At 45.3% G+C, this 239,559-nt stretch overlaps 8 protein-coding genes and 1 long non-coding RNA gene across 27 annotated transcripts; 4 read left to right on the forward strand and 5 right to left on the reverse strand.

Annotated features, from left to right (window-relative positions):
• Window positions 1–791: 791 nt before the first annotated feature.
• On the forward strand, window positions 792–18,858 carry Actr1a (actin related protein 1A). 2 transcript variants are annotated; one of them, XM_048439047.3, is made up of 11 exons: window positions 792–951; window positions 8,602–8,666; window positions 10,008–10,083; window positions 10,728–10,853; window positions 12,427–12,551; window positions 14,248–14,464; window positions 15,033–15,125; window positions 15,647–15,821; window positions 15,925–15,986; window positions 16,961–17,001; window positions 17,155–18,858. In XM_048439047.3, exons 1-11 carry the CDS (start codon window positions 904–906, stop codon window positions 17,255–17,257), a joined length of 1,131 nt encoding a protein of 376 aa, XP_048295004.1. In that variant the 5' UTR covers window positions 792–903; the 3' UTR covers window positions 17,258–18,858. The 2 variants fall into 2 exon arrangements, with proteins under 2 accessions (XP_048295004.1, XP_048295006.1); XM_048439049.3 differs by lacking the exon at window positions 15,925–15,986.
• Window positions 18,859–20,870: 2,012 nt separating this feature from the next.
• On the reverse strand, window positions 20,871–38,622 carry Slc68a1 (solute carrier family 68 member 1). 2 transcript variants are annotated; one of them, XM_085694037.2, is made up of 9 exons: window positions 38,498–38,622; window positions 28,602–28,844; window positions 28,092–28,174; window positions 26,743–27,195; window positions 26,515–26,638; window positions 25,289–25,385; window positions 23,516–23,687; window positions 23,247–23,440; window positions 20,871–21,600 (listed from the first exon to the last, which is right to left on the reverse strand). In XM_085694037.2, exons 2-9 carry the CDS (start codon window positions 28,767–28,769, stop codon window positions 21,368–21,370), a joined length of 1,524 nt encoding a protein of 507 aa, XP_085550163.1. In that variant the 5' UTR covers window positions 28,770–28,844; window positions 38,498–38,622; the 3' UTR covers window positions 20,871–21,367. The 2 variants fall into 2 exon arrangements, with proteins under 2 accessions (XP_085550163.1, XP_048295008.2); XM_048439051.3 differs by having other exon boundaries at window positions 20,871–21,617.
• Window positions 38,623–42,574: 3,952 nt separating this feature from the next.
• LOC148121302 (uncharacterized) lies at window positions 42,575–45,350 on the reverse strand. The gene is made up of 4 exons (XR_015738336.1): window positions 44,873–45,350; window positions 43,877–43,994; window positions 42,927–43,063; window positions 42,575–42,705 (listed from the first exon to the last, which is right to left on the reverse strand). It is a non-coding gene; the product is annotated as an uncharacterized LOC148121302 (long non-coding RNA).
• A 770-nt stretch (window positions 45,351–46,120) lies between these two features.
• C7H10orf95 (chromosome 7 C10orf95 homolog) lies at window positions 46,121–48,151 on the forward strand. Its single transcript, XM_085694036.2, has one exon. The coding sequence runs from the start codon at window positions 46,121–46,123 to the stop codon at window positions 46,763–46,765; it is 645 nt and encodes a 214-aa protein (XP_085550162.2). The 3' UTR covers window positions 46,766–48,151.
• A 7,534-nt stretch (window positions 48,152–55,685) lies between these two features.
• On the forward strand, window positions 55,686–62,902 carry Cuedc2 (CUE domain containing 2). 7 transcript variants are annotated; one of them, XM_085694035.2, is made up of 10 exons: window positions 55,771–55,819; window positions 58,197–58,302; window positions 60,644–60,727; window positions 61,434–61,577; window positions 61,663–61,724; window positions 61,808–61,935; window positions 62,022–62,204; window positions 62,332–62,393; window positions 62,471–62,531; window positions 62,602–62,902. In XM_085694035.2, exons 3-10 carry the CDS (start codon window positions 60,654–60,656, stop codon window positions 62,746–62,748), a joined length of 861 nt encoding a protein of 286 aa, XP_085550161.1. In that variant the 5' UTR covers window positions 55,771–55,819; window positions 58,197–58,302; window positions 60,644–60,653; the 3' UTR covers window positions 62,749–62,902. The 7 variants fall into 7 exon arrangements, with proteins under 7 accessions (XP_048295021.1, XP_048295019.1, XP_048295027.1 ...); XM_048439064.3 differs by lacking the exon at window positions 58,197–58,302 and having other exon boundaries at window positions 55,686–55,819; window positions 60,522–60,727; XM_048439062.3 differs by lacking the exon at window positions 58,197–58,302 and having other exon boundaries at window positions 55,701–55,819.
• Window positions 62,903–62,997: 95 nt separating this feature from the next.
• On the reverse strand, window positions 62,998–66,203 carry Fbxl15 (F-box and leucine rich repeat protein 15). Of its 3 annotated transcripts, none has more exons than XM_048439059.3 (5): window positions 65,078–66,199; window positions 64,853–64,982; window positions 64,536–64,689; window positions 63,813–64,318; window positions 62,998–63,340 (listed from the first exon to the last, which is right to left on the reverse strand). In XM_048439059.3, the coding sequence occupies exons 2-5, from the start codon at window positions 64,903–64,905 to the stop codon at window positions 63,151–63,153; spliced, it is 903 nt and encodes a 300-aa protein (XP_048295016.2). In that variant the 5' UTR covers window positions 64,906–64,982; window positions 65,078–66,199; the 3' UTR covers window positions 62,998–63,150. The 3 variants fall into 3 exon arrangements, with proteins under 3 accessions (XP_048295016.2, XP_085550158.1, XP_048295018.2); XM_085694032.2 differs by having other exon boundaries at window positions 64,853–65,491; window positions 65,997–66,198; XM_048439061.3 differs by having other exon boundaries at window positions 63,813–64,346; window positions 64,456–64,689; window positions 64,853–66,203.
• Window positions 66,204–66,308: 105 nt separating this feature from the next.
• Psd (pleckstrin and Sec7 domain containing) lies at window positions 66,309–80,934 on the forward strand. Of its 3 annotated transcripts, XM_087907836.1 has the most exons (18): window positions 66,319–66,594; window positions 67,131–67,186; window positions 68,363–69,096; window positions 69,358–69,460; window positions 69,867–70,221; window positions 70,885–71,325; window positions 72,392–72,586; window positions 72,725–72,805; window positions 72,971–73,083; window positions 73,405–73,463; window positions 73,567–73,656; window positions 77,005–77,048; window positions 78,301–78,491; window positions 78,576–78,646; window positions 78,753–78,910; window positions 79,277–79,421; window positions 79,622–79,765; window positions 80,137–80,934. In XM_087907836.1, exons 3-18 carry the CDS (start codon window positions 68,446–68,448, stop codon window positions 80,365–80,367), a joined length of 3,072 nt encoding a protein of 1,023 aa, XP_087763962.1. In that variant the 5' UTR covers window positions 66,319–66,594; window positions 67,131–67,186; window positions 68,363–68,445; the 3' UTR covers window positions 80,368–80,934. The 3 variants fall into 3 exon arrangements, with proteins under 3 accessions (XP_085550157.2, XP_087763962.1, XP_087763963.1); XM_085694031.2 differs by lacking the exon at window positions 80,137–80,934 and having other exon boundaries at window positions 66,309–66,594; window positions 79,578–79,714; XM_087907837.1 differs by lacking the exon at window positions 66,319–66,594 and having other exon boundaries at window positions 67,085–67,186.
• Window positions 80,935–80,996: 62 nt separating this feature from the next.
• Window positions 80,997–88,141, reverse strand: Nfkb2 (nuclear factor kappa B subunit 2). Of its 4 annotated transcripts, none has more exons than XM_087907840.1 (23): window positions 88,001–88,141; window positions 86,822–86,916; window positions 86,525–86,606; window positions 86,372–86,412; window positions 86,050–86,148; window positions 85,818–85,969; window positions 85,516–85,622; window positions 85,271–85,429; window positions 84,962–85,066; window positions 84,734–84,819; window positions 84,507–84,645; window positions 84,242–84,367; window positions 83,929–84,135; window positions 83,704–83,845; window positions 83,238–83,352; window positions 82,933–83,146; window positions 82,643–82,812; window positions 82,424–82,526; window positions 82,166–82,317; window positions 81,954–82,023; window positions 81,568–81,740; window positions 81,343–81,454; window positions 80,997–81,260 (listed from the first exon to the last, which is right to left on the reverse strand). In XM_087907840.1, exons 2-23 carry the CDS (start codon window positions 86,840–86,842, stop codon window positions 81,139–81,141), a joined length of 2,697 nt encoding a protein of 898 aa, XP_087763966.1. In that variant the 5' UTR covers window positions 86,843–86,916; window positions 88,001–88,141; the 3' UTR covers window positions 80,997–81,138. The 4 variants fall into 4 exon arrangements, with proteins under 4 accessions (XP_087763966.1, XP_087763964.1, XP_087763967.1 ...); XM_087907838.1 differs by having other exon boundaries at window positions 80,997–81,263; XM_087907841.1 differs by lacking the exon at window positions 83,929–84,135 and having other exon boundaries at window positions 80,997–81,263.
• Window positions 88,142–95,798: 7,657 nt separating this feature from the next.
• Gbf1 (golgi brefeldin A resistant guanine nucleotide exchange factor 1) lies at window positions 95,799–238,761 on the reverse strand. Of its 4 annotated transcripts, none has more exons than XM_048439078.3 (40): window positions 238,507–238,761; window positions 226,325–226,430; window positions 220,375–220,441; window positions 142,367–142,498; window positions 135,222–135,340; window positions 133,724–133,832; window positions 133,191–133,251; window positions 132,098–132,152; window positions 128,387–128,534; window positions 127,844–128,067; window positions 127,028–127,193; window positions 126,064–126,275; window positions 125,090–125,188; window positions 116,588–116,782; window positions 116,180–116,369; window positions 115,832–115,972; window positions 115,450–115,538; window positions 114,033–114,235; window positions 113,466–113,589; window positions 113,079–113,204; window positions 112,731–112,813; window positions 111,617–111,853; window positions 111,255–111,348; window positions 110,750–110,926; window positions 109,076–109,140; window positions 108,865–108,988; window positions 108,604–108,675; window positions 108,390–108,484; window positions 107,962–108,115; window positions 102,882–103,107; window positions 102,227–102,387; window positions 101,873–102,119; window positions 101,587–101,780; window positions 98,796–98,946; window positions 98,587–98,717; window positions 98,292–98,393; window positions 97,909–98,022; window positions 97,613–97,793; window positions 97,185–97,313; window positions 95,799–96,624 (listed from the first exon to the last, which is right to left on the reverse strand). In XM_048439078.3, the coding sequence occupies exons 2-40, from the start codon at window positions 226,418–226,420 to the stop codon at window positions 96,359–96,361; spliced, it is 5,559 nt and encodes a 1,852-aa protein (XP_048295035.2). In that variant the 5' UTR covers window positions 226,421–226,430; window positions 238,507–238,761; the 3' UTR covers window positions 95,799–96,358. The 4 variants fall into 4 exon arrangements, with proteins under 4 accessions (XP_048295035.2, XP_048295033.2, XP_087763968.1 ...); XM_048439076.3 differs by having other exon boundaries at window positions 101,575–101,780; XM_087907842.1 differs by having other exon boundaries at window positions 101,587–101,795.
• Window positions 238,762–239,559: the final 798 nt, after the last annotated feature.

The raw sequence follows: 239,559 nt of genomic DNA on the forward strand, positions 1-239,559 counted from the left end.
ACTATTTCTAGGCGCTAGTGACTAAAAGCAACTTGAAGAGGCAGGGAAATAAATACTCCAAGGAAAAATATCAGGCTGTTAAAAGCATTTATGCATACTTTCTCTTCACTTGAATATTCTCACCCATCTAGGTTTTATGCTCAAGAAGAGATACCAAAGCAGTTTCTAAACATTTAGACGATATTTTAGACCAGTAGTTCCACTGCATCCAACTTTAGATGTTTTTGATAACTTTTGTTAGCTTTTGTTAAAAGGGTTTTTGTTTTGTTTGTCGAGGACAGGGTTTTTCTGTGTGGCCCTGGCTGTCCCGGAACTCACTCTGCAAACCAAGCTGACCTCGAACTCAGAAATCCGCCTGTCTGTGCGGCACTACCAGCTGGAGGGGCTGCGATTCTTGCACATGCAGGAAAAGCATTCTACCACTGAGCGACATTCCAGTCCCAGAAATGTTTATTAATAGTTTATATTGCCCAAGTGAAGGAATGGCTGAGTGGTGGGACTAATCTGAAAAATTTAACCGCACCTAAATTACTGACTAATCTCAACTACGCACAAGTACTCCAGACTCTAGAATTTAAGCGTGTACTGGGAAACGCTTCGAAGGGACTACAAATCCAGGCATGCAACATCAACCTGTGGCTCTCGAATCTACCGAGACTACAAACCCCATGGCACCCTACATCGGAAATACACCGACCAATTTTCTAAACCCCGCGGGACTCGGGCCCTGTTTGGAGCGCTGGCCCTGCGGCAAAGGGTTCTGGGGATTGTAGTTCTTCGGAGGCGAGGTCGGGCCGCTCCCTGAATGCCCAGAACCGGCGACTAGACTGCGCATGCGTGTCAGTAGCGTTTGCAGCGGACCGGACTGGCAGTTCCTTCCTCGGAAGGAACGATTCCTCTACCATGGAGTCCTACGATGTGATCGCCAACCAGCCTGTTGTGATCGACAACGTGAGTAGCGTCTTTCCTATCTCTGAAGAGACTGTGTTGTCCTCCAGAAGGGATCGTTTCCGAGGTTTCAGCCTAGGCCGCCTGCTCTTTGTCACTGGCCCGGCCTGTCAGGCGGGTTCAGCTGCTGCCGCCCCCGTCCTCCCCACATCCACAGTTTGCAGGCAGGGCGGCCAGCAGCACCCGTGTGGCGGAGAATCTGAGGGCAGACAAAGGAAAGAGATGTAGACCGAGAAGGGTCCTTGGACCCTCGGCTCAAGGGGCCTTAACCGTTCTCTGAGAACCTAGCACCCGCCTTCTCCCTGGCCTCCCATCACTCAATTGGCTGCTCTTGCCGTCTATCTTGGCCTATTAGTCCCGCCTTTGGGCCTTGCCGGATTAGAACAGCACTCTGCGATTATTGGCTGGTGCGCTTGTCGCTCTTCCGGCCGCCATAGTGTTTCCCTTCTGTGAGGGGTGGGGCAGTGCTCTAGGGCGGTGGGGATTGGCTGGACTCACTCAGTGCGGAAGGCGATGGCTGGTCCACCGGTGAAGAAGGGCAGTTTCCTTGGGTGTGAGCCGGCCGGGCGGCGTTGTAAACTGTACCTGGGTGGGGCCGGGTAATCTTGTGCCAGAAATGGCTATAGGATATCAGTTATTTTTGTGATTATAAATTATAGTTAGCAAAGGTAAACAAAAAAGGAACGTGAGAAAGCAAACCAGGTGCTTTCCGTTTTGCGGTGCCCAGCTGAGAGGCAGCAGATTATCTAAGCAGTGTCTGTCAGGGACGCTAGCGTTTGCAGGGCACTTTGGCCACCGTGTAAATGGAAGCCTCAAGAAAAGGGAATGGCTCAGAAGCAAGTTTGCTGCCCCTTTCACAGGAGGAACACCGGAGATGGAAGAGACCAAGGTCATATTCCGCAGCGCTGCCCTATAAGTGTATCACCTTATCTAAATGCCATTCCTTTGCTAGCCACGCCTCCACAAATGCATCAGTAATGACAAATAGAACCAAAATATTGCTCTTATGAGGCTGGGCAGTTGTCTTCAGTTTCAGTATTTTACTCAAAGGTTTGGTCCAGTCGAGACTGGTTGAAATCTTCCTTGCTCTTTCAAGACCCCTTCTTTGAGGCAAACCATTAGTTCCCTCTGTCCTAGACTGACCTTATCCGATCAGAGTACCTGTGATGCTCCAGCCCTTCTCACCTGCGCGGGCCACTAGGTTCTTTTATTTGCATTGTAGGTAGATGGAGATTGCTCTCCCCAGTTTATGCAGGAACAGGAGGCTGGGGAAGATTTTTCAGACCACCCACTTTAGGAATTGAAGATCCCAGACTAACAATGAAGTCATCTGGTTCCAAGTTCTTTAGTCTTTCAAGGAAGGCTGCATTATATGTTGCAAACTGCCTTTTTAAAAGGTGAGGATGAGCACGTCTTTAATCCCAGCACTCTGGAGACAGAGGCAAGCGGATTTCTGTGAGTTCAAGACCAGCCTGTTGACAGAGTGAATTCCAGAACAGCAAGGACTGTTATGTAGAGAAATCTTGTCTCGGAAAAAAAAGGTGAAGCTGAGACTGGGGGGGGGGGGGGGGGGCGGGGACAGGGGGAGGTGGCCCAGCTGGTAGTGCTTGTCTGACATGCATGGCATGACATATGCTGGACTCCATCCCTAGCACAGCATAGACCTGGCCTATAAATCGGATGTGGTGGTCCATGCCTGTAATCCCAGCACTAGAGAGGTGGAGACAGGAAAATCCGAAATTCAACGTCATTGTTTGAAGCCAGCTTCTAAGATATGAGACCCTGTTTGTTTGTTGTGGGTAGGGGGTTGATCAAAGTTAATTAAATGAGATACCTTGTTTTGAGGGGTTTGTTCTCGTCTCCCTCACTAGTCTCATCTCACTAGATTGTAACTCTTGTGGGAAGGGGGGTGAGAGCCTTCATTTTCATTAGTCCTTGACCTCCATCCCATTCTGCACAGTGCCCAGGGCCCCCCCTCGAGTGTGTGTGTGCGTGTGTGTGTGTGTGCGTGTGCGTGTGTGTGTGTGTGTGTGTGCGTGTGTGTGTGTGTGTGTGTGTTGGAGCATTTGGAGCCAGATGAGGGCTTAAATTCCCTACAGCTAAAGTGACAGGCAGCTATGAGTTATCCAACATGGATGTGGCGCAGGAAGGGCTCCACTCAGGCTCTCTCGACAGACGGCACCTAGTGATCGTAACTAATGAGCCATCTCCCCAGGTCTCCACTCCTCTTCATCTACCCAACCTTACAAGGTACCAAGGGCCTGGTACCACATGTACAAAATCGAACCTTTTTGTTGGCTAGGTGGATGAATAGGTGAATAACTAATGATCTCTGTCATGAGCAAAAAAACGACCAGGGGGAGGGGGAGCCAATCAAGATGAGGGGTTTCGGCTCGGTGATACAGAGATGCTTGAGTGACTCTCTTTCTTTCATTTGTTTGAGACAGGGTCTTGTGGAATTTCTTGTTCTCAGCATTGATATCTAGAGAACAAGACTACTTATGTCTTTAGCTCATTTCTGTGTGTTGGATCCACCTTTTATTTAGTTGTTAAAAGAAAAAACTGTGTCGGGATGATCCGTCTCAGGCTAGAGACATGGCTCAGCAGTTCAGAGCGCTTGGTGCTCCTGCAGGGGACCACAGTTCCATTCCCAGCACCCTTGTAGGCAGCTTACAGCCTATAATTCAAGCTCCAGAGGATCCGACACCCTCTTTGGTCTCTGAAGACCCTTGCACACACATACATAGACCACACACAAGACATACACATATACACATAATTAAAGTCTTTTTTTAAAAAAGAATTATCAGTTTTGTTTTGGCATTAATAGCACAGGAACAGTCTGCTCATCCCACCAGCTCCTTTGCCTTGGATCCCTGGAGCTGAAGTTATAGGCGGTTGCGAACCACTCAGTATGGATTCTGGGAAGCAGACTCTAGTCTTCTGGAAGAACAGCAGGTGCTCTCAACTAATGAGCTATCTCTTCAGCCCCCCTATTTCTTTTCTCAAATCTTGTACACTGCATGCATGCAGGGCCTGTAAAGGGCGTCCGATGCTCTGGAACTGGAATTATAGAGTCCTGAGCTGCTGAGCTGGTGCTTGGGAATCCATCCTGTGTCCTGTGGAAGAGCAACAAGTGCCCTTAACTGTCTCTCCAGACTTTGTTTCTTTTCTTACAAAGACTCTCACTATGCCGCTCTGGCTATCCTGGAGACTCATTATATAGACAAAGCTGGCTTCAAACTTAGGGTCCTCCTGCCTACCTGCCTCCAGAGAGCTGAGATTACAGGTGTGAACTACCGTATGGAAATCAGAAGGAAATTTCACATGCAATCTGCTATTTGTAGCCATTGCCAGTAAATCTAAGTCTTGTGATTTACAAAAACAAATAGATAAGTAGCTGCAAGTGCTGGAGGAATGGGTTCTTCTGATGCAGAATGACTGTTACTGGGCACAGGGCATCTTTTTGGAGTGGTAAAGCAAGTTCTTCAATTAGTTACAAGTTTGTGGCCAGCCTTTGCTATATGATTAGACCCTGGTTATATACAAATCTGACCATACTAAAATACATTGAATTGTACTATACCTTAAATTTGTAAATTATGTGTGTGAAATGTAAATTTTATCTCAGTAAGTTTTTTGTCTTTCTTTAATGTACTTTATGAACCCAAGACTTAGAATCAAAATGGACCAATTAGCAACCCCTGTCCTGGAACCAGCGCTCTAAAAGAATCCTGCTCTTATTTATGAGATGGGAGATCACGGGCCTCTTTCCCACCACATCAAGCAACCTGAAGTGCTTAGATAAAATCTGCTCAAGTTGCAATCACAGGTTAGCCTACAGCCAGCTGGTGCTGGGAGAGCCTGCTGAGGGGGTTGCTCCTTGCCTGCATCAGAATGGTCATTGGGGGCTAGGAGCTGACTTTAGTCCCCATAAATCAAACATTTCATGAGACTGCATTTTCAAGAAGCCTCTACAGGGTGTTTGTTTATTTCCTTTGCTAAAGCGAGTAGCATGGGGGCAGCTCATTGTGAGGTACACAGTTCCTGTGTAAATGCTGTTAAAGAAGTGGATGTCGGCTTTTATATGCTCTGAGGTACAGAATAGTGTACCTCAGTTCACCTCCTGCCCCTGCTTGTTGGCCCAGCCTGGTCCTGACAGGCCTGCTGGGGCCCTAGGGACAAGCTGGGTCTGGTTCTTCCAAACTCATCACTCTGATGCTACGTTTGCCTTCACACCACCTTTGCCTGGGGCTGCTTTTGCTGGCATTGCAACTGCTCGTTCAGATTCATAATTTAGGTTTCACCTGCCAATTCTTTTGTAATTTTTAAATTTTTGATTGTTTCTCTTTTTTTTTTGAGACAGGGTCTCACTCTGTAAACCAGGCTGATTTTGAATTCACAGAGGTCCGCCTGCCTCTGCCTCCCAAGTGCTGGGATTAAAGTCTTGTGCCACCACTGCCTGGCAACTATCTGTCGCTCTTTTACTCGTGATTTTAACTTTCATCAGCTAGTCTCTTGTGAGTGTCTAGGAGAAGACAGATACTGCTATGTGATGTCTCTGATCTTAAGGAACTTGAAATAAAGTAGAAAAAAGGGGGAAGCAAAAATTCTAACAGAGGGCAGTGAGACACATACTTTGTCGTGTAATGGTGGTTTGCTGCCAGATACAGGAGGATAATCACAGGTTATCCTTCAAAGAGGCACAGTGCTGTGGCTGGGCCTGTTATACTTCTGCTAGAAAGACAGAGACAAATAAGTGAGTCTGGCATTGCTTCACTAGGCTTTGGGTTTTGTTGAGATCGGTTTGCATTTTATATATATGGTGTTTTGCCTGCATGTCTTTACACCACAACCATGCAGTGCCTGAGGAGGCCTGAAGAGGGTATCAGATCCCCTTGGGTCTGGAGTTGTGAGCAGGTTGTGAGCCACAGTGTGGTTGTTGGGAATTCAAGCTGGGTCCTCTGAAGAGCAGTCAGTGCTCTTAACCACTGAGCCATCTCTCTAGATTGGTTTTCTGATGCAAGGTCTTGCCATGTAGCTTCCTTAAATCTGGATCTTCCTGTCTCAGCCTCCAATTGGGAATGTTTACAGGCATGTGCCACGTACTTGGCTGAATCTGATGTCTTAAGCTGCCTTGTTACCCAGACTCTTGTCCTTGTGCTAGTGAACTCAAAGCACAAGTGAACTCAAAGATGGAAAATCAACTCTTAAAAATATTCAAATCTAGGGGGCTGGAGAGATGGCTCAGTGGTTAAGAGCATCGCCTGCTCTTCCAAAGGTCCTGAGTTCAATTCCCAGCAACCACATGGTGACTCACAACCATCTGTAATGAGGCTTGGTGCCCTCTTCTGGCCTACAGGCATATACACAGACAGAATATTGTATACATAATAGTAAAAAAAATAAATTAAAAAAAAATTCAAATCTAAAGCCAGGTGGTGGTGGTGGTTCACGCCTTTAATCCCAGCACTTGGGAGGCAGAGGCAGATAGATCTCTGAGTTCGAGGCCAGCCTGATCTACAGAGTAAGTTCCAGGACAAACTTTTAAAAAGCTAGAGAAACCCTGTCTCAATAAGTAAATAAATAAATAAAATCTAGCTGGGTGGTGGTGGTACGTGCCTTTAATCCCAGCACTCTGGAGGTAGAGGCAGGTGGATCTCTGTGAGTTTGAGGCCAGCCTGACCTAACTTCCAGCTTTCCAGGACAGTCAGGGCTACACACACACACACAAAAAACCTGCCTCAAAAACCTAAAAAAAGAAAAAGAATTCAGAACTGACAGTGTATGGAGGCACACACCTGTCAAACCCTGTCGTTGAGGAGGTGTAGGCAGTAGAACGGGAGTTCTGGGTCACCTCCAGCTCCAGAACAAGTTTGAGGCCAGCCTGGGATGTGTGAAATCCTGTCTTGGCACTCACCTTCACTCTCTCGTCTGGACCCCTGCCGGGAGATGCAGCTAGTCTGTAGGCTGGACACACCCTGTGCAGACAATGAACAATTATTAGAAGCTTGAACTAACAAGTTCCTGAAGGTCTTTTGCACAGTGCTGTGTCCATTCATCCATACCAGTACCCAAGCCCTGGGGTTTGCCGTCAGAGAATTCCCCCTCCTCCTAGGCTTTTGAGCTCAGGCCACACTGCCCAGGCCAACGAGTCTGCACATCGTCCCTTATTTGCTCTCTCCCCAGTCCTTCCATCGCTTCTCACCACACATACCCCAACCCTCAGACTGGCCAGAGGCAGACACCCCGAGATGACTGTTCTCATCACCTCCATCTTACCTTCACACCTCTCTGTGGAGCAGCAGGAACCAGAGAGCCAAGGGGTGTGCCAGAAAGCCTTTGGTGCAGAGATAGCCTGGGAAGCTTGCGTCTGTCATGTATTAACTTGTATGCAGTGTGGAGAAGTGGTTGAGAGAAAACCAGGTGAGCTAGAAGAACATGGGCATCAGATCTGGTCGTAGTCGAGGTTAGAAGGAAGGGAATGGACATATTTGCAAACAGCATCGGCTCCTGCCATCTTCCCTGCACGCAGTTGTCAGTTCCTACAGTCAGTGTTCACTTTGATTGGGCCCTGGAAGATATGATGCTTGTTAGAAAAAGGGGTTCTTGCTGGGTGGTGGGCAGTGGTAACACACGCCTTTAATCCCAGCACTTGGGAAGCAGAGGCAGGCAGAACTCTGAGTTCGAGACCAGCCTGGTCTGCAGAGCAAATTCATGGATGGCCAGAAGTACCAAGAGAAACCCTGTCCAAAAAAAAAAAAAAAAAGAAAGAAAAGAAAAGAGAAGAGAAGGAAGGAAGGAAAAAAGAAGGAAGAGAGAAAGAAAATAAAAAGGAAAAGGGTTCTTTCTTTCCTGACACTGGTAGAGCAGGAGTTTGACTCTTGTCTACTCTTCTCAGGCAAGTCATTGAGACCTCTCTGCCCTCGAGTATCAGGAGACAAAGGAGTAAAACACTGGCTTGTGGAAAACAACAAACCCTACAAAGTATAGTGCTTCTGACCTATGAGAGCCCAGAGAACATGCATTCAGGCAGAATTGATGCAAGATACTAGTGAGATGTGTCCTAGAGACCTGGGACAGGGAGGCTGATGTAAGGCTGGGAGAACAGAGAAATGCACATGCTTTCCCTGCCGCCATACTGTGGCTTCTTGGAAATTACTATTTCTCACGTTTTCTGTTTTATTTTTTCTTTCCTTTATTAATATTTCTAAATCGCGCTTTACTTGTTGTTATCACATAGGTGCATCGACAGTACAGGTGTGTATATGCCACAGTACACATATGGAGGCAGAGAACAAGTTTGTGAAGCTGGTTCTTTCCACCAGACGTGTGTGACAAAGGCTTTTATCTGATGAGCCATCTCCTCAGCCCGTTAATATCACTTGTTATACCCAAAGTAAAGTATATTCCATGTAGTAAAGGAGAAAACTACAGAAAAATTGAACAGTTCATTGAGTCTGCAGTGGAGGTCCTGGTTGCCATCTCCAGTCCCGTCTCTTCCTGAATATGTACCCACCTTCTCCTATGCTCCTGTCAACATGTCTGTCATACGCACAAGTGTGAGCTCTTTCTCTCTGAATGGAAATGGAACCATACTGGAACAGCTTGACTTATTGCTGGGCCTCACTTTTCTTTGTCCTCTCTCCCCAGGGATCCGGCGTGATTAAAGCTGGTTTTGCTGGTGATCAGATCCCCAAATACTGCTTTCCAAACTAGTAAGTCATTTTGAGGTTGGTTGTGACTGTGGGGCTCTTGTCAACTTTGTTCTGTGCCCAGCCCTGCCTCATTGAGGAGGAAGAATTCTCAAGTTAGCCTTGGTACCCAGGACGATAAGCAAAGGATGTGAAGCGGGTTCTGGATAAGCAAAGGAATGTGTTACTACCTGGTATATGCTGAGAGGTACAGCAAAAGGCCTCTAATTTTTTTAAGTGTGTGTGTGTGTGTGTGTGTGTTTTGCACAAGTGCTCGTATGAGTGTGTGAGAGTTGGGGGAGGTACGTGCTACAACATGTGTGTGCTGGTCAGAGCACAGCGTTGTGGAGTCAGTCTGCTCCTCCCACCTTTGTGTGGTTCCAGGGATCAAACTCAGTCCACCGACATGCACGTCAAGAGCCCTTTTGGTGGCCCTCTTTTTAAAAATCTGATTCTAAGGTTGAGTATGGTGTCACATGCTTTAAGTCCAGCATTTGGGAGGCCAGCCAGGTCTACGTGCTGAGTTCCAGGACAATCAGGACAACAGAGAGACCCTGTCTCAAAACAAATAAACAAACAAATAAAAAAACCAACTCTGATTCTATCTAATGCCATCAATTTTGTCCTTGGTGACTTAGAGAGCCACAGAACCCTCTATTTTTTTATTTTATTTTTATATTTTTGGTTTTTCGAGACAGGGTTCTCTGTAGCTTTTGGGCCTGTCCTGGAACTTGCTCTGTAGACCAGGCTGGCCTTGAATTCACAGAGATTCGCCTGCCTCTGCCTCCCTAGTGCTGAGATTAAAAGCGTGTGCCACTACCACCCGGCTTATTTTTTTTTAATTTTTAATTTAATTTAATTTTTTAGTTTTTCAAGACAGGGTTTCTCTGTTTAACAGCTCCTGCTGTCCTAGAGACCAGGTGGGCCTCGAACTTACAGAGATTTGCTCTGCCTCTTAAGTGCGCCACCACTGCTCAGCCATTTAGAAATTCTATCTATACACACATTGGGAAAATACAAGAGCTAGAGTTATAATTTACAAAACAATATAATACAAGTAGATAATATGAAAATAACTTGAAATAGTACATGCTCTTTTTATCTTTATTTTTTCAGAGCTTGAGCATGAAGTTTTTGAGAAAAGAGTAAAGGGGAGGAGAGAGAGAGACAGAGAGAGGGGCAAAGACCTGCTTGCCTCTCCAGCAGAGCAGTGGAAAGAGAGCAGTACATGTTCTTTACACAAAACTCAGAAAGGAAAGGAAATGGAAGTTTATTTGAGACCTCCCTCCTCGGAGATGGGCACAGTGGACTGTGCCCTTGTGGTCTGTCCTGAAATGAGAAATGTTCCTTTTGTGTCTCTTCTAGTGTGGGCAGACCCAAGCATGTTCGTGTCATGGCAGGAGCCCTCGAAGGTGACATCTTCATTGGCCCCAAAGCTGAGGTAATCCCCGGTGAAGCAGGGGCCACAGGCTGGCAGAGGACCTGCCTTAGCTGCCATAATGGAAGTGTTTGCAGCTGGACACGGCAATGAGCAAAGGTCATTTTCTCCCAAGAGCAGACTCTGGCCTTGAAAAGAAGTGTCTGGAACCCCACTTTGTAAATTAGAGACCAGTCTGGAAAATGGGACTTCTACTGTCTTTCTGGATCTTGTCACTGCCTTACCAGTGTTTAGGTCGATTGGTTTGGTTATATTTTTGGCAAGAGGGATTCCGAGGGGAGATCCAGTCTGACCTGCCCTAGGTATGAGTTAATTACCCTAGCTTTAGCAGAGCCCCCAGACGGGCTCTAGGAAGCATAACTACAGAGTCATTGCTGCCACATTTGGTTCCAAGTGCTGAGGTGAGTGCCACAGGGCACGTGAGGGCCGTGGAAATGTGGAGATCTTCTGCTGTCCAGGCAGCTTGCAGCATACAGTCTCCAGCTTAGAATGATGCCTGCCCTCAGCATGGGTGAGGATTGCAGGCTGCAATTCTAGGAAGCTGCAGCTCCTTCAGAAGGGATTCTGCCTACACAGTTCAGGCCTGGGAGAGCAGGGTGCCAGGCAAGAGCCCAGCTGCTGTTACAGACTGTGCTTTCTGCTTGCAGGAGCACCGAGGGCTGCTGTCAATCCGCTACCCCATGGAACATGGCATCGTCAAGGACTGGAATGACATGGAGCGCATCTGGCAGTATGTCTATTCTAAGGACCAGCTGCAGACCTTCTCAGAAGAGGTGAGGGGCCTTTGTGCGGGACACTACTGTGCAGAATGCCACGCTGGGCAGAACTACACTCCCGAGATGATGAGGATGAGGATGGCAGTGACTGCTGCCAAGATGAGTCTGAGTGTGTGCTGGCACTAGGCTTTATATACTTTCTAGAGATAGTCTAATTTTGTCTTCATATCAGTCCATTAATATGTTAGAACTGAGCTGAGTGGTGGTAGTGCAGGCCTTTAACCCCAATGCTCAGGAGGCAGAGGCAGTTCTAATATGTATATTAGAATGGAATTTAGGTATAGCAACATATGCTTGTAATGCCAGCACCTGGAAGGCAGCAGTGGCAGGATGGGGGAACATTTGAGACCAGTCTAGGGCTATGTAGCAAGACTCTTTTTTGGAGGTGGGGGTGTTTCAAGATGGGGTTTCTAAACTGGGCAGTGGTGGTGGTGTACACCTTTAATCCCAGCACCTGGGAGGCAGAGGCAGGTGGATCTCTATGAGTTCGAGGCCAGCCAGATCTACAAGAGCTAGTTCCAGGACGGGCCCCAAACCTGTCTCGAAAAAACAAAAAAAGATAGGGTTTCTTTGTGTACCTTGGCTGTTCTAGAACTAGTTCTGTAGACCAGGCTGGCCTCAAACTCAGAGAGATCCACCTACTTAGGATTAAAGGTATGTGCTACCATTACCCAACCTTGTTTTTGTTCTTTGAGACGGGGTTTCTCTGTGAACCCTTGACTGTCCTGAAAGTTCCTCTGTAGACCAGGCTATCCACAAACTTACAGACGTCCTCCTGCCCCTGCCTTCTGAGTGCTGGGATTAAAAGTCTGTGCTATCCCCAACTGACTGTAGCAAGATTCTTATCTCAAAAAACAAAAATGGGGGCTGGAGAAATACAGAGGTCCTGAGCTCAATTCCCAGCAACTACATGGTCACTCACAGCCATCTATAGTGGGATCTGATGCCCTCTTCTGGTATGCAGGTGTACATGCAAATAGAGCACTCATAAAATAAGGCTTTTAAAAACAAAACAAATAAACCAAAAAAAGCACTGACTGTGCTTGCAAAAGGCCTGGGTTCAATTCTCAGCACCCACATGGCAATTCACACCTGTCTGTAACTCCAGATCTGGGTAATCCGACTCCTTTCCATAGACACATGTAAGCAAAACACCAATGAACATAAAATAAAAATAAAACTATAAATAATAATAAATAAATAAAAGGGCTAGAAATGCAGCTCTGTGGAAGAGTCTAGCATGTGAAACAATCTCCAGTACCACAAAACAAAATCAACATTAAATTTTAATTTTCTGTTTTGAAATATGTTTATGTATCATAATTCAGAGTATAACAAAATCTTGACAAGTAGACAATATACAGCAGATTCAGGGACCTAGAGATGAGTTTTGGAAGACAAGAAGGTGGACTCGGAGGGTAAGGACAGAATGGGACTTTAGGATGTGAAGTTAGGCACAGCATGTGACGAGCTCAGCTTTCTTTCCTCTGAGGGAGGCTGACAGGTTCCCTGGACTAGCAAACTTTCAAGGCAGTGTCACATTGCCTTCCTCCTGGGCCTCTTTCCGCAGCATCCTGTGCTCCTGACTGAGGCACCTTTAAACCCTCGGAAAAACCGGGAACGAGCTGCGGAAGTTTTCTTCGAGACCTTCAACGTGCCAGCCCTCTTCATCTCCATGCAAGCTGTGCTGAGCCTGTGAGTAGTGCTCCCTGCCTCACATGGCCGCACGCGGTAGCCCCAGCCTCTGCGTATCTGAAATGAGGCTTTTGTTGTCCCACCAGCTACCTCCCAAATAATGACAGACTTATTAATTATGAAAGCTTGGCCTATAGCTTTGGCTTATTCATAACGTATACTAACTTTGGCTCTCATAACGTATACTAACTCATTTATATTAATCTATGTTCTATCACGTAGCATTATGTCTCTTCCATCCTGTTTCCCCTCTGTGTCTCCTGGAGTTTCCTGTGCACATAGATTTTCCTCCTCTTCCTTTCTCTCCTGGAAGTCCTGCCTATACCTCCTGCCTAGCTATTGGCTGTTCATCTTTTTATTACACCAATCACAGCAAGAACATCTTCACATGGTGTACAAATAGCCCACAACATATCTGTGAACCAGACACCACCACCCTGCCATGCTCCCCACCCTGCCATCCTTCCCACACCACCATACTCCCCCCGAACCCCCCACACCCTGCCTCATGACTTCATCTGTCTGCTGCTGAGATGGTACCATATGACCTACACAGAGGATTTATTTGACCCCATTAAGAAATTGTGAGCCTGCCGGGCAGTGGTGCGCATGCCTTTAATCCCAGCACTTGGGAGGCAGAGACAATCTCTGTGAGTTGGAGGCCAGCCTAATCTACAAGAGCTAGTTCCAGGACAGCCAGAGCTAAACAGTGAAACCCTGTCCCGAAAAACCGAAAGAAAAAAAAAAAAAAAGAAAGAAATTGTGAGCCAGCATATTTAGACTGGGAGATTTCCTAGACTGAGTATGAGACTTAATGGTAGAGCCCTTGCCTAACATAGACAAAGGTGTAGGGTTTGATCCCCAGCATTCCCAGAAGTAATTGAAGAATTTCATATCCAAATCTTAATCTGTGACCTCTGAACAAATGAAAAGTGCACATATTTTTGGTACTGCATTTCTATAAGACAGAATTCAGCCTCGGCAGCAACTGCTGAAGCAGAATGTGTCAGATGGAGGAACACGAATCAAATAATCCCACACTAGCTCCGAACTGGGAATACTAAGATTTTTCTTTATTAAGAAGGAAAATTCATGAATCACAATGAGGAAATAGGAACAGGGTCAGACATCCAGGTGTGGCACATGGGAAGAAGAGGGGCAAGCAGGTGGGACTGCAGCTTTTTGGTACCCAAAGCCACGCCTCAGCCTGGTCCAGCCTCTCAAAGGCCATTGGCTGAAGGAGGTTCCCCATGAAGTTGCCATAACACACAGGGTGTATGAGCTGACTTTACTTGTTGACCTCTGAACACTGAGGCCGAGTAGGGGTTTGTTCCCATGCTTGAGTCTCTGTCATTTGGAGATAGAAAACTATAGGCAGACCCCAGAGGCTGCCTGGGGAAGACCAGGCTCCCAGGAAAATGAAAAGCATCGTGTTTCCCTCACTCTTTTCTTTACCCTCCCCTTCTCTTGGAAGTCGAAACTGCCCTTTAGGCCAGGTCTCCAGGACAGTTAAAGGCCTGCTCTTCAGGATGCTGGAGAAGTTTTGCACCTCATTCAAGGTTTCCCTAGTATTCCACTCACCGGAAGGGCCCACGAGGAAAGTAGACCCCAGGCTTAACTCCACTGACTCTGAGCTTTGACAGGTAGATTTCTTCCTGGAGGAGTGTGGCACTCAGTGATTGTTCCTTTGCCTCAGTTATGCCACAGGCAGGACCACGGGCGTGGTGTTGGATTCTGGGGATGGTGTCACCCATGCAGTCCCAATTTATGAAGGCTTCGCCATGCCTCACTCTATCATGCGCATCGACATTGCTGGCCGAGATGTCTCCCGCTTCCTCCGCCTCTACCTACGTAAGGAGGGCTATGATTTCCACTCCTCCTCCGAGTTTGAGATTGTCAAGGCCATAAAGGAAGTGAGTGCTGTCCTGTGGGCCTAAGGGTGGGATGGGGAATAGTGACCCTAAGAAAGAAGAGGGTTAATGCTCCATGAGTCCTGGGTCAGACTCTGTTCTCTCCTGCTGCTGTGTGTGGCTCTCTCCTTCACCTTCCTGAATACTGCCATCTTGTGGGCGAGGAGCCATTTCCAGTCCCTAAGCTGGGCCCCTGCACAGGCACACATTACTGCAGACTGCAGGTTCACGTCCTTGGAGAAGTTGAAACAACTTTATCCTTCTTAAGTGGATTGTACTCTCCTGATATACCAGAACCATATCAGAGGTAGAAGGAGAAGGATGTCTGCGCCTGGCTAAATTTGGGTGGCCTCAGGCCAAGGAGCTATAGAGCCAAGGCCCAGCTTTGCCTACCGGGAAGGTGGAACAAGAACTCAGGGTAGCAAACTGCTGCCCCTGCTTCTGGGCCAGCAACTCTTAGGCAGTCACGACAGACGAGCAGATCTCTGCAACAGCATGTCACTTTGGTGGGACTTTGCCTGGGAGTGGGCTAGATTTCCTGCCATCCTGACTGTCATACCTGATTCTGCAGAGAGCCTGCTACCTGTCCATAAACCCCCAGAAGGATGAGACACTGGAGACCGAGAAGGCCCAGTACTACCTGCCCGATGGCAGCACCATTGAGGTAGTGCCCACATCTTTCCCTTCTCCCCTCACACCCACCATTAAGCTTGGAATCAAGCGGAATGCCCTGCGAGGCCCTGAGAAACAGGACTCCCGAGAGCCTGGGCAGCCCAGTACCTCTCTATAGAAAAGGGGAGGGGCTCAGAGGGACTTCCCTCGGTCAGGGTGCATAGGGAAGTGGGTATTTGTGCTGTCTTTAACCACCCCTGGGTACAGATTAGCAAAGTCACTGCTCCCTGGAACTCCCTCTGGTAAGATGTTTCCAAGAGTGTTAATGCCACAGATGTCTTAGCTAGAGATGCCAGAGCTCGCGGTAACTCCCCTCCCTGGTTTCCTGGAAGCCTCGTATGTTCCCAGGAGCCCTGTCCGCACCTTAAGGCCCTTGACATAGAAGGTTTGTCTTGAGTCTGAGCTTCTCATATACCTGGTTCCTAAGAAACAGGCAGAAAGACCTCTTCTGTTCCCAGTTCCAGGGAACCCCAGTCCCAGCCCAACCTCTTAAGCTGCCTCTTTACCCTACAGATCGGCCCTTCCAGGTTCCGGGCCCCTGAGCTGCTGTTCAGGCCAGACTTGATTGGCGAGGAGAGTGAGGGTATCCATGAGGTCCTGGTGTTTGCCATCCAGAAGTCTGACATGGACTTACGGCGTACGCTCTTTTCCAACATTGTCCTCTCAGGAGGTTCTACCCTGTTCAAAGGTTGGTCTTTGCTCATGGGACCCCTGTTGGAGAAGATCTATCCTATAGGAATTAGATGCACAGAGAATTAATTTGGGGGGTCTCTTTTTTTCTGTCCCTTTAGGTTTTGGTGACAGGCTACTGAGTGAAGTGAAGAAACTAGCTCCGAAAGATGTCAAGATCAGGGTAGGAGCATGCTGGAGGTCAGGCTGGGTAGACCTGGGCTCCCAGGACTTAGCACATGCTGTATCCCTCTTCTGGATGTCCCCAGGCTCTTCAGGCAACCACAGGCAGCGCCAGGGGCTCCTAGCACATAGAACGACCCTATAGTATACATCGCCTCAAAGAGGACCTGTTCTCACTCCCTCACTGTGGAGCAGCAGCTAGATGTATACACATGAAATCCTAGTACTGTGGAGACTGAGGCAGGAGGACTGCCAAAAGTTCAAGGCTAGACCTACATAGAGACACCCTAAGAACAGTCAAGTTTATATACACGAGTGTGTTAGAGAACTTAGCTAGGACCCCACTATGGTCCTTCGGGAACACTAAACGGGCAGTTTGACTTTACGGCTGCCACGCTCCCTCATCCCTCAAGGTAGAGCTCTAAGTGTCTGCCGAAGGGCATGACTCAGAGAGCAAGGGCCCCAAATGTCGGGCTGACCACAGCTCCTGCAGGAAGCCAGAGGTCCAGCAAGGAACTTCCTGCATGGCATCGTCCACTGTACTTGTGAGACAGAGTGAAAGGTGGGCAGGGGTGGGGCTGGGAAGATGACTCAGTGGACAAGCACTTGGCATACAGGCATCAGAACCAGAGTTCAGGTCCCCAGAATTCACATACAGGCCAGGTAGGCGTGGCGGTCACTTGTAATTGTAGCATTTGGGGGGTGAAGACAAGGTCCCCAAGGACAAGCTGTCTAGGTAGACTAGACATAACTGGTAAGCTCTGGGTTCAGCAAGAGCCTCTTGATTCAGTAATTAGAGAGTGACTGAGAAGACACCAGATGTCAACACTGGCCTCTACAGTGCACACGCTTGCACATACCCACATACACATATGCGCTCACACATGCTCCCATATACTTGGGAACATACACATATACAGAAGAGGAGTAAGAAGGGTCCGGGTGTCTTAGACTCCTCCTTCCACCCCTCTGCAGATATCTGCACCCCAGGAGAGACTGTACTCCACGTGGATTGGGTGAGTAGCCCACGGAATAAGAGCAGAGTGGGAAGTGAGAGCTCTGACCATTCCACCATCCTACCCTGTCCCTTTAAGAAAGACCCCTGCAGGATTGGCTGGCTGCACAACCTCACCCGCTCACACTGCTCCTTTGGGTTTCCTCCACTCCAGAGGCTCTATCCTTGCTTCCCTGGACACCTTTAAGAAGATGTGGGTCTCCAAGAAGGAGTATGAAGAAGACGGTGCCCGATCCATCCACAGGAAAACCTTCTAATGCTGAGACACCACCTTCACCTCTCTCTGAAGTTAACTCCACTTGAAAACTCGCTTTCTGGAGTTGGAGTGTTGGAGAGGAGCTGCCTGTGTGTGTGAGTGAGTGTGTGGGTATGAGTGTGTGCGCATATCGAGTGCCGTGGGGCCCAGGGATCCCGGGCCCAGAAAGGACATTGAACTACCCACAATGGGGATGGATGGCCTGAGGCCTGGGGTTGACTACTAACTGGCCCCTTCCAGGGAAGAGCTCTGGCAGAGGCCCACTCTTTTTCAGCTAGGCCTTTGTCTGGCTATGTGGAACTATGGTGATGACCATAGAGAGACCTTGCTGCTGCCAATCAAGGCTGGGCTGGCCCCATCCCACCCCAGAATGCCGAGGCTAGAGGCAGCGCTGTCTGCCCTGTTCATCATCCTGCTGTCCATGCCTCTGGATCAGACTGAGAACTGAGGCTGAGGTTGAGTTCTGTCTGGCTTTGTTTCAGGTTGGGTTTGGGAGACTGAAAAACACTCCAGCAGTGCTTGTAGACTGGGTTCAGGAGAGAGCAGGGCACACTCATGTCCACCTGGGGACCAGGCGGGAACCAGGACCACTCTGGGCATTTGAGGAAGACAGGAGATGGCTTCAGGGCTAATTTACAAGCCCCAGCCACATCCAGGGGTCTTGGGAAACTATAAGGCCCTGTGGGCTCCAGGGCTTGTTATTTGCTTCTCATCCATCCTTGTTTCAATGCCATCTTCACAGTTTTATTTATTGAAGTGTTTGTTAAAGGGGCTGCAGAGGGCTCACTGTCCCCTGCCCACTGGTCACCTTGCTCACACTAATGTTTACAGCACTAGGTTTCCACAGCACCCATGGCCATCACTCCCTGCTGATGAACTGACAGTATTCATAGGCCGTGGGACCCTGCGGGATTGGGGGCTGCACCAAGGCACCCCAGCCGGGCTCTTCTTTTCTCCTTCCTCCACTTGCTCACTGCCCTGGAACCACCAGGCTGGTTGAAGTTGGATTTTCCCAAATAGGAAAGAGCATCATTCTTTGGCAGAGGCCCTTGCGAGGAAGGTATGTTAGAGGTCTAGAACCATTAAAATCAAGTAAGCTGCAGTTAACCATGTTGCCTTTCACTGACCGCTCTAGCTGACCAGAGAGACAAAGGGAAAGGGGCAGGGAGGCCCCTTCTGGGTTGGTCAAAGCCACTTCTGACTTTGGACCTGTTTGGGAATGGAGAGAAAGGGCCCAAGTGCCAAGAACTGACGGGCTTACACGGGCTCTCAGAAGCGGTCCAAGGGCCTTTGTACCCAGACAGTACAGAGCTAGGGTGAGGCTGTCTTTGCCTGCACCTTCACTAATGGTATCAAGTCCCACCTCAGTTCCCGACTCCAGACAGTATTCTCTCTCCACCGTCCTGTGACCAAAGGCCCCCTGCCAGACGTTAGCCGAAGCTGGTGTGTGTGGAATCTGTGTGGCAACCCGTGGACTGCAGTGCGCTTAACCAGCTCACCTCCTATCTTAGCCCAAGCCTGTCCCTTGCACAGCCTCGCAAAGTCACATTGCCTGGTGGGGCCCAGTGTACTTAAATAAAGTCGTTCCAATAGATACATCAATTCAGCTTTCTGTGGCTAGTGCCTGGTGGGAAGAAAAGGACACTGTGGTCTTGATCTGATATGCAGACCAATCCTCAACCTGTTAGGTAGATGGGAAGGGAAATGAGAGTCTAATTCCTGTGCACACTCAAACCCATGAGTGAAGCCTGACTCAAATGATGGCTGTCTTGGCATCCCTGGAATCAATTCTTTTTTTGTTTTCTTCGAGACAGGGTTTTCCTGTAGCTTTGGAGCCTGTCCTGGAACTAGCTCTTGTAGACCAGGCTGGTCTCAAACTCAGAGATCTGCCTGCCTCTGGATTAAAGGCATGCACCACCACTGCCCGGCAGAATAAGAGTTCTTAAAACTCATATATAGCCTAGGCCTGTAACACTAGCTGCTCAGGAAACTGAGGCAGGAGAATCACAAGTTTAAAGACTACTTGGGTTAAAGAGTGAGTTCTGAGTCAGTCTCCACACTTAGTGAGACCCTGTCTCAAAGACAGTTGGGGTTTACAATTCAGTAGAACACTTACCTAGCATGCATGAAACCTTGCCTTCACCCCTCAGTCCCTCTCACCTGCCCACACAAACCATTTGGGAATGGTTGAAGAAGAGCCTGAACCAGTCCAGTGACTGCAGAGAAAGGACTCAGCCACACTTCTGTCCACCCACACAGAACTGACTCCATACAGCAAGCTGAGCACTGACCTCTGCATGCACAACAGTGCACATACACACTCAAATGTAACAAAGATTTGTTCTTTTAAAAAACTGGATGTGAGCCAGGCGGTGGTGGCGCACGCCTTTAATCCTAGCACTTGGGAGGCAGAGACAGGTGGATCTCTGTGAGTTCGAGACCAGCCTGGTCTACAAGAGCTAGTTCCAGGACAGCCTCCAAAGCTACAGAGAAACCCTGTCTTGAAAAACAAACAAAACAAAACAAAACAAAAAAAATGGATGTGGAGCAGTGGTGGCTCACACCTTTAATCCTATCACTTGGGAGGCAGAGGCAGGTGATGTCTGTGAGTTCGAGGCCAGCCTGATCTACAAAGTGAGTTTCAGGACAGCCAGGACTTTTTTTTTTTTAAAAAAAAAAAAAAAAAAGAAGAAGAAGAAGAAACAAATTAAGGGAGTTGTGTGTGGTGTTGTACACCTTTAATCCTTTAATCCCAGCATTCCAGGGAGGCAGAAGCAGGTGGGTCTCTGAAGTCAGCCTGGTCTATAGAGTGAGTTCCAGGACAGCTAGGGCTACACTCAAACTATAAATAACCTGTATCTGAGAGAAAATTGCCAGATACCTAACAAATGTTTACTCTCCCCCAATAACTATAAAGTATGGTTGCTTTATCATCCATATCAGAAAGACTGTCAGAACCACAAAAAATGTAAATACGCAAATAACTTAGCGACTGCTTGTTGGCTGGGTCGTGTGCCGAGTTTGATTCCCTGTGCAGACCCTCAGAACCACTGGTCTAGAGCAGAAGGTTCCCTTTAGGGTCAGTCTGCCCAGGGGACACATCTAGAACTATCTGAACTAGTTCAGTGATCACAGCTGGTAGGTAGAGGAGGCCCAGGTCGCTGCTAACCAGTATGCAATGGTCCTACAGTGAGGAAAATCACTCCCCAGAGGTTTGCATCACACACCTGGTCTGAATCTGGGCGAAAACTCAGGCAGGAGTGTTTCAGAAGCTGCTCAGGTGAGTTCAGGGCGGCGAGCCCCTGGCCTGGAAGGAGCTCCTTTCTGACAGCTGTCCGCAATGGTGTGTGTGGGAACTGGCTCCAGGCCTGATCACCCAGCCGTCTGCTGGGCTGATTTGGTAGTGGAGGGAGTGTTTTCGTTTTTTAGGCTAGCTTTGAACTTGAGGCAATCCTGCCTCAGCCTTCCAATACTGGGGTTATAGGCACAAATCACCAGGTCCAGCTCATAATTTACATTTCTGTCCCAGTATCGTGAGGAAAATGCTCGTGGGGCACTTCTGCTTCCCACCCCCACCAACCTGCTCCCCCAACACAGGGCACAGACCTCAGGAGTAGGAATGACTGACTTTACTCGAAACTCTTTAGAGTTTGGAGGCCTGCTGGGCTTTGGGGAGCCCACAGCACAGAGGCCATGCTACTTCCAACTGAAGCAGAGAAGTCTCGAAGAAATGACCAGGGGGAGGGGCAAGGAGCACTTCAGTCAGCTTTGCCTGCGTGTGCAAAAGGAGTTACAGTCTCAGAAGTTACAGTCTCCTGAACCCACCAAGTTGCCAGCTCCAGCGCCCCAGCACCTCCTTGTGCACCACACTTGGCCCTACCCTTTCTGGTCCTTCCTTCTTCCCGACATGAGCCACAGTTCCTGAGCACATACAACCCCGCCCTTGCCCGAGCTGAATCAGACAGCTAGCGAAGGGCAGAACTCCCTAGGAACTGCCCCAGCCACCTGCTCTCTGAGCTGCACCCAGCGAAGGTGAAGTAGGATGCTGGCCAGCAGAAGAGGTTCCTGCTGGGACAAGGGCAAGGACCTCAGCAGAGTGGCTCACACCATCTTAATGTCCAGCGTTCGGATCTGTGCCAGGTTCTGGCGCTGGGCCTTGACCATGCGGAGGCGTCTCCCGTGCAGCGTGAACTGGGACCAGGTGAAGAGCTGCAGCAGTGCGCAGGTGATGGGCACCAGCACCAGCAGGTAGAAGCAGCCCTGGCGGAGAGTCGCAGCCTGCGCTGGGGCTGGGGCTGGTGGCTCTGGCCTGGGCTGAACACTCCCCACAATCACTGGGGACTGCTGAAAAAGGTCATGACCTACGGTGAGAACGCACAGAAGGACCATGGTCAGCCCAGCTGCCCCTCCAAAGTCCACAGGCATCTCAGGCAGTACCAGTACAGGTAAGTGATCTAAACCACAATTAAAATGTTAAAACAAGCTAGGTAGTGGTAATCCCAGCACTTTGGGAGGCAGAGGTGGAGCTCTGTGAGTTCAAGGCCAGCCTGATCTACAAAGTGTCTAGGACAGCCAGGGCAACACAGAGAAATCCTGTCTCAGGGGAAAAAAAATTAAACAGTGTGGACTGGTTTCAGTCTTGCAGTTTCCCGCTTTAGCCTTAACAAGTAGCTGGGATTGTAGGAATAGGTATATGCCACAACTCCTGACCACCTATCACCTATCCAGCTATAATTAATTTTTTTTTTATTTTTTATTTTTTTTTTACTTTTTTTGAATCAGGGTCTAAGTAATCCTGGCTGTTCTGGAACTTTCTATGGAGACCAAATTAGCCTTGAATTCACAGAATTCACTTTCCTGCCTCTGTCTCTGACGCGGGCTTCTTCCTTTCCTCCTCCTCCTCTTTTTCTCCTCATCTTGTCACGGTATCTAGTCCAGACTAGCCCTAAATTCCTTATATAGTCAAGAATGACCTTGATTGAGCTTCCCATCCTCCTGCCTCCACTTGCTGAGTGCTTGGATTACAGGTGTACATCACAGCGAGCTTGTGGGGTTTTAGGAGTCAAAATCCCACTCCATGCATACTAGGCAAGTGCTCTCCAGCTGAGCTACATCCCCAGCACCACTTTGTTTCCTGAGAAAACAAAAAGCCAGTCTCATGCGTCTGTGCTGTTCTCTGCTGCCATTGGAGGTGTGTGCTGTCTGGCCCCGCTCCCACCATAGCTCTTTTCCTGTCTGCTTTGCTTTTTGAGACAAGGTTTCCCTATGTAGCCCTGGCTGACCAGGAGCGCACTATGAGACCAGGCTGGCCTCGAACCGTATCTCTCCTAATATCCGCCTAAACCTGTGTCTCACACTCTTCCCTTCTCATGTGTGTCGCTGCCGTATCTGTTGGTCCTCAGCTGTCCCTCCCTCACACCCGCCCGTCCTTAGGTGCCATCTCCCTGGTCCAAGCTTCCATAGTCTCTGCCATCTCCTTAACATCTCTGTGCTACTGACCACTCTGGGCTGTATGTACTCCTTAGGGCAGCTACAGTGAGCTTCAAAACGTCAATCACACTGAAATCCAATCCATGTGACACCCTGTCCACCCCTCTCCCTGTCTAGAATTTTTTTCCCCCCAAGACAGGGTTTCTCTGTGTAGTCCAGGCTGTCCTGGAGCTCACTCTATAGACCAGGCTAGCCTGAGACCTATCTGCCTCTGCCTCCCAAGTGCCGAGATTAAAAGCTTAATTACCCTGCCCTGTCTAGAATTTAAGCCCCACAACAGCGAAGATTTTGTCTGTCTTACCACTGTTAGTTACCTCCCTTTCATACGGGACCCATCCTATACAGAGAGGCCTGTGCTGATTTGTTGGGGGAATCAATGAACTTCTGAAAACATGAAGGGGTGCACCAACAAGGGTCATAATCCCAAGGCAGCGCAGGCCGAGGCACAGCCCTTCTGCCTCCCTCACCAGAACCAGAGGTCGAGGGACAAGGAGCCTCACCTGTGTAGAAGCAGAGGAGCCAGGTGCCCAGCAATGGGGCAAAGGTCTGGCCAGGTTTGGTCACCAGGGCAACCATACCGAAGAGGAGAGCCGAGGCTGCCTGTTTCCGGTGGTTCAGCACCAGGTCCTCATCCACTAGGTCAGTGATCACAAGGGTCAGCAGCTTACAGGTGCCCTCAGTGAAGACACGGTTGCTGCCCATGGAGAGAGGAGCAAGAGTGAGGGGGGTGGACGCAGAGGTGTGGGGGCAAAGGGTGGGCAGGGCATACCTGGCAATGAAGAAGCAAAGCAGGCCGGGGCGGTCCGGGCCAGCCAGCAGCATGAGGAGGCTAAGGCCCAGCTTGAGCAGGAAGAGGCCCCGCACCACGGCATAGACACCCCAGCGCCGGCACAGGGGCAGGAAGTAGAGGTTGTTGAGGTGAGGAGCAACATAGGAGATGCCTGGGGAGGGAAGAGGGTCCCGCTTCTTCAGGAGCAATGCCACAGCCTCCGCGGTGGTTGGCAGCTGACATTGGAATAATCAGAATCTCAATCGGCATTAACTGTCTATCAAAAATGCCTTGCACTTTTCACGCTTTGTTATCATATCTTAATTTTTATTTAATGCAGATGCATGTTTTGACTGCATGTATACCCGTGCAGAGGCCAGAAGAGGGCATTGGGTCCCCTGGAATTGGAGTTACAGACAGTTGTGAGCCACCTTGTAGGTAAATGGAAATCAAACTTGGGCCCTCAGAAGAGCAACCAGTGCTAACGGCTGAGCCACTCTCTGCCTCTTTTCACACCCAAGCCCTTCAAGGTAGGTATTACAGTCCCTTGGTATTTATGGGAGTTGACTCCAGTACCCTTCATGCAGAGCAAAATCTTTGGATTTGCCAGCCCTTTATATAAAATGGCACTGTATCTGCATAGGACTTATATACATACTCCCGTACACTTTTATTTTGTTCTAGTTTTTGAATTTAGTGCCATGCCAGCTCTAGATGGTTTTGAACTCTTGATCGTCCTGCCTTCACCTCCTGAGTGTTGGGGTTACAGTCCTAGCCATCCTCCTGCCTTCATCTCCTGAGTGTTGGGATTATAGTCCTAACCACCATACCCAGCTTTATTTTTTATTTTTACTTTATTTTTGAGACAGATTCTCTCTGCGTAGTCCTGGCTGTCCTGGAACTCTCTATGTAGAGCAGGCTGGTTTCAAACTCAGAGATCCACCAAAGTGCTAGGATTAAAGGCATATGCCATTACACCCAACCTATTTTATTTTGTTTCTGTTTTGAGATAGGAACTCACTATGTAGCCCCAGTTGGCCTAAAACTAAACTCATAATGTAGACCATACTGGCCTCGAACTCTCAGAAATCAGCCTGTCTCTTCTTCCTGAGTGCTGGGATTAAAGGCCTGCACTGCCTTGCTCAACCTCTTTTTATTATAATTGCTTTGACGCAGAGTTTCATGTAGCCCAGGCTAGCATATACCTTGCTGTGTAGCTTAGGTTGACCTTGAACTGATCCTCCTAACTCCTGAGTACATCAATTATAGATGTTTATCATCATGCCATGTTTATGTGGTGCTGGGTAATCTAGTCCAACAGAGCCTCGCACAGGTTCTACACCCCAAATACTCTCATATACTTTAAATTATCTTTTTTCTTCCTTCAAATGTTTTTTTCTTTTTTTTTTGGCCTGGGTAGTGGTGGCGCACACCTGTAATCCCAGCTCTCGGGAGGCAAAGGCAGGCGGATCTCTGTGAGCTTGAGGCCAGCCTGGTCTGCAGAGCAAGTTCCAGGACAGTCAAAGATATACAGAGAAAACTTGTAAAAACAAACAAACAAACAAACAAGCAAGCAAACAAATGACAGCATCTCAGAAAGATTGAAGAACAAACCCAAGCCCACTCAGCAAATGGCATACTGGCAATGCCCTGCATCACGTCCCGTGGGTGCACCATCGTCACGAGGACTAAGGTGAGGCCCACTAGTCCTCCACCCAGGGAAACAGAACTGGGAGCAGAATGTGCATGCTGCTGGCCCGAGGTGCCACTTACCCAACAGGAAGGAGCCTGTCGAGAGGGAGATGTGGTCAGACAACAAGTGCTCCAGGAAGAGAGGGAAGAAGTTACTGTTGAAATGGCAGTGAAACACCTGCAGGGCAGAAGGGTGGGAGTTCACGACCACGGCCAGCAGGGGGCAGCAGCGCTGGGCCTCAGAGCCAAGTGTGGACAGACGGTGGGAGTTCATGGCCAGGGCCAGCAGGGGGCAGCAGCGCTGGGCCTCAGGACCAAGGGTGAACATAATGGTGGGAGTTCACAGGGGCACAGTCACCAGGCTGACAGCAGCCCTGGTCCTTAGAGCAAGGGTGAGCACAGGCCTCTCTCCCCATGCCACCAAACATGGAACTTACCAGAACAAACCTAAGTGACAATCCTTGTGGCCTACCTAAATTTTACTAAAAGTTTGAAGGCATGGTAAAATAGCAACTAGAACAATTTTTAAGTTTTCATGATCTAAAGATAATGAATATATTTTTGTGTTTAAAATGTATTTTAAAAATACAAGTTTTGCTGGGCGGTGGTGGCGCATGCCTTTAATCCCAGCACTCGGGAGGCAGAGGCAGGATCTCTGTGAGTTCGAGGCCAACCTGGTCTACAAGAGCTAGCTCCAGGACAGGCTCCAAAGCTACAGAGAAACCCTGTCTCAAAATGAAAAAAGAAAAAACTACAAGTTTTGCTGGGTGGTGATGGACATGCCTTTAACCCCAGCACTTGGGAAGCAGAGGCAGGTGGATCTCTGTGAGTTCAAGGCCAATCTGGTCTACAGAGTGAGTTCCAGGACAGCCAGAGCTACACAGAGAAACCCTGTCTTGAAAAACCATAGATAGATAGATAGATAGATAGATAGATAGATAGATAGATAGATAGATAGATAGATAGATAAAGGTGTGTGTGTGTGTGTTAGTCTTCACATTATGAAGAAGGACTGGCCTCAGAGGCTAAGACCTGCTGCCTCAGATCACACAGAGAGGCAGGGCTGTAGCTCAGTGGTAGAGTCATTACCTAAGAATATCCAAGGCCCTAGACTCAACATCTCTCGGCACTATGGGAATGGGGGGGGGGGCAAACACACAAGGGAGTGTGTGCTAAGGAGCACAGAAAGTGCTAGAACCTAGGTCTCCTAACTCCCCAACCTTTCTACCATCAAACCCCAGGGAGGGCTCCTGCATTTCCATCTCAAAGTACCCTTGAAGGAGGGGTGAGGGAATGGCTCCCCATACCTGTACCAGGTCCATGCCCACGAACCACAGGAAGTTTTGGTGGCGTGCCAGTTGCCGGAGGTACTGGCCCAAAGTGATGCTGCCCGCTTCCTCACCACTCACCAGAGACTCTTCTTCACATACGCTGTGGGTAGAGGGGAGGAGACGGCAGGGTTAGCCCAGAGTGGGCCAGGGGACTGAGTGTTAAAATTAGACTCTGACCCTAGGGAGTCAAGGCTGGTGACTCACCCGCTATCCATGACCATGGCTGAGTACCCCCTATCCCTTCTGGTGGTCTCAATTCGCCACCTCAACAATTGTGTGGCCCCCAGGAAGCCCAGGCCAGAGCCAGCAGCTAGTACCACACAGAAGGCACGGAAGGAGGAGAAGTCCTCCTTGTTCCAAAAGGCGTAGGAGGCAAAGACAGACATGGAGCCAGCCGCACTGAAGAGGGAGCAGTAAAAGTTGAGGTGGGTGCGGTCGTGGGCGGAGAGAGCCAGGTCGGCCAGCAAGGCATGATGGTGGAGGTCCACGAGGGTCAGGAAACCGTCATAGAGGCACAAGCACAGTAAGAACTGCAAGCCAGCAGGGGCCCAGGGCACCCAGAAGGCCAGGAACGACAATGCCAGCAAGGGCCCGTGCCAGCTCAGAGCCCTCACCCGGGTCAGCACCACGTCTCTGGAGGAGAGCCCGGCTCCTGACCTGTCAGAGGGAAGAAGGCGTTAGGAGGGAGGGAACCTTTGGGCCCGAGCAGGCCCTAGCTCCCCTGGCTGGGCCCAGGAGGTGGGACGGAAGAATTCACACCAAGATACACCCTAAGCCCAACTTGAGACTTAAGAAGCACAGCTTCCCAGTCAGACACCCTCTCCTCAGCCCATGCCCCATCATCAGCCTGTCATGGCTGATGACCAAAGAGCCGTGGGATACTGATTCTCAGGGCTGGTGGCAGTAATGAGCCGAAACAGGGCGGTAAGGAAGTGCATTAGAAACGGCAGGGCAAACGTGTGGTACAGAGTCATGAGTGGCCATTTGATTTGTATTTTGATAAAGAAACCTTGTCTGAAGACCAGAGGCAAAGCTAAAGCCACCAGAGGTCAGACAATGGTGAGACACACCCTTAATCCCTGAATTTGGGAGACAGAGACAGGTGGGTCTCTGTGAGTTCAAGGCCACCCTGGGCTACACAAGATCAACGCAGAAACAAATCCAGGTGGTGGCGGCTCACACCTTTACTCCCAGTCGTAAGGAGTCACACACCTTTAATTTCAGCACTAGAGGGAGTATAAAATGGGATGAGAGAGAGGTTTAGTCTGCTTAGTTTGTGGTCACCCAGCCTTCGTAGAGGTTAAGACTTCTCTAGTGGCTTAACTGTCTTACTTTTATGGTTTCCGGGCTGAACCCCAATTTCTGTCTCTGGGTTTTTATTATTTGAGCTACACATGTCACTAGGGGCGACCCCTCCCCCTGGCCGAGCCATCCTCATCCCACAACTGGTGTCCCTTCCATTTCCCACCCCAGATACTAGCAGCAGCGCTCCAGCTTGGAGAGCATATCAGGGTGGGGTTAGGGCAGTGATGCGCCATCGGGAAGACACACACCCGGGCTGGGAGCCGAGGAACTTGTGGTCACTGAGCCAGCCAAAGAGGGGGTCGTTGAAGCTGTTCCAGAGGAGGAATACAGTCTGCAAGAAGAGAGAAGGGAAAGTGGGCTGCACCCACAACAGCACAGGGTTCCCCAACTCTAGTCTCTGCACTTTCTCTAAAGATGGCAGCACTTCCAGCCCGCAAAGCCCCTCTCCTGGCTTGTACACACATCCAACCCCCATGACCAGGGCTGCTGGTAAGTGTATCCAGCAGATAAGCATTTGGCTACTTGTATTACATTATATATAAATATACTACAGTGGACACCTAAGGCAGCGGTCAGGAGCACTACTAGAATTCTCCTGAAGAGTCATTAAGACGCTGCCAGCTTTTCTGGCTGAGTCCTGTAAACAACACAGCCTGCCCCAAGTGCCTAACACTGGGAGAGAACCCAGCTCCTCTGTGTGCCTGGAAACCTGATGTCCTAGTCTCCCACCCAGACTGGCTGCGCCGTGCTTGGCCTACCTCTCCAATCCAGAAGGACAGTTTGTTGATCTTATACACCGAGACAAATGTGTCCACGTAGTACAGCAGGAACACGTTATGCAGGATGGAGGTGAAGAGGGCCAAGGAACCGTACACCACGGCTGTGGGCAGGCCCAACAGCCAGGCTTGGGGCCAGTCTAGTCCCATGGCTGCTGGCCAAGCCTCAGCCCCAGGAGCATGGAGGAGGGCTCACAGACATTGGCAGTGGGATCATGCTCGTCTCTGGGGAAGAAGCCAGTCAGCAACAAGGGTCAGGAACAGCTCCTTCTCCAGTCTAGCCCTCTGAATCGTTTAATGACCCATAAGATAAAATAACTCATTCCAGGCTGGATCTGTAGCTCAGCAGCTGCCTCCCAGTCTAGCTCCTGGGTTTAATCCCTGACACCGAAAAATTTTTTTCTTCTTAAAGTCGTTTCTTTTGTGAGGAATTTGCATCTAAAACAAAGCTGGGGGATTCCCAATGAAGAAGGGCAGAAACAATCCAGGCTAGAGGCCACCACTCAGAAGCTGGGCCAAGAAACTGAGATGGCCCATGGGAAGAGAAAGTGGACATCCAAGTCCTGGGCCAGCTCACGTTATGGGGCTGGCTGCTCAGTACACTGTTCAACTGCTACTGTCTAGACATCACCACGGTGGGTTTGGGCAGTGTGCTCATAGTATCGTCAAGGTAACCTGAGCTCCTTTCCTCAGAAAGGTCAAAGGGATCATTACGTGAAAGAACAGGTGGGTTAAAGGAGAAAGCCCAGAGAAAATGCTCTATAAGCCAGGCATGATGGCACATGCCTAGAACCCAGGAAGGCTGAGACAGGAAGTCCAGTAATTCAGTGTGAGCCTGGGCGACACAGTTCAGGCCAGCCTTGGGTACAAGATGAAACAAATGAAACTCTCCTGAGAGAGGGGGCAGTGTGTTCAAAAGATGCAAGTTGGTATGATTATTTCCTTTGCAAAATCCCAAGAAGTACTTATATAATGGTCTTATAAATTTTTCGTTTTTATTGATTATTTTTTTTTTTAAGACAGAGTTTCTCTCTGAAATACAGAGGAAGTTCCAGAACAGCCAAGGCTACACAGAGAAACCCTGGGGGGGGGGGGGGGGAGGAAAGAAAAGAACAAAATGTGAGACCAGGCACGGCATGGATGCACACACTTAATCCCAGCACTCGGGAGGCCGAATCAGAAGGATCTCTGTGAGTTTGAGGCTAGCCTGGTCTACATAGTGAAAGGAGGGACCTCAACTGAGAAAACGCCTCCATAAGATCTGGTTGTAGGTAAACCTGGAGAGCATTTTCTTAATTAGTAATTAGTGGGGGAAGGTGCAACTCATCGTGGGTGGAGCCATCCCTGGGCTGGCGATGCTGAGCTCTATAAGAAAGCAGGCTGAGCAGGCAAGCAGCTCCCCTCCAGGTCTCTATATCAGTTCTTGTCTGCAGGTTCTCATTCTTGAGTTCCTGTCCCGACTTCCTTCAGTGATGATTATGGCAATGGAAGCATAAACCAAATAAACTCTTTCCACCCCAACTCTTGGTCATGGTTTCATCACAGCGATAATAATTCAAAACCAATAATAATAGTAACCCAAAACTAGCTGGGTGGTGGTGGCGCACGCCTTTAATCCCAGCAGAGGCAGAGGCAGACGGATCTCTGTGAGTTCAGAGCCAGCCTGGTCTACAGATCAAGTGTCAGAACAGCAAGAGTTACACAGAGAAACCTGTTGTGGGATATTCGTACACTGTGTGAAGATGTACTTCCTGTGATTGGTGTGATAAAAAGCTGAACGGCCAACAGCTAGGCAGGAGGTATAGGCAGGATTCCCAGAAAGAGAAGGAAGAGAAGAATCTAGGCACACGGGAGACTCCAGGAGACACGGAGTGGAAACAAAAGGTGCAAGATGGAAGACAGGTAATCCACGTGATAGAACGTAGATGAATATAAATGGGTTAATTTATGTCATAAGAGCTTTTTGGGAGCCGGGCAGTGGTGGCACACACCTTTAATCCCAGCACTTGGGAGGCAGAGGCAGGTGGATCTCTGTGAGTTCGATGCCAAGCTGGTCTACAAGAGCTAGTTCCAGAACAGGCTACAAAGCTACAGAGAAACTCTGTCTCAGAAAAAAAAAAAAAAGTAATAAAGAACTTTTTGGGAACAAGCCTAAGCTATAGGCTGATTTTTAATAATTAAGCCTCCATGGTATTACTTGGGAGCTGACTGGCAGGACAGAGAAAGACTCATTGACTCATTAAATATAGCATCCAGGGGCTGGAGAAATGGCTCAGCGGTTAAGAGCACTGACTGCTCTTCCAGAGGACCCGGGTTCAATTTCCAGCACCCACATGGCAGCACACAACTGTCTGAAAATCCAGTTCCAGGGGACCTGACACCTTCACACCAAAGCACATAAAAAAATAAAAGATAAATAAATCATAAATTTAAATAAATAAATAAATATAGCATCCAACGTGAAGGCTTGAATATCCCACATAGGGCCTGAGGAAGAGCTCTCCCGGGTAGGCTCTACATACAAAGGTGCGGCTCTTTTAAGAGGCCCTGCTGTGCGGCAGAGCATTTGAGCAACCGGCATGCTACATAAGAATGTCCACCACATTCTGGACACAAGCAGCTTCCCAGAGCTGGGGCACAGCACGAGGCTAGACTATCAGGGAACCAACTGCCTCTGTTACAGTTTCCTCAAAATTCTGCATCCAGAACAACTTCAAAGCTGCTAGATGAGACGGTCTAGCCTCATGTATTATTCCAGTCAGGACTTTCAGTTAAGACCTGCACTTTCCCATCACATAGAGATAAAAAAAAATAATACAGCTAGCTCTCCCGGGACTTGATCATTATCCCAGTTTTCTCAGGGGCCCCGAAAGGTGCCATCACTCCCAGACAACAGGAAGCAGTCTAGAAAAAAATGATGCCCACATTCCCAAGAGTTAGAGAGGTTTATGAATGTTTGTTATCATTTGGTTCCAAGTTGTTATTGGTAATGCTCAGAAAAAAAAAAAAAAGCTAAACAAAGGAGACTAAATTCAGGGATCTTTTTCTGAAGGGGAAAAAGGGAGAATATAGTATAGAAATGATGGGATAGGGGGATGGAGAGATGGCTCAGCAGTTAAGAGCATTGCCTGCTCTTCCAAAGGTCCTGAGTTCAATTCCCAGCAAACCACATGGCGGCTCACAACCATCTGTAATGAGGTCTGGTGCCCTCTTCTGGCCTTCAGGCACACACAAAATATTGTATAATAAATAAATAAATAAATAAATAAATATTAAAAAAAAGAAATACTGGGATAAAAGGGTTGGTTGTTAAGTCTACTTTTAAACAACCACTAGTCAAAAATATTTTATTTTTGCATATTGATACAAAATTAAGATTGTTTTTTGTTATACTATATATATGTTTCTACTCTTGTTTAAGGTATTGTACCTATACATCTTTTTTTTTAAATGTAATATAAAGTTCTAGTTCTTGAAAGCTATTATTATAAACCATTTAGGATAATTAAGAAATACAGGTTAGTAGTAATCTATAAAAATCAAACTTGTCATGTTAAGTATGGTTTCAAGGTTAAACAGATATATACTTTAGATAGACAGATGGTCTTCAAACACTGCAGAGACCTATAGAATATGGCATTTAAGATGTTTTAATAACATAAGACTTTTCAGGACAATGAGATGCATCTGCTTCTGTCAGCACCAATCTACATCAAAGAAGGATGTACAATCTACATCGAAGAAACTCCATATGGAGTTTGTATTCTTTGTGGCAAAGTAAGACACTGGGCAACAAATTGTCCTTGCCTTGACTGCTGAGAATATGCTGTCCAAATTGGACAAGCAGGACACACAAAAAAAGTGACTGTCAAACTTTGCCAAGACAAGGCAGAGTGATCCCTCAAAATCCATGCTTCACAGAAGTCTGTCAGATATTCTAGGCCTGTAGGCTGAAGATGGATGCCCCACATTACAGAGGTGTGACTGCAGGCAGCCAGCTCTCTCTGTTGTTTCTATAGTTTTGTAAGTTGTTTGCTCCACATTTCCCATTTACTCAGGTGATTTTATATATCCTTCTTGGGTCGCTGATGGAGTTGAAAATGAGATAGTTATAGTTACAGTTTTCTTTGATACCAAATTTGAAAAAGAAACTTACATAAGAGATATAAAACACATAAAATTGAGAGACATAAAAGCTGATGGAGGAGGGTCATCTGTCTATGTGTCACTTTCATTGGTCAATAAAGAAACTACCTCGGCCTTTGATAGGATAGCAGCTTAGATAGGCAGAGTAGACAGAACAGAATGCTGGGAGAAAGAAGCAGAGTCAGGTAGAGTCAGAGAGCCGCCCACCATGAAGCAGCCAGGTCAGACATGCTGAATCTTTCCCAGTAAGCCACAACCTCGTGGTGAGATACAGATTATTAGAAATGGGTTGAATCAATATGTGAGAGTTAGCCAATAAGAGGCTGGAGGTAATGGGCCAGGCAGGGTTTAAAAGAATACAGTTTCCGTGTAATTATTTCGTGTAAAGCTAGCCAGGCTGTGGGAAGCGACCCACCGCTTGTTCCTTTTACAAAAAGCTTAGATTTATCTAAGAAAATGGTTTGAGGTATAAATAACAGCTTTGGGTTGGTAATACAAGTTAGGACAGAAAGTGAATTAGGTACAAAACTTTGGAATCACTAAGGATAGATAATAAAGTATTTTCTCCAAATTTGCCACATACAAATGGACTGGACATTGTGAATGTAATTTCTACCTGATTATTGTTCTTATTGTATATAGTTTTAATATGTTAGAGTTAAAATATTTTTTTATTGAGACAAAAAGGGGGAAATGTGGGATATTTGTTCCCTGTGTGAAGATGTACTTGCTGTGATTGGTGTAATAAAAAACTGAACAACCAATAGCTAGGTAGGAGGTTTAGGTAAGATTTCCAGGGAGAGAAAGGAAGAGGAGGAGAATCTAGGTGCACAGGAGACACAGAGAGGAAACAGGGGGTATAAGAAGGAAGAAAGATAATGCCATGTGATAGAACACAGATTAATATAAATAGGTTAATTTAAGTCATAAGAGCTAGTTAGGAACAAGCCTAAGCTATAGGCTGAGCTTTCATAATTAATAACAAATCTCTGTGTCATTATTTGGGAGTCGGCTAGCAGGACAGAGACTGACTCATTACAGAGACCCTGTCTTGAAAAACAAAATACAGTAGTAACAAATAACAACAACACAAAGTAACCCAACTAAGACATCAAGAAAGCTGGTCATGTGTGGACGAAGCCTGCCTTCATCTTCCTGCAGGCTCACCAGGGACTTCCAAAAGCTAGACAGAGAGGGAAGGTCACTGAGGGTTGGCTTTGAGGTTTCCCAAGCCCAAGTCATGCCTAGGCTCTCCCTCTGCCTGGGGATCAGGCTGCAGCTCTTAGCTACTGCTCTATGCCTGGCTACACCCGCTGCCATGCTCCCTACCACAATGATCATGGACTAAGACTCTGAAACGGTAAGCAAATCTCAATGAAACGCTTTCTTTCATGAGCGTCGCCTTGGTCATGGTGTCTCTGCGCAGCAATAGAACAGTAACCAAGATGGTCGCCTGTCCCTTCAGAACACAGCCTTTTATCAAAGGCCACTCCCACTCAGTAACTGGCTCTTGTCAGAGGAGGACCTCCCTGAACCCATGCTGAGGTCAGGCTAGAAGGCCTCAAAGGCTGGTGAGAGAAAGGACATGATTTTTGCTCTATGAAGGGAAAGGGTTCAAATCACTACTTCCTCCTACAGGTGAATCTAGTCATTTACTAGATTTACTACTACTGAGCCTCAACTTGCTCATCTGCAGGATGGGCAAATAAGAATTGTTCTTACCAGAATACAGCAAGCCTTAAACTAATACTCAGGACACCCTGAGTACCACACTAGGCACAAGGCAAATGCTCAAAAATTAGCCTTTGCTTTCTTGAGACAGTGGAACTTCAGATCAGGATGGCCTGGAACTCCCAGACCTGTCTGCCTCTACTCCCAAGTTTAGCGTTTTCTTAAAGAGGATTTGGGTCAGAGCTGGTGGAATATCCTAGAACTCAGGCTGCTTTCTGAAGTACGGGAAGTAGAGGAAAAACTTAGACACAGGAGTCAGAGAGGAAGCCTGCAAACAAGAACACACAGAAAGAACTCCGGGGAAGAACCTCCCTCCGCACCCACCCCCCATCCCTACCCCTCCACACTCCCCCCACACCCCTGTCAGACCTCAGGTAGAGGAAGATGGTGGGTGTGTCGGAGCTTTCCCTGTTTCTCCTTCAGATTCCATTCCTCCATCAGCAAACAGCCTTGCTCCTCTGGTTTTCCCATCCTCAACCTGCTCCACAAGCCAACAGAGGCCCCAAGGATAGCAGGGAGCCCACATTGTTCTAGGTGCATAAGCTGCAGATCCTGTGACTGTAACCTGCGACCAGGCTCACCACTCGCTTGCACAAGAGCTGGAGGCCCCACAAGAGCCTAGTTGGTGGCCTTGGGCCAGCTAACCCCTCCCCCCCTCAGTGGGAAGTTGATACCAACTCCTTTAAAGTGGGGCTTAAAAGCAAAATGAACAGAAAACAAGCAGCAAGCTTAGAGCCTGGGACACTGAGGAGGCTACATAAACGACAGCTCTGGCTGGGTTCATGACCTTTAAAATCAGCTGGAACCTGGGGATATGGCTTAGTGTTTAAAAACACTTGCTGGGCCAGCACCAAAACCTGTCTGCGCTTGATCCATGGGACCCATCTAAAGATGGACGGTGAGGGAGGATAGCTCAGTGGTTAGGAGCGTCACTGTTCTTGGATAAGACCCAGTTTAGTTCCCAGACCCAAATGGCAGCTCCAGTTCCAGCGGACCTACTGCCTTGTGACCTCATGGTTCCTGAATGTAGATGGTGCACATACATACACTCAGGCAACACACATACAGGTAAAACTGAATAAATCTTTTTTTGTGGGAGGGGGTTTCAAGACAGGGTTTCTCTGTGTAACAGCCATGGTTATCCTAGAACTCACTCTGTAGACCAAGTTGGCCTCGAACTCACAGGGATCCATCTGCCTCGCGCGCCACCACCACCCAGCTGAATAACTCTCGACAACAACAACAACACAATGTTCTTGGGACAGGCATGGTGGCAAACAACAGGTGAGAGACTGAGACGGAGCAGCCAGTCCCACGAGGAGCTGCAGCGGGCAGGTAAGAGGCAGGCAGATAGGCATGCCATACAGAGTGAGGTTGGATATTTATTTAGTGGGTTATGGAAGAGAAGGGGAGAAGGAGGGAGAAGGGGGGCAAGGAAAGAAACAGAGAGGGGGGAGGAAGGGAGAGAGAGTAGGGGGGAGAGGAGAGGAGCCATGGCAGCAGCTACCTCTTAGGGAGAGAGACAGAAAGAAAGGGCTTCAGGAAAGAAGGATGATCTGCCTGCCTCAGTGGGTGGTGGGTGTGGCAGCAGGGGGGGGGGAGTTGGCAGGGCTTGTCTCTTAAAGGGACAGGACAGAGCATTATAAAGACTTCGTGTGTGATTTATTTGGGAGCTGAGTGATGGGCCCCCAAAGACCCAAAAGAGTAAAAAGAGTAAAACAACCAACACACACACACACACACACACACACACACACACACATATAATGTTTTCTTTTTTAAAAAATCAGTTAGGGACCATTTAAGCATCCCTCTGACAAGTATGTAGCTAAAATCTTTTTTGTTGTTTATTTGAGGTAGGATTTCACTATGTATCCTGTGCTGACCTGAAACTCCCTAGATAGACCAGGCTGGCCTCAAACTTGTGGCAATCCTCCTGCCTCAGCCTCTCCTGTATTAGATTACAGGTTTATATCCCCACACCCAGCTAAGCTGTCACTGCAGTATTCAGCATGGCTGCCTCTCGCTGCCTGCAGCATCCCCTCCCTTCCCTAAATGTCTGGACATTTAGGACAGGCCTGGCTTCCATGTCCACTACAGCGACTCCTTCGCAGGGCTGTTACTATTCCCATCTGCATTTTATAGAAGCAACCAAGGCTCTGAAGTCTGAGGTTAAATAATTGGCCCACAGTCACAAGCTACGAGGTGCTGGAGACATGGCTCAAAATCCGTTTTGACCTCCCATCTCAACACTTCTCACGTCACCAAGCACCCCTTCCACGGTCTCATGGAATCCTGCTCAGTCAGTGCCCAAGCCAGGGTCTTCATCTCCAGGCTCAGTCAGGTAGTAGCTACCTTTAACTACCTCGGTTTCCTTATCTCCCCCAGCCCACAAGCTCCTTAAGGGCAAGGCTAGGCCAGTCTCACTGCAGTCCTCCCAAGCTCCTGTACCACACAGCAAGTGCTCAATAAATGCCTGCTTAGTCCATTGTCCCTAAAAGGCCAATGTGGGTTCCTCTGCCTTAGAGAGGGCAGTCATTGGCAAATTCCCAAAGCCCACACTGGAACTGGAAAAACAGTAGCAACCTGGAACAGGTATTGTCCCTCTGAGAGAGACATGGGGACCAAGCTGTAGATATACAGAGGGGAGTGTTGAAACAAGCCAAGAGTAACATTTGTTACACTTTCTCCAAGGGCACAACACCATGCTAAGAAAATTATACAGACAGAACATGGTCCGCCCAGTAAAAGAGGCCAGACTAGATAGAAGGCCTTTGGTAAGCCTCCAAAAGATTCTATCAAGACGGATGGCACCAACTGAGGGCAGGTAAGAGACCACAGAAGCATTCTGTTTTAGAAGCCCTCTGGCGACTGACCAATCCCTCCCCTGGCAGTTCACGCTCCAGGGTTCTTGGGAGATAAAGAACAGGAAAGACTAGCAACTCCCAGCAAACCCTGGTGAGCCTAGGTAGGGGTCCCTAAAGGAATTGGGGGAGGAAACCAGACTGGGTCTGGAATGTAGTGTTGCTGTGGCTTCTCTGGCAAGTTCTGGCTGGAGTCTGTAGTGACCAAAGGCTGGGGGGGGGGGGGCTACTAAGTAAGTGGTATTTGCTGTACTAGGTCAAGGCTGAACATTACCACCAACTAGACGTAGGAGTTTATCCCCACATCTGTGGAGAGAGCAAATCTATTTCCTGCCTGTCCTGGAAGGACTATCAAATGGACAAGTGGAAGTTCGAGGCATAATAGCAAAGCAAACATGAGGCATGCCATTTTCTCAGCAAGTAGCTGACTGGATTGTTATCTCCTTGTTTCACACGTGTTCAGGCATCTTCACAGCCAGGCCAGGGAAGCCCTAGGAGAGCTGCACCAGGGCCCTGTTCTCTCCCCCATACTAACAGGTTGACACTCCTCGGCGGGAAATGGGGCTTCCACCCATTGCGAGCGTGGCACGAAAGACACTGATTCACTTCAGAATCACACAATACTTAAGTCCCTGAGGAACTGGACATCAACCGGGAGGTTTTTACTCAGAAATACGTGTAGTGGTTTGCACGTCAAAATCACCTGATTTTTAATTCTCAAACACCAAGGCTCAGGACTCACCCAGACCACTAAATTGGGGTCTCTGGAGGTGATGCCCACATAATTTTTTCAGGCCTCCCAAATGTGCCACCAGGGTTAAGGGCTATCAGGTCAATGAGTGGATCCCGGCCTGAACCATCGCATCCACGAACTCAGATTCTTCTGGGGACACCCTGGACATTGCATCCCTTCTCCTTACCCCAACAGAGCCTTTCTGCAGGGATTCTACGCTTACCCCTTGAACACAACTCCTCCTGACCCCAGAATATCCCAAACCACAATCTGATTCCGCAAGGAACCCCGCAAACTGTCCCAAAGACTCTCACTGCAAAGCATCCCCGCCCCACCCTCGGGCTTGTCTTTTGTAGGTCCGGTAGGTTCCTGCCCCCTCGCCCGGCCGCGGGCCAGCAGCTCACCGCAATCCAGGCAAGGGATGCCTAATTCCGTAGCTGCCGGGAGCCAGGTGCCAGCCAGTGCGCCTGCGCGCTAGCAGTCCCGGGCTTCCCGGGTCTCTCCCTCCGCCCCTTCCCAGCGATTGGCTCAGCGCTGCTCGCCCGACCGCAGTCCGGGCAGGTGACCGCGCCTGAGGCTGTCGCTTCCATGTTTGTAGTGGGCTCTTGCCCTTAGGGACCAAAAGAAAGTGGGCATCAGCAAACAGGTTGCCTGGACTCCTGACCGATTTATCCCGTCTTTTACTTGTTATTTCAGCTCAAATCAAGTTTCTCTTGGAGACGCTCTCCTCCCCTACCCTGTTCCCAGTCCAGAGAGGATGAGCAAACGTTTAGCACCGCCAGCTGAGGCAGATATTCATGACCAGGGACTAAGGCTGAATTGTGAGCCCTGTGAGAACGAAGTTCTGCTCAAACTGTGGGATCACAGCAGCCAGGGGATTTTAGACACAAGCTCTGGGCCATCAAGCCACAAGCATGCAGCCCGACCTCTTCGTAGAGGTAGTAGTAAGATCCACAGCCAGGTCTGGGCCTACCTCCCAGAGTCCAATGAAGAGAGGAAGGAGCGATAACTCGACCAAAGGAGGCAAGTCCGTGATGGAGATACCCACAGAAACAGCAGATCGAGCTAGGAGGAGCTCACTGGCTCCGGACTGACAGCGGGGGAGCCTGTATAGGACCAAACTAGGCCCTCTGAATGTGGGTGACAGTTGTGTGGCTGGGGGCAGTCTGTGGGGCCTGGCAGTGGAACCAGGATTTATCTCTTCTGCTTGAACTGTCTTTCTGGAGCCCATTCTCTTTGGACGGATACTATACTCAGCCTAGATATATTGGGAGGGGGGCTTGGTCCTGCCTCAAAATGATGTGCCAGACTTTGTTGACCCCCCCATGGGAAACCTTACCCTCTCTGAGGAGTGGATGGGGCGTGGGGTGGGTGGAAGGTGGGAGGAGAGGGAGGAGCGGAGGGAGAAGGCACTGGGATTGGTATTTAAAATGAGAAAAAATTGTTTTGTTTTTTGTTTTTTTCTGAGACTGGGTTTCTCTGTAGCTTTGGAACCTCACAGAGTTCTGCCTGCCTCTGCCTCCCGAGTGCTAGGATTAAAGGCGTGTGCCACCACTGCCCAACTGAGAAAAAAAAATTGTTTTAAAAAATAAATTAAGGAGGCTGGAGAGATGGCTCAGTGGTTAAGAGCATTGCCTGCTCTTCCCAAGGTCCTGAGTTCAATTCCGGACAACCACATGGTGGCTCACAACCATCTGTAATGACGTCTGGTGCCCTCTTCTGACCTGAAGACATACAGGCAGAATATTGTATACATAATAAATAAATAAATATTTAATAAATTAATTAATTAAGAAAATTTAAAAGAAGAATTAGAAAAGGATTCTGAAAGGCAGTGATGGCAGGAGCTGCGAGCAAAGCTTCTCCCAGTCTCCTCCAGGAACACTGGCCAGCGAGCCCTCCGGAAGTTTGCTCTACCACTGGAGCCACTCCAACGGCTACTGCTTCACGCCTGGGACCTTCACTAACTAGATCCAAGCAGCCTTCAGGGAGTCACGGCTTCGAATGGTAACTGATCCCAGGGCAGACCACTGGTCCCTCAGAAGCATCTTATGTCAACTGCCCACCATTGCTCTGTGTAACACTCCCCTCTGCACTGCCTGGACATTGACATCCCAAGCAACAACAACGGAGCTCACTCAGTGGGTCGGCCAGGTGGTAGATGCTGCCCCAGGAAATACTCCGCATGCGTGGCATTGTGTCCCGTGATCGGCCATAGGAGAGTAAGACTGATCATTACGATCTCCAGAGACCAAGGGAAGACTGAGGAGAAGCGGGCTGCTGCTGAGAAGACTCTGACCAAAGGGGAATTTCAGGGAATGAACCATGCCAGCTTCTGAGGTCACTGTTGCTCATCCAGAGAGGCAAACAGGCCTGAGGGTGTGTAGGTGCCCTCTGTACCCATTCAGCGGTTCTCTGCTCAAGGCTGGAGTGCCCAGCCAGCCACTGAGGACTGGTCAGCAGCTCCCACAGCGAAGGTCACCAAGTGGGTTGGAGCCATCACTGAGTGGTCCTGAGCTGCTCTGCAGAGAACTGAGCAGACAGGAAAAAGGTGAAAGGAAAATAAAGTTTTATATATATGTGTATATATATATATATACACTTATTTATTATGTGTACAATATTCTGTCTGTGTGTATGTCTGCAGGCCAGAAGAGGGTGCCAGAACTCATTACAGATGGTTGTGAGCCACCATGTGGTTGTCCGGAATTGAACTCAGGACCTTGGGAAGAGCAGGCAATGCTCTTAACCACTGAGCTATCTCTTTAGCACCGGAAAATAAAGTTCTGAAAAATTGAAAAGGAAGAGGAGGAGGAAAAAGTCATGCCTGGCAGTGCTGGCCTGTAATTCTTTTCGTTGTTTCTATTTTATTAGATAGGGTCTCTCTGTGTAGCTCCAGCTGTTTTTAACTCACTATGCAGATCAAGCTGGCCTTGAACTCACAGATACCTGCCACTCTCTGCCTTGGAGTGCTGAAATTAAAGGTGTGCTCTGTAATTCCTGCCAACACAGAAGGCTGAGGGGAAAAAAAAAAATCAAAAGTTCAAGACTAGTCTGGGCTGAATAATGTAGTTGATTTTTTGTTTTTTGTTTATTTGTTTTTACTCTTTGGGGGCCACCACCCAGCTTCCAAACAAATACACGGAGACTTATCTTACTTATGAAAGCCTAACCTTAACTTATCTTGTTTCTAGCCAGCATTTCTAGCTTAAGTTGTTCTGTTTCTCTTCACGTTTTGCCTCTGTGCTTTTAACCTTTCTTTATATATCTTTCTTTCCTCTTATTCCATGGTTGGCTGGGGGGAGGGGGGGATTGGCCCCGATGTCCTCCTCTCCTTCTCCTTTTCTTGTTCTTCCCTGCCTTCCCTAGATTTTTCCTCCTATTTAGTCTTTCTGTCCGCCAGCCCTGCCTACATCTCTCTTCTGCCTAGGTATTGTCTGTTCAATTCTTTATTAGACCAATCAGTTATTTTAGGCAGGCACAGGAACACAGCTTCACAGAGTTAACCAAATGCAACACAGAAGAACGCAGCACATTTCTGCATCATTACACAAATGTTCCACAGCATAAACGAATGTGACACATCTTAAACTAATATTCCACAGCAGAGTATAGGGTGAATTAAGGGCAATTCAGGCAATTCAGGCCCTGTCTCAAACTAAAAAAAAAAAAAAACAAAACCATGGCTAAGGACACACACAAATAAAATGTAAGGAATACTGAGCCCTCTCAATGTACATAACATACATTGTTCTGAATACGTTTTCCTCAAATTATACATGGAAGTAGATGATATTATTTTCATTTACAAATTAAAACTGCAGGTGGTGGTTGACACATGCTTTTAATCCCAGCACTGGGGAGGCAGAGGCAGGTGTTATAAGAATTTAGCAGAATCCCTGTGTGGGGTAAGATATTAGAATGAACTTCTGGTTTTTAGAAGGACCTTGGCCTTAAAAAATCATTGGGGGGGGGCGCAGTGATTGTTTGCTGAAGGGGCATTCTAGCCATCCCACAACTTTGGTCATAAGACACTTCAGGAACACCTGAGGCTCCTGTTTTATTGTGCACTGCAAACAATACATAATAAAAACTAGAGTCAAGGGGGGCAAGTGATACTCTTTTTTAGGAAGACATGTGAATTAGATTAGGGACCATGGCATGAGGAAATACTTTATGTACCTTTCAATAAATACACTTTTGTATGGCTATTCGGGGTTCAGTCCATCAGAAGAGGCTGGAACTTCCTGCTGCCACATAGGTCTTAAAATTTCATCTTGGGGGGCTGGAGAGATGGCTCAGTGGTTAAGAGCACTGACTACTCTTCTAGAGGATCTGGGATCCGTTCCCAGCATCCACATGGCAGCTCACAACTGTCTGTAATTCCAAGATCTGACACTCTCACACAGACATACATGCAGGCAAAATACCAATGCACAGAAAATAAAAATAATCATTAAGAAAAATTTCATTTTGGAAAGCCTTCTTTATTCAACCAACCCGTACTACAGGGTACACCTGACAAGCAGGTGGATCAGAGTTCAAGGTCAGACTGGTCTACAGAGTGGGTTCCAGAACATCCAGGGCTACGCCAGGGCTATGCAGAGAAACCCTGTGTCGAAAAACCAAAACAAACAAAACAAGAAAACCACTTGAAGTTCAGAGAAAATCAACAAATTTCATACAATTAGATGTCCAAGTAGGCCAGACCCCACCTCTCCTGAGTCCCAGAGAGACCTTCCTCTTTGCCCTTGCTAAACCAAAAGCCAAGTTTGTAAGGCTCAGTCCAGTTTCCTGACCATGAATAAAGCAAGGAGTGCCGCTTTGGCTTACGTTTGTTAAAAGCTGTTTCGTGGCTGACAGGGACTTTGTGGACATACAAGGAGTAGAGCTGACAAGATGAGGCCACCTGTAGTCCCAGCACCTGGGAGCTGGAGGCAGTGTGGTCACGGGTTTGAGACTAGCCAGGGCTGTCAAGAAAGAAAGAAAGACAACAGGGGACTGGAGATGTAGCTCTGTTGATGACATTCTTGTCTAGCATGCATGAGTCCCTGGTTCAATCCCCAGCACTGGATAAAGAGAGTGTGGCTGTGTGTGCTGTAATCCTAGCACCTGGGACCACTCTGGTCTACATAGTGTGTTTCAGGGGCTACATAAGATTCCGTCTCAAAGGGGCAGGAGAAAATGCAAGAGATTAAGCACTACTGACCTTGGGCCTTTTTTGTTCTAATATTCCTGCAGCAGGAATATTGTCCCCTTTTCCCTCTGTGACAGCTGCAAAGGGCTCAGCCACAAATGGTCCCACAGGAGCCGGGTCCTAGGGAGCCCTCAGGGGTCCCACACACATTATTCCAGCTCCTGGACTCTCTCAGCCTTTCTCCCTCCTCTCCTCCTTCAGACCCTCTTCTAACCTTCTGTGCCCCATTCTGGAAAACACCATCCCATAATATAAGGCCAAGATCCAAGATGCCATGAGATGGAAGAAAGGCAAGCAGACACAAGACTGTAGAGTGAAATTTATTCCAGGACTTACTAACATGAGGAGTGATACCAAGACCACTGGGTCCCTCCAACATGAGTCAGACAGAGGTGCTGCTGGCTGACTCTTACATATTAATTTAACCCATCTCCACCAATCTGTGTATTGCCACATGACTATGCTTACTGGGTAAAGTTCTGGTGTCTGACTCTGGCAGCAGCTCCATGGCTTCTCCTCCCTGATTCTGCTTCCCTTCTCCCAGCATTCAGTTTAGTCGTGTCCCCCCCACCCCTCCCCCACCTACCTCTATTCCCTGCACAGGCCCAAGACAGTTTCTTTATTAACCAATGGTATTCGCAGCATACAGAGGGGAATCCCACATCATCTCAGGTCAACCAGAACTGCACAGCTAGACGCTGTTTCTAAAAGAGAAGGGGCCGGAGAGATGGCTCAGAGGTTAAGAGCATTGTCTATTCTTCCAGAGGACCCAGGTTCATTTCCCAGCACCTATGTGACAGTTCACAACCATCCATAGGGAACTCCAGTCCCAGGGGATTGAACCCTTCGTCTGACGTCCATGGACTCCTGCACACACATGGTGTAGACACAGACTGGCACACGCACTCACACACACACACACACATGCATAAAATTAAATGAATAAACATTTTTAAAGTTGTATTTATTATGTATACAGTGCTCTGCCTGAAAGTACGCCTGCAGGCCAGAAGAGGGCACCAGGTCTCATTACAGATGGTTGTGAGCCACCAAGTAGTTTCTGGGAATTGAACTCAGGACCTCTGGAAGAGCAGTCAGTGCTCTTGACCTCTGAATCATTTCTCCAGCCCCAATGAATAAATATTTTTAAAAGAAGAAAGTGTAGCATCCCTGAAACATGAGGGCTATTTCTAGAACCAGGGTGAATAAACAATGACTCAGAACTTGATCCCTATTTCCCTCATTGTGCCTAAAACCTCAGAACACCAAACACAAAGGCACCCATACAAAATGCAGGGTCTGCACCTTCTCAGTCTCAGCTTGAACTTGGTCAGACATGTACCCATTCACCAACTAGGTAAGGCTCTTCAGAGGAAGTACACACAGGCAGAAAAGCCAACCAGTCCATGGGGCCTGTCACTCATGTCTAGCTGGGGTGAGATCAGCCCATGGGTAACCTTGGCTAGTCCTCAGGTGCTGGTTACAGGGGGACAAAGTTACATAAAGAGTAAGTTCTAGAAGGAGGAGTCCTCTTGGGTATGACAAACTGAAAATGAACAGGCTTGGGACAAGACAGACTTACCAGCTGTAGAGACGGAAAGTCTGAAATGGGTCCTACTGGCTAAAAGGACGGTGTGGGCTCGACTCTTCCCTTCTGCAGGCTTCTGTGCCTGAATCTCTTGTCTCGCTCTTTCTGGTAGGAAAAGTCTTTTCTGGCAGGCATCGGTATGACTCTGGCCCACCTCTTCCATGTTTGAAGTTCTCATAATTAACATTGGATTCATATGTAATCTAGAGTACTCTCTTAAGATTATTATTTTATTCATGTTATGAGTTTGTTTGGAAAAATTTGTGCAATAGGTGCACATAGGAATCCTTGGAGGCCAGATTCCCTAAACCTGGAGTTGCAGGAGGCTGTGGACCATGTCATAGATGCTGTGACTTTATTAAAAAGGGATGGAAACGTCCAGTGCTCTGAGGAGTGCATGGTCTACACACTGGCTGGCTTCCAGCCAGCTCAAGGTGTTTCTCTTTGCCTAGTAACAGGGAGGTGTGGCTGCAGCAGGTATGGAAGGGAAGAACACAACCGAAAAGAAAAGCGGTGGAGAGAAACTCTGTCCTGGACTGTTCTGGCTCTACCACAGGCTGGAGAAAAACCCCATTAGGCTGAAGGAGGCAAGTGAATGGGAACAGTTAAAGGGAAATCATACTAGGGGCTGAGGGCTTGAAAAGCCTGGGTACCCGAGGGGTTGCTTGTTTGGGGACAGGGTCTCTCATAGCCCAGGCTGCCCAGGCTGTTCTCACACAGGCTGACCCTGAATTCCTGGTCTTCCTGCCTCTACTCCAAGAGTCCTGGGACTACGGACTGGATCCACCACATCGGGTTTATGTGTGTGGTGGGATCGAACTCTGGGCTTTGTGCATGGTAGGAACTCTATTAAGGGATCTACATGCCCAGTCCTGGAATAACAGATGAGAAGATTGGGAGCTGAACGCCTGACTCAGGAAAGGTTGCTGAAAACCATCAGTCAGACACGCAAGACCCAGACCATGAACCAGAGTCCGGGTTCAGGACATGTGGTGGTTAAGAATTATGTATCCAGCCGGACGGCAAGCCTTTAATTCCAGCACTTGGTTGGTAGAGGCAGCAGGATCTGTGTGAGTTCGAGGCCAGCCTGGGTCTAAAGAGCAAGTTCCAGGACAGGCTCCAAAGCTACATTGAGTAACCGTGTCTCGAAAAACAAAGAAATAAACAAAAAAGAATTATGTATCTATCCACCATCCACAGGTCTGGACCCAGTAAAAATGCTTGCCGCCTGAGGTTCAGGTCATGTACTCCTATGTCTGCCTTCCGCCTGGGGAGGGCATCTGGCCTCGGCTGCAGTACCTCACCTACACCTACCTACCCGCTCCCCTGCTGCTGCCGCCCATCCAGACCCACAACTTCTGCAGCCGGCCGGCCGGGCTGAGCGCGGCCCCGCGTGAATTCCACTGCTTCTACGGTGCGACCCTGGCCTCCACGCCGCCCTGGTTGCTCTTCCCGCGGCCGGGTGCCGCGACCCTTGGCTCGTCGTTCCCCGCGGCCGGCGCACCTGCACCATCTCAGCCCGCGCCCGACGCCGAGCGCTGGGAACAGTGGCCCGAGGGCGGCAGCCTGCAGCTGCAGCTGCGCTGGGGACGCGTGGAACGCACGCGGGGACCGCCCCTGCCGCTGCCAGATGCGGTGCGCCGCGAGTTGCGGCGCGTGTACGGCACCTACCCACGCACCGACGTGCGCGTCACCCGGCGTGGCGGCCAGTTCTTGCTGCGGGCCGCGCCGCGCGTGGGCGAGCCCGAGTACCAAGTGGCGCGGCGTGTGGTGCGCCGGTCGGACGGCGGCGACGACGACGACGGCGGCGGGGACAGCGGGGACAGCCCGGCTGCTCCCGAGGCGGTGCCGCGTGGCGGCCCCAAGAAGAAGCAAGGTCTGCGCTGAGCGCCCCATCGCGCCTGCGCGCCTGCCGGCCCCGACTATGGCTTCCTTTGAGTGAAACCCGCTCGACGGTGCGGGAAAGGAAAGAAGGGATTAACGTCCAGAGGGTCTTGGGGTGAAAGCAGCACCTAAATGCTTCTCCTCTCCGTCCTTAGCCGTCTGTGTGGGCCCCGCTTGCCTTCCTCTCGCCCATGCACCACAACACCCATTTCCCCGAAGTCTCCAGTTTAGGAAGGGAAGTCTCCAGTTTAGGAAGTGGCAGAAGTCTAGTGTCCAGTGCGAGGTAGTTTTTTGTGGTTTGTTTTTCAAGACAGGGTTTCTCTGTGTAGTCATGGCTGCCCTGGAACTCGTTCTGTAGGCCTCGAACTCACAGAGATCTGCCTGCCTCATCGTCCGGCTCCTTTTAATTGTTCGGAAGTTGGTATTTTGCCATCTTGTATTGCGAGTCTGCTCCGCGCGTCCTCTGACCCCGGGCTTCAGCAGCACCTCTGCAGTGCACATTCGATGATCTTCTAGACTCATCTGCCTGAACTCACTCTCTAGACCTAGGGTGGTTTTGAAGTGCGGGAGTAACTGGGAAATGTCACCTGTGAGCTAGGTTTAGAGCTGGTTCTGATGTTTTCCTAGCCATGTATCACCTCTCTGAGCCCACCTATCACATTTGTAAAACACATAAAATTAGTTTACCTAGCTGTTCAGAGGAATGTCATTCTTTTATCCTTTTTTATTATTTATTATTTGTTTTTATTCTATTTTATTTTTGAGATAGGGTTTCTTTGTATAACAGCCTTTAGATGTTCTGGAACTTCCTTTGTAGATCAGGCTGGCCTCGAACTCACGGAGATTCACCTGCCTCTGCCTCCAAATGCTGGGATTAAAGGTTTGTATCACCACTGCCGGGCTTAGAGAGAACTCTTCTGTCATGGTAATTCCACCTGCAAGCAAGGTTCTCGCCTGCAGGCAAGGTTCCCGGGTCAGCTTTTCTCTGAGCCTGAGCACGCCCACCTGGCTTCCTCTTTTCTTTTCTTTTTTTTTTTTAAGATTTATTTATTTATTATGTATACAACATTCCTTCCATGTATGCTTGCATGCCAGAAGAGGGCGCCAAATCTCATTATAGATGGCTATGAGCCACCATGTGGTTGCTGGGAATTGAACTCAGGACCTCTGGAAGAACAGTCAGTGCTCTTAACCTCTGAGCCATCTCTCCAGCCCTGGCTTTCTCTTTTCTCTGTTCAGCTGCTCTCCGACCTTGGGTGCGGTCCCCTGACTTTTCTCTTTCCTTGATCCTGATGGGGGGCTGGTGTCCTTTTGCCCCACAGTATATATACCCGACTTATGCTTAATAAAGCTGCCATTTGCCACTTGCTCCTTGGCAGATGAGCCTGGTCTCTTTGTGTGTGTGTCATGTGTTTTAACCCCTAGGACAATCGTCCGTTCTCGTGGGCTCGAGTCAGGAAAAGCACGCGCCTGTTTCGAGGTTCGGGTGTCCTCAGAAAAGTGCGGAAGCTTACAGCCGGGTTTATCCCAATTCTTGTTAACATTCTTTAGTTTCGTAATAAAGAAGGTCTTGCTATTATTTGACCCTGGCTGACCTCAAACTGGCAGCAATTTTCCAGCCTCAGCCTACTTGGGGGTTATATATGGGACCACACTTGACTAGTTTTTTTCCTCAGAAATGGAGCTAGGAGATGAGTAGCGGCGGCATATGCCTTTAATGCTGTATTTTAGTAGTGTTGTTGATGGGCTTGATGGAGAAGGACTTTAATCCTGGCACTCAGAGGCAGAGGTTTGCAGATCTTGATCTCTGTAAGTTCCAAACTAGAGCCAGGACTACATAGTAAGACCCTAAAACCTTATCAGAAGTGTGTGTATGTGTTGTGTGTGTGTGTGTGTTGTGTATGCATATCTGTAGGTTGTAGGTGTCCGAGGAGGCCCCACTCCTCAGCCCACTTTTTTTTTAATTAACTTATTTTTATTTACATGCATTGGTGTTTTGCCTGCATGTATGTCTGTGTGAGGCTGTCAGATCTTGGAATTACACAGTTGTTAGCTGCCAGGTGGTCCCCACCCCCCTTGTTTTTTGAAACAGGGTTTCTCACTGGAACCTGGGGCTTACCAATACACTAGAACTAGTAGGAGCCAACCATCTTCCTCTTCCCACACCCCAGTGCTGGGGTGATAGGTGTGACCATTATGCATGGCTTTTTACATGGATGTTGAAGCTGTAATTCACGGCCTGTTGGAACACATGCATGCATGCACACACACACACACTAAATGAATAAACTATAAGTAAAATATCAAAAACAAAAAAACCTCTGGCAAAAAGCTGGACATGGCATATACCTTTAGTCCCAGCACCCAGGAGGCAGAGGCATGGGGATTTCTGTTTTAGGCCAGCATGTCTACAGAGTGAGTTCAAAGATACATAGATAAACCCTGTCTCAAAATAAAATAAAACAAACAAACAAAAAATAAAATGTTTAAAAAAGAAAAAATGGAAACAATTGAAGGGATTTGGGAGAAAAGGAATATAATTTTTGTTTGTTTGCTTTTTCAAGACAGGGTTTCTCTGTGTAGCTCTGGCTGTCCTGGAACCAACTCTGTAGACCAGGCTGGCCTCAAACTCACAGAGATTCGCCTGCCTCTGCCCCCAGAGTGCTGGGATTAAAGGCGTGTGCCACCACTGCCCGCTATATTATATTTTAAAAGAGGTTTCAGAAATAAATTCTATATAACTGTCACTGATTTTTTCATATTTTTTATTTATTTTTGAGACAGCGTCTTATTGCATAGCCTTGGCTGACCTAGAATTTGCTTTATAGACCAAAATGGCCTTGAATCCACAAGAGATCTGCCTGCTTCTGCCTCTCAGGCACTAGGATATTTTTTTATCATGTCTGGATATTGTAGCAGGCTTTCTTTTGGGCCACCAACCAGCTTCCAAATCATGACACGGAGACTTAATATTAATTATGAATGCTTGGCCTTATCTTATGCTTGTCCTGCTAGCTCTCATAACTGAATTTAGCCTTTTTCATTTTATGTTTTGCCTCGAAACTTGTTACCTTTCATTCTGTATGTCTACTCTCACCGTTTCCTCCGTGGCCAGTCGGCCCTGGGTGTTTCTCTCTCTTTTTCCCTTGTTCTCTCTCTCCTCTCTGGAGCCTAGATTCTTCCTCCTACTTATTCTTTCTGCTTGCCAGCCTCACCTATCCCTCCATTTCCCAGCTACTGGCCGGTCAGCTTTTTACTGGACCAATCAGGTACCTTAAGCAGGCAAGGTAAAATAGCAACGCATCTTTTACATAGTTAAACTAATATAATAGGTAAACAAATATTCCACAACAGAACATTTTTTATTTTTATATTGATACACTCACATGGCATACACGCTTATGGAGTCAGAACAATTTTTGGTAAGTAGCTCTCTCCTTCCACCACATAGATTCTGGGGCTGAAACTCTGATAGCAAACAATCCTACCTGATAAGCTGTATCCCCAGCCTCTGATTTTATCTATTTTTATTTTATTTTATGTGTGTGTGTGTGTGTGTGTGTGTGTGTGTGTGTGTGTGTGTACACCTTATGTATGTCTAGTGCCCTCCAATACCAGAAGAGGGCATTGGGTCCCCTGGGTGCTCTTTCCCCCACTTTTTTAAAGGACAGCATCTTACTGTGTATCCTCTGCTGCCTAGAATTCCTATGTAGGACTCAGCTGGCCTAGAACGTAGAGAGTTCTAGCTCCTGAGTACTGGTATTAAAGGCATGTGTCTCCATAGCCAGTTCAAACCACATTTTGAAACAAATGAAGTTTTCAAATAAATGGTGAGTCCCACGCCAACATAACATGTTCTCTGCATTCTGTCTGCTCCTTTTCCCTCTTCTTGGGTCTTTCACCGGCCCCACCAGTCGCTAATGCTCGGCCCAGTTCATAAACATGGTGCCCTGTGGTTTCCCCTGTATTGCTCCCGGCTTCACAGTGTGCTCCGCCCTCTCCCCGGCACACTGAAGGAGGAAGACCCCTGCTGCAGGTTTCAGGGGAGGACATTGCTTCTCAGCAGAGCTCACAGCATCACACTCCACTCCCAGCCCTGCAGGGAGCGGAGCACTTCCTTGTTTGAGCTCCTCTTTGGACTTTTAAAGCACAGGACTCATAAAACCCAGACTGCCTAAGATCTTACAGTTCATTTGCTCTTCAAGACTCCCTGCCTCAACGCCCATCCTGCCAGGACTCCAGAATTACAAGGTCACATAGTAGGTGGAAATACAGAATTCTCAGCTCCCAGAAGGACCTGAGTACCCAAGCCCTGATCCTCACAGCTGCCTTCTCCTGGCCTGGCCCTAACACCGCTCAGCCCAAGGATCAGTGTGGAGCCCATCATACAGCAAGGCCTGACAGATAAATTTCAAGTCCCTCTTCATTTGACAACTGCCCTTACCACTGAATAATGCCCATTCTACTTAGAAAAACCAAAATGAATCAAAGAGAGTTCAGCCCGTACAAGTACTTGAGGCCTAGCTTAACTACTGATTTCAGTACCTGAGACTCACATGATAGGAGAGAACCAATGCCCCTGTCTTCTGACCTCCACAAGCATGCTGTACCATGCATACTCCACACACACACACACACACACACACGCACGCACGCACACACACACACACAACAGATAAATAACAAAGTAATAAGAACCATAGTCTTCCATGCCTCTGAGGGCTTGCCCTGTGCCAGGTGCTATGCTAAAGCCCTGTGCAGGTGTTTATCAATTCACTAAAGTTTATGCTCACAAAACTTCGATGTGGATATAGTTATCACTTCCATTTACACATGAGAAAGCAGTCTGACTGTCCTATATAGGTTATAAAATGAGAATGTGATCTGATTGACTTTAATCTCTAGGTAAAACTTCCTCGTCATACACAAGACACATACACAAAATGCAAGGAATGTTTATTGAGGGAACTGTCACGTGCAGAACCCTGGGTTAGATGATACCAGGGCAAGGAGCTTATGGATCTACCAACTGAATAGGAACATGAGAAACTTGTACTGTTGGGAAGTTGGAAGAGGCTTCAAAAGACAAAAAGAACTCTGCTAGAGAGTGACGGGGAGGGAAGAGGTAACCAAGAAGAGCCTAGCAGGAGACAGCAAGAGTGAGCATGGCAGCCGCAGGAGGAAGCAGCAGGCCCATCATCGAGACAGCAGTGGAAGATCAGCCCTGGAAGCTACGTGGATATCATTCTGGAGGACTGACAGTGAACAGACACAGGCCGGATAGAGTGGAGCATGTCTGTAAACACTTGAGAGGTAGAGGCAGGAAGGTTAATAGTTCAAGATGATCCTTGGCTATAGAGGTATCCTGAGCTCTATAGGATATATAGGCCTTGTCTCAGAGGGGGGAAGAGGGTGGGGCAGACTGTTGGGAAGTTATGAAGCCTTTGAGCAGAAGAATACCCCAAGTTGATGTTATAAAGGGTTTGGCCAAGGAGCCTCCAGGAGCACCTGCTGGGCAGCTGTGGATGGGAACCATCCAGTTTCCTATAACTCTGGCATTGATGGGATAGCACAGCCGGGCACCAGAACTGAGTCCCTAGGGCATTTGCTAGAGCTCACAGCCTATGGAATTCAGTTCTCAGAGCCAGGTGGCTGGTGTTGTCTCAGTCTGGACGCTGCCCTCCAGAGCGCTCTTCTGTGAATTATTTTTACATTTATTTAGTTTGTGTGTGTGTGTGTCTGTCTGTCTGTCTGTCTGTATGGGCATGTGAGGTCAGATGGTTTTTCCGTTCCACCCTGTGAATTTCAGGAGCACCAGATTTTGTGGTAAGTACCTTGAGCCATCTCAATTGGTTCCCTTCTGTAAATGTTCCCCCAATCCTAACATGGACAAATTGAGATTCGGGATGTAGCCTGGGATCTCAGAACACTTCCTACCCACTCAGCTGTGGGGTGCTGAGCTTGGAGAGTTGGAAATGGAATCCCATAGTAGAGAAATGGACAAGAGCTGGAGCCAAGCATGAGGAGAGGGGCTCAGGGTATGCCAGGGACTAGGCATTGCTGTGGGTCCTTTTATCGCCTGCCCAGATGTGTTCGTGGTGGGCCGGTATAGGGGCGAGAGGGGTGAGAGTCGGGGGGCAGCAGACAAAACTTCACCTGACTATCTGTAGTTGGAGGAGCTTCCTCAGCTAAGGGGGATTGCCAAGATAGCGGCTCAGGAGTGTTAGCTCCAGAAAATGCCCCCCTTGAATGATGTCTTGAGTGTTTGGGATAGCTAAGGGAAGGAGTAAGGCTTCCCTGGAATGCACTTCCAATCTCTGGAGAGGTAAATGACAGCTGGGTGCTATCCTCACAGGTCCCCGGAGAGGGAAAGCCAAACCAGCAGACTCGGGAGTCACCCTCCCCACAGCCCTGCTGAATCCTGGGAAAGGAGCAGCACTCACCCACAGATCCTCTTCTCTGGCATCCCCGGGGCTGGATCTGCAAAAGCCAACTGTGTGGAGCTCCTTAAATAGGCCCTCCCCCTGCCCCAGAGCCCCACCCACCCTTGCAGGCTCTTCTGAGAAAGGAGGAAGGTGTGGGAGGGCCAGGCATGCTGTCTGCTGCCAAGAGAGCCCTTTCTGACCTCAAGCCAGAGCCAGGGACAACCCGCCCCAACCCGTTCTTCCCAGTGTCCCCTTCCCTATTTTCAGTGCCTGAGTGCTCCTCCCATGCCCGGAGACCAGCCTTCTGGTTCTTTTGCTGTTCTGGATGCCAGGAACCTCTTACCCTGATGCTGAACTCAAACCTAATTCCTGGTTTTGAGGCAGGGGGCTGGGGAATTACAAGCATTGCAAATAACATAGGCTCCTAGTCTTTTCTGTCAGTCGAGGAGACCCTGCAGCCTACGTATATCACCTAAGGGAATAGGAGACAGGCGGCAACACTTGGCCTCCCCACTCCTGGCACAGCACTCAGGGGAGTTGGCTCCCATTTTGGGGAAGAGGAAAGGAAGAACTTAGGAGACATAGAACCAGGAACTATGGGCAAGGTTGGGTTAGCTGTGGCATCTCTAGCAGATATCCTTAACCCGAGGGTCTCGACCCTTCTGTGGGTAGAATGACCCCTTTCCATGCGAGTCGCAAAAACCATCGGGAAACACAGATATTAAATTACAATTCATAGCAGTAGCAAAATTACAATTATGAAGTTAGGAGTGAAAATAACATTATGGTTGGGGGTCACCACAATATGAGGAACTGCATTAAATGGTCACAGCATTAGGAAGGGTGAGAACCGCGGCTCTAGCGATTCATGGAAATGCCACCTGACATTTTGTCTGCGGCAATCCCTTCCCTCTGCCCAAGCTTCTTTCCTGGGGCCCCAGAATCTGACCTGGTCTGCACAGAGTTATGTCTCCCCAGAGTCTGAGTTAGGAATAGAAAGCCCCCCCCCCAGTAACCTTTGGCATCATTCTTCCCTGAGAATTCAGGATGATCTTTCTGATATCCAGCTACATCTAATAGCCAGTCAGCAAGAATCGGGAAGTTGCAGAGGAGGAAGACCCAACCTCGGAGTGGCTGCTGCTGGGGTCTTGGGTCAGAACTCAGCAGGCAGCCTTGCTGAGGAAACCTGTAAGTTCCGAGAATGGGGCTGGTAAGGCATGAACAGTCATCAGTATTGTGCAATGAGTAAACGGGAGGAGGAAAGGGGACCCAAAAGGGAGGGCTGGCAGGGGCCTGGGGCTAAAGAGGGAGACCATGGATCCCTGTTTGGCTAGAGTTCAAAGTGGCTGTCACCCCACCTCTTATTAACCCTAGCAGAGCCAGGCTGGCAGCGGAGAAGCCAAGCCTGTTCCTCCATCTCCTCTTTCCTTCCCCTTCTCAGCAGCCACCTCCTCCGCCTGCCCCAGGGAGGAGGGAGCCCGTGGTGAGGGACGCAGGGGAAGGATGGAAGGAAGGAAGGAAGGAAGGAAGGAAGGAAGGTAGGAAGGAAGGAAGGAAGGAAGGAAGGAAGGAAGGAAGGAAGGAAGACAGGCAGAAATCTCTTTTCTCCAGATCTTGGCTCTACTTCAGTCTCTAGGGAACGGGTCGGCACTTTCTCTCTGGGACCGAGTTTCTAAAGGCTAGCAGTTCCTGGGTCCCTGGCACCCTACTGACACTGAACGAAGGCTCCCCCTTACTGATTGGGATGGGTCCTTCGACCATCGAAAGGGACTCTAGGCACCCATTTTTGAGTTCAAAAGAAGGCATGCTTGTGGGCTTCCTCACGGGGCATTAGGGAAGCTGAGGCAGCAGAACAAAAAGCGAAAGCTGAGGCCTTACTTACTAGGTAGGTCCTGGTGTGTAGCTGTCCTGTCTCTTCTAGGTTATTAGCCCTGCCAGTGTAGGCAAGAGGGCACAGGATGTGGAGGAGGTCTGCAAGCCATCATGGATCTGGGCTCAGTCTATCCTCATTCCAAGCGTTTAATGTTCATTACGTTCTTAAGACCCTGGAAGCCACCTCTTGGGAAGACAACAAGGGACAAACGGGAGGGAAACATGAGGCCCTGGAATTCAGGCCCTAAGAGCTGACTGAGTGACAGGGCTTGAAGCCAGACTGAACACGAAGGGGGAGGTGCTGGAATTTGGGGGAGATCATTAGATCTTGCAAAAGGAGACACCACATCCAGTCGGGAAGCCGTGGAGATTGAAGAAAGGCAGGAGAGACAAGGAAGAGGAAAGGAAAATCTATAGGATTTCCAGGTGAGGGTCCTGGGGGCGAGGAAATAATGCGGGCAGGAAAATCCTGAGTTCCTTCAGGAATAAATGCTGAAAGGTCGGGGACCTCTAGCGGACAAAAGAGAACAACTCAGTTACGCCTCTCTTCCCAAAACAAACATGGCCGCCGGGGAGCCGGTCCGAAACGCTAAACCATTGGAGAATGGGGAAAGAAGCCCCGCCCCGATATGGGCAAATCGCCCTTCTCAAAAATGGCCACCACGGCGTCTCTGGGCCCCGCCTTTGATCTCGTTGGTGGGACTAGGGGATAAGAACTGCACCGCGCGGGACTAGTCGCCGGCGGCGCCTGACGGAACAGGTGATTTCCCCTCCAGCCCCGGGCCTAGGGCTAGGAGAGTCGCGGAGAGCATTGACACAGGGTACCCCTCCTCGCGTTCCCTATGGTGCCCCCCGGGAGGGGGGTCGGTCGGACCCCTTTCTCTAATTGTCTCCCGTGGCCTGTATCGAGGACCATCCAGCTCGTTCAGGCCTATCTCGTCATGTGACTCACCCCTCCCAAGGCGGCTATTGCATCCCTGGGTTCTCAGGCCCCCTGTTCTGGACGCTTCTGAGTGCCTTGCTAACGGTTATAAAAAGCTCTTGCTTCAAGGGTCGGCCATCAGTGAGATCCCACTTCCTGTGTTCACCTCCCAGGGTTTGTGCACCTGCCTGACATTAGATGGCGGGATCCTTTGCTCCCCACAATGTCATTGGTACCTCTCAGACCTGGCGTGGGGGTCAGGGTGAAATAGTTTTTGCTGGGGCTTTCGTTGCGCTGCCTCATGCCTTTATAATAGGGCAGGGAGAAATAATGAAGACCTTTGGGCTAGACCCCTTACTGCTCTCTTAAACCTCTAGTACTCCTTCCCACGTTGCTTCCCAGGAATTCTGCGTTCACATGGCCTGTGCTCAACCCCCATTTAGTTCCTGTCCACTCCAGGGGAGTAGCGGACACTCCTTATCCTAAGCTAAGTTGCCCAGAGGATCTCTCTAGCCCCGCACCCTCTAATAGAGTGTCTAACAGATGCAGACCTATATCTGGTCCTTTGGGAGTCTCAAACTATCCCAGGGCAAGGAGGATGGGCAGCTGAGTTATTTGGCTGTACGGAGAAAGTGAGTCCTGCAGAGAGCAGTGTTTGTAGAGGCAGAGGGAAAGATGTTTGGAGCAGGGAGAAGGGAGTAAACAAAGATTTGCTGTGGGTAAGATTGCTGGCGAGGCAGGAGAGGCCCAGAGTACAGGTCCGGGCCACTCCATTGGCATCACGAGAGGTAATGTAATAGCAAGGCTGCTGAAGCCAGGCTTTCCGTGTGTGAAACTGCGATTAACCCACCCCATGACCTTGGGAAAGTTTCTCACATTTTCAGTGTCTTCATTTCCTCCCAAGTACTGGGCATAATAGTGTCCACATTTCAAGGCTGTTACGGGATTAAGGAAGTTAATGCATTGCTCTATACGCAGTCAGTGGACACTTTCTAACCATCAGTGCAAGTGTTTTTGTTTAATGTTTTTTGATTTATTTCATTTCACATATGTCACCATTTTGCTTGCATGTATGCCTGTGTACCACGTGCACGCCTGGTACCCCTGACGGTCAAAAGAGGGTGTTGTATCCCTGGGACTGGAGTTGTGGATAGTTGTGAGCTATGTGTGTGCTGGGAATCAAACTTAGGTCTTCTGCGAGCACAGCCAGTGCTCTGACTGTTGCTCCGCCTCTCTAGCCCCCATCAGATGAGTTGTAGCAGGACTCACAAACAGTGATTGTCACATTTCATAGGAACCACTAACTAGCAAGCTCTGATCAGAAAGTACTAAGTTCTGCGGGCTCTCTCTGGAACTTCAAAAATCTTACAGAAATCCTGGGGTGCTGCTCAGGTTGACTTAGGAAGCCAAGTTAGTCGTTCAGATCTTCCCCAGCTCAGGAACTATGGGGAGAAAATACTAGGAGGTGTTCTCAAACAGGAAGGACACATCAGGGAAAGCTGGGAGGAGAGGAAAGGGTGGGAAGAGAGACATGACACACTTTGAAATCTGAACCATGTTTGATCAGTCCAAAACTGGAGGAGATATGATGGTCTCTTAGCCGTACAGCAAGTCCCAGAACCTCGGAGGAGGAAGACTTTTCCTTTGAAGACAGTGAGGAATTTCCCAGGAACAACTCTGTAGCCCCTACACCTTGGTTAGAAACCCAGAGGCCTCACATTCAGCCCCCCCCAAAAGCTTCCTTAGAAACAGGGCTTTCATACAGCAGCAAGTGTCTTCACCCCTCCCTCCAGAGGGTTCCAGGCCACTACCAACAGTCAGGGTGTGAGGATGGGGTAGGTCCCTGGAAGGGGCTACCTTTATAGGACAGTTGCATGATGGGAGCTAAATGCCCCGACTAAGGTGTTCTGTCCGGGGCCTGTGGCTAAGGGCAGAGGGTGGTCATCTCCCTTGAGAGACAGCAGCTACTCAGTCCTCCTTTTAAAATTCTGTTTTGTGCGCTCACAGTCGCTCTGTGTTAGCACTGAAAGGACCAGGTAACTGGTCCAACCCGTGAGGAAGTCTTGATATCCATCATCCCCAGAGTTACCCCTAAGTTAACACTGTAGTGTTGCTGGGGACCCAGCTGAGGGTCCCACACATACAAGTGCTGGACTTTTTGGGAAGGTAATAGGAAGTAATTATTAAATTTTATGTTTGTTTATTTTTGAGATAGGATCTCACTATATAGCACTGACTGGCCTGAAACTCACTATGTAAACTACGCTGGTCTCAATCACAGAGATCCACCTGCCTCTGCTTGCTGAGTGCTGGGATTAAAGGTGTGTGCCACCACATCAGCATTTTGTAAAAGACTTATTTGTGTGTGTGTGTGTGTGTGTGGTACCGAAAGGGATGTCCGATCCTATTGGGTGCCTCCAAGTGTGGATGCTGACAAACTCTGGTACTCTGATAAAGCAGAAAGTACTTTGAACCAAAGAATCATCTCTCCAGCCCCCACGATTGCATTTTTTAAAAGATTTATTTTTTATAGATACACGCTATTCTGCCTGCATGTAAACCTGCAGGCTAGAAGAGGGCGCCAGGTCTCATTACAGATGGTTGTGAGCCAGCATGTGGGTGCTGGGAATTGAACTCAGGACCTCTGGAAAAACAGCCTATGTGCTTAACCACTGAGCCATCTCTCCAGCCCCCACAATTGCATTTTAAGTAGCTCATACAGCTGTGATAGGGAGAAGGGGTTGCTGGGGGAGATGGTAGCAGGGGGAGAGAGGTGTCAGGAAGCCCCTACAGATAAGAAATGGTACCAAGTGAAGCCAAGGGGATAAGGAAGGTGTGGGCCTAGGGAGATGCTTCAGTGGGGGAAGTGTGTACTGTTGAGCCTGAGGGTCTGAGTTCGGATTCCTAGCACCCACATTGAAAACAAAAACAAAACATAAAAACAGGTATAGCCAGGTGCAATAGTACCTGCCTTAAATCCCAAACCTTCCATATGGTGGTGTCAGTGAGGTTGAGCCACCAGTTGGTAGCTCAGGGGCTGAACTAAAGGACTGAGCATCTGAGAACTGGTGACATCCAGTTGGTGTGTAAGGATGGGCCCAGGTGAGACCCTGCAGAGAGAAGGCAGCAGGGCCTCGAGTCAGAGGGCCGCAGAGGGGGCACAGAGGCAGGGACCAGGAAAGAAGTGCCTGAGGAGGGAGGACGCCAGAGGCTGTGAGCTCAGGATTGTAGGTGGTGGTGCAGATACTGCTCGAAACTGTACACACAGTGCTCAAGACCAAACTCGGGAGTTACGTGATTCAATCTCATAGACCAAAACCTAAAAAGGAACTGGTAACTTTAGCACAAGAAATTAGGGAAAATATGGTATATTCAGTAGGAGTTGGTTTGATTGCCTGGGTCCAGGGAAGAGTGAGAGAAGGCAAAATCAAGGGTAGTCCCACACTTCAGACATAGTAGCTGAGTGAGGGGGGCATGGGTGTGAGTGAGTGGTGTGAGGAGGAGATGAGTGTGAGTGAGGGGTGTGTATTTGCTGGAGGTGTGAGTGTGAGTGAGAGGTGTGTGGAGGGTATGAGTGTGGGCAGTTGGATTCTGAGATTCCTCTAGAGCTTTCCAAATGAGAGGATTGACTAACATTTGGTTCTCTGAGTCTTGAGCCATTCTTACCATCTGTGCATTCTTGACTCCCAAATAGAGTTTGGGGGAGTCAAAAGTATGGAGATGGAGGCTGGAGATCTGTCTTGGAGTTAAGAGCACTTGTTGCTTTCGGAATGGACAACAGGTTCAGTTCCCAGCACCCATGTGGTGGTTTATAATCTTTTGAACTCCAATTCTAGTAGATCTGGCGCCCTCTTCTGATGCCCTCCATGAGTACCAGGCATGTACCTTTGGGTCATGTAAACAGGCATGCACAGAAAATAAAAATATAAATCTTTTTAAAAGCGTGTAAATGAATTAAGCCAGAAAGTGTATACCTAGCTCTTGCTGAATACAGACATTTTCCTAGGTTCTAGGAACCGCCAAAGAATAAGGGAGCCAGCAGGTTGGAGGAATAGCAAGGGCACTGGGGTGGAGAGAGAGGAGGGAGTGGTGATTTAGCAGTGGGCAAGGGCCAGACTGTGTGGTATTCCACAGGCTGGGGGATGACAAAGGTCTATGGTTCAGGCTGCTGGAAAGGCAGGGATTGGGCAAGAGGAGTGAATCGATGTAGGATTTCCCCTCCATATGGGCTCCTGAACCAGAAAAAAAAGTCCCTTTGTACAAAGGGTGGGTGGCCGGTCATGGATGGGGGAAGGGCTGTGCTTGGTCCTGAGACCTCCTTACTTTGGGGGCTGGACAATGGGGCCTTGTGATTGGAGTTGGGGGCCAAATAGCCCCCTCAGTGATGAGATTCCTTAGCCAGGAAGCATGTGACCCTTCTTGCCACAGGAGACGGGGGAGGGGCACAACTCCCTTTGGAAGCCTTTAGAGAGAGCCTTGTACCCTGTCTGGGGCTGGAAGAGGTAGAAGTGGGTGGCTAAGGGACTGACTCTGCTTGCAGCAGCTAGGAGGGCAGCACCAACAGCTGGTTCAGCCTCAGAAGGCAGAGGAGGGATTGCTGCCTCCCATCCTGTGGGTGGAAGCAGCCCAGAGACCTGGCAGTTCTGTCTTGTGTTCCCTTAGAAGAGACAGCATGGAGTTGGAGAGCATCGTCAGTTCCGCCCTCCTTGCCTTTGTGCAGACACACCTCTCGGAGGCCGACCTCAGGTAAGGACTGTTTCTGAAGGAGCAGGCCAAGTTCAGAGGGGAGTTGTATTCAGCCCAATCTGAGGTGGAACTGAACCAGGTCCTCTACAAGGATAGTGAACACTCTCTGGGTGGTAGTGGCATAAACCTTTAATCCTGCACTGGGGAGGCAAAGGCAGGCGAATCTCTGTGAGTTCAAGGCCACACCAGTCTACAGAGTGAGTTCTAGAACAGCCAGAGCTACGCAGAGGAAATCTTGTCCTGAAAAACTAAAGAAAAAAAAATAGAGGAATTCTTAAACATGGAGCCATCTCTCCAACGCGCCCCCCCCCTTGTTTTCAAGATTATTTATGTCTGTGTGTGTGTGCAGGTGCTCATGAGGCCAGAAGAACTGGGTGTCAGATACCAGGGAGCTGGAAGGATAGGCAGCTGGGAGCTAATTCATGTGGCTTGGGTGAACTGAACCTGGGTCCTCTCAAGAGCAGCGGGTGCTCTTAACTGCTGAGCCATGGAGCTGATCTTTATTTGCTTAGATGGTCTCTCTCATACTGTCTATCACCTGTGCCGGACGGGTTGAAAACCAAAGCTGAAGAATTGGGAGGAGATACTCTGGCCCCAAGGACCGAGCTGACTCATGGGCACCCATGAAACTGAGGACAGAAGTCAGACTAGGTGGGGATGCTGAAAATATCCAGGGTCCTACACAGTGAATTGTTCTTTCCCACAGTGGCTTGGATGAGGTCATCTTCTCCTATGTGCTGGGGGTCCTGGAGGACCTGGGCCCCTCAGGCCCCTCAGAGGAGAACTTTGATATGGATGCCTTCACGGAGATGATGGAGGCTTATGTGCCTGGCTTTGCCCACATCCCCAGGTAGGGCCTGGCGGGGCGAGAAAGAGGTGGAGGCTGGCTGGGGTTGGGATAGAGCAATCCCCTCACCACCTTCTTTGCCTTTTAGGGGCATGATAGGGGACATGATGCAACAGCTGTCATCGCAGCTGAGTGACGCTAGGAACAAAGGTGAGTGTGGGGCTCTGGCATTTGGAGGACTCCATCCCCACCCCAAGCCCTGGCAAATCCGATGCCCTCTCTGCCTCTTGAAGAAAACCTGCGCCCACAGAGCTCCTGTGTCCAAGGTCAGGTGCCCATTTTTCCAGAGACCCTGAGGCAACATGAAAAGCTCAGAGAAGAGACCAGATCTCCTGCTGCTACTGGGGACACCCAACATGAGGTACTAGTAGAAGAGAGGGTACCCATGAAGGACGGTGGGGTACGAAAGGAAGGAGTGTGGCCTACAGTTACCATCTGTGCCCACAGGCAGCTGGTTCCGAGGAAGAACTTCTTCCGGGAGTAGATGTCCTCTTGGAGGTATTCCCTACCTGTTCTGTGGAGCAGGCCCAGTGGGTGTTGGCCAAAGCTCGGGGGGACTTGGAAGAAGCAGTGCAGATGCTGGTAGAGGGCAAGGAAGAGGGGCCTCCAGGCTGGGACGGCCCGAGTCAGGTACCCTCTCTCAGCGCCCCCCACCTCAGCTCCATCATGTCTTCTTGTTAAGACCCACCCCTCCCAATCCTCATCTGCTTCCCCTGTTGTTGCCACCGCACCTAGAATAGGTCTCCCATATCTGCAGGACTTGCCCAGGCGCCTCAGAGGCCCCCAAAAGGATGACCTGAAGTCCTTCATCCTTCAGAAGTGAGTCTGGGCTTGGCTGGGCTGGACCCGAGGGTCTTCCCGGGTGGCGGGAGCTTCACGTAGCCAGTGTTTGGCAGGTACATGATGGTGGACAGTGCAGAGGATCAGAAGATTCACAGACCCATGGCTCCCAAGGAGGTAAGAATTGGGGGTGTGGGATGAGGGTACCGACCCCTGATTTCATCCACTCACTGCCTGATCCCGACAGGCCCCCAAGAAGCTGATCCGATACATTGACAACCAAGTAGTGAGCACCAAAGGGGAGCGGTTCAAAGACGTGCGGAACCCTGAGGCTGAGGAGATGAAGGCCACATACATCAACCTCAAGCCAGCCCGAAAGTACCGCTTCCACTGAGGCCCTGTCTGGACTCTGCTGAGCCTTCCAGATCCCAGAGGGATGCAGCCTCCTATCCACCCCACTGCCCCTTCTCTATTTCCTTGCTCTAGTGTTAATCTATTCTTGGAGCTGCCTTCATGAGCACAGTAAAGGTGGTCCAAGGAAAGTGTAACTTCATTCCAGTCATTCCTGCCACAGGGGGCAGGAAGAGTTACATGTCTGTCTGACCTTCTGGTCCTAGCTGCTGTCCCCTGTGCACCAGACAAGAAGGGGTAAAAAGCTCTTTATTTGAAACTCCAGGGTGGGACAGGGTATGTCACAGGCCTCTCAACCCCAGGCCCCCACAGTTCAGTTCCCTACAGCTCAGTGTCAGGCCCCGGCTACACAGTCCAGCTGTGCTCCCACCCCAAGGAAAGTCCGTTAGACCTGCAGGTTGACAAAGGGCGCGAATCCTGCCATGTCCTGGAGTAGCACCAGGGCCTGGTGCAGCGGGGGTTCCACGTCGATGTCCACACCACGTTTCCGCAAGCGGCTCAGGCTGGGCTCGGCCACGTGGTGGCAGTGCCGCACCCGCAGCGAGCGCAGCGCCGGGCAGTACTCCGCCAGGGTCCTGAGGGAGAAGCAGGGCGATGCTAGGTGCAGGGGGCCCTCTCGTGTCGGCTGGGCAGCCCACTAAACATGCAGCTGGCTCCTGCAAATTCTAGGTTTCCCTCCAGCTCAGGGTCTGCTCTTTGCTCTTCTCTGCAGTACCCATGGGAGGGGGCCGGAATGGAATTAGAGACTCCAGCCCCCCTCCCCCCCCGCTCACTGGGGGCTTCTGGCTCTCAGTACCTATCCTTGGTTCTATCCCGCGTTTCAAGATTACCCTCCCTTGTTGCAGAAATCAACTTTATGTCACATCTCAGCGTGTCAATCTTGGTTCAGAAGTCCCCCCCCCCATTTTTTTTTTTTTTAATTATAGGCTTTCTAGCCTAAAAGGAATTCCAGAGGTTTTTCTGATGGGTCTTTGACAAGTACAACCCGCCCGCCTACCCCTAGAGTGACTGCCCACCTCCCACCCTACTGGCCCCATGCCCAGGCACCTGACACCGTCGCTTCCGACGCGAAGGCAGCCTGTGAGGTCGAGGTGCTCGAGTTGCGGGCAGTTTCGGGCCAACTCTTGGACCGCGGTGTCCCCCACATTGGCGTTGACAGCCAACGAGAGACTGCGGAGGCCCGCGCCGCGTCTCTGCGCCAGGTACACGATGGCCTCGTCCTTGAGCTGGCGACAGGCGGTGAGGTCTAGTTCCTCAAGAGCCGGGCAGCGGTCGGCGAGGCCACGTAGTGCCAGCCCGTCCACCCAGTCACAGTGAGCGAGCGAAAGGCGCTGCAGACGCGGGCAGCCCTCAGCCAGTGCCCCCAGCGCTCGGCGGCTCAGCTGGCCGCAGCCGGCCAGGGCCACGCTCCGGAGCTGCGGATTCCGTGCCAGTACTGGCACCAGGTCCTCGTCCGACAGCCATTCGTGACACGGAGCCAGCGCCAGCTCCTGCAGCCCCTCGGCATCCCGCAGTAGCCGAGCTAACGCGGCCCTTGGAATCTGGGGCCCCACCTGCGGGCGGGAGGCACCGAGACTCAGTCTGTCCCTGGGGCGGGACGCTGCCTGGCAGCCGCCTACCTTGAAGACCTGCCACCCGCCCTCCCAGGAGAGACCTCAGGCTCGCGGCGCCCCGCTCGACCCCTGGAGGGGCCGGGCTGGAGGCGTGACGGGGGCGGGGCCACGCGGAGGTGGGGCTCACGCGGGGGCGGGGCTGCCGTCCCCGGCTCACCTGAGCGGCGTCGAAGCGACGCAGCCCCGCCAGGTGCAGCTGCACGAGCGCCCGGAAGGCGCGGCTGACGCGCTGCAGCCGGAGCAGCTGGCGCAGCGGGACCCAGGTCAGGACGTGCGGGAGCAGCACGTCTTCCCAGGGCAGATCCAGAAGCCTGCGAGGAAAGGGCGTTGACGTCTTCGGGCCGCTGTGACGTGCGAGTCTGTCTGTTATACCCCAGAGTCCCGGCTGGCAAGAGCGAGTCCGGGTCCGGCCAGGACTCCGCTGCCCTCCCGCGGGTCTCTTTTCCCTCCCCCGGCCCCTTCAGTGCTCGGTACCTGATAGCTCCCGGTTCTTGCTCCCCTCCGGACTGCTCCATTGGTGGCTCCATCGCAGGCTACTGCGCTTGCGCAGTAAGCTCTTCTAGCTTTGGCCTTGAAGCGGCTGCGGCGAGCCCGCCTCCTTGGTCTGGAGAGACAGACCGATTTAATCGAGTGCGGCCTCACTGAGAATCCTTATCGGAAAGCTTTCCGGATGGCCCCCAAAACTGAGGCAGGACGGACCAGCGATGTACCATCAGATGTCTTCCCAGCCACAGGGCTTGAAGCCCGAGGCTGTGCTTTCGCTCTCCGTTGCGGGCCAGTAGCCGCCTCTGAGTGGTGATGGGAGGAGCAGACAAGGCCAAAGGCAGAAGGGGCGGAGCCAGGACTCCTAGGTTACCGAGTGCCTCCCTCTGTCCTCTGGTCTCGTTTAAGCGACTTTGAGAAAAGAAAAGGGGGGAGAGACTGCCCAGGTTCTAACTAACTGGTATACAGTAGGTGCTCAATAAGTAATTGTCCACAGAATGAATTAAATGGGCGACGCTAAGGCCTTATCAAGCAGATTTGTTCAAACCTGCCATTCCTTGTGAATTGTGAAGTGCACACTCAATGCAGTCATCCCTTTCCAGTTCAGGACAGCGTGGACCGGCCTTTTGCCTAAAGGAAAAGGAGTACAAGGGAGCAGCTGCGCTTTCTTCCCAGCGGTCCAGAGTCCGGGAGGAATGCGTGCTCAGCGCAAGCTACTACTCGTGCTGCTTCTTGACTGGCTTGGGTCAATTGTAGGGAGAGTGACGCCCCAAAGCTCGCGGCTCAGTCATTAGGCTTCCCTTTCACTGTGCCCCTAGATTCTAATCTCAACCCCCTGGCGTAATAATTTCCTCCAGCATCCAAGGAGGGTGTGGGGCACGTGAAAAATCTTGCGCCGCTGCATCCTACATGGTTGGGATGCAAACATTTCGGCCGCTTCTTCAAATGAAAGCTGCTTCCCATCCGTTATCTCTCTCACCAGGGCTTTGGGCACCTTTGCAAAGGCACGCAGGTCTGTCAGTTTTAAAGATGGGCAAACCGAGGCTCTGGGGAGGAAGCTCCTTAACCAGCATCAAACGGAGCAAGGATAAAGAACCCAGACATCCTGGTTTTCCCAGAATCCCTTCCACACTACCTCATTACTCGGTGTAGCATGAAGGGAGAAGCCAGCCAGAACCGGAAAGAGCAGAAGAGGGTGAAGTTGGGTGAGGGGATTGCTTCCTCTCCTCCTCAGCCTGCTTGGGGAAGGGGAAGCCTGGAAGGATCTCTGCAAAGATAGATGTGGGCGCGCACCACCTCCGGCCGCGCGCCTCCTCCCCCGCCCCTTTGTTCGCGCCTCTGCGCTTGCGCATTACGACAAATCTGGCGCTGTCCCCTTCAGCACCTCGCGGAACCCGCGCCACCCCTCCCCGCGGTGAGCCCCGCGCACCCCCGCCTCGAACGTCCTCGCCCCCTCTGACCACCCGAACCGACCCTCTCTTCCTTTCGAGGTCATAACCTGCCGGCCCTGGCCTTCCAAAGGAGAATAGTTGCCATAGTAACTCGTGTGGCGTTTTCCTAAAATAGCCAGACCCTCTTCCACCCTGGCCAAGGGCACAAGGTTTGCCTGTGCTTCTCTCCCCAGTCTTCGGGTCGTCCCTTCTAAAGTCTCGCTCCTGAAAAGGCGGGACGATTAACCTAGGCAGCAAGGAAGTTCTTCCTGGAGTCTGACTTATCCTTCCTCCACACTCCGGGTGGGTGGTCAGGACGGGGACTCCGGGGTCTGCGGTTGGGAACCCCGAAGTGTTTAAGATTGCGTTCGTTTGACGATGTCCCTTCCATAGTTGATCTTCTGGTTTTAGGGGGCGGGTCCGGTCTACTCCCGTACCGTGTGGTTTGCGTGGCCGCGTGCCTGTGGGGGCGGGAGCGCGTGTGGCATGTAACAGGTCATGTGGCAGCCTCCTAGGGACACGCGTGGAGTCTGGAGCAGGACAGGCGTGTGCAGCTGGACCCTACGTGTGGTTCAGGAGATGACGAACGAGGGAGAACTGAACATGAGTGGGGTGGGGCATATGAGGGTTTAGGAAACAGAACCAGGGGGTCTCTGTACTCTCCCTTCCTCTGGTGTGAGTCTTAGGCAGTGACTAGGGGCTGGCATTCTTTGGGACTCAGGGCCCTGGGAAAGAAGGGAGGGGGATTAGCATTGCTTGAGCAGAGCGTGGGGAGGGGTGGAGGAGGGACTGAGAGGCGGGCGGGCCTGGAGCAAGCGGGAGCCGTGCTGCTTTCACAGCTGAGCAGGGCCCAGCCTCTCTGCCTCCCTTCCGTTCCAGCTCCGAACGAGCAGCGGTGAGTACTGGGGTGCCTTGGAGGAGGGGCTGCACAGGGGGTGTCGAGGTTCCTGTTGAGCTTCAAGAACCTGTCTGGCAGGGTTGCTGTTTCTGACAGCTTTCCCTACCCTGCTTTGCCACCAGAGGCCCGGTTTTCCTTTATGGCCCCTCCTGGACTGGCCAAGACCTGTCATACTCCTGGAGTTGGGGGAGAGGGGTGGGTGCAACCCCCTCATCCAGACCTGGCTCCTGGTGTGGGGAGGAGAGGATGTGTGTCTCTGATTGTGTGTGTAAATGTGCATCTGTGTTTACGATTGTGTCGAGGAGGTCTCTGATCCACCTGTCTCTGTGTGCATCAGAAGACGAGAGCCTATCTGTATATTTGGTACCTCTTTGTGTGTTCCTGTCTGGTGATCTGTGTGTAAGACAAGCATGTGCTTTTCCATTATACACATATTTGTTATGACTGTGAGTGTATGAGGGTGTGTCTATGAGCAGTACTGCTTGTGTCTGTTGTACTGGAGGGTGTTGCCTATGAGTGTGTTAACTGTATATCATATCTGTCCTTCTGCGTGTGTGTATACGAATTCAAACGTGTGTATGTGCATGTGTGTGTGTGCATATGTGTGTATGTGTGTGTGTGCATGTACTGATACAGAAAAAGGTTGTATCTTCCCCACTCAGCATCTATGGGCTGAAGTTAGGGGCCTCTTTTCCGGTTTTTCTCACATCTTCCCTGTGTCTCTCAACACTTCCTTATCCCTGTGGAATCCTTTTTTCTCCCTCTCCTTCCAAGAAGCTTAATTTTTCTTTTCCTAAGTGAGCCCCCTCCCATAAGTAAGACTGTGGGGGCCCAGGGCCGTATGATCCAGAAGGTGGGACACCAGCCTCCCAACTGCCCCAGAACTGAACTCAGTGAACTTCTGAATTAGCTTGCTCTTTCTTCCTAAAGTGATGCTCAGGGCTCCCAGACAGAAAGAGAGGTACTAAAGGCCCTTTGAGTGGATGGTTCTTTTCCCTAAGGTTTCCATGGAAGGAGCCATCAGGGTCAGGATGGGTGATCCCATATTTCCAGACCTGACTAGGTTCCTGGACCTTAGACGCCTCAACCCATCTTCCTCCTCTCTGTCTCTGCTGCCCTGCCTGTGTGGCTGCTACACACTCATCCATGCCCCCCTCCCTTCCTCCCCTGCAGGCCTGTCTGAAGAGCATGCAGTCCCCTCACGCCCTGCCTGGCCTCGCCATCCCTGCCCCCCCAGCCTGACCCCCGGCCCCAGCATGGCCCAGGGTGCCATGCGCTTCTGTTCAGAAGGCGACTGTGCCATCTCCCCACCACGATGCCCTCGTCGCTGGCTCCCCGAAGGCCCAGTGCCCCAAAGTCCCCCAGCCAGCATGTATGGCAGCACAGGATCCCTAATACGACGAGTGGCGGGTCCAGGTCCTCGAGGCCGGGATCTGGGACGTGTGACAGCACCTTGTACCCCTCTTCGAGGCCCCCCATCACCCCGTATGGCTCCCTCACGCTGGGGACCCTCTTCACCCACTGGGCAGCCCCCACCAGGGGCACAGAGTTCTGTGGTCATCTTCCGTTTTGTGGAGAAGGCCAGTGTGAGGCCACTGAATGGCCTACCTGCTTCTGGAGGCCTAAGTCGGAGCTGGGACCTGGGTGGGGTTTCTCCTCCCAGGCCCTCCCCAGCCCTTGGTCCTGGCTGCAACCGGAAGTTGCGGCTAGAGGCATCCACATCAGACCCACTCCCAGCTGGAGGAGGCTCTGCTCCTGGCAGTCGGGACCCCTCACGTGGACCATTGATCCCACCCCAGATTGGGGCAGATGGTCTTTACTCCTCCCTCCCCAATGGGCTGGGGGGGACCCCTGAGCACCTGGCCATGTGCTTCCGAGGACCCGCAGACACTGGATTCCTAAACCAGGTATGCAATCTGCCTTGGGCTCCCTGGGGCCTTAGCACTCCAGCTAAGGGACAAAGCTCAGCCCCTACTGGACTGAGGCTTGTCTCGTAGTCACCCAGATCCGTTCATGTCCTAAACCAGCTTTCTTGCCCTCTGTCGCTGTGTCCCTGCACCTTCATCCTTGTCCCATGTGGTTTCCTTTCTGCTGCTCCATATGCTTGTGTCCTTGTATGTCTGGCTTCATTTTGGGGTCCTGTGCCTTTCCCTTGCTCTTTGGCTCAGGGGGACACCTGGTCCTCCCCCCGGGAAGTCTCCTCTCATGCTCAGAGAATCGCTCGAGCCAAATGGGAATTCTTCTATGGCTCCTTGGACACCCCCAGCGCAGGTAAGGCTTGGACTTAGCCCAGGGGAAGAGGGGAGGGCCTCCTCCAGGGCATCTGAGGACTGGCAAACCTTCCTTGGGGTTTCCTTGGGCTCCCAAGTCAGCCAAGTCTCTCCAGGTTCTAGTCTTTCATCTGTGACATGAGGGTTGGGCTGGGCTCTGGAGGAGCTGGGTGGTAGAGGGAGGGGGTGGCCAGATCTCAAGGGTTATTCCTCGGAGTGGAAGAAAGTCTGGTCTCCTTTAGAGTTATTTGACAAGGACTTGATTTGAAATGAGTTCCACAGGCATTTGATCAAGTGAAGAGTGTAGCAGATACATAGTAGTCAGATAAAGAGTCTCTAGCCTGTGTGAGGCCCTGGGGAGCTCCCCAACATAAATAACCTCCTGACCAGGATGTCTGTGCATACAGGTGCTAAGCCCCCAGAGCACGCCCTCCCATCACATGGGGTGGGCTGCAAGCAAGGCTCTGGGGTGGCTGTGGGGCGAGCAGCCAAGTACTCTGAGACAGACCTGGACACGGTGCCCCTGAGGTGCTACCGCGAAACTGACATCGATGAGGTGCTGGCCGAGCGGGAGGAGGCTGACTCCGCCATTGAGAGTCAGCCCAGCTCTGAGGGCCCTGCTGGCACTGCCCGACCACCTGCCTCACGACCCAGCCCATGCCCTGGCCCTCCTTCCAGCTTGGGCAGTGGCAATGAAGACGATGAGGCTGGTGGTGACGAGGATGTGGATGATGAGGTGTTTGAGGCCTCAGAGGGGGTCCGGTGAGTGGAATGGGGAGGGGGACCGCAGCTCACTGTGTTCTACCTCCTCTAACAAGAACCTGGGGTGGAGGGGAAACCAGGGCTGTGAGGATCACGACAGCAAGGGCAGTATGGGAAGGAGATCCAGGCAGAGGTCTGAGGCTTGGGATAGTGTTAGGAATGTGTGAGCATGGGGCACACCCAGGAGTCGGGGCAGCCACACAGATGAGACAGGGTTCTAGACTATCAGGGGCCAGAAACCACAGGCCAAACCAGGGGCACAGGAGCACAGGTTAGATCCTTAGGTCCTGGCAAAAAAGTGTGGAAATGTGGGGGCTTTTCCTTTCTGTCTCACGCCCCACTGCAGTTTGGAGCCACATCTTCTCCTAAGATGTTGCCAGAAATAGAAAAGGGATGGCAGGAGGGAAGCGGATCAGGGGAAAGGAAGAGAAAGGGGGATTAGCAGTGAGAGGGAAGGCGGGGACTGGGTGCCAGGATGGCAGGGCTGGGACACCGTAAACATTGAATTTCATGGGTCCCTCTCCCGTAGTGGTTTTTTTCCCTTAGGGGGTTTGGGTCTGCAGAAAGGGGATGACTGCCCTGCATCAATCGGCAAGAGTTCAATGAAATTCTGCCAAGGCCTGGTTCTGGGGAGCTGATCAGACATTCTTCCTGCCTCTGCAGACCGGGGGACCACATGCCACTCTCTGGGCCTCTCAAGTCACCAGTGCCCTTTCTACCTGGGACCAGCCCCTCAGCAGATGGGCCTGACTCTTTCAGTTGTGTGTTTGAAGCCATCTTGGAGTCACATCGGGCCAAGGGCACCTCCTATAGCAGCCTTGCCTCCTTGGAGGCCCTGGCCTCACCTGGCCCAACCAAGAGCCCCTTCTTCACCTTTGAGATGCCTCCCCAACCCCCAGCTCCCCGGCCTGACCCACCCACCCCCACCCCACTTGCCCCTCTGGAACCGGATCCTGGTACCAGCTCTGCTGCTGCTGGTCCTTGGACCCAGAGAAGGGAAGTGGAAGAGTCAGATGCTGGGGCCAAGGTGGCCTTAAGGAAGGAGCCTCCTAGTCCCTCCCACTCTGAGGATAGCCTTGGGCTGGGGGCAGCACCCCTGGGCAGGTGAGTATTTTCTTTCATTGGTCAGCCTCATCCCAGGCCCCCAGGAATTGCTGATTAAGGGACAGAGTCCCAGAATGAGGAGGAAATAGTTTATATTCCTGACCAAGAGCAGGTGGTTACCAGATGTCTGTTTTCCCATTTGGAGGCCTCCTGCCATTGGCCCCCTGCAGCTCCCTCCCTGGGCTCAGATCCAGTGACTGGAGAAGCCATGATTCAGGATGGAAGAATCCCCAGAGAACATCCTCTTTTTCTCCTGGAGGGCCCTCTCCTTCCCAGACAGAGCTTCTCACCCCCACCCAGCCAGACCCACTGCCAAAAGCCCCTCCCATCCCCTCCCTCCACCGGCTCCTCCAAAACACTGTCTCACCCTGCTCTAGGAATGTCCTTTCATAGCCTAACCTTTGTGTTACCCTCTGCTGCTACCCTCTCAGTCATGGAAGCCATGGCAACAGGAGGGGGTGGCCAGGGAGACAGGGTTGCCTAGCAACCAGGAGTTTCCGGCCTCTGTCTCTGGGGTGACAGGTGGCTTTGTGAGTAGAGCAGCTGGGTGGGGAAGGAAGGAGAGGAAGAGGATGAAGGGGTGCACTCTGACCTCCAAAACTGTAACCCCAGAAACTGCTTCTCTATGGGTAGAAGGGAGCCCCGAGGAGAACCCTCAGAGAGGCAGGAGATGAAAAGAGCAGGAGGTATCCCTAGTGCCCCCAGATTTTTGCATGACCTCACTGTGCTTCCCCAGCATCCCATTCATACCTGGGTGCCTGTGGACAGGGCTGTGTGTGTGCAGACAGAAGGACTGCCTTGAGGGGGCAGATGTGGAGATGGAGCAAACTTAGGACCCTGGGAGCTCTGGGGATCAGTCAGGATTCCTACATACCTCTATGAGTTGGATTTGAGACAGATAAAGTATGCAGGTGGGAAGGAGGCTAACCCATCTCCCCTAGAAAGAAAAAAACGGCCTTTCCATGTCCCTCCAGCCATCCCCCAACTTCTGGGTCTAGAGTAAGAGGGGCTCTGGATGATCCCCAAGGCTCTGACCCAAGCCTCAGCTGCTGCTCTACCCTGGCAGTGAACCACCCCTAAGCCAGCTGGTGTCTGACTCGGACTCAGAGCTGGACAGCACAGAGCGGCTGGCGCTGGGAAGCACAGATACCTTGTCCAATGGACAGAAAGCAGACCTGGAGGCTGCACAGCGCCTGGCCAAGAGGCTATACCGACTTGATGGCTTCAGGAAGGCCGATGTGGCCCGGCATCTGGGCAAGAAGTAATGCCCCCGGGCTGGGACTGAGGCTGGGGTCAAGGAATGCATCCTCTGCTGTTAATGCCCAAGGCCTCTAGGCAATGCCCAGCTGGCCCTTTCACCCTTCTCCTTGTGACGCCTACCTGTCTGCCCTGCCCACAGCAATGACTTCAGCAAATTGGTGGCTGGCGAGTATCTCAAGTTTTTTGTCTTCACGGGCATGACTCTGGATCAAGCTCTCAGGTGGGTGTGGTTAACCCTCTGAGGATAGTCCTACTGACCAGACTTGGTGATTGAAGTTCAAGCTTGTGTGTCTTTGAAGTTGTCTTGACATTGCTCTTCAATGACCAGGACTTCCTGGTAAGGAGATCTTGAGTCGGGGGTGACATCATCTTCCTCCCATCTTAGGGTGTTTCTAAAGGAGTTGGCCTTAATGGGTGAGACCCAGGAGCGGGAGCGTGTACTGGCCCACTTCTCCCAGCGATACTTCCAGTGCAACCCTGAAGCCTTGTCCTCAGAGGGTGAGCAGGCTGTCAGCAGGATTGTCCCAGCTGGTCACAGAGCCACACATACAGAAGCAAGTGTTTGTGCAAGAGGGAATGAATGTTCATGCTTGTGGGCATGTGCGCATGCATCAGTGTAAATACAGCTATGTACATATGGAGCTGTCCGGCAGTCATGTTGCCAGGTCAAGTGTGTTTTGAGAGGCAGGTGGAGATGTGTTGGCTTTCATATGCATGTGCTGGACCAGGTCTGGCCACAGTGCTCAACGGCTGTGCATAAGTATGCTGTGGGAAGAACCCCTGGGGGTGGCTAAAGCTGACACTCGGTTCTCCCCCTAGACGGCGCTCACACGCTGACCTGTGCCCTCATGCTCCTCAACACAGATCTCCACGGCCACGTGAGTGAGGGCTTGGCAAGTGGGAGCCAGAAAACAAGAGACTTGAAAGCTTTGGGAGGCCAGGCACCTCCCAACCTCACATCTCTCTGTTTTCCTCCCTTAGAACATTGGGAAGCGCATGACCTGTGGGGACTTCATCGGAAACCTGGAAGGCCTCAATGATGGTGGCGACTTCCCCAGGGAGCTGCTCAAGGTTGTGAGGGGGGGCATTCAGCCAGTAGATATTGCTGGAAGGGAAGGACAGGGTACTTGTCCAGCAGCAGGGTTGTAAGAAGGGGAGGGCTGGGACTTGGGACTTGTTGGGTGGCTCCGGCGGCAGGAACCTGGGCTCTAGTGACTCAGCTTGGGGACCGCCCCCTCGCCCAACCTCCACAGGCAGGCTCTCACCGCACATGCGCACGCGCATGCAATCCTGAGGCAGGGGAAAGGGGGGCCGGTTCTGGAAAACACGTGAGCTGGCCGTCCTGGACTCCGCATTTGCTCTCTTCGGTTCCTCCTTTCTAGTGTTCACAGAGGGTGGGAGGGAGATGTCTCCGCGGGTGCGCGGGGGTGGGGTGTGCACGGGGACACTGCTTTCCACCTTAACGTAAGAGCTACAAAGAACCTCCTGGTGCAGTGCCCAGGAGGGAGCCTAAGGCGGAGGGGTCAATGAAGTCGCAAAGGTTTTCCCAGGTTCTTGCATCCAGGGCACAACTCTGGGACTAGATAGGGCTCTTCCGGCTGCTTTGGAAGCAGATCCTGCACCCAGGTGCCAGGAATGAGATAGGTGCCAGTGGGAGGGGCCGTCTGACCCTGTCTCGCAGCTCCCTCCTCCCCATGATGGAGAATGGAATGTTATACCTCGGGAGGCCTGGACTAACTTGAAGAAAGGGGTCTCTGGACCACTCTCTATACACAGGTCCTGGGCTGGGTATATTGGGCACCTGAGTTTGAGCAGGTATCTGAGTGGACGCGTCCACTGCAAGTTGAGGTGTCAGTGAGTTGGGGTGTTTACGTGAGTTGTGTGTGTTTGACAACTGTCTTTGAATCAAGGGACCTGTGTGGCTTGAGGTGTTTGTGCTTTGGGTGTAGTTCGGGTATTTGTGTGTGATGCAGCGTGGTGTGCATTTCCCAGTTGGCTGGGTCTGGTTTGACAGTAGGTATCTGTCAGCTGTAGATGGTTCCTTTTGAGGTGTATATCTGTAACTTGGGGTGAGTGGGGATCGGTGCGTCTGGCAAGTTGGTATGTCTGACCTCGTGGCATATGGACTTGGCTTGGATAGTGGGATATCTGCTTATGGGTTGGACGAGGTCATGACGGTTCGAAGACCAGCCCGCGAGTCTCAGAGGCAGGAGGGCCATGGAGATGGAGGGTGGCGGGTAGGAGAGCAGGCCGACCGGTCCCCTCAGTTCCCAATCCTGACAAGCTGAAGGGTGCTCCGGCCGCCGCCCGCAGCCGCCTATCGCGCGCGCGAGCTCGGCCCCCTGGCGAGCCCCCACGCATGCGCCCCCGCTCGCCGCCGGCCCTCCCCACGGCGCCGGGCTCGCGCCGTGCTGCTCCGTCGCGCGACGTCCTCGCCCCAGCCCGCGCCCTCCCCTCCCGCCGGCGCCCCCTCCTTCTGCGGAGCTGCGGAGCCCACGGCGCCGCCGCCGAGCACTCGGTGCGTCGGTGGGAGCCGGCGGGCTCGAGCCGGGCGCTCGCGCCGGCTGTCGGGGAGCCGTCCGCGGCCGTCCGGGCGGCCCGGGGCCGAGGACGGGCGGGGGCATGGCCGGGGGCCGCGGCGCGGCGGCCGGGCCAGCATGATTGGCGTCAACAGCATCCACAGCAGCGCCGGGCGGCTGCGCTCGCGCTCGCTCTGCTCGGTGCGCTACGGGCGCACCCACCGCGGCGCGGAGACCCTGTGCTACGGCTGGCCGCAGCGCTCGCGCAGTCTCAAGCCCGTGCTCTACACCGACCTGGTGGTCAGCCGCCTGCAGAGCCGCAAGAAGAAAAAGGCGGTGAGGGCGTGGGGCCCGCGGCCCACGCCAGGCCGGGCGGCGAGCGAGGGGGCGGCCTGTGGGAGGTGCTGAGGGCGAACAAACGAGGAGGGCATGGGTGGGGACGAAGGTGTTTGGTGAACCCAACGGGGATAGAATTCCTGGGCAGCTAGAGGTGGGCATGGGGTGTGGGGGTGGGCCAAGGTGGACCTTCTTCACCAACCACAGAATTCTGGGTGCGGAGGGTTTTTAGATGGGATCTACATAGGACTCTGTGACGGGGTTCAGGACCTTCAGAGGAAGGTGTGGTTGTTTGCCGAGGTAGTCCTGAGGAGGGCAGGATGAAGAACTGGAAGGCTGGAAACAAGGTTGTGGGTTGGATCGTGGTGATTACTCCAGCCTCCTGGCTGGATAGTTGAGGCGTGAGAGGGTTCAAGGTCTGAGCCCTACTGGGTTTGGCCCAGGTGTGTTGAGAGCTGTGCATTGATTAGCCTGGTTTGTCATGTGAGGTGGAGGCTTTGGGGTGCACCTACCTGCAGTCAGGATGCGCAGGCATGGAGTGCCTGGATAGCCCGTGGCTGGGCATGGCTGTGGGCAGTGAGAGAGTCGGAGCCTGTGGTGTGTTGGAAGAATGAGGGGGTGCTGTGTCCCAGCATCAGGAAGGTACCGACGTCACCACAGCACCCAACTCACGCTCAGGCAGCATCACAGCCCCACAGCAAAACACGCACATGCTGGGGACACACCCACTCACAGACAGGCTGGCAGAAGCGCCCCCACAGTTGGAATCGCTGGTGTATTCTGAACCGTCCCCAAGTACAGGGGTCTTGTTACGACTTCTGAAGGCCATTCTCTCTTCTGGCACTGCATGGCCCTCAGATGTTCCCAGGCCAACTCTACAGAGGGGAAGTGACTGGCTCAGAACCCACAGTTTGAGGTAGAGAGTGACTGGAAACTGAGATTCCTGACTTAGCATTTGGTTGGCATCACAGCCTGAGGCATGGCTGTGGGTAGAGCACTGAGGCCTCGGTGTCTGGCTTGATGGTGCTGTTGGAGCTGGGGGAAGGCTCCCTTGTTCTGCAGTTGGGAACCAAAGAGGGTGAATACTCTTATCATGGAGCCTCAGTTTCCCCGTGTGCCCTGTATGGGTTTATGCTGTGGCACCAGACCAGAACACGTGGTTGGGGGCAGGAGGATTTCTTTGGCTGGTCTCGGATTCCATTTAGGGCTGTGCTTCTCTTACCGGGCTCTGAGCAGGAGAGCCCCTTAATCATAGATAATAATAGCAACTGGCAGTTACTATGCACCAGCTGTGGCTAGGGTTTCCTGTGCTGACTAGCCTGTTGCCTCCATGTGCGGCTGTCACGTTCTCCCTGTGGAAACCTGCCCAAGTCAGGCAGCTCCAATGGAGATGGGCCCGGGTCTCCAGCTGTGTTCCGGAACCAGGTTGTGGTTGCCATGTCCCTCCTCTTAGTTCCCTTTCCTCTCCCAAGTTAGGAGGGAAGGCTCTGAGCTCTGAGTTCTGAGGTACGTGATGTACTTCCCCACAGGACTAATCCATGGCCCTCGATGTGTTTCTCTCCAGGCCTTGTACAGCTCCATCAAGAATGAGAAATTGCAGTGGGCCATGTGAGTACTGGGACTGTTTGGCAAGGGTTAGGGTTAAGAGTTGGGGCACGAGGAAGGGGGAGCCTGGGAACACCAGAGAACTGGGGATGGGAGGCCCTAAGAAGCAGAAAGGCTACCTCGCTTCCTTCTTTGGAAATGCCTGCCTAGACTTGGGGTCTGTTTTGTGTCTGGCTCTGTTGTTATGACAAGCTGGGTTGACACAGTGGGAGTGTGTGCTGAACCATGGAAGGAGAAAGCAGAGTAGCTCTGGGAGTACTAACGTTGCCTTTGGGTGCCACAGAACTAGGAATAAAGTTTCCCCTTTGTCTTGGAAGTGCTCTGTCTGAAGGAGAAGATTCAGATTAAGTCTTTGGGGCTCCAGGCTGAGAGAGAGCCCTTGCCTAAACATCTGTGGACACCCGACTTGCTGCTACCTGCAGAGTCCACTCATGGCTCAGCTTAAATAGGAGCTTCTGGTTGTGAGGAAACCCCTCTGAGAACAGGACTCTGGATCAGTGTGCATGGAGGGAGGAGGGGATCAAGGAAGGCTTTTGGGGGCAAGCCTTGGAGTCAGCAGCACACTGTAGGAGATAAAGGGGAAGTTGGTATCCGGGAGACTTGAGACTTAAGTCGGCGCAGAAGCAGGGAAGAAAGGCCCCTGCCTGGCTGGGGTGTCTGGAAAAGAGACTGGAAGGAAAACCAATGTGGGTTCCATGGAGGATGCAGTGGGGCTAGTCGAAATTTTTGAGCACAGCAGCAAGAGGGTCTGACTTTTCTGACCAGCCGGCTGTATGAGCAGAGCTGTTGAGGGGACACTAAGAGGCCCCGTTGCCCTTTAGATTCTGAGACAGGGTCTCACACTGTTTCTCAGGCTGGCTTGGATTTTTGACAGTCCTGCCTCAACCTCTCCGGTGGTGGAATTACAGGCATGAGCCACCAGACCCAGGGCATCTCTTCCTTTTGGCAGCATGAAACCAGCAGCTGTAAGCAGCCTGGTGTTAGGTGTGGTTAGGGCAGAGCTGCGTCACTCGTGTGTGTCCAGGAGAAAAGTGTGAGGACTGGGTGTGTGCCGAAACAGACGATGGGAAGTTTACACACAGCACGGGGGAGGGAAGGTCCAGATGTGGTCCTTCCCCAAGGAGGACTTCTGAGGGAGGACACAGACCTGCAGCCTGGGGAAACCTTACTCAGAGGAGCATTCCAGGGCAGCAGCGTGGGGTGATGGTGTGTGAATGGCTGAGTGACCAGTACTCTGAAACAATCACACCTGCAGAGATGAGGAGGAGCTGAGACGATCCCTGTCAGAGTTGGCCGACCCTAACCCCAAGGTCATCAAGAGGGTCAGCGGGGGCAGTGGCAGCAGCTCCAGCCCTTTCCTGGACCTGACTCCTGAGCCTGGGGCGGCTGTCTACAAGCACGGGGCCCTGGTCCGCAAGGTGCATGCAGACCCTGACTGCAGAAAGAGTATGTGGCTGTGCAGGGGCTGGGGGTGGTGGTGGATGGGAGGTAGCCTTCCTCAGGCCACCCTGACCTGCCTTCCCTCCCTAGCACCTCGTGGCAAGCGGGGCTGGAAGAGCTTCCACGGGATCCTCAAGGGCATGATCCTCTACCTGCAGAAGGTGCGGGGCCAGGAGTGGGGTGGCGGGGCTGGCTTGGCAGAGGGGAGTAGGTGGCTGGAGATGGCCAGGCCAGGACTGGGGCAGGACAAGATGGGCACCCCCATAGGAGGAGTACCAGCCTGGGAAGGCTCTTTCTGAGGCAGAGCTGAAGAATGCCATCAGCATCCACCATGCCCTGGCCACCCGAGCCAGCGATTACAGCAAGAGGCCACACGTCTTCTACCTGCGCACAGCTGACTGGCGGGTCTTCCTCTTCCAGGCCCCGTGAGTGTCCTCCTCTTACCCATTCCAAACCCTGCTCCTTGGATTCCTCTCTCCTTGTAAAATCACACTCCACAGGCTGGGGACATAGCTCAGTTGGTAGAGTGATTATAGCAGAAGGCTCTGGGTGCCATCCCCAGTCCTGTACATGCCAGACTTGGTGACGCTCGTCTATAATCCCAGCACTTAGGAGGTGGAGGCAAAAAAGATCAGAAGTTCAAGGTCATCCTTGACCACCATCAGTTGGGACCTAGCCTGGGATACTTGAGACTATCTCAATGAATAAATAAATTAATCAAGAAGACCGCATCCCAGGTTGGGACTGGCATTCCTGGACAGGAACCTGGAGTCCCTACGCTGTTTCCCTAGGAGCCTGGAGCAAATGCAGTCCTGGATCACTCGCATCAATGTGGTGGCTGCCATGTTCTCTGCACCCCCCTTTCCCGCTGCTGTTAGTTCCCAGAAGAAATTCAGCCGTCCTCTGCTGCCCAGTGCCGCCACCCGCCTCTCCCAGGTGTCCACCTGTTGACAGTGGGGTGGGATGGGTCAGGGTGCTAGGCTGTATTCCAGGCTGCATATGACATTAGCCATGTGGTACAACTAGTTATGTGGGTCACAGGAGGGTGTAGCGGTGATTGAAATCTAGCCCCTTGTTAAAATTTGCACGAAGGGCCTGTAGACCAGTGACCCTGACCAGACATCCCTGACTGTTAGGAGGAGCAGGTGAGGACCCATGAGGCCAAGATGAAGGCCATGGCCAGCGAGCTGCGCGAGCACCGGGCTGCACATCTCGGGAAGAAGGCCCGAGGCAAGGAGGCCGATGAGCAGCGGCAGAAGGAGGCCTACCTGGAGTTTGAGGTGAGCCTCCCTGCCTGATGTCTTGGCGCCCTCACATAGGACAAGGTCAGGTAGGGATAAGGGCATGGCATCCAAGCTTGGAGCCCAGCTAGGTGACTGGCAGACTGCTTAATCTCTGAGTCTTCGTTTTCTCTTGTGGGGAGCAAGTCTAAATTCCACACCCACTAGGGTTAAGTGACATGTATTCTGTGCCTCCAGCTCTGTAATGTCATTAGAGATGGTTCTAAGAGCCCCAGGAGGGCCACCAACCTCTCACAGATGTCTTTTAGACCCAGCATCTCTTGGCGGGGGTGGGGTGGGATGGGGTGGGGCGGGGCGGGGCAGGGCAGAGGAGGAGGCCAGCTCTCACCACTTCCGGCCTTCTGCCTCAGAAATCCCGCTACAGCACCTATGCAGCGCTGCTGCGAGTCAAGATGAAGGCAGCCAGTGAGGAGCTGGACGCCATAGAAGCAGCGCTGACCCAGGCGGGGAGCACGGAGGATGGATGCCCTCCCCCTCACTCCAGTCCTTCCCTGCAGCCCAATCCCACCAGCCAGACCCGGGCTCAGCGTCCTGGCTCAGAAGCCCGGGCTGGGGCAGGCAGTACAAGGCCAAAGCCCTGAACAGGAACAGGAGCGATGGGGGCAGTGCCTACTGGGCACCTGCATGATGGCATGGCCCTGCCCGAGCTCAGCTGGCCTCGGGCCACCCACGAGGGCCTCCTGGTCCAGGGCCCGACCGCGCCGGACGCGGTGTCCGGGGCAGGGCAGGGCTGAGCCGGGCCTCAGAGCCTAGGCAAAGGGCCTCTCAGAGACCCCCTTTTTGTGATAATGTTTGCACTTTTTCGTACAGGAAGGGTGGGTAGGGTGGGAGGGGCCCGTGCCCCTAATTTTTGATTGGGGGTTTTCTTTTCTTTTTGTGGAGGAGGCCTGATAAAAGTTTCTGCTTTCTGCTGAGACCGCCCCACCCTGACACCAGCAGTAACCCCTTCGTCCTGGGGCCTGGCTCAGACAGAGGCCAGGAGTTGGGGCTGAGCTGGTCCCCCTCTTCCTCCCCAAGGGCTCGCCTCTCTCTCCACAGAGACAGAGGAAGGGCATCCACAGGCTGGGGTGGCATGGCCTGCTCCCCTCCTTGGTGGGCCCTGCCCTTTGTATAGCCTCCACCCTCATTAAAACTGCTCTGAATTGCTGGCTGCGACTCCTCTCCTCTCGCTCAGGGACAGGGATGGGTGTCACATTGGGGTTGCCGTACCTTAAGTTGGGAAAGGGCCTTCCCCTTCCCATAGGAATCCTTTATTTGGCCCACTGTGCTGTGGGCTTGAGGTGTTAAATAAGATTTCAACTAGGCAGGGGCTGTACAGAGGGTGCAGGTGGAGGAAGTTAGCCAGGCAGCAGTCAGTGCACCTGGGGCTGGGGGTGCCCGTGGCAGAGCCCTCCTGGCGGCTCAGGGGGTGGACACAGCTGCTCTGCCTCCTGCTCCACCGACTGGCTCCCGTAGGCACTGTCTTCTTTTGTCTCTGCTGGGGGAACAGGAGGGAGTCAGACCTCAGGCCTCCCACCCTCAGCCCAGATGCACGTTCCAAGCTGGTCCTACTTCACCTGTGCTGGGCAGCTTGTCTCGGGTCTCAGGACCGCTCAGCAGTCTCACTCCCTCATGCAGACCCATGTCCTTCAGGGCCTCCAGCAGACCCACCAAGTCCCCGCCAGCCAGCTGAGGAGGAGACAGGAGGTCTGAGTAATATCCATGGTGTGGGGTAGAAAGTCCCGGGGGGAGAGGAGACTCTGAGATGGGTAAGATGCTGGGCAGGATACGGGCCACCCCACCTTGTAACTACGCAGGAGGCTGCCACTGGGTGAGGGGGTCTTCCTGTATGTATCCACCAGACTTCGCAACCCCAGTCGCTCCGCCAGTTCTGCCCAGCTGCCCTGGGCTTCCGGCCCATCTAGCAGCTGCTCCAGGTTCTGCAGGGTTGCATCTCCCAGTGAGAGCCCTGGCCCTGCGGAGACAAATACAGATCTGTGAGGTAGCTCCAGAGGAGGGCAGGGACACATACCTGGGCACGGCTTTTGTCCCTGGTAACCTGACAGACAAGGCAGACATGGATGGGGCATGGATGGCAGAGCAGGGTAGAGAGAGCCCTCGCCAATGTCCTGAGGGAGATCACCTCCGGGTGGAGGCGCCTGAGACTGGAAATGCCCGCCAGTCTCACCTGCAGGGCTGGGTGGGGCCAGGGGCGGCTCCATGGTGTTCTGAGCAGCATTTAGCAGCAGAGTCTTCACCTGGGGGGGGGGGGGACAGTGTTGCCTGTCATTCCAGACCTTAAGCCAGCTCTCCCTAAGTCTATGATCTGGTCCACATCCCCAGGCCTAGGAGGTGCCCAGTGCCCACCTCAGGGCATTTCTATTGCCAGGATGGCCTCACCTTGGTGCTACAAGTGAGGTCAAGAGGTGTGTGACCCCGGAAGTTTCTCTGGGTGTCCCTCTCAGGCTCCTCAGAATCAGAGTCACTCCCAGAGGTAGGGGGTGAGGGTGGAGGGTACAGAGGCTCCTCGTTCTCTGCATGGATGTCAGCACCTGGAGGAGGAGCCAGTCATCAGAAGAGACCAGTGGAGGGTCTCACACTGAGGACTGAACAATGACTGGGAAGGGCCCTTTCTCCTTCCTTCCCTGTTCATCTCACCAGCCTTTAGGAGGAGGCGAGTGAGGGTTGGGGATCCGAGTCCAGCTGCCAGGTGGAGGGGTGTGTTTCCAGCAAATGTCCGGGCGTTCACATTGGCATGGAGCTGTGGAGCGGCAGGGGGTGACCAGCATGGCCCAAGTAGCCAAGCCTTCCCACAAACCTCTTCATCACTCCTGGTCCTCCCACAATCCTCCCATCCCTTCCCCACTTCATTCCCACCTTGGTAACCAGATGGGTGACCAACCCCAGCTCCTCCATCTCTGTGGCTAGATGCAGGGGTGTTCTGCCTCCTTGCCTCTCTGCTGCCTCTACTTCAGCTCCACTGTCAACCAGCAGGTCCAGGCACTCGGGGCTCCGGGCGTGAACTGCCAGGTGTACTGGGTACAGTCCTAGAGAACAGCACACTCAGCAGCTGGGACCCCAAGGTGGCCCCTACTCATGTCTACTAGTTACATACCCTTCTTGGTCCCCACCCTTGTCCCCAGGACTGGAGGAGGTGGGAAACTAACCCGCGAAGTCAGGCACGTGCAATATTTGGGGCACAGCGCGGGTCCCACTACGTAACAGTGCCCGCAACAGGTCTGGGGCTTCAGCACCTGCCCGGAGAGCCAGGTGCACAGCTGAGTCTCCATGCCGGTCCAGCAGTGTGGGGTCTGCACCCACCTGCAGCAGGAAGCTCACCACCCTTGTCTGCCCAGTGATTACTGCTAGGTGCAGAGGTGTCTGGGGAGGAAGGCAGAGTGAGCAGAGCTCACTCCAGCATAGGGCTCCCTGCCTTCAACCCCTCGCCCCTCACTAGAGGCTTCCCCCTTACCTGGTGCAGGTGGTTAGTGAGGTTGACGATCCCAAGGTACTGGGCATGGTAGATGACATGGGCTATCTGCTCAATGACACCAGTCTGCCCGTGGATAATGGCCAGGTGCAGCGGCCTGGGAGTGGGAGAGTGAGACTTTGGTCTGGGAAACCCAGTCACCCAGAGCATCGTCTGCTCTCAAAATCCACATCTCCGTGGTCTCCGTCACTGGGACCTGGTGAACCCTGAACGTCACCATCTTAATCCTTTGTCACCTTGCTACTGTGCCCCTTTCACAGCTAACAAAATTGAAGGCTGGGGAGAGTAAATTTCATGAACACAACTAGAAAATAGCGAGGACTTGAGACCAGATCTGTCCGACTCTAGGGTTCTTTGCAGTTTCCTCTACTGCCCCAACCTCTAGACCTGGTACTAGAAGACAGACCCCTCTGGATGTCCCTAGGTCGCTGGCCTGCCGGCCGCTTACGTGTCTCCGTTCTCGTCCTGGGCCGTCAGCAGGTGGCGCTGTCCGGCCAGCAGAGCGCGCGCGTCCGCGGTGATGCCGTAGTCCAGCAACGCTCGGGCGCTGCGCAGCGCCAGATCGAACAGGCGCACGTTGTACTCGCGAGCTGGAGGCGACAGAACGCGTGGGTGCAGGCCAGGTCCCCAGCCCTGCGCGCGCCTCCCCCCTGCCAGTATTCCTAAAACGTACCTCGCTGCAGCGCCTCAAGGGCCTGCGGTTCGCCCCGGGGATTCTTGGGGGGCTCCTTCGTCTCTTCCGCCACCTCCCCAGCATCCACGCCCCGCCCAGAGCCGGCCATCTGTGCTCCGCCCCCTCCACCCAAGTAGCCGCCCATTGGGGCCGCGCCGGACTGGTAGGGGTTGTAGGCCAAAGAGGGGAAAAAGCCAAGGCTACCACCTGTGGGCATGGGCAAAGCTGTGAGGTGCCAGCCAGGACTTTCCCAGATTTCTCTTCCAACTTCCCCTTATCTCCACCCCTCTCCCGGCCATTGGCACCCGCTTACCTCCTCCAGCGCCTCCATAACCCCCAGCGGAGCCTCCAGAGCCCCCACCCATGTGAGATCCGCCCCCGAAGGGCTGGGAGAAGGTGGGCAAGGCCTTCCTTCGCTTCCGCTGCACTTCCTCCTTGTCTAGGGGAAACAAGAAACCGGGTGTTAAAATCCAATACATGGGTAGTCTTCAAGTCCGGCAAACAGCAGCCACCTCTAGGGCGCCTGGAGGCCCACCTTGCTCCCCGCAGCCCCTGGGAATCCTGAGGCCCGGTCCTACCTTCCACCAGAGGGTAATAGGTGAACTGTTTGGAGTCGGAGACGTCCCCGCCACGTTTGCGTTTTAGCTGCAGGAACACCGTTACAGGCCTCTCTATCTTCATCTTGTGATAGGGCGGTGTTCGGAACACGATGGCATACTGGGGTGGTGGGTGGGAGAGAGAGCTTTGCTGTCAATGAGATCTTTGCCCAGTTCTGCCTCCAGGTCAGGCCCTAGTCCTTCAGTACCTGTTTATGAACGTCTGTGGGAGAGAAGTCCCCAAAGGCTTGCCATCCGTTTTCGTCATCCTCGTAGAATCGAACCTCAATGTCATCTACAGAGGAAAGTGAAGCTGAGCCGTAGGGAGAACCTGCTGCAGGCCTGTGCATTTATCCTGGAGTTGCCCCGCCCCCGCCGCCCCACCCCTCAGCCTTACAAACCACGCTTTCAGTTCCCAGCGAGGTCTCCCGCCTCACCTTTCTGCACCTTATCACAAAGCAAATAAACTTCGTCACCACCACGCACAGAACCGGCTGTTTTGTCCATCCGGGAAATCTTCAGGTTTGAGGCCCCTGGGGACTCTGTAGGATGGGAGATGGGTAAGGGCCACACTGATGGAGCTGGGGGGTCGGTGGTCATTTGACACTTCAGGAAACGCAATATTCTCATTCACCAACACTCAGACTTGCTTCAGACCGCTCATCTCACACGTGGCAGGGCCAGGCTCAAACTCCATAGACTGGAGGTATCCAGGTGCTCCTCTGGGCTTCTTCCAGGATACTCACTGCTGTCATGGATGGGCTGGGAGATAACCGGCTTCAGGGGCAAGGTGAAGGAGCCGTCGCTAGCGCGAAGGAAAGCAGAGAAGCGCAGCCGGACGATACTCAGATCCATCACTTTCTTCAGTTCCTTGGCCTCCTGCTCTAGCTCCCTCCGCTCAGCCTCTGCATGGACAGCCTGGGTGTGAGCCCTGGGCTACTCTGCCTGGCTACTCTGGAAGCATCTCCCTGACAGCCCTATGTCGCTGTACCTGTAAGGCCCTGGGGCTTGGAGCGAAGCCGCTGCCTTTGAAGTTTCTGGATCATGATCTCCATCATGTTCTTCTTGGTCACATGCAGGACCCCCAGATTATTAAATCTGGGGAGGAGGAGGAGTCAGGGCTCTGCCCCTGGAGCTCTTTCCCCTGAGGCAGCATCCCCACTGCCAGGTTCAGCCTGGCTTTGTCCTCCCCTGGGGTTCTCTCCCCTTTGTATGATAGCTACACAGGCGGGCTGGGACCTAAGACTGGCAGGCAAGGAGCATCCCCAAGGGGCCAGGCAGGGGACCACCTACTGAGCAGTCATGTCCTTGGGTCCTACAGACACAGCACAGACCCCCAGCTCTGAGCACTGCTTGCCCACCAGGCTGTGGGCATGTGCACGAGGTGGGTCACTGTGTGTTACCAGGTCCACCTCGATCTTGGCCGGTCCCTCATAGTTACAGATCTGAGAAGGGCAAAGGATTGTCAGTGGTGGCCCTGGACACATGGTCCCCTAGCTTACCCTCCAGTATCATCTGAGCTCACCTTGACAGTAGGGTAGGTCTTGCGGCCCTTTTCACTGGAGGCACCTGGTAGGCCTCCATGGGAGGGGCCTTCACAGCCATATCGAAATCTGAAGCCTCGCTGAAGGTTCCATGACAGAGACAATGCCGTCAGGAGAGATCCCCCCCAACACACACACACATGGCAACCACTGACCACATGACCAATAGTGTGTCTCCTGGACACCTCCCGCCCAACAGACCAGCAGCAACCAACCATCCAATCACAGCGGCTTCCCCTGCCAGTTATAGCCACCCTACTTGTCCCCAAAGCCCAAGCCGTCGAACACCTCTAGCTCACTCACCTGCTTGGGCTGCTCCACAATCACCAGATAGGGGCCATCAGCTGGAAAGAGAGGGACCTCACTTAGCCAGGCTCCCAAGTCCACCCCCAGGCAGAGGGTACACGCTCACTCTTCTCCAGGTTCTGGGACACCAGAAGCTAAGGGCTCACTGACCTGTCTCTGGGGCTGGATCCTTGGGCTCCACAATGGAGGGGCTGAATTCAAAATCATCATAGTCGGGGATGCCATCCACACCCTGTTCCAGACAGAGAAGGTGGAGGCTGAAACTGAGCCTTCCTCCTCCTGGCTCCTCCTCAAGTCAGGGGGAAGCTCTTTTCTGGGCAAAGTTTGCAGACAGGACAGACGGACAGACTGAGAACATGCAGAAGTGGAGGAGTGGGGTGGGGGAGCCTTCGGTAGACAAGCAGACAGGGGCACAAGCCGGCTTCAGGGCCAGGCAGTGAGACTCACTGGGCCGTAGCAACTGTCCATGTCTCTGGGCTAGGCCCGGCTGTGGCTAGCGGCTTCGGGCCCTTGTTCGGCTTCCCAGAGTTTCAGACGCCCGCCTAAAGTGAAGAGAGACACGGGATGGGGGAGGGAGGAGAGGTCAGAACAGAAGTGGGCAGAAGAGGGGTCCCAGATTTGGGGGAGGGTCTGATCTCCTCCGGCCGGCCGGCCGGGCGTGGCGGATAAGATCCGGTGGAGGTCGAGATCCGGAGCGGGGCCGGGCCGGGGAAGGGACAGAAAGTTAGCGCTGCTTAGGAAAGTCCCGAAAATACCAGGGGGAGGAGGAGCCGGAGGGGGCGGGCCTGGAAATGACGCGGGGGCCCCGCCCCCGCGGCGGGAGGGGCGGGAGGCCCTGGCAGTTCCTGGTTCCCCCACAGCTAGCGGCTGCAGCCCCCGGGGCTCAGCCGGGGCCTAGTCCGCTTCGCCCCCACTCCGCGGCCTGGAGCAACCCTGGGATTTTCGGCCAGCGTGGAGGACACGGCTGATTCACCCGGGGGCTTTTGTGGGGACATTCCTGCCGTCGGAGGCCTCTTTTCCGAATGGCCCGTAGGCGGGGGCTCTTCCAGTGGGGCCCCCGGGGTTCTGCCCAGAGAAGCGATACGAGCCGCAGGGTGGGGAAAGGAGTTTCCCCCTCCACGGTCTCTAGCGACCCCGGGACATCTTAGCATCCTAGATTCTCCCGCTGCACCTGCTCCGGGCCACCGGCCCCTGAGACCCCAGTCCCATAACCATTTGTAACACGCGGGTGTCCGTTACCGGGACTTGGCGTTTCAGCCCTAATGTCTGGTGTGCGTGGTGAGTGCGGGCGGTGGCAGCATGCACGTGCAAGTGCACATTCGTCCGCACAGGTGAGTTCCGGAGCTGGTCAGTGTGGGTAGACGGCGGTGCACGTCTGGATGTCGGTGCCTAGGCGCTGGTGCCCAGGTGAACTTCTGCCGGCGCGCGTGTGTGCGGGGCTGACACCCAGCCGGCTGCGCGCAGGCCAGCGAGGGCAGGCGTACGTGGCGATGTGTTTCAGGGTGTCCTGTTCGTGTGCGCGCTCTCCAGAGGTGGTGTCCAGCCCCAGACTGTGCCCTAAAGTCCCCCCTCCCTCCCTCCCTCTCCAATCCCCGGTCACTCAGGGGTCTGAACCCGGCCACTCACCGTGGTGGCGGCTCTGGTTCCGACTTCTTTCCGAGCCCTGCCCTGGACCGGTCGCCGCCGCTCTACAGTCGCCGGGCTCCAGCCGGGAAAGCCCCTTTCGGCCCCCCGAGGGGGGGGAATTCCCGTGACGTTCCCGTGCGTCACTCCTCATGCCCTTTTTTTATTGGCATAAAGTTTAACTCCAAGACTCTTGTAGCCAATCCGGAGCGACGCAGGCGCGCCCCCTATGGTGAAGGCTCGCCCGGGGCTGGACGCCTGGTGTCACCCTGCGCCAGTTCTGCTGCGGACCGGAGAGGCGGGACGGCGAAGCCAGCGCTGCGCGGGGCTCGGATCTCTGCACCCTCGCAGGCTTGCCCCGGACCCTGGCCCACGGGGCCCCTCTTGCTGCGCCTAGTTCTTGGCTGTCTCTGAAACTGGGGAACCCCAGGGGAAACGGGCCAGCCCCGACACTCGGTCCCACCGGGACAGGGACCTCGGTGCTGGGAAGTTAAGGGAAGAGGAAGGCTGATCTTGCGGTCAGCTCCAGATCGCCATCTAGTGGCCATTATGGATCTGCACGGAAACACTGGGTCAACTGTCTCAGTTTCTTAGCTTCTGGAGGAGACTCTCTGGACTTAAAATTCATTTTGTAAGAGGCAGGTTTACAAGCGCACAGGCTTTCAGGGTGACCTGTTGGAGGAACGGTGCGCTGGGAGAAAAAAAAAGATGCTTGACTGGGAGTCTCAGGCTCGTTCATCCACCACAGACGTCTGGACTATTAGAATTGGGATGTGTTTGATACACACCTGCAGTCCCAGCTTTCATGAGACCAAGACAGGAGAATTCCCCAGTTTGAAGCTACCCTATCTCAACAACATGCACACAAAGGTGTCCAAAGTGGAATATTTCAAACTTCCTCCAGTGTAGAAAATGGTCTCTTGGTTTGTGGATATTGCCCAGTGGTGTGCTTTCCATGAACGAGGTCTAGCTACCATCATAAAAGGTGGCGGGAGGCTGGGAAGGCAGCTCAGCAGTCAGTTCTGTTCCCAGTCCCCACTTGGGACAGCTCACAAGTACCTGAAACGTCAACAACAGAGGTTCCCAGGTCTCCTTGCCAGCCTCTGAGAGTACTGAATTCATGTTCACACTCCCCTGTTCCCACCTATCCCCCAAACCTCACATAATCACAAATTTAAAAAAAATCTATTTTAAAAGTCACCCTGAAGGCCGGGTGGTGATGGCGCATGCCTTTAATCCCAGCCCTCGGGAGGCCGAAGCAAGCAATTTCTGAGTTCGAGGCCAGCCTGGTCTACAAAACAAGTTTCAAGACAGCCAGAGCTACACACAGAGAAACCCTGTCTCAGACCCTCCCCCCAAATAAATAAAATAAAAAAGCCACCCTGAAAATGAACTTTCACACTTGATGACTTCTTGAACATGCTTACTGACACAGGACAAGAATTTAAAGCATGGACTCTGTGTCTGGACCTCTGGTTGTCTACTTTCCCTGTAGGAGCTGCGTGCAAAGCATCTCCAGTCCTGGAGCACAGGCTCTTGCAGGGCTCGCCTTCGACTTGCCCTAATCTTTAGGACATGATTATAGACTTGTACCAGGAAAGGAGCGGTAATAATTCTTATCTGCCCCACCCTTATACTAAACACTTAAGACAGGAAGCATTTCAGATTTTTTTTTAAATTTTTAGGATATTTGCATAGGCTACAGATTGGGCGTCATTGAATAGACGGAACTATCCATTTCAGATCAGGGTGCCAACCTGTATCCACTTGCACTGTGGATGAAGCTAAGGCTTGGAGAGGCTTAACAACCAAACACGGCTAGGAAGGAGAGAGAGGAGACCAGTTTTTTTTTTTCTTCTGTTTTTTGTTTTTGTTTTGTTTTGTTTTGTTTTCTGAGACAGGGTTTCTCTGTGTAATCTTGATTGTTCTGGAACTCACTCAGTAGACCAGGCTGGCCTTGAACTCACAGAGATCCGCTAGCCTCTGCCTCCCGAGTGCTGGGATTAAAGACGTGCACCGCCACTGCCCGGCTGTATGTCATTCCACTTTCTTCTTCCTTCCTTCCTTCCTTCCTTCCTTCCTTCCTTCCTTCCTTCTTTCCTCCCTCCTTCCCTCCCTCCCTCCCTCCCTCTCTCTCTCTCTCTTTCTTTTTGTTTGTTTTGTTTTTGTTTTTCGAGACAGGGTTTCTTGTAACTTTGGAGCCTGTCCTGGAACTCACTTTGTAGATCAGGCTGACCTCAAACTCACAGATCTGCCTGCCTCTGTCTTTCAACTGTAGACCTTCAATGCTGGGTCATCTTCAAGAACAGCAAGTGCTCTTAGCCACCAAGCAATTTCTCCAACCTTAAATCAGAGTGTTCTTTTTTGGGAGGAGGCTGGAGACAGGGTGCTGCTATGTAGCCCTGGCTAGCTCGGCACTTGCTGTGTAGACCACACTGGTCTCAAACTTGTGGCAACCCCCTGTCCTTGTGTCTTTCATGTGCCACCACTCTTGGTAGATTCTTAACTCTGAGTAGACGAAGGTTTGATAGTCTTCAATCTGGTGCACCTGTGCTAGTTACTGTGGCTCACAACTATCCTTCCAGAGGACAGCTCCCTCACTGTCCCAGACAGAACACGGTTCTTATCTGGCCACTAGCCAGAGAAGACCACGCTCATAAAGCAAAGTCACCCCAATACCCTTGGCTTATCGACTGAATTCCCACAACAGACCAGTGGAGGGTTGAACACTGCGAAGGTCCCACATGAGTGTGTGGCGTATGTGAGGAGCAGGAAGCCTGTGGAGACAGACTAGAACAAGAGCTTTGGGGTGGGGCTGTAGCTTAGAGCTAGGGCATGTTCCTAGCATGAACAAGGCTCCGAGTTCAATTTCCAGGACTGTCTCAAAAAGGGGCAGGGGCAGGGAATTTGAATGCATTTCCTTCTGAATAGGATAGGCGGTGGGATGGAGATGCCGTAGGTTCTAGAAGAGTGTACTGTACATCACACAAAGACAAAGTTGGTTGAAGCCGGGCACGAAAGCAGTGCATGGGATGGTGTTCGATGCTTTGCCAGGGGATGGCATCACCCAGAGAGAACAGAGAGCAGGTTGGGAGCTGAGGACTAAGCTTTGGGTGCTCAAATAGTCAGAGACTGTGGAGCTGAACCAATAAAGGGACCAGAAAAAGCCACATGGCCAATGGGGTGGATAAGAACTAAGAAAAATTAATGCCTCAGAAACAGGGAAGAATATTTCAAAGTGCAGATGACCAGCTGTGCTGTGGAATAACCCTTCTGAACACCGTGAAGGTGTGTTGCTCTCATTGTCAATAAAAGAATTGATTGGCTGCCCAATGGCTAGGCAGAATATTTAGGGCAGAGAGAATGCTGGGGGAAAGAAAGGTGGAGTCTCAGGAGTCTGGAGGAGACGCTATGAGAGGCAGAGCCAACAGGTTGGGAAGGCTGTAGACAAGGTAAATGAGCCTCGGGGCAGCAAATAGATGAATAGAAATGGGTTAATTTAACTCGTAAGAGCTAGCTTAAAGGCTGGAGAGGTGGCTCAGTGGTTAAGAGCAGTGGCTGCTCTTCCTGTGGCCCTGAGTTCACTTCCCAGGAACTACATGGTGGCTCACACACCGTCAGTAATGAGATCTGGCGCCCTCTTCTGGTCAGAATACTGTATGCATAAATAAATAAATCTTAAAATAAGCCTACGCCATCAGCCGGGCATTTGTAATTAAGTCCCTGTGTGGTTATTTGGGAGCCCTGGTGGGACAGAGCTGATTGACGGTCCTGATGGAAAACTCCGCCTACACAGCTGCTGTGGTGAACGTCCTTTTCTCTGGAGACTCAACTACTAGTTCTGCTACCCCTTGGCTACTGTCGCCCAGCCAGTGAGCCCTGAACAAAAAGGAATGCCTGTGCTCTGTTAACCTCAGCTCTCTTGTTCCTAGCAGGTCGGTGTGTGGAGCTTTGAGTGTGTACCATGCGGCTCATTCTGCAGCCACCCTTCCTAATATCATCTTGCATGAGAATGTTCACATGTATTCTTGGTATGTGTGGAGTTCCGGCACTACCACCACCTCTTAGAATGTAGAAGCTTCACAGGAAGGAACAGGAAGACTGGAGACAGAAGTGGGTCTGATCCATGCTCCAAGCCTTGGCCTCAGACTTGTGGGAAACCCTTCTACAGGATGGATGTTCAGGCCAGCCAGCACAGACACACCCATTGCTCTAGCAACGTCACTTTTCAGTGTGAGGGTCTTGTGTCACGGATCCATCACCAGCTTTCTTCTGGTCATTTTAAAATATATTTTCCTTAGCTTCTATGATAAATGGCAAATATATATATATACATATATATATGTATACATATATATATTCTTGATGGGTGGTAGTGGCACACACCTTCAATCCCAGCACTCAGGGGGCAGAGACAGGTGGATCTCTGGGAGTTTGAGGCCAGCCTGGTCAACAGAGTGAGTTCCAGGACAGCCAGGGCTACACAGAAACCCTGATGTAAAAAGAAAACATTTATTTTTTGAATTTATAATTACATCTTTCTCTCTTTCCTTTTGTCCATCCAATCCCTTCCCCCACCCCATGCAGCTCCTTGCTCCTTTTCAAATTCATGCACTCTTTTTGCTTGTTTTGTTTTCTTTTTTCGAGACAGGGTTTCTCTGTAGCTTTGGAGCCTGTCCTGGAACTAGCTCTTGTAGACCAGGCTGGCCTCAAACTCACTGAGCTCCACCTGCCTCTGCCTTCCGAGTGCTGGGATTAAAGATATACGCTACCACTGCTTGGCAGGTCATGGTTTCTTTTTCTTTGTTACAGACACACGTGCTACACATGTGCACACACACACACACACACACACACACGTACACTATTTAGTCCTAAATACACAGTTTTTTAAAAATTTTTTTTAAAGAAAATAGACTATCTTTTTTTATTTTACATAGCAATCTCAGTTCCCTCTCTCTCCCTCCCATCCTCCTGTCCCCTCTACTTAGCCCCCATCCCCATCCCATAAATGCAGTCTTAGCGTCACTTGCAGATGTATGGTCTCAGAACTGTGCTCTTGCTGTTGAATAACCAACTGGGAGCCTCTTTCTCTTGCTCTTGTATTCCCCCAGTTGCCCATAGTTCCTTGCCTAGGGTCGAGGCTTTCTGAATTATCTCCTTCCATGGTAGTGTGTTTACTGGTTGGTTCAGGTCAAGCAGCCATGTTGGTGAGGTGAGACTTCATGGGTGTCTCATTTTTGAAATCTACTCTCATTGAGCTCTAAGGGAGACAAGCATTTTTCCCAGACCAGGCTGTGGCTTTCCCCAAGGATCCTATCATTTCTACATCACCAAGGTGGCTGTCCTTGCTGGTCAGAACTGAAGCCTCCTCTCACGGCCACCTTTGTCTTCTAAGAGGAGATATTATTGTCATGATTCAGCTTTCTTTTCTATAATAGAAGGGCAATTCTGGCGAGTGATTTTTCTTTTCCTTTTTAAAAAAGATTTGTTTTTAATTATGTCTGTGTGTTAATTATGTCACTATGTTAGGTGATGCTAAGGCCAGAAGGGGGCATCAGATCCTGTGGAGCTGGAGTTACAGGAAGTTATAAGCCTCTCCACATGGGTGCTGGGACTGTCTCCAGCCCCCACAAATGGTTTTCTTTGCTTCCCAGCAGGGGGTCAGCCTGTAGTCCTTCAGCATCTTCTCTACTTGGTGAGACTGAGAGACATGCAGGAGTCCTTTTCCTTCATAGGATGGCCTAGTGCAACTCTGTCCCCCAAGCTGGAGAGGACCAGTGCTGTCTTGGAGTCACAGTAGCTTGATGGGGAACACAGGCAGGGGACCAGGCCTGGGAGCATCCCTCACAGAAGAGGCGCTCCAGGCCTGTGAATATTGCTCCCAGAAAGGGAGCGGGATAGAGAGCCTCACCAGAGGGTTCAGCTACCACTTCCCATCTGCCTGTGCACAGTCCTGTCCCAGCTACTCATGGTCTATGAAAGGGGTAGAAGGTTGTCTAGGGTTGGGACCCTAGCGATGAGGCTGTTGTGAACCATCACCCACGCTGGAGTGGGCTTCTCAGGTGGCATAGGCGCCTGAGAGTTGGGAGTTTGACTTCAACAGTGTAAAGTGTGTTGCTGTTTCACCTGCCTGCCGAAGGCACCTGATTGGTCTAGTGAAAAGCTGAATGGCCAGAGCTAGTGTGTAGACGGATTGGTGGGGTTGAGGGCAAAGAGAATGAGTAGTAGGAGGAATTTAGGTCAAAAAGAAGGGAGAACAAGGGAGAGAGAGAGGGGGATGCCCAGGGCCAGCCAGGAAGCCGCCACCCAGCCAGACATGGAATAGGACGTACAGAATGGAAAAAAGACCCGAGACAAAACATGGATGAAGAGAAACAGGTTCAATTATTACAAGAGCTAGCAAGAAATAAGTCTAAGACAAGGTCAAGCATTCATAACTAATATTAAGTCTCTATGTCATGATTAGGGGAGCTGGTTGGTGTTCAGGAAAAAAAAGCATGCTACACCTGCTCACCTGTGCTCCTGTAAGTCACCCCAATAAACTCCTTTGTTTACCAGGCTAGACTTGGGTGGAATTTCTTTAGTCTGTCAGGGAATAGGCATTTCTGTATATCAATCTAGCAAAACATAGCAGGGCCCTAGGTGCCCCCCTCTCCCACCAGCCACAGGGAAATGTAAGGGGCAGAGCTTGTGGGCTCAGATGGGAGAAGAGATGGGGGCTGAGGCGAGGGCCCTGGTGTCTATCTAGTTGGCTGTAGACTGGCTTTTCTACATCCCCCATTGAGTACTGAGTGCCTAATTTTCCCAGGGGTAGGGCTGGGCCAGGCTTCTGATTCATGTGGAAATTAGGCATGGTCTAGACCTGGGTGAGAAGGAAAGAAGAGAAACTAGTTCATGTTTTATGAAAACTTCCTCCTCTCAGGTGGTGTTCATTTCTCATACATAGGAGTAATATATTTATAGAGGCCCCAGCTCTGGCGGCGTACAAGTGCCAAGCAAAGGAAAGACCGGGTACTGAGCTGTAGACAGCGGACATCAGCGTGAGGGAAAGTCCTAGGGCTACAGAAGCAAGGCCAGCAGGCCCGCAGGTCCACACCTGTTCCCAGGAGGGGCAGGCATCACTGTGTAGGAAGCACCTGAGAAAGTGACTCAGCACAGCTATTGTTTTTGCTCCTCAGCATTGGACGTGGAGCCCAGGCAGCCAGGTAAGCACTGCCTCTGAGTCACGCTGCCATCCCCAGAATCCCAGGCGTGCCTTGGTCCTGGAGGGCCTGCCCCGTGCAGTCCTGCCTGCCTGCCTTATCATGATGCAAAGGTCAAGGGGAGAGGCCCTTCAATCACGTTTAGGTGATTAGGGTAGGTGGAAGGTGTGGGGCAGGGAACAGGACATACTGCAGTTTGGACTCAGGCTAATTAGCCTGTGCCCAGAAACATGATTGCAACTGTGGGCAAGATGGCCGTCCACCTGTCCAGCCTCACGGCCTTCTTGTAATCTCAGGCCATGAGGCTTATCTGAAAGACTTGTGGGCAGCTACAACTGCTCTGACTTACCTGCCCTGTGGTCCTGGAAGGCTTTAAGGTTCTCTCTTGGAGCAATGATGAAACTGCCTAAGCCCTTGACATAGCTCCTTCATGGAGATGTTGAGTGGGGAGCCTCTGGCTGGTCGCTGGGGGGCGGGGTGTCAGGTGGACAAGGCCTCTTTACCGGTTTATCCAAGGCCCAAGCAAGCCTTGGATAGGATATCCAGTAACATAGTATTCTGACACAAATGCAAAAGAAAGCCAGAGGAATAGGAAATGTGTTGGTACTAATATATTTATTACATCATAAAAAGTCCATTGGTGTTATTTTCCATATGTACATGCTCCTATGGGCAGACCCCCATCAAGTCCTACCTGCCCACCCTCCATGGTGCCAAGCAACTCCAAACTGACCAACTATTTAGTAAAGGAAGAATTGGAGAAGGTGGCCCAGGGCTGATGGGACTGGATGGAGAGGAACAAAGTGCAGAGTGGTTGGGCTTGGCTCTTAATGCCTAACCTGGCAGAGGGGCAAATGGCAGGCACTGCAGGGTTGGCACAGTGGGGTTGGTTCCATGCCTTCCCAGGGCTGCCAGGCTCAAAGCAGAGGCTACGGGCTATGCCTGTGTCCACTCTCAGCTTGGAAGTTCAGGAATGGACAGTAGAGGAAGAGAGTCTCGCAGCCTGAAGTGGATCCCAGCACTGAATGAAATAAGAATTCTCATTTCCCCCATCAAGTAGTAGCAATAGCAGCTTGCTTTGGGCTTGAAGATTTCTGTGGCCCTTGAGACTGGAACGTCTGGTGGGAAGTAATGGTCCTGATCTCCGAGGACTGCCTTAGTTGACTTCAGAGGTGGGGATAGGGTCTGCAGGACGGGGTGTGGACAAGAGTGGCACCGGGGAGGTAGCCTCGATGAGGGCTGGGTTGAGGATGATGGGCAGCGTCATGGGCGGCACGCCCACCTGCAGTGGGGAAGTCAGTGGCTGTAGGATTAGTGGGGGCTGGGCCAGTGGGGGAGGGCCCTCTGGGGAAGGACTAGAGGCCACTGGTGATGTGGGAGAGCTGCTGCTGGGAGCTCGGGTACCCTCAGGCTTCTCTGAGTCTGTAAGGGAAGTAAAGGCGGTTGCAGTCAGACTTCCTAGTGGACTTCTCAAACCTCTATTCTTCCCAACTCCTCTCTCTCAGGTGAAGTTGTTAGAAACCTCCTCTTAAAACTCATGTCATATAAAAAATACATTAAAACATAAATAAAAAAACAAGTTTCAATTTTGCTTCCACATACAATCTATAGAATTGGTTACTAGATGATATCATGTGTAACAAAATGCATTTATCTACCAATATAAAAAGTCCACAGCTCACTCAGGATGCAGTTACTTTGCCTCTAGCCCCTTCCTCCTTTCCTGTGCTCCTCAGCCAGGTCAGTTTTGGTCTGGATCTTTAGGCCTGATAGGCCTTTGTATAGTGATGCAGCCCTCTCCTCCCAGTCTAGAAACCTTATTACAATGTAACTGGTCCTGCTGTTTCCCATAGGAGGAGCCGGCAAGCAGGCTTCTCACCCTGACTTCTTCCTAGTCTCCCAGCTCCATTCCAGCAATAATCCTAAACTACACCGGGCATCTTTCTAGGCTTTCTCTAACCAACCATCTCTGAGGAACTCACCACAGGCCCCCACTTCTGAGGGTATCTCTGGGGAAGGTGGATGGCCGGGCGTCCTGGGGTCACCAGCAGCAGGAGTCAGGTGGGTGGAGGCCAGAGGCTTTTGGCTGTGAGGTTCGGTGGGCATGGGGTCTGGAGCAGAGAATCCAGATGGCAACTCTCAGTACTTTCTTTCCTGCAGGATCCTGGCTAACCGCGCCCCCCCCCCAGCACCCCCTGTGACAGAGTCTCAGGTAGCCATGGCTAGCTCATATGTTCCTGAAACCTGAAAAGGCCTAACTCTGGACTCCTGCCTTCGGCTCCCCAGCGTCCTGGGGACGATAGGCATGTATCACCATGACCAGTGGGAAGCCACTAATCTGTCCATCCTCCCAGTAAACAGAAAAAGTTCAGCCTTGAGGATTCCTTGTGAGATCAGAGCAGACCCCTACCCTGGATGACAGTCTGCTTGAAGAGTTCATCACGTAAATGTGGCAAAAAGCAATCAATGCGCTCCCAGGTAATCTCCCAGAGGGCAGAGGGGCCGCCTCCTCTCGCATCTGCACTGTGGAAGATCTCTGCTGTGTCCATCACCAGGAGCATGTTCTTCAGAGACTCAGGGATTGCTTCTGACTGCAGGCAGCAGTGGGACCATGGAACAGGAGAGGTAAGTTGGAGGCAGCCATGAAGAGCAAATAGCAAGTCTTCTCAGCATGTGGAAGAGGGAATGGGTCAAGGCAGAACATACCAGCAAATCACTGGAACCTGCATGCATGTACTTGTCCATGAATTCCAGGATGGTGAGCCACAGGGCAGCAAAGGTGGACAGCGACAGCAGTGGAGACAGGTGCTGCAGGAAGACCTAGAGCCCACAGCCAGCCCCTTTTAGCCAAGGGTAGTGGAGGAACCTTCTGTGGCTCTCTCCAAAGCTGAAGGAAGCTGGCCCCGACTTGTAAGTACTTAATCAGAGGTTCCTCTGAAATTCAGACCCCTCTGAGTTCCTGAGCAGCCTCGATGGCTGGGGTTCTGAGCACTTACATGTCATCTCTGGACCCTATGAGGAAGACCTGGCTTCTCTGTGAGAAAAGGCAGGAATGGGAGAGGAGGTGGATGCAGGGTTTTGAGCAGTACCTTTGAGAGCAGTGTGGAAGCCCTCATCCGGGTCTCCTCCATCCCACCGACATCTGCAGGGCTGATATTTTCTAACAGCTTGGTCAGTAGAGGAAACAGCACCTGGCAGGTAAACATCCAATGTTACCTTAGCTCAGTCAGTTGAACAACTTTGTCCTAGGGATGCTGGGCCTGGGTGGATAGGCACAGAACAACAGAGAAGGTCTGATGCTGGTGAATGGCAGGAGCTTTTTAGGGTGCCTGACTCTTTTGGCCTTAATGTTTGGACTTTCTCTTAGACTGTAAGAAGTACTACCTTGTTAAAGCAGGACTCCCATTCCAGGGCATCTAGTTTTTGTAGGTCATGTACCAGAAGTGCTCGCTGCAGATATGTCAACGCCTGCATCCGCACCTGGCGCCGGGCATCACAGCACAGGCAGGCAATACCTGAGAGTAAGAGCAGGGTCTGGTGCTCTGCAGGCTTCAATGTCACCTGTCCCACCTTGCAGCCTTCCCCAGGTTTACCTTGTAATAAAGGGCACCAGCAGTGGGCCCAGAGAGTGCGTGAATCGGCTTCAATCTTCTGGCCACCTGATTCCAGGTGGCGTTGCTCCTCTGCCCAGGAGCTGTAGATAGAGGCTGCCCGAGTGTGCAGGGTGTGCATCAGGTCCAGCAACTGGGATGAGAAGAGAGTGCAGGATGTGAGTGGGGTTGTTGTGCTGGGCCCTTTCCCTCCCTCCCCAGCTCTCCCTGACTGAGTCTTCAAGGGACCCTCCAGCACAAGTAGGCCCACTCCATTCCTCTCACAACCTCCTTTGCTCTAGTCCGGGCAGTGTTCCTAGAGGAAGGAAGTCAAGAGTTACTTATAGAAGAAGACATTAGCAGGCATGTGCACTGAGATCTAATACTAGGAGATTACAGGGAGAATGGAACTTTCTGGGTTTTGTTTTTAATTTTAAAAATGTATCTATTTTTTCAGGTGTTTGCCTGCACATGTGTTTTGCTTGTGCATCATGTGTATGCTGTGCCATGGAGGAGAGAAGAGGGCACTGGGTACCCTGGGACTGGAGTTAGAGATTCCTGTGAGCTGCCACATGGGTGGGGGAACCAAACCTAGATCCTCTTAACTGCTGGGCCATCTCTCTGTCTCCAAGAAAGACACTCAATCCTATTTCACACCTGGACATTTTTATTAATTTTAAAATTTTATTAATCTTATTATAATAAAAAATGTGTGCATGCCACAACATGTGTGTGGAGGACAATTTGTAGGAATTGGTTCTCTCCTCCCACCATGTGGGTTCTGGGGGTGACTCGGGTCACCAGCCTTGGCAGCAAGCACCTTTATCCACTTGACTCATATCAATTGCCCTTGTTAATTTCATTTTAAAAATACAGCAAACTTGGGGCCAGTGTGATGGTTTAGCAGGTGAAAGTGTTTGCCATGCAGCCTGGCAACCTGAGTTGGATCCTGGAACCCGTGCACAGGTAGAAGGAGAGAACCAGCTCACAGAGTTGTCCTCCAGCTTCACACTCATGCCATGGTGATAAGCCCACACACAACGATAAACTTAAAATGCAAACTTCAGTCTCAAAGGCTTGCACAGACAACAGTGTCTGCCCAGATTTAACACATATTTTTCATCAGTTTTCCTTTTTAAAAAATTACCCCCATCCTCCTGAGACAGTGTTTCTTTGTGTAGCCCTGGTTATCTTGGAGCTTGCTCTGTAGACCAGGCTGGCCCTGAACTCAGAGATCTGCCTGTTTCTGCCTCCTGAATGTATTTATTCTATTTTTTAAAAAGATTTAATTATTTTTATTTTATATTGTATGGGTATTTTGCCTGCAGTATGTCTGTGCACCATGTATATGCAGTGCTTAAGAGTCCAAAAGAAGTTATCAGAGTCCCTCCACCTGTAGTCACAGCTGTAGCTGCCATGTGGTGCTGAGAACTGAATCAGGGTTCTCTGGAAGAGCAGGCAGTGTCCTTAGCAGGACACCTCTCCAGCCTTCAAATTAACTTATTCTTAGAAATTTATGTGTTTGTGTGTGTGTGCCCATGTGACTTCAGGTATACCATGTGTGCACAAGTGCCTGTAGAGGCCAAAGAGTGTCAGATTCCCCGAACTGGAGTTCTAACAAGTTACAGCCACCTGATATGGGCACTAGGAGCTGAAGCTGGTCCATGTGCCCTCTGCAAGACTAGTAAGCACTCTTTTTTTTTTTTAAATATTTTTCATGGTTTATTTAACTTTATTTTATGTGCATTGGTGTGAAGGTGTCAGATCCCCCAGAACTGGACCTTCAGACAGTTGTGAGCTGCCATGTGGGTGCTGGGAATTGAACCTGGGTCCTCTGGGAGAGCAGTCAGTGCTCTTAACCGCTGAGCCATCTCTCCAGCCCCTAGTAAGCACTCTTAATGTTGAGCTATTTCTCCTTCCCCCTTTATCATCTTTTCCTCCCTCCCTCCTCTTCCTCCTCCTTCTTTTTTTTTTTTTTTTTTTTTTGAGATAGGGTTTCTCTGCATAGCCCTGGTTCTAGTTGTCCTGGAAATCCCTTTACAGACCAGGCTGGCCTCAAACTCACAGAGATCCGCCTGCCTTTGCCTCCTGAGTGCTGGGATTAAAGGCGTACGCCACCATGCCAGCTTTTCATCATCCTTCTAAGGCTACTCTGAAGGAAACTGTTTCTCTATTTATCTAGTCAGATAAAGTTAGCCTGAAAGACACTTAATAACTATGGAAGGATAGACAAAATGCTAGAGATGTAGCCACCTCTAGTAAGGGGAACTCTGTCTGGATACAGGAATAAATGGAAGCTCAATCTTATCAATCTATCCTTTTCTACCTTTTGAACCTTGTATCATGTACCTACATTATGTATTAAATAAGTGAAGTCTTTAAACATGTAAATTTGAACTAAGGGTCTTAAACATGCTAGACAAGAACTCTACCTACTGAGATAAATCACTAGCCCCAAAAATACTAATTTAATTTAGTGCCAGCTATGATGGCGCATGCCTTTGACTTCAGTACACAGGAGGCGGAGGCAAATAGATCTGTGTAAGTTTAAGGTCAGTCTGGTCTACACGGGGAATTCCAGGTAAGCTAGCACTACATAGTGAGATCCTGTCTCCAAATGAACAAGCACACTATAAGCAAAGACTTACAGGTGGTTTCAGATAAGGGGTGGTGGTTGAGGGGATGGGAAGCACACAATGGGTATTCCTTCTGAGTTCTGACTTTCCCTGGTTCCGCCCAAGTTCTGAGTCTCAGGAGAAGAAGTAAAGGGTGCCATACTTACGTCTTGACTGACCTGTAAAGACACCGTATGGTAGCTGGCAGGCACGCCTTCATCCTCTTCCTCATCACTATGTCCACCCCGAGTGGCATGTTGGTTGGAGGTTCGGGGCCGCCGAAGCATTGAGCCCTCCTTGGGTTTTTTCTTGAAGCGGTTCCCTTTGCTGTCATATTTGTGACTCTTGCCACGTTTGTCCTGGGACTTGCACCCTGAGCAGAGCCAGACTTAGGTCACATTCCCATAGTTTTCTCCCCTATCTACCTGATCCACACCCCAACTGTTCCTTCAATAGGTGACTTACCACCATTCAGACTGGCCTCAACAAAGATGCGGAGAGTCTTGACACAAAGTTCAAAGTTGTCAGGGGTGATGTGAGCAGCATCACGAACAATGAAGGACAACGATTCCACACACTTGAGCAGGGACTTAGTGTCATGTGGTCCCAGGTCCAGGCCCACTGTGAGGCTATACTGATTAACCAGGGGTGAAGGGCCTGGCTTGTTGAGCCCTGCTCCTGCTTTGGAGTTATCAATGTCATCCTTCCCCACCTATAAAGATACATGATACATGTTGGGGCCCCTGTTCTCAGGCGCCTCAGATGTGTCTCTGAGAACCAAGAATCTTTCTTACAGGCTCAGGATGGTAGTAGACTCACCACTAACCAACCACTGTTGACCATATCAGCATCTGTGGCTGATCGGTGTATCTTGCCAGGCCTGCCATGGTCAGTGTAGACTTCTGAGTCGGAAGTATACCCACGGTCCAGGCTGACATCATTTTGATGGTAGGATGAGAGCTCACTGTCTGACTGTGCTCCTAAGCCAGGTAGGGAAAAGAGCAGAGATGGGACATGGAAGAGGATAACAGATCCTAAAGAAAGTTGCTGAGGCTTGACATCTTCTCTCATGCCTGGCTTCCTTTTGGTCCTGGACAACATCTCTCTTGACTAAACAGGGCAACAAGCTAATTTGGGCTTCTGATAGCAACTAATAGCAGCTGTTAAGGAAATGTGGTAGCATAGGACATAGGTTTCTGTAAAATGGTTTTCAAAACAGTAGAAATGGGGCTTGATAGCCTTCTGCACTATCATCTTCTTGCCTTCATGCTATCTAGCCTGTAGGTAGTATGTACCTACATACTATGTAGTATGTATGGAAGTTCAGTATGTACAGGAAGATCTGGAAGCAGATGGCAGAGGCCAGATGTGTTTAATCTGCTGACCATAATAACCTGTGTTTTGTTTTCCCACAGCAGCTCCTGGGTCCTAACTGCTTATCTGACAGTGAGCATCTTCCTGGGAAAGTACATACCAGCATCAGGAGCATCGACCCTGGCTGTGGCCTGTAGAGCATCTGGAGGCTTCACGCCTGAGCCGATGCACTCCAGCAATGTGAAGAGAGTGGCCCAGTCATCACCAGAGTGGATGTTGGCTGCATTGGTCTTGAGGAGTTCATGGAGCCCGTATGCAACCTGGTGGCTGACTCTGGACAGCACGCTGGGCTTCATCAGTAACAAGATGCGTAGGGAGAGCAGGACCTGGGATGGAATGGGATGGGATGAGGAGTAGGAAGTGGGATGGACATAGAAAAAATTTCCTGACTGATCATCTCTATTAGTCATCTAGGCTAGCGTCGAGAGTTTGGCTTGGACTCAACTGTCACTGATCTGGTATTGTCTTCTTTTCTTTTGGAGTACTGGGAATTGAACCCAGGGCCTTACATGTATTAGGCAAGTATTCTACAGCTAAAGTACACCCTTGGTCATGCTTCATTTTTTAATATTGGTATTTTTATTAATTATATGTTCACATATAGTTATAACAACACATAGAGTTTCCTTGTGTACTTTGTCTAGTCTATCTCAAAGGCAATATGATGCAGACTAAGCATAACATGGCAACAGGACAGAATTAGGAATAATTTACTTGTTTCCACAGGCTTTCCCTAATTTTACTTGAATTCATATGTGTACTAAGGGTGTACTAAGTTCTACAATTTATCACCTGTGTAGGGTTGTCTACCCACAAGTTCCTACACCATGGGAGTCAAGCTGCTGCTTGACAGCCGCTTTTCCAGTCCTTTTCTCTGATCCATTTATAACCCTTAGCAATCTGCTCTCAACTTCTAAAATTCTGTGAATTCTAAAATATTATCTAGATGGAACTGTTGCTTAAGACAAGTCTCTCCCACCTGGAGATCTATCCACACCTTTACACATCGGGTCTGCTGCTCTAAGCTGCTGGACAGCAGTCCATGGTATGCTCACACCGTAGTGTGTTCTCTTCCTGCAAGTCAGCAGGCTGACTCCAGCTTTTGGCTTTGATGAATACAGCTTCAACGAACATTTACATACATATTTTAAAGTTAAAATAAGGCTTTATTTTTTCTGGGATAAATACCCAAAAGTGTATTTTCTGGTAAATGAATATTCAGTTTTATAATAAACTGCCATTAGAGTAACTGTATTATTTTTTATTCCCCCCAAAAATGTATGAATAATCTAGTTTCTCTGTATCGTTGCCAGCAATTGGTATTATCACTTTTAATTTTAGCTATTCTGGTAAGTACATACTGATGTGTGTTATTTTTGCATTTTCCTAATGGAAAATGCTACTTCATGGGCTTATTGGCTATTTGTATATCATCTGTGAACTGTATCTTTTTCCCATGTTTGCATTTTAAAAATAATTTATATATTTTTATTTGATGTGCATTGGTGTGTATGTCTAAGTGAAGGTGTCAGGTCCCCTGGAACTGGAGTTACAGACAGTTGTGAGCTGCCATGCGGGTGCTGGGAATTGAACCAGGGTCCTCTGGAAGAGTAATCAGTGCTCTCAACCACTGAGCCATCTCTCCAGCCCCCATGTTTGCATTTTGATACTAGACTTTTCTCAAGTATAATCTGTAAACATTTTCTACTGCTTTATAACTTAGCTTTTCATTTTTTTCAATTAAGCTTTCATAGATTGAAAATCTAATTTATCAATCCTTCCTCTTATGGACTGTGCTCCACTTTGTAGCTGGAGCGTAAACATTGAGGGGAAGACAGAATTCCAGGCTATGCACATAAGCAGAAGCTTGTTTTGATTGTGAGTGATCTAAAAGGGGAGATGGGAGCTCGAGGCCCTCCCTGATGGTGCAGTGTTTGTGTTCAGATTTTTGAGTTTTTTAAAAAATAAGTATGCAATAAACTAATAAACCATATTAGAAATACTTAGTTTTAGAACCTGAGATTTTCTCTATGTGTCTAAAGATTTTACAATATATATATCTTATTTTTTAGATCTTTTATTTTATATGTATGCATATACATTATGTGTACCATGTACATGCCTGCTGCCCAGGGAGGTCACAAGAGGGCACTGTATCCTCTGGAACTGGAGTTACAGATAGTTGTGAGTCACTATGTGATGCTGGGAGCCAAACCCAAGGCTAGTGTTCTCTACTACTGAGCCATCTCTTCACTCTCTCCATTGTATCTTTTAAATTATCATTTGTCTAATTTTTATGCAAAATAAAGGTTTAAGTCAAAGTTCACTTGGGAGATTAGACAGGAATATGGCCAGTGTGGGTCACATAAAAAGATCTTATCTCAAAATCAAAACCAACCAAATAAAAATATTCAAAGTAAAACAGCCCCAAACCATTCAATTGAACATATTTGTGTGAGTCTATTTCTGGATCATCCATTTGTTCAATAGCTTTGTCTATTTATTCATCTATACTACATAATTTAAAAAAATATTATTTACATGTATGGGTGATTTGACTGTATGTATTGACTGTATGTGTCTGTGTACTGATGCAGTCTTTATGGAGGCCAGAAGAGGGCATCAGATTCATGGGACTGGAGTTCTAGAGGGTTGTCAGCGTCTGTGCTGGAGGTCCAACCAGGGTATATTGGTAGAAGAGTCAATGCTCTTAACCTTGGAGACATTTCTCCAGCCCCCAATCCTACATAATCATTACTACAGCGAAGTTTAGTATTGGCTAGAGTGGCAGAGCATGGGATGCACAATTGCAATCTCAGTTTAGGGAGGCAGAGGCAGGAAGACTGTGAAGCCATCCTGAGATACACGTTACACCTTAAGTCAAAACAACCAATCAGGGCTACACAGTGGAACTGTTTCAAAAATAACAAACCTGAACAACAACAAAAACCCATGCTGGTGAGATGGCCAGGTGGATAAAGACACTTGCTACCATGCCAAGTCTAATAATGTGAGTTATATCCCAAGAATGCAAAGTAGACCAGACTGGCCTCAAACTCACAGAGATCTGCCTACCTGAGTGCTGGGATTGAAGGTTGTTCCACTGCTGCCTAGCCATTTCCTACTTTTTAGCATGTAAATGCTGAATGTTTTATAAGGTGTCTAAGAATTCCACTTTATCTGGAGTACTTGTCAGTGGTATTGCTTTTATGTTTGTTCTTTTGAGATAAGGTCATATATAGCCTACTTTGCCCTTGAAGCTAAGAATGGAGCTGAAGATGGCCTTAAACTCCTAATTTGCCTCTGCCTCTGCCTCCCAAGTACAAGGATTAAAATCCTGTTTTGCCAAGTGTCACATAAAATTCTTTCTTAGATATGCTGTCTATTTAATGAAATGAAATCTTGCAGGCTTTGATGTAGAAAATCAATCAGCGTGTGCCTTCTATTAGCTCTCTGGCTCAGTGTGCAATTAGATTTACTACACAGGACCACTGTATGTGGCATATATTAATTTTATACTCACCCTGCCCATATTAATTTTCTAGTCTCCTTGCTGAAAAGTGATGCCAGAAATGTACTAATAAAATCATAACCATTAGCCAGAAAAAAAAAATCCTGTCTTGCTAGGATTTCTGTAAGTTTGAGTCAAGGCTAGCTTGGTCTACACAGTGAGTTCTAAAACAGTCAGAGCTAGATGGTAAGATCCTATCTTGTAAACAAACAAACAAAGCAACATGTGTCATGATTCCCTGGTGATCTGTCTGTCTCTATCTCCTGGATGCTGATATCATACAGGCTGGTGATCATGCCTGATTATCTGGTGAAGAATTGTAGCACTCTATCTATCCATCCATCCATCCATCCATCCATCCATCCATCCATCCGTCTGTCCGTCCGTCCATCTACCTATCTGAAGCAGTCTCTCTACAAGCCCTGGCTGTCCTAGAACTCACTATGTTGGCTTCAAATTCAAAGAGATCTGCCTGCCTCTGCCTCCCAAATGCTAGGATTAAAGTCATGTACCACCAAGCCAGGTTGGAATTGCTTTTTTAGAAGACAGGTCTATGTGACTCTGACTGGCCTCAAATTCACAGAGATTGACTGTGGCTGTTTCTGGCATTAAAGGCATGCACTACCATGGTGTAGGAGGTCCTTCTGTATTTGTGTTGTTTTCATTGGTTAATTAATAAAGAAACTGCTTTGGCCTGATAGGGCAGAACTTAGGTAAGTGGAGTAGACAGAACTGAATGATGGGAAGAAGGGCAGAGTGGCAGAACACCATGGATCTCCTACCTGGGATGGATGCTGGTTAGAATCTTGCTGGTAAGTCACAGTTATGTGGCAATACACAGATTTAATAGAAATGGGTTAAATCAAGATGTAAGAGTTAGCCTATAAGAGGTTAGAGATAATGGGCCAAGCAGTAATTTAATTAATATAATTTCTGTGTGGTTATTTCAGGTGTAAGCTAGCAGGGCAGCTGGGACAGAACAAAGGGACCCTCTCTTCAACACTACCATGTCTGCCTGAAACTGTATTCTCCTCCTCCTCTTCTATATTCTTTGCCTACATGTATGTATACACACCATACATGTGCCTGGAACCTGCAGAGGTTAGAAAATCCTCTGGAATAAGAGTAAGGATGGTTGGAGCCATCAGTGGGTGTTGGGAACTGAACCCAGGTCCTTTGCAAGAGCAGCAAGTGCTCTTAATGGCTAAGCCATCGCCCCAGCCTGGACATTACATTTATTAATTTCAATTCCATTTGTTCATATTATCATGTGGAAGTATGGCTTGTGTACAGATCTTAAGTCTTGTGACTGTTGACTCTAACTGTTGTTCAGTACTAATTTTTATATCTGAACCATGAGATCTTACCCTTAGGGTTCTAAATGTAAGGATAAGAAACTTCAACACCTCTACTCCCAGAACAAGAAACCAAATACGAGATGAGGGGACTACTAAAAAACAGCAGCAGCCCAAACTAAAGCAAACCTTATGTCTAAAACCATTCCAGGCTCACCCTCGATGCCCCTGTGAGACTGTTCCAGCCCTGAGGTGAACCACTGTGCTAAAGATACAGGATACTGAATAGACTTTATGCTTAGGCCATAGTCACAGCTGATACTATGTCCTTATTCCTTGCATACGTGCCCACCCTCCTACATGCATTTGCTTACCTGGCCACTAATCTCTTCTCTCCGGAGCAGCCGAATGGCTAGGCGTAGAAGCCCTACCACTGCCCGTTCCACAAGAAAGCAGAAATCTTGTGCCTGAACACACAAGTGGTATAGATGATCTCGAACAGTCTGCCATACACAGCCCACACGGTCCCTAAAAATCATGAAGGGAAACATCCTAGGGTTTTAATGTTTCAAAAAAAAATCATGAAGGGTAAAGGACAGTCACAACTGGACAGGCCACTAGGAAGTAAGTCTCCTAGGCCTTTCACAGTTCACTGGAACTGTGCCCTAAGCAGTCAAGCACAAGCTCTCCCCTTGTGCCCAGAGCTTCACGTGTTTCTTGCTCCCAGAAGCCACTCAGCAAGATGGCTTTAGGCTTCGCCACAAGCTCAGGATGGGTCTGCTTAAAGATTGTCCCCTCCCACCTGTTCTCCAACACAATCCTCAGCAGCATCTCCAGACAAAAAGCAGCATCTTCTTCATCGTATGTCTCTTCATCTGGGGTCACTGAAACCAGAGCCTAGAAGGCAACAACAGGGAAAGTAGGAATGGGAGAGAAGCCAGTCAGTGGCTCTGTCCCAACAGAAATTGAGGCACACACCACTACCCCATTGCCTCTCAGACCTCCTCATCTTGTACCTTCATAAGCTCCTGCAGTGATTCCAGCTGGAGGAACTTGCTTTCTGTGATCATTTTTTCTGGGTCACATTGCTAGAGGGGATATAAGAAAGGGAATTTATAATAAAGGCTATAGGGAAGAGAATTTTCAAAAGCCAGGGAAAGCAGGAAGAATTGTCCTTGTTACAGGCCCTACATGATTATACTCTTCAGTTCACAAGGTCCCCTCTTTCTAGAAGGAAGGAGTCTAGGATTTCTCATGAGACACAGATAGGCAGTTACCTTGATACAGTCCAAGGCCACTCTCTTGGCTTCCTGGTTCTCTGTAGATGGGCCCCGTACACTAGATTGCTCAGGACCACTCAGTGTTAGCCAGCTCACAAAGCTAAGTACTGATGACTCTCCTCTGTAGGAGAAGGATACATGTCCTGGTGAGCAACGACACTCCGACTGCCTCCTCTCCTAAAGCCTCAACCAATGGGTCTGCCCTTACCGATTTGATGGCATTTCCTCCCGCTGTAGAGAGATCTTGCCATTGGGATCCACAAAATCTTCTACCTGGAAAATAGATCAAGAGTGATTTATTTCTATGAGTCTGGAGAGACGCCTCAGAGGTTAAGAGCACTTGTTGCTATTGCAGAGGACCTGGGTTTAGTTCCTAGCACCGACATGGTGGGCTACAATCATCTATAACTCCAGTTCCAGGGAATCTGATGCCCTCTTCTGACCTCCATTGGTATTAGGTATGCATGTGGTACATATACATATTTTCTGGCAAAATGCCTATACACATAAATCTAAAAAGTAATTAAAATAAACGATCTGGCCGGGCAGTGGTGGTGCATACCTTTAACCTCAGCACTCAGGAGGCAGAGGCAGGCGGAGTTCTGCCTGAGTTAGAGTGAGTTCAAGGCCAGTCTAGCCTACAAGAGCAAGTTCCAGGGCAGGCTCCAAAGCTACAGAAAAATCCTATCTCGAAAAGCCAAAAAAAAAAAAAAAAAGATCTGGGCTTAGTGGGACACTGACTGTAATGGACTGTAATGTCAGCACTGAGGTGGCTGAGGCAGAAGCTACATAGTAAGTTCAAGACTAACCTAGTCAACTTAGCGAAACCTTGTCTCAAAAAAAATAAATAATTTCTTTCTGCATATAATTTACATTTCTTGTGTTCACTGGCCTAGGCAAAGTTCTCTGGATTTCTTTCTGTAGACAGTTCATATACTATTGTGTGTCCTATAAGAGGTGATTGATGGCTAGAGACATGGCTTAGAAGTTAAGAGCACTGGCTGCTCTTCCAGAAGTCCTGAGTTCAATTCCTGGCAACCACATCTATAATGAGATCTGATACCATCTTCTGTCATGTAAGTACACATGAATGAAGGCACTGTATACGTAAAAAATAAATAAATCCTTTTTTTTTTTTTTAAAGAAGAGGTGACTGACAATGGCTTCTGCCAGTCTTTCTTTATAGCTTCTCTCCAAGATCTGTAGTATTACATTTGAGATGCTCTAGTGAGCTTTGGCAAGCATCAGGTTTAGTGCTCTTCTATACATAGCACAGAAGGCTAGGTCTTTGCCTTGTTAATGCTGAACGTTCTATCAAGGTTTACCTCCATGGAGTTGTCTCTATTTCTCATCTGATGGACCAACCCTACAACTGCCTAGGCCTAGACTCAGGGTTATGATTTTGTCCAACCCAACATCCATTCCATCTTTGATCTGCTGAGCACATGAAGGGGCCTGATCCTCAGACCCAAAGCTACATGAGCTTCACTACACAGGGCAATAACAGGATATCTAGGAAGAGTCTCAGTGAGGGTTCAGCATTGATAGTATAGTAGAAACCAGAGGCCTCAAACCAGACCAATGACTCTTTGCAATGAACACTTGTAAGTAAACATATATGGACAAAGGGGTTTACAGCATGACTCACTATGTCACACTGAAACTTCCATTATTTCCCCCCCTTTTCTCTTACATTTTGTTTTATTTGGGGGGCAGTGCAGGGGCAGAGGGCAGATGCGAAGGGATGGGGAAATGAATGGGATCAAGATACATGATGCAAAAGAAACATAGAAGAAAGAAAGGAAGAAAGGAAGAAACAAGGAAAGAAAGGAAGATGGTGGGGGAGGAGGGGGGGAGGAAGAAGGGGAGGAGGAAGGATTACCTCCACCATAGCCTTGGGTAAAAGTTGGGCTCGGAAGAGCTGCAGCATAGCCTCCATGATATTCTTCCAGCCCTCCCGAAGGATGTCACCATGACGATGGGCCAAATGGAATACTGTCTTGGCTGCAATGTGAGCTTTAGGGTTGCTTCCAAACACACTGGGCAGGTTCTCAATAGACTGGAAAGGTGGATGTCAAGAGGCTTAGGTTGGTTCATGTCTGGAAAGGAGGCTCTTTCAGGTCTCTCTGCCTATGGTTCCCTGACAGTCTGTCTGCTAGATATGCTTCAAGCTCCCTATAATATTAGTGGGAAAGGTCAACCTGACCAAGGTCTTCCTATGGTATCTCCTCCCCAATCCCACTACATAAGATGGCACTATTCTCATTCCAGAACTTGCCAGACAGAAATGGCCTAAGCTTGTTCAAGTGGGTACATATGGTGGATGCAGCCTCCGTGGCTGATTGTTCTCCTTTGGGGCTCTAAGCATAGTTTCTGCTCCAACTCACCTCACTACTGAGAGCTGTGAACTTGCACAGAGAGATGATGAGATTGTCAAACACATCGCTGAGGCCATAGTGGGCGGAGATCATGGCACACTTCCTGTAATGTCACCCCCATGACAGAAACAGTCACTGGAAGGCCACTCAGCCCTCTTAAGTTCCTAAGCAGCTTCCTATTGGTTCTTCCCCAATGGATCACAGAAAGAAACCTTTAACTCCAGTCTGTTTAAGATTGAGATTTCCCAGGCTCCAGCCTCCCTCTAGAAAATCAGGAGACATCCCATTCTGAGTCAAAGAGGCATGGGGGCAAGCCCATGTTAACTTAGTGAGATGGAAAGACAGGAAGACCAAGGCCAAGGTTGGGCTACCTGAAGCCTGAGATGGCTTTTTGGATGATGGTCTCCTCAAGGCTTTTATCAAAGACATAAGAGAGAGCAGCAATAGTGGGGCCCCAGGTCATAGTGAAGAGGTCAAGGTCATAGCTGCCAGGAGGGACGCGAAGGAATATGCCCTCAGGGGTAGCACCTCGATGAAGCAGCACACTCCAGACATAGTTCTCACGGACCAGGCCTGTCTGTTCCTCAGGCATCACGATCTCCTCATTCCTGTCAGAGGGGAAGAGAACTAGATGCACTCCTGTGAACATGCTGCTTCCAAACTAAGAAAAGGGGTTTCACCTCTATAAGTGTCTCCATTCTATGAGGTTATCACAGCCGCAGCTAAGTGATCTGTTTGCAGCCCACCTCTGGGCAAGGGAGAGAGTGTAATATATTCATAATCTCACAGTCCCATCTCTAAGCCTTCAGAGTTCACATTCTTTCTGGGTAGAGGTATAAACATCCACCTTTTCTAATTTATTATAAAGAACTAACAATATAGATATGGTGCACATATCTATAACTCTAGCACTTGGTAGACCAATGCAAGATCAGGAGTTCAAAGGTCAAACTCAGCTACACAGAAAGTTTGAGGCAATCTGGAGCTATATGAGACTCTGTTTCAAAACATTACCAAAACAACTAAGTTTCCTATCTCTGACTTAAGCTACCTTCTAGTACTGGGCATAATGACTCTACAAACCAGAGAATGCATTTTGTGAGTTCTCCAGCAAAACCAGGTAATTTGGGATCAGGAAATAGACTCATGATACCTCACTTAAGAGGAATCGTTTGAACTGGAGATGTAGCTCTGCAAAGAAACACATTCTTAGTTCAGTCCCTGGTACCAAACATGTCTGTAAACACACATACACACAAGAGAGTCAATTTGTATGGACCCTAAGGAATCCTGGAGGTCTATTCTTGGGTTCAGGCTTCTTTAAACAAGAAATGATCTGTCACAGAGGAGGCTGCCCAGGTATGTCTCAAAGCTAAATCCAGGGCATGAGAGTCACTGCAGTCTGAAGTGACTCTAAAAACAGGAAAAAGAAGCAATGTATTTCTCTATAGCAGAGATGCTACACTACTCTCCACAGATACTCACTTGATGGCATGGTACATGTCCTCCAGGATGTCTTGCTCAAAGTCCTTGCCTCCATTCACACCTTTTAGGTTTTTTCGAAAATCCTAGAGATAGGCCAGTATGTTTTCCCTTGTGTTAATGCTGTATACCACCCAAGGAACTCCTTAAGTCTGTGATAAATAGGACTTTGGAAACAATTAAGTGAAAGAACCCATTCTCCTTCCCAGTCCCTCTTCTGAATTGGTCAGCCCTCCCTGAGACCCTTGACAGAACTCTGTCTCCCATATAAACTGGAAATTTCCCTTATCTTTCTTGTTACTTTTAAAGCTGTACTGGATCATCTCTGTCTTGGCTGGAGTCCAAGCTTACCTCCAAGGTCATCGGTGCATTCTGTTTGCGAGCATTGTGGTTGTGCTGGTCAGTGTTAAGCATGATGACAGCATAGGCCAGGGCAAAGCAGGCATCGCTATCGGCAAATGGGGAGCCATTACAGTTCTGAAAAATCAAAGACAAATGTCCGTTTCTGGCCAATTATATCCTTGCTATTACCAACCCACTGGTCAGTGTTGGTTTACAAGTTGGACTATCAGCCAGAAAATGGTCAAGTTCTTGCCAACTCCTTAACTAAAATTTCTCCATGGAAAGCCCACTTGGTGGATTCTGAACCTTCTTAGGAGTTGAGGTTTTTAGCTGAGAGAACAAAGAAGCCCTAAAACTGATCAGGACCCTTGACTGAATTTTTGACACTAGACCTACCCTCCAATGCTCTGTGAATGCCTCCAGCAACCTGTGAATAACTGGTGCTTCCCCGGGCAAACGGAAGGCTTCCAGGTAGAGTCGGAGAGCTTCATCAAGACGCAGACCCTGAAAGCTGAAGGTGCTACAGAGAGAAAACAGAATGAAGAGACTGGAGGCATGGAAGCTGCACAGGTTAAGCTGATTGTCTTCATAGCCTTCTCTTAGTGAAGCAGAGGAGGCTGATAGCTCTGGCAAAGGAATGGTATAGCCTGGTCATTCCTAACAAAATTCCTAACCTTAGCACTTACATTAGCAAAACTCTTGTCTAGAGAGCTCACCTCTCACAACCCTGCTCTATGCCACTTTGCAGTGCTTTCCATTGGAACATAGGGGAGGGTTGCTAAAGCCTGCATCCCTTTCGGGTTCAACAGATATGCGTCATAGGAAAAGACAAGAATATTATGTGAGCTAGTCATCAGCAGGAACTGGCAGGGACTTCCTTAGAGGGAAGAATGCCCTATCCCTTCAGACAGCTCCTCCTTCCTTTCTTCTTTCCAATCCCCACGCAGTTTATTTCTTCCTCACCTCACAAAACTTTCCAATAGGTCAATGTTTTTGCGGTCGCTCACGAACTCTCCAATCATTTTCTTGTCTAGTCGAGGGTTCTCTCGGAGCCACTGGGCCACCTCTGTGTTATCCATTGGAATGGTGAGGAGGCCTTTTTCCTGTAGAAACTGGATCCCCTTCTTTGGTTTTTGATTAAACTGCTCTGTGCCAGTAATCAGCAACTAGAAGACAAAGACTAGAGGCATCAGAAGTTGCTGTGCCTGCCAGTCAGACAGGCAGGCTAGACTCTACTGTAGCCTACAGCTGTTCACCTAATACGGTTCTAATTAATTCTATAGCTGACACTAGGTTGTATCGGCCTAAGATTTTCCCCATCTTCCCATCTCACTGAAACTTTCTGGAGAGTTCCTTCCTACTTCTTTCTGAGTGGTGCAGATGACCAGAGCCACCTCCCTTCCTCTAATGACAGATCAGGAAGACAGAGAGGAGGCAAACTAGTGTGGCCTTCTCTTCAGCTCTGTAGCCATCTCTGGCATCTATGGACAGCCAGCATCATGGAATAGAAGGAGTGAGAGTCTCCTTCTTTCTTGGGCTGCCTTGTTTCTAAGGTCCTGGGTTTGAAAGATAAGGCAGACTAAATGATCTCTTTTCAGCCCGTACGCCTAGTTACAGACCTGCAACCAAATACATTTAAAAGAGAAAGAAAGGACTAACTAGAAGTTTTACGTTAAGAAAACCAAAAACTTCCTCCCTTAGTCAAGAAGCTATTTACAATTGATACCTGCTGCTGGGGAAGAAAGAAAAGACAAAAGAAACAAAAAAGAAGTCAGGTGGTGGTGGCACACGCCTTAAGCACAGTACTCGGGGGCAGAGTGAGTTCAAGGCCAGCCTGGTCTACAAGAGCTAGTTCCAGGACAGGACAGGATCCAAAGCTACAGAGAAACCCAGTCTTGAAAAACCAAAAGAAAAAAAAAAAAAGAAACCAGGGCAATAAATAATTAGAATTTTTTATCTTTCCAAATGAAGAAGAAAACCATAAACAAACAGCTATTTGTACTTTACTAAAGCACCAGAATAAATATCAATTCCCTTTTACTACCAATCACCATGCTAGACCTAGAGATGAATGATAACCTTTGCTGACCGACGTGACAGTAGCCTCCAAAGCTTCTGTCACCACCACTAGGAGTCTCTCACTGTGGGCTAAAGGAGCTCTGCTCAGAGGCCAACAACAGCACAGCTTGAGTGTAAGAAAAAGAGCGGGAGCAGTTGCTGCAATTCCAGATGAACTACAGACTAGCCTTGGAAGCCAGATAATGAGGTACTAAGAGCATCCTCATCCTTTTCCTCTGGGACAGAAACCAATTCTACAGAGGACCCCACACAAGGGTGCACACACTTGAACACATGGGAATGTATTTTTGTATGTACATACCTTTTTTTTGTTTTTAATTTCAGTTAGTTCCCGTGGATCTGGCAGAAGACAGGAAAATCGAGGCGGCTTCCTGGAGAACTTTTTGTCAGCTAGGAACAAAAGAAGGAGGAGGAAACCTGTAAGATCTTTCACAAGGTTACTGATACTCACCCCAGTAAAAACAGAGCAGACTCAGAGATTTCCTTCTCTACAGCCTCCTACCTGCTAGAAATTTTACCTCCTGGGACTCTGTTTTCTTTCCTTTCTCTGGGGTTTAAAACAAGGTGAACTGCTAGGGCTCTTTCAGGTATGACGTTAGGCCACCCAGTTTCCCCATACCTCCCACTTCTCCTTCTCTCTATCTAGTTGAAGGTGTTTAGAGTCATGGACACTGAGTACCCACCCCCAGAGTCACCGGCTTCCTCGACATCATTGCATCCTGGTTTCCCATGTTCTGCTGACAGCCATCCTCCACTTGGACGTTGAAGGCCTAGGGCATCTGAGGCCATGCCTGCGGCTTTCCCCTCAATGGCTCCTTTCTCAGCTGGTAAAGGAAGAGACGTGAAGACTTATGACTAGGAAGTCAAGCAGTACTGAAGAAGAGGTTGAGTCCTAAGCCGAAAAGAGCTATATGTTCTTATACTGGGCACCAGCCATGATAGGGCACATTCAACACAAAGTAAGAAGGGCAAGGGAGGAGAAGGGAAAAAAGAAAGGAAAAAGAAAAAGAACAATAAGAGATGCTTCTAACTATTGTTAGTTTCTTGGGTGCCATCCACTGCCTCGTAGTCGAGTCTGACTGTCTCCTTTTTCTCTTGCTGGGTGAGGGTGTTGAGGACTTTGGCCTGACAGTGAGCCTCAGTGCTGTCAATAACTGTCAACAGGGCATCAAGGGACAGTAGGTGTGTTGTATAAAGCTGACCAGACACAGGAAAGGCATTCTGGAAAATAAACAGATCCCATGAGACTTGAAGTTAGAATATTCTTCACCTGATTATTTTTCCAAAAATCCAAAAACTTAGGACTTCTCCATTGCCCTTACAAAATTTCTTCCTCCTTCCTGTTCCCTATCTCTGAAGTACCCCCTCTCTGTACCATCATCACTACCATCTGGGAAACTTCTTGGTAGCTTCTAGAGGCCAGTAATAGTGCTCAGCACCTTGGACAGCAGTTTGGTGAGGTCTTCAAAGAGGTTGGAGCAGTAGTAGTCACAGTCGTAGTTGATGTAGAGCTCAGTGACAAAGCTGGGAATGCGCCAGAGCTGCACAACGGCCTCCAGCGCCATCTCCTTCATCTCATAAGGCATCTTGGGATTTTCAACAGTGATGATTTCCATGAGTTTTTTGATGTACATCTGTCAACAACCCAATGACAAGCATTTGGGTGGGGCAAAGATAGGGAGAAAAAATTGGACAGGAACAAAATTAAACAGGTAGTAAAAGCCCACTTAGGAGGCATGCCTCAAAAGACACCAAAAGGTCCTCTATCCCCAATAATATATCTCCTCCTTGTCTCCATGATGGGTGATAAGGCTCTTATTCCTATTCCCTGTCTCAAAGAAGCTGTCTTTTGCCCTTTTTTGTGTGCTGTCTATATGAGCCCTACCCTAATCCTATTTTAGCAATTTAGCAGCAATGCTGGCTTGACTTAGAAGCACTGTTAGGCAGAAAAGCTGTCCCATTCATGGTGAAATTACCTGCCAGTCCTCATATTTGGATTCTCACACTCTTTAAAAACCAGTTTTGTTCTGTAGCCCAGGCTGGCCTTCAGCTCGCAGCAATCTTGTCTCAGCCTCCTAAGTGTTTGGATTATTGGCATGCGCCACCATGCCCAGTTGTGTGTTTTCCTACATTATAATTAATCAGGTTTTTTTTTTCTGGTATCCTCTTAATTATTCTACTACATTGGCTAGTGAATGACACAAAGTATGGAGGCCAACATACCCTCTACAGGAAGCTCATAAAAATCTCTCTAGAGACAGGCCTCCCGCCCTCAGAGCTCCCCCTCACTCTCTTGGTGCCTCCAACACACTATCCCCAACTCCCGCACCACTGTAATATCCCAGCCCCAAATTTGGGCCAAGACACCCTGCTTGACCAGAGGCCATGCCAGCAGTCAGAAGTCCAGGTAGGACCCCCTGTCAGTGGACCTCCAACTCTCTTGGTGCCCAATTCCCCCTCTACCTTGTCGTTATTGTGTCCCAGCCCCCAACTTAGATGGAGATACCCTGCTCAACCAGAGGTCACACCGGCCACCAGAAGTCCAGGTAGGATGTCTGCCAGCAGATCTTCCCCACTTTCTTGGTGCTACCCTATCCTATCTCTAATCCTCATTGCTGTGTCTCGGCCCCCAACTTGGGCAGAGACCGTCTGCTTGACCAGGCCACACTGGCTGCCAGAAGTCCATCCCTAACTCAGGTGATGGCCTGCTGCTCAACCACAGGCCACTCTGGCCAGAAGACCAGAGAGAAAACAGGCAACAAAGACAAACTGAAAAATCAGCACCTAGATCTATAATCATCCCAAACCCAGACACCAGTGTAAAAACACAATTAACAACAGTCAAGGCAATTTGTCTTCACGAGAGTCCAGCTATCTACCACAGCACATTCTGAATATTCCAACACAGTTGAAGCACAAGAAAGACACCTTAAAACCAACATTATGGAAATAAGGCCCTTAAAGAAGAAATGAATAAATCTCTTAAAGAAATTGAGGAAAAGACAAACAAAAAAATTGGAGAATATGGATAAATCCCTTAAAGAGAGCAAAAACAAAACAAAACAAACACTTGAAGCAAACAAAACTATTCAAGACATGAAAATGGAAATAGAAGCAATGAAGAAAACACAAATTGAGGGAATTCTGGAAAAAGAAAATCCAGGTAAGCGAACAAGAACTAGAAACAACAGAACACACGAGATTGGAGAAAGAATCCCAGGCGCTGAATATATTGATAGAATAAATAGATACATCAGTCAAAGAAAATCTAAAATTAAATTAAATTTAAATTAATTTAATTAATTAAATTAAAGACCCCTGGTCAAGCAGGGTGTCTTGGCCCAAATTTGGGGCTGGGATATTACAGTGGTGCGGGAGTTGGGGATAATTAATTAAATTAATTAAAATTAAATCTAAAATTAAATTAGTCAAAGTTAAATCTAAAAAATTCCTGATACAAAACATCCAAAAATCTGGGAAACTATGAAAAGACCAAACTTAAGAATAATAGGAACAGAAGAAGGAGAGGAATCCCAGCTCAAAGGCCCAGAAAATATTTTTTAATGATTTATTTATTTTTATTTTATGTGATTAGTGTTTTGTTCATATGTATGTCTATGTGAGAGCATAGGGTCCCCCTGAACTGAAATAACAGATATCTGTGAGCTGCCGTGTGGGTGCTGGGAATAGAACCCAGATACTTTGGAAAAGCAGCCAGGGCTCTTAACCACTGAGCTATCTCTCCTGCCCCCAGAAAATATTTTCAACAAGATCACAGAAGAAAATTTTCCCAACCGAAAGAAGACATGCCTATAAAGGTACAAGAAGCTTACAGAACACCAAATAGATTGGACCTGAAAAGAAATTCCTCCCACCACATAATAATCAAAACACTAAACATATAGAACAAAGAAAGAATATTAAAAGCTGCAAGGGAAAAGGAACAAGTAACATATACAGGAATATCTATTAGAATTACACCCAAATTCTCAATGAAGACTGTAAAAGCCAGAGGATCTGAACAGATGTCAGCAGACTCTAAGAGAACACAGATGGCAGCCCAGACTACTATATTCAGCAAAACCAATCAACATAGATGGAGAAAACATGATATTTCATGATAAAGTCAGATTTAAATAATATCTATCTATAAATTCAGCCCTACAGAAGGTACTAGAAGGAAAACTCCAACCCAAGAAGGTTAAAATTATACACAAGACAGAGACAACAAATAATCTCACACTAACAAAACCAAAAGAAGGGAAGTACAGACACACACACATACACACATCACCAATGACACTACCAACAAAATAACAGGAATTAACATTCATTGGGCATTGGTATCTCTCTACATCAATGTACTCAATTCCCCCAAAAAAGACAAAGACTAACAGAATGAATAGGAAAACAGGATCCATCCTTCTGCTGCATACAAGAAATACACCTCAAAATTAAAGATAGACATTACCTCAGAGTAAAGTGTTGGAAAACAATTTTCCAAGCAAATGAACCTAAGATGCAAGTTTGTAGAGTCATTTTAATATCTAACAAATAGACTTCAAACCAAAATTAATTAAAAGAGCATGGTGGCATACATGTTTAATCTCAATACTCAGGAGGCTGAAGCAGGCAGATCTCTGAGTTCATGGCCAGCCTGGTCTACAAGTGAGTTCCAGGATAGCCAGGGCTGTTACAGAAAAACCCTGTCTCAGAAAGGAAAAATTAATGCTGGGTAGTGGTGGTGCAGGCCTTTAATTTCAGTACTCAGGAGGCAAAGCCAGGTGAATCTCTGTGAGTTTGAGGCCAGCCTGAGCTAGTTCAAAGAAACCCTGTCTCAAAAAAAAAAATCAAAAGAGATGGGGAAGAATACTTTATACTCAAAGGAATGGAAAAATCCACCAAGATGATATTTCAATTCCTAACACCTATGTCCCAAACACAAGGACACCAACAAATGTAAAAGAAACATGACTAAAGCTTAACTCACACATAGACCCTCACATATAGATAGATAGTGGGAAACTTCAGTTTCTCACTCTCACACATAGACCCTCACACATAGATAGATAGTGGGAAACTTCAGTTTCTCACTCTCACACATAGACCCTCACATATAGATAGATAGTGGGAAACTTCAGTTTCTCACTCTCACACATAGACCCTCACATATAGATAGATAGTGGGAAACTTCAGTTTCTCACTCTCACCAACAGACACGTCATCCTGCCAAAAAACTAAACAAAGAAACACTGGAGCTAACAGACATTATAAATCAAATGGACCTGCCAGGGGTGGTGGTGGTGGTAGTGGTAGTGTCTCGGCAGCACATGCCTTTAATTCCAGCACTAGGGAGGCAGAGGCAGGCAGATCTCTGTGAGTTCAAGGCCAGCCTGGTCTACAAGAGCTAGTTCCAGGATAGGCCTCAAAGCTACAGAGAAACCCTGTCTCAAAAAGCAAACAAACAAATAAATCAAATGGACTTAACAGATATCTACAGAACATTTCACCCAAACATGAAAGAATACACCTCCTTCTCAGAACTTTCTCCAAAACTGATCACATTCTCAGTCACAAGTAAGTCACAACAGATGAAAAGAAAACTGAAATAACCCATGCATCCATGAGTTAGAGCTGGATTTCAACAACAGAAACAACAGAAAGCCTACAAACTTAGGAAGTTGAACAACTCTTTACTGAATGAAAACTGGGTCAAGATAGAAATAACGAAAGAAATTAAAGACTTTCTAGAATTCAATGAAACTGAATACACAACATACCCAAATCTACAGGACACCATGAAAACAGTGCTAACAGGAAAGTTCACAGCACTAAGTACCTACAGAAAGAAAGTGGAGAGCTCTCATACTAGCAACTTAACAACATACCCAAAAGTTCTCCCAAAAAAAAAAAAAAAAAAAGAAGCAAGTACACTCAAGAGGAGTAGATGGCAGGAAATAATAAAATTGGGGGCTGAAATCAATAAATTAGAAACAGAGAAGAATACAAAGAATTAAACAAAGATCTGGTCCTTTGAGAAAATCAACAAGATAGACAAACCCTATCCAAACTAACTAAAAGACAGACAGAGAATATACAAACAATAAAATCAGTCGTGAAAATGGGGATATAACAACAGACACTGAAGAAATACAAAGATTAGGTCATACTTTAAAAACCTGTACTCCACAAAAACGGGAAATCTAAAAGAAATGGACAATTTTTTCAATAGATACCACTAACCAAAGTTAAATCAAGATGAGAGAAACAATTTAAGGAAATAGAATTAAAAACCTCCCCACAAAAGCAAAAAACAAAAACAAAAATAAAACCAGGGCCAGACAGTTTTAGCACAGAATTCTACCAGACTTTCAAAGAAGAACTAATACTAATATTCCTCAAACCATTTCACAAAATAGAAACAGAAGGAACATTGCCAAATTCATTTTATGAGGTTACAGTTACCCTGATACCCAAACCACACAAAGATTCAACAAAGAGAATTACAGACCAATTTCCCTCTTGAACATAAATGCAAAAATACTAAATAAGATACTTGCAAACCGAATCCAAGAACACATTAAAAAGATCATCTACCATAATCAAGTAGGTTTCATCCCAGAGATGCAGGGATGGTTCAATACATGAAAATCAGTGAATGTAATATACCATATAAACAAAACTGAAAGAAAAAAACCACATGCTCATCTCATTAGATGCTGAAAAGTCTTTGATAAAATCCAACACCCCTTAAGGGATACAAGGGACATATCTAAACATAATAAAGGCAATTTACAGCAAACCTATAACCAACATCAAATTAAATGAAATGGAGAGAAACTCAAAGCAATTTCACTAAAATCAGGAACAAGACAAGGCTGTCCACTCTCTCTATTTTTATTTAATATAGTACTTGAAGTTCTAGCTACAGCAATAAGACAACCAAAGGAGACCAAAGGGATACAAATTGAAAAGAAAGATATCAAAGTATCATTATTTGAAGATAATATAAGAGTATACATAAGCAACCCCAAAAATTCTACCAGAAAACTCTAACAGCTAATAAACACCTTCAGCGAAGTGGCTGGATACAAGATTAGCTCAAAAAAATCAGTAGCCCTCCTATATACAAATGATAAATGGGCTGAGAAAGAAACCAGGGGAACAACACCTTTCATAATAGCCACAAAATATGTAAAGTATCTTGGGGTAACTCTAACCAAGCAAGTAAAAGACTTGTATGACAAATACTCCAAAGATTTGAAGAAATTGAAAAAAGATAGCAGATGATGGAAAAATCTCTCATGCTCATGGGTCAGTAGGATTAACTAACATAAGGCCATCTTATCAAAAGCAATCTACAGTGTCAACACAATCCCCATCAAAATGCTAACAAATTCTTTACAGACCTTGAAAGGATAATACTCAACTTCATGTGGGAAAACAAAAAGCCCAGAATAGCTAAGACAATCCTGAATAATAATAGAGCTTCTGGAGGTAACACCATCCCTGATTTCAAGCTATATTACAGAATTATAGTAAATAAAATCACATGGTATAGGCATAAAAACAGACATATTCAATGGAATAGAATTGAAGACCCAGACATTAATCCACACATCTAGGAACATTTGATTTTTGATAAAGAAGCCAGAAAGATAGAATGGAAAAAAAAGAAAGCATCTTTTAACAAATGATGCTGGTCTAACTGAATGTATGCATAGAGAAGAATGCAAATAGCTTCATATCTATCACCCTGCACAAGATTCAAGTCCAAGTGGATCAAAGACATCAATATAAAACCAGATACACTGAACCTGCTAGAAGAGAAAGTGAAAAATAGCCTTGAATGCATTGGCACAGGAAAGAACTTCCTGAACAGAACACTGAGAGCAGGCACTCACCAAGAGGCAGAGGCAGGTGGATCTCCGAGTTCAAGGCCAGCCTGGTCTACAAAAGCTAGTTCTAGGACAGGCTCCAAAGCTACAGAGAAACCCTGTCTTGAAAAACCAAAACCAAAAAAAAAAAAAAACCCAAAAAACACCAAAAACCAAAAAACAAAACAAAAACAAAAAAGAAAAATAAAAAGAAAAGAAAGAAAGAAACATTTAAAGAAATGCTCAATATCCTTAGCCACAAGGGAAATACAAATCAAAATGACTTTGAGATGCATCTTACACCTGAAAGAATGGTTAAAATCAATAATACAAGTGGCAGCCCATCCTATCAAGGATGTGGAGCAAGGGGAACAATACTTCATTGCTGGTAGGAGTGCAAACTTCTACAACCACTATGGAAATCAGTATGGTGGTTCCTCAGAAAACTGGGAATCAATCTACCTCAAGACTCAGCCTATACCACTCTAGGGCATATACCCAAAGGATGCTCAATCATGCCACAACGACACTTGCTCAACTATGTTCATAGCAGCTTTATTCATATCAGTCAGAACCTGGAGACAACCTAGATGCCCCTCCACTGAAGAATGGATAAAGAAAATGCGATACATTTACATAATGGAGTATTACTCAGCAGTTAAAAATATGACATCATGAAATCATCCTGAGTGAAATAACCCAGATCCAGAAAGACAAACATAGTATGTACTTATTTATAAGTGGATATTAGCTGCTAAGGAAATGATACTCATGCTACAATCCACAGACCCAGAGAGGCTAAATAACAAGGAGGGCTCTGGGGGGAACAAATGGAACTCCCTGGGAATGGGAAATAGAATAAATTTTGTGGATGTACTAGGGGTGGGTAGGGATAAGAATAGGAGGGATCAGGTGTGCGTGCGGAGAGTATAGGAGAGCCAACTAGACTTGGAAAGCATTTTGGGGATGATGTAGAAATCTAATGCAGTGGAAACTCCCTAGAATCCATGAAGGTGACCCTAGTAAGGACTCCTAGAAAATGGGGGATACAGAACCTGAACTGGCCATCTTTCCTAGTCAGGCAAGGCTTTCAGTGCTGGAACTGGGACACCAATTCAGCCACAAAACCTTTGACCTACAATCTGTCCTGCCTGCAAGATGTGCTGGGGCAATGGTGGAGCAGAACTTGTAGGAACGGTCAACCAATCATTGGTCTAATTTGAGGTCCATGTCACAAGAAAGAGCTCCTGCACAACACTGCCTTGATCACCAGGACCCAGAAGCTGGATAGCCCAGATAGCCTAGGGTATAACCAAACAGGACTGGGGGAAAAAAAAATCAATGAAATGATTCCTAAGAATGTTCTGCAAAATTATAGATTAGTGCCTAGTTCAGTTGTCGCCAGAGAGGCTACCCCCTGCAGCTGATGGGAGCAGAGGTAGAGACCCACAGCCAAGCATCAGGTGGAAAGAGAGGCCAGGTTGAAGGTCTTTATTAGGTTCCTCCCCTTGGAGCTTGGAAAACTCCAAGGAAGAGAGAAAGATGGAATAGTGGGAGACAGAGGGGTTGACAACATTGGAGAGCATGGTCCGTGGAATAAACTAGGCAGAACTCATGGGGTTCAGTCACAGAGACTGAAGCAGTAATTCCAGACTCTGGGTCTGAGCTAGATCCTCTGCATATATGTTATGGTTGTTGGCTTAGTGTTTTGGGGAGACTCCTGACAGTGGGAGTGAGAATGTCTCTGACTCTTTTCCTCCTACCAGGTTTCCTCACCCAGTCTTGATGTGAAGGTTTGTGCCTGGTCTTATTGTTGATATCCCTGTTCTTTTTTGGGGGAAAACAGGGGGTAGGTGGATCTGAGGGAAAGGGGAGATGTGGGGGAAACTAGGAAGGGTGGAAGGAGGGGAAGCTGCAATCAGGATATACTGTATGAGAGAAGAATAAGTAAAAATTTAAAAAATCTATGTCTATAGCATGATTGATTGAGCAGGCTCCACTGACAATTCCATCCAGTTTCCAGTTTCCTGCTTTTGGTTTTACTTCCAGGGTCAAGTAACTTACCTCTAATTGGAACTTGAGATGCTCCCGCATGCTCTCAAACAGTAAGAAGCATACCCGTAGGGAAGCAGCATACAGGTTCAGTCGTTCTACACTGAGTAGCTGGGGATCAGAGAGTGAGAAGTCATGAGATTTCTGAGGTTGAATGTAACTGAACCAAAAGATACACGAGAGCAGACTAGTGAAGCTGCCACAGAGGGCCTGCGTTGTAAGGGAATTCTTTTGTTGTTGCTCTTCTTTGCTGTTTGTTTTTAAAAAATGTTGTTTTACATTTATTTATTTGTGTGTAAGAGGTGGAGCAGGGACACACATGAAAAGGTACAACCGATGGTAGCTGGTTCTCTGTCCACCTGCTACCTATCAGGAATCAGACCCAGCATGTCAGGTTTGATAGTACATGCTTTTACCTATTGAGCTTTCATGCTGCCTGATTTTGTTTTTCTGAGATAGGGTTTCATGTAGCTCAGGCTGGTCTCCAACTCACTATGTGGCTGAATAACCTTGAATTCCTTATCTTCCTGCCCCTCCCTCCCAAGTGCTGGATTATAGGTACTACCAACACACCTGGGATTCTAACAGAGCCTCAATTTAGCCATTCCTTCTTTAACTCCTTGGAGAGTTATTGGAAGCCTTTTATTGTGATTTCTGGTCAACTGAAAGGGAGGTAGTTTCTTAGGATCATGATCACAGGGTCTCTGGCTTCTCAATCTCAAAAAGTAAACAAGGTTTCTAGTCACTTTTTTCCCGCCAGTGTCTTTTTTAAAAAAATGATTTATTTATTTTTATTTTATGTGCATTGGTGTTTTTGCCTGCACATATGCTGTGTGAGGGAGTTGGATTCCCTGGAACTGGAGTTACAGACAGCTAGGTATGAGTGGCCATGTGGGTGCTGGGAATCAAACCCGGAACCACTGAAAGTGCAGCCAGTGTTCTCAATTGCCGAGCCACCTCTCCAACCCTGAGCAATCTAGTCTTACCTGGAATAAGTGGCGACACATCTCATCCTTGATGAGGCCCAAGAGGGTCTGGCACTGGGCTACAGGGGCTGACTCAAGAGCCACTGTCAGCAAATGCAGTCCCATGTGGATCATAACCTCAGAGTTGTGGCGGTCATGTGGATTTGTGAGGGAGATAAGGAAGCGGAAGAGCTCACGGATACAAGGAAGACCATAAGGAACCAAAGCTGTGCCTGAGAAGGTGGGAAGAGAACAGGAACACTAAGATATATCCTGGCTGCTTGACAACACTTGGATCTGTGTTACTCATGAGAAAAACTTGTAGTGTATGTGGGGAGGTGCTTGGGGGGGTGAGTGTCATGTGTATGTGTGTGGTACATGCACGTGCATGTGTAGTGTGCAGCTGTACGTGCCTGAGTATCTGTAGGAGGCCACAGCAGGATGTTAGATGTCTTGCTCTGTTTCACTGCCTTAAACAGGGTGTCTTGTTGAATTGGAAACTCTCAGGACCCACATGTCTGCACACCCAATGCTAGGGTTACAGGAATATGCAGCCACACCTAGCTCTTTATATGAGTGTCAGGGATTTGAACTCAGGTCTTCATGCTTGCAGAAAAGCAATCTCACCCACTAAGTCACCTTCCAGCCCCTATATGTGGCAATTTCAGAAAAATAATTTCCTTCAAGGAGAAGGATCTTATTGGATGAAATCAGAATCAAGGATTTTTTGTTAAAAGTCCCAAGATAGATACACACACACACACACACTGTTCCTTCTTTCTTCCTATAGTTTCCCAAAGTCCTTCTCTGAATGACTCAGGGAAAGTTTCTATCCATGCCAATAGTTTTATACCTTGATTCCATTTCCTATCTAAAAATGGGACACAGAGGTGGTAGTCAACTTCATTCAAGCTAGTCTAGGCTCAGAAATGTATCTGGTAGGTTGGGGCAGATGAATGGACAGAGCCTTCCAGAGAGTTCCTACCTTCCTTCTGGGAGGACTGGGTAAAGCGAACGCCCCGAGGATTGACATAATCCATGTCATGGACAGAGGCAGAGGCAGAGTGGTCAGTAGGGGATGTGCACTCCTCCAACACTTCAGGGATAGATTCCACCGATGCTGACTGGGCCTTTTCCACATGGGCCCCTTCCTGATATGACCGGTCATAGCCAGATACAAAAACAAAGATGAGGTAAGAACAACTTAGAACTTATTCTCCTGAAGGATGTGTCTTCCAAACTGTCTTCAATGGACCACAGGTCATTGATTTATGAACTTATTTATGAACAACACCAATCTAGGGTGACAGTACTCTACAGGTGCAAAGGCTTTCATATGCTCAGGATTTAGATGATTACCTTCCTGTAAAAGCCATTTCCTTCCCTTTGGTCAGATACTACCTACCAATATAGGTACACTCTGATAAATCTTACGAGCGCCTTTTCACAGCAAGTCATGCTATGTGTTTTCTGAGCAGCAAATATGATTCTGAGAAATGGGAAAATTCCCTATCCCAATCTTCCTCCTTCTCCCCCCCCCCACTCTCAATCTCTCTCTCTCTCTTTCAGGATAGAGTTTCTCTGTGTAGTTTTGGCTGCTTTAGAACTCAATGTATAGACCAGGTTGGCCTCAAACTCACAGAGATCCACCTGCCTCCCAAGTGCTGGGATTAAAGACATGTATTACCATGCTCAACCCAACTTTCTTTTAAGACAAAGCATGGGTACAAAACCCAAAAGTACAAGCCAGCTCCTACAGTAACAAATTGTAGAGGGACCTTTAGGGATCAGTCAGTCATACCTGAGGGTCAAGCTGATCAGAAACTCCTATCTCAGTTCTCCTAGGCTCTGTGGCTGTGCTTTCCCTTGGGGAGCCAGCTTGCTCCAGGTCAGTGAGGTCCTCCTTGGAGGTGGTCTGGGAAGATAATTCCAGGCCACTGTCTGTACAGGGACTGACCACTGTTGAGGCAGCTTCTGAACTTGCAGAGGAGACGGATGTGGGCACATCAATGAAAGGCATGCCACCTGACAAGGAACAGAAGGGAACTTGAAGGTGCAGAGGCTCTGTGAGTGAAGCATCCCTTTTAGTAGCAGGGCTTTGTTACTCAGACTCAACACTCATCTATAAATGCCTCTGAAGTAGTAGAAATCTCTCTGAAAAGGGAATGACCTGAAGTCATGCAGGGTTGTTAAATGGTCATAGTTTGATTTGATTTGCAATGTCCCTTTCTGCAGAAAGACCAAAGCCCCTCAGTTGATTGGCTTTCCATTTCAAATCCACTATCTGAGAAAGACAGGATCTTTTCCATCTGTTTTCATCAGAAGAAGCAACCTAGGCACTCACTAGAAAGGTTAGAAGGTAAGGTGGCTCCATTTGGGGTGGGCAGCTCTGAACTCGGTACGACTTTGGTTGTGTGACGTGGAGGCCGAGGGGATCTTTTCTGCTTCTTCCACTTGGATGAGTCACTCATGCCTCCTGCTCTCATTTTCAGCTGGAAATATCATACATCGTTAGTATCCAGACCAACAGAGTAATTTAAACAAAGATGTTATTCCTAGAAATATCTCAGCACTTAGTCCTTCTGTTCTCTAGAAAACAGCTTACACCCCAAATTATTGTTAGATAATCTAGACCACCACACTATACACCTGGGCCTCTACATGTGCAGATTTTGGAGCGGCACAGCAGCCTCCACATGGAAGGCAACATTCTGCTTTTTGACTAGTCGTTGATATAGCCAGCTGTGACACACTGTTCTTGCTGACCAGGTAAGGGCAGCTTTGCCTACAAGCCTGTGGACTGACTTCCTTCCACAGTCACTCTGCAGAGCAGCTCCTACTTCTAGTTCTTGTCTAAATATGAGCACCTACTCTTCTTATCTAGATTCAAAGGTTTCTCACTAAGGCATGAACTGGGACCTAGACCATAAGGACAACTTTTATTCTAGAGTTCTTGCATTAAAATGGATGGTGAAGAGTTATCTTAAAGAGAAAGGAGTGATACTCCAATTATTTGTGGCGTTAAGAATGGAGTGCTGCTGCTGTTGCTCCCAATTTGTGTTATAGCAATAAAGCCTCTTGTTCTTCTTACAGTTGTCCTTTATTTTATCATTATTTACTTTTTTAGACAGGACCTCATGCATCCTGGACTGGTCTCAAAATTATTATGTAGCCAAGGATGACCTTGAGCTTTGGGTTCTGCTTCTACCTCCCAAGTGCTAGGATTACAGGCTTGTGCTACCACACTCCACTTACATGGTACTGAGGCTCAAACACAGTGCTTTGTATATGCAAGCAAAGACTCTTGCAACTGAACTACATCCCTAGTACCACTAGATTCAATGTTAAAAGATCTGTTCAATTTCTTCTAAGATTTGGAGATAAAAGTCTTCCTTCAAGCTCCCTCATAAAGCTTTGATAGTCTCTGACCATCTACTAGGAAACCAGATAAACTTTCCTTCCTACTTTCCTTCCTTCCTTCCTTCCTTCCTTCCTTCCTTCCTTCCTTCCTTCCTTCCTTCCTTCCTTCCTTCCTTCCCCAAATCTCCTCCTAATAAAGGAGAGGCTCCCAAACTGAACCTTTCTCTCAGTTCTGAAGAGTACTAGCTTCTCATTAGACTCATATTCTTGTCCTTCCACCTCCAAAACACCTGCAATCATATGTCTAAAACTGAGCTGCTATGACTACGCAGGAGCCAGAAAGATGCTCTTCCCAGTAACCTTGGAGTTCAGATAGATTACATTCACGGTAAAGACTGATCTGGGAGAAGAATGAGACAAACAGAGAACACAAAACTCAAAGGGTCAATGAAAGAACAAAAGGGCCATCTAGCCTTACTGGTCATTATCACTAGGCTCCAGAAAGCCCAAACAACTAAAGGTTTATGAGATAACTCTCCTTTCTAGGAGACAACTCCGTATCAATCCCAATGGATATTCTTTCTACACAAGAATTGGTATTTCCTATCTTCCACTTTGTGTTATGCAAAGCTAGCTCCAAGCAGGTTATTTCAGTGAGTGTTCCTGGCTTCCTGATTAGTACAGGAGTCTGAAGGCTGGCAGTTTTCACACAGGCCTCACTGTTGCTATGTTCGTGTCCTAAGGCTCTAAGGTACATGGAAGGCAGCAGGTATTCATGGAACCTTATGCCACCTTTCTGTACAATTCCAATAAAGCAATAGCTTTATAAAAATAGTACAGGCCCTAGGCAAATAATCATGCAACATGCAGGCTAGCCACTGAAGACAGCCGAAATTTGTAACTATGCAAACACAAAATGAGACAATGCATTCAAATAGGACAGACATCCTCCTAGCTAGGGAACACTCACACATAGTTATTTTATCTTCAATGACAGGAATGCTCACAATCACACCTCTGGCATGCACACTCTTGTGATGGATAACCCAGACATCCCTCATCCCTCTCTTCATCGTCTTTCAAGGGCTCAGGTAACCTTTAGCTTTTACTCCTCCACTAAACTCACCTACATCTTGAATTTTAAACAACAGAGGGTATCTTTGCAGATATTAGAAAATTCCCACCACCAGTGGTGGCATATGCCTTTAATCCCAGCACTCAGGAGGCAGAGGCAGGAGGAGCTCTGTGAGTTCAAGACCAACATAGTCTACAAAGGAAGTTCCAGGACAGGCTCCAAAGTTACACAGAGAAACACTGTCTCAAAAAAAAAAAAAAGATAAATAAATAAATAAATAAACAAATAAGAAATCCCAGTGTCCTAGGCTGCCATGCTCCTTAGTTCCTGTCTATCAACTTAGAGACTTAAATCCTGCAGTGATCCCTTTTATGTAACCAAGAAATAAAAACCCCTCAGGATGTGCCACCTTCATCACCAGATCAGTCAGGTATCCTGACCTACTCAACCACTATGCTTAAGCTCTCCAACACCAGCTCTGGGACAGGGGAGGGGAGAAAGAAAAATCTTGCTTGAGGTCCCTGTAATTTCCCTAGAAATGGTGGGGCTTAAGTCCTCCCACAAGATGATAGCAGGACCCAGGCTCTCTAGGCTCACTATGTGATGTTCAAGACTTAATTCTGCTTCCAGGCAACCAGAAATCCCAAGAGAATTCCCAGTACTGCAAAGCTACAAACACATGCAACTCTTCAAAAGCCAAGCTGTTACTAGAGTAGGTAAGTTGTGCTATGAACAACAGAAATTGGACCCAGTGTTACATATCAAAAAACTAAACATTTAAATAAATAAATAAAAGGGAGGAAGGAGAGGGTGAGGGTGAGAGACCTTGAGGTTCTTAAAGAGTAGCACCCTCTCTAACTGGTTCAGGGCTTTGGTCTGCTCCCCACTACTTAGCTGCAGTTTGCTGAGGAGACATGGAGAGATCTGTGAAAGACAGGCAAACGACAGTTTAAAAAGAGTGAAGTCAGCTCAGGGCACAGGGCAGGAATGGGGTGAACGAAAGGGAGCAGGGCAGGTGCATGCACCTAGTAGCCAAGGGTCACTCCACAGGCAGAGCCTCAGAGGTCTGACAAGTTCAGAGTTTTGGTTCAAAACAGAAAGAGGCCATTCTGATCACCATTCTATTCCTAGCAGTTTGATCTGGAGTTTAGCTTGAGGGTTGTAGGTTATTTATATGGCTGGTTAATTTACCTCGTTGTGTAGTAACAATCATGTAAATGGAATATAGTGGAATAAATGGATCTTTTCAACAGAGACTAGAGCAAGCAAGTCCCATCTTATTTAGCATTAGGAAGGAGTTGGGGCACAGCCTCTCTAGGGCTCTCACTTGCTGACAAGACTGAGCCAGAAGGAGATGGTCAGACTTTCATCTTTGTCAATATGAATCTTTAGCTCAGCCTTGAAAGCCTGGTCCAGTTCCTTAAGGGCTGGCTCATCTGCATATATGGTAGGCCAGCAAGAGAAGTACTGACTATAGGAGTGACAGCTATTTGTAGATTTCAAGCAGACCAATCTAGGCAAAATCATGTCTTTGCTACTGATCAATAGTATTCCATAGCACCGAGTCTGGAAGTTAAGGAAGTTTGGACAGGGAACAGCAGACGAACTTTCAGACCCCACCTTCTTCATGTTGGTTCCCACATAGCTCTTGGGTTCTTCTTTAAACTGAGGTAACCTATAAGACAGAGAATGGCATGACTATTACTGGGGATAATGACAATGTTCTCCTCTATGCCAGTCATAGCAGGTGTATTGATCCATGGTATCCTTGTCTCTTAGTTTAGTCTTATGAAAAGCTAGTTAGAGAAAAGCTAATCTTATCCTTTTTAGAGCTTCAGAGCCATAGAAACTGGGTGGGTCATGTAAGACATAGATAAGTAGACACTGGAGTAGGTTAACTAAGCACCCTTGGGAGTAAGGAGGTTCTTTTTATCCTTGGAAATCACTGCTAAAAGCCAAAAGATAGAGAGTTAGGCACAGAGAAAGTAAAAACAGGCTGGTGTTTTAAAGGCAGTAAACCCATGGGGAAAGAAACTTGGCAGCGGAGTCGGAGGGCAGGCTAACGTGCAGACAATAGGGAGTAACTCTAAAAGCAATCGGTAGGTTTAAAAGTTGTGCTTTAATTCTTCTCTAGTGAGTCTCTGGATAGGAGGTATAGAACAGGCAATTAGATTTAGGACAGAAAGACTTCTTGGGCTCTAGAATGAAGGAGTCCTTCCTAGGAAAATCAAAAATCGTGGTTTCCCTGGAATTAAGGGGTTTGCCAGGATATAGAGTTTTAAGTGCTAAACTCAGGGAATCCTAGGCCAGCCAAGATAAGGGCCAATAAATCAGCATTCACAACTCTTGATTGCCCTAGTCTTGCCCTTCTTTTACAGAAATCAGGCTGAGCTCTGGAAGCTCAGCAACCTGTTCTAGGCTGCTTAAATTTGGCATCTTCTCTAGGCTCCCTTTCCCAGATGCTACCTGCACAGAAACAGACACAAGTTTGGGAAGCAGAGATTAAATAACCCTCTGCCTCCCAGAGGCCACAGCAGCTCTCTTCCTTCTCTCTTGCTCAGTAACCCTGGGCCTGGAGAACTACTGCTATCTATAATCCCAGTGGCCTCTGATGTGGTTATAGGGTTGGCCAGGTCCCTAAAGTGGCTGTGTGGAAGCAGGCAGACTCCAGAGGCCTGGGCAGCCGGGCAGAAGCAAACAGCAGCAGGTTTACCTTGTGAAGAGCAGCTGCACCATGTCTACGAGAGTGTGCTCTGCGGATTTTCTCAATAACTCTGCACAGGCAAAAACAAATAACACAGGTGTCATTACTTGCTGTGCTATTATCAGGAGACTTCTCAGAACAGACTCCCCTCCAAACTGTGTTTACTAAGGATTATGCCAAACTTATTAAAACCAGCTCCAGCTCAGCCTGGTAGCTATAACTTTATCAGACCACTAGGTGGTAGTACTGAGTCAGGAAAAGGGGACAACTAGATGGGTTTTCTTGGATTATCAATTGGTGTCAATCCCAGAAACCCTAAGGGAGATTTGGCTCTGTAACCAAGTCAGTTTAAGAGCTATCCCTACTCCTGCCTGGGAACAATGGGTTAAGATCTCTATTCTAGCTTCATAACAAAATCCCCAAGGTTACCCAAGGTAGATGATGGAGAAATCCTAGTCCTATGGGGTTCAGAGATAGCATCCTATATACATAGATACCAGATACCAGCAGGAGAGTGAAGGAACTAGAATTCAAGTACCTACCACTAAGTCTCATTTCAAAGCAAATCCGGAAGCAAGATTGCATAATCTCACATACAGATTCATTTGTTAAGTGGGTACCCACTGGGGTTAGCAACAGAGTTCGGAGAACCTACAAAAGAAAGAAAGAGAGGACTGAGTAAAGTTTACCTGAAGGTAGAAAAGGCACCTACCGGGTAAATTTATTATTATTCTTACCAGCGCGCGTGTTGTGTGCATGTTCATGTGTGTTTGTGTGTGTTAATGGGCATGTGGAGGCCAGATCATTACATGAGTATCAACCTCAAAAATGTGGTCCAACTTTTTTCTTTTTGTTTTTCAAGACAGGGTTTCTCTGTGTAGCCCTAGCTGTCCTAGAACTCATTTTGTAGACCAGGCTGGCCTCAAACTCAGAGATCTGCCTGCCTCTGCCTCCTGAATGCTGGGATTAAAGACGTTTGTCACCATGCCTGGCTCCCCAACTTCTTTTAAGGCTGGGTCTCTCACTGACCTGGAACTCAGCAATTAGGCTAGATGGGCTGAGCAGCAAGGATCCAGGATCCTCCTGTCTTTGCTTCCCTGGGATTACAAGTATACTCACCACCTTGCCTGGCTTTTTGCATGAGTATTGGGGTCTTCGTGCTTACAAGGTACACCGTTTACTAACTGAGCTATCTTTTCAGTTCTTTCTCTTTTTAAAAAAATGGTGCTGGAGATCAAATTACATATGCCAGGCAAGAGCTTTGCCCAAAAAACAGGTGAGTATTTCTTTACCTCCTGTTTTTTGTTTGTTTGTTTGTTTTCTTTTTTTGAGACAGGATCTTGTACTTAGCTCAGGTTGGGCTCGAGGTTCTGCTTTTGTCTCCCAAGAACTACAATTAAAAGTATGCATGACCATGCCTGATTTCAGGGTAAATTAGCAAGAATGCTGACCTCAAAGCTGGGTGGGTATAATGTAACATGCTTGTAATATTAACATTTGGGAGATCAAGACAGGAAAATTAGCAGAGGTACATAGAACTCTGAGTTTCAAGTTAGCCTAGTCCTACAGTTCTACGACACCCAGGGCTACACGAGATACTCTGCCTTAAAAAACAAAACTAAACTAAAAACAAAACAACAACAAAAAATGAAGTGCTGACCTTTTATCATTCAATCTGAAAGAGTCGCCCAAGTGCTTGACTTGGGAGCCGTTTCTTTGCTTACCACGGTCAGGACACAAGCTCATAACTCCCTCCCGCTCTAGCCCATCCCTAACAGATGGATGACAGATACAGTCTACCAGAGGCACACATGTAGTAAGGGCTTCTGGAAGTTGATGTCAGTTCATTTAAAGCTCTCAATTATTTTCCTTAGGAAAGCTTTTACTTTGGGTACCTGAGTTCCTTGTTTGGAAACAGAGTTGGTCTCTAAGTTTCAGTGAAGTCCAAACACAGCTTCATGCTGCCTGCAGACTCAGGTGAGTAGAGCCAGCAGCACCAGCCCTTGGCCATTAGTCTAATTGCTCTTCCCTCCCACTTACCTGGAGGATTTTCATCAGGACAACTTCATCACTGGCAGGATCTGTGCCCACAAAACGGGCGTGAGTGACAGCATCTGCCATGTTCTCCATGCCCTCTGCTGTGCCCTCATGAGTTGGATCTGTTCCAGCAAAAAGGGATAGATTAAATCATGTCAGGAAGACAGGGAAAAAGGAAGATGACTTATATAAATTGCCTGAAGAGGCTCTGGCTTTCTCACCAGTTCCCTAACTATAGGCTTTTTTTTTTTAAGCTACCTAAGAATTTTACCCATAACTGGCTTTAACAATTCCCTCTGCACAACTCTACTTAGTAAAAAACCATGTCTCGTGTATCAAAATTACCTGTAGTATTTGGATTTTTGTTTTGTTTTGTTTTGTTTTTTGAGACAGGGTTTCTCTGTAGCTTTGGAGCCTATCCTGGAACTAACTTCTGTAGACCAGGCTGGCCTCGAACTCACAGAAATCCGCCTGCCTCTGCCTCTGAGTGCTGGGATTAAAGGCGTGTGCCACCACCGCCTGGCACCTATAGTATTTGTTAAAAAACAAAAACAAAAAACAAACAAACAAACAAAACCACTCAGCCTCCAGCTTACTTCTACCTTTTTTTCCTGTAGAGCTTGTGTGTGTGTGTACATGTGTGTATGTCAGAGGTCAATGCCAGGTACATTCCTCAGTTACTCTCTACCTCATTTATTTTTTTGAGACAAAGTCTCTCACTGCACCTATAGTTCAGTGATTCAGCTAGACTGAGGTGAGCAAGCCTTAGGGATCTTTCTATCCTCATGTCTCCAGAGCGTGCAATACAGTGCCCAAACTCAGGTCGTGAGGTTGTGTGTACTTTATCAACTGACCCCGCAGAAGCTTTGATTTTGTAGATATACAGTGGGGCCTAAGAACCTGCATTTCTAAGATCTGAGGTAAAGTTAATACTGCTGGACCAGGGACACACTTGGGGAATCACCAGTGATAAACTACTCATTTCGTAGTGGAAGGGCCTAGAAACAGGGACCAAAAGCAAGTAGAGTCAGAGCTTTGATTGCCAAGGCTGTAGCTTTTCTCTTTTCATCTCCGCCCCACCCTACTTCCATCTTTTTGAGATGGGGTTTCTCTGTGTGACAGCTCTGGCTGTCCTGGGACATGCTTTGTAGACCAGGCTGGCCTTGAACTCACAGAGATATGCCTGCCTCTGTCTCCTAAGTGCTGGGATCAAAGGTGTGCACCACCACCACTAGCACTCTTTTCATCTTTTAATAGAACTTCTTTTTTTGTAGTTGTATGTTCTGGTATAATTGAATTAAGGGAATGATGTTAAAAACAGATGGTTAGTGCCACCAGTATTTCTATCTGGGTACCATATTATACCAGATCAAAGGTCCTTTGAGTTCATTCTTATTTAAAACAACACTGAGCAAGACTCTTGATTCCAAGACCAGGCGGGATGCCACACACTTGACAGGCTGAGTGATGAGCTTGAAGCCAACCAGGACTGTAAGCAAAGAGATCCTGCCACCTACTCCAAATAACTTGTTTTCATTTATTTATTTAGTTGGTCTTTTTGTTGTTGTTGTTTTGCTTTTTGATGTAGGTGGGTCTTCTGTATTTCTGTTGCTTTCATTGGTTAATTAATAAAGAAATTGCTTGGCCTGATAGGTCAGAACATAGGTAGACGGGGAAGACAGAACTTAATTCTGGGAGGAAGAAAGCAGGGCCAGGAGAGCTGACGCCATGGAACCAGCCACCAGGTCAGACATGCTGAATCTTTCCGGGTAAGCCATGACCTCATGGTGGCAAACAGTTTATTAGAAATGGGTTGAATCAATATGTAAGAGCTAGCCAATAAGAGGTTGGAACTAATGGGCCAGGCAGTGTTTAAAAGAATATGGTTTCCGTGTAATTATTTTGGGTGTAAACTAGTTGGGAACCTGGCAGCGGGAACGCAACCCACCACTCCTATTTACAACAGTTTTTGAGACAGGGTCTTGCTTGTGTAGCCTAGGCTTGCCTTGAGTTCACTATGAAGCTAAGCGTGGTCTTGAATTCCTTATCCTCCTTCTTCTACCTTTCAAAGAGTTGAAATTATAAGGCATGAGCCAACCATAAGCAGCTTTTTTTTAAAAAAAAAAAATCTTGTTCCTCCTTTAACTAACCAGGCTTTAGGAGAGAAAAAGAAACAAACTAAATAGGACCAAAGACTGGGGAGAAGGAGGCAGCTAGGATTTGACCTACAACTAAAGGCTGGTAGTAAAGGGATAAATCTGCTTCTACTCTTGAGTTAAAGAGTCACACGGAGCAGGCTAAGAGCTGTCTCCAGCAATGCCTTCAGAGTCCTGCTTCTTGAGAGTCCATTTGTTGCTTAGCTTTAGAAAGTGAACTCATGGAGTTAATTAGGAAAGGCACAAGGTAAAGCTCAAACTAGGGTAAAGCTGAGGTAGCACGGAGAGTGAGCCCCTCTTGAACATAGTGATAGGAATCAGGAGACACATCTTGCTACTCCTCCCTCCTTTTTCTTCTTTTTCTTCATTCTGAGTCAAGGTCTCAGTATGTAGCCCTTGCTTGCCTAAAACTCACTATGTAGGCCAGGCTAGTTTTGAACTCACAGATACCCTGCCTCTGCTTCCAAAGTGCAGGGCTTAACCATATGTGCCACACCTGGTGATTTTCCCTGTTTTGGTACCTAAATTAATGGAGTTCCTGGGCCTAAAGCTTGCGAAGAAACCTGAGCATTTTTCTGGCAACAATGAGCAGGAAGTCTTTCATTAAACATGAGTACTCTTTGCTTTCCCTTTCTCATCTATTGTTGTCGGCACTAGTCTCCGACATATCCAAGACTGTTCTACTTGCAGCAACCTTCTTCTAAGTATTCAGTGGCTGCTTCAGAGATATGCAAAGGGAAACCAGTTTCAGGACTCAGAGCACAATGTGGTGATCCAGCTTTTCCTCCTATCATCCTCTGTGTCTCTCTCAATCAGCACAGACAATTCCATTCTTTTGTTTGTTTTGTGAAATAGGGTTTCAGCTACATTACAGCGCTGGCTGTCCTAGAACTTGCTTGTAAGACCAGGCTGGCCTTGAACTCAGAGAGAGATCTGATTGCCTCTCCTACAGAGTGCTGGGGTTAAAAACATGTGCCATCACTGCCCAACTGAAAATTCCATTCCTTATGGCCCTTGTTTAAACCCTCTGCCTGAAAGTCATTATTTAGGCCTCCAGGGTTACAGGAAAGCCTGGTCTTTCTTAGTATTGAATAGCATATCAGAGTTCAGTGAACAGTAGTCTTGCTCAGGGCTCCTGGGAGTCTGTTTCTTCCTATCTTTTAGTAATCTCTTGATAAAGTATTTAAATTCTTTTGATTTTTTTGTATTCTCATTACTTCAGCTTCAACAAAGTAGCAATTTTCTTTTTTTCCAAAAAGTTTTCCAAAAAGGCAGGTAATAGTAACAGGTCCTTAGAATCACTGGGAAGAGCCTGCCACCAAGCTAGAAAAAAAATCATGGCTTGGCAGATATGTAGGACCAAACTAAGGACCGAAAATCATCTCAGAAGTCTTGGGCTACAGGATTCAGGGACAGTGGGTGGTTTCTGTTAGGAGGTCGCTGACACAAAGGGTGAGTTGATAGGTCAATTAGTAGCCTTTGCATTCCTGGAAACTCCAGACACCTTCCTTTTCTATCACTTGGAAGCCAGCTTCAGAGAGAGTTGCCAGAGAGTTGCTTTTGTACATTCCTCCCTGCTCCTTTTCTCATGCCTATAGCAATCATCACCTCCCAGCATTCTCCTTTCCCACCACCGGAAGCTCCATTGACCAGCTGGCCTGAGGGCTCCAATGACCAGCCTGTTTGCCAAGTCCAGGAAGGGAGCAGAGGAAGGAGAAAAGATCAAAGGGAAAGACTCAGAAGGGCAGCTGGCTGAAGGCTGTGGAGAGACATGACCTGCAGGTGGTGCTCAGGTCAAGGCTGGAAGCAACTGGGCCTGGTTTCTTTCAGAGAAGGTATGAAGCCAAGTTTAGTGGGCTTGGCTGGAGAGGTTGAGACCTTACCTACTCAGAACCTGGCTGACAACCAAGACTCCTACTCACTGCTTAGGATCCTAAATGCTTTAGTTAAGCAAATCAAATTTTCTAGAAAAGATAAAGAGTTTTCTCTCCTGAATATGAAGGTCATTCATTTGTTTCTGGATAGTTAGAACCTAAGCCTCCCCCATCTTTCCTTGGCTCTCCACTTTGGAACAAACACAGCCACTTACCTGTTTTCTTTGCTCCTTACTCTTTTTTTTTGGGGGGGGAGGGCGGGTTTCTCTGTGTATCCCTAGCTGTCCTGAAATTCACTCTGCAGACCAGGCTGGCCTTGAACTCAGAAATCTGCCTGCCTCTGCCTTCTGAGTGCTGGGATTAAGGTGTGTGCCACCACCACCCAGCTTCACATGGGTTTTTCATAGGGGGAAAAGAATTAACATTCTGAGTGACAAGACCAACTGAAAAGAAAGGAAAAAAAGAAAGAAAGGAAGAAGAAAGGACGGAAGGAAGGAAGGAAGGAAGGAAGGAAGGAAGGAAGGAAGGAAGGAAGGAAGGAAGAAAGACAAATGTGGCAAAGCACATCTTATATAAACTGTCAGAAGGGGACATAACTAGTTGGTGGGGTGCTTGCCTAGCAAGTTTAAGGCCCTGGGTTCAAGTCCCACTATTGACTCTTCTGATACATAGTCAGATGTATTATCCATTGTGCCACTGGCCCGCCACCCACTACTGAAAAGAAATCAGAGATCCACTGTAGATTGGGTCTAGACTGAGAGCAAAACTTTCTAATACAATGATAGATAATAGGTTGTTTTTCCCACCATACAAAGAACTTATACCAACTGTTAAATACAAAAGAGATTCAAAGGTTTAACCTCAATGAAATAAAAACAACATACAGAATTTGTCCACCAAAGTGGCACAAACACACAAAAGAAAACTGATAATATTCAGAGCTGAAGACAGCGATGGGAATGTAACCTGCTGGGGAAGTAATGTATAAAATGTAGCACTTATAAATGTGATATACACAGACTGTACACCAGAAATTACACATTTAGAAATATTTCACACAGAAATAAAATGAGAAGCCAGGCGGTGGTGGTGCACATCTTTAATCCTAACACTCGGGAGGTAGAGGTAGACGGATCTCTGTGAGTCAGCCTGGTCTACAGAGCAAGATCCAAGACAGGTTCCAAAGCTACAGAGAAACCCTGACTCGGAAAATAAAATATGTAAATAAGGTCAGAGAAACAAGGATGTTTATTTCAGCATTATAAAGGTTTCAAAAAGGAAATATGTTAATATTAAATAAAAGACACCATTAAATCCGGGGTGGATGAGAGAGAGAAACAGGAAGTTATTATTTCATAGTTAAAATTTGAGCAATGAAAAAGTTTGAGAAGCAAATGGTAGAAATAGGCGCACAATACTGTGGGCATAACTAAAACTTAAAATTATATACTTAAATCTGATTAAAGAGGACTGGGGATGTGGAGCCTGTCTAGAATGCATGAAGCCACTGGTTTGATCCTAACATTTCATAAAACTGGGTGTGGTGGCACAGGCTTATCATCCCAGTATGGGAAGGTGAGGTGAGGAAGACATGAAGCTCATATTTATCCTTTCTACATAATGAATCTGAGGTCAGCTTGGGCTACATGAGATCTTTCTTAAAGAAAAACAGGTTAAAAGGGAAAATTATTTATATATATGTGTGTATGTGTGTTTATATATGTATATAATATGTATATATGTTTTACTACAATGAAAAGAAAAAATTAGCTATATAATTATCTTGTGTATATCAAATTGAGACTATTAATTGAAATATAAAAAATACATAGCACAAGTCTCCTTTTATCCCATTCCTTTTTAAAAAAGGATAATTAGACTGGACAGATGGTTCATCAGTTAAGAGTACTCTGTTCTTTCAGACGACTCAGGTTCAGATCCCAGCATCTAGACCGGTCTGCTCATCAATATCTGTAACTATAGTTTCAGGGAAATCTGAAACCCTTTTCTGAACTCTGTGGGTATCTGCATGCATATGGTGCTCATATATATACATATATATTCATTCAGGTACACACACCACACACACACACGCAAAAAATGAGTAAACGAATCTTCTTTTCCTTTTTTTTTTTTTTTTTGAGACAAGGTTTCTCTGTAGTTTTTTGGAGCCTATCCTGGAACTTGCTCTGTAGACCAGGCTAGCCTCAAACTCAGAGATCCACCTATCTCTGCCTCCCGAGTACTGGGATTGAAGATGTGTACCATCACTGCCTTGCAAATACTGTCTAAATCCAGTACTTGAGAGGCTGAGGCAAGAGGACTGAAAGTTCCAGGGTTCCAGGCTACATAGAAAGGCCTTTTTTTCCCCCCCTGGTTCTTCGACACAGGGTTTCTCTGTGTAGACCAGACTGGCCTTGAACTCAGAGATCCACCTGTCTCTGCTTTCCAAGTGCTGGTATTAAAGGTGTGCGCCACCATTTGTCTTAAAATGAAGGTGTGCGTGTGGGGGAGGGTTTGCTCATGCATATATGTGTCAAGAAACAAGTTAAGCCATGGCATTGACACTTTTCCCTAAAGAAGAGATTCCAGCACCACAACAGAGGAGAGACTCTTAGCTCTTCTTTCAGATGTCTCTGTATTGTTTGGTTTCTTACAATAAACATGAATTATATTTAGAAAATAAGGCAGACCAGGTTAGAGGGATGGTTTAGTGGGTAAAGAAACTTGCTGCCAAGTCTAGTGATTGGAGTTTGTTCCTTTGGCTCCACAAATTGTTCTCTGACCTCCATGTGAACACTGTTCCATGGGCATGCCCCTTGTCCCTACTCCCCAAGACAAAGAAATAAAAGTAATCTTCAATAAAGACAAACCAAACCACAATGGTACCATACGCCTAACTCTCCAAAGGGTGACAGAAGCTAGAGTTAGCAGGCAATCTCCTCTCTTTGTACAGTCCTCCATGTACAGTCCAGTCAATTTGCATGATGGATAATAAGTAGTCCTATTCTCTACCAGGAAGGGGAAAACAAGACTCACTGGCTGCTTTAATGCCTGAGCAACTGAACAGAAGCAGGAAATAGCGTGTTGGCAATGTCCGACAGAGTTTAAGGCTTACCGATGAGTGCGTAGGACAGGAACTTGTTGACAGAGGTGAGTGCCAGGCCGGTGATAGGACCAGTGGTATCTTCAGAGCGAATAACTTCCAGAAATGGACGAAGGAATACATTTGGCTCGATCTCTGAGAGTTCTGAAAGTAAAACGAAAAGACACAAATAAAAAAACTATCTAACAAAAGGTCAGTTCCGTCTGTTGAAGAAAGCTATAAGTCTTCATGGCTGGGTTAGTCCTCCTCCCCCTAGAATAACTTGAATTAAATTCCTGACACTACCATTTTATCTGTAAAAGTTTTAGTATGTAGCTCTAAAAGATTAAACATTTTTAAAAAGCACATTTTAAAAATTCACGGTAAAATTATTAAAAGGGGGAGTTGTATGTCATATATAGCCTATCGGTTTTTTTAAATTTATTTTTATTTTACGTGCATTGGTGTTTTGCCTGTGTGTATGTCTGTCTGTGTGCAGGTGTGAGATCTTGGAATTACATACAGTTGTGAGCTGCCATGTGAATGTAGAAACTGAACCCAGGTCCTTCTGGAAGAGCAATCAGTGCTCTTAACCACTGAGCCATCTCTCCGGCCCCAGTTTTTTTTTTGTTGTTGTTGTTGTTTTAAGAGTTATTTATTTTGTGTGTATGAGTGCTCTATCTGCATGTATGCCTACATGCCAGAAGAGGACATCAGATCCTACTATAGAGGGCTGTGAGCTGCCATGTGGTTGCTGGGAATCATACTCAGGTCCTCTGGAAGAGAGGCAGTTAGTGCTCTCAACTGCTGAGTCATCTCTCCAGTTTCAGACTTTCAGACGTTTTGCTATTATTTCATTACTGTTGTGCTTGTTATGCTGGAGATTGAGCTCAGGACACTTCATATGCTGTGTAACTATTCTTCCATTGAATTATACTCCCAGCCCGTGATCAATCAAGAAATTAATAGCTGGGCATCAGGCATGGCAGTTCATATCTATAACTCCAGTTTTCAGGAGGCAGAAGTAGAAAAATCACTACACATTTGAAGCAAGCTTGGCCTACACAGCAAGTTCCAGGTCAGCCAGAGTAGCAGACTACTCTGTTTCAAAAAACAAACAAAAACAAACAAACAAAGAAATCAGCAATACTTATTTAATATAACAAAAAAGCATGAGTCAATTGTCCATGCTCTTGTCGTCATCGTCTTTGATGATACACAGGTAAGCTTTACCTTGTGTACAGAGTAAGACTAACGAAATCCCTGGGTGAGAGAAAGACTAGTTCATAGTCCCTTGCTGAAACGGAAGCCTAAAACAAGCAAAAGGCTGAGCGGCCTCCAGTTACAGAGACAATCTGTAATCTTGGAAGGTCCTAACCACTCTTTGCTGGTTTGCTTGCTTGCTTCCTTCCTTCCTAGAGAACACAGGCAGTTAACTGTCTTGAGATGAAGGAGCATTATAGTCTTTGAGAAAAATAAGGTTTAGTTAAAATAATGACTGGCCTCAAACCACACAATAAGCAGAGCTGGGATCTACATGGTTCTAAAGCTTCCCAAACCATACGCCTATCCTACCCAATTGTCAGCACATACTTCCACTGTAGCAGATTTCATTCCAGGTCAAGAAGACACACCGCTCTGGACTTCCTGCCTACCCAACTTTGCTGAGGGTTGAATTTGCTTGTTTATACCCTACTGTGGTTTCAGCTTTCAGAGTTCATTCTCTTTTAGTTTTCCTTAACAAGTCAGAAACTTGATAAGAGATATGATCAAAGCTATCCCATTTTTAGAGATAAAGGGAAGGTAGATGTGTGTATGTTCATTCTTATGAACCTTTATTTTCATGCAAATATAGGGCACTCCCTACTCAGTTCCTACCTTTTGTCTCTCTGAGCAAACATTTTCTGGGCCGGCTGCTTCCCAGATTAATGCTTTAATTAATTGGCAGACTGGGTAGCATTTTCCAAGCTTGTCTGTACAGTGATCACATCAGCTGTACAAAACCTGCTTCTCATTTCCCACTGGGTCTACCTAGAGAGGACAACTTACATAAAAAATTAAGAGAAATGTGTGTGCACACATGTATATGTGCAATAATAAGCACTAAGGTAGACAGACTACTTAGGAAAAGTGGAATACATAACACTTTTTAAGAGCATGTTAAAAGGTGCACAGTTAGACTAAGGAAATGGCTAAATGAGTATAAAGTGCTTGCTGCATAAACATGAGGCCCCGAGTTCAGATCTCCAGCACCTATGTTAAAGTCTCTAACTCCAGAGCTAGGTGCAGAGACAGCTTAGCTGAGAAGATTTATGAGAGATTCTGTCTCAAAAACGAAGGTAGGCAGCAATAGAGGAAAACATCTGAGGTCTGGCTTCCACACACACAAGAAAACTTAAAATCATCTTCTCTTACTACTTTATGTTTACCTTGGTCTGTCATCTAAAAAATGCTCACATTTGGTATACATAAGATATTTATCCATGCTGCTTGCATGCAGGGGTTTGTCCCTATTTACTGTAGACAGTATTCTCTTCTCCATGCGGGTGTCATAGGTTCTTTATTTATTAACTGGCTGAAGGACATCAGTCTCCAGTTTACTACCCTGCCTATTAGAAAAGTGGTTCTCAACTTAGAGGTCGCAACCCCTTGAGGTCAAACAGATCATCTTAAGATCATCTGAAAATACAGATATTTATATTATGATTTCTAGCAGTAGCAAAATTATAGTTATGAAGTAGCAAATAATTTTATACTGGGGTCACCACAACATTAGGAAGGTCAAGAATCACTGTTGTAGAGACTTCTTATCCACATTCAAGTCTTCAGCGATGATACAGTTATTTGCAGATGTCCTCACAATCTAAGGATTGGTCCTTTTCAGCCTTTTACATGTTTATACAACAGACATAATTTTGGTTATCTCTGCATAGCCCTGGCTGTCCTGGAACTATGTGTTCCAGACAAGGCTGGCTTAAACTCAGAGATCTGCTTGCCTCTGCCTCCCTAATGCTAGAATTAAAGTTGTGTGCTACAATGTCCAGCTTTACTTTTGGTGAAACCCAATCTGTCTTTTTGTTATTGCTTTGGTTTTGAAGTGTTTTTTGTTTGCTTGTTTGTTTTTGAGACATGGTTTCTCTGTACAGTCCTTGCTTTTTTAGAACTCACTCTCTAGACCAGGCTGGCCTTGAACTCAGAGATCCACCTGCCTCTGCCTCCCAAGTACTGGGATTAAGGGTGTGCACCATCCAATGAAACCCAATTTATTAATATTTATTTTATGAATTGTGCTTTGATGTGATACTTAAAGTCACTCTAGTGAATCTTAGGCTTCTTCAGATTTTTCCTCCCACCTTGAAACAAGAGTTTATATAGCCCTGACTAGCCTTGAACTTATCCTCTTGTTTCCAACTCCCAAGTGCTGGAATGACAGGCACATGAAACCATATCTGGCTCTCTTTTGTCTGTTTATCTTATTTATTTTGAGAGAGGATCTCACTATTTAGTCTTGGCTGGTTTGGAACTAAAAATACTAAAGGTTTTTTTTTTTTGGATTTTATTGCATGAGTGTGCTGCCTGTGTATAACGTGCGGAGGTAAGAAGTTCAAGAGAGACAAGTGTTCTTTACTCTGAGCCACCTCTCTAAATAAAGAATTCAACATAAAGAATTTTCTTAAAAAGTCATTATCTATCTCATGTAGCAATCTAAAATATTAACAATGCACTTTGAACTAGAATGCAACATTACCAGAAAACCCACAGCTTTTGCATTATACACAGAGTTGGGATAGAGAGACAGACAATGGGCACTGTTGATGGGACATGTGCTGGCCAGGTAGGTATACATTTTGCTCCTTGTTTTGTGCATTGGTCCCCAAACCTTTCAGGACTGTATACTCAGGTTCAGTTGTCCTGGAAGTTTCTCTGGGTACTTTTCAAAGGTGTGAATATTCAAAAGACTACTGCTCTCATGAACCATGTTTACTATTTCCTCACAGACACTGTAAGCTCATATGTCACAGCTTTAATGCCTTTATATTTCCTACAGGTAAAATGGGAAATGTCCTTTATCATAGAAGTTCTTAAGCCTATTAGCATGAGGATAGCAGAAGCAGTCAAGAGTCCCAATTTTGCTGGGACTTCATGACATGCTGCTGTAGTAATAGCTATTTTTGGCTGTTGAAGAGGGCTTTTACATTGCTTAAGGGATATGGAGAGGTTGTTTAGCAGTCCTGATACTATAAAATAATAATAATCATCATCATCACCATCATCATCATCCCTCTTCTTCTTCTTTCCTCCTCCTCTTCTCTTCCTCCTTTGCCGCCACTGCCACCACTGCCTCTCCACCACTTTATTTACCTCTCAGGCTCATTACCTACAGATCTTGCTAATGTCAATTTGTAATTTTATTTTTATTTTCTCTTTTCCCTTTAAGATCCCTAGAGATATCTGACAGGGTAGTAGCTGATAATAAACTTATAAAGAGTCTTTTTTTGTTTCTGCTATAGAAGAATTAAACTTTTTACTAGATAAAAGGAATTTTGATTGAAAATGCTGCTCCAAGTACAACGGCTGCATAAAGCTGGGGTAACCAGCATGCTGCAAAGTACAGCAACACAAGTTTTTAATTTCTCCTGGGCTTTGAAACTGCTTGCTTGATTCTGGACTTGGTGGTAATAGTGCATGCAGAGAAAGGGCTATAGTAGCTTTGGTCTGCCTGTATGTTACAGATGAATTGCTCACCAGTTCCCTCTAGCAGGAAAAGTACTAGGTGTTTAAAGCTCACGTATCAAACTTGTGCTCCAGGGAGGGAGATGGCTCAGCCTGTCCTCAAGCCGCTGTTTGAGGACAGTCCCTATGGGCCTCATTTAGCCTGTTGGCCTTGTTAAAGGGGCCTTGTTCTCCCTCTTGGATTAGGAGTGAACCTGAATAAACCTAAGACTTATTTCATAGGGCAGTACTCCATTTAATCAATAACTAACAGTGTATAGCGACTGGGAAGGAGGAGAGGAACAGAAGAAATTAAAATCCTAGGACAGTCAAGGAACATAGTAAACATAAAAATAACTTGGTACTGGGGCTGGAGAGATGGCTCAGCGGTTAAGAGTGCTGGCTGTTCTTTTAGGGGATTGGGATTCAATTCCCAGCATCCATATAGCAGTTCGCAACTGCCTACATTTATGTCTTTGTGAGAATGTCAGATCTCCTGGAACTGGAGTTATAGACAGTTGTGAGCAACCGTGTGGGTGCTGGAAATTGAATCTCCTCTAGAGGAGCAGCCAGTGATTTTAACCTCTGAGCCATTGCTCCAGCCCAGCTTAGTATACTTTTTAAAAATTTAATGAAGTCGGGCGGTCGTGAGTTTAAGACCAGCCTGGTCTAGTCTACAGAGCTAGTTCCAGAACAGCTAGGGCTGTTACACAGAGAAACTCTGTCTTGAAAAACCAACCAACCAAACAAACACAAAACAAAACAAAACAAAAATAAAAAAAAAATTAACAAAGTGTTTTTGCACCCTAGCTTTGAAATTAACAAGGCAGGGGTTCAAATTCAATGTTTTTCATTTATTGTATGACATTGGGCACCACAACCTCTGAGAACCTTCATTTCCTTACTAGTGAAAAATGGAGATGGCAGTATTGTTTTTTAGTTATTGAGAGAACAAAATTATCTAAATTTGACCTGTCTCATCATGTTGCTCAGGCTGGTCTCAAACTCCTCGGCTCAATGGATCCTTCTGTTTCAGCCTCCAGAAGCTACAATTACAACATATATGCAACACAGCAGCTATCTTGAAAACTGTTTAATAACCTAAGTAGTTATTGTTGATGTCAGAGGCAAACTGAAGCTGATTTCCCAGACAATGGAACAGGACTTGTGTTGCAGGGAGGGCCCTCCTATACAAGATTTGCATAAAGTGATAAGTAGCAACTCTAGCAGCAAACTAACCTTGTCATATAGTAGGGACACCCAAAGTGTGCCAGACATTCATTGCTGTACCAACCAGGATTCATGCATTACTGTCAGATTGTATAGTAGTTCCCTTGTATACCCTACCTTTAAGTATTTGTCTTATGTTTTTATTTTTTTTTATTTTAATGTATAAGTGTTTTGCCTACATGTATGTCTGTGCACCATGTATCCTGGAGTCCTCTGAGGTCTGAAGAAGGTATTGGGTCTAGTTACTGGAATTTCAGATGTCTGTGAGCCATTATGTGGGTTCTGGAAACTGATCCTGGATCTACTGCAAGAGAAACAAGTACTCCTCACCACTGAGCCATCTCTTTAGCTCCTTGTTTTATCTTTTTAAAGTGGAGGCTAAATGTGATCTCAAGTAGTAAAACTGTAGGAGACAGCAAGTAAGTACTGGGCACAGAGAGTCACCAAGAGCGGCTGTTCCTGTTCCATGTGCTGTGAGATGTTGTTCTGGACAAGCATCCCTCTGGTCTCTCCCCAGGGAGAGTTGTGCTGCTGTGAGGACAGAAAGATGGCCACAGCCTGACAAGGTGGTCAGTCAGAGAGCACACACAAAAGCCCCCCCCCCTTTTACTGGTTATCTTGAGACTTTGCGTGGCAGATCTTTAGGAAGAATGAGTTTTATGGCATTTCTGACTTAGGCTGGGGACTCGTGACCATGGTCTGTAAACTACCAATGACGAACAGGAAAGAAACATAAATTCATGATGTCTAATCCTAGGACTTTTAGATATTAACCCCAAAGTGTGTAAATTGAAGAATCATTCAGGTTTAATCAGAGTATGTTAGGAGTTTCCATCCACATGAACCAAGTGGGAGATGGGTATGGTGGCTCAGGTATAATCCCAGTAACTTAGGCTGACGCAGGAAGATGAAAAATTCAAAGCATGCTTGAGCTACATATGGAATTCAAGATCAGACATGGGAATTTAGTAAGATCCTGTCTCAATAAAGAGTAAGTAAGGCTGGTGATGTGGCTCAGTGGTAAAGCCCTTGCTTAATATTTGCAAGGTCTTAGCTTCAATCCCAGTACCAATCAATACAAAATTCCACCAATTAAAAGGTAGAATTCCAAGCCAGGCAGAGGTGGCGCATGCCTTTAATCCTAACACTCTAGGACAACTAGGACTACACAGAAAAACACTGTTGTTGTTTTTTGTTGTTGTTTTCTTTTGTTTGCTTTTTTGTTTTTCAAGACAGGGTTTCTCTGTAGATTTGGAACCTATCCTGGAACTAGCTCTTGTAGATCAGGCTGGTCTCGAACTCACAGAGATTCGCCTGCCTCTGCCTCCTGAGTGCTGGTATTAAAGGTATGAGCCACCAAAACCCGACACAAAGTAGAATTCTTAAAGTAACAAAAATGTTTAAAAGCAAAACCCAAGGTGGGTTAGCCTGAAAAGTGAATACTTTCTAAAAGATTTTTATTTTTACTTTACAGAACTCCAGGGGAACCTGCATATATTTGGCATTTACACATACACAAATATATATATATATGTGTATATATATATATATTCTTTTAAATTTTTTATTTGAAAAATTATTAATTTATTTTATGCTTCTGTGTGTGTAGTTCTGAGGGCAACTTGTAGGAGTCATTTCTCTTCTTTTATCATGTAGGTTCCAGAGATCAAACTCAGGTCTTCAGGCTTGGTGGTAAGCACCTTTACCCTCTGAACTATCTCGCTGGCCCTCCATTCTAATGAATCCAGTATAAATAATTTTCCTTCTATTTTTAAATACAGGGTCTTATGTATCCAAGGCCGGCCTTGAAATCATTATGGCCTTGAATTTCTGATACTCCTGTCTCTATCTTCCAGGTGTTGGGATTACAAAGATACATGCATTACCATATCCACTTTCATGTGGTATGGGGTAGTGAACTCAGGGCCTCATGCCTGTTAGGAAAACATTCTACCAACTGAGCTATATTCCCAGCACCTACTTGCCTTTCTTTTACATTTTTTTTTGTTAAAAGATTCATTTTTTATTTTGCATGTATGAATATTTGCCTGCATGTATATCTGTGTACCATGTGTGTACCTGAAGCCCATGGAGGCCAGAAGAGGGTTGGATCCCCTGGAAGTGGAATTATAGACAGTTGTGAGCCACCTTGTGAATGTTATAAACTGAATCTGGGCTCTCTGCAAAAACAGCAAGTGCTCTTAGCCACTGAGCCATCTCTCCAGTCCAGAAATCATTTTTTATATTAAAGTTTTAATTTAATTAAAAAATTTAATCATATATGTGTGGTGATATTTTGTCTTTGCCTTAACAAAAAAGCTTGCCTGAAGCTTTATTTTGTCAGATTACGGAGCTAGTCACACTAGTTAGCCACAGAGGCCAAGCAGTGGTGGCGCACATCTTTAATCCCAGCACTCAGGAGACAGAGGCAGACAGGATACCCCATTTGGTCTGAGGATTCCATAGAGGTAAGAACTAGTGGCTGGCTGTACTGCTTCTCTGATCTTCCAGCTTTTACCCCCTAATATCTGACTCTGGGTTTTTATTAGTAAGACCAATAAGAAATCACGATACATATACGTGTTCTTTTGAGAGAGAGTTTCTTTATATATAGTCCTGGCTGTTCTGAAACTCCATATATATAGACCATGCTAGCCTCAAACTCACAGAGAACTGCTTGCTTCTGCCAAATGCTGGGATTAAAGGTGTGCACAATCACTTTTTTTTTAATTTAAAGAGAGGCTCTTGTCAACTTAAACACTTTCAATAATGCAGCAGGATACAAGATTAACTCAAAAAAATCAGTAGCCCTCCTGTACTCAGATGATAAATGGGCTGAGAAAGAAATCAGAGAAACATCACCATTCACAATAGCCACAAAAAGCATAAAATATCTCAGAGTAACTCTAACCAAACAAGTGGAAGACTTAAAGATTCTTTAAATCTTTGAAGAAAGAAATTGAAGAAGACACCAGGAAGTGGAAAGATCTCCCATGCTCTTGGGTAGGTAGAATTAACATAGTAAAAATGGCAATCTTAACAAAAATAATCTACAGGTTCAATGCAATGCCCATCAAAATTCCAGCAAAATTCTTCACAGACCTCAAAAGAACGGTACTCAACTTCATTTGGAAAAGCAAAAAACCCAGAATAGCCAAAACAATCCTGTACAATAAAAGAACTTCTGGAGGCATCACAATTCCTGACTTCAAACTCTACTACAGAGCTACAGAGCTGGTATTGGCTGGGATAAAAACGGACAGGAGGACCAATGGAACCGAATCGAAGACCCGGATATTAATTCACAGACCATCAAACACCTGACTTTTCACAAATAAGCAAAAAATTTCAAATGGAAAAAAAGAAAGTATATTTAACAAATGGTGTTGGCATAACTGATTATCAACATGTAGAAGAATGAAAATAAATCCATATCTATCACCGTGCACAAAACTCAAGTCCAAATGGAGCAAAGACCTCAACATGAAGCCAGCCACACAGAATCTCACAGAAGAGAAAGTGGCAAGTACACTTGAACACATTGGCACAGGAGACCACTTCCTAAATATAACCCCAGCAGCACAGACACTGAGAGAAACAATTAATAAATGGGACCTCCTGAAACTGAAAAGCTTCAAAGCAAATGACATAATCAACAAGACAAAACAACAGCCTACAGAATGGGAAAAGATATTCACCAACCCCAAATCAGACAGAGGTCTGATCTCCAAAATACACAACAAACTCAAGAAATTGGTCATTAAAAGAACAAATAATCCAATAAAAAAATGGAGTACAGACCTAAACAGAGAACTCTCAACAGAAGAATCTCATTTGGCTGAAAGACACTTAAGGAAATGCTCAACATCCTTAGTCATCAGAGAAATGCAAATCAAAACAACTCTGAGATTCTATCTTACATCTGTAAGAATGGCCAAGATCAAAGACACTGATGACAACTTATGCTGGAGAGGTTGTGGGAAAAGGGGAACACTTCTGCATTGCTGGTGGGAATGCAAGCCCCTTTGGATGTCAGTATGGTGATTTCTCAGAAAACTAGGAAACAACAACCTTCTTCAAGACCCAGCAATATCACTCTTGGGTATATAACCAAAAGATGTTCAATCATGCCACAAGGATATGTGTTCAACTATGTTCATAGCAGCATTGTTTGTCATAGCCAGAACCTAGAAGCAACCTAAATGCCCCTCGACCGAAGAATGGATAAGGAAAATGTGGTACATTTACACAATAGAGTACTACACAGCAGAAAAAAATAACATCTTGAATTTTGCAGGCAAATGGGTGGAGCTAGAAAACATCTTTTTGAGTGAGGTAATCCAGACCCAGAAAGACAATTATCACATGTACTCACTCATAAGTGGTTTTTAAACATAAAGCAAAGAAAACCAGCCTACAAATCACAATCCCAGAGAACCTAGACAACAATGAGAACCCTAAGAGAGATATACATAGATCTAATCAACATGAGAAGTAGAAAAAGGCAAGACCTCCTGAGTAAATTGGGAGCGTGGAGACCTTGGGAGAGGGTTGAAGGGGACGTGAGAGGCAGGGAGGGGAGCAGAGAAAAATGTAGAGCTCAATAAAAACCAATAAAATTTAAAAAAGAGAGAGAGGTTGTTGTTATGCCATCCTGATTGGTAGACTTGCTGGCCTTGATCTCACGCCAATCTCCTGTTTCAGCTTCCTGAGACCCCAGATGTGTTTCTTCACACCCAGTCTCGAACCAAAACTTTTTTTTTTTTTAAGATAGGGATTTACTATGTATGTAGCCCTGGTTAACCTGGGACTCAGAGAACTGCCTGCCTCTGCTTCCCAAGCACAGGCTTGGATGTTATGTGGTGAACAATAAATAAGCACTTAAAGCTCCTACCTACTAAATTTGCAGCACTTCAGAAATTCTACTTATAGACTGTTCTTAAACTCTGACTTTTACAAGAAATAGAATCTTGAGTAGACATGCCATAGTCAGAAAAGTAGAATGTGGTGACCTAACAGTTCCTAAGATAGAATGTGCATGCCGTCACAGACAGAAACCAAAAAGCAGTTTTGCTCAAATACTTTTGTCCTGTGCCTCTGGATACAGAAATGTCAAGAGGGTTAAATGGATGGCTTCTGTCTTTCTCTTCGGGTGACTTATAGGTTTGTTGGATGTGATCCACTCTGTGAAGGACTCTGTCTCTAGAAACCTAGGTTAGTGTCTGCAGGATGCAGAGCTAAGATGGAGGCAGTGAACAGCCCTACAGAAAGCAAGAATACAGAAGTAGACTGAGGGCAAAAGGGTAGAGACAGGCATTTCTGAAGCCAAATGGTGTTGAAATAATATACCCCCGGCCTTTTTCCTTGTCAGCGTAATCCAATTGAGAATGCCCAACTGCCCCTGATAAGAGTCACTCAGGAGTGAAGAGCATCACCACCAGGGAAAGCAGCTTATGTGTGCATTTTGGCTCAGGAATGTGTCAGCCCAATCCTGGGCAAATGAGAAAAGGCTACTGCAGCTGAGAGCATCCCTCCCTGGGAGGACAGTCACCACTCAGATCGTAGGGTAGGAGAGTCCTCTTTTGTCTAAGGGAGTGCTTGAGGCCACATGGAGGCTCCGACACAGACGACTGAGGAGAGGAGCAGCTCGGACATGAGAAAACAGTGTCAGGGTTCATGTTCATCTCCCTCAGGCCAGGGCCCATCATTTGAGAATACAGGAGACTTGGGAGACATGGGCAGATTGGCACGGGCAATTTAGGACATCTCTGTTTTAATATCCTAATACAGGTAGGATATTAAATCAACCTTACTGTCCACCAGTCTTGAGCAAGGTATAAGGACAATACCACTAATTCATCTTGCGTTAAAGGGGCCTTTGAGCCTCTCTCCAATTCCTGACCCTGACTAATCAGAAACAGTATTGATTTTAGGAGGACCCCAAAACTCCTTTCACCAGTAGGGATTAGATTTCCCATCCTTAAAACTGTTTTCTCCAATCCTAGAACATGAGTCAGTCAGCTTCAGAGACTGTACTCTTTGCTTACTGGACTGTTTGTGCCTTGAGAGTGACAGTTCTCCAGGGCGGGAATCCTGGCTGCTGCTCTATGCGGACACATACCTCTTTGGTTGTGAAATTATTCAGTATGCCTACTATGAGCAGCATCATGATACTTTTCTTCTGAAGGACTCTAAAGAATATCCAAGTAAACCCAGTCTTCAAGAAGGCCAATCTAGAAAGAATACCAGAAACCGCTTTTTGCTAGAGCTTTATAGGAGGCAATAAAGTTGAATGACTAAGAGGCACAGCTTTGGAAACAGTTGGATCTGGGTTTGACTCCAGTATCCAATACTCATTAGTTTTATGATCTTAACTCTAAGTAAATTTCCTTAACCTTTTGAAGCTTCATGGATTACAAAGAGAAAAGGTAAGCAGGTATTGGGTGTGTGGCATGGCACCAAGACACCCTCTTATCTATCATCTTTATTCCTCTAGAAAGATCATGAACAGTACAATCAAGAAGGTGCCACAAAAAGCCCTAGAAGCTTTGGATACAGCCCTCACATTAAAATGATCTAGGAGGAAACAAAAGAAGCCAGCTTCTTTCTCTGATATATGTATACCTTGCAATGGATAGGAATTAAAAGAGCAATCCCAAAGTGCATCATAAATATCAGCCATCAGTTATCTGGTATTTTGGTATTTAACTTATATCCCTTTTAATACCCAGGAGCTGGAGAGATGGCTCAGAGGATAAGAACAGTGACTCCTGTTCCAAAGGTCCTGAGTTCAATTTCCAGCAACCACATGGTGGCTCACAACCATCTGTAATGAGATCTGGTGCCCTCTTCTGGCCTACAGGGATACATGCAGGCAGAATATTGTATATATAATAACTAAATAAATCTTTTAAAAATATTAAAAAAGAGAGAGACCCAGGAGTCTGGTTGGATGTGGTGGTGCACACCTTTAATCAGCATTTGGGAGGCATAGGCAGGTGGATCTCTGTGAACTGAAGGCCAGTCTAGTCTACAAATTGAGTTTCAGGATGGTCAGAGCTGTTACACAGAGAAAATCTGTCTCGAAAAACTATCAATCAATCAATCAATCAAATACATAAAAATCCAGGAGTTGAAATTCCAGGGCTCTGGATGAGATGGGAGGATATGGAGTCCAGGGTCAGCCTGAACTACATAGTAAACCCATATATAACAAAACAACAGACAAATGTAGAATTAAAGTTAAAGGTAAACAATAACAGCTAACATTTATCATAAGTACTACTATGTACCAGGCCCTGTGATTGGCAACTTGTACCCATTTTCCAATTTCATGTATATATAGGGTGTAATATATGAAATAAAGTGTACAATAAGTACAATATTATTTAGGTTTTTTAAGCCCTAGAGTCCTTGTACAATGTCCTCTCTATATTGCTAAATAGCTTAATTTTTAAGTAAATATAAAAAATTGAAGAGCAGACCTTCTATCTTTCCTAAATCTGTGTATTTAAAAAATACCTATTTTTATTTTTGTTTATTTGTGAATATACGTACATATCCTCACAGTGGACAGAAGAAGGAATCAGATCCCATGGAGTTGGAGCTCCAGATGGTTCTAAACTGCCTGATCTAGGTGCTAAGAACCGAACTTGAGTCCTCTGGTATAACAGTACTCTCTCATCAGGGCTGGCAGAACACAAAAAATGACACACAGGCTTTCTTTTAATTATGAACGTTTGACCTTATCTTAGACCTGTTACTAACTAGTTTTTGTAATTTAAATTAACCCATATTTTTAAATCTACATTCTTCCTCCTGGCTCAGTATTTTAGATTTTCCAATTTTGTGGCATACAAGCTTTTGCAGTAAGATCTAATGATTCTCTGAATTTCCTCTGTGTCTGTGATTATGTCCCTCTTTTCATTTCTGATCTTATTAATTTGCGTGTTCTCTTGGCGCATTACCTCATCTCTGTACTGCCTGCCCATGCTGATTCCTCTGCATCTGTCTGGTGACTCCACCTTTCTTCCCAGAGTTCCTTTCTCTGCCTGACAGTTCCGCCTATACTCTCCTGACTAGTTATTGGCCATTTGCTTTATATGACACCAATTACAGCAACACATCTTCATACAGTGTACAAATATCCCACAACACTCTGGAAAAGCAGCAAATGCTCTTAAACATTGACCCATCTTTCCAGCCCCATGAAGAGTAAATTTGAAATGATTTCTTTAGACAAGAGTCTCACTATGTATCCTTGGCTGGCTTTGAATATACTATACAGACTGGGCTGGCCTCTGATTCAGAGAGATCCACCTACTTACACCTTCTCAGCGCTAGAATTAAAGGTGTGCCCCAACACATCTGGTTTATTTTAATTCATCCATTTGATAAAATTAGACACTTAGAGAAGTTAACTAACTAGGGTTGAAGTGCTACTCTGATTTTACCTGGATTCTTAATTCCTAGTCTTAGTTCTAACACTAACCGGCTTTGGATCATTAGTCATGATACAAATTACGTCATCTCAGTTATCTTATTTATAAAACTTTTAGGGTCTATTTTTGCTATAATATTCTAGGATTTGGAATATTTTCTGTAATTGAGCATTATATTTTTTTCTAGAATATTGTTGATCCAGGTGTAACCTGCAAACCAATAGTCTTCAAACTATTGCTTGGTATACAATGAGACTGACAGAAATGGAGAGAAATTACTAATAATTTGGCAGGTTAGCACCAAGCCAACAGTAAGCACCTAAGCTGGGAATTATGATCTACATCTACAATCTCAATGTGTAGGGAGCAAAGGCAGGATTGTGAATTTTGGACTCCACAGTTTGTCTTAAAACAAACCAAATTTATACTTTTTAATATAATTTTATCTCATAATTGATTTTATTATGCTATATGAAACTCTGAATGTGAAATGCATTAACAAAGAGAAAAGACATGAAGACAAGCCACCAGCCTTTCAGAAGCTCTTCTGAATATCATACTGGGATTATTTTTTGAAGTTCTAGTTTGTCTATTAATTGCACATATACAAAGACATAACCTTTAAATCAGAAAAGTCCCCCCAGATTCCTTGTTATGCACAATCAGAAGTGGCAGAGGGTGCCTCTGCTAGAACCTCTCTAGTGGCTATGGCAGCCATAGCTGAATCTAGAACTCAACATCCACTTCCGTCAAGTGGGGGCTGGAGAGATGACTCAGTGACTAAGAGCACTGGCTTCTCTTGAGGAAGTTCTGAGTTCAATTTCCGACACACACATGGTATCCTACAACCATCTATAATGTAATCTATGTCCTCTTCTGGAATGCAGGTGTACATGCAGGTAGAGCACTCAAACATAAATCTTTTTTTTAAAAGTTTTTAAAATAAATAAATAGACAAGAGTCCCAGATCCTTCATCTGGCGAAGGACGGCGATACAGACGGAGACCCACATTGGAGCACCAGACTGAGCCCCCCAAGGTCCAAATGAGTAACAGAAGGAGGAAGAACATGAAAAAGGAAATCAGGACTGCGAGGGATGCTATCACCCACTGATACAAGGGGACGGATCTAATGAGAGTTTACCAAGGCCAGTTGGACTGGGACTGAACGAGGACGTGATCTAACCAGATTCTCGGAATTTGGCCGGATTCTCTGAATGTGGCTGGCCCGAAGTCTTTCTGAAAAGCCATTGACTATGACACTGGGACTTGTTTCCTCTGCATATACTGGATTTTGGGGATCCAGTCTGTTTGGATACTCACCTTCCTGGACCTGGAGGGAGGGGGGAGGAACTTGAACTTCCCACAGGGCAGGAAACCCTGACTGCCCTAAGGGATGAAGAGGGAGGAGGAGAGGGAGTGGGGGGAGTGGGAGGGTGTTGGGAAGAGGGGCGGAAATGGAAACTTTTATAATTTAATAAAATCACTTTCAAATAAATAAATAATAAGTAAATAAATAAACCTTTAAAAATAGCTAGAAATATGTCTAAACTCTTGGTTAAACAGCTTTATTCATAACCAATAAAAGCAACACATACAGAAGGACATTCCACATCAGTTCTTTTCTTTTTGGTTTTTTGAAACAGGGTTTCTCATGTAGCTATCCTGGCTATCCAGGAACTCACTCTGTAGACCAGGCTGGTCTCAAACTCAGAGATCCACCTGCCTCTGTCTCCTGAGTGCTGGGATTAAAGGTGTATGCCATCACTGTTCATTAATTCTCCTTTTTCTTGGGAAAAGTGATGGAGTCAAGGTGACAGTGAAGATTCCTGGTGGGGTCATTTAAAAAATAAAATCTAGCCCTTCTATTTTTCTACTGGATAAGTTCCTTCCTTGTAAAAGGAGCAATGGGCCGCTTCCCGCAGCCTGGCTCCCAGCCGCCTGGCTAGCTAGCTTATACCCTGAAATAACAACACACAAATTGTATTCATAAAAGGAGAGTGGGCTGTGTCCTGCCACCCGGCTAGCTTTACCTTAAATGATTACATGGAAACTGTATTCATTTAAACACTGCCTGGACCATTAGTTCTTCTGTACCGTTGGGGCATCCATCTTCGGCCTACAGGCCCATAGTATCCAGCAGACATTCCATGAAGCAGGAAATTTCAAAGACAGTTCAGTCACTTTCTTCTGTATCCTGCAGAATGTCTCGCAGACTCTTTCATGAATCAGGAACCCTGAAAGACCATCCCAACTTTAGGCAAGTTCATCAGTCCTCTCTCTGCGGGTTCTTTGTGTCCAGTTTATGCATCAGTCCAGGCAAGAGCAGTTTCTTGTCCAAATGGTTAACCAACTCCATAAGGAGCCTCTTTGATGCCCATCTTCCTCTTGAAGTAGATTGGTGTTGTCAGGGTCAGACATGTCTCATTGTCATGAAAAGCCCTAAGTTATTAAAACATTTAAAATGCCATATTCTGTAGTCTTTGAAAGATATGAAGAATGCCTAGCTAACTGAAATATATCTCTTTATATCTAGAAAATCTAACTGACATGACTACAAGCTTGACTATTATTGATGACTATCCATTAACAACTTATATTTCCTAATTATACATTACATTTTTAAAATGAACTACACAATCACAATACTTTAATCAAGATCAGAAATACATATACATATAACAAAATTGACCTTATAATCCATACCAATGCAAATTATTCATATCTATATCATATTCCCCTTTAAATGTAAAAGAACATTTATAATGTTTAAGTATAAATCTAATATAACACAAAACCCGAATGCTGAAACCACAATATACTGATAAAATAAATAAAAAAGATATAAATAAATGACCTGACATACTATGTTCATAGATAGGCAAGCACAGCATTGAAAGATGCCATTTCTCCCCAAACTGATCTGCATATTCTGTGAATTTATTTTGAAATTTCCAAAAAGATTATTTGTTGCTGCGGGAGCTCCTTCCGCTCCTTCAGCCTTTAAGATAGCAGCCCACTAGGGCATGGTCTCTTTGGTTTGAAAAAAGCAGCAGGAGCTGTGCACTTCCTCTTTTGCTTCGGAATCCTCTTCCAGCTACCAGACTCTTTTCCTGGTTGTGCAGAGGGCTGTTGTCTAGGACGGTAATCTGTAAGTTTTTCCCTTTAAATAAATAACCCTTTTTATTACTCATAATTCCAAACTGGTGAGGGATTGTTTTGTGACTTACTCCTTTAATTTGTAAGTATAGGCAAGGTAATGTTTTAAAATAGGAAGTTCAACTTAATTTCTGGCTAAATAGTGAGTTTGAAGCCAGCCAGAGTTACAGGGGACTCCATCTAAAAACAGCAACAAACAATCAAGCCAGGCATGGAGAAGCAAAATTGTAATTTCACACTCAGAGTACTAAAACAGGAGGCTCTCAGGTTCCATCCAAGCTAGGCTGGGCTACATAGCAAGACTGTATTTCCAATACAAAGCCCTATCAAACGTTCATAGCAATTCTAGTAGTAAACTGGAGAGCCTAAGAGTCCTTCAGCCACACACACAAAAGGGACAACTACTCAGCAGTAAAAAGGGACGAACCACTGATACACACAACAGCTCACATAAATCTCAAAGGCATCATGGTAAGTGGACGAAGCCAGTTTCAGAAGATTACACATTGTAAATATGATTCCTTTCATATGAACTTCCTGATAAAACCACGTGAAGGAGAACAGATCATGGTTGAAGAGCATGACTGTAAAGGGAAGACAGAGGGAGTTCTCTGGGGCAATTAAACCATGTTATATTCTGTCTGTAATGGTAGTTACACAAATGCAGTGTTAAAATTCATATAACTATATAACAAAAAAATCTAGCTTACTATAGTAGTTCAATGAAAAAAAATAAGGTTACGATAACCTTAGCCTTTTGATCCTTGCTTAATGTCCAAGGCCAGTATCCACATGATGTAGCCTAGTAGCAAGCTCTAAGATTAAGGAAATGGATGTCTATGAATATGAAACTCAATTCAGAAATACTTTTTCCTCAAGGGTTTGTGGAGAAGCCAAAGTGGAACACATGAAAAGTCAATTTCTTCCCTTCTTGGACTTTTCTAATCAGTGCAAGAAAAGATTTAGAGTTGGGAAATTTCTTTTGAAATCGTCAGCGGAAGCTGCCCCTTAAGAAAGCAGAACATAGCTGAGTGTAGTGGCGCAGGCTTTGATCCCAGCACTCAGGAGGCAGAGGCAGGTGATCTTTGTGAGTTTGAGGCCAGCCTGGTCTATATAGTGAGTTCTAGGACAAACAGAGCAATGTAGTGAGATTCTGTTTAGAAAAAACAAGAACAAAAAAACAAAAACAAGGGTTGGAGATATGGCTCAGAGGTTAAGAGCACTGACTCTTCTTCCAGAGGTTCTGAGTTCAATTCTCAGCAACCACATGATGGCTCACAACCGTCTGTAATGAGATCTGGTGCCCTCCTCTGACCTGCAGGAACACATGCAAGTAGAATGCTGTATACATAATTAATAAATAAATATTTTAAAAAACAAAACAAAAACAACAACAACAACAACAAAAAACAGCGAGCAGGTTACAAGTCAGCACTTGAAAGGCTGAGGCAGGTGGGTAGGTGGGTCCTGTGAGTTTCAGGCTAGCCTGATCTACATAGTCAATTCCAGGACAGCCAGAGCTACACAGTGAGATTCTGTTAAAAAGAAAAGATGGAGGAGAAATGGAAGGAAGGAAGGAGAGAGAGGGAGAGGAGGGAGAGAGAGAGAGAGAGAGCGCAAGATCACATTCCTACTGGTTTCAACTTGACTGAACATGGTACATTAAGTCATTTGGCTTTAGGAATTCAGACCCTACCTTCAGTTTCCTGCTTTAACTATTTGAATATTAGGATTAATATCCCAAGGCTTGGTTAAGACAAAAATATTAAAAAAAAAAGAATCAGGCCAAGTGAGGTGATGCATATCTTTAATCCCAGCACTCAAGAGGCAGAGCAGGGGGATCTCTGTGTGTTCAAGGCTACTCTGATCTGTATACATAGCAAGTTCCAGGACAGCCAGAGCTACATAGTCTCAAAATAAAATAAAATAAAATAAAATAAAAACAAAAATAATTCACTAAGGCATAATTTATCTCCATGTTTGATACATGGCTCAGGGGTCTCTGACAATCTTAACTTTACCACAGGAAGTCCTGGCTGAATTCTACACAGACTAGAGAATAAAAGGTAGGGTAAAAAAACATATTAAAAAAAAGGCTTTTTACTTATACATAGCCAGTTGCCCCTCACTGGGCAGTATTTTCTACATAAAAGTGTTCTTTATCCTGCTTTAAACAAAACAGGCTACTATATATACACTTAGAGTCCTTGTCTCATCAAAGCCTCTAATCCAGCATACATTTGATTCGCCTTGAGTTCTTCTGGCAAAGTCTCAGAACTGGGGATGTGGGGGGTGTGTGTGGCATCAAATACAGAGACTGGAGTAGGGTTTCAAACACCTGTTTCAGTTTTTTAAGTGTCCAATTCAGGCCACTGTGCTCTGGCAACAGGCACCCTGATGATGTGACTTCTCTCCTGCCAAATCCTTAAATTAAAGAGCATGCTCCCTCAGGGAAGAAGACAGAGAGCTGGGAGAGGAGGGGCAGCCATGAAGAACTGTTTCTTTTTAAATTAAATATATATATAACCTCATGACCCAGTAATTTTGCTCTTAAGTATTTATCCCAAAGAAACTAAAACAGGCTCACAAGTATAGATCAAGAGGTGGCATGTAGATCTAGAGAAATTTACAGTAGTAATGACCCTAACTGGAAACAATGCAAGTGTCTTCTATAAGAGGTCAGATGCATCTTCTTTTGGTATATTCACCATTAAATATTGTTCAGGAAAGAAAAAGGAAAAGAAATACTGATTCAATAACATGCCTGAAGCTCAGAGCCGTGCTAAACTTAAAGAAATGAAATACAAGCCACCCCGTCTGCATGAAATCTCAAAACAAAAATTATCTGTTGTGACAGGATTTACATTTTTTATATGGGGTATAGAGTGTGAATCAAAGGGGACATGAGGTAACACTGGAGAATGATAAAAATGTTCTCTCCTTTTCTGACTCTATTTTGGAGTCAAAGTCTCTTTATGTCACCAAGACCTGTCAGGAATTCACTATTAGCCTAAACTGGTCTCAAACTTGGAATCCTGCTGCTTCAGCTTTCCAAGTGCTGAAATTACAGGCCTGCATCATCATGCCCAGCTGTATTTTTTCTTAAGATTATTAAACAGTAGTTAAATGGTTTATACAACTACCAAAACTTATTAACTGAGCATCAAAATTCTGCATGTTTCATTATATGTTAATTACACCTGAAAAAACATGTGCATGTGGTAGAGAACCTGTTAACATCTTGGTTTGACACCCCCCCCACCATGCTCTGCCACCACAAAAGAAAGAAAGATGGAGGGCAGGAGGGAAGGGAAGGAAGGAGTGTCGGTGTAGTGATACTTCATTTGCATTTTAATAAATAAAGCCTGCCTGAATATCAGAAAGTAAAACAGCCCCACTCATCAGCCACAGAGACCAGGCAGTGGTGACACACACCTTTAATCCCAGTAGTCACACTAGTTCGTCATAGAAACCGGGGTGGTAGTGGTGCATGCCTTTAACCCCAGCCCTAGAGAGTGCTACATTTGGCTCCCAAACCTTGGATAAAAGTTTGGAATTTCCCTGTTGTAACCACTCTGAAACAGTCTCCAGCTGCCACCCAAACTCCAGAAGCACCTGGGCTCCAAACTGGCTGGTTCTGCCTTCAGACAGCGCCCCCACCACAACCCACCCCACAACACAGGCTTTTTCTGAACCATCCCCTTTCAGACAGCCGCCTCCCTCCCTTCCTCTCTCTCTCCACCAAAGGTTGTGAGCTCTCCCAGAGCCCCCTTCTCGGGCGGCTGCCCAGGGAATTATCAGTTGAAGCAGAGAGAGAACTGACTTTGATTAAAGAAAATCACAGAAGGCACATGTGGATCTTGTGAGTCCAAATCTTAACTGGATTCTGGTCATATTACCCTCTAAACAAGTCCCTACAGGAGTTTTAATGCAGAGAATATATTGTCTTATAATGAATCTTTTTACCACATAAGGAAGATTGAGACTTCATCAATTATTAGAAATAGAGTCAGCAGAATTTGTAGTACCATTCACTAATGATGAAATTAATAAATGGGAAGAAAGTGAACCCCGGCAAAGAATTTGTAGTAATTTTTTTTTTTTTGGAGAGATTAACAACTATCCCAAAAGCAAGAGAATTCAACTTATTTTTGTTGATGTTGGTGGTGGTTTTCTTTTCTTGGTTTTGGTTTTGGTTTTTGGTTTGTTTTTTTTTTTTTTTCAATACAGGGTTTTTCTGTGGCTTTGGAGCCTGTCCTGGAACTAGCGCTTGTAGATCAGGCTGGCCTCAAACTCACAGAGACCCGCCTGCCTCTGCTTCCCAAGTGCTGGGATTAAAGACATGTGCCACCACTGCCTGGCAAGAATTCAACTTGAGAACTAATTGGATCCTTCCTTGCATTATATGGGACACACCAATAACTGGAGCCCCAACATTTTATCTATAAATCAGGGAAGGCAGGTACAAATCAGAAAATTTCATTAAAGTGGAACAAAGCCCTTATGATTCTGTCCAAAACGGAGAATTATTTAAAGAACTTCTCAACACAGTTACCAATTCACAATATGCAGAAAGAGTTGTTTTGCATATTGAAACTCCTGAATTTATACCAGACGATACAGAATTGACTTCATTATTTTTTCAGTTACAAGATATAATCAGGCAACATCCCATATACATAACATACATCCGATCCCATATGGGTCTGCCAGGTCCTCTAGCACAAGGTAACACAGAAATCGATCAGTTATTGATTGGAAGTGTGCTGAAGGCCTCAGAATTTCATAAAAACATGTCAATAGCAAAGGTTTAAAAAAGACTTTTCCAGCCAGGTGGTGGATGTGCATGCCTTTAATCCCAACACTCGGGAGTCAGAGGCAGGTGGAACTCTGTGAGTTTGAGGCCAGCCTGGTCTATAAGAGCTAGTTCCAGGACAAGCTCCAAAGCCACAGAGAAACCCTGTCTCGAAAAACCAAAAACCAAACAAACAAACAAAACAACAACAACAACAATAACAAAAGACTTTTCCATCACATGGCAACAAGCCAAGGAAATTGTAAGGAGATGTCCTACTTGTTCTTTATACAACCAAACACCACGACCCACAGGAAATAACCCAAAAGGGCACCCAAAAACTGAAATGTGGCAGATGGATGTGTTCCATTTTGTAGAAATTGGAAAACTTATATATGTACATCATACCACTGATACCTATTCAGGTTTGCAATGGGCAACTGCTTTGAGTTCTGAAAAGACTGATTAGGTAATCACACATTTGCTAGAAATTATGGTCATCATGGGTATACCTGCACAAATAAAGACAATGCTCCAGGATCTGTCTCTAAGAAAGTGAAGCAGTTTTTTGCTTATTATAAAGTATATTATAGGTATACCATACAATCCTCCTGGGCAGGCAGTTACAGAAAGATCAATCGAACTCTAAAGAATATGTTAAATAGGGCTGGAGAGATGGCTCAGCGGTTAAGAGCATTGCCTGCTCTTCCAAAGGTCCTGAGTTCAATTCCCAGCAACCACATGGTGGCTCACAACCATCTCTAATGGAGTCTGGTGCCCTCTTCTGGCCTGCAGGCAGACACACAGACAGACTACTGTATACATAATAAACAAATATATTTTTTAAAAAAAGAATATGTTAAATAAACATAAAGGGATAATAAATAACCCCAGAAATAGATTGTATAATGCTTTATTAACTTTGAATATCCTAAATGTTAATGAGAAAAGAACAACAGCCATGGAGAGACATTGGATAGTAGAAAAAGAATTATGGAATTCAACCAGCTGATATACTTTAAAGATGTACTGACCTCAGAATGGAAAACAGGACATGTGTTATGTTGGAGAAGGAGTTTTGCTTTTGTTTCCACAAAAGAAGAAAAGCTATGGATACCATTAAAATGGCCAAAGATTCGATTTGAACAAGAGAAACCTCTTAATTAGAAGAGATGACAGTTCATTAAGCACCATGGTAGTTTAATTTAAACCTATAAAACTAGCAAATGCTTTTTATTTGATCAGATTTAACTTGCCAAAAGAGAATCTCCTCAAAATTAGGGGTGGGGAAGGGTTTTGTTTCTGTCTTTTCAGGAGAATAAAGGTATCCAGCTATGGAATCTGAAGACCACTGGAGAAATGAGACATCAGAAGGAAAGGGACAAATCATCCAGAAAAAATGTCTCAAGAAAAAGAATAAATTGGTCTATTGATATAACACATTTCCAACAGGATAAAACTTCATAAATCTTCCCAAATGTTTGTTTCTGCTATTCTCTACAGATATATAATGCAAATGGTCTTTTTTGTACTCCCAGTCCAATTAAAGATTAAAGATAGCTTTGGAGTTGTAGTGTCTCCTTTTGTAAACTCAAGCAAGCTTATTAAAGTGAAATCCAAAATCTCTGTGTCATGTTAGAAGAGACACCTGATATGGGACAGAAGAAAAACAAAAACCTAAGGACTATTTTATTGCTACTAATCCCATAATCCTTTGGTTTTATATTGACCCCTTAACAACTTTTCTTAAAGTATAAGATTTATAAGATATATATATATATATATTTAAACTTTTTGTCATGATAATTATCATAACGAGTACTAACTAATTATAGAAAAAGATTTCATCTACTTTCCTTCACATGATTTTGGGTTTGAGTCTCTATCCGTTTTCTGTAGTGAACCATGAGCATGCCTATTAGCGACTGTTGAAGTCTCCAAAATGAGAATGGGCCCACACGATTCCTTCAAGACTATGATAACACCACTAGCTGAAAAACACCACCTAAAGACCAGTTTTTGGACTACAAATTTCACAGAACAATTTCGAGGTGGCTAGCTAAGACAATCCAGCCTCACAAACTACTCTAGCCTATACTTGAGACAAGTCCTGCACTTTTTCATTATGCAGAGACTAGACAACAAATGATAAAGCTACCTCTCCCGGGATTTGACTATTAACTCAAATTTTTCTTTTCAGGATTCCCCTAAAGAGACCATCCCCACGGATATAGGAGCAGGGGAGAAGAGGGGAGAAGATACATTAAGGGATCCATTTTAGGGTTGGCAAGAGACTTGGCTCTAGAGGGGATCCCAGGTGTCCACAGGGATGTCCCCAGATAGGTCCTTGGACAGCAAAGGAGAGGGTGCCTGAACTGTCTTTACCCCACTATCACACTGATGATTATCTCAAATATCACCATAGAATCTTCATCCGGCGACGGATGGAGATAGAGACAGAGACCCTCATCAGAGCAACGGACTGAGCTCCCAAGGTCCAGTTGAAAAGCAGAAGGAGGGAGTCAGGACCGCGAGGGGTTGGTCCACCAACTGAGGCAGTGTGCCTGTTCTAATGGGAGCTCACCAAATTCAGCTAGACCGGGTCTGAATGAGCATGTGATCAAATCGGACTCTCTGGTTGTGGCTGACAATGGGGGCTGACAGAGGGCACCGGGACCTGTTTTTACGGCATTTTCTGGCTTTTTGGGACCCTAGTCTATATGGATGCACAGCTCCCTAGGCTTGGATGTAGTGGGGAGGGCCTTGGACTTCCCACAGGACGGGCTTCCCTGCCCTCTCTCAAGCAGGGTAGGAGAGGGAGGAGGGGATGTGGGGGAGTGGGAGGGGATTGGGAGGAGGGAAGGAAGTGTAAATAATTGAATGGAAAAAGAAAAAGAAAAAAAGAAAAAAAGAAAAAAAAAGAGACTATCCCCGGATAGCAGGAAGTAAGTTTAAGGATACAATGCCCACATTCCCAAGAGGTGGGGTGGGTGGTTGTTGGTCATTCAATGGGCTATGGATATTGGTCATTGTTTAGGGGAACTGGTTACAAGTAGTTATTGGTAATGGTCAGGAAAAAAAAAACTAAATAAAGAAAAATTAGATTCGAGGTTCTTGTTTTGAAAAGAAAAAAGAGGGGGCTGGAGAGATGGCTCAGTGGTTAAGAGCATTGCCTGCTCTTCCAAAGGTCCTGAGTTCAATTCACGGCAACCACATGGTGGTTCACAACCATCTGTAATGAGGTCTGGTGCCTTCTTCTGGCCTGCAGACATACACACAGACAGAATATTGTATACATAATAAATAAATAAATAAATAAATAAATAAGAAAAAAGGAAGGATATAGATATAATAAAATGGTAGATTATTGAATCTACTTTTAAAAAGCAACTACTAGTTTTAAATGTTTTACATTGGATTGAGTTTTTCTATACTGTATACAAATTTGGTATATTGATACAAATTTGAGATTAATTTTGTTAGAACACATTGTACATACATTTCTGCTCTTGTTCAAGGAATTGTACCTATACAACTCATTTACCAATGTAATGCAAATTTCTAGTCTTTGAAAATTATTACTACCAACTGTTTAGAATAATAAGGAAATGCAGGTTAGTAGTTAATTACCTATTATAATCGAACTTGTAATCACATTAGATATATTTTCTTTTTTTTTTAAATATTTTTATGGTTTATTTAACTTTATTTTATGTGCAATGGTGTGAAGGTGTCAGATCCCCTGCAACTGGATCTTCAGACAGCTGTGAGCTGCCATGTGGGTGCTGGGAATTGAACCCAGGTCCTCTGGAAGAGCAGTCAGTGCTCTTAACCTCTGAGCCATCTCTCCAGCCCCAGGTATATTTTCTAAGATCAAACAGATATATTTTAAATAAACAGGTTATCTTCAAACACTTTGGAGATCTACAGACTACGGCATGTACAATGTTCTAATAACACAGGTTCTTTTTTGTTTTCTTATGACAGTGAGATATGTCTGTTCCTGGCAGCACCAATCTACTTCAGAGAAGATTATGGGCATCAAAGGAACTTTTTTGTGGCAAAAGTAAGCCACTGGGCAATAAAGTGCCTCAACTACTGACAGAATGCTTTCCTAATGGAACAAGCAGGACACAAAAAAGAGTGATTGCCAAACATTGCCCAGATAGGACAGTCCTTCAAAAACCCTTCCAAAAAAAAAAAAAAAAAAAGCTGTCAGATATTCTAGGTCTGTAGGCTGAAGAATACCCACAACATTGTAGAGAAACTTTGGGAGACTGTCCAGGCAGCAAGCTGTTTCTGTCATTTCTCACAATTTTCGGAAGTCTCTTGCTCACATTACTTGCTTACTCAGTTAACATTATTTCCTTCTTGGGTCTCTGAGGAAGTTGAAGAATAGATAGTTATAGTTTTCACTGTTTACGAGACCCAGAAAAGAAATTTCACTAAAGAAATGTACAGTATAGTAAGGTTGAGAGATATCAAAAGATAGTTTGGGATAGTAATGCAAGTTATGATAGAAAGTAAATTAGGTACAAGACTTTGGACTCATCAAGATAGAATAGAGTATTTTCTCTGAATTTGTAAAATGCAAATGGACTAGACATTGTTGATGTATTTATTGCCTATATATTATATGTAGTTACTGTATATATTGCATAGTTTTTCTTATATTGGTTATGGCCTTCTTTTTTATTTTAGACAAAAAAGGGGAAATATAATGATATTTAATTTGTATTTTTTTTTTTTGATTTTCGAGACAGGGTTTCTCTGTAGCTTTTGGTGCCTGTCCTGAAACTAGCTCTTGTAGGGACCAGGCTGGCCTTGAACTCACAGAGATCTGCCTGCCTCTGCCTCCCGAGTGCTGGGATTAAAGGCGTGCACCATCACCACCCAGCATTTCATTTGTATTTTAATAAATAAAGCTTGCCTGAAGATCAGAGAGTAAAACAGCCACACTGGTCAGCCTTACAGACCAGGCAGTGGTGACACACACCTTTAATCCAGTAGCCACAATAGTTTTTCACAGAAGCTGAACAGTAGTGGTGCATGCCTTTAATCCTAGATCTAGTGAGGAATATAAGCCAGGATGAGACAGGAACTTGTTCTCTTTCAGTCTGAGAATTTCTTAGAGGTAAGAGCTTCCTAGTAGCTTGTCTGCTCTGCTTTTCTGATCTTCAGGTTGAACCCCAGTATCTGTCTCTGGGTTTTTATTATTTGTGCTACTTGAAATTTTATTTATTTGTTTGTTGGTTTGTTTGTTTGTTTTGGTTTTTTGAGACAGAGTTTCTCTATGTAGCCCTGGCCATCTTAGAACTTGCTCTGTAGACCAGGCTGGCCTTGAACTCAAGAGATTCACCAGTCTTTGGAAGGCACCATCACTGCCTGGCTTTTTTTATTTTTAATTGTACATATTGTGAACACAGGTATCCATGGAGGCTACAAAAAAGAGTTGAATCTCTTGGACTCTAACTTACGTTTTATTGTTTTGAGACAGAATCGAATGTAGCCCTTGAAGGTCTGTCTCAGGCTGGCTGAGGCCTAGCACTGGCCCAAACTATGATCTTTCAGCTTGTGTTCAGGATTACAGGCTGTGTGCACCACCTGATTTTAGGCTCAGTGGGTAAAGGCACTTGCCACCACGACTGAAGTCCTAAGTACTATCCCAAGGACTAACATGGTGGAAGGAGAATTAACTACAGCAAGCTTTCCTCTTACCTCAACATATGTACAGACAATAAATAAATGTAATAAAAACGTCTTTTAAAAAAAAGGAAAAAAACCCTAATTTATAGCCACAGCATTGATGAGTAAGTTAGAGCTCTGACCCCAGAGCTGCCACCACTGTTCTGATGGTCACCACCTTCACTGTGGTGACCTCTGAGCCACAACTCTTCCCCTGCAAAATATAATAAGTAGGCAAATGAGGTATAATACACCTACATTCCCTGCATCTGAGAGGCTGAGGCAGAAGGATCTCCAGTTTGAGGTAGTCTGAGCAACATAGCTAGACCCTACCTGAAAAAACAGAGTGTGTGACCTATATGTTTTGCTTCATCTCTCAACAATGTGAGGTTCAGAGGTCTTACAAGTTCAAGAAGCCTCCAGATCAGATGGGGAGGGCAAGCCTTGTGATCCTCCTCATTGTCTGTGCAAATGCCTACTTGTCCTTTATACAAAGTTAGATTCCAGAAGAAAATGCAGCAACTGTAAGATGTGAAAAACTACTAGTGTGGCAAACCCAATGTGGCATGGGATGAAAACACAGATCTCTACGTAAGTCAGAGGGATGCACTATAACCTTTCCACTTGGCAGGCTGAGGCAGGAGACTGAACATTCAAGAATACACATAATAAGACTGTCTGAAAAAAATTCCAGAACAAAGGCTACAGATGAAAACAAACATGTATCAAGTATGTACTATGTCTAACGTATACACTGTGGTAGATAATTTATATATTATCTCATTTAGTTCTAAAAAGAACTCTAGAAGGCATGTTTGCTAGAGATTGGATTTGAAACTATGTCTACCTGACTTCACAAAGGTTATGGCTTTTTCTATAGCCATTTGGCAGGAAATGAGCTGGAGATTCAGAGTCCAAAGAGAGGCCTTGTGGAATTTTAATTTTTTTTCCATCTTACATGTAACTCTTTTTATGTTTTTAGGTAGCTCATGGCATTAAACAAAAGAAAGGGTTAAACCTACAGTTAGGAAGAGGAAATTCCCTGGAAAATTGAAACACATGCTGTGGCTCTGACTCAATTTCACACCATTTGGTTAAGCAACATCCATAGTGTATGAGAAAAAACTCCTCCCTTCTCAGCCTTCCACCCCCACCCTTTATGCATTCCATCACCTGCTGCCTTCCTTCAGACTAAGTGAGGGACAGGAAGGGAGGAAGACTATACATCTTCACTTGGTGAGCACTTAAGCTAGAGGTTAGCAAGCTCTGACTAGGAAAAGGAACTATGAGAAAAGGAAAGTATGTACTCTCTCATTTCTACGTGGACCAGCATAGGATGGAAATCTCAGGAAGATCTGTAACGAAGGAAGGGGATGGACTTCTGCTGGGGAGGAGAGGGGGAGGCTGTCTTCCTGGAGAGTAGGCAGGATTCACAACAAGGCGCATCTACACCTGTTTCCTCGCCTGCTATTTTATGCTCAAATGAACTCTGTATTTCTGTCCATGGGAGTTATGCTACACCCAGGATAGCAAATGGGAAGACGGATACACTAAAAATTTTTCTTTTTCCTTTGCTACCCTTTTCAAACAGATTTTTGCTCATAACCATAAATATCGCTGTTTGGTACTAGAACTTGACCAGATGAAAGATGCTATAAGATCCTGTAAGGAACCTAGACTATGGTAGGATCTATGATGGATACCTAGAAGAAAGAATGAAAGCAAAAAGCATAAATTAACAAATGCTATCAGGGGAGTTTCCAACACCTAGTCTATATAATGACACCTCCACAAGAAGCAGACCGTGGATCTGGAAATGACAATTTAGGATTTTCATGCCTATGCACTAAAAAAGCTTTGAAGCCTCCCATTTTGGAGATGTGAACTGTCACATATGTACAAAGTTGACCCTGCAGTAGAAAGCAGTCACAAGGAAAAATTCCTGAAGACTGAGGCATCGTATCAAAAGAAGCCACATGGTACCAAACTACAAATGAGAAATAATGTCTGACTATAAGAGAACCCAAGAAGGGCCATTAGAAGAACTGCCCAACTGAGTTCTAGACAGTCTAAAGAATTGTGAGATATAATAAAATGCTGTGGTTTTTAAGTCACCAAGTTTCAGTGTCATACACTGCACAACAATAGATAGCAATAGAAGTAGTTGGTGCTTTATGAAAAACAAAGTTACTAGTCCTTTTGTTCTGGGCATATACTAAACTACAATATAGGAATACAGGAGGAACTGGACAGTATTAGTTAAACGAGAAGAAATTTAGCTGGGAGCAGTAGCATGTGTTTGAAGTTCCATCTATTCAAAAGGCTGAGGCAGGAGACTGTTTGAGCCCAAGAGTTCTAGGCCTGGGCAACCAAACAAAACTTCATCTCAAAATAAATAAAATAAAATTATAATGAAGAAAATTTTATTTGTATTAGCCACCAAAAAAGCACACACACACACACACACACACACACACACACACACACACACACACAAAACTGGAGAGATGGTTCAGCAGTTAAGAGCACTTCCTGCTCTTCCAGAGGACCTAAGTTTGATTTTCAGCACCCACATCAGATAACTCACAACAGCCTGTCACTCCAGCTCCAGAGGATCTGATGCCTTCTGCCAGACTCTATGGTCACTGCATTCTCTCTCTCTCTCTCTCTCTCTCTCTCTCTCTCTCTCTCTCTCTCTCTCACACACACACACACACACACAGAGGCACATACCTATTATATGTATATATGAATAAACTTAATTAGAAATAGACATAAATGGGGAAGAACTTAAAAATTTTATTGAAATTTCACAAAAGAAGTTTTTACATAGAGAAGCCACAGATAAGGGGTCAAATACAAAGATATCAACTCTACCTATATTTAATTAAGCTTTTAAATTCTTTTATGCTGGGCATTGATGGCACATGCCTTTAATCCCAGCACTCGGGAGGCAGAGGCAGGCAGATCTCTTTGAGTTTGAGGCCAGCCTGGTCTACAGAGTGAGTTCTAATCCAGGCTCCAAAGCTACAGAGAAACCCAGTCTCGAAAACAAACAAACAACAAAAAAATTATTCGATTTTTAATTTGTTAGGTTGGGTGAAGGAGGTACCTGTGTGTATATGTGGAGGAGGTCAGGTCAACCTCTGGTGTTATTCCTCAGAAGCTGCCCACCTTGTTTTTTGAGACAAAGTCTCAAACCCAGGTCCACCGATGAGGCTAAGTCGGCTGGTGAGGTATCCTCAGGGGTTTGTTGTTTGTGCCTCCCCAGCACAGGATTACAGTTGCACACTACCATGCCCAGCCCTAGGTGGCTTCTAGGGACTGAAGTCAGGTCTTCACGTTTAGGCATCAAGTACTTGACTGACCAAGTCACTTCCCCAGCCCCTAGAAATGACCTTCTACCTCTGAAATTCAGTAACTAAGATTTCTTGTCATTATGCATACCAAGTGCTTCCACTTGTTAACTTGGACATTGATTTCTTTGGTTTTGGGGTTTTTTTTGTTTGTTTGCTTTTTTGTTTTGTTTTGTTTTTTTTTAAACAGTTGCCCTGGGACTAGAGAAATGGTTCAGTGGTTAAATCCTCTAGTCTTCCAGAGGACCTGGATTCAATTCCCAGCACCCACGTGACAGGTCACAGCTGTCTGTAATTCTAGTTCCAGGGGATCTGACACCCTCACATAGACATACAGACAGACAGAACAGCAATGTACAAAAATAAAAATAAATAAATCATTAAAAAAAAAAAGTCGGGTGGTGGTGGAACAGACCTTCAATCCTAGCACTCAGAGGCAGAGGCAGATGATCTCTACCCGCTTGAGGCCACTTTGAGGCCAGCCTGGACTACATACAGAGCAAGTTCCAGGACTGGTTCCATAGCTACTAAGAAACTCTGTCTCAAAAAAAACAAAAAACAAACAAACAAACAAAACACAAAACACAAAACAAAAGAAAAAAAAAGAAGCCAAGTGTTGAACTCCTCCACTCAAGTGACTCTCCTATCTTAATCTCCAAAGGCCATGTCTCCATGTATAGCTAAAAATATTAGGGTTTTGTAGTTTTGCATTCTGTTTCAGTGCTTGTGTGCATTTACCATTTGCCCTAACACTGAGCTCCACCCCCAGCCCCACAGTTTTAAAACTGGCTCAAACATGACTAGATGGTTCTGTTCCTAATACTTCTTGAATATTCACTAATAATGTGATGAAAACATAAGAGAAAGACGACAAAGAAAACTACCAAGTATAAACAGTCTGTGTCTTTAGTTAAAAGCTAGAGAACTAAAATTAAAAAAAAATCCAGCGGGGAGAAAAGGGGGACTGAATTTAATCTTAAGAATATAATCTAAGCACACAAATCTAAGCACTCACTTGGGAGAGGACAGGGGACTTTTATGTCCAGTCTAGGTTGCATGACAATTTCACTAACAGCATGAACTATAAGATTATAGCTCATGAATAAATAAATAAAACCACAAGATAAACAAACAACAATAACAAAACCCCACAGAAATAACTTGTGTTTGAATAAAGTAGATAAAAGGAATGAAGGGGGCAGTACTATCTTGTAGTAAAACAGGATGTACTATTGTTACTATGATGCGCCATCACCCCTATTCTAAGTTAGCCCCACTCACTGATTTATGGTATATAGGTACAATGATGTACATGGGAAACATCCTTCATGGTTTCATTTGTTGAATGCTCCATCCCCAGCATGGGACTTCTTTGGAAAGTTCAGAAAACTTTTTAGGAGGTGGGGTATGACTGGAGGAGACAGGGAGGCAAGTCTTTGAATCTATTTGATTTCCAGTCTTATTCCCTCTCTGCTTCTTGTCTGCTATTATGTGAATATTTTCCTCCTCTTTCCTTCTCTCACTATTGTAAGGTTCTACCTAACCATTGGCCTAAAATCAATGGAGTCAAAAGACAGTGGCTAAAAATCTTTAAAACCAAAATAAATTCCTTTTCCCTTTATGATCGTCTCTTAGGAATCTTGGTCAAGCTATGCAAAAGTAACTAACACATGAGGTTTTGATTATTTAAAAAGATTTATTTATTTATTTATTTATTATGTTCACAGTGTTCTGTGTGCAAGAACAGAAGAGAGCACCAGATCTCATTATAGATGGTTGTGAATCACCATATGGTTGCTGGGAAGTGAACTCAGGATCTCTGGAAAAGCAGTCTTAACCTCTGAGCCATCTCTCCAGCCCCAAAGTCTTGTTTTGATGGTTATAAAACTGAGACCTGTTTACAAGGAATGGGGCAGCACCTGAGCGGAAGGTTCCCAAACATGTGACCAGTGGCTGTTGGTCAGACATGAGAGTTTAGAGAAGTAACATGTCTGAGGAGAGCCTGCCAATGGCTATGGAAAGCAGCCTAAACTTTGAGGTGGCTGTATATGGATGGGAGAGGCCATTTTGTGCTCTTTGGGGAAAATGTTAATGAGAGGTTTCACAAATGTCAGACTTGCCTGATTAAACGAAGCCAGCTAGGTAGATGTTTTCCATATTAATGCCATCTCTGCTAAAAGAGCAGAGAGGGGGAAGAAAAGGAGGTTTGAGAAAGGAAAATGATAAACCTCAATTATTTACAAAAGAAATTATGATTCTGCTAGCTTGGGCAAGGATATCAGGGAAGAGAATTGTTATAAGGAAGGCCTGGCTGTTCTACTTTCTTGCCCCTTTCTAGAAGAAACGAAGCCTTGAAGCCATGACAGGCAAAAAACTAAGCCAGTGTGACCAGGGCCTGGGCTCCTACTACTAAATTTAGAAGTCATAGAAAACTCATCCAAATAGTCACTTTTATGATAGTGGCACACAACTTTGATTCCAGTTTGAGGCTAGCCTGATCTAGAAAGTGAGTTCCAGACCAGCCAGGGCTGAAGTGAGACCCTTGTCAAAAACAAAAAACAAAACCCCAAACAAAAAAAGTGACTTTTTCAGATTTATTTTATGTGTATAAGTGTTTGCCTGTATGTCTGACTGTAAGCGCACCATGTGTGTGCCTGGTGCTTGAGAAGGTCACAAGATGGTGTCAGATCTTCTAGAACTGAAATTATTGATAGTTGTGGGACACCATACGGTGTTGGAAATTGAACTTGGAGCCTTTGCAAGAACAACAAATGCTCTTAACTATTGCACTACCGACCTAGTCTCTCTATGGAACTCAGGTTGACCTCAAACTCAAGATCCTTCTTGCTCTTCCTCCTGTGCTAAATGTACAAGCTTGTATTACCAGTGCTAGGTCTGGCTTGAACAGTTACTATTAAAGCTTTAAAGGAAGCCAAGAGGAATGGCTCACACCTGTAATCCTAGCACTTAAGAGGCTAAAGCAAGAAAATGATGAGTTTGAGGCCAGCCTGAGCTACAGAGACTTTATTAAAAAAAAAATGAAAGAATAACTGGGCATGGTAGAACATATCTATAGTTAAGAAGACTACAAACTCAGCCTCTCTCTCTCTCTCTCTCTCTCTCTCTCTCTCTCTCTCACACACACACACACACACACACACACACACACACACACACACTCGGGGGTGGGAGTAGTAGTAGTAGGAAGTCATTCAAAGTTTAAGGAATTTTTTTCTTAATGTGAGCCTGTTTTTCAGTTTTTCAAGTAACAATATATGATTTTCCTATTTGATTTCACATGTATAGAATTAGATAACTTAGAATCCTTGTTACTGACACCAACTCTCTTGCATGAGTTCATACTGGGTTTGCTATGTAAATGATGGGATGGCGGGATGGGGTGGGCAAATGCTACTGATTCTGAGAGTTCAGCTTCCTTTTGCTGTTTTCCCCAGTCAGCCTGCAATTGTGCCCCCAATCAACCAGCATTAATACAGATGCACAAAGGTATTTATTTGCTGCTGATTCTGACTAGCTGAATTTAGACTCGATCTCTATGTGTATTTAATAAATCACACTAGTTAGCTGGATAGGATTAGTTCCAAGTCACCTAATGACTATATCATGAACTGCGGCATTAAAGGGATTAATACTAATCTGAACCATTGCAATTCAGTGGAAAAGGCCAATCCATTCTTCAATAGTAGCTCCAGTCGGCAAGAAATCCTCAACAAGACCAGGAAGATTAATGAGGGCTTCTACATTCTGCCCGCAAATCTTCACTTACCAGGATGGAGAGCAGTGAATCCCAGTCCAGAAGAGCTCATAAATTACCTTCAATATCACAAGTATTTGGGGCAGCTGAGCCCCAGCGAGGGGGGGGGGGGGGCAGTCAGCTTGCTCTTCTTCTTCTTCTTGTAATCTACACTACCAAGATGGCACAGGAATTTTATGGGCCCACACAGCAGCCCGTTTTGTTTTTCTTCACGTAAGAGCCCACACCTAATAAATCACTTTCCTATTTCAGGAAGAGAAGAGAACTGACCGCAGCATGGCTTTACTTAGATGTGTACTCAGAACACAAAACTTCTCACTGGAGTATCACTTCCCTTCAATAACAGTGAAGAAATAACCCAACTTCTACCACACACAGAATGAGCTTTCGGGTCATGAGATCTTTTCTTTGTTCGTTGTTCAATCTTCATTAGTGTATACAAACTACTAGACCAGCTGGGTCACTCTTGATTTACATTCTGAGCTACTTTCTTGGTTTGCCAAGGTGAGTAAACACTAGGAAGAACTGTATCTCTAAGACACCACAGGGCCAACCAGCCTTTCCTCTAATCTCACCATTTAGAGACTACCAAGACAAAGCCAATCACCCAGTCATGTTTAAGAACATCACAGGACAAGACACAGTTTAGGATTAAACTGGTTCAAAAGCAAATTCATGGTGTTAGTGAACTACACAGATTGAGAAACTATCAGAACACAATCGAGTCAAAACACTGGAACATCTGGCTTCCTCCGTGACTCCTTGGACAATACCAGGTGCGGGGTTGCATAGGCAGAGCTGAAGCTGCTACAGAAACAGCAACAGCTTCCTAATTTGAGAATAACATCAAATGTGGGTATATTCCAAGTAAGACCCTTAACCTCACTTGCATACACTGCAAGTCAGTCACCAAGATTCCCTTGTAATGGATGCAACTGCCAAGCAAAATAATTTTCTTGACAGTTAAAAAAGACTCAAGTCGGGGGCTGGAGAGATGGCTCAGCTGTTAAGAGCATTGCCTGCTCTTCTAAAGGTCCTAAGTTCAATTCCCAGCAACCACATGGTGGCTCCACAACCATCTGTAATGAGGTCTGGTGCCCTCTTCTGGCCTGCAGGCATACACACAGACAGAATATTGTATGCATAATAGATGAATAAATATTTTTTTAAAAAAAGACTCAAGTCTCTCTCCACCAACATTCTGGTAACTCTTCCTTCATGTCCAATTTCCTACAGCTTTTCTCCTGGTTTTAGGAAATCAATCATCTCATATGTGAATTCAAAGTTTTCTCATCATAGCAGAGTTGACCTAACTTTAAGTTTATGCCAGGATCCTCAGAACAAGTTAGGACATTAATCAGAAGTGTTACCATATTAAGATCACATGAACACATCACAATAATCTGCTTGAAGCTCTAGCCTTGCTAGGTGACTAGGAATATTTATAGCACATACAAGATCCCCTATCTCTTGCCAGACATTCCAGTCCTTCTAATAAGAAGGTTCTCTAGCCATCATAGGAAAGATGCTCCCAGATAGGAGCAGTTTGTGTTCCATAATTCTATGCAAAGGAGACTCCTAGCAGCAGGCTTTCTTTCTTCAAAGCACCCTCCAAAGGAGAGCACCCTGAACACTGCTGAGTCCCCAGGCCGTCATGTACATGAGACAGGGCCCATCCAGCAGGATGCATCAGGCTCTAGGAATGCTGAAGTCCACATATTTGCCATTCAACACCAAAATGGCTTTTCAAGTTCAATCAGCTATAAATGTTGCTTTGTTTTAATTTTCAACTGAACTTCCTGGAACCTATTATTCAACTGTCAGGGATGTATATTTAGCAAGAGCAACATGGCCTCTTTGCCACTGCCCCACTGCCCATGTCACCTCTAATAAATAGAAAATCAACTCCTTCCTCAGTCTCACTGCAAATGAGGCTTGTGGTTAAAGTAAAGGGAAGTCTTGGTTTACAGACCACAAACTGAACATAAGTTCCCTATAGTTATGTACAATCTCCAACATCCTCTAAGCTAATGCTACTGCAAGGTGTACCAGTCCCAGGTAAATCTACTGTATCCACTAGAACACAAATCTGCATGCATACCTCATTTAGGGGATGCCAGTGATAAAAATGACCTAGCAGAAACCTAATACAGATTAATCAGCATCTCAGCTAACAGGCATGGCAGCCAGGCAATACTAATGCAGTGTATCATATTGATATGAAGATCTGAACAACCAAAATGTGAGTTAAGAATAAGCAGGCAGATACAGTTTCAGTTTCATCTTGGAAAGCTACCTTGAAATTGAAATCTCTTGGGAGAAGAAAGCACGAAATACAACCAACTTTTTCTACTTTGTCAAGATTCTTTTTTAGCTATTGACATTTTTTTTTATTCTGACATCAAACATAAGAACAGATTTGATCTGAATAATGAATACAGATATACTCTTACCTTTAAAGTTCACTACTTTTGTCAACTACAAATTTCCCTAAATCCTCTAACTATCCCCATGGTGTCCTTTTTGTTCCACAGTATCCTGAATAATTCTTCAAACTCACCAGAAAAGGTGAGGCCTGTATGTAAAATACAGTTGGTCATTATTTCTTCTAAATTAAACAATTACAAACCAAGAACCAAAACCAGGAGATTTTCCCATAACCTAGGAACATAAATAAACTAAACTATAATTGAAAATAATTTCTTAGCCAGGAATGGGGGTATTTTCTGAGGCACGGTCTCATATGTAGCCCAAGTTGGCTTGGAACTCACTATCATAAACCAGGACAGGCTTTTAACTTTGAAGAATCCTTTAGCTGGTGAGTGAGTCCAGCTCAGAATCTCCAAATTTAAGCCCTCCCTATCTTTTTTAAGAAAAAGAGAGTTTGCTTTTGTTTAGTTTTGTTTGGAACAGAGAAAACATAAATTAAGGAAAATTAAGAACTAAGAGGAACATCAAGGGAGGAATATTCTTTTTAAGGAAAAATTTACCCTCAAGATTTATTTTTTAGTGTGTTTATGTATATGTATTGTATATGTATATATGAATATGTGTACAAGCATATATATATGTGTATGAGTGTATGTATTTGTGTATGCGTATGCATGTTTATGTATTCCCCTTTCTCTCACTCTGTATATGTGTATGAATATGTGTATATACCTATGTGTATGTATATGTATGAATTTGTGTATGCATGCTTGTCTATTCCTCTGTATGTGTGCATGCACACATATGCTACATGTAATAGAGTTGCCCATGGAGTTCAGAAGAGTGTGACAGTTACCTTGAAACTGGTGTTACAGACAGCTGTGAGCCATCAAATGTGGGTGCTAGAAACTGAACTCAGATCTCTGGAAGATTAGTAAATGATTTTTTTAAATTATTTATTTGTAGTGCATTGGTGTTTTGCCCACATGTATGTCTGTGTGACGGTGTTAGATCCCCTGGAACTAGAATTGCAGACAGCTGTGAGCTGCAATGTGGGTGCTAGGAATTGAACTCGGGTCCTCTGGAAAAGCAGTCAGTGCTCCTAACCATCGAGCCATCTCTGCAGCCCCCAGTAAATGCTTTTTTTTTAAAAAAAATTTAATCTATGTGTATGGGCCTGAATGTATGTATGTGTACCATATATGTTAGACACCTACAGGGCACTGGATCCTCTGGAAATGGAGTCACAGATAGTTATGAGCTGCATGTGAATGCTGGAACCGAACCTGTATCCTTCAAAAGAACAGTAAGGGATCTTAACTTCTGGGCCATCTCACCAGCACCCAGTAAAGGGTCTTAACCACTGAGCCATCTCTCCAGCTCCTTTAGTGACATGTTTAAGTTGAAGTATATAATATCCTAAGTATAAAACTCAATTAAGTTTCACTTTTACTTTTTTAAACTATTGGATCCTTTTTTGGATCCTTATAGTTGCAAAGCCTCTAAAAGAACTCACGATTATAGCTTCTAAATCACTGGACAGTTTTGACTACAGTTTATATAAACAGTTCTTTAGCTTGTTTGGTGTTAGAGGGCTAACCCACACACTATTACCTGTACCAGTTAAGTGTTGCTAAGCTCATCCTCAGCTCTAATCTATGTAAATAATATCATACACTTTGTTTTTAGGTTGGCTTTCTTTCACTCCACACTAGAAACATTTACCAACATGGGAAAAATTATGTGTATTATAATATGCTATAGCCCACTAACTCTTATTGCCGTAAACTATTCCACTGTAAGAATACATTGCATTTTATTTCATATGAACATTTGATGAGTTTATTTTTTTTGAAGCTCCTATGAGCAGCACTAAACATTCTCAAATATGTTTTCTGATAAACACATGTATGAATTACTATTGGGCATATCCTTAGACACAGAATTTGCTGGTTCATAGAAATTCAGCTCTAGTAGAAGTAGCCAATTTACAATTTACTTTCCAATTTACAATTCACCCTCAGAATGACATGCACACATGAGTACAGATGCTGAAGAAAGCTAGACGAGGAAGAGGCTGGAGTTACAATGGCTGTGAGCTGCCTGATCTGGGTTCGGGAACTGAACTCAGGCCATCTCCAAGAGTAATACACACTCTTAATTGCTGAGCCATGTCTCCAGAACCCCCAATCCCCTTCACTACATTTATTGATTACTCAGATACCTTCTATAATAAAGTAGTCAGGTCTCTTGTCCATTCTTCTATTAGGAAATCTGCTAAAATTAGGAAATTTTTAAAAATCAATTTATACAAATTCTGTGGGGACTTTCTTTACTTGTTAAACATTGTTTAACATTTCCTATGAGATTGAAACATTCCATCCTGCGGGGAAGCGCTTTAGTAGGAAGGTAAACAACTCACAGGAACTTTAGAAGTCCCTGAACTTGACCAGACTCTCTAGACCCCTCCCTTCCTGTCAGAGTAAGCATTAAAAGTGGAGAGCCTCTCCGGGAAGAAGAGAGGCCAAATTGCACAAGCTGCAAATAGTCTCACACCAGACCTGCCTAGAACAAATTTAGACCAACTGAGCCACCTGGAAAGGATACTCTCTAACCTGTTGGGCTGCCTGCAGGCTGTGCTGTGCTCCAGATCCCCAGTTTTGTGAAGTTACCCATGCAGTGGACTTTGGCATTACAGCTGTCTTAAGTCATTTCTGTCCCTGTAAGTAATCCCTTACCCATAAATAAAACTCATGGTTCACCAAGTTGGACTTAGCTGGTGTCTAGTTTAGGGCTACTACTGCTACCTTAGTTTAGGGTTACTACAGGACCAAAAGCAGTTGGGAGAAGAAAAGATCTTTTTGGCTTATATTTGTCTACATTGTAGTCCATCAATGAAGGAAGTAAGGACAGAAACTCACACAGGGCAGGAACCTGAAGGCAGGAACTGATGGAGAGACCATAAAGGAGTGCTGCTTACTGGCTTGCTCCTCATGGCTTGTCTATTTTCTAAGAGCAACAGGACCATTATCCCAGAGATGGCACCACCCACAATGGGCTGGGCTCTCCCCTATTAATCACTAATTAAGAAAGTTCCCTATAACCAGATCTTACGGAGGCATTTTTTTCAATTGATGTTCCCTCCTTTCAAATGACTCTAATTTGTGTCAAGTTGACATAAAACTAGTCAGGACAGGTGGTATCTGTACTTTGGTCTGGTGTAGAATCCCTATCTGGGATGAGTAGATGTGTGTGTTACATTTCCACAGGAAAAATTGTCACACAACACAGTTTGTAACTGTCACTAGAACTTCCTCTTTCTCTCTTCCTTCGTTCCATCCTTTCTTTCTTCCTTCTTCCTCTAAAAGACAGATTCTCACATATAACCCAGTGCAGCCTTAAACCCTTCAATTCTGTACAGCCCAGGCTACCTAGGAATTTGCAGTCCTCCTGCTTCAGTCTCCTGCTCTGTCTGTCTCTGTCTTCTTCCCTTCCTCACTCCTTCTCTCCTTTGCTGTGCTGGAGATTGAACTACAGCTCACATGGAGTCAGGAATCAACCACTGAACTGTATTTCCACACCCCTCCTAACTATTTTGAAGTTTTAAGGATCGAATTCAGGGACTCTATATGCTAAGGACATTCTCTAACATTTAGTTAAACCCTCAGCTTCCCTGTTCCTCTGCTGTTTCATATATGTCTCCAGCGTCCTCTGAATACAAGCTGAATCAAAGCTTGAATTCTGAGCTATAAGTGGTATTTTTGTTTGTTTGTTAGTTTTTGGTTTTCTGAGATAGAGTTTCTCTGTGTAGACCTTACTGTCCTGGAATTCACTCTGTAGACCAGGCTGGCCTTGAATTCAGAGATCTGCCTGTTTCCTTCTGAGTGCTGGGATTAAAGGTGTCACTACCACTGCCCAGCACAAACAGCATTTTAAAACTTGAATCTTTTAAAACTTGTCTTTTATATAGACATCTTTTGGGTGTTTTGTGGGACACAAATACATTCACATTTAATGACTGCCAAACAGTTCAGGATGGGTAAACATTAAAGGAAAGAACTTCTATTCAAGGGTAGCAATTGGTAAAGAACAAGGAATCCTGTGGAAAAGAGGAATAAATGAGTTGAATTTATAATGTGAAGGTTATTAATTACTAAGGAGTGTCATTAGGTATGTTAACCACTGACCAAGGAATGTCATGAGGTATGTTAAAAAGACATCTAACAAGACATCTGAGGGAATGAGCTATAGACCAGGCTTTGTCTGCAGTACATGCATTACTTTGGGTAAGTGCGGTCTTACCAACAGGAAAGTACTAATGTGCATGTCCCAATAGAGCTGAGAATCTTCTTCCCAATATGGTAGAAAAATATGTATGAAAAGAAGAATGATGGTGCCAGGTGGTGGTGGTGGCACATGCCTTAAATCCCAGCTCTAGGGAGAACTCCTGTCTTAAAAAACTAAAGCAAACACAACAAAACCCTTGACTACTATGTATGGTTCTAGATCTAGCTAGAAACTTTCATTTTACCTTAAAAATATTTGACCTGGAAGTATGCGGTGGTAGAAGATCTGTCTAGTATATGTAAGGCCCTTGGCTTGAGCGGATCCCCTGCATCATATAATTTAAAAACATGAACTTTTTTTGAGAATCAAAAAATAAGGGACTCCTATGTCTTAAAATATTATAATTCAATATCATATTTGTCACAAATTTTAATTTTTAAATTATTTATGTGGTGGGGCGGGGATGGATTAGGTACTATGGCATGAGCGTAGAGATCAGAGCTCTCTCCTCCCATCATGTGGGTTCCAGGGATCAGACTCAGGTCATCAAACTTAGTGGCAAGCCCCCAAGTTTTTGTTTGTTTGATTTTTGTTTTAGATTTAATTATTTTGTGGGTATTTTGCTTACATGTATGTATGTGTATCACATTTGTACCTGGTGTCCTTGGAGATCAGAAAAGGGTGTTGGATCCCTTGAAACTAGAGGTTCAGATGGTTTTCATCTGCCACGTGGATGCTGGAAATTGAACCTAGGTTCTCCGAAAGAGCAACCAATATTCTTAACCCCAAAGCCATCTCTCCAGCCCCTGTTCTTGAATTAGATATAAAGCTGGTCTTGTTTCTTCTCTTACTAAGTCACTGACCTGCAAACTGGACCATGTCTCTGAAGTGTGGACAGCAGGTAAGTGCTGACATTTTGATGGCCACATCATATTTCAAGAGTCTATGAGAAGGCCTATAATGACCATGCAAAGCTAGCCAAGAATCTCTTTGCCATGAACAAATGGAAGATGTTACTAAGTTTAGCTGACATTAAGCTATAAATTATTTGAAAGGTGGAAACAGATTTTCCTCAGAGGCTGTGTAGAATTTCTGTTTATTATCAGACAGATGTGCTGTCAGTGTTGTTGTCCTAGGAAATGATTATCATGTTCTTTTAAAAAATTATTATTATTAGGGGGAGGATTTCAAAACAGGGTTTCTGTGTTGCCCCGGAACTCACTCTGTACACCAGGCTTGCCTTGAACTCTGTTTTTGAGTGCTGGGATTAAAGGTGTATGCCACAATACCTAGCAGTAGTCAAGGTCTTAACATGCTATAACTTTTATTTGCTCGAGATTTTGTTTTTTTGTTTTATTTTTTGTTTTTAGATAAGATCACACATAGTAGCCCAGGCTGACTTGTAATTCATTATGTAATGCAGTCTGACATCAAACTTGAGCAATCCTCCTGCTTCGGCCTCCCTAGTGCTAGGATCACAGGTGTGTGCTATCATGCAGAACTATAATTTTAATTTTTACAATGCTATGATTTTTGTCTTCAAGACTTTCCATATGATGATGATGACTGACAGTGAGGCTATTAGTTGTATTTCATTTATATATTTATTTACTTACATATTTTCAAGACAGAGTTTCTCTATGTAGCCCTGGCTGTCCTGGAACAGCTCTATAGACCAGGCTGACCTTGGGCTCAGAGAATCGCCTGCCTCTGCCTCCCTGTGCTTTATCCAAGGACATGTACCATTATGCTCAGCTTTAGTTTAACTCTTTCAAAAATTATTCTTTATTTTATGCGTATGAGTGTTTTGACTGGTATCCGTGGAAGGCATCAAATCACCCTAGAACTGGAGTTAGAGACAGTTATAAATCTATTATGTGGATGCTAAGAATTGAATTCAGGTCCCCTGGAAGAGCAGACTGTTCTTAACCCCTGAGCCATCTCTCTAGCCCCATAGTTTATTTCTCTTGGAAATCAATCATATATGCAGGTGAGATTTCATTATGTATTCTCTTTTTTTAAAGATTTATTTATTATGTATACAGAATTCTGCCTGCATGTGTACCTGCACACCAGAAGAGAGCACCAGATTTCATTATAGATGGTTGTGAGCCACCATGTGGTTGCTGGGAATTGAACTCAGAATCTCTGGAAGAAGAGTCAGTGCTCTTAACCGCTGAGCCATCTCTCCAGCACCTTCATTATGTATTCTTGAAAGGCAGTGATTAGAAGTCAGAAAAACGTAGATTCATATCTTAATTCTAATGTGATCATAGGAAATAAACTTTTTAAAGCATTTTCTACATCGGTAACATAAAAGAAAGAAAAAAAACCCAACCTTACCTTATAAACTTATTTAAGAATTATATAACAGTGAGTAGAAAAATTCAGGAATAGTTATGGAAATTTTTAAAAAAGACTGAACAACAAGAGTATTTACTTTGTATATGAAAAGGTAACCTAAGGCTGGAATAGGGTTTAGTAGTAGACTGCTTCTCTACATGCATGGGGCCCTAGGTTCCATGCCTGGTACTACAAAAATGCTATCACAAGAAAACAAAACAAAACAATGCTGGATAGAGTCAAAATACTGAGTACAGAGTTGAGTGACATAGGTTTTAAAATCATTAATTATCTAATATCTGGGGATCTGAGCTGCTGCATGCTGTGAGCTGCCAAGGTATATGCTAAGAGAAGGCTTAAGGACACCTTTACCCTTAGCATCTTCTTACTGAGGCACAGCAGCATCCACATGGAAACACTATGAATTATTGTTTAGGTAACTACAGCAGTAGAGAGTCATGAAGATTTTCTAACCAGAAAGCCAGATATGAGAGCACTTCTGTAATCCCAAAATCTGAAGGTCAAGGCCGGAGGATCGAAAGTTCAAAGTCATCCTTGGTTAAATAGTGAGTTTGAGATCAGCTTTGAGACCCTATGTCGTCAAACAAGCAAAGAAACAAAAGATTTTTCAGCCAGGCATGTAGAGCATTCTATGATCCCTACATTTCAGAGGTTGAGACAGGAAGATTGCAGGCCAGTCTGGGCTACATAATGAGGCCATGTTTCAATAAACACACAAGTAAAGCACTTTTACACTAGGGTCATTATGGTCAATTGATTCTTACAAGGGTACTAAGACTATTCAATAAGAAAAGAGCTGTCATTTCAATAAAGATTGAGGGGCAACTAGACATTCATATGCAAGAGAAGGGTATTACCGGCATGTACCACCATGTTAGGCTTCCCTGGACTTTCTATATAAACAGTTGTCAAGATACAGTTTGGGGCTGGAGTGATGACTCAGCAGTTAAGAGCACTGGCTGCTTTTCTGGAGAATCCAGGTTCAACTCCCAGCACCCACATGGTGGCTCACAACCATCTGTATCTCCAGTTTCAGAGGATCCAACGTTGTGCTCTGACTTTTGAAGACACACACACATGATGCACAGACATACACAAAGATAAAGCACCCAGACACACAAAATAATAAAATGAAAAAAATTTCAAAGATGCAATTTATTTAGAAATAATGTTATAAAATTATTAATTCAACTGTAAAGGTATCCAAAAAAAAAAAAAAAAAGCCAAAGTCAGTCAAATGTAAGGACAGTCACTTTGGCAGTGTCTTCTCATAGCAAAGGGCAATGTTCTTCAAAACAATCGAGAGCACAGACAAGCTATGAAGCAAATCAAATAACTGAGGTTTGCTGGAATTTAGAGTTATCAGTACAAAGAAATTAGGGGAAAAAAATCAAGTGATTTCTACACTAAGGCTTTGTGCCAGAAACTCTAAACTAAACACTCTTTTGGCCTCCTGTTTCCTAACTTCTAATGTCATTAGTTAAAACAAAAGTAATTCAAAGACTAGTAAATGCCAACTATCAGACACTGTAAGGCTTGGATCCTTTCATCATAAATTCTACTTGTTTTGATTTAGAATCTGAGTTCCTAAACAAGACAACCGCCTTACTTGATGGAAAGGTCAAGATTTCACTTTATGAGGTTGAAGAGATGGCTCAGTGGTTAAGAGCAGGTACTGGTTTTACAGAGGACCCAAGTTCAGTCCCCAGCATCCACATTAGGTGGCTAACAACTGTCTTTAACTCCAGCTACAGGAATAAGACTTACACATCTATCTACGAGGGTACCTACACCCACGTGCTGAAGTCCACACACAAACACGTGTACAGCTGGGCAGAGGTGGCACATTTCTTTAATCCCAGTATTTGGGAGGCAGAGGTAGGCTAATCTCTTTGAGTTCAAGGCCAGCCAGGTCTATAAGAGCTAGTTCCAGGACAGGCTCCAAAACTACAGAGAAACCCTGTCTCGAAAAAACAAACTAAACACACACATGTACACACATAATAAAAATTTACCTTATAGCTTCTTTTCCATTGCTGGCATAACTATAATGCCACAATGACCTTAGCCTTAAAAAAGTCTTGAAATAATATTTGTCCTACTGTTGTCACCATCTAATGCAAAGGCTGTGGCTAGCAGAAAGAAATGGCTTTCAGAGCCGCAGCTGTTCCACAGACCAGTTACCGTCTTCCACGTATAAGAAACACTTCCAGCTCCTTCTTTAATCAATTGGATCAATTCAAATTGCAGGCTATTCTGAAGCCAGTGAAAGGAACTGAAGCTTCTGAGACCAAAACTATTTTTTGAGGACTAATACACAACCAGCAAAGAAGGCAACTGTCAAGACATTCCAGAAAGAGCAAGCCTAACCTTCTTTTACCTTCCAGACCTCAAGGCCCTTACCAAGTCATTGAGAACACACTCCATCTGACTCACGCTTCCTTGTGGTTCTGTTTACTGACTATATTCATGCAGAAAGTATTACTCCTGCTTCCTTTCAATGATGTCACTACATTTAATATATTTTAATAATAATGTCAAAAATACTTACAATATTACCTACCAAGCAGACACGCTGACACTATTCTACTTACATTATTTTAAGTTTCATTTATTTATCATGTATACAGTGTTCTGCCTGCATGCCAGGAGAGTGTGCCAGATCTCATTATAGATGGTTATGAATCACCATGTGGTTGTTGGGAATTGAACTCAGGACCTCTGAAAGACCAATTAAAGTTGACCCAGGTTAAAGTTGAGTTAGTACATGAATATTGGGATTTATGGAGAACCCCATCATAAGAAAGAATCATATGAGGTCTCACTTCTGTGTCTGGAGGTTGAAGTTAAGAAAATTCTGGTGGAAAGGTGGGAGCAAACAATGAAATCGTTTGCTAGGCCACGTGCTGACTATATCACAATGTTGTTGGTCATTTTTACCAGTTTAGCCATCTTGCCGGTCTTTGAAATATTTCTGAAAAGATTAAATGAGATTATATACGCAAAGTGCCTAACATATAATATTACAATCCCTATTGCATAAGACCAATAAAATCTTGCAAAATGAAATGCCTACTAAAATATAGGTCAGTACTTACTAAATTATTAGATGGCCTGACCTCTGCCAAGAGTGTAAAAGACCTTCTATTAAAAAAGATTTGATGCTGTTATACAATGTGATGCCAACATGGGTAGCTGGATCTTTAAATAATATATAGAGATAAACTCATGATTAATTTTAGATTACAGCTTTAACTTTCTATTTTGAGACAGTGTCTCCTAATATAGGACTTCAACTCATGATTCCCCTGCCTCTTATCTTACAAGTCACAGGATTACAGGCATACGTTATCACACTAAGCCTAGAAATATTTAAAATTGTAGCTTTTATTTATGTTTATTTTATGTGTATGAATGTTTTGCCTGCATGTCTATCTGAATACTACATGTATACAGTGCACATAGAGGTGAAAAGTAAGTGTCTGATCTTCTGGAATTGAAATTACAGATGAATTTGAGCTACTATGTGGGTGCTAGAAGTCAAACAGTGGTCCCCTGGAAGACCAGGAGATGCAAAGCTATCTTTGCAAAAGTAGCGTCAAACGCTGAGCTATCTTTCTAGCCCTTAGAATATTTTTTAGAACTACTGGTTTTAATTCTTTGATTTCAGGTACCCAACTCAATATTTTTTTTAAAATTTGTTTCTATGTGACTATATGTCACATGTGTACAGGTACTATGGAGGCTAGAACACTATATACATACATACATACATACATACATATATATATATATATATATATATGAACTTTTGTGTTACTTATTGAGTAACTATTTGTGTTACTTAATTAGTTTACAAAACCTTGTTGTTCTTACAGCCATCTATGAGTACATGCCTGTAATTCTAGAATTCAAGAGGCTGAGGTAGGATGATTGAGTTTAAGGCCAATCTAGACCACAGAGTAAATTACAGGAAGGAAATCTGGGGTTATAAAGCAAGACTCTGTTTCAAAAAGCAAACAAAACAAAAAATTAGGGGGTGCTTTATTGTTTATTTTGTCTTTTGATACAGGGTTTCTCTGTTTAACTCTGGCTGCCTAGAACTCGCTCTATAGACTAGTCTGGCCTCAAACTCAGAAATACGCCTGCCTCTGCCTCCCGAGTACTGAGATCAAAGGTGTCACCACTGCTTAGCTTAAAAAAAATTAGAGGATTCTTTAATGAAACAGATTATGGTTCTAAAAGCTTATAAAGTTCCAAAATAACTTCAAGCTCTCCACATAAAGGAATTTTAAAAGGTCATTTCTTTTCCTTTGGCAACCTTTTGGTCTAAATAGGAAAATACATGAATATTTAGGAGGAAGAGAACAAGATAAAAAAAGAGAGAGAGAGAGACTGGAATCGTAGAAAGACTATTCAAATTGATCTGCAAGACAGTCTACTTTCTTCTGGTGCTTTCAATAAATCTTGCTTTAAATGATGTTTACTATGTGAACCTATGTCAGCACAGAACTAGCTCCTTGATGGCTGAGTCTAGTTTAGTAGGCATTACAGTTTGGCTCTGGAATATCCCCAAACACCCATGACTTGATCCTCAGCTGGCAGTGTTAATGAGAAGTGACTGAATCATAAAGGTGCTAACCTTATCAATGGATTAGTCCATAGCTGACTGGCCTGTTTAGGAGTCAGCCTGGGATCAGGTTAGATGAAGTAAGTCACTGGAGAGTGCCTTGAAAGGTGGGGCATCTTGTCCTCAGGCTCCTCCACACTTTCTCTGCACCCTATCCACCATGATGCTTCACCTCAGTAGGCTCAGAAACACAAGAGCCAAGTGATCATGGCCTGAAACCTTTGAAATGATGAGTCAAGATGAATATTTCCTCCTTTACTGACTTCTTTGGAATATTTTATCAGAGAAACACAAAACCAACATATTAGGTTTTTAAATTGAGGCAAACAAAATAAAACTGCTCAAATTATGGTTTTCCAACTTGCTCAGGAAGCAGAACCTAGTCATAGGTTTATAGTAGAGCACCTTACAAAGGTTCTATCAAGGGGATAGCTCAGTTAGTAACATGCTTGCCATGCAAGATGAAAACTCGAGTTTGGATCCCCGGTACCAATGTAAGATATAGGTATAGTGCTCGTTAGAAACAGGCAAAACCCTGAAACCCTGGGGTTCAGTGGTTAGATATTTGAGCCCAATGAGTGAACTACAAGTTCAGCAGAAACCCGGTTTCAAAAAATAAGGTGAAAAGAGCTGAGGAGATAACTCAGCAATTAAGAGCACAGGCTTCGGTGTATATATGGCACACACATTTAACTCCAGCACAGAGGCTGATGAATCTCCGAGTTCAAGGCCAGCCTGGTCTACAGAGTGAGTTCCAGGATAGCCAGGCTACAGAGAGAAACCATGTCTGGGAGAGGCAGCGGAGCCGGGACATCCTGCTTGCAGAGTACCTGAGTTTAATGCCTAGCATCCACATCAGGTGATGCACAACTGCTTGAAACTAGCTCCAAGGGATTGAACGCCGTCCTTCCTCTTTAGACACTTGCAACCATAAATACAGACCAACATAAACACACACACAAAGTAGGGGGTGGAGAGAAGGCCTAAGAAGATAGGTCAGTCAGCAAAGCACTTGCTTTGCAAACATGAGGACTTTGATTGATCCCCAGAACCCATGTAAAGAAAGCTAGATATGTTAGCATATGTCTGTAACCCCAAGCCTGATGAGGCACAGACAGGTGAATTCCTAGGGACTTGCTTAGGCTATTTGACAAATTTCAGGCTAGTAAGAGACCCTATCTGAAAAAAACAAGATGGACTGCCTAAAAAACAACTGTGGTTTCTCTCCGGCCTCTATATATGTGCACATGTTTGTATGCTCTCGTCCCACCCCCATTTATCTACATGTACACACACATACACACACCAATTTTTCCTTAACCTAACTTTTATGCTTATAACTTACCCAAGCTCTACAACTTGTTGTCATCTGAAAAAATAAAATCATCCTTAGGCTAGAATTTCTACTAAGCTTTAAAACTGAATGTCTTATCCCATCACCTTACAAAAAAGAAGCAAAGCCAGACTTCTAGCCAGTGCTCTAAAAGCAAATAGCTATGGTCGAATGGGCTATGTGTGTAGCACAGTAGTACAGCATGAATGTAACATACACAAGACCCTGTGTTTAATCCCTAGAACCAAACAAACAAACAACAAAGTATAAAATATCTAATTAAGGAAACAAAACTACCAAGTAAAACCAGACCCATATTTTCTTTCAAAAACCAAACCCCTGTTTTATTTTATGTGCATGACTGTTTTGTTTATATGTATCGAGGTATACTACATGCATGCTTGGTCCCATGAAGGCCAGAAGAGGGTGTCAGATTCTCTGGAAGTGGAGTTAGCAATGGTAATTAGCCACCAATGTGAATACTGGGAATGGTACCCAGGTCCTCTATAAGAACAGCAAGTGCACTTAACTATGAATTATCTCTCCAGTCTCCAAACCTCCATTTCTCATTTCAGTCAGATGGGTAATTTTCTCAGAAGCATCAACAATGAACAAAAAAAAAAATCAGCAGACCCAAGTTCTAGCTTTCTCAGCTAATGAACTGTGTAATCTTGCTCAAATCACGATCTCTCTGGCCTTATTCTTCTTCTGTAGGTCGAGCTAACTAGAATAGACTAAAGAACATAGACTAAAATTCAGCTAAAAAAAAAAAAAAACTGGGTCAGACTACAGATGGATTCTATTTGGTATATGTTATGTTTTGTTCCTTTTAATAGCAGTATATTAGTTTACATTAGTTTATTGAGAATAACCAAAACCATATTTTGAAACAATGTTCTAATAGATTATCTTTTATTCCAAATACTTGAGACTAGAAATGTTTCAATTTTTCAGATTTTAGATTATTTGTATTAACATAATAAGATATGTTGGGGATGGGATACAAATATAAACAGAATTTAGTTGTGTTCTAATATATATGTTATATTAAATATATATGCTGCAGATAATTTTATACAATATATTCAATGCTATAATACTTTGTGTATTTTTATTGCAACCTATCATAAGAAGTCAGGTGTATACTTTCTATTTGTGGCATGTCATTGCTCAAACATTTTTGGATTTCGTAGCATTTTTTTTTATTTTGGATTTTCTAATTCAGGATGCTAAACATGTACAATAGAAACACAAAGGGAAACTGTGGGCTTTAGGCTGCCTCCAAATGCACAGAAGCACAGACTATACATAATCTCTCTTTTAAATTATACTCTGTAATATTTCAACATAAAAAATTTCATTATAAGTACACTATAATGACAGTCATATGGAATAAATCCTCATGAAAATATTTCAAAAGTTGTATGAGAGAGGACAAAAGGTCCTAAGAATCTTTCAGTTTAGCCGGGTGGTGGTGGTACGTGCCTTTAATCCCAGCACTCGGGAAGCAGAGACAGGAGGATCTCCATGAGTTCGAGACCAGCCTGATCAACCAAGTAAATTCCAGGACAGGCTCCAAAGCTACAGAGAAACCCTGTTTCAGGGGGAAAAAAAGAAAAAGGATCTTTCAGCTTTAGGTTATTTTAGGGATCATTTGGTCAACTTTCTTATTTTAGAGAAAAAAAAAAAAACAAGAAGACCCTTACCCTTTCACCCAAAAAAATACTGCTGCTCGTCCAGAGGTCCTGAGTTCAATTCCCAGCATCCACATGGTGGCTCACAATCATCTAGATAATGAAATCTGGTGCCCTCTTCTGGCCTGCAGGCAGAATACTGTACACATAATAAATAAATAAACCTTTAAAAAAAATCTAGGAGGGGCTAGAGATGTGGATCAGCAGGTGAGAGCACATACTGTTTTTTAAAAGGATCCAAGTTCAGCCCCAAGTACTCATGAGCAGTGACTTACACCACCTGCGATTCTAACTCCGGGGAGATCTGATGACCCCTATGGTTTCTGAGGGCTCCTGAACTCATATGCACATATCCACACACAAAGACACACACACATACAAATAAATATTTTTAATTTTAAAGAAAAAGTTCTAGGACTTTGAGTCTAACTCTTGGCAGACAGCCTACTGGCGACTTATGGTGAGGAGAACAATAACTGCTTGGCCACCAGCCCCCTGTCCATGTGGTGAGTCTATCAGTAAGGTCCTCTCACTGCTTAGAGTTCCACCTTCTTGCTTAGAAAGCTGGATATTATCTCTAGCGTAGTCTTAATACTCAGACTTTAAACCTAGTCAGCTCACTACAACAGAACGTAAGTCTATAACAGGCAGAATGGAGCTGTGCGTGGTAGGGCATGTAATCCCAGCACTTGGGAAGCTGTGGCCAGCTGAGTTATAGGATAGTCTGGACTACACAGTAAGACACAGTCTCAAGAAACAAAAAAATAAAACAAACAAAAAAGAGACAGAGCTGACCAGAATCTGCACTTTTTAGATTGGGGTCTAATGTATTCCAGCTGATTTTGAACTTGCTATATAGCAGAAAATTACTCTGATCTCCTAATCCTCCTGCCTCCACTTCCTCCACCTTCTGAGTGCTGGGATTAAAAGCATGCACCTGGTCTCTGAGATTGAACCCATGACCTTGTGATGCCAGGCAAGAGCTCTGCCAACTGAGCTACTAGCCCACTATCAGTTCTCTGTGAGTTAAAGACAGTAGCATTCTCTCCAAAAGTTCTGTCTTGTCTTCATAGCCAACTAATAAATAACTTGGAGAAGACAATAAAAGTGACATAATTACTATTTCAAAGCACTAAATGAGACCTTAAGGTATTTATAGGTCTGGTGTCAGCCTTGTCCTCATCTGCCCTCCTTATATCTTGGATTGCCTATTCTCCACACTCACTGCTCCCATAAACACCCTGAGCCAAAGACTCATCCAAGACTTGTTATTTCTATACTTCAATAAACTAGGAGATGCATGAGCACCTCTTGGTAAGAACCACCAATACCCACACAGCAGGCTGAGAGTAAAGTTCAACTTGTACAGTGTTCTTACCAGGCATAAATGAAGCCCTCGGTTCAATTCCTAGGGTAACACACACGCCTAGGATATAAACAATCAAAATGGTTTTAAAAAAAGACACTGGCAGCATTCAGCACTTCCAACTATGCTGTGTTAGAAGCCAGCTTGGGATGTGTAGTAAGATCTAGTCTCAAGGCCAGGCGGTGGTGGCGCATGCCTTTAATCCCAGCACTTGGGAAGGAGCTAGTTCCAGGACAGGCTTCAAAGTTATAGAGAAACCCTGTCTCGAAAAACAAAAACAAAAACAAAAATCCAGTTTTAGAAGAAAAAAGAAGGAAGAGGAGGAGAAAAAGAAAAAGAAGACTTTAACCTCTAACCTCTATTATGGAGTTCCTTGATAATATCCAAACAGAATTCATGTTGGACTCCACCTCAGTTGGTAGAATGCTTGCCTAGCTTGCACACAGTCCCATGTTTAATACTCAGCACAACAAAACAAGGTGGGAAAAACATTGTAACCTCACCACTTTCGAGGTGGAAGAAGGAAGATGTCTTTCTTTTGGCTACATAAGGTTTAAAGCAAGCTTTGGTTGTTAAACAGCACCTTTTTCTGCCATTTTTTTAACTATGTGTTTGGGGAGATGGCTCAGTGGGCAAACTGTCGGCTGAACAAGGAATGAATGGTACCTGAGCCAAGTGAGGTTATATGTGCACCTGAAACCCCAACACTATCAGGGTGGAGACAAGAAGATTGCAAGAACTTGCTAGCTGCCAGCCTAGCTTCAGGTTCAATGAGAAACCTTAACTTAGGGTGGAAATGATAAAGCAGGACATCCAACAACCTCTTCTGGGATCTGTATGTGAGCATGGGTGCTCACATCCACAGATACATGTGTGTATCTAAAACACACACACACACACACACACACACACACACACACACACACACACGATGTTCAGCAATTAAGGAATAAGAATAAGGAAGTTACCTGAAGTCAATCTCTGGCTTCTACTACACGCAAACACATATGTGTAAATACATGCACAACCAAAAATGGGTACATACACCACATACAGACACAAAAGTTCAATGACAACCCAGCTAGATATGGAGTTCAAGGGCAGCTTGGAATACATGAAATTATCTCAAAAACAAACAAAACTGTCATTTTGCATCTTAGTCTAAAAGAACCACAGTATCCCCATAACTATTCAGTTTAATTCATTTGAACAAAAATTTAAAGGCTCAGTGGCAAATGGGTTGAAGAGTACTAAGGATTACCTAAATCCAAATGTAGGGCTCCTATGAGGAGGCAGTTCCTTTGACGAGCTGCCATGAGTGTTTGAGGCTAAGATTGTAAGAGAGATAAAGCAACTAATACTAAAGTAATATTTACACACACATCTGCAATATATACCATGTCTAATTTCAGAGACATGAGAGCATGGAAGATAGAGGGACGTGTAAGGTAAATATAATTTTCATATAATAGAAACTCCAGGGCCTGCAAAATGGTTCAGTGGGTAAAGGTGCATGTTGCCAAGCTGGTTGACCCTAGATCCACATTATGGAAAGATAGAACTGACTCCAAGGTCCACACACCTCCCACTATATACATACACACACTAGATAAAAAAAAAATCCACAAAAATTCATCAGTCTTTAAATTCCAATAAACCTATGTAATTTTAAATATACCTTATTATGCACATATACACACTTAGACACATAAAAAATATATAAAATATGTAGATACTTTTTAAAAGAGCATACAGGCCAGCCAGATATGGTGGCACATGCCTTTAATCCCAGCACATGGGAGACAGAGGCAAGTGTCTCTGTAAGTTGTAGGCTAGCCAGGACTACATAGTAAGACCCTGTGTCAAAAACAAACAAAAAGAGAACATAAAGTTGGAAGGGGAAAGTAGTGGGAGAGAAGGGAGAAAATGGGGGGGTGCATTCCATCAAAACATATGCATATATGAAATTCTCAAACAATAAAAAATGTATGAATGTGCGGCTTCTTGACTGGGAATATAGCTTAGTGATAAAGCATGTGCTTAACAGCAGCTCTACTGAGCTGTGAGCCTACATTGTGAAGAACTGAGGCCTCTGACAAATGACCAGGGCGAGATTTGGAAACAAATCTTCCACTTCAGTTCTGCCTTCAAATGACTGTCTGCCTGGCTGGTGTCTTGAAAGAACCTACTCACTAGCTAAGCGGCCCCCCAAATTCTTGACCCTCAGAAACTTTTTAAAATATTTAAAAAAAAACCAAAAATACCATATTCTTAAGTAATTTGCTACACAGCAATAGACAGCATAATTTCAAACTAAACAAGTTTGATAGAAAACTATACTCGATGATAATATGAATATTTGATGAATTATTAAATAAGAATCATCTGGGCTGGTGAGATGCCTCATTGGGAAAGTGTTTGCCTCCAGTCCTGACAGCCGGACAATCCTTGGGACCCAAATAATGAAAAGAGAGAACAGTGCCCCACAAGTCATCCATTGACCTCCACATATCACTGCTGTGTGAGCCTGTGCACATGAGCACACACACATATACACACAAATAAATATAATAAGAATCCTCAAACTAAAAATGGGCAGTGCCTAAGGTTATAACTGGAAGTTAAATAAGGATAAAGAAATGGCTGCATTGGAAGGAATTATCTGTCTTTTCCAACACTAATCTAAGCACTCGGTGTCACAGTCAAAAACACTCCATCCAAAACAATAGTCTCCTGCTAATTATGTTGCCTGTCTTCTAGCTCTACAGACATGGGGTTAATTAAAGATAGGTTTTGAATATAAGGAAGCCACAGATCAGTTATGGGGTAAAGTTGAGGAAGCAAATTTATCCCCAGAGACACAGGCCTGACACTAAGTTGAGATTCACAAGATTCTCCCTGAGTTTTCTTTACCTCTAAATGTTGGATAACTGATGTTCACTGAATTCTGATATTTGTATGAATAAAAATGAAGGGATTTAGCAAATCTTGTTCCTGCACACAGTTGTCAAAAAAAATCTGACCTTTAGAACAGGAAAAAGAGGGGGATTTACAGATTTAAAGAAGAGGCAGTGGCTGTCTGCTGTATAACAAACCTTTGAAAAATTATGAAGCAGTGAAAATCCCCTACAGGTCCCAACAAAATGTGTTCAATTTGCATTCCAGCAAAGCTTTCCATACATACCACTTGGCTCCTGTGTATACTTCCAGGCAAATAAAGCCCAAGGAATAATCCCACTGGGACCCAAGTCTGATCTCTGATATATTACAGCTACGTAGCTCCAGACCTAGCTCCACAAACTGCCTTTTTGGTTCCAAATAACTAAATCAAACTCATCCTGATAAGCTTTGAAAACAGGGAATGTGAGGAGTGGTTTTAATGAATGTTACAACTCAACCTATTACAGACCACAGCACATTACAGAAACGATGGGAGTGGTGGTTCTTATGCTTTCCACATCCCCAAATCTCTGAAGACCAAATCCAGACATGCCTGTCATTCACCACACCTGACTTACTCAAAGCCTGACTTTGATCAAATGGTTAGGATGCATTCAGAACCCAACACCAATATGTGCTGAGGGGTAGAGGGATATTGCAGTGACTACCATCTGCTTGCTTTCAAACTGGCTTGAATGCACTGAACAACAAAAAAGCAACCAATAGTAGCATTAAATACTAAACTATATTCTGATTTACAGTATTGTAAGGAACCACATACCATATTGTAAGGAACTACATAGCAAACATGTAGTTTTTTCTAAAGGTTAGAAAAACCTATCACTCAACATGTAAATTGAAAAGAGCAATACTAAGAAAAAAGGAAAAACATATTTCTAGAGAAAAGCAAGGAACCAACAGTTCCAGTGTGTCCTTCCTCCTTTGTTCCGTCCCTTCTCCCTCTTCTCCTTCTCTGTTTTGGGAGACAAGGTCTCACTATGTAGCCCCGACTAGTCTAGAACTTACTATGTAAATCAGGCTGGTCTTTAACTCTTTCTTGCCTGTTGTGGGCATGTATCACCATATCTGGCTGGAGTTTTAGTACCAGTAGCTCTGAGGGCTGAGGACATCACCTAGTAGTCAAGCAGTAAGAGTGCATTAACTATGCATGCTAGGACCTGTGTTTGCCCCTAGCAACACACACACACACACACACACACACACAGCAGTAGCAACTACAATACAGTACCTTAAAAAGAAGGTCATTCTTAAAAAGAAGGTCTTTTCATTCGTCAGGAAAAAGAGTTAACTCCCTCTTTAGGTTACTCTGGGGTCAAGACTGTAGTTCAGTGGTTGAGTGCTTGTCTAGCATGTGGAAGATGCCAAGTTTGATCCTTATCAGTATTGCCAATGAGAGAAAGAGACTAATTTTATAAGCAAGCAGATAGAGTGGCAATCTATAAGCAAACTGAGACTGTTGTACAGTTAGCAAGAGTTAGCCTATGGTGTGGTCTAGGAATCTAATGGCAGAAATAAACCGGAAATGACATCCCATCCTAAGACACAAATTATAACAGACACTTTTTTTCTCTGGAACTCTCTCTGTAGACCAGGCAGGCCTTGAACTCATAGAGATCCACCTGCCTCTGTCTCCCGAGTGCTGAGATCAAAAGTGTGTGCCAGCAGCCCATCAACTTTGTCTTTTCTGTTTTCGGCAAGTCAGACTTACAGGCATCTGCTCCTTTGCTCTAAGCTGGGATCACAACACTCGCTGCGAACCGTCATTTTTTGCAGTTGTTTTTAAGTCTGGAGATTGAGCCCAGGATCTCAAGCATAACAGGCAAGGACTCCATTAACTGAGCTCCCCCCCAACCCAAAAAACTCATTCTTAATTTTTTTAGCCCTAAAACTAAACCCTTAAAACACTGGGCCCCAAAGAGCAGCCCGGTTATTTCAAGAAAGGTTAGGAGAACCAGAGCTGGAAAGAGCTTTATTATCACAGACCAACTGAGTCTCGAAAGCTTAGGAAGTGATAATGTTTTTTTTAAAACAGGGCTGAGGACATAACATAGCATAACATAACTTGGGAGTAGAGAGTACTTGTCTATCGTACTTAAAGCAAACAGCTGGTGAGAATGTAGAGCAACTGAACCCTTCTGCACTCATGAGAATTTAAAACGATGGCTCTAAAGCCAAGGAAAACCATTTGGCAGTTCATCACAAAGTTAAATAGACATGCCATATGACCCAGCAATCCCATTTCTAAATATTCACCAAAAGAACTGAAAACAGGTACCGAACTACATGCACACACATGTTCTTTGTAGCACTATTCATAATAGTTAAAAAAAAAATTAATGAACACATTCTTAACCTTTCTGGATCCTGAGGGGATTTTGTTGTTACTGTTTGGTTGGTTGGTTGGTTTTTCAAGACAGGGTTTCTCTGTGCTCTCAGAGCCCAGACTGACATTGAACTTGGTATTATAGCAAAGGATGACTTTGAACTTCTGATCCTCCTACCTTTACCTCCTAAGTGTTAGGATTAGAGGGTGAGCCATTGCTAAAAGTTTTTCAGTGTGGTGCTAGTAATGGAAACCAGAGTTCCACGCATGCTAGGCAAGCATTCTACCAACTAAGCTATGCCCCCAGCCAAGGAATTTTTAAATGCAAAAATGATTTATAATTCATGAAGTTCTATTCAATTATGAAAAAAAAAACCTCTAGAAGATTTAGTTTTATATAGTAGGTCGGCAGTCATCTCAGTACCTCAGATAACAAAGAGCTTGAAGAGTTAAGTTCTGTGGCAAAGCCCAGCTTCCAGAAACATCCCAGCTGTTTCCTGCCAGCTGGTGCTTCATGTCTGACTTTCAATAGAGTTGATTTTCTTTGTATGATTATTTTTGCCTCTCAACCTGTCTGGTTTGAGGAAAGAATGGTTTACCTTTTAGAAGAGACTTTAAGCAGGTAGGGGATTTAAGACTGCAAAAAATAAAATTTAAGTCATGGCTATTTATTGGGTCTATTTCTGAACTTGTTGGAATATATCTGATTTTTATACTCAAATTCAAATGTAGGAAGAGACAGACAACCAGAGATAGAATTTAGCAAGTGTACCTAACCCCTGCCAACTCCTCTTCTGTCCTCAGGGGGAAAAAAGAAGAAAGCAAAAGTCCCAGAAGTACAGGAAATTGTTTCTCAGAGGAAAGACAACACTTCCTTTCCCAGAACAATCCATCTCCCACACTGACATCCTGCTCCTGCTATATTTACCCAGCCCAAATCTGCCCATGTTAGACTTCCAGCTGCACTCCTGCCACATGGTCCTGTCACTCAGCTGCAGCTCTCAAAGGGGAATCTGTCCAGAGGGCAGAGCCTAGAAATCACTACACACTAATCCATGCTTCCTCTATTGCTAGCCTTCAGAGTAAAGTGAGACAAAATACAGGCAGTACTACTCCCTGTTTATTTTGGAAGTGACTGTGGAGACAAGAGGAACTTCATTTTATGTAGTTGCTAATTTTGACTGCTCTCATAGTAGCTAGTGAAGGAGCATGAACAATGAAGGAACTGAAAAGGGAAGTTAAAAATAACATTGCTCATGCTAGCCAGCCAAGATACATCACTCCATATTTTCTTCCACCTTAACCCACTAGGATCAGTCTGTCAAGTCACCTTATTATAGGCAGAATGCTTCAGTTCTGAGTAGACAGATCCAATGAATAAAGCATGGGAGTGTTTCATTCACTCCACTTCATCCTACTTTATAGCACACTCACTGAAAGGGAAAGCCCAAACTAGACCTGTTTTTTGTTGTTTTTGTTTTTGTTTGGGGGGGGGGGGGGTTGTGTGGGGTTTTTTTTTTTTTTTTCAAGACAGGGTTTCTCTGTAGCTTTGGAGCACGTCCTGGAACTAGCTCTTGTAGACCAGGCTGGCCTTGAACTCACAAAGATCCACCTGCCTCTGCCTCCCTGAGTACTGGAATTAAAGGCATAAGCCACCACTGCAAGGCTCTCTGTTTTTAAATGGACAATTTAACAAAACATGACCAATACCTGATAAGGTTTACAAAAGTTATGGTCATATCTGTAGCCTATTTTGATAGCAAAATACTCAAAGCAATACTTTCTCATTTCTAAGGAGGCACAGGTAAGCATATTAATGAGATCCTTAAAGGCAATATAAGAAGGCAAAGGAAAAATGTAGGCAAACAGGAGGGAAAGGTGACAGAAAAAGAATAGGATATGATTTTCTAATCTTTTTAATCATCTCTCTTCATGTTCAAGGGACAGGTACTTCCAAACATTATGGATTTTTAAAAGGTTATGTAGAGTTTCTCAATGAACAACTAAACATTTTAAATGTTCTAAAATTAAAAGTAGAAATAGGAGGATGGATTTATAGCCAGTCCTACTTATGAAAACAGGGAGGTCTGAGGGTGTTCATCTCAGTAGTGCACACTTGTACACCATCAACCTGGGCAAGACTGCCATGTTTAGTCCACTACCACAAAAACAAGTAAACAAATAGAAAAAGAAAAGAGTCATATGGCTGGTGTTAATCTATGTGTTAAGCCACAAAAACAAGCATTTGTGGCTTTGGTTGAGTGGAGGAAAAAATGGATTGGGGGATGGAAGCTAGCATACATAGTGCTAGGAAATTATCAAGTTTCCCATCAAGTCTCATTGAGCAAATCTTTATTTTTCATTTATTTACTTTTCCATGTAATGGTATTTTCCCTGCATGTATGTGCACCATGTGTGTGAAGTGCCTGTGGAGATCAAAATATAGTGTTTGATCCCCTATGATTCAAGTTACAGTGGTTGTGAGGGGATCAAACCTGCATCCTCTGGAAGAGCAAACAGTGCTCTTAACCAATTGAGCCATTTCCCCAGCCCCAAGGCAAAGCTTATTTGAAACCTCAAAACTACGCTTGCTTTATTTTCCGAGACAAAGTCTCATATAGTCAGGCTAGTCTCAAACTTACTATGTAGCTGGGGCAGCCTTGATCTGATCCATTTCCCAAGTGATTCAGTCATTGTTTAAGAGTTATCAGTGAGAATGGACAGCATAACTGCATTACAGACATGGTGTGGAACAATTGTCTATATTTTGTCAATTATATTTTAAATAAACACTGATTGGCCAGTAGCCAGGCAGGAAGTATAGGTGAGATAACCAGACAGTGGTGCGAGAGAATTGTCTGTATTCTGTCAATCATGTATTTTAATAAAACGCTGATTGGCCAGGCAGGCAGTATAGGCAGGAAAGCCAGACAGGAAGTAGAGGTGGAGCAAGAGACTGGGAGTATTCTGGAAAGCAGGAAGCTCCTTCAGTAGTTCTGCCCAGACCACCGGAGATGAAAGATGTAAGGTGCCCCGCTGGAAAAGGTACTGAGTCATGTGGCTAACATAGATAAGGATAATGGGGTAATATATGTTATAAGAGCTAATAAGTAGCCAGAGCTAAGGGCCAATCAGTTCATAATCTTATGGAGTCTTGTGTGTGATTTTCTTTGGGAATTGCCGGCTGTGGGGTGCCTGGTGGGACAGAAACTCCAACAAGTCGGCCCTCATGTTACAAGACAGGAAGTAGAGGCAGATCAAGGAGAACAGGAGAATTCTGGGAAAAAGGAAGCCCATTCCTCTGCAGTCCTGGCCCAGCCACAGAAGAAGCAAGATGTGACCGCCTCGCTGAAAAAGGTACTGAGCCATGTGGCTAACACAGACAAGAAAATGGGCTAATATAAGTTATACGAGTTAATAAGAAAATAAACAAATAATAATAAAGAGTTAATAAGAAGCCTGAGCTAATGGGCCAGTCAGTTTATAACTAATGTAGACCTCTGTGTGATTTCTGGGACTTAATGACTGCAGGAACCGGGCAGAACAAGAACTGGGCAGGACAGAACCCCCAACAACACAGACATGTGCCATCATGTCCAGCTTCAAAACTTCTTTCAATCACTAAATTTTTTTAAAAGTTTCTTACCAAGCTTTCAGGACTAAACAATTTAATGTAGCATTTTATATTTGGCAGTCATAATTCCCACAGAATAAAAGTCACCAGTTTGGTAAAGTGCTTCACTGGCAAATAGCTTTTGTAAGACCAAAACACCTACCAAAAAGAAAGAGGAAAATGTCCCGCCCCCCCCCCCCCCAGTCATTCAGTGATTGTTTAAGAGTTATCAGTGAGAATGGACAGCATAACAGTGCATGGTGTTGTGCAGCTCTTGGCCATCATTCATTTTCAACATGTTAGTTCACAGAGAACTGCATTTCTAAGACTCTGGCCAGTTACATATTAAAAAGCCAGAAAGTACAAAGACAGGCTCCACCCAGGAGCATCACTGCTTCTGAGCTGACACATATCAGTACAGCATAGTCCATCAGAAACTCTTTCTCGACCAGCTTCAGTGTATTGTGGTCAACGTGAATACTTGTTTTAACAGACAGTCTGAGCAATAGCATAACACTGAAACCTATTTTCATCAGCTCTTCTATTTATTTTCTCTAGTGAATTCTCACTTTTATGATTTGAATTCTTCTTATCTTTACTGTAACTGCTTCTAATGCTGTCTTATTTGTAAAAATGTCTTGTTTGGTCCTGCTCAGTGTTTCAGAGAGCTGCAAAACCTTGGTGGGTTGACCCATGACTCTCCATGCTACTACTCAGTCACTAAGTTCTTTTTCTACCAAAAGAACAGCATCACAGTTGGGCACAATGGTGTACTACTATAATCCCAGCATTTGAAGACTAAAGTAGGAGAATTGTGAATTCAAAACCAGCCTGAACAGAATAATTAGAATCCATCTCCAAAAAGAAAAAAACAAAAAAGAAAGGGGCTAAGGACATAGCTCAGTTGGTAAAGTGATTGCTTAGCATGCACAAAGTCCTAGGTTCAATCCCTGAAATACATAAATCAGACAATGGGTTCATGCCTGCAAATCCCAGCACTTGGAAGGCAGAGACAGGAGGATCAAAAATTCAAGGCCATCCTCAGCTATACAGTGAATTTGAGGATAGTCTGGATTATATGAGACCCTGTCCCTTGTACCCCCCCCAAAAGAAAAGACAAACTACTTAAAATTCACTCTGTAAATGACTTATTAGTCCCAAGTAGCAAGTAATACTTTTACAATAAAGAATCCATGTAACCCACTTAATCAAGGTATTAAAACTAGTATCACTTATAAATGGCAACTATAAAAATGACAACCTAGAAGAGTCAATGTATTAGCAGTAACATGTAGAGTCATGTCAAATACTCATAACCTGAATCTAATTATGAGGAAACATTAAAAAATGAGAAATATCAAAAGGGAGGAAGTGAGAGAGAGGAATAAATAGATGGATGATAGATGGATGAACTATAAAAAATGTCAATGTCATAGCTGTATGTTGTGGCACAGATATTAATCCCAACAATTGGGAAGCAGAGGCAAGAGAGTCTCTTATGAGTTTGAGGCCATCCTGTCCACTGTTAAAGGTGCCATCTGTGGTGGTCCTAGATGGTATAAGAAATATACTGGCTAAGCAGATTAGTAAGAAGCATTCCTCCATGGCTTCTGTTTCAGTTTCTACCTTCGTGTTCCTGCCTTAAGTTTCTGCCCTGACTTCCCTCAGTGATGGAGTATGACCTGACAACTGTAAGATGAAATAAACCCTTCTCACCTCAAGTTGCTTTTGATCCGTGTTTCATCATAGTAATAGAAAAGTAACTAATATATAAATTGGTACCAGGAGTGGGGCTGTGATAGAACTGAGCATGTTATTTTGGAGGAGTTTAGAATTTGGAGCTAGAAAAGATACTGAATATTCAGAGTCTAATGAAATGTCAGGGAAAATAAGGTAACACTGAGATGGACAATTGGTGTACAAGTCCAGTCTATAATTTTTAAAAAAAAAAAGGAGGGGGGGTTCTCCAGATAATGGAGGCCTACCTGGCTTGTGAAATTTCAATGGAAAGTTTGAGAGATCTTTAAGACTCTACTTGGGAAACTGGTATTTTTAATTAAGAATCTATTGTTCTGGTCATCTGGGTTGTGACTAACAAGAGACCAGAACAACTAAAGTGAAATCCTTGCTTTGCTGGAACAATTGATAATGGTCATCTGGCTGAAAAATCAGCTGTGATTAAGAAGAGACCAGAATTATTGAAGCAAAATCTTCTGAGAAGTGTTTCCTCAGAATCAGTGTACAGGAAGTTTGTTCCAGAAGGGACCAAGGCTGTTTCTCATACTGGCAGCTGAACTTGGTAAGAATTTGCTGTATGGTACTGGAAGGAGTCATAGAGAGTAGCTAAGAGTTGGCACTGTGAATGTGAAGGCTCAGTTGAAGTAGAGACTCCAGGTATGAAGTGGACATGGAGAGAAATTCAGGCTTGGCATCATCTGGCAGGGTCCACATCCCTGCAGAGAGCTCAGGAAAAGCTTTTGGAAAAGGTATGGCATAGTTGCAGCAAAGATGACAGCATTTTGGAGATGTCAGTACCATGGAATGAAGAGCAGCAACTGTGGAGTAGAGTCATCCTGAGCTTAGGAGACAAGCTGCATAAGCTATGGCTGGCAGAGTCAGTGAAGAATTGCCAAGGCCCGGAGCCCAGAGAATCTTGAGTGGGTTCCAAACATCAAGCACTGAATTTTTCACCCTGTTGAATTTGAGATTTTGATTTGATTTAAATGTAATTGTGTCCTGGTTCTTAATTTTTGAACTAAAAAAGTATGTAACTTATTTTTGATTTTACAGGAATCCACAGTTGAGAGACTGAACTTTTAAAGAGACATTGAATATTTTATCTTTATTTTTTCAAAAATTTAATTTTTATTATTGTTTGATTTTTCAAGACAAAGTTTCTCTGTGTAGCCTTAGAGCCTATCTTGGAACTCACTCTGTAGATCAGAACTCTCAGAGATCTGCCTGCCTCTGCCTCCTGAGTGCTGGGATTAAAAGGCATGTGCCACCACTGCCTGGTGACTTTGGATATTTTAAAGAGACTGAAATTTTAAATTTAAGTGAATTTTTAAAGACTGTGAAACTTTTAGAAGTCAGAGTGCTTTATATTGTGATATTAATAGAAACATGACATCTTAGGGACAAATGAGAAAGGGAAAGTTATAGTTGATAGTGATGTGTCTGTGGGTCAAGTTGGTAAGTAGTTGTCCTAGTTAATAGTGATGTGTTTGTTGGTCAAGTTGGTAAGTAGTCAGTTGTTCTAGTTGATAGTGATGTGTCTGTGGGTCAAGTTGGTAAATAGCAGTTGTCCTAGTTGGCTTCTGTCAACTTGACACAAACTTAGTCATATCTGGGAAGAGGAAATCTTAATTGAGAAAATGCCTCCATAAGACTTCCTAGACCTAGGTGGTGGTAGCAGTGCACACCCTTAATCCCAGCACTTGGGAGGTAGAGGCAGGTGAATCTCTGAGTTTGAGGACAACCTGGTCTACAGAGTGAGTTATAGAACAGCCAGGGCTACTAAGAGAAATCCAGTCTCAAAAAACAAACAAACAAAAATTTCTTAGAGGCAAATTTGTAGGGCCTTTTCTTGATTAATACTGATATGAGAGGGCCCAGCCCATTGTAGGCAATGCTACCCCTGGGCATGTTGTCCTGAATAAGCCACCAGGAACAAGCTAGTAAAGAGCATTTCTTCATGGCCTCTGCTTCAGTTCCTGCCTCCAGGTTCCTGCCCTGATTCTCTCAATGATGAAGTGCAACCTGAGAGATGACATATGAAATAAACCCTTTCCTCTCTAATTTGCTTTTGGTCATGATGTTGTATCACAGCAACAGAAACCTTAACTAGGACAAATGTTAATGGTAAATTACTGAATCAATGTTAAATTTCTTGAACTTGATAACTGTACTTAGATTAAGTGAAATTATCATTGTTCTTAGAAAACATTATCAAGGTATATATGATTTATTTCTCAAGCAATTTAGAAAAATAACTATATATAAACATTTGTAGTGAGGAAAAACAATAAAATCAACTAGTAAAAGGGCATATAGAAGACCTCAGTATTAATTACACAACCTTTTGCACATTTGAAATTACTGGCTAGACATGGTGGCACAAGCCTGTAATCCCAAAATGGGAAGAATGAGGCAGGAGGACAGCTTTGAGTTTGAGGCCAACTTGAGCTATAGAGTAAATTTCAGGTCAACACAGGCTACAAAGCAAAACCCTGTCTCAGTAAATGAAACAAAAATATTTCCAAACCAGATTCCAAAAACTACATATTACTATCAGATGGTCTGATAAAAATGTCCTAAGATCAACTAGGCAAATGGGGGAGAAATAACTGCTGATGTGGAAACAAGCAGACTTTCTCGTTACCAATGGTTTTTGAAGAAAAACTATGCTAACAAACATTTCCTTTATCTTCTTTCAGTTCACACATACAATCCTGTTTTATATTATTACTTGAGCCTGCAATATAGAACCCTGGGAGCTCCCATTCCCTTCAGACATAATTCCACCAAAGCAGGCACTACTCACTTTCTTTCTCTTGGAACCTAGAGAACAAAATGAGTCTTTTAAAACTCTGAAATAAGACTGATTAAGATTTTAATCTTCTGCTCAACTGGGAGGATTAGTGAGCCTTATTTGGATTCTGGTAACAGAAGTCCATTTACACACACACACACACACACACACACACATTTTTCCCTACAATTTTCTGTCCAGATGAGCTGAACCAAGAACTAATCAGACCTAAAACACCCACTGTCCTAAAGCAGGTAACAAAGCTTCCATATAACTACTTATCCCTGTGGTCACTGCTGGGCAGTCGGGGCTGAGAAGGGAGGGAGGCTGGGATGGAACAGCACCATGGCATCCCATGACCACTGCTGTTCAGAAAACACCACTGTTCTCATAACCATCCTAGGTCTTCTTTCTGCAAATCAGAGTTTATAATTTCCTGAGGTCCCATGTGGAAGGTGGACAGACAGACTTCAAAACAATGTCCAGTTGTCTACAGATCCCAGAGCTTCTCAAGCTACCAGCTCACCAAACCATAAGCTTTATGAGAACACAAACTTTGCCAGTCCCCTTGAAAAGCAGGCCCCTACTAGCCAGTTCAGTTTCTGACACACAGTCAATACTAAGAAACATTTATTGACCAGACAGACACACATACACAAACTTCTGCTGAGAGTTCCACGTCTGTAGTTTGTAACACAAATGATTCTTCCCTTGACCCACTAGAAGACTAAAAAGACAGCATGTCAAATGCAGTATGTTTAACTTCTACTTTACCATTTATAAAGTGCAAAGTACCAAGTGACTCAATCATAATTACATCCACAACCTTTATTTCCTCAAGGAAGAACATTCATTTTCATGTACTCTATAACTGTAATGATTGAAATGGGCTCAAATTGATCCCTGCCTGACAGAGTAATCCAGAAACTACCATCTAAATAGAACTATTTTACTGAAAGTAAATTCATGGAGATGTAATTCAGATTTAATACCCTCCTGGTTCCCAAACTTTAAGAGGCTCTTGTAGTGGATTTTAATTATATTTTAATAAATAAAGACTGCCTGAAAATCTGACAGTAAAATAGTCCCACCAGTTAGCCTTACAGACCAGGTTATGGTAACACACACCTTTAATCTCAGTAGTCATAGAAACTGGGTAGTGCATGCCTTTAATGATGGTGGTGCACACCTATAATCCCAGCCCTAGAGAGGAATATAAAATGGGAGAAAACAGCTCTCAACATACAGTCTCATTCTGATATTCCTGGAAGCAGGATTGCTATTTCAGACTGAGTTTGAGGTAAGAACCAATGGCTGGCTGTTTTATTTTTCAGATCTTCAAGTTGAACCCCAATTTCTGATCCTGAGTTTTTTAAATCGTGCTTCAGGCTCTGGCACCTCACAAAAATAGGAAGAAAACAAGACAGTCTTGGAGTGCAGTTCAGTGGTAAGCACTTGTCCGGCATGCCTAAGACCTTGGGTTCTATCCCCTTGGGAAGAAAAGAAGGAAATAAATAAATAGTGGGAAGGGCATCCTGGCAGCACTCTCTTGGATTCCTTGCCCAAGAAAGAACACTGTAAATCCAAAACAGTGCTGGAACAACAGTGAATCAAATCAAACTCTTTCTACCAGGCTTCCAAACTTCTTTTATTATTATCAACAGAAAAACAGCTTATACTATAACCCAGCTTTCTTTTTTGTGCACATTTGTATATGTACATTGGAAAGGGACATGTGTGGAGATCAGAAGGTGACACTGGGTACCTTCCTTGATCTCTTCCCTTTTTTTGAGACAAGGTCTCTCCTGAACCTGAAGCTCACTAATTGGCTTAACTTTAACTATCTGGCCATCACATGCCAAGAATCCTTTCTCCACCTCCCCAGAGTTGGGATTTCAGAGCCATACCACTGTGCCTAGCTTTTGACCTAGGTCCTGGGGATCCCTGTACAGATCCTCAGACTTGGATGGTAAGCACTTTATCAAATGAGTATCTCCTTAGCTCCATATCACATGCTTTCAAAATAATATTGTCCTTAATAATACGTGACATATCAACAGCTTCTACTTTATCTCCCTATCAATGATACTTGCTTTATCAGAAAGCATGAAGTGCTCAAAGGAGTCACATCAAAAGAAAAAAGTAACCAGTGTGAAGATGGTTTCATTGGTCAAACAATTTAAACACTAGTAATGACTGATTAATTGTAAACTTTAACTAAGTAAATATTTGTAAGTCAAATAAGGCAAAAACCAAATTTGACATCAATAATGGGCATTAATATGCACTTCCCGCTCTGAATACTTATTTAAATCAAGGAATTACGTGTTTACCATGGTTTTCTAGGAGAAATTGGTTTATTCGTGAGTAAAGAGGAGAGCAGTTGTTCACAGATAATGTCAACTAGGAAATGCAAAAAGAATGATAGAATTTAAAAATCATAATTCTCTATGACACAGAGTGAATATTAGAGAAAGGGATGGTTATATCATCACTTTGGATTACTTAACTACCAAGAAAAAATTAACAATCTTAAAATGAAGAGATATAGCAGGAACACTGGAAGCAAATAATGGCAGAACAAGCCCAGACAATGGTACATGCCATAGCTCAGCATTTGGGAAGGAGAGGCAGGATTAGGGATTTAAGGTCATTCTCAGTTACATAGCAAGGTGAAAGCTAGCCCGAGCTACACGAATCCCGTTTCAAACAAACACAACAGCAAAACAGACAACATTCCACAGTGTGTCTCCTGTGGCAATATAATATGAAACATATATGCAACCTATGAGAATACTTGCCAGTCAGGCAATCGAACACTCAAGGGGCAGGAGTTCAGTGAGATCCTGACCTGCCTAAGCTACAGAGAGGCCCTGTCTCAAAAAGACAAATAAAAAAGGAAATACTCTTGCCAAAAATGTTTAATCTGAATTAAGCCTTTAGCCTTAACTTTGAGTATATAGGAAATACTAGGAAAGGAGAGCAAGTTAAATGACACAGGGAAACCTAGAATGGAGGATAGTCCACAGATAAATGACTGGCTTTCTACAAAAATGCAATGTCAGGAGCTAGAGAGATAGATGGTCCAGTGGTTAAAAGCACTTGTTGCTCTCACAGGCGACCTGGGTTCAGGTCCCAGAACCCACATGGCAGCTCACAACCACCTGTAACTCCAATTCTAGGGGATAAAATGCCCTCATCTGCCCTCTGTGTGCAGACACACACACGGTACACAGATATCACCCATATGCATAAAATAAATCATTTTTTTTAATTTTGAAAAAATATAAAAAAAATAAAAACAGAGGCACCCACACCTGTCCAAGTACACACAACCACACTAAATGAAAAGGTGAGCTGGCAAGATGAATCAGTAAATACAGAGAGCTAGCTGCAAAGACCAATAGCCCAAGTTTGGTCCCGGGAACCCAGACAGGGACAGGTGAGAAGAAAACTGACTCCAGAAAGTTGTCTTCTGACATCCACATCCACACAAAATATAACAAAAATAATCAATTAATTAAAATTGGGGAAGAGATACGATGCCACACATCCAACTAATATGACATCATAATTCCCTAATGGGAAGCAATCTGAAAATATCACTCTGGCTCTCAGGAAGTCAGTCATGACACCATCTCAGTTCCTGTTTTGTTAAGTCAATTTGATATGTCAGTTTTCTTTTTTTCCTTTTCTTTACAAAGTTTATTTTTGTGTCAGTTGTGTGTCACAGGCCTTTAATCCCAGCACTTGGAAGGCAGAAGCAAGCAGATCTCTGTGAGTTCAAGGTTAGCCTGGTCTACAGAGCAAGTTCCATGTAAGCCAGGGCTACACAGAGAAACCCTGTCTCGAAGAGAAAAAAAAAAGGATTTATTTTATTTTTTTGTATATGTATATTTTTTATGCATGCATGTATGTATACACACACACATACACACACATACACCATGTGCATGCCTGATGCGATGGATTCCCTGGAACTTGAGTTACAGACAATTGTGAGCTGCCATGTGGGTATTAGGAAATGAATTCTAGAGTTCTCCTAACCACTGAGCCATTTCTCCAGCCCCAGGTGCCTGTTATGAGATAGTTGTACACTGTGTGAAAATCTATTGCTGTGACTGACTTAATAAAGAGCTGAACGGTCAAGCTAGGCAGGATTTCCAGAAAGAGAAAGGAAGTGGAGGGGGAATCGAGGGGCAAGAAACACAGAGAGGAAACAAGAGGTGCAAGATGGAAGAGACATAATGCCACATGATAAAATACAGATTAATATAAATGAGTTAATTTATTTAAGTTACAATTTAGTAATATATATACTTAGTTAAAAATATTTAGTTAATTTATATTATGAGAGTTAGTCAGGAACAATTCTAAGCTATAGGTCAAGCTTTTGAAACTAACAAGAAGTATTGCCAGGTGGTAGTGGCGCACACCTTTAACCCCAGCAGTCGGGAACAGAAGTAGGTGGATCTCTATGAGTTCAAGGCCAGCCTGTTCTACAGAGTGAGTTCCAGATCAGGCTCCAAAGCTACACAAAGAAACCCTGTCTCAAAACAAATAAAAAAAAAAAAAAGAAGTCTCCATGTCTTTATTTGGGAACTTGCTGGTGGGACAGAAAAAGACTCATTATAGGTGATGATTTTCTTAAATGTATTGTTTACTTAAAGAAAATGAACCTTCATGTGGAATGAGGTTTTTTCCCAGTTTTTTTTTCTGACAATTAATTGTCTTACTTAAAAACAAAAATAACTAATAGAAAAATCCTTACCAATATCAAGGAATTTTATTTGTTCCTATTTTTAAGGACTTTTCCCAACCCAAGGGCAATCCTAGGTAACACTGAAGTTCTTTTGATCCTTTACCTCTCTAATCGATGTCCTCATCCATCCTTACCCTCCAGTTCTTAAGCTACTTTCTGGGATATGGGATGAGGAAGCAGCTGTATGGGTGACTACAGAGATCACTTCCTCCTACAGTACATCTGGCCCTGCCCTTCTACCAAATCAAATGCTGATTTATTGCCCTCTGATGGATATAGTCTATCAGGCTACTTCCAAATACCCACAATTCACACTAGGCCAGAAACTTGAGGCAATAATGTGAATTCCACAAACTGAGAAGTAATTGCTCAATAAGCGTGGAACAAGGAAAGGCCAGTTGTGTTCTGTGCACATGTGGCAGCCCTTCATAACTTGGCCTACAGTGGTAGCAGTGTTAACAGAAGACTGGCGTTCCAGCCAGCAGGCGTCCAGGAGTCCTTGTCCATCTAAGTCTGAAAGGTCATACAACAAACAAAAATGGGTAACAAAAAGTAGTCAGAGCTCCCTACCTAACATAAGCTTCTAAGGTGATCTGAGCTGAAGAGATATCATTTATATTTTGTTATATATCTAACTCTCTTCAAATGGCTATCGGGATAAAAAAAAAAAAGGATTTGTTCTTTCCACAAACATACCCTATACTATTTCAGAAACTGGGGTGGTCAATTAAGGACCGACGAATGTGAGGCAGGTAGAGTTGGGAAGGGCTAAAACAAACTCTTCATCATCTTTCCTCCTTAAAACTACATACTGATTAGATTTCAAACATTTGGCTTTCTCTGAAATCCTTTTGGCATTTGCCCTGAGTTTGAGTGGGTGTGGAAGAAAAGGAATCTGCCTGCCTCCTTGTTAAAAACAAAAGAGCAGCTGGCTTTCCCTCTTTTTACTCAACTGATTGCTGACACAGCAAATTGGGCATATACCCAGGGAGACATATCAGGTCTCAAGAAATAGATGTGCTAAAGAGAACAAAGGCAATGAAAGCAACCCCCATGATTCTAACACCTAACAGAGAGCATCCTGCTACAATGCCTACAAACCATGCTACAAAATACTCCTAGACCTCTCTCCTCTTCTAAATGAAACCTGAGATATAAGCTTTTTTGAACTGTTTTTCTCTACCTGGGCAGCTGTTTCTAAGATGCCTAGGCCAGACAGGTGTTAAGTCATAGTTCTTCTCCAGTTGGCTTCCAGACTCTGTTTAAATGTTCTCTGAAACCTCTGGAGGGTAGATGTACTCAAACCTCCTAGCTCAGATTCTGAATTCAAAAAGCTTGAGACAGACTGTACCCTACAGGTGTGTTTGTCCAAGATAAACTATATTTAAATAAACTCCTAACACATTCACTTTCTCCAGGCACCTGCTTCTCCCTCTAAGATTCAAGTATGTCAGTTCCTGATATCCCAGTGAATTCAGTAAAGAAATATCCTATCCATTGATGTCTTTGGAAACATCTAAGTTTGGGGCATAACAGCTTTACATGAGAAAGTCAAATTGAAAAACAATTTTTTTTTCATTCTCCTTGATTTTTTTTTTTAATCAAAGAAACAAGAAAAGATGGCAGCAAGATAGGCATGGCAACACAAACTTGTGATCCCAGCAATGGGAAGACCACCCTGGGCTAAATAGTAATAGCAAGGCAAAAGAGAGGAAGGGGAGGAGAGGAAGGTAACAGCAAACTATTCTCATTCCCTGTTGTCTTTTTCATACTTGGCAAGGATCACAAGAGATAGAATAGACACCAGTAGCTTCACAGTGGTCAGAGCCATTGGTCTTGTAACACCAGCAGCTACAAAACACACTTGGTTCTCCCCACACACTTTGGTCCTATACTCTCTCTCAATTATTATAGACTCAATGTCTAAGTGCCTAAGAAAAATGCTTGGCACACAGCAGATATTCAGGAAATATTGGCAAGTAGCAACCCAATAACTCAGGAAAATAAAGAATCCAAATCTCAGAGAATGAATAAGAAAAGGTTCAGAAAACTACAATAATTCCATGGTATTTATACTGGTCTCTGACAATCAAAACAACACATAAGTCCTAAAAAGGCCTGGAACTAACTCCAAACACACACACACACACACACACACACACACACACACACACACTTTGCTCACATTCACTTTCACTCTGTCTCTCTGTCTCTCTCTCTCTCTCTCTCTCTCTCTCTCACACACACACACACACACGGGTTGGAGGCATATGAGAATGCACACACACAAAACTAAAAAAAAGGTCTTCCTCAAGCCTGGCCCTGAAGGTTTTAATGCCATCAAGAGATGGTTCCAAATGGACATTGTGGCAAACACCTATAATCCCATCTCTTTGGAGGTGGAGGTAAGAGAATTCTAATTTTGAAGCCAGTCTGAGCTATATGGTAAGACTTTGTCAAAATAAATAAATAAATAAAAACAAGACTGGGACTGGGATGTAGCTCAGTGGTAGAGTACTTGCCTAACATGTACAATGTCATGGATACAATCCCCAGTACCAAAAAAATCCTTCAAGAAATTTTTGTTGTAATATTTTTAGAATATTTCTTTCTGTTCTAAATCCAAGATTTTTCTAGCAAAGAATCCCTTTGTACAAATATGTATGCACACACATGAACACATATACATATAAGGGGGATAAGCTTGAAGACCAAGGAAAATGGCAGTCTAAATCTGGATTAAAAAATAAGCACAGCCAAATACCACAAATCACAACTGAATAAAGCTCATTTCATAAAACTATACTAGATAAGGGTACTAAGACTTGCAAAGACTTCTCTAATCTGGCAAAAAAATTAACCAAAGATCACAGACCATATCTCATTTTTCTCAATTGTCCATCTCTTTTCAGACCTAAAACCAAGAGCAATATCAGGAAGATATTTGGCCTTCCTTTTTATGCTCCCATTCCATACCACAGATGTTACCACAGGGTCTAGCCGTGAGGTTGAACATAACTCTAGTATTTTGCCAGAGCCCCATAAGATTTCTAGAAGGGTGAAAGGAAATGTATCATTGGAATCTAAAGCTGTGGCAGTGTTTGACAGACACAAAGGCTACTTAGGGACAAAAGGGTCACTACCCACTTCCACAGTGGCCCTTTGCCCATAAGCCCAGGATACCCCAGCCCTGCAGGCAGCACAGAGTTAACTACCCACCCGTTCTGAGAAGCACAAAGGTACATCACTGCAACATGTCTAACATTTACATTGCCTCTCTCTGCTCATTAAACAGGTTTTGGTTAAATAATGAACAAACTGTATTACAGACTCCGATGAGAATTCCAAAATTATAAATCAACTGGGAAAGCCCAAAGGAGCAGACAGACAGGGAGGGGGGAGAAGGATAATATTGACTAATATAAAGGGCGCAGCTTGACAGTGGATATTCCTGCCACACCTGATCAAACACACTCTGTGGGGGGAGGGGAAAGAGAGCAAGAGAGGGGAGATGGGACAAGACAGCCTGAAATTTGCATCCGGAAAAGATTAAAAGGGATTCTTTGGGGATAGAGAAAATACATAATATATATTACTATAAATGCAAAACTGTACTAAAGCTAACTCAAATGTCAAAGATTACAGCTTGAATAAATTTAAATATAAAAGCCATGTGCTTCCTTGAGTTAATGAGAGAGACATAAAAGAACAAAGTGGCCAAGAGGCTGCCTTATGCTGCCTTTGCTGGGCAATGGGTCCAAAGCTCGGCCATGACTACATCCAAAGACTTCCCTCCAGAGTTCTGAGCCCTAAGAAATGTGAATTCAATAGTTTTGTAACTTACATTTGATTTTTTTAATGACAGATAAAGTTAGGTTCAGTGGTGCACACCTATAGTCCCAGTTACTCAGGAGGTTAGCAGATACATCATTTGAGTCCAGAAACTCAAGGCAAGCCTGGGCAGTACAACAAAACCCTGATTACATTAAAGAAAAACACATTTTCAGCTACAATTCACATGTCATAAAATTTATCCTTGTAAAGTATACAGCTCAGAGGCTTTTTAATAGACTTTCAATGTTGTACAACCATAAAACATTTTCTTCACTCCCAAAGAAACTCCTCATAGAAGAACTATGCATTAACTCCTTCAGAAGAACCCTCTGAAAGGATATAAAAGCCCTTAATGACTAAGGGAAACAATCAAGTCCCCCTCACTGATACTTTTGTCAAAGTAACAATATACAAATTCTGTACTCTTAATTGCAGGGAATGAAGTTATCACAGTTTGTGTAGATACTGACTACAAATATCTCCAAAGATACATATCTGTGAGGAAAACTGCCATGGACTCAGTCAGCCTCACAGGAAACAAGGTTCTCATTTCCCTGTACAGGATTGGTAGCAGACGCCTATAACATCAGCACTCCAGTGAGCTTGAGCTGATGTGAGTACTGGGGGAGCTCATGCTAACCACTGAGCTATTGTTTATACTGGTTTCTCTAACTAGTTCTTTTTGGTTTGTTTGTTTGCCACTAAGGATTGAACCTAAGGCCTTGTGAATTCGAGGCAAGTGCACTACCATTGAGCTGATCCATTTGTATTTTTTTTAATTTTGAGACAAGGTCTCACTAAGTTACCCAGGCTGACCTTGAACTCATTCTATAGCCTAGACAAGTCTTAAAGTTTCAATCCTCCTGTCTCAGGCTCCTATATTGAGATTACAGGTCTGTACCACTATGTCTAGGTTGTTTATTTGCTTGCTTGTTTGTTGAGGACAGGACTTTATTTTGAAGCACAGACTCTCCTGGAGTCAGCGTGTACGGGAACGTGAGGACAATAAGGAGAGTCTCAGTCCCTCTGTGGTGCTCTTAGTCACTGTGTGCCCAGCTTTGCCTCCAGTTCACATCACTCCTTCTGTCTCATCCTGAGTGCTTGGATTACGGGTGTCAGCACCAGACTTGGCTATAGGCCAAGTTTAGTTTATAAAACTAAAATTTAAAACCTTTCAGTGAAGCAAAATTTGTTCCTTTATAGATAACTTCAGTCCATGTTTGGGAAAATAACTAACTTTCTCCAAACCTTCTCCTGTGTTTCTCATAAAATGAGGAACTTTTTTTCATTTACTGTATGTTTAATTTGTTGAAGTCTAAATACTGTTCAATTATGGGCTGATATACCACTATCTAACAGCATTCCAAGGCTACATTACAAGAGCCCTAAGATCAACACAGGAATACATTTCTGAGTCATTTCCTTTTAGTCTATATTGCCTTTAAAAAGCACAAGTGTAAAATAAAAACAATAAATAACAACAACAAAAAACACATAGGATTGACTTTTTTCTTCCATTACCCTCTTCTCCCACACATTCAATAAAAGGCACTTTGTATATACAGCCCCCTCTAATTAAATGCACCAAAGCAATGGACAACATGGGGAAGAACACTAAAGCAGGCATCAGAAGCCTAAAATTTACTCGATTCGTCCTCTGAGAATTAGCTAAATCACTTTAGGTGTACTGTTTGCTTTTTGTTTTTTTGTTTGCCTTTTGTTGGTTTTTTTTGTTTGTTTGTTTCATTTGAGATAGGATCTCATGTAGCTCAGGCTAGTCTAAAACTGGTATATAGCTAAAGGATAATACTGAGTTTCTGAACCTCTTGGCTTCTCCTCCCAAGACCTGAGATTACAGACAAGGTCCATGCTACCACAAAGTTTTTGGGGTGCTACGAATTGAATCTAGGGCTTATTCAAGGGAGATCACGAATTTACAAACTGAGCTACATCTCCAGACCTTCAGGTAGATCACGTTAAACCCCTCTACACTTCACTTTCTGTCATAAAAAGGGGGCATTATGCATGTCTCTTTCACACATTTCTGTAAGTAAACAAGGATAATATGTAAATGGCTTTGAAAATTCTAAATGCAAATAATACATAAAGTTAATTTGATTAGGAAAATAAAAGAACAAAGGATTCTGAGACCATAGGAAGACTGAAAGATAATCAAGACTGAAAGCAATGACTAGGGATTGACAAACTTTATCCACGAGCCCAACTGACTTGCATACTTATTTTTTTTTATATTTATTTATTTATTATGTTCTGTCTGTGTGTATGCCTGCAGACCAGAAGAGGGCACCAGACCCCATTACAGATGGTTGTGAGCCACCATGTGGTTGCTGGGAATTGAACTCAGGACCTTTGGAAGAGCAGGCAATGCTCTTAACCTCTGAGCCATCTCTCCAGCCCCGACTTGCATACTTATTAAGAAAGAAAATATATACTTCTAATGTACATCTTACTTATGACTACTGAGCTACACGGACAGAGCTGAGCAGCCACAGAGCCGCATACAGCCTGCAGAGCCTGAAGAGCTTACTATATGGTTCTTTGTTTCCATTTAATTGCCCTATATGATCCTTTATAAGAAAGTTTTGTCTATCCCTGCAGTAAATCAAATACATGTATTTCTTACTAGGTCAGGTAATTCTGTCTGCTTGTGGAGCCTTACCTGTTAAACTGTTTCCCACACATGGCACCTTCCTTACCTGTTGCGCTGTTTAAGAATTCTACCTGCATGTGGAGCCTTACCTGTTACGCTGTTTAAGACCTCCTTTAAATGACTGAAACTGTGCAGTAGAGGATCCCGCTCTTCATCCTGGAGAATCAAGATCAAGAAGAAAAATGACTAATCCGAAACAGTAAGATCAAAACTGTCTCCCTAAATCCAACCACAAAATTCAGTATGTTTTCTTTCTGAGGGAGAAACTTAGCCACGGCTCCTCACTCTCCTATTTCAGAGACACTGTGATCTTACTTAAAGTAAGTTCTTCAATGCTAATCTATAACCCAGTTCCTTTTATTCTTCTTAACATGTTTTACTACATTTTATTTATTTTGTGCACATGTGCATGCCATAGCACGCATGTGATGGTGAGGGAACGACATGTGGACTTGGTTCTCCCCTTCCATCATATGATCCTGGGGATCAAACTCTAGCTAGTCATCGGGCTTGTGCCTGCCGACTGAGCCATCTCACTAGCCTCAACCCAGCTTCTCCTGTTAATCACAGCCAAATATGGGGGGGATCTTGAAAGTTTGGCAACAGCAAAAGGTTCCTGAATACATAATAATCAAAATCAAAATGAATTCAGGGAGTTTCAGGCAGTGTCCTATGATGCATTTTCCTTACTTTGCTGCTGGCAATCAGTATTCTAATCACACAACATGCACTTTGCATTGCACATGTCACACCTTGTACCACAATGAGCATGCCCAAACTACATCTGCTCAGATTTGAAACTGGTATGTATTATGAGTTGCAGTACTTTTGCTGTAAAAGTTTTCTGCTCCTCAAGAAACATAATGTAAATTTAGTGATGGAAAAATATTTCCATTTTCATGGAAATATTTTCATTTCCATTCCTCAGCATGAAGGATCAAATTAGAACAACTTTGTATTGTATTGTGTTAGAATGTTTAGTTTTAAAATGGCTGCTTGTAGGGGCTGGAGAGATGGCTCAGTGGTTAAGAGCATTGCCTGCTCTTCCAAAGGTCCTGAGTTCAATTCCCAGCAACCACATGGTGGCTCACAACCATTTGTAATGAGGTGGCTTCTTCTGGCCTGCAGAATATTGTATACATAATAAATAAATATTTTTTAAAAAATGGCTGCTTGTAAACTGGGCAATGGTAGCATACACCTTTAATCCCAGCACTCAGGAGGCAGAGGCAGGTGGATCTCTGTGAGTTCAAGGTTTGCCTGGTCTACGGAGAGAGTGCTGGGACAGCCAAGGCTTCACAGAAAAATCCTGTCTCAATAAACAAAAACAAAAAATTATAAAATCAAATCAAAATAGCTATCAACTCCAAAAAAGGAACAATATTCTATGTCCTGCAGTACCAAATACTCAGCAATGATTTCTTTATATAAGAATAAATAAGTACATCTGCCTCATTAGTATGTAATCTGCTTTCTTCTTTAATAAATGGCATGACTGTATGTATATCAAAGAATGTTTTTAAAACATTTATTTGTGCTGGGCAGTGGTAGCACATGTCTTTAATTCTATCACTCAGGAGGCAGAGACAGGTGGATCTCTGAGTTCGAGGCCAGCCTAGTCTACTAAGCAAGTTCCAGGACAGACTCCAAAGTTACAAAGAAACCCTGTCTTGAAAAACAAAGAAAAACAAAACAGAAAAGTATATACATACATACATACATACATATACATATATATATGGGCACTCAGATGACTTGACGTAAGTGTGAAAATCAGGACAGTATGCAGGAGTTGTTTCTCTCTTTCCAATATGTTCTGGGGATCAAACTTGGGTCATCAGACTTGGTGGCAAGCACCTCCACCCTCTAAGCCATCTCAGCAACTTCCAAACAATTATTTTTTAAATAAGTTTCTTTTTTTTAAATATTTATTTATTTATTATGTATACAATATTTTGTCTGTGTGTCTGCCTGCAGGCCAGAAGAGGGCATCAGATTTCATTTCAGATGGTTGTGAGCCACCATGTGGTTGCTGGGAATTGAACTCAGGACCTTTGGAAGAGCAGGCAATGCTCTTAACCACTGAGCCATCTCTCCAGCCCCCTTAAATAAGTTTCTTTATGACTTATTATCAGTAAATGTTTTATTTGTATGTCTAGGTGCCCCATAGTATTTTAAATTTTCTCAAACAAACAGGGACCAAAAGTGAAAAAAAGTGACCAAGAACATCATTTATGTATGTAAAAACCCACATGTCTCTAATTTTATTTCACATGTATACATGATACAGACATATATCAGAACTTTCTAACTTGACAAAGATAAACTATTTGGTGAGTATGTTTGGAATGTCCCCATGTTTATTCAAAAACACTGATTGGGGGCTAGAGAGATGGTTTAGCAGATAAAATATTAGTTAGAAAACATTAAATTTATTTTTATAATTGTGCCAAACTTTGTTCATGCAATGATGCTACAAATAAGCACACATACATACATACGTGTGTATTATAATACACACAACAACAACAAGAAGCAGCCAACTTTAAAACTATATGTGAGGGAACACAGTAAAGAAACTGATAACATAATCATTCCATAAGGGGAAAGGTTTTTATTGTGGATCAGAGAAAGAAAAAAATCCAGAGGCATCTAGAGGAGTCCAGAGCAGAGAGAAAAAAGAAACAGACTGGACATGGCCAGGGCTAGGGTAGCTGGAGAATGGGAGAGAATATTGGAGATAGCAAGAGAGCAACATTGCTAGAGAGAACAGGGGGTGGAAAAATCATGTGGATTATAAGGAAGAGTAGCTGACGGGAGGGTTCTTTTGGAAACAGCACAACAGAAAAAATTCACAAGTTCCTGAAGAATGCTGGCTTTAATCTGTAGCCAAAAATTCTTTAATAGGCCAGCTTGAACCCACTTATGGATATATGGCCTTCCTGAGACCTAACACTAATAATGAAGTTTCTTATTCATTTGACTGGCAAGATAAGACCTGCTCTGTATGTGGAAGCTTACAGACTCCATTGCACAGATTATTATCATTGTTATTTTGCTTACATGCATGGCTGTGTGAGGGTGACTGAACACCTGAAACTGGAGTTCAGTCTGGCAATTACAACTGGCAATTGTAAAGTGTCTTGTGAGTTCTGGGAACTGAACCAGGGTCTTCCAGAAGAGTAATCAGTGCTCTTAGCCTCGGAGCTATCTCTCCAGCCACAGATAATAATTTTTAAAGATATAAAAAGACAGGACACTGGATCCTTGGAAATGGAATTACAGGTGGCTTTATGCCACCCAGCTGTGGCCCTCTGGAAGAGCAGCAGTGCTCTTAACTACTAAGCCATCTCTCCAGCCCTGGTCATGGTGTCTGCCACAGCAAGAGACAAAACTAAGACACTAACTCACTCCCACTATCAAAAATGCTTCCTTTCTTAATAAAGTATCTGTTTCATGTATGTATACAGTATATACATACACACACATATATATATTTACATACATATATTATACATGTATAGAGAGAAGAATGTGGTGATCTTTTGGTTAAACCTATGAATCTGATGCCAATTAAAATAAAACAGAAGTATCCTTGGATACCAAGAATAGTTCTGAATTCCTATTATTACTGAAAACATGATGTTATTTTAATTAGGGTTTTTTATGTTTATTTTGTGTGTATGTGTATGTAAGGGCCACACATATAGTAATCAGAGGACAACCTGTGGGAGTCAGTTCTCTTTTTCTAGCATGTGGGTTTCAGGCATTGAACCTAAGTAGTCAGATGTGGTGGCTTGAATGAAAATTCCCCCATAGGCTCATATTTTTGAATGCTTGGTCACCAGGGAGCAGATTAGGAGTTTGGACTTGTTGGAGTAGGTATGGCCTTGCTGGAGGAAGTGTGTCACTGGTGGTGGACATTGAGGTCTCAAAAGCCCATGCCAGGCCCATTTTCTCTTTCTCTTTGTCTACTGCCTACAGATCAGGATGCTGTTCTCAGCTACTGTTCTAGTACCATGGGTGGCACCGTGCTAAATTAAATGCTTTCTTTCATAAGAATTTCTTAGGTCATGGTGTCTCTCACAGCAATAGACAGTGATTAACACATCAGGCTTTATCCACTCACCCACCTTGCCAGCACTAGGTTGTTGTTCTTTTAAGTTTGTCTATAAAATAATGGGTTTCAACTAGAGGGTGGTGGTGGTGCAAACCTCTAATCCTAACATTTAGGAAGTGGAGATAAGAAGATCAAGAGTTGAGCTAGGCACATCTTTAATCCTAGCACTGTGAAGGCAGAGGCAGGCAGATTTCTGTGAGTTCGAAGCCAACCTGGTCTACAAGAGCTAATTCCAGGACAGGCTCCAAAGCTACAGAGAAACCCTGTCTTGAAAAACCAAGGGGGAAAAAAAAAGACCAAGAGTTTAAAGGCAGCCTCAGCTACATACTAGGTTTAAAGCAATAAATAAATAAATAAATAAATAAATAAATAGGTGGGACGGGTATCATTATGGTATTTTCATATATATGTCAGTTTGGGAGCTCCACCTTGGCCCCCAATACTTGTCCCCCCCATTCCAAATCCCTACAGGTTAAGACACGGTCCCCCCTCCACCACTTGCTATATGGATGTCCCTCGTGGTTTCTCTCTTTTCCCTGGGATCACCTGGGAATGCTTTGCTCATTAAACCTGGACTATTCATTTGGCCTGATCTGATTTGTTGCATAGGCAGAGAGACTTAATACTGGGTAAGGAAACCTTTTGCCATCCTTATACTTTATTCTTATTCACTAGCCCCCCTCCCTCTCCCAATCCTACCACCATTCTAGTAGGTTCTCTGCTCCCCTCAAGTAGATTTCCTCTTCTCTCCTTTTGATTTGCTTTGTTTATCATATATAATATGTGTATGAGCATGTATACATATCATGCACATATGGAAGTCAGAGGACAACTTTATGGAATTGGTTCTCTCCTTCCATTCTTATGCAGGTTTCAGAGACCAACTTCAGGCTATCAGGATTTAAAGCAAACCCATAACCACTAAGCCATCTTACCAGCCACTGATTTTATGGTTACTTTTTTCTTCATTTTCATTTGGATATGTGTGTGTGGTATGCAAGTGTGTATATATACATGTTAATAGGCACGTGGAAGCCTAAGGTTAATACTGGGCATCTACCTCTACCATTCTCCCACCTTATCCTCAGAGGCAGAGGATGATCAACCCCAGAGCTCACTGATGGCTACTCTCACTAGCTAGCTTGCTCCAGGTATCCCTTTCTCTGCCTTCCAAGGCTTGAATTACAGGCCTTACCCACTCAGTCACTTCACCAGCTCTGGATAGCAACTAATTCTTTATATGGGTTTTGGGGATCCAAACTGGAGGCCTCTTGCTTGTGCAGCAAGTGTTTTAACTGCTGAAGCATCTCCCTAGCGCCTGCTCTTTTAAGATTTTTATTCATGTATATGTGTGTATATCCACATGAGTATATAGCATTATGTGTACAGGTACCCAAGGAGGCTAGTAGAGGATATGGATCACCTAGAACTGGAGATAGAGTCATGAATTGCCCACCAACTTGGTCCACTAGATTAGCAATTATTCTTAACGGCTGAGCCATTTCTCCAGCCCCCAGCCCTGCACTCCCGGTCTTTTGGGTTTTTTTGTCAGTTTGTTTGTTTGTTTTTTGATACAGGGTCTTAAGTAGCCCAGGTTACTTTTGAATTCAGTATATAACCAGAGCTAGCCTTGAACGTATGATCCTGTTTTTTTCTACCTCCCAAGTGCTAGGGTTATAGGAACACACGACCACACCCAGCTGCTCTGTTCTGCTTTCACGACACATGTCTTCTATTGTTCTCTTTCTCCCTCCTCCTTTTATGAGGACCTATTCCTTACCCTTTACATTCCCTTTCTTCTTTCATCTCTCTCTCACACACACACAAATACATACTCACTCTTAGCTGATTAGTGTTTTAACCAAAGATGAGATCCCTACAATAACTCAGTGACCAGACTGTGCCCATTCCCCACTCACCAGTGGTATATGGGTGCTCCATCGTGCATTTCGTTTGATGGCGCCAACAACAATGTTAATTTCTCCTTGAATGATGTAAATATTCTTATCCACCATCCTGACAAACCTACCAGAACAGTTGAAGAGAAAAGACTGGTTAATACTTTTTCCCTTTAGGGTTTGTTTGTTTACTTGTTGGTTTTAGGAAGCTTTTTTGTTTGTTTGTTTGTTTTTAGGTTTTGTTTAGAGACAGGTTCCTCAGTGTAGCCCAGGCAAACCTAGAATCTGTAGAACAGGCTGGCCTTGAACTCAGATTCTGCTGCCTTTGCCTCCCAAGTGCTGGAATTAAAAGCATGTGCCACATGCCTGTCTTTATTCTTTCATTTTATGTATATAAATGTTAAGCCTGCATGTACATCTGTGCACCATGCACATGCCCAGTACCAGCATAGGCCATCAGATTCCCCAATACTAGAGTTACAAATAGTTATGAGTCACCATTTGGGTGCCAGGAATTGAACCTGGGTTCTCTAGAAAAACAATTCTCTTAACCACTGAGTCATCTCGCTCCAGCCCCAAGATGGGGGATTATTTAAATAACTAGCCATGTATGGTGGCACACACCTGTACTCCCATCTACTAGAAAGGCTAAGGCAGAAGAATTGAAATTGCAAGGCCTGCCTAGGCAACTTACCAAGACCCCATCTCAAAATAATAATAATTAAAGGGGTGAGAATGTAGCTTGGAGAAACACTTTCCTAATGCTCATGTGGAATTTGGTCCAGAACCCAACACTACCAATTAATTAGTTAAGTCACCCAAAGCATAGTCATGAATAGGCTAACAATGTGAGAAATGTCATTTGACTTTCCAGTACCAAGACTTTCAATCTGGGACACTAAGGTTAATTTTATCTTAAGTTACGAATCTAACTATCTGACTGTCCTAAAAGTTTCTGGAAGTTCCAAGTAGTCAAGATAACAACTTCAAACTCAACAATGCAGGTGGCTGTTACGGTGTACACCTTTAATCCCAACACTTTGGAAACAGAGGAAGGTAGATCTCTGTAAATTCAAATCCAGCCCAATCCACATAGTGAATTTCAGGTTAGTATGGGATACATGAGACTTTATTTCAAAAACAGAAAAGAAAAGAGAAAAAAAGAAAAATTTCTTTTTGAGACAGAGTCTCCCTCTGTAGACCAAGCAGGCCTTTAACTCACAGAAATCTGCCTGCCTCTGCCTCCTGAGTGCAAGGATTAAAGATATGTATCACAAAAGAACAAAAATAAGGCATGCAGATCTCTCCAAGTTCAAGGCCAGCCTAAACTACAGTAGTGAATTTCAGGCCAGTCAAGGCTACATAGTGAGACTCTGTCTCAGAGGGGAGAAAAAGAAGGCTTTGGTTTGGAATCACAGTTAAATGTCAGCTTAAATACTGCAAGCATTCTGCCCAGGCAGTTCCAGGAATCTAACATGCTCAATGAGAAGTTCTAAAACCTCACATCCACTTACTGACTGCAGGAGTCTCCAGCAAGAAGACTCCAGTAGACACTTTGTAAACCTGATGCTCTATGAGTCTCTGAAACGAAGCTGAAAGCTTCCCAGTGGAACTACTTATAGGATTGCCTTTGCTGCCCAGAATAGCACTTAGAAAATATATTTAATTCTTTCCTCAGGTAAAAATATTGAAAAATTGAATTTCTTCTTAGAAGACTAGGGATGCAGTTTTGCCTAGTGTGCACGAAGCTCCAGACTCAGCCCTGCCACACTTACAGACAGGCACGATGGTGGACACCTGTGGTCTAAGCACCACAGCAGGCAGTGGCAGGACCAGGAAAGGCAAGTCACCCTTCACAACACGGAAGACTGAAGACCAACCTGGGTTCATAAGACTGTTTCCTAAAAAACACTTTTTTCTTGGCATAGAGTATCTCCTAGGAATATGTAACAATAAATTTGCCACTTCCCATTATTTAAAAACTCCTCAATCTGGCATGGTGGCTAATGCGAGTAACACTGGTATTCACAAGTGAGTTCAAAGTCAGCCTTAACTGTGTTGTGAGTCTAAAAAAAAAAAGGAATTCAAAACTATTGTAAAGTTTTTTTTTTTAAAAAAAAAGTATTAGTATTGTAGTAGTTGACTTCCTACCAATATTTATGTTAAAAAAAAAACAAAAATAAAAAACACCATGAAAAACACTACTTTTTTTGTTTTTTGGTTTTTTGAGACAGGGTTTCTCTATGAAACATCCTTGGCTGCTGTCCTGGAACTCACTCTGTAGACCGGGCTGACTTTAAACTCACAGAGATCCACCTGCCTCTACCTCCTGAGTGCTGGGATATAAGATGTGCACCACGACTGCCCGACCCTACATTTTTATTATTTAAACATGTGATATTTAGCATACAAAAGAATACAGTCATATAATAACCAGCGTCTGGACTAGTAGTTCAAGGGAAGACTCTTGAGTACTTCCCAATTCTATCCTCCTTACTTCTGTCCATGACTCGTACTATTGTAAAACTGGCCTTTATTAACATTTTACTCTTATTTCAATGATATGTATCTTTAAATAACATACAATATCATTCTCCTTTATGTGTAATGAATATTTATATATTCTTCTGTAATATGCACTTTGATGTTTTATCTAAGAGTCATTCATATCCATGCTGATAAGTACAGTTAATATATTTTGTAGATACATATACAGATAAATAAATAAAAATATAGCATCTAAATCTGGGTATGGTGGTATATGCCTGTAATCCCAGCACACAGAAAACAGAGGCAAGCCAGTTTCTGTGAGGTCAAGACCAGCCTGGTCTACACCCAGAGCAGTCAGAGTTACACAGAGAAACTCTGTCATTAAAAAAAAAAAAAGGAAAAAAGAAGAAAAAAAAGACCCCTCAGAGTTTGAGCACCTTCTGTTCTTTCAGAGGACCCAGATTCAGTTCCCAGCACAAACATACACACAGGCAAAACACTAATACACATAAAATAAAATTTTGTTCTGTTTTATTGTTTTTGGAGACAAGGTTTCTCTGTGTGTCCCTGGCTGCCCCAGAACTCACTCTATAGACCAGGCTGGCTCTGAACTCAGAGCTCTGCCTGCCTCTGCATCCCAAAAGCTGGGAATTAAAGCCATGTATCACCAACTTCTGGCTTTTTTTTTTGATTATATTTATTTTATGTGCATTGGTGTTTTGTCTACATATATGTCTGTGTAAAGGTTCCAAATCCCCTGGAACTAGTTATAGACAGTTGTGAACTGCCATATGGGTGCTGGGAACTGAACTCAGGTCCTCTGGAAGAACAGTCAGTATGCTTAACCACGCAACCATCTCTCCAGCCCAAAATAAATGTTTTATGTAGCTAAATTTGCATATTGTATAAAGATGGGATTCCCCAAGAAATGGAAGTCATGAAAACCATCAAACTAGGCATGGCAGTACATGCCTATAATCCCACCATTTGAGAGGCAGTGGCAGGTAGATCTCTGAGTTCCGGCCCAGCTTGGTTTACAGAGTGAATTCCAGGACAGCCAGAGCTACATGGAGAAAGCCTGTTTTAAAAAAAAAAGAAAGAAAACCATACATCCGCACACAGAAGACTGAAACTAGAACTCTGTCACACACAGAAGAATGAAACTAGAACAACCCCATCTCTCATCTTCCACCAAAAAAAAAAGAAAATCCAATGAGACTAATCACTCAGAAAACAATTCATGAAATTGAAAAGCTTCTAAACAGGAAAGGAAATAGTTAATTGAGTAAAGATACAGCCTACAGAATAGAAGAAAATCTTAACAAGCTATACATCTGGTATTAGAAGACTAATACCTAAAACATATAGAAAATAAACAAGCTAGAGTCAGGGAGATGGGAGATGGAACAGTCAGAAAAGCAGGAACCTGAGTCCAGATTCACAGAACCCAAATAAAGAGCATGGTAGTAGGTACCTGCAACCCGAGTGCTGGGCAAGTGGGGGCAAGGGGATCCCTGGGGCTTGCCAGGCAAGTCAATCTAACCAAATAGGTAAGCGGGTGCAGTGAAAGACCCACATCTCAAAACTTAAGGTGGAGAGAGATGAAACAATCTCCTGACATTGACCTCCAGCCTCCAAAGGACACATATGCATGTGTACACAAACATGTACAACACATATGCTTACACAAAGAGGAGGGGGAAAACAATAAAATCAATAAATGGGCTAGTAAAATAGACAGTTCTCAAAAAATGAAATACAGACAGGCGCAGAGGCAAATGGATCTCTGAGTTCGAGGCCAGCCTGTTTTCTGTGTAATTATTTCGGGTGTAAAGCTAGCCAGGTGGCGGAACGCCTGGTCTACTGAGTGAGTTTCAATATAAAGGTTCTCGAAGCACTAAAAACAGGTCATTGATATGACCTGCTGTATCACTCCTGGGTATTTAACCCTAAGGACTGCTTCAAGACAACATAACACAGAGATACTGGAACATCAGTGTTTACTGGAGTCCTATTCTCAATAGGTTCATTATGGAACCAACCTAGGTGACAGACAACAGAGAAAAGAAGGAAAATGTGGTATAAATATACACAATGGGATTTTCTTCAGTCATAAAGAACAGAGTAGTATCAGTCAAATGATTCTGTATCTAACTGAAGACCATCACACTAAGAGAATTAAGCCAATCTCAGAAAGAAATAAATCCATGTATATGTGTAAAGTAGTAATGCTGTCTGGGGGACAAAGGAGACCAATGGGAGGAAAAGAAGCAAGAAAAAGGACAGCAAGTGGGCATGTAGGGGGATATGCTCAATATAAAATACACAAGTACATTTTTAAAATAATTATTTTTTTCAATGATACTACTAAAGCCAGGTATGGTGGCACACATCTGTAATTCCAGCAATCAAGAGACAAAGCAGGAGGGGCAGGGTTCTGATGCCAGTCTGACTGCATGGTAAAACCTTGTCTTAAAAAAAAAAAAAAAAAAAAGGTAGGACACAGGCGAGAGGATGGCTGCTCTTCCAGAGGACCTGGCTTCAATTCCCAGCATTCACATGGTGGCTTGCAACCATCCAGTGCACAGGTGTGCATGCAGGCTAACACACATAGAGTCTGGCATCTATGGGCACTGCACACATGTGGTGCACAGGCATACAGGCAAACACATAAAAATAAACTTTAAAAGCAGTAGTCCCAGCAGTGGCCTAGTGGGTAAAGCACTTGCTACCAAGCCTCACAAGTTTGACTCCCCAGGATCCACTTAAAGACATGAGAGAACCCACTCCTGACATTGTTCTCTGACCTCCACACATGCACCATGGCACAAGTATAAAATACACAAAATAAATAAATGTCATTGTTTTCATTAGAAAGAAAGGACTAATGAGATGGATATGTACTTAAAGACTTGTCAGACAAATGTAAGGACCAGAGTTCAGATCCCCTGAATCCATATAAAAGCCAGGAGGGTAGCCCACCTGCTGCAATTCCAGCTTCAGATGGCAGAAACAGGATCTATGGAGCAAGTTGGCTAGCAAGACTATGGGCAAGCTCTAGAGCTGATTGAAAGGCATACTTTAGTGATAAGATGGAAGACTGGAGATGATTATGGACATCAACCTTAGGATTCCACATACAAACATGTGCAAATACACAAACATGCAAAAATGTGTACACACATCATATACAAATGAAAATGTAAAAAGAAAAAGTTAGCAAGAAATATGAGTAGAACAGGGCTGGAGAGATGGTTCAGAGGTTAAGATCACTGGCTGCTCTTCCAGAGGTCCAGAGTTCAATTCCCAGCAGAGTTCAATTCCCAGCAACCACATGGTAGCTCACAACTATCATAATGAGATTTGGTGCCCTGTTCTGGCACGTAGGCATATATCCCAGAATACTATATACATAATAAATAAATTAAAAAAAAAAAGAAATGAGTAGAACAGGCATTTTACAAATCAGAAAATACAAGTAATAGCCGGGCGGTGGTGGCACACGCCTTTAATCCCAGCACTCAGGAGGCAGAGGCAGGCGGATCTCTGTGAATTCGAGGCCAGCCTGGTCTATAAGAGCTAGTTCCAGGACAGGCACCAAAGCTACAGAGAAACCTTGCCTCGAAACAAACAAACAAAAAAATACAAGTAACAAATTAATATGCAAAGATGTAAAGATTATTAAACCAGGCAGTCGTGGCACACACCTTTAATCCCAACACTCCAGAGACAGATGGGATGTCAGGGGTTCAAGGGCAGCTTGGGCCACATACTGAGTTATAAGCCAAACTCGACTAACTAAAGATACTATCTCAGAAACACAACAAATCTGACAATAACTTAGTAAAGACCAAATGACCAGAGAACATTCAAACTGATATAATCAGTTTGAATAACAACTTGGGATTATCATGCCAAGTTAAAGAACTTCATATATTTATCTCAGCAACTTGTAGGTCTAGACCTCAAAGAAATAAAAAAATTCTGGCAAGGGGTAGGTATGGTGAGACTAGTGGGCAGAGCATAGCTGTATGTGAATTCACTTTTGGTGATCATCTGGGGTTGTTTTTGGATGGTTGGTTGGTGGTGTTTGTTTCTAATGAGGTCCTTACTCTATAACCCAGATGGCCTAGAACTTAAGACACTGGTGCCTCAAGTCTCCTGAGTGATAAGATTTACGGGCGTGCCCACACACCAAGCTCAGTCTTTCTTTTTCCAAGTCAGGGTGTGCTTCCTCTTTGCCTTTGCAAATGCTACTCCCTTCTTTTCAGAATGTTGTCTCCTTTTGTTCAGCTTTGTAAACTCTTCCTCATTTCACATTAAAATTCAATAATCAAGCAAGGTGTGGTAGTGGCTCACCTTTTTAATCCCAGCACTTAGGAAGCAGAGGTAGGCAGATCTCTGAGTTTAAGGCCAGTGTGATCTACAAAGAGTTCCAGGACAGCCAGGGCTACACAGAGAAACCCTATCTCAAAAAATAAAACAAGTCAACAGTCAAGTCATGAAACAATGTCAGTTATAAGAAGAGTCTTGGGGCTGGAGAGATGGCTCAGAGGTTAAGAGCACTGGCTGAACTTCCAAAGGTCCTGAGTTCAATTTCCAGCAACCACATGGTGGCTCACAACCATCTGTAATGAAATATGCTGCCCTCTTCTGGCCTGCAGGAACATATGCAGGCAGACCACTGTATACTTAATAAATAAATAAATAAATAAATAAAGCATTAAAAAGAGAAGAGTCTTCAGAGTCAAGACAGACCCAAATTCCAGTCCTGACTGCTAATACCTAAATGACTCTAGCCAAGACTTTTCTTTTTTCTTTCTTTTTCCCTCTTACCCACAGTGTTAGAAATTGAACCCAGGGCTACATGCAAGCTAGATGAGCATTGTATCACAAATTATAACCCTAAAGCAAGTTTCCTAATCTTCCTGAGCCTTTGTTTATAGTTTCCCACAGTAGCTATATATGGTAATCAACAGAAGGAGCAAGTGTTCAGGACTAGCCTGGGCTATACATTGCGACCTTATTCAAAAGCAAAGTTCTCCATTGCACAGTGAAGTCATCTTCTCTTGGGTTTGTTGTGAGGCACCCAGCATGGCACTGAATGTTGTCAACATCAACTAAACATTCTGTTTTTATGATGGCGTTTACTCATGAAGTCTTCTTCAACTAACTCATTCTCCTAGATAGTATGTATGAGTACATTTGTTTTGTCAGTCCATAACACTGTGTACACAGCTCTTTTTTAAACACATCTCAGCTGAACAGCGATGTGTACTTGTAGTACCAGCAATGGGAGGCCAAGAAAGGGAGATCATAAGCTCACATCTGGTTGGGTTGCACAGTGAGACCCTCTCTCTCTCAAAAAAAACAAAAGAGGGGGGGCGTGGAGAGATGACTTAGTGGTTAAGGGCACTTGCTGCTCTTACAGAGGACCTGGGTTTAGTTCCCGCCACCCACACTGTGGTTCACAATCATTTGTAACTCCAGTTTCAGGGGATCCAACTCTCTCTAACTTCTACCTGTACCAGGTACACACATGGCATACACACACATGCATGCAAACAAAACACTTCTGAGCTTGGAGGAAAGAGGCACACAAAAAAACTTACTGAACAGGAAATTATAGAAAGAGTAGGAGTTCGCTGGGCAGTGGTAAGCACGCCTTTAACCCCAGCACTCGGGAGGCAGAGGCAGGTGGATCTCTGTGAGTTCGAGGTTAGCCTGGTCTAAAAGAGCTAGCTCCAGGACAGGCTCCAAAGCTACAGAGAAACCTTGTCTCGGGAATTTAAAAAAAAAAAAAAGGATAGGAGTTAGAGAAAGTCGAACCAGGAAAAAGCAGGTACTCTGATCTGACCAGGCACAGCTGGAAAATCCTCTCAAACCTGCTAATCGGGTGCACGTTGTACCTTGGCTCTGCGTGCCATCTCCTCCTTCAGTGGAGATTCTGAGACTATCTCCAGAACCATATGTAGGGAAAAGCCACCGACCTGTCCAAAACTGCCCATCTGAGAGATGCAAATGAAACAACGCTCCTCTCTATCCTCATCCTAACCACTCAGAACACACAAGGTATAAGGGTAACCAGTGGCAGAGTGGAACAAAGAAAAGCAGTGAGTGACGGGGTACTGGGAGCGGCAGGACAGCCAGTCGTGCTGTGCTCACGTCTTCAAACAGTAGCCACCTGCAGAAGTGGCAGCTGCCTTCTTCAATTAGGGGCCTGCACAGTACAAGCTCTGCTGCTTCCTATCCATTTTCCACCTGACTGCTTCCGTCATTCACATTCCCTGCCTGACATGCACTCAAATGTATAACCCTTGTTTATAAGATTTGTCCTCAACCAGGCAGTGGTAGAACACGTCTTTAATCCCAGGACTTTGAAGGAAGAGGCAGGTGGATCTCTATGAGTTCGAGGCCAGCCTGGATTACAGAGTGAGTTCCAGGACAGCCAAGGCTACAGAAAGAAACCCTGTCTCAAAAAAACAAAAACAAAACAACAACAAAAAGATTTGTCGTTACACTTCCACGATTATTTATACTATTGCTGCTCTGAGCACATTCACTATCTGGGATAAATTATCACTTCCATGATCATTTCCACTACCACTGGAGTTCCAAAGAAGCATACACTCTATTGTATTTTCCTTTAAACAAATGCAGCTGAAACGAAAAATAGAGAAACAACAACTTATTACATTTATTTCATAGCTCTTTCAGCATGAAGGTAAAATGGATCTCTCCTTCTCCCTTCCACTCAACCCCACCACGAACCTGACATCCAATCATTCTAATCAGCAACAACCAGCCAACAGGGATGGAATGTGACCAGTCAATTGTCTTTCCAGAGACACGGTTTACAAATAGTATCTCCTCCCAAGCAGGAGCTGTATCTTCTTCCTCTCCAGCTGCCCACTGGAGCAGAAGAGACACTCTACCAGTGAGTGCTATAACGTTAAAGCAGCAGTCATCCTGACTCTGGAACACAGGGAGTGAAAGATGATCAGGTAAGCTGAAACTGGAACTGACAGCAGCTACGAAAATGTGCCCACAACTTTAATTCCTACTGTGTCAATGAGCATCACTGTTAAGACTGGAACACATGAGCTGGGCGATGATGGTGCACACCTTTAATCCCAGCATTTGGGAGGCGGAGGCATGTGGATCTCTGAGTTCAAGGCCAGCCTGGTAAACAGAGCAAGTTCCAGGACAACCAGGAGTACACAGAGAAACCCTGTCTAGGAAAAAAAAAAAAAAAAAAAAGATTGGAATATATGCCAGACAGTGGTTGTGCACACCTTTAATCCCAGCATTTGGGAAGCAGAGGCCAGCAAATCTCTGAGTTAGAAGTCAACATGGCCTACTGAGCAAGTTCCAGGACAGCCAAAGCTACACAGAGAAACCCTGTCTCAAAAAATTAAAAAAAAAAAAGACTGCAGCATAACATATAGCTTGCCTACAGCAGACCACTACTAAAAAGAAGTTTGAACTTTGAGAACAACCTTAAAGAAAATTTATGTTAGTGGAATTATTCCTACATAGAAAATTATATCCTGCCCCCAGCACTGAAAAATCAAACCCAGGGCCTCTCTCTCACATGCTAGGAAAATAAATGCTTTATCACTGAGATGCATTCTTTATTGGAAGTGTCTGACTCTCATAGAAAGCAGTGTCCTGTACCATTCCCACCCCATTTGCTTTAAATTTATATGAATCAGAAACATGATTCCTTCTCTTCCTAACACACATGTATACACACTCTAACATACCCATTTTTAGGAGGCAAAAATATACCCATTTTTAGGAGGTATGAGAAACCTGGTTCAAGGATTATATCATCCTAGATAATTTGCCTTCTAATCCCCAGTCCTCCACCTTGTTTCTACTTACCAAGGAAAAGAACTGACTGGCAGGACCAGGCCAAGCCACAAAGCCTAACCACATACTAAACTAATCCCAGGGATGCATGATATTTTGTGGGGTCCAATATTTGCTGAAAGGAATTAGGAAGACTGTTTTGTTTTGAGACAGAATCTCACTTTGTAGACCAGGCTAATCTTAAACTCAAAATGCTCTTCCTCAACCTAGAAAGTACTGAGACTGTCACTACACCTCGCATAAGTCACTACTTTCCAGAAGTATAGAGCCAGACCTAGTGGTGCAGGCCTGTAAATCCAGCAGCTCAGGAAAGATCACAAGTTCAAGGGCTACAGAGCAAGTTTCCAGGCCAGCTAGGACAACTTGGAGGGACCACATCTCAAAAATAAACAATTAAAGCAAGCTGTGGCTATGACTCAATGGTAGACTGCTTGGCTACCATACGTAGGACCCAACAGTCCCATCCCCATTACTGTAAGACCATGGCAGATTTTTCCATGTATATCCTCCACAAGGCCTATGTTAGTGCCTGATATTCTTGAGTTACTACGCTAAAAAACTAAAGTCCTCTTTGCCTCTGATGAACTGCCACTGCTTTATAACACAGCAATGTCAAAGGTCATTACTGGGCCATAAACGACACTCTTTGGGGTTGAGCCCCATCATCCACTCTGCTTCCTTGACTCTACCACAAGTAGATCATCTCTCACGACTTGTCTGTTTGTTTGAGACAGTGTCTCACTTAGCCCAGGCTGGACTCTAACTCAAGAGTCCAGAGGATGACCTTGAATGCCTGACCCTTTGTTTCCACCTCCCAAGTACTGGAATTACAGGTGTGCCCAGGTGCCCAAGCTTATGAAGAGCTAGGGATGGAACTCAAGACTTCATACATGCAAGGTAAGCCCTCAGCCAACTGACCTACATCTCCAGTCCTCTTCACGCTTTTTCACCTACTAAAAATAAATAGACCACCAGTACCGAACTTAATCTGTATTCAAATCCCCCTTAGCGCCCAACCGAATGTATCACAAAAGAGTGGCTTCTTTGTGACTAAATTTCATGTCCTTGGGGTAAATGGAAAAAAATCATAGTGGGAAAATGCCTACTCAAAACACACACCAAAAGAAAAGTGTTGACAGTTGGTGGTGGTGGCGCATGCCTTTAATCCCAGCACCGGGGAGGCAGAGGCAGGTGGATCTTTGTGAGTTCAAGGCCAGCCTGGTCTACAGATCTACAGGACAGCCAGAGACCCTTTTTCAAAGAAAACCAAGTGTTTACATACAGACCCACGGTGACAGCTGAGCTGTCCTGTAGAAGGAAAACCTTGTCTTACAGGCAGTTCACCAGGCTGCTGGCCTCCATCCTCCACGCCTTCTAATTGCCTAATCCCGCCTGCACCTTAATGAAGCACTTCAGTTGTATCAGGACAGAATCACCCAAAAGTGACAGCTCACAGGACCTGGGAAGATTCCTTGTCTAAACCCTGAAAAACCCATCCTTAGCTGTGCTTTCAGTTTTTGAGGACTGCATTCTATAAGAGTGCAGGAAGCCCTGAAGAAGAGGAGTTGAAAGCTAGACTAAGCCTAGCAAACCAGAAATGACTCTGGCATCCCCAGAGTCTCTTAGAGCTGAAAACACCCCTCGGAGCCAAGGGCTTGACCTTTGGCCCCTGCACACCTCCCAACTCTCTCCCACATCAATCTTTGGGGTTTATTTTCTCCCCCTAAGCCCTACCCCAGCCCGCTCCGCCCAACCGAAGGACCCTTCCTCCTCCTTCCTTCCTGGCAACGTCAGGCGGCCTTCGCGACGCTGGAACTCTAAGAAGAGACTTCGCTGACCTGTCAGCGGATCCAAAATGGCGGGGCCTAGTCCCAGTACCGGCAGCCGCGGCTCATGTCCAGCCTGGCCCCGGAGGCGTCTCCCAGCCGCTTTCCCGGCGCTAGTGGCGACCGAGACACGGGACGGAGCCTGTTTTCTGGAAGTCGATCCTAACTTCAGGGTGAAAGCTTACAGATGACCGGGAGAACTGGGCCGGGACGGTCGGCGGAGCCGGCTACCTTCCCTGTCAGCTCACTGACGTGGTAACTAACCTCAGTCTAGCCCGCTGCCTGGTAACTGAGAGTCCGGTCGCGCTCGGCCAATCAGAGTGTGGAACCCTGGGAAGTGGCATTCCAGCTATCCAATCCAAGGAAAGGAATTAGCTCCGGGAGGCGGGCAGTACCCAACGAGACCAGCCCAGATTACAAGGGAACAGAGAGTAGGTCGGGGACAGCCAACAGATACGCGGTTGCTCTGACTGACGGTTATAGAAGCCAATAAAAACTGAGAAATTGTGTTGGGCGGTTAGAGGGCTGGGGTTAGGTAGAGTTCGGTTGCAGCGCGCTGTTTACCAGTGGCTGCTGGGCATCCCCGGGAGGAAGGCTGTGATTTGCTGGAAAGTGGGCGGGGTCCGTTTTGAGAGCGTGAGCGGGCGACCCTACTCCCCGAACTACATCCTGTCAAAGTTAACTGGGCTTTGATATTTAGGGATCCCTCCCTTTCCGGGCGAGTCTGGGGAACCCTCCTTCCTAAATCCAACCCATGCAATCTTTTCATGCCGTCCTGTCTCTGTTTCCCATTTTGACTTATCGCAGGTGTGTGTGCCTGTCTCGTTCCAACTCTGATTTTGTGTTTTATACTCCATTCCTACCGTCCAGAAATAGAGAGAATGGTAACGGGAATCTTGGATAGCTAATTAAACTAATTTTCTCGTGTTCCAGAACTGGAAAAAGTTCTACCGAGGAAAGCTGGCTCCATGCCTAGCAGAGAACAACAGATCCAAGTGTGCTAATCCACCTATCCAGAGAGTTCAGGAGGACAAAAGAAAAAGAAAAAAATCTTTAATACTTCGC

Source organism: Myodes glareolus, chromosome 7 (assembly GCF_982192425.1).
Source record: "Myodes glareolus chromosome 7, mMyoGla1.1, whole genome shotgun sequence".
Lineage (NCBI taxonomy): Eukaryota > Metazoa > Chordata > Mammalia > Rodentia > Cricetidae > Myodes > Myodes glareolus.

Bases quoted from the DNA above. Each gene is read 5' to 3' on its own strand.
- Nfkb2 (XM_087907838.1), bottom strand. From the start codon at position 86,842: ATGGACAGTTGCTACGGCCCA. The intron at 85,067-85,270 runs GTGAGTATCCTG...CCCATCCTACAG, and splicing joins CCAGCCCATCCATGACAGCA to AGTCCCCAGGGGCCTCAAAC. The intron at 83,147-83,237 runs GTAAGGGGGAAG...CTTCCTCCCCAG, and splicing joins TCACTAACCACCTGCACCAG to ACACCTCTGCACCTAGCAGT.
- Actr1a (XM_048439047.3), top strand. From the start codon at position 904: ATGGAGTCCTACGATGTGATCGCCAACCAGCCTGTTGTGATCGACAAC. The intron at 952-8,601 runs GTGAGTAGCGTC...CTCTCTCCCCAG, and splicing joins AGCCTGTTGTGATCGACAAC to GGATCCGGCGTGATTAAAGC. The intron at 8,667-10,007 runs GTAAGTCATTTT...TGTCTCTTCTAG, and splicing joins AAATACTGCTTTCCAAACTA to TGTGGGCAGACCCAAGCATG.
- C7H10orf95 (XM_085694036.2), top strand. From the start codon at position 46,121: ATGTACTCCTATGTCTGCCTTCCGCCTGGGGAGGGCATCTGGCCTCGG.
- Slc68a1 (XM_048439051.3), bottom strand. From the start codon at position 28,769: ATGGGACTAGACTGGCCCCAAGCCTGGCTGTTGGGCCTGCCCACAGCC. The intron at 27,196-28,091 runs GTGTGTGTCTTC...TCCCTCTGACAG, and splicing joins TTCCTCGGCTCCCAGCCCGG to GTCAGGAGCCGGGCTCTCCT. The intron at 21,618-23,246 runs GTGAGGCTCCTT...TTCTCACCGTAG, and splicing joins GCTCCTCTGCTTCTACACAG to GTCATGACCTTTTTCAGCAG.
- Cuedc2 (XM_048439064.3), top strand. From the start codon at position 60,654: ATGGAGTTGGAGAGCATCGTCAGTTCCGCCCTCCTTGCCTTTGTGCAG. The intron at 61,936-62,021 runs GTACTAGTAGAA...CTGTGCCCACAG, and splicing joins CTGGGGACACCCAACATGAG to GCAGCTGGTTCCGAGGAAGA. The intron at 62,205-62,331 runs GTACCCTCTCTC...CCATATCTGCAG, and splicing joins GCTGGGACGGCCCGAGTCAG to GACTTGCCCAGGCGCCTCAG.
- Psd (XM_087907836.1), top strand. From the start codon at position 68,446: ATGGCCCAGGGTGCCATGCGCTTCTGTTCAGAAGGCGACTGTGCCATC. The intron at 69,097-69,357 runs GTATGCAATCTG...TCTTTGGCTCAG, and splicing joins ACACTGGATTCCTAAACCAG to GGGGACACCTGGTCCTCCCC. The intron at 70,222-70,884 runs GTGAGTGGAATG...CTGCCTCTGCAG, and splicing joins GAGGCCTCAGAGGGGGTCCG to ACCGGGGGACCACATGCCAC.
- Gbf1 (XM_048439075.3), bottom strand. From the start codon at position 226,420: ATGGTGGATAAGAATATTTACATCATTCAAGGAGAAATTAACATTGTT. The intron at 98,947-101,574 runs GTAAGTATGGCA...TTCTCATCCCAG, and splicing joins CTTTACAGGTCAGTCAAGAC to TTGCTGGACCTGATGCACAC. The intron at 98,394-98,586 runs GTAGTACTTCTT...TTTACCTGCCAG, and splicing joins GGGAGTCCTGCTTTAACAAG to GTGCTGTTTCCTCTACTGAC.
- Fbxl15 (XM_048439061.3), bottom strand. From the start codon at position 64,905: ATGGAGCCACCAATGGAGCAGTCCGGAGGGGAGCAAGAACCGGGAGCT. The intron at 64,690-64,852 runs GTACCGAGCACT...CTTTCCTCGCAG, and splicing joins CAAGAACCGGGAGCTATCAG to GCTTCTGGATCTGCCCTGGG. The intron at 64,347-64,455 runs CCCTCCAGGGGT...CCCCAGGGACAG, and splicing joins CGTCACGCCTCCAGCCCGGC to ACTGAGTCTCGGTGCCTCCC.